This window comes from Homalodisca vitripennis, chromosome 7 (assembly GCF_021130785.1).
Source record: "Homalodisca vitripennis isolate AUS2020 chromosome 7, UT_GWSS_2.1, whole genome shotgun sequence".
NCBI lineage: Eukaryota > Metazoa > Arthropoda > Insecta > Hemiptera > Cicadellidae > Homalodisca > Homalodisca vitripennis.
The window spans coordinates 111887673-112176030 of NC_060213.1; the positions used below are offsets into that span (position 1 = coordinate 111887673).

Consider the following 288358-nt stretch of genomic DNA (forward strand, 5'->3'; position numbering starts at 1 on the left):
TAGTTTTATATTTACTTTTTGAATGGATAATAATATAATTCTGCATATATAATACTGTTTACTATTCTAAAAATACTTTCACATTTATATACCGTATATACCCTTTAACTATAGACAATGCCTACGATAATCGTAGGGTAACAAGCTACACAGTATTGTGTAGTAATTGCGTTCGAAATCAGCAGGCGCTTGGCGCTTCTGCAATATATTCGACATACATCCACGAAATGCACTCGATGTTACTTACTGTATGGTGATAGTGATGCTCTACTTTATCGTTTCCAATAATTATAATCTATATCTCATTCAGCCATTATTTATTTCAAAATCTATCTGAATAATAAAATATGTTCACAAACGTATAAATAATTATAGTTAAGAAGTGTAACAATAATAGGACTTGTTTTATGTTTCCGTAACATAAATTGTTACCTTCAAACCTGCATTAAGCATGTGAAATTTTAAGTTTGTGTTAACCAATGTGGCATACCGAAATAAATAATCTCGTATAAGATTAGAAAATAGGTTATACATGTTTTTAATGTAGACTATAATTATATAACACCTTTTCTTATTGCAATATAGTATCTCAAACGAATACTGTTACTAACCAATTCGATATATTGTACTATTCATATTATAATATTTAAATTACAGAACTTAGAGTGTTAAATAAAAACGAAACAAATAAGTTGCGTTATTGACAAAAATAATTCATTTGTTCGTTTAAATTACTCGACAACATGAAAAATCAACAATAGATACCAAAACTTCAAACCTAAAATCATGACAATAATTATATTTATGTTTCTATATAATAGTAAATCACTAATAATTAATAGTAATAACAATAACTGTAATTGATACTAAATACCGTTAATAGTAGAAATCATCCCTTTCAGCCAAGAACGTAGCCAGGGAAAATTTTGAGAAGTCAGACAATTGATATTTTCCCGTAGTAGACAGACTTTACAAAAAAGTAATTGTAAAATTTTAAAATTGGGGGGGTCCGGACTCCTGGAACCCCTCGCTGACTACGTCCTTGGTTTCAGATCAAATTATTACTCGTATAACAAAATATCTAGAATGTGTGTACCCTTAAGAATTCATCAGTAGGCAAATAAACATGTTAGATTTAATTTAAAGGAAATTATAGAACAAAACATGATGTATCATAACATAAAATGAGTTCTCCGAAGGTTTTGGTAAGTTATATCGCCGCTAAGATTATGTATCCAGTATTGGGAAATAATAAATCAGCTGATAGATAAACGAGAGTGTATGAGTAAAATTACTAACAGCATAATTATGTATTTTTCCCCAGAAGCGTCTAATTTGTTCAGCTACTGCATTTTAACTCAATGTTTAAAAATTTATTATATTGAAAAACGTCAGTAAGTGTGAAAACAAATCCCTAGCTTACCTGGAGCTGGAAGGGCCATCACTGGAGTGTCCAGGAATAGCTGACCTATATCAGTCACTCACTCGACCCCACCCCAGCTCGCGGCTCGCACTGCTCTGTACTCAGTGAAGTGACACAAGCAATAGTTTTAACGCATCTGTCGTCACCCCAGCCTAATATACGCTCAGGCACGTCCCCAGATAATCGTCCAGAGACAGCCCATTGTTTAGTAGGAGAGTCACAGCTTGGCTACAATTTATATGCTCGCCTGAACTTGCTCGCAAATTACAAACCGATCTGTCGTTCTTCGGCATTGATAGTAAATTTTATTCGGAATTTAGTTGCTGAATTGCCATCTGATAATCTTAACTTTTCTTCGTAAACGACTTTGAACGACTCGGTAATTAATACCAGTGTAATCTTTTCCTTTCTGCATTTTACTACCAGCCTGTCTTTTTTCCAAATTTTCCGTGAAATTAGAGCCATTTAGGCCAATTTTTAATCATGCCCAAATATAGATGTGAACTTTTTACACTATGTGCATGAATGTTGAGAAACATTTTAAAACGTGTAATTTTCTTAAATTACATTCAATTTTTTTATTTCCTAAGTCGTAAATGAATAAATATGTTACTTCCAAAGGTATTACACATCTACATTTCACGTTTTTATCTTTAGCCGTTTTTATTTGGGCCTGATTACAAAATTCTCGATCGTAAAAAATGCGACCAACCAAACCAATGTGATAAAGGATTAAGTGCATTATCACATGTTTTTCAATTTTTCAAACTCAAATAATTGATTTCAAATTTTCTAAATTTTTGCTTTGCTTAAGTAGCATATAAATGGAGTTCGTACCTTCTTACAGCGCCTCAAAAGCGACTCTTGTTTCATAGCAAACAATTACTTTTTTGATTTTAGACTATTTTGGGGTTACCGTAAACCTGATCTTGACGTTCTTAAGAAAATATAAAATTCCAAATATTTTTCGAACACAACTTGAAGAGTACTTTATTTACGTAGTTCGCATACTTCGATGGTGACATTATATGCGAATTGCTCAAGGCCAGTATAGACTAGCGGATCGGTCGCTACAATAGGTCTGTGATTGTTCCGGAAGTGGCCGGAAGTGGGGTGGGGAGGCCCTACCGGAAGTAGCACCTATTGTTGCCATGTATGCTGCTGCAACAGTCATCTATGGTGAACAAGTGGTTGGCTACTTCAGGCACCCAGTAGGATAAGTACGATAGAACTTTATCATAAAGATTTAATGTTATAATATTTTTAACCTTTATTTGTTATTGCGCTCAGTGTTTTAAGTAGGTATTTATATGTTTACTTAACAATGAACACCCTTTGTAGAATTATTAATGTAGGCTAATTTGGAGCAACAAATTTAAAACTGTTTATGTATTTTAGCTTCGTTTAGCGTGATTATCTAAAATACTTATCAGAGTCACTTGTAAAAATTGTTTGGTTATGACATTTTACATTGATATTTTTATACGATTATTAAGATGTCAAATTTCACGAAGTAGTAGTTAAATTTAAACACAAAACAGCATTGTGTAATAATTGGTCTGCAGAGGATGCCTAATATAAAAAAGTCACTATCCTTTTGTAACTTACTAGGTGCACAATTCCGCTGAGAATGTCTTACACGCAATGATAATTTATTTGCTTTGTACCAAAAAATAATACTGTGACGTCTTAGCTATTTAAGCAATTAGTGTCGTTTTTGTGTACGCGCATGGTTACAGTGGCGTACCAAGAAAGGGTGTGAGAGGGATAGAAACCCCTAAAAGCAAATAAAATAAAAAATATACTTTTAACAGCAATCCAACTTAATTGATGTACAACAAATAAATGGTTTACTTTTAATTTATATCTATTAAGATTTATTCTAAAGTCCCCGGTGTGGTTTGTTCTTCAATCAGTCACCCCCCCCCCCCCAAGCAATGGCCTAGTTACGTCACTGCCCGGTCTGAATGTTCACTTGTACGAAACCTCCATAGCCTTTTTAAGGATCATTGAGCTATAATATCAAAATTCATAAAGGATAAGGGAAAGTTTCTGATTATCACTATTTTTATTTTATTATCACTATTAAAGATATAGGGCCTATAATGTTTAAACATTTCTCATCAATTACAATTCGAAACTTTATCCTTCACATCTCGTCATGTTAGTACATGTTTAATGTAGTCGTAATCTAATTTTAAAATATCATATCTACTTCCCTATTCTTAAATATACTTGTGTGAATGGCGGTTCCTTGAGGTATAACGCAAATTCTCAGATTAACACATTCAAGACACACATTTTAAATATGAATTAATTACAAATTACCTATTTCGAAAGTTGATTGAAGTCTGAATACACTGTTGGGCTACAGTGAATAACCAAGTTACTAAACCATTTCTTTTTTTTGTAAATTACAAATAATAAAAATTATTTTAGTGATAAAAACAATTATGATTGATATGTAATTTCCTATGAAACTGTGCTTTAAAAAACTGTACAACGTATTGCTTTGTAAAGTGTACAACGTTGACGTGTCAAGTACCTACTCAAAGACTTCTTGAGGGAACTAAACAAAATGTCATTATTGCACTTAAGTGGCTCTTGAAATTCTCTTTTAAGTGGTTGCAACATCTGAGGGCTATAAAAGCGTCACCACACAATCACTCACTCATTCAATGATCCATTCAAGTTGTGTAACTTCAGTTCATCTTAGTCAAGCTTATCACAAGCAGTGGTGTACCCAGGGTTTGATTTGAGGGGGTAAAAGCAGACGCACAATCTCAGGGGTTAAATGATGTATCGATAAGGTGGACCAAAACTTCAAAGATTTTGTTCAATAAATTTGTATCGTACTGCACAAAATAAAACAGTTTGTCATACTTCGAATTTGTGTCTGAAACGATTGTTTTAGTTCTATACTTGTTGCGCACTAAAATCGATAGCTGGAGAGCATAATTAAATTATTTTTTGCGTTAACCTCTACTTTTCATTTTTGTTTCAATAAACCACAATAATGCAAAACGACGCCATATAATTTGTTGAAGATATTTTAAGTAAGTGAATGGACTTCAATAAAAACTAAAGGGTAATTAGCTAAAAGTGTAAAATACATCAATTAGACGAAAAACACACTATTTCGCTCCTGTTGATGACAACTGTTGTCCTTATTCATTGTTATTCCGTCTCGCTTTGTTTGAAGTACTTGCGTACGTCGTACTGTGACATATTTATGCTTAAACATAACTTATACCTACTTAATATCATGTTAATGTTTCCTATACACAATTTATACAATTGCATAACTTGTGGCGTTTTCCGCAAAAAAATTTAAATCCCATTGTAAAAAAGTGTCCCAATTTAACAAGGGTTTGTTAACAACGCAGCTGCAACCATACAGACGATGGTTCAGTAATGTATACACTAATTACGTAAATATACATTCAATCTGTAAACACCTCAAGAGAACCCTTCGTTATTATTTTTTATAGTTGACCCTTAAATTATTTGCTAATAAATTATGACGTCTTAAGAATTCTCATATTATAGATAGCTTTTTTACAGTATTGATTCATCAGGTAATTCTAACCTGTATCTGCATTAACAAGTCTGGTAAAAGTAGATAGCCTACAGAAATTTAATTTGTACAAACATTATATTAAAATTCTTATGTACTTTCCTCCACAACATAAATTTAAACCTCTAACACCTGTACGCCTTTATTAATACTGTAAGATTGTAGGAGATGTCTCAGTTTTGTTATAATTAATAGTATTCGTTCAAATGATAAAACGCCTACAGTTATCTGGATATTTCCAATAGCTTCTGTTTGATCCTGATTCTGTATGTCTATTTTACGGATTCTAATCAAGTATCCGTGGGTCTATGTATACATATGTGTCAAGCTGTTCGTCTGCTGGGCTGTGGCCTCTTCTTATCTTCCCGGACCTGTGATTTATGCTGTTTTGTAGAGCTTGGGACACGGGCTGAGCAGGCGCAGGAAGGAGAGAGACGTTCGTCTGCCGAGCTGTGGCTACTCACTACAGCTATGATTTATGCTGTTTTTAGGGCATGGGACACGGGCTGAGCAGACGCAGGAAGGAGAGAGACGTTCGTCTGCCGAGCTGTGGCCTCTGCTTTTCTCCCTCTCAGTTGTCTTTTCTCAACTACCACTTTTCTGATCAGCTGGCCAACCTTGCAGGTACGCACAACACCAGTCAGCAGATGTTCTGTCAGGTTTCATATAATACGCCGAAAATGATGTTTTTTTTATTATTATTTCTAAGGATTGTAGATGTTCAGAACACTAGGCCGTTTATCACACGCTTCAGGCATTTATAGAGATTTGAACCTGGGCCCCTAATGTTATAAGCTGAAATGTTAACCACTCTGGTACCAGAAACGACAAGGAAGATTCCAATTCTTTCTGGAATGGCACATTATGAAAAGTGTGATAACCATCCATCACACTAACCAAAGAGGATTTTAAAGTAATCAGAAATGTATTTTGCACTGATCTAATTTTTAATAGAAATTTACCTATTTTAAGGATGCAATGACACATGAAAAATACATTTCAAGAACACGAATTTTCCTTAGAGACTGATAATTATTGAACTGAAATTAATACTTCAACACATCTGTAAACATTGCTGTCTCATGCTGGTTTTAAAACTTTTGTAATTTAAGTCATACTTTCATAATTGGCAACATATCTCTTAGTATATTTATACATATTCAGCAGTGTATATTATTTATTCTTAGCTTATAATGGTAATGGTACTGAGTAACGGTATAGTATCATCAACGCCCATCGAGAACTAAAAATACATATATATTCTAAGATACACTCATTATTATAAAATTTCCTTAAAATTTAACTTTTAGGAGGATTTATTCCCTATATACCTCCTTGTGTACACCCCTGTGATGCATAAATATCCTTGTAAAGCCCATCTGCATTATTTACAATCAGTAACTTCATCTTAAGTAAACTGTCCTTTTTTGGCAAGAACAAAGTGCTTCCATTATACTATTGAAAACTTTCCCCACCAGGAGACCTGAAGTGTGAACCATCTGTCAACACTGGAGCACTTGTCGAGCGGCTCATCCAGAGATTACTGTGTGGAGTTGGAACTTTGGATCCTCGGTTTAGCTCCAAGTTCCTTATCAATCTAGATCCAACAAAGGCTTCTTCCAAGGTAACTTTAAAACATAATATTACGTAAATTATTACAGTTCATAAAAATAAAGGTGTGAATGGAACTCCTATTTATAGTGCTATCTGATGAATAGTTCTAATAGCATCATTTCCAGATAAAAATGCTCTAGGGAATTCTGTTAGCTGTTTCTAGTTATTGACTTCTGTGAGACTTTTATGTATGCATTATCTAAAATTTATCCAGCATCCAGGAATTTTTCATCCAAAGTTCAACTGATTGAACATGACAATTTTTAAATATTCCGGTACTATACAATTTGAATATTTTGTTAACCACTTACTACTTTCCTTGCTATGTATCCCATGAAAATATTCAATAACATTTTATTTAACATTTTTGTCAAATTTGATCAAAATTGTATGTTTTTTACTTATTCTTTATCCTGATTAATTAATTCAGAGTTTTGAATTCTCTTCTATCTATATTTTGTTGTGCCTCACTCTTCCTATAAAATAGGGTAATATCAATGACTACATTTGCTTAAGTATAATGTGGATCAGGATCTACACGGTGTGGATGTGAAGTAATTTTAAATCATAGGTGATTCTCCCTAATCCATTATCCTATTTAACGTAGGCTGGCACCCAAAGCCTCAGCTACCTTGTGCGTCTGGACTCTCTCAGCTGGCCACTACTCTATCCAGACCACCAGGAACAGCCTACGTGTCATATCACGCACAGCGAGGGAGGGCCACAGGGCTTTGCCAAGGTACGGCTCACTGGCTGTCGCGTAGAGGACTGGGCTGAGTTCATCAACAACCATGGGTTCCTTCGCAGGTCAGATTAGTTCCTCAAATTGCATCCCTGTAAGGGAAGACACGTTTTGTGTGCAGGGGTGGATATATCCCCCCCTTACTGGCACGTTTAGATCCACATTTAGATTTTAGCTGAATGCTTGCATATTATCAATCAAATTTAATATAATTGTATACTATTTTATTTATTAAGTATACCAGAACAAGATAAAATATATTGTATTCACTTTTATTGTTATTGAGTTACAGCACCTTTTTATTTTAACATCCTTTCATCTTATACACCAAAGTTCAGAATTATATTCCTGGGCTCATATGGAGATAATAAGAACTTGCAGTAGTTAGTTGTAATACTATGACTTGATGTGGGATCACAAAGAGTGCATCACTCATGTAAAGATAAAGGTTACCAAGATGAAGGTTTTTCTACTAAAATACACACAAGTGTTTACTTAAATAGAAAATTAGAATATTTAAGTTATTACCCTATATGCTGATATCCTTGAAAGGTTCTAACACTCTTCAGCCATAACTTTAAAAAAAGTGCCCAAATTACACAAAATTCGATTAAATTTGATTACTTTGGCTTATTATTAATATTTTAAATAATACCCATTTTCAGCATTTTAACTCCAAAAATGTAGTTTTATCTTCAACATGTAAATGTACCCCTGTCCTTGTAAGACCATTATAAAAACCTATCATTATACTCTGATGAAGTTTAGCATGTATGTTAGTGAATAAATACTTAGTTTTCATTTGTTTGAATATTATATTGTTTAAATTTTTGAAAACAAGGCACAGAGCTATTCCTCATTCCATGTTAATTTAATGCCAAAAAGACATAAAGCTCACATTAAAGTTGTATTTTCCAATAGGTTTTAAGTACTTTGGCTAAATAAATTACATGAAATATTGGTGAAGATTTGCTGAAGAGGAAATATAGGATGAATTGATCTGATTGGGTTATTTGTTCACATATCTTTCTATTTAATAAAACTATAGATCAATTATAAAATATCACATTGAACTTTATCACTCTCAGAGATAAGCTGCAGGAGAGGTTCGTAGAGTTACTCGCTCAGTCAGCAGCCCGTAACTCAATCCCAGGCACCCCTGACCAAATAGACGAGTCTCGGATGTGTGGCTGCCCAGGCAAGGTTGTGGACCCTGGAGTGGCATTCCATCTCACCGAAACACCACCCCAGGAACAGTTCTACTTCGGAGCAGGTGATTTGTGTTTTTTAACAATTTTATAATTGGATCAAACTTAGCTTTTGTCGTATACAATCAATTTTCATTATCAAAAATTCGAATTGAATGCAAGTTATTTTTTGTTTACTGAGGAAATATCTCTTTGCACTTTGTCTTAAATGGACCTATGCACTGCTTCCGGAGTGACAGCATATTTAGGATGGGTACGTTTAAGGGGTAAGGACTAATACCTGTCTAGATCCTGTTACATCTACGAGGAAGAGCGATTGCACACTTATCTCAGTCATATTACCTTGAAAGAAGAAGGGGTCTAGTTTTGTTACAGCTTCTTCCAGTCAAAGTGGGCAAGAGATGGTACTCCCTCGTGTTTACACTTGCAAGAACCTTTAACACTAAGGGAGCCCCACCCCTTCAACAGTCATCCTTTGCAGTAAACTAGATGATAGGTCTATCTTTTTACCTTGATATCTCAATATCAGATTCTGCAGTAACCATTCATCATTATTTTTTATGAACGGTTACTGCAGAACATAACTGCAGGGCAAAAAGTGGTGGTTAAATTAACAATAAGAAGAATGATTTATGAATGTCTAATCCTCTGCAAAGATGTTAACATTTTTATGTCCAGTACCATATTATTTGGGTACTGATTTAGTACCAAGTTGTCACAAAACTTGGTACTTACTGCCGCCGTGAAACTGTACATGACATGACCAGAGCAATGGCTTGACACAGCTGATAAACATAGTAAATTCAGTTTGGTCTACAATATGTAATGGTCCTATGTACTCGAATCTTAACATTTACCCAGTTATTGTGATGACCTGTCATGGTGGCTCTGACTCATAACTACAGAATTGACGATATTCGTCTTAATGTCATGCATGATCACATTGTGATGAATTTGTTCACGTCAGAGGACGATGCTTTTGATAAGTTGGTTGCCAGCTAGTTAGGGAAATTGAAATTAGCATCAAAATACTCATAGACATCCATATAAACATTAGGAAAAGAAAAACATAGCTGTGAAATTTGCCTGGTCAGTCAAATGAGTTGCCTGGTGTGTGGTAGTTGAGTGAATTAAACAGATTATGTACTCAATATTCCAGGTAGCAATACCCGTCCTGTTATTCCTTTCTTCTCATGCTTTTTTCCATTTCCTGCCTTTACTGAATGGTTCCTGTTATGTTTGCTGATAATTTTATTCCAAAGTGAAAATGTTATTGGCAAAATTCCAGAGCCAAGCGAAATTGAATTTCAAATATTCTTTGCCAAAGTCAGATTGACAACCTATTGACCTGAATGCACAAACTTATTTTAAAGGACTTGAGTTGAACAAGAGTACTACACGTATGCATAGCCAACACAAGATTACTGCACTTAAACCTTATCAATAGAATCTCGTAATACCTTGAATGGAATGCTTATAGAACAATGCCACAAGTTCTAGTTAGTCTATGATTGGTGATAGTGATTGATAGTATTCTCAGGATGATTTATGTTAATCAACATATTAGTCAGATGTCACAGAGTTCTCAGAGAATGTAGACATAAATTAATAGAATATCACCATACGAGTATGGTCATAGTACGTATAGTATTTACACAGTGTGGTACTGTCACTTAAAAATCTGGGCTATGACAGATTAATTTAGTATATTACTTGTGGTCATTATGAATAACCTTACTTGCCGTGCTTATGGATATAATCAGTAAAACCCTTAACTTTCTGTTTCAGCTGAATGCCACAGACATAGTTTCCCTGACCCACGAGAATTCAGGCTGGCCATTGTTGAGGGCACCCCCTGTGTCAGGCTCAGGGTTGGACTGCCTCTATGTATTTCAGGATCAGAAGAAGACATTCAGGTATTGGTATTCTCATTCTCCACAGCTTACTATGAGTGTATCTGACAGGTGTCCATCATTTTCTGGTGGTATACATTGATCAAACAATTATTAGATCTATTATTGATTTCGTTCAACCAAGAGGTAAAATGAGAACTATTGCAAGTTAACATTTCCGGAATCTCTATCTTTAATCATGAAAAAATCCACAAAAGAAGACATTTCACCCTGTAATTAGTAGCACTATTGGTGAAGTGCTCAGGCATCTGGCAATCTTTACATTGCTAGTAGAAGCTGAAAGCCATTTCAGACAAAAGGGTATTATTATTTATCAGATATTTAAATATTCTCTTTATGAGCTAAAACAAATAATAAGTTTTGCTTGGGTAATCTCTATTTGAGATCACTGAAATGTTGGAAAAAAGTACATATCAGGAATTAGAATGCTTTATTCAACATCTTCAAGACATGAATTAGCGCCATTACCCGTATTTGTTACATTGATATAACATTTATGTAAAAAATATTGCATATTATTAATGAGGTAGTAATAGAGAAAATTTCTTCTATAGTGTAGATGGACTTCTCTAGAAGCATTTTGGTCAGTCGTTTCCTGGATTTCTCTTGATTTCTGTTCTTGATGTTAGGAAGGAGTAGGTTGAGAAATCTTGTGCGTAGGGTTATTTTCAAATTCATAACACATATGTGAAAAACACCCTAGTATAAGAGGTATAATCATTTTTATGAAGTCAAATGATCTTTATCTAGAGTAATGTACATCATTGTCAAAAAATTTAAAGATATCCTTCCCACCGTGACAAGTGGGAACCCGAACTTAATAAGTGCATATTTTATAGTGGCTTGTATAAAAGAATTTTTTAAACTCACTACTTCTAGTTTCTATTTATTTCTAATAATCTGTTGTTAATGTCTACATACATATTTTTTTAAATAATTTGTTTTTTATACAGTGTATGTAATTTAAAATAATAACTGACGATCAACAAACAGCATTCTAAAATTGTGTCACCTATCTTTTAATTTTACACTATTAACGTGCACAATGAAATAGTAAGAGATGACACATATAGATGGATATTCCTCATAGAAGATTGTTCCATTGTAAATGTGTTACACTATAAAGGGGGTTTTCTATTAAAATGAAATGAAATTATGCACATTTGTGTTGTTTCATAGGTAACGCTAACACTAGGCATTGGGTTCACAGGATGGCCTCACAGTTGTGACTTCCCGAGCCGAATTTCTCTCTCTCACGTTGACATCTTGCTTTACCAACAGGTAGCCACCATGGTGAGTGTGACGTTTTACGCAAGTTAAAGCATGTAATAGAACATGACCATAGCCAACCGTTGGGAAGGCACTGGTCTAAGGTAGGATTTAATTCTATCTTAAGAGTAGCTTCCTGGGCTACGAATCTCTTTGCTGCACAAATTATAATAAGTTTACGTTTCATTTTTATAGTAAACATTTAAAGTTAAATAAACTCGATGTTGTTTTGCGGGCTGATGTACTTAACCCAAACAATGGGTATTTATTGGTGGAGAGGATGACAAATGAGACATATCCATCTTCACACAATGCCATATGACTACCATCTCCAAAATCCTGTTATGTTATCAGCAGTTCAGGTAGTGATTAGTCCTGGATTACTTGAACTAACATTTGCCATTCCATAATCAGTACTTTCAATAGGATTATACTTATAGTCCCATTTTCATTGTGAGACACTATTCTAATTTTTACAATACTTTTCCTCTTCATAGAATAGATTCTTGAGACCGACAAACCTCTATTCTAGTCTTTCACTCTATATCCATATATCAAATTCTATAAAGCCCCTTCTTGTAGCACAAACTTTGTGGAATAACAAATGCTCATCAATGGTGGAACAAATTATAATACCATAACAGTACTTCTATTCCAATAAGAAATCCATTAATCACAAAATGCTGAGTATTTTCAATTAGATGGTAAACTAAAATCAAATCTTGGTACTAACTTCCTAACTCTATCATTTATAGTAGGTAAGGGAGGCGCAAATGTCCTTTTAGGACTAAGCGCGCGAACAAACTGTCCTTTTCCCTTAGGACAAAAAAAAAGCATTTATACTTTTGAATACTCAATAACATTTTATCTCCAATACAAGAGTTTCATTATGTTTAAGACTTTTGCTGGTGAAAATCTTGAAAATAAAGCTGCTGCCGTATCTAACCTCGGCCTGAATACAACTAATGAACAAAATAAAATTGTAGAGATGAGACCACATAAATCCCTTCCAGAAGTCTTTTCCCTTTTTTCCCACCAACTTCCGTAAGCATCCAACATCTAACTTCTACTTGCTACATCCACAATACACCACTTTCATTGAGGAAAGTCTATTTCGTATTGACTTATCCTTGACAATGAACAATTCATACTATACTATGTCTACATTGTGATGAGATACAAATTTCTGTTGCATTTAAGAATCCAAAACAATGATACTGATACCCCAATTTATATTAATCTGTTGTTATTTAAAGGGATTCTATCTGGTACCGGCTCCTCCGCACCCTACCACTCGATGTGATGATCGCTCCGCCACCTGGCAGTTCAGGTTTCCAGCGACAGAGTGCGCCCTACTCTCACATTACGCTGCACACAGTACACCAGCTCGTGTTTTGGCAGCACTGCGCAATATACTGGCAGACATGAGACGGACAACTAATGGTGGGTTGGAATGCAAGAACGTAGCAAGGAAAATATTTTGGGGAGTCTAAACAACTGATATTTTCCCGTATTGAACAGAGAGTAAAGCCTCGCGCGCACTACGACGGAACGGACGGAAACGACAGAACGGACGACTGGAAATTTCAAGATAGGGTGCGCGCATTAGGACGGAACCGCCGCGCCACGCCAGACTCGTCTTGGGTGTTTTAATCAAGTTCTCAGTCTGTGTTAAAACATTGTCAAAGATGCTTCAGTGCTTAGATGAAGAATTAATTATTGTTGCTGCATTCGTAATAGAAGAAGAAGAGGCAGAGAGAAGACGAAGAAAAGCCAGGTTTTGGGTACATAACATAAACACTAAAAGGTTAGCTTTGGGGGAGTTTCATACGTTATTCCCAGATTTGATAGAAGACGATGAAAAGTTTTTTTCATCGTCACCCGATTTCTTCCCAACAATTCTCTCTTCTATTGACGTTAAAATATTCAGGATGACGCATGTTGTACAGCTCGGTGTAGTTTTGAACAAGAGAAATTAACTTGGAGACATCCATTTTGGCTCAGAAGATATAGCTGGAATAGAGAAAATTTCCTTCCGTTCCGTCTGAGGTGTGTGCGCACAACACCGGACGGGACGGACTCGACATCGCCGACGCGCAGAATTTGTTCAAAAGTTCTTTTTCCTCAGATAATCTGACTGACGTCCGACGCGTCTCTTCCGTCCCGTCCGTCCAAGTGCGCGCATCTCCATAACAATCAATACTATTCATATTTGAAAAATTCTGTCGTGTCCTCCCGTTCCGTCGTAGTGCGCGCGAGGCTTAAAGCCCCATTTTGTTCCTTAAAAAGTTCTTGGCCATTTATTTGTTGAGAACGATCTGCAGTACATGTCAGTAATACTGAATTGTTTAAGAAATAATCATTTACTAAAAAAATAATTTTACCATTTTAAAATTTGGGGGGGTCCGGACCTCCTTGGACCCCCTGGATGGCTACGTCCTTGGTTGTATGAGTAATTTCATCATGGTCCATCAATTAATCCTCCTACTGGCATGTAATTGTGTCATGTATTAGGAACCCAACTTACAAACTATATCGTTCATTGCCATATTTTATATGGAACTTTGTTCAGAATAGTGTATCTAAATATAATTACAATTAATTTTAACAAAACTGTTTAGTAATAAAAATCTAATAGTTCGATCCATAATATATATCAAACTATTAGAAAACAGTTACACATCATGCAATTTGGATTCTTTACACAAAACTTCATACATTGAATCCTTAATTGTAGACCATTTTAACGTTTTCTGTAAACTCGTAAATTAATTATTTTAGTTATTTTTTTTTATTAGTAACTAAGCAAAACAAAGTTTAATACAATATTTCTTCTGAGAATAAGCAGTGTAACATAAAATAGTTTAATTGATTTGCTTTATTTGTATAATTGGATGTTTGAAGTTCACACTGAGTTGTCAGTGGTTCGTTACTGGGTATTGTGTGACATATTGTAACTTGTATACTTTAGTTCAGTTTTTGTTTTATTAAATGCATGTCTTATAAATATTATGCATGGAGGAAACACGCAACATGTTTGTGATTCCTGTTTTAAATGTTTTTAGACCAATTACACTAAAACATTTTGGTACATTTGTTTATTTCAACCTATATTATAATTATACGTCAATCCACCTAAGAAAGAAATCAGATTACAGATCTTGAAACACAGTTATTACTGATTAGAACCTTAGAAGCTTTTCATGCAAATTATGTTAAAGGATTGTGCATAATGTTTTAGGAGGTCAAGTGGTTAGTGACTACATGCTGAAGACATTTCTCTGGTTCCGGTTGGAAGAGGACCACGAATCTCTTATAGCCACTTTGCGAGACTGGGATCATGACAAGCTGTCAACACATGTTTTGGTAATAAATCTACTGGTTGTAGCCTAGCTGGAACTTTACCTAGTCTGTAACATTATTATAATGTTATATACATTATGTAATATCTATTGGTTCTACCATTGACAATAAAGAATAGAAGATTTTAAAAGCGATCTTGGTTAGAGAATGTCTTAAAAAATGACTAATCAGAAATTTGTATTTCTTTTTACATTTTTAAACTTGGAAGTTAATATTTTTAATTTGGTTAAACTTAATTTAACTCATGATTTGTGTATGTGTTTTTTTGTTCTCTCAGAACAAAAAGCTATAAACTGCATTTAGACCTAAAAGGACCTTTACGCTGCTTCCGGAGTGACAGGATATTCTGGATGGGTAAGGTTGGGGGTAGGTGCCACCTCCTGTCAAGATCCATGCGGTAGGATATTGGAAATTAATCTGTCATCTCTCTTTCGAAAAAGAGGAAGCTAGCATAGTACCAGTCTCTCCAATCAAAGCAGGCACGCCCTTATGTCTAGGCTAGCAACAGCCCGTAACACTAAGGGAGCCCCAATAATTCCAATATCTCCTGCAGTAGACTAGATCTACTATCTACCCTTGCACCCCAATATCTTAAGATCTGCGGTTGGTGATATGCCGCTCCTGGTATCCATAGATTGCGCAGACTTAAGTGACACATCGGTTTTTGCTGTACTTAGTATTGGTTCAACCGGAACCAGTATTGTATAAACCAACCAAAAGTGATCTATCCTGAGGGATGGTTTATGTTACAAACTTGGATAAATAACATGATTGTAATGATTGCAGGTTATCCTGGACCAGCTAGTGACAGGTTTGAGGACTCAGCGTCACCGTTCCTACTGGTTCCCGTGGTTTAACGTGATGTTGAGCGCTCCTGGTGGCGGTACCCTGCACTACACAGAGGAGGACTACTGCCATGATGCTGAAACTGCTGGTCTCACTGCTGTGTCGTCTCCATGAGTTCTCTCTGCAGCCTCTGCCCCCCTCACTGCCTCCCCTGGAAGCCTGGCAGCAGCTGGACTCTCGGCTCGTGGGCAAGTGGCAGGACGTGCTCATGGCTCTGGCACCCCCAACTACTACCAGGTACACAAACATTGATTTATATAAATATAATGTTGATTTTAATTTTGATGACATATCCAGTTTCTGGTCAATGATGTATACTGAGGGTGTTTGTAAACTATAACCCTCTCACTGGAGTTCAAATATTTGGATTGTGATGCATGACACTTTTCTTCTTACATTACACCTATACATTATATTACATTGAAATAAAAACTTTCTGAGAAATCTACTACATATTCTACTTACTTTATTATATATATATTATATATACAGTCGAATCACTGTTTTGAGAGAGTCAATTATAGACAATAAGAGTTAATATCACTTAAATTTAGTGTCCAGTTTTTACCTCCATACAGTCTCATGTTGTACCTTCATTAGCTCACTTGAAGCAGGGGGGTCCTAGAATCCGAAACCTACCATAACACCAAATTCGAATTCAAAAATACTGTGTTGGATATATATTATTATTCTAATAATCCTGCTGGATTTTAGTTTTTGCTCCAATTGGTAACAGATTTTTGAATGCAATTTCACTCATTGCCATAATACATAAATTGTGTTATTAATATAGAAGAACGTTTTAATAAATATAACAAATTGAATAATAGAGACATACATAATAATATAGTGTTTTTCATGCCACTGTCAAATCCAAGTTTTTACCTTGTGGCAAACACAATTTCAAATAAAAATTTTCTTGATAATCTGTTAACTTTTTTATGTATTTGCATAAGGTTCAAAAATATATTTATACCACTAGCTACGTTTACTCCTCACTTACTAATACAGCCTCGCAGAACTCTGTCCGCCAGCTGGAGTACGTGAGACTCACTATGAGAGGCATACTTAATTTACGAGCTCTATGTCTATTACTCACTAATCTAGCCTGATGTAGGTCTAGAAGATTGGGGTTTGCCCCCGGGAGTGGCTACAGTAGCAGGGTAGCCTCGCAGTACTCTGTCCGCCATCTGGAGTATGCGAGACTCACCATGAGAGGCATACTCAATTTACGAGCTCTATGTCTATTACTCACTAATCTAGCCTGATGTAGGTCTAGAAGATTGGGGTTTGCCCCTGGGAGTGGCTACAGCAGCGGGGCAGCCTCGCAGTACTCTGCCCGCCAGCTGGAGTACGTGAGACTCATCCTGAGAGGCATGCTCACTGTACGAGCTCTCACTCTGTACCAGGTGAAAGACTAATGGTCCTTTTGGGCATTTAATTCTTGCTATGTGTATATGCTAGCTGAAGTCATATAATTAGGAATCATACGTAAGGTGTTATTGCTGATGTAAGTTAGTTTTTCAAAAATGCTTGCTTAAGAAAATTACTCTCAAGACAGAATTTCTGAAACATACTTAATATTCACCAATCATGGTCTCAAGAACTCAAAACCATCGTAATCCAAAAATGCATATATATACAAATATCAACCCAATCCAGCCCTGCAATATTCGTTACCTCCGATTTCTAGCCCAGAGACAAACAATAAAAAGTTTTGTAACTGTAAGCTTTGCAAGCAAGAAATGTCACAAGAGATAACTCGATCACTTTCTCATGCACTCACCATGTAGAGTGGGACTGAAAGAGGGATTTATATATAATATATATATATATAATATATATATATATATATATACAGGGTGATTCGGTTAGTGTTACCGGCACTTTCTGAGCTGATTGTACTATAAAAAATAAAGAAAAAAGTTCATTACAAAACATGGGTCCGGAAATGCTTCCTTACTGGGTTATGGCCAATTGAAGATTTCACCAAAAAATTGTGTGTGCAGGAGGTCAAATGATGATTTGCCGCGTGTTTATGAAGAGATATTTATAGGCGAATGCAACTTTTTCTAACGGATTTTTAGATGAGAAATTGAATAAAGTTCATCTCATAGCTGTAATCTCATTTAGTTTTTTTGTTATACTACAAAAAAACAGAAATAAAATAATTTTGAAAAACACTTTTTTAAGGTTTAACGGACAATTATTTTTGTTAAATAGGCATTGAAGACCCACATTTTTACAAAGAAACTTGCAGAAAATTTAATTCTGAATAAAATTATGTGCCACCACGGCTATTAACAGCGAAGTATTAGTTTCTGGAATTTAATTTTACAACAAACATTCTACCAAGCAAGAAATTCCAAAGCAAAGGAAAACCGCATTTTTAATGACATAGAGTACACATAAGATTTATTAGGATGCAATTTAAATTAAGTTTTAAATAAATTATTGTTTTTCATCTAAAGCTTATAATTACTACGTACCACTTTCATAACAGGTGTTCAAAAATCAGTCCTTGTACTTCAATACACTTAGCAGCTCGCTTTTCTGATTGATCGAGTTATCCTCCGCAACGCTGCACGATTGTTTTTGATTTGTGCGGCGGCATCTTCAATTCGATTTATTAACTCTTCACGTGTATTTACTTTTTCCTGGTACACCAGGTTCTTCATCCAAACCCCATATACAGAAATCTAATGGAGTTAGATCTGGTGATCTTGGTGGCCAAGTGTGTGGTCCACCGCGACCAATCCATCGCCCGGGAAACTGCTCGTTTAAGTGCATTGTTACATTATGGGAAAAGTGGGCAGGGGCACCATCATGTTGATAAATAATATTGCACCTTGCTGCTAATGGAAACATCTTCTAATAATAGTGGTAGTTGTTCTGTAAGGAATTCTAGGTACATGCGGGAATTTAGATGTCCTCGGAGAATGAATGGTCCTATTAATCGATCATGAATGAGTCCACACCATACATTTACACTAAATCTGTGTTGAAAGTTGCGCACGATTGTACTATGTGGATTTCCCTCTGCCCAAGTGTGTTTATTGTGAAGGTTGTTGACGCCATCTCGGGTAAATTGAGCTTCATCAGTGAATAAAATGGTTCTATGATGTTGACGGTTTCTAATTAACCAGTTGCAAAATTCCAATCGAAGAGGAGGATCTGTTGGTTGAATACTTTGAACTTGTTGTTTATGGTAAGGGAACATGCTATTTTTGCGCAAAGTTCTCCATACTTCAGACTGAGACACTGCGAATCGCCTAGAAAGACGCCGTGTACTGACACCAGGACTGCGTTCAGTAGCCATGATTATAGCCTCTTCCATATCTACATTATTCTGGGCAGGGCGATCCCGATAATTATTAATACTAGGAAGTTTACCTGTTACTCTTAGGGTACGAAATGATCCACTGATCGTTTTTGGGTTTGGAACTCTGCGATTAGGAAATCGTCTTCGGTATTCTGCAGTAGCAGCGGTTTGCATTTCCGTCACAAACGCCTAAGACAAATACCATGTCGGCATATTCTTCCGTTGTAAATAACAAAGGCATTGCAATTGTGATAGTAAGTTACTTTAAAATACACTTCACTAACAAACGAGTAGTAAATTAATTGTATTAAATTGCACTCATTAAACTAGTACAGAATTGGTAACAAATAATTTGGATTTCCTCAATAAATTGCAGTGTATTGTTGAACAGCTGATTTGTGATACCAACTTATAAAAACATAATTTACCTTCTGTAAAGCTAACGTGACAAAGATATGTAGGTACATGATGTAACCATTTGGATAGTCCTAAAAAGTAATAGTATTATTGTTTTTTAGTTGAGCAGTAATCTATTAAAATCGTATTTACAATTGTATGCTAATCAATTATTTGTGTACCTTATATCATTACATTACGGTGTTTATTTACTAAAATACGTATTTCTTGCTTGGTAGAATGTTTGTTGTAAAATTAAATTCCAGAAACTAATACTTCGCTGTTAATAGCCGTTGTGGCACATAATTTTATTCAGAATTAAATTTTCTGCAAGTTTCTTTGTAAAAAATGTGGGTCTTCAATGCCTATTTAACAAAATAATTGTCCGTTAAACCTTAAAAAAAGTGTTTTCAAAATTATTTTATTTCTGTTTTTTTTGTAGTATAACAAAAAAACTAAATGAGATACAGCTATGAGATGAACTTTATTCAATTTCTCATCTAAAAAAATCCGTTAGAAAAAGTTGCATTCGCCTATAAATATCTCTTCATAAACACGCGGCAAATCATCATTTGAACCTCCTGCACACAATTTTTGGTGAAATCTTCAATTGGCCATAACCCAGTAAGGAAGCATTTCCGGACCCATGTTTGTATGAACTTTTTTCTTTATTTTTTATAGTACAATCAGCTCAGAAAGTGCCGGTAACACTAACCGAATCACCCTGTATATATATATATATTATACTACAGGGTGATTCATGAAGTTCTCCCCCCACTTCTACAGCACATTGTACTAGTAAAAATAATGAAAAAATGTTATTATAAACATAGGTCCGAAAACGCTTCGTTAGTGAGTTATACAGCTAGCGAAAGATTTCGCCCTGAATTCCTGGGTAAAGAGTAAAAATAAAGCCATACTGAACTTTTGGAAAGGTTAATTAAGTAAGAAATATCGTGGATTCTTATGTATTTTTACCTGATAAAGCTAATAAAATAGGTTTCAGAACTGTACCTGTAGTAGTTTTTTGAGGGATTCAGGTTAAATGCAAAAAATTGGTCCCGAAACAATGTTTTTTTAAGTTTGATGTACAATAACTTTGTTAAATTGGTAATAAATACATAAAATCAGCAAACATTAATTGTAGAGAATTTAATTCTGAGAAAATTGATATAATCAAAGTCTAAAATAAAACAGAAATAAGTACAAAAAAATCGATTTTATTTGTTATTATATAAATATAAAAATTTATATTTATATATATATTATATATATTATATAAATAATTATTTATTTTAAAATAATTTATGATTTGAAATTTTCTATATTGTAGCCATACATTACAAAATTTTATTTTTTTTCCAGATAAAATTGGTATTTATATAATTTTGAATTGTGTTTTATTTCACAATTGTTACCAAAAACAGTAATAATATCCAGTGAATCAGTTTGGTTTTGAAGCTTCAAATACAATAAGTGTTTGCTGTATCACAAATAAAAAAATGTTAATGGTATATGTATACAATGCATACAATTATTCATCACTATGATTAACGCACAAGCTAATTTTGTTATACATAAATTGCATTCATGAAAAGGCCCTAAATTTAAATCTAGTAAGTCATACCATAGGGCAATACCACAATCAAGCAGGTTAAATATGTATTTAAAAATGGAATGTGCAATCAAACTGAATAAATTATTTTTTAATAATTCTGAATTCCTGAAGTTTTTTTATACATCAAATATCCAGAATCATACAAAAACAGTCATTATTAATTAATTGAAGAATTTAAAATGTCTTAACCAACAATCATAGATCATAAAAATATTGTAAAGTTGAATGGAGCTTATTATTAAAATAATTGATTTTGGAATTTTATACCACCAATTTTTATAGAATATAATAAACATATTTGAATATTTAGTAGATCATATTATTATCCATAAGATAACTGACCCTTCCAGTTAATTTATTGCATTTTTTTAGGGTCAACATTTCCCTAGTCTTTTTCACCAGAACAACGACCTCCCCTCAGCGAAACACAGTACAAAACGAATCCTCTGAAGACCTGATCTACCTGTTTAACATCAATTCTAGACCAGGCCCAAAGCGTTGCAGTCAAACAAGAAAGGACCATGACACAAAAAATTAAACGGAACTCAAAAGACGTATTCCCCGCAAGTGCCCCCAAACGGGACTCCATCCGATCTTGTAAGAAAATGGACTCTTATGAAACAGCTGTGACAAACCTCATGGAGGAGGTCAGAAAAGACGCATCAAATGCTGACTTGTCAGTGGACTCAGTATCTGGTCAAAGAAGTTCTAAACTGGTTGTACCACGGGATGGACTCAGATAAGGAGGCACTTGTCACCTGTTCCTGAGGCCTTACTTGTAACCGTCTCTTTGCTGTCTCTCACGAGAGCTGTTGGCACATCGAGGAGGAGTGAAGAAGAAGAGACAAGACAACCAGGAGTTGTTTGCTCTAGGAAAGTTTGCTAGACCTTGTTGTTAGAGGATGAAATCTCTCCCAGAGCACGGAATCTCTGACGCCATACGGAAAGGTAACACTTTTTCTTAAGAAATCAGTAGTAAAAGATATGCAAGAGTATCCTATAATTAATGCCCAATATTTTTACCTGCCATTTTTTTAAAGTTTTAGATCCAAACAAACTATTAGCCATACAATGTACTGTTCTATCTTGCTTAGTTTTCTGTATGTCTGTATATATTCCTTATATACAAAATTTATTTTAAAAAATCATACTGAAATCTAGTAGGTGAATTCCGAGTATTCTGAAGTATAATTGTGAACAATGAACATATTTATGTGATTTAAAATTTAAAAATGGTAAAAACTTTTAAACTTTCAATACCAAATTTAGCGGAAATTGAAGGATTTTAAGTAATACACAATTAACTAATAAAAATTATTCAATGTAAACGCATAAAAATGATATAACATTTTAAACATTCTGTTAGGGAATGACAGCATTATTACATTTTTCTAAATAGTTTTATTACTAATACTGTATTGGTATATTAGTAGGTTTTAAATATTCTTTCAAATGTTAGCAACATTATCTTAATTGTGAATAACAGCAGTACCTACAGAACCATTTTACTTTCAGACAATGTTTGTATAATCTAGTGAAGTAAACACCTATCATGCTAGCTTTTATAAATACACATATAAAACAATAATGCAAACTATTAAAAAAAAAGCAGTGTTAGGCAATATATTTATCCTGTTGCTAATCATAGACAGCATAGTGATAACAATTTATATTTAAAGTGTATATTTTTGTTAGTTTTAATATACTTATACCTTACACCTTAACAAGCATTAATTAATTGTTTTGGTGTTTCAGGAAAATTTTCGATTTATATTAAATTTACCTTCAGTCAATGGTATCATATAAGCAGTGGCGTAGCCAGAAATTTTCGTTCGGGGGGGGTCCGAATATCGGCGCGGGATCCGGGGGGGACGTTTTCTGTGTTATTTGCCCAAATGAGTTACCAGTTCACTTGGTAAAATAGTTGCAGTCTACTTCTTTGAACGCGAAAAATACCGGTCTTACCTCAGAATTCTTTTTTACTGTGAACCGATTTGCATGAAATCTTTGGTATTATGGCTCATCTTACCCTTGACATTCAATAAAGTGTATATGATCTGAACTCCGCATAATTTATTTTGGTGAGGTGGTGTAAACATATCCTTTAATGGGAAAAATCGACCCATTTGAGCCATTTTATTCGCTATGAAATACATGTATAATAGTAAGTGGTGGGAAATTGTAAAGTGTTTTTCTATCACAATATATTTCCTCATACTTTAAATCCTTTTCAACCCCTTGTAAATCTTACAACCTTGCCAAATCAACCCACCCTTTATTGAAAAATTCACAAATAAAAATGCTCTTGGTGTATGACACATAATAAAAGTTGTAACGGTTTAGCAGTAAGTAATGGATTTTATATTCTCTATATATAATCCTACTCAAACTTTTTAACACCCCCTTAAACCCTTGTATATCTACATCTTGATCAATAAAATTGTTTATTAAAAAATTGTTTTGATTAATTCGAAAAGGATTTAAAATATTATTCCACACATCTCGAATAATGATTATCATCGATTCTTAAGCTTTTCATACCCTTCATACACTACCCCTAAATTAATAACAGTTATAATACTATATGATATACTATATTTAAATAATATATTTAATTTTAGCAAGTAAAATAATTGCACATCGTATTGAATCAAAATAGTTACAAATTAATTATAATTTTCACTCCAAATCGTGTTCTATATCACATTATAGGGAACGCCTTGGTTTGTATTGCTTGCCAACCGTTTTCAAAAATTATATGAGCCATCATTTATGTATATTTATACACATTTACAATAGTTTTGGTTCTCTATTATACGGACGTTCATTCCTTCAATTTGCTCCAAATATATCACACCTGTCCGAAATTTTCAGTTACTAAACAGAAGAATATGATAAGTTCTTTTGACCATGAACTCCTTCATATTTTCATGCTATCACAATTTATAAAAAACCATTGTAAAGGTTATTAAGAGGGAGCTGCAACGTCCTTTATTGCATCACCCACCCCCCCCCCCCCAATTTATAGTAAAATACCTTTTTCTCAAAACGGTTTGAAGGGGTTAAAGGGGCTTAGAGAGGAGAGAGACTCTGCCGATCGTGCGCTGCCACGCCTCTCATTCCTATACAATCATATATCAGTCAATTCGGCTGTTTCGCCTAAGAAAAATAAAAAAAATCCAAATTGTTTTGTCAGATAATATACCTTCATTTTTTTGCCCTCTCACTTTTTATACGTAGTTGTCCGGCATCTTCTGAGGATATTATTGTAAAAAGGTGTCTTTTCTTTATATTTGATATTACTTTTTTTTTAATCGTGACTTTTTTGGTAAAAAATATGTGTCCTGAGAGCAGGCCAAACTGATTAACAAAATCTATCAAAATCTTCATTTATGTACTGTTGTATGCTAGGCGGATCTCGATTAAATTTGCTTCTGTTGGGGGGGGAAATGGGCACTTATGGATTCCACGTTGATTTTAATAAGAAAAATAACTTTAGATGCTTCCTTCCTTATTTCGCAATACAGCTTCAACTTATTGCTACGTGCAAATGACTTGTTAATAGTGCTCATCTCTTTAATGCTTATTTCAAGCACTATAAAAATTCTTTTCTTATTTTGATGTCTATAATGCATCTGATCGCCGCTAAATGGCATTCACCACATCGACTCCTAAATTTCAGTATCTAAAATAAAAATCGGCTTTGCATTTTTAATATCTAGCTTAATATTTGCACTTTAGCGAGGTCATTGTTTTACCTGCACTACTATTTGTGTTTTTTATCCATCAATTTTCGAATTTTATCTAAACACGTATATGTTGGGAGATATTTTGAAAAAAAAACCGTCATTGAAAAACTTGAATAAATATTGGATTTTTTCGTAAACAACATTATAGATGATTTTTTTTGCTTTATTCTTTAGGCCTTATATAGTTTCATCCCTCGAGGTTTTTTTGATAAAAAATAAATTCAACCCGCATGATAGTCGGTGGCAACCACCCCCAGGGTGGTTGCGGAGTTCAAAAATCTTTTTCACTTCGGATTGTTATGGGGTTTAAGATGCAACCTAAGTCCAAAATCTGTTTGCATATTAGCAGGTTCACAGTAAAAACACTTCGCGAGCATCTAATGCATTCAATGATTGCACTATAAGGTTAAAATACATAAAAAATATGGAGCTTTGCAGTATCTAAGCCTTTTAGAAAAGTGGAAAAGATGGTAATAGGCTAAATTCACCTCTCACAAGAACTCTACGTATTACAAAACGTTTCTTGTATAGCTACAGAAAACCTGCGTAAGTTCGATTCTGGGGCCGAAATAGAAGGCACCCAATAGTGTCTGTTGGATTTCTACGGATAAGAAAGAAAAAGAACAAAACAGAGACTTCACATCAAGACTTATAATTTGGACACTAACTTATATTCCTGTGCAGGAAAATGAAAAACCCCCTTGCGGCGGGACATTGGAGCCACTGTTGGCTAGGCCGAGATACAAATCAACCTTTAGAAAAAGGAGGGCATCTTTTTCGAGCGTTGCTCGGGTAACAGATCAAATCTATCGGTCTGAAAAACGCACCAGGGAAAAGGTCTCCTACAGATTAGAAGTTAGGCTACATTTGGCATTTCACTGACTGATAGTATTTATGAATGACGTAATAAATGCACGGATTTTTGGTATCATTACACTTTAGGTCGAGTATATAATCTATCGGGAAAAAAAATCACTTTCGGTCTCGGAAAACAAACAATACCACCTGGGGACAAAACCTACTTATGTGTATTAGAACTTCAACTCACTTCGGGACTTCAGTTTATTGAGCACACCTAAACGTGGTATCTTTTGGTTGACGTTAGGATCGACGATTTTTTTTGTTATTCATTAAATCTGAACACTGACCTACCTATTCTAATTATCCGACGGAGGGGAGGAAAAAAAAATCACCTTCTTGTTCACGGTAAATAACGATTTGAAAAGCTGTCTACAGATTCCAGTTTTTGCTACGATTTTAGCATTCTTACTGGTTGAGTGGTTCGAGGTAAATTGTGGTACTTATAAATTATGTGTAGGAACATTGAATATTAGATTTTCAATTCAATGCCGACATAAATAAATATATAATTATCGAGTAAAAAAAATCAAAAAAGATCATCCGCGCAGATCGGCGCGCTATCGGAACGATTACTAAGGGAAAAAATGATCATTTATAATACCCTTAAGCCCTGTGACACATCCCAAACTTATGTAGTAGGAATCCTTCTTTAGTCCAGTAGTGTTTTTACGGTTAGTATCTATCCGCGACCGGTAGTGATTTTTTTTCACTAATTTTTCGATTTTATCGATAATTTTTTCCTAGCCCCGAACAATTAGTCAGGCCGTCTCAATTCTGATTACACATAAATTTCACGGTGACCTCTATCATAATACCGGTTTAACGTATAGGCCGTTCCCAACCCCCACTTTTATCTACAACGAACTCTCCTCCCAGTGGGCCCAGTGAAATTCCTAAAATCGTCAAATAACTTGAATCTCGTTAGTGAGCTTTTCTCGTCGGTAGGCTATTTACCATCCGGATAGGGACTGCTTTTTTTTTGTCTCGATTATACTTCTATTATAGGTTACAGTGTGCAGTTTTTAACGATATATAACAAATCGTTCGTTCACTATCTCAATGGGTAAAACGCCACGTTTACCTCAATCAACTGGAAGTCTAAATTAGTTTAAATTCTTAATCCTGTAGGTGTTTTTCAAGTTTATCTCCCTTCCGACGCGTCCCCCAGGATTAACATGTGACGTTATATATTTTTTTTTCACGATAATTATATATTACACGTCCATACAGTTGATAATCGAACACCTAAATAACTTCAACGACCGCGTCTAACTTTATTATTAAAGCAGCCATTTCTACGTCCCACAAGACGCCCTAATCGAATGTGGCGTCGCTAATTTAAACTGTTTCGCACCCTGTTAGGTTCATCAGGTTACTTTCCGACGTTTCACGTTACGTTGCCTTATATAGGTAAATACTCGTGTTTACACTACACTATCTCGAAAGACCCGAGCCCATAAAAAAAGTATCGGTTTGATACATATTTATGAGCTTTATACGAGAAACGGACAATTATATATTTTAAACAACCCAGGCTCACTTAAATCAATTACAATCAAATCAATTTTATTGTTTGTAGGACAAGGAACCTAATCTGATAACTCTTCCTTATTTTCTTCCTGCTCAAGGCTTTATTTTTTAATATGTTCTTAAACTTTCGGGGGGCCACCCCCCCAACCCCCCCCCCCCCCCACCCCCCCCCCCCCCCACCCCCCCCCCCCCCCACCCCCCCCCCCCCCCACCCCCCCCCCCCCCCACCCCCCCCCCCCCCCACCCAGCGTACTGGGGGGGGGCCCCCTCCCCTCTCTCCTGACTGGCCGCGAGTAAATATATATGCGGTCAAAGTACTGATTTAGAGGAGATATCGCTTTATTTACAAACACCTGCCATTGGTAGGGGTGCCCTATACTGCTGATTCACGACAGTGATATAGGAGGTTATAATCAGTTCATTCAAGAGTTATGAATCAATATGGTGTTTTTTTGTGCAGCCACATATCGAAATTCACGTCATTTCGTTGTTCAACAGTGTCGTGGCTTTTTAGTGGAAGTATGAAGAAGGAAAAACTTCACTTCACTGCATTGTTTGACAGTGTGGTGATGTTGTTTAATGGTTATTTGTGTGGAGGTGGTGAAGAAAGAAAACGTAGACTGTAAAAGGCAAAAATTGAACTTCATTTCATTACGTTTTTTAACAGCATAATGTTGTGATTTGTGTGGAGATGGGCTAGAAGAAAACTGTTGCTGTAAAAGACAGGAATTGAAACTTTATTACATTAAGTTGTTTAACAATATGAGGAGTTTTGGTGGAATTATAAAAGAAGATAACGTTTTTGTAAAAGACAGGAATTGAACTTCACTTCATTATTCATTGTTTATCAGTGTGGTGATTTTTGGTAAAAGGTGTGAAGAAGGAAAACGTAGAGCTATAAAATGCAAGAATATAACTTCATTTAATTACGTTGTATTAACAGTATAATGATTATTTCGTAGAGGCAGGGAAAATGCTGTAAAAAGACAGGATTTTGATTTTCATTAATTACGTGTGTTTAACAATAATAATTTTTATTTAGTGTAAGTATTATAGAAGAAAACACGTTTCTGTAAAAGTACATGATTTGAACTTCACTTTATTTAGTTTTTAACATTATGATGCAGGAATTGAACTTCATTTCATTATTGTTATGTAACAGTGTTATGGTTTTCTGTGGAAGTATGAAGTAGGAAAACGTAGCTGTGGGCTGTGACAAAAGAAAGAAATCGCAATTAAGGATGGGGTCTGTACAATGTTAAACCACAAGAAGACCTTATTGTGTGTTCTGTATTAGAAAACGTAAGTGGCATAACTGGGGCGTCACGAGAACAGTTCCGGGTACTGCGCGAAAACTATATAAAAGTAAACAATCACAGTGCAAAGCGAGAGCTGCAGGAAATTAATTCCGTTCTTAACGCAATCTTTCCTACGAACAAACATCCGCAAATGTTGCATTAAACAACGGAGATTCTTTCATATTAACAGTTACTGTGAATGTAACAAAAATTTGTTAACGTGTGTGAAAAATGTTCCCAGCATTTTTACACTATTTTTATTAAGATTGTACATTTGGTTTTTGGTTCAGTTTATAGCTTGTAATTTACAGTCATATTTCTGAATACATGAAGAAGATTGAGATTTTTTTGTGTTCACACAAAACACACAAAGTCTTCTGGAACACCGTACACAGCGAAGTGGCATCCTACAGCCAGATCTTGGGATTTTGTCTAATCGCTTTAGAAAAAGCTATTGCCTAATTTTTTTTACAAATTTATTTACCTAGCCTAAAGATACATTTTATTAAAGTATTATGCACATCGCAGTAAGTAAATAAAAAAAAACAATTAAGAATCCGTAACGTTAATTTGCGCTTATTTTTAAGAATGATATACAAATTTTAAATTTTTTTTTTTTAGTGAAAATTATTGAATTTCTCTAAACCACCTCAAAAACTGAGCAGAAATTTGTCAAAGAGGACGTTGATATTCTTTAAATTACTCAAATTAATTTCTTGCATAGAACGTACTAACTAAACTCAAAACCGTACGTACCTTGTAAATTCATCTTTGTTGCGTGCGTGCGTGCGCACGTGTGTGTGTGTGTGTGTGTGTGTGTGTGTGCGCGCTGTGTTCTTAAATGAGTGTATAGTCGAAAATGGTGTTTAAAAAAAAAGATATGTCTTTGGAATAAAAGGTACATTCAGAAAATCAAATGTTTTGGCCCCCAGGGATTGAAAAAAGTTTCGAATATGAATGGTTTCAACTCATGAAATTTTTAAAAAAATACTGGAATTGTAAGTAAAAGTAAGAGTATTTCCAAAGTATACAATTCAATTTGTAGTTTTAGATATTTTGCCAAATTCCAGATCTTAGAAATAATTATTTATATTCGATATATTTTATGCTATTGTGCATATACTTTTAAATTTAAATTTAGACGTCTATATCAGTCACAAGTATCTTCAAGAACATTAGAAGAAACGATTAAATTTCTTATCAACTTTGTTTTCAACACGCCCTGACTTTAATATTAGTTACAGACATCTAAATTTCTTATTCGTGTGATTTCTGTAATCATTTTTCTTATTTCATATTTTATATTTTGATATAGAAGAGTTTTCGTAGGTCTAATTTTTGAGGTGTTTGCCCCGAACTGTGAGTGGCGTGACCTCATGCCGGGGTAGCGCTGCCTGATCACTCTACGTTATGAGTTGGTAGACGTCAATGGGTTAACAATATCCGCATGACACGAAGATATCTCCCCAAAATGTTGAGGTTTCTGCCTGCTTTCCATATTTGGGTTCTATATAACGGGGTTTAGATCAAACTGATAGCATCCTTAGGGCAATAAAAATATATATTAGTGATTTGTCGATTTATTTTGCTCAGATCTAAACTTTGGTAATTTACATAAATGTGTATTTCCCAATTTGTGACAATAGTGAATAGATAATAATTTATTCTGTTTTATTGACAGCCTGAAGTTGTAGCCTAGAAATTGTTAGTCACATTGATTAAACAACGTTTAAGCTATTAATTTTTTTACAATTCCAACTATTTTATTTTAATCCATATTTTGGCCCGAGATTTTTACAAGTTTATACAATTAAAAAAAAAACGCATTAAATCTCTAAATTTATTTATTTTCCAATCAACTTTTTTAATTTAAACGCTCGTTCATAAAACGCATTTCGAAATAAACCAAACTACATCTAGATACATAGTACATAGTAAATAGTACATACATAAGTACATAGGCTGTTTACAAACCCATCCGGTAAGCTTTTGTCAATCTGTTCTTCGGGTTGAGGCAAACGAAAAGCAGTGTAAACACCGGTCAGACAATACTTAGTTTACCGTCTGTATCAACTTTGTTCTTGATTTGAGAAACCATAAAGATACAAAATAAAAATTTTGCCAACATTATTTTTCATGGAGTTAAATAAGAACACGTTTAAATATTATTAGTATCATATTATGGTCAAAGCTTGTTAATGTAATTAAAAACATTTTGACACATACAGTATAACATAGAAATCGGTCAAAAATAATATAGATATAGGCTGTAACGGTTTGTTGTACGGATAAATGATGCCGTAAATATGTAAACCGTGAAAATAATGCCTTGCATAATAATTTATAAGCTTATATCTACATTATTTTAACCAGTGTTTAATTTTTTTGTGTTATATGTGTCAAAATGTTTGTAATTAAATTAATCAACTTTTTATTATTCTTCAAAATTTGGCATGATCTCATTAGTTTTTATGTCATTTATCAATTTCAACTCTCCAATCTTGAAACGTGATGTGATAATCTATAAATGTTTATACTAATTTTCTCTTGATTTGAAACCTGCAAAAAAGAGTTATACCAAATTTAAATATTTGTCTGTACTAGTTTGTGAAAATAAAAGTAAAATCTAAAAGCACGCACATACAGACAGACGGTAAACTAAGCATTTCTGACGGAAGTTTAAACTTTATTTTTTTGTTAGCCCCGACCTGAAGAAAAGATTACCAGAGTGTTTGGACACAATATGAATACGGTGTCCCCACGATGAGGTTTAAACATTTGACATTTAACGGTCTACATTTTCATAATGGTCCTGGAGCTTAGTGCCAAATTTGTGTTGTATAAGCACACAACTTGAGTTTTATTGAAATCTGTAAATAAATGTCCCCTAAGGAAAAAACTCAATCGTCAGTCTTGCTAGTTTGATCATTTTTTCTCCGGTATTTTTTTTCTATCTGGACACACTTACAAATTTACTATCAGACGCTTTACATGTTATATCAGTGTCAGCTAACTATATACAGTACTTAAAGTGGTGCCTTTCAAACTCTTTATATAATTTATACGTTCGCCAGGGCCGGTCGTTTTTAAGTGTATAAGGCTAGGAAAAAGAATTTTGAAAAAATATCCCTTTCGATACTCTGCCTTTCGACATCCACCTTTGTGACGATCAATTTCTTGCATAGAAAAGTGTTCTCTGTCGATTTCAAAGAAAAAAAACAGGTTATGCGCTTATAACAGTGCGAATTTGATCTCGGCTCCTACTATAACCTCGAGTTCACCTTTATAAATAACCTATAATGGTACATCCTGTCATGAGTGATCTGCTCAAAAATTATTTATTTGATTGAAACTCATGACATTGGTTTATTTTTAATAATAAACCTATTAAGTCACAGGTCAATTAATATTCTGCCAAACAGTAACTTAACTACATTACTACTAACTGATTGAAACTCAAAGTATTCTTTCATTTTTTAAATAACTTAGTTTTATATTAATCATAGGTCAAATTAATATTCAACCAAACAGTTAAATGAACTACATCACTACTATGTCATTGAAACTCCGCGGTATTGTTTTATTTTTTAATATGTCTGTTAGTCATAAGTTAACAATCAGCTATATATAGTAAGTTAACTACATGTAACATACCTAACAGTTATTGTACAGAAGTTTGATAAAGCTCTACTAACAATGTAAACCTAAATGTTGCACTTCATGTTAAAATTGAAAACGTAAAATAAACGCATTTTGAGGGACATTCTAGGATGTACACTCTTTATAAGAACAACGAAAGTATTGTAAAATTACACAAGTTCTGATGTTATTTGCATTGATGAGCAAATTTCACTGTGCACGTCTCATGGGATTATTCTTTTGCCAAGTTTAAACTCATTTAACTCGCATTCCACATTGTCACATAACAGTAGTGTTTATTCTTACGAAAATAAACATGATTGAAACATTGTTTTAAACTCCTTTAATAGCGTAAAAACAGATTCTGTCAGAGAGTAAGGAATTTGAGATGTCCTCTCATGATATCTTTTTACTTTTAGGAGAATTTTAAAAAGACTGATTTTAAACATCGATAAACAACTGGAAACTCTAAGGACCTTCATTATGATCAACCGCCGTCCTTGAACAGTAACATAGGCCTACTACAACGTTACCCTAATTTTCCCATTGAGAATTTAAATTGATACATTGTATGGTTCGCGTGTATTTTACCAATCGAACCCGCCCTAAGTCAAGTACCCGTCACCCTCTCGATATAATAAAGAGGTGTAACAAACCCCCCTCCCCTCTCCACCGCAAACACACTCGACGCACGCAGGGTGTGTATGTCCAATCTGCGTGAGCCACAATTCCATAAACATTTGTGGCTCAGCTGCCGCCTTGTAAGCGAGCAAAATGTCAAAACTCACTAAGGTAAGCGTTTTTTCTTTATAGAACACTATTTTGGAATAGCCTATGTTTGTAATTCGTTGAGTATGTCTAATATTTTTAAGTTTGTAAGGCCCTAATTAAACATTTGTTCTTTGTTTGATCCGATAATCCAACCACTATAGTCTATTACGTTCCTAGGAACTTTTTTCCACCAACAATTTATTGTATTATGTTACAAAATTTAAATTATTGTCTATCCATTTAATAACAATTAAAAACAAAAAACCTATAACATAATAAAGTAACAGCAGAAACTTATATTGTGGAATCCTACTGTTATATTGAAATTAAAAAGCCAGGACTCCTCTGATACAAAAAAGTGTGTGTGTGTGTGTGTGTGTGTGTGTGTGTGTGTGTGTGTGTGTGTGTGTGTGTGTGTGTGTGTGTGTGTGTGTGTGTGTGTGTGTGTGTGTGTGTGTGTGTGTTTAAGAAAACATTAACGTCTATTATGAATATTTTAATGTCCCTGGTACATATTTAACATGTTTGAACCAGTTTCAAATCGGGGTCTATATATTACATATTGGCCAAAGGAGAAAATTAAAATGGAAGTAAATCCAAACAGACTATAATTATACTTATATAGGACTAGCAGTTACCCGCGGCTTCGCACGCAATTTTCTGTTGAAAAACTGGACAATATATCTATCTATTCTTTTTCTATGACATATTAAAAACAGTCTAGAGATAATCGATAGTCATTTAAAGCTATTCCAATCTCATGATCCAATTTAGATTTAAATTTAAAGAACGGAGGTTTGGGGATCCTGAAGTCGTAAAGTGAAACAGTTTTTTATGAGAATCAGTGTTTCCCTCCCACATTCCATGATAATTGATTGGAGTTCTTCGATGGCTTCAGTAACAATAAGAGTTAGCCTTTTTATCCCATTGACGAAAGTGTATCGTAGCTTACAACTAAAAAGTTGCTGCGGTCAATATGGGGCCCTGTTTGGGTCATTTAAATTAACCCCCGGTGTTTTGGCATAATACGTCGCCCGCCATTATCTTTTTATTTTCATTAGCAATGTAAACAGATGTTTCAGAATGTTTGTCGAATTATAGCTGTCAAAAGCTGTTTAGAGCCAGTTTAATTTGCATTATGAAACGTTATTACTTTTCGTTCTTATCATAACATTCGAATGTAAACAAACTAATTTTTCAATTTGAATTCGACTTTTAATTTTGGTGAAATGAATGTGTTATGGGTGGTAAAAAGCACTCTAAATGTTAATTCAGACCAAAAGCTATACCTGTTCCAAATTTCAGCACAATCCGTGTAGCAGTTTCAGCGTGATTCGAGGACAAACCTCCAAACATTCAAACTTTCGCATTTATAATACTAGTGGGATTAACTAGTGACCTGATTGTGCTCAAGTTTCGATAAATGCGTAGACTGCTTCCACCTCCCGTCCATTTTTCAATTATCTTTATTTTCAATATTTTGAGAATAAATTAATTTTAAAACCAGTCTAACGATTTTGATTAAATATTCATAATTGATAGGTTATGATAGGATAAATGCTTTATAAAAATCTCACCGTTTGTGTTACGATACCTAAAACCGAGTTCACTGCCGGGTCAGATGAAATTAAACCACTTCTAATGTGGACGATGTGGAGAGTGTCCATTTCGATGGGAAGGGGATAGTGTCATATTATGGTGGCAATGGTGAGGGTTTAAGAACAGTAAGAGCTCGAATACTTTAAATATGTCCTGTCGTTTGTTTGTAGTAACTAACTCGTGTTATTGCTCCTACCGGCAGTCTCTATCAACAGATATATTGGTGCTATCTCAGTGTTAGAAAAGATACTTAGAACGGTTACATGGCAAATTTTAGACCAATATCAGTGGTTCTTGCTTTTACTTAAATGTGAAAATTAAGCTTGGGCATATGTTTGGGACGCAGGCGGAGCAGCGCAGGGGAACAGGCCAGGCCAGGAAAGGGAAATTGTGGCAGCGGATATCTGAGATTCTACACAGTTCGGTTGAGTGAAAAATGTCACGATGGACACTGATACCAGTTCTTCCGCTTAGCGTATTTCTTGACCTGTCTAAGGCGTTTGACTGACTGGACCACCAGACTCTCATTTCAAAACTACATGACTGTGGGATACGAGATACACTACTCTCATGGCTTGAGTCGTACTTAAGTTCCCGCCTGCAACAAGTCCCTATAAATGGCGTTGCATCAAACAACGCCCTCGTAAAATATGGGGTCCCACAGGGATCAATTCTCGGCCCAGCTCTTTTTTTATTTATGTTAATAACCTCAGGTCATCTATATCATCTGGCCAAATGATTCAGTACGCAGATGACACAACTCTCTGTTTTTCAGAGTAAATGAGGTCGGGGCCAAACTTATCAACAAGTTGCCTCTTGACCTACAGGCTGAAAATGGGCAACCACTGTTTAAGAGGAAGCTAAGGAACCTATTGGTGCAAGGGGCCTTTTACTCCGTTGGCGAGTTCCTGGACCGGGGAGGTTAGTTTTGGTACAACCGTTGAGTGGGGGGGTGCCAAGCTTTAGGCCTACGCGATAAACCATAATGTTCTCTCTATTTAAGTTTTGTTTTATTTGAGAATTAAAATTGTAAGTGCTTTCTTTTATTTGTTTAGTTTTACATATAACTTTGTAAAACATTACAATATTATTTTATTTAAATACCTACACGACTTGACGCGTGCCATGCAATGTTGTAACAATTTTTATTATGGCAATAAAGAAATTTATTTATTTATTCCGATTCTAATGTAGTGCATAAAGTGTAGGATTAAAAGTGTATGGCAAGTGTATAAATATATATGAAGAAACGAAATTCTGAATGAAGAAACGGAGAGAATATTCTGACAAGTAAACTCTATGACAAACTATTTGAAATCCTGGTCCAGGTTAAATACTTCAGTGTCTTCTTACTGTAGTGTGGATTACTGAACTCCAATATAGCAGTTTCCTACAGAATGAGTTCTATTAGTAATTTCTCCCTTATCGTCATTTTGTGATCTATCCGTCTAAACATTGTTACATTTTTTAACTGAGTAGAACTACGCGGCACGAATGGTGGAAATATGTGTCACGACCACAAACAACAAATCTGTGTGTCAGCTTATGCATCACCGAGCAACAAAGACGTCCCAGACTACTGCCCTACCATGCTTGTCTGTCGTCATAACGGGAACGACTTGGCCAACGACCCACTTTATTAAGATATAGAGGTTCGATTAGTCGTTGGCCCAATGACCCTGTATGTTTCATTTCTGTGAATTGTACAAAATAGGGCCAACGACCCGTTTAGAGTTGTGGTTTGCTTTATTAAATAAATCGGTCCGATTACTCCACTGATCGTTGGCCCAGCGACTCTCTTATTTAAAACTTGACTAATTTTGGGTCGTTGGGCCAACGATGGGTGGAGCCCGTCCCAACAATCCACAATCTCAATACTCCGCATGTGGGTGATGTTGACATGCCGTTTTAGGCGCTCTTTCAACAACAGAAAACATTCCCAAGTTATATCACCAGAATGTTTAATGATTTTGCCCCCATAATTCGCCATTTGAAACTAAAATAATGTGTTTAAATAAATAATTAAGGGTACACTTAAAGTTAGGTCTGTTTATTCCCTGTGTAAGAGGATGTTTTGTCAGGGCCGCCCGCCGCAGCCGTTCTTTTTAATGTTTGTAATTTATTTTAAAATACTCAATACATGCAAAAGAATATTACCTTATGTTGTATTTATCCTATTGAGTTAATGTTAACATATAACGTAACTGTGATGGGAAGGGTTGATTCAATGTGAGTGTTGAATTTAGCTCCAGTTCAATTTTCTCTTAGCTAAACTTGACTCTTAAATCTGGAATAATGTTTGTCAGAAGATAATGATTCCAAAAATGTCGGTGACGTAGAAGCTCTTTACATCCTATCCCCAACATAAACACCTAGAACTACAAAATATAGAGTAATCTTTATGAAAAGGTATTCTAATTGTCACATCGTGTACACAATTGAATACACTACGGTGTTTTATACACGATTTTAAAGCACGGTCGAGCAAACCGAGTGTTCTACACACATAATGTGAATGTTGAGTTTGGCTCCAGTTCACCTTCATCTTAGAAGTAAAACTCAACATTCACATTCTTTACCTCGTTCAGGCGACGTGACTCAAGATTCCAAGAGTAAGATCTGTGACAGCATCGGACTCCAAAAGCTGCGCTAAGATGATTATTATTAACTGGAACTAAACTCAATATACTAACATGTGATTTGTTTAATTTCCGCTGCAGATATGTTCATCCTTAGTTTAAAGTAAGCTTCTAGGACAGGATTAGTAAAAGTGAAAGTTACTGGAGGTCAGAAAGGATTTACTTTCCGCTAGTACTGTCCATCTTCGGACCTCTACGCGCTTACTAATAAGCCAATGATACGAGTAAAGTGGTATATATATATATATATATATATATATATATATATATATATATATATAATATATATACTAGCTGTTTCCCGCGGCTTCGCACGCTTTTCGTAAGTTTTGCCCGCGTATGAGCATTTCTGGTTGAAGTAAATTTATATTTCCAACCCCGATGTAGATTTTACCTTGATGTCACGATCAAGAAAATATGTCAAAAAATGTATTGTACATGCATAATGTATTTTATTACAAAGTGGTCTACCACTCAACCTTTAAGTTCAACCAAAAATTTAGTTTAGACAATTATACATCATAACTTAGCGCCTTCAAATAGTGTTTCACTGTTTAATATACGTATCTATCTCGTAATTGCAGGTTATAATGTGCAGGCGCTTTGAAAACTTTTCTTCATTTTATTCGTTTATATTCACGACATAAGCGAATAATTCAGATAATAACTATCCTATCTTCTAAGTTAGACTAAATTACGGATACATGTGAAATTTGATTGAAATTGGTTCAGTCGTTTTGGAGTTTATTGGCAACATACATCGTGACTCAAGATTTTTATATATATAAGATATATATATATATATATATATTATATATATATATATATATACATACATAGATGTTATACTACATAAATATATATATATATATATATATATTTAATATTTATATTTACTATATATATAATATAAAATGATACATACAGGATATACTTTATGTATCATTATAAAGTCCGCGGTGTACTTGCTCCGCTGGGACTCGAAACCCGGATCTCTCACTTGCCGGGTGAATGTGCTACCATTAAACCCACAGATCCCTCACTTTTTACGATTCAATTATTTTGTATTCGGCCGTATCTGTCACATATGCGTACTTTTTGCGATTCAATGTTTATTGAAATTAAAATAAGGCTATATATATACATACACATATATATATATATATATATAATATATATATATATATATATATATATAAGATTAATATAGATTTATATATTAAGTAGTTTTATATTTACTTTTTGAATGGATAATAATATAATTCTGCATATATAATACTGTTTACTATTCTAAAAATACTTTCACATTTATATACCGTATATACCCTTTTAACTATAGACAATGCCTACGATAATCGTAGGGTAACAAGCTACACAGTATTGTGTAGTAATTGCGTTCGAAATCAGCAGGCGCTTGGCGCTTCTGCAATATATTCGACATACATCCACGAAATGCACTCGATGTTACTTACTGTATGGTGATAGTGATGCTCTACTTTATCGTTTCCAATAATTATAATCTATATCTCATTCAGCCATTATTTATTTCAAAATCTATCTGAATAATAAGATATGTTCACAAACGTATAAATAATTATAGTTAAGTAGTGTAACAATTAATAGGACTTGTTTTATGTTTCCGTAACATAAATTGTTACCTTCAAACCTGCATTAAGCATGTGAAATTTTAAGTTTGTGTTAACCAATGTGGCATACCGAAATAAATAATCTCGTATAAGATTAGAAAATAGGTTATACATGTTTTTAATGTAGACTATAATTATATAACATTATATAACACCTTTTCTTATTGCAATATAGTATCTCAAACGAATACTGTTACTAACCAATTCGATATATTGTACTATTCATATTATAATATTTTAAATTACAGAACTTAGAGTGTTAAATAAAAACGAAACAAATAAGTTGCGTTATTGACAAAAATAATTCATTTGTTCGTTTAAATTACTCGACAACATGAAAAATCAACAATAGATACCAAAACTTCAAACCTAAAATCATGACAATAATTATATTTATGTTTCTATATAATAGTAAATCACTAATAATTAATAGTAATAACAATAACTGTAATTGATACTAAATACCGTTAATAGTAGAAATCATCCCTTTCAGCCAAGAACGTAGCCAGGGAAAAATTTTGAGAAGTCAGACTATTGATATTTTCCCGTAGTGGACAGACTTTACAAAAAAGTAATTGTAAAATTTTAAAATTGGGGGGGTCCGGACTCCTGGAACCCCTCGCTGACTACGTCCTTGGTTTCAGATCAAATTATTACTCGTATAACAAAATATCTAGAATGTGTGTACCCTTAAGAATTCATCAGTAGGCAAATAAACATGTTAGATTTAATTTAAAGGAAATTATAGAACAAAACATGATGTATCATAACATAAAATGAGTTCTCCGAAGGTTTTGGTAAGTTATATCGCCGCTAAGATTATGTATCCAGTATTGGGAAATAATAAATCAGCTGATAGATAAACGAGAGTGTATGAGTAAAATTACTAACAGCATAATTATGTATTTTTCCCCAGAAGCGTCTAATTTGTTCAGCTACTGCATTTTAACTCAATGTTTAAAAATTTATTATATTGAAAAACGTCAGTAAGTGTGAAAACAAAATCCCTAGCTTACCTGGAGCTGGAAGGGCCATCACTGGAGTGTCCAGGAATAGCTGACCTATATCAGTCACTCACTCGACCCCACCCCAGCTCGCGGCTCGCACTGCTCTGTACTCAGTGAAGTGACACAAGCAATAGTTTTAACGCATCGCATCTGTCGTCACCCCAGCCTAATATACGCTCAGGCACGTCCCCAGATAATCGTCCCAGAGACAGCCCATTGTTTAGTAGGAGAGTCACAGCTTGGCTACAATTTATATGCTCGCCTGAACTTGCTCGCAAATTACAAACCGATCTGTCGTTCTTTCTTCGGCATTGATAGTAAATTTTATTCGGAATTTAGTTGCTGAATTGCCATCTGATAATCTTAACTTTTCTTCGTAAACGACTTTGAACGACTCGGTAATTAATACCAGTGTAATCTTTTCCTTTCTGCATTTTACTACCAGCCTGTCTTTTTTCCAAATTTTCCGTGAAATTAGAGCCATTTAGGCCAATTTTTAATCATGCCCAAATATAGATGTGAACTTTTTACACTATGTGCATGAATGTTGAGAAACATTTTAAAACGTGTAATTTTCTTAAATTACATTCAATTTTTTATTTCCCAAGTCGTAAATGAATAAATATGTTACTTCCAAAGGTATTACACATCTACATTTCACGTTTTTATCTTTAGCCGTTTTTATTTGGGCCCTGATTACAAAATTCTCGATCGTAAAAAATGCGACCAACCAAACCAATGTGATAAAGGATTAAGTGCATTATCACATGTTTTTTCAATTTTTCAAACTCAAATAATTGATTTCAAATTTTCTAAATTTTTGCTTTGCTTAAGTAGCATATAAATGGAGTTCGTACCTTCTTACAGCGCCTCAAAAGCGACTCTTGTTTCATAGCAAACAATTACTTTTTTGATTTTAGACTATTTTGGGGTTACCGTAAACCTGATCTTGACGTTCTTAAGAAAATATATAAAATTCCAAATATTTTTCGAACACAACTTGAAGAGTACTTTATTTACGTAGTTCGCATACTTCGATGGTGACATTATATGCGAATTGCTCAAGGCCAGTATAGACTAGCGGATCGGTCGCTACAATAGGTCTGTGATTGTTTCCGGAAGTGGCCGGAAGTGGGGTGGGGAGGCCCTACCGGAAGTAGCACCTATTGTTGCCATGTATGCTGCTGCAACAGTCATCTATGGTGAACAAGTGGTTGGCTACTTCAGGCACCCAGTAGGATAAGTACGATAGAACTTTATCATAAAGATTTAATGTTATAATATTTTTAACCTTTATTTGTTATTGCGCTCAGTGTTTTAAGTAGGTATTTAATATGTTTTACTTAACAATGAACACCCTTTGTAGAATTATTAATGTAGGCTAATTTGGAGCAACAAATTTAAAACTGTTTATGTATTTTAGCTTCGTTTAGCGTGATTATCTAAAATACTTATCAGAGTCACTTGTAAAAATTGTTTGGTTATGACATTTTACATTGATATTTTTATACGATTATTAAGATGTCAAATTTCACGATAGTAGTAGTTAAATTTAAACACACAAAACAGCATTGTGTAATAATTGGTCTGCAGAGGATGCCTAATATAAAAAAAAAGTCACTATCCTTTTGTAACTTACTAGGTGCACAAATTCCGCTGAGAATGTCTTACACGCAATGATAATTTATTTGCTTTGTACCAAAAAATAATACTGTGACGTCTTAGCTATTTAAGCAATTAGTGTCGTTTTTTGTGTACGCGCATGGTTACAGTGGCGTACCAAGAAAGGGTGTGAGAGGGATAGAAAACCCCTAAAAGCAAATAAAATAAAAAATATACTTTTAACAGCAATCCAACTTAATTGATGTACAACAAATAAATGGTTTACTTTTAATTTATATCTATTAAGATTTATTCTAAAGTCCCCGGTGTGGTTTGTTCTTCAATCAGTCACCCCCCCCCCCCCCAAGCAATGGCCTAGTTACGTCACTGCCCGGTCTGAATGTTCACTTGTACGAAACCTCCATAGCCTTTTTAAGGATCATTGAGCTATAATATCAAAATTCATAAAGGATAAGGGAAAGTTTCTGATTATCACTATTTTTATTTTATTATCACTATTAAAGATATAGGGCCTATAATGTTTAAACATTTCTCATCAATTACAATTCGAAACTTTATCCTTCACATCTCGTCATGTTAGTACATGTTTAATGTAGTCGTAATCTAATTTTAAAATATCATATCTACTACTTCCCTATTCTTAAATATACTTGTGTGAATGGCGGTTCCTTGAGGTATAACGCAAATTCTCAGATTAACACATTCAAGGACACACATTTTAAATATGAATTAATTACAAATTACCTATTTCGAAAGTTGATTGAAGTCTGAATACACTGTTGGGCTACAGTGAATAACCAAGTTACTAAACCATTTCTTTTTTTTGTAAATTACAAATAATAAAAATTATTTTAGTGATAAAAACAATTATGATTGATATGTAATTTCCTATGAAACTGTGCTTTAAAAAACTGTACAACGTATTGCTTTGTAAAGTGTACAACGTTGACGTGTCAAGTACCTACTCAAAGACTTCTTGAGGGAACTAAACAAAATGTCATTATTGCACTTAAGTGGCTCTTGAAATTCTCTTTTAAGTGGTTGCAACATCTGAGGGCTATAAAAGCGTCACCACACAATCACTCACTCATTCAATGATCCATTCAAGTTGTGTAACTTCAGTTCATCTTAGTCAAGCTTATCACAAGCAGTGGTGTACCCAGGGTTTGATTTGAGGGGGTAAAAGCAGACGCACAATCTCAAGGGTTTAAATGATGTATCGATAAGGTGGACCAAAACTTCAAAGATTTTGTTCAATAAATTTGTATCGTACTGCACAAAATAAAACAGTTTGTCATACTTCGAATTTGTGTCTGAAACGATTGTTTTAGTTCTATACTTGTTGCGCACTAAAATCGATAGCTGGAGAGCATAATTAAATTATTTTTTGCGTTAACCTCTACTTTTCATATTTTTGTTTCAATAAACCACAATAATGCAAAACGACGCCATATAATTTGTTGAAGATATTTTAAGTAAGTGAATGGACTTCAATAAAAACTAAAGGGTAATTAGCTAAAAGTGTAAAATACATCAATTAGACGAAAAACACACTATTTCGCTCCTGTTGATGACAACTGTTGTCCTTATTCATTGTTATTCCGTCTCGCTTTGTTTGAAGTACTTGCGTACGTCGTACTGTGACATATTTATGCTTAAACATAACTTATACCTACTTAATATCATGTTAATGTTTCCTATACACAATTTATACAATTGCATAACTTGTGGCGTTTTCCGCAAAAAAATTTAAATCCCATTGTAAAAAAGTGTCCCAATTTAACAAGGGTTTGTTAACAACGCAGCTGCAACCATACAGACGATGGTTCAGTAATGTATACACTAATTACGTAAATATACATTCAATCTGTAAACACCTCAAGAGAACCCTTCGTTATTATTTTTTATAGTTGACCCTTAAATTATTTGCTAATAAATTATGACGTCTTAAGAATTCTCATATTATAGATAGCTTTTTTACAGTATTGATTCATCAGGTAATTCTAACCTGTATCTGCATTAACAAGTCTGGTAAAAGTAGATAGCCTACAGAAATTTAATTTGTACAAACATTATATTAAAATTCTTATGTACTTTCCTCCACAACATAAATTTAAACCTCTAACACCTGTACGCCTTTATTAATACTGTAAGATTGTAGGAGATGTCTCAGTTTTGTTATAATTAATAGTATTCGTTCAAATGATAAAACGCCTACAGTTATCTGGATATTTCCAATAGCTTCTGTTTGATCCTGATTCTGTATGTCTATTTTACGGATTCTAATCAAGTATCCGTGGGTCTATGTATACATATGTGTCAAGCTGTTCGTCTGCTGGGCTGTGGCCTCTTCTTATCTTCCCGGACCTGTGATTTATGCTGTTTTGTAGAGCTTGGGACACGGGCTGAGCAGGCGCAGGAAGGAGAGAGACGTTCGTCTGCCGAGCTGTGGCTACTCACTACAGCTATGATTTATGCTGTTTTTAGGGCATGGGACACGGGCTGAGCAGACGCAGGAAGGAGAGAGACGTTCGTCTGCCGAGCTGTGGCCTCTGCTTTTCTCCCTCTCAGTTGTCTTTTCTCAACTACCACTTTTCTGATCAGCTGGCCAACCTTGCAGGTACGCACAACACCAGTCAGCAGATGTTCTGTCAGGTTTCATATAATACGCCGAAAATGATGTTTTTTTTATTATTATTTCTAAGGATTGTAGATGTTCAGAACACTAGGCCGTTTATCACACGCTTCAGGCATTTATAGAGATTTGAACCTGGGCCCCTAATGTTATAAGCTGAAATGTTAACCACTCTGGTACCAGAAACGACAAGGAAGATTCCAATTCTTTCTGGAATGGCACATTATGAAAAGTGTGATAACCATCCATCACACTAACCAAAGAGGATTTTAAAGTAATCAGAAATGTATTTTGCACTGATCTAATTTTTAATAGAAATTTACCTATTTTAAGGATGCAATGACACATGAAAAATACATTTCAAGAACACGAATTTTCCTTAGAGACTGATAATTATTGAACTGAAATTAATACTTCAACACATCTGTAAACATTGCTGTCTCATGCTGGTTTTAAAACTTTTGTAATTTAAGTCATACTTTCATAATTGGCAACATATCTCTTAGTATATTTATACATATTCAGCAGTGTATATTATTTATTCTTAGCTTATAATGGTAATGGTACTGAGTAACGGTATAGTATCATCAACGCCCATCGAGAACTAAAAATACATATATATTCTAAGATACACTCATTATTATAAAATTTCCTTAAAATTTAACTTTTAGGAGGATTTATTCCCTATATACCTCCTTGTGTACACCCCTGTGATGCATAAATATCCTTGTAAAGCCCATCTGCATTATTTACAATCAGTAACTTCATCTTAAGTAAACTGTCCTTTTTTGGCAAGAACAAAGTGCTTCCATTATACTATTGAAAACTTTCCCCACCAGGAGACCTGAAGTGTGAACCATCTGTCAACACTGGAGCACTTGTCGAGCGGCTCATCCAGAGATTACTGTGTGGAGTTGGAACTTTGGATCCTCGGTTTAGCTCCAAGTTCCTTATCAATCTAGATCCAACAAAGGCTTCTTCCAAGGTAACTTTAAAACATAATATTACGTAAATTATTACAGTTCATAAAAATAAAGGTGTGAATGGAACTCCTATTTATAGTGCTATCTGATGAATAGTTCTAATAGCATCATTTCCAGATAAAAATGCTCTAGGGAATTCTGTTAGCTGTTTCTAGTTATTGACTTCTGTGAGACTTTTATGTATGCATTATCTAAAATTTATCCAGCATCCAGGAATTTTTCATCCAAAGTTCAACTGATTGAACATGACAATTTTTAAATATTCCGGTACTATACAATTTGAATATTTTGTTAACCACTTACTACTTTCCTTGCTATGTATCCCATGAAAATATTCAATAACATTTTATTTAACATTTTTGTCAAATTTGATCAAAATTGTATGTTTTTTACTTATTCTTTATCCTGATTAATTAATTCAGAGTTTTGAATTCTCTTCTATCTATATTTTGTTGTGTGCCTCACTCTTCCTATAAAATAGGGTAATATCAATGACTACATTTGCTTAAGTATAATGTGGATCAGGATCTACACGGTGTGGATGTGAAGTAATTTTAAATCATAGGTGATTCTCCCTAATCCATTATCCTATTTAACGTAGGCTGGCACCCAAAGCCTCAGCTACCTTGTGCGTCTGGACTCTCTCAGCTGGCCACTACTCTATCCAGACCACCAGGAACAGCCTACGTGTCATATCACGCACAGCGAGGGAGGGCCACAGGGCTTTGCCAAGGTACGGCTCACTGGCTGTCGCGTAGAGGACTGGGCTGAGTTCATCAACAACCATGGGTTCCTTCGCAGGTCAGATTAGTTCCTCAAATTGCATCCCTGTAAGGGAAGACACGTTTTGTGTGCAGGGGTGGATATATCCCCCCCTTACTGGCACGTTTAGATCCACATTTAGATTTTAGCTGAATGCTTGCATATTATCAATCAAATTTAATATAATTGTATACTATTTTATTTATTAAGTATACCAGAACAAGATAAAATATATTGTATTCACTTTTATTGTTATTGAGTTACAGCACCTTTTTATTTTAACATCCTTTCATCTTATACACCAAAGTTCAGAATTATATTCCTGGGCTCATATGGAGATAATAAGAACTTGCAGTAGTTAGTTGTAATACTATGACTTGATGTGGGATCACAAAGAGTGCATCACTCATGTAAAGATAAAGGTTACCAAGATGAAGGTTTTTCTACTAAAATACACACAAGTGTTTACTTAAATAGAAAAATTAGAATATTTAAGTTATTACCCTATATGCTGATATCCTTGAAAGGTTCTAACACTCTTCAGCCATAACTTTAAAAAAAGTGCCCAAATTACACAAAATTCGATTAAATTTGATTACTTTGGCTTATTATTAATATTTTAAATAATACCCATTTTCAGCATTTTAACTCCAAAAATGTAGTTTTATCTTCAACATGTAAATGTACCCCTGTCCTTGTAAGACCATTATAAAAACCTATCATTATACTCTGATGAAGTTTAGCATGTATGTTAGTGAATAAATACTTAGTTTTCATTTGTTTGAATATTATATTGTTTAAATTTTTGAAAACAAGGCACAGAGCTATTCCTCATTCCATGTTAATTTAATGCCAAAAAGACATAAAGCTCACATTAAAGTTGTATTTTCCAATAGGTTTTAAGTACTTTGGCTAAATAAATTACATGAAATATTGGTGAAGATTTGCTGAAGAGGAAATATAGGATGAATTGATCTGATTGGGTTATTTGTTCACACATCTTTCTATTTAATAAAACTATAGATCAATTATAAAATATCACATTGAACTTTATCACTCTCAGAGATAAGCTGCAGGAGAGGTTCGTAGAGTTACTCGCTCAGTCAGCAGCCCGTAACTCAATCCCAGGCACCCCTGACCAAATAGACGAGTCTCGGATGTGTGGCTGCCCAGGCAAGGTTGTGGACCCTGGAGTGGCATTCCATCTCACCGAAACACCACCCCAGGAACAGTTCTACTTCGGAGCAGGTGATTTGTGTTTTTTAACAATTTTATAATTGGATCAAACTTAGCTTTTGTCGTATACAATCAATTTTCATTATAAAAAATTCGAATTGAATGCAAGTTATTTTTTGTTTACTGAGGAAATATCTCTTTGCACTTTGTCTTAAATGGACCTATGCACTGCTTCCGGAGTGACAGCATATTTAGGATGGGTACGTTTAAGGGGTAAGGACTAATACCTGTCTAGATCCTGTTACATCTACGAGGAAGAGCGATTGCACACTTATCTCAGTCATATTACCTTGAAAGAAGAAGGGGTCTAGTTTTGTTACAGCTTCTTCCAGTCAAAGTGGGCAAGAGATGGTACTCCCTCGTGTTTACACTTGCAAGAACCTTTAACACTAAGGGAGCCCCACCCCTTCAACAGTCATCCTTTGCAGTAAACTAGATGATAGGTCTATCTTTTTACCTTGATATCTCAATATCAGATTCTGCAGTAACCATTCATCATTATTTTTTATGAACGGTTACTGCAGAACATAACTGCAGGGCAAAAAGTGGTGGTTAAATTAACAATAAGAAGAATGATTTATGAATGTCTAATCCTCTGCAAAGATGTTAACATTTTTATGTCCAGTACCATATTATTTGGGTACTGATTTAGTACCAAGTTGTCACAAAACTTGGTACTGCCGTGCCGTGAAACTGTACATGACATGACCAGAGCAATGGCTTGACACAGCTGATAAACATAGTAAATTCAGTTTGGTCTACAATATGTAATGGTCCTATGTACTCGAATCTTAACATTTACCCAGTTATTGTGATGACCTGTCATGGTGGCTCTGACTCATAACTACAGAATTGACGATATTCGTCTTAATGTCATGCATGATCACATTGTGATGAATTTGTTCACGTCAGAGGACGATGCTTTTGATAAGTTGGTTGCCAGCTAGTTAGGGAAATTGAAATTAGCATCAAAATACTCATAGACATCCATATAAACATTAGGAAAAGAAAAAACATAGCTGTGAAATTTGCCTGGTCAGTCAAATGAGTTGCCTGGTGTGTGGTAGTTGAGTGAATTAAACAGATTATGTACTCAATATTCCAGGTAGCAATACCCGTCCTGTTATTCCTTTCTTCTCATGCTTTTTTCCATTTCCTGCCTTTACTGAATGGTTCCTGTTATGTTTGCTGATAATTTTATTCCAAAGTGAAAATGTTATTGGCAAAATTCCAGAGCCAAGCGAAATTGAATTTCAAATATTCTTTGCCAAAGTCAGATTGACAACCTATTGACCTGAATGCACAAACTTATTTTAAAGGACTTGAGTTGAACAAGAGTACTACACGTATGCATAGCCAACACAAGATTACTGCACTTAAACCTTATCAATAGAATCTCGTAATACCTTGAATGGAATGCTTATAGAACAATGCCACAAGTTCTAGTTAGTCTATGATTGGTGATAGTGATTGATAGTATTCTCAGGATGATTTATGTTAATCAACATATTAGTCAGATGTCACAGAGTTCTCAGAGAATGTAGACATAAATTAATAGAATATCACCATACGAGTATGGTCATAGTACGTATAGTATTTACACAGTGTGGTACTGTCACTTAAAAATCTGGGCTATGACAGATTAATTTAGTATATTACTTGTGGTCATTATGAATAACCTTACTTGCCGTGCTTATGGATATAATCAGTAAAACCCTTAACTTTCTGTTTCAGCTGAATGCCACAGACATAGTTTCCCTGACCCACGAGAATTCAGGCTGGCCATTGTTGAGGGCACCCCCTGTGTCAGGCTCAGGGTTGGACTGCCTCTATGTATTTCAGGATCAGAAGAAGACATTCAGGTATTGGTATTCTCATTCTCCACAGCTTACTATGAGTGTATCTGACAGGTGTCCATCATTTTCTGGTGGTATACATTGATCAAACAATTATTAGATCTATTATTGATTTCGTTCAACCAAGAGGTAAAATGAGAACTATTGCAAGTTAACATTTCCGGAATCTCTATCTTTAATCATGAAAAAATCCACAAAAGAAGACATTTCACCCTGTAATTAGTAGCACTATTGGTGAAGTGCTCAGGCATCTGGCAATCTTTACATTGCTAGTAGAAGCTGAAAGCCATTTCAGACAAAAGGGTATTATTATTTATCAGATATTTAAATATTCTCTTTATGAGCTAAAACAAATAATAAGTTTTGCTTGGGTAATCTCTATTTGAGATCACTGAAATGTTGGAAAAAAGTACATATCAGGAATTAGAATGCTTTATTCAACATCTTCAAGACATGAATTAGCGCCATTACCCGTATTTGTTACATTGATATAACATTTATGTAAAAAATATTGCATATTATTAATGAGGTAGTAATAGAGAAAATTTCTTCTATAGTGTAGATGGACTTCTCTAGAAGCATTTTGGTCAGTCGTTTCCTGGATTTCTCTTGATTTCTGTTCTTGATGTTAGGAAGGAGTAGGTTGAGAAATCTTGTGCGTAGGGTTATTTTCAAATTCATAACACATATGTGAAAAACACCCTAGTATAAGAGGTATAATCATTTTTATGAAGTCAAATGATCTTTATCTAGAGTAATGTACATCATTGTCAAAAAATTTAAAGATATCCTTCCCACCGTGACAAGTGGGAACCCGAACTTAATAAGTGCATATTTTATAGTGGCTTGTATAAAAGAATTTTTTAAACTCACTACTTCTAGTTTCTATTTATTTCTAATAATCTTTTGTTAATGTCTACATACATATTTTTTTGAAATAATTTGTTTTTTATACAGTGTATGTCATTTAAAATAATAACTGACGATCAACAAACAGCATTCTAAAATTGTGTCACCTATCTTTTAATTTTACACTATTAACGTGCACAATGAAATAGTAAGAGATGACACATATAGATGGATATTCCTCATAGAAGATTGTTCCATTGTAAATGTGTTACACTATAAAGGGGGTTTTCTATTAAAATGAAATGAAATTATGCACATTTGTGTTGTTCATAGGTAACGCTAACACTAGGCATTGGGTTCACAGGATGGCCTCACAGTTGTGACTTCCCGAGCCGAATTTCTCTCTCTCACGTTGACATCTTGCTTTACCAACAGGTAGCCACCATGGTGAGTGTGACGTTTTACGCAAGTTAAAGCATGTAATAGAACATGACCATAGCCAACCGTTGGGAAGGCACTGGTCTAAGGTAGGATTTAATTCTATCTTAAGAGTAGCTTCCTGGGCTACGAATCTCTTTGCTGCACAAATTATAATAAGTTTACGTTTCATTTTTATAGTAAACATTTAAAGTTAAATAAACTCGATGTTGTTTTGCGGGCTGATGTACTTAACCCAAACATGGGTATTTATTGGTGGAGAGGATGACAAATGAGACATATCCATCTTCACACAATGCCATATGACTACCATCTCCAAAATCCTGTTATGTTATCAGCAGTTCAGGTAGTGATTAGTCCTGGATTACTTGAACTAACATTTGCCATTCCATAATCAGTACTTTCAATAGGATTATACTTATAGTCCCATTTTCATTGTGAGACACTATTCTAATTTTTACAATACTTTTCCTCTTCATAGAATAGATTCTTGAGACCGACAAACCTCTATTCTAGTCTTTCACTCTATATCCATATATCAAATTCTATAAAGCCCCTTCTTGTAGCACAAACTTTGTGGAATAACAAATGCTCATCAATGGTGGAACAAATTATAATACCATAACAGTACTTCTATTCCAATAAGAAATCCATTAATCACAAAATGCTGAGTATTTTCAATTAGATGGTATAAACTAAAATCAAATCTTGGTACTAACTTCCTAACTCTATCATTTATAGTAGGTAAGGGAGGCGCAAATGTCCTTTTAGGACTAAGCGCGCGCGAACAAACTGTCCTTTTCCCTTAGGACAAAAAAAAAGCATTTATACTTTTGAATACTCAATAACATTTTATCTCCAATACAAGAGTTTCATTATGTTTAAGACTTTTGCTGGTGAAAATCTTGAAAATAAAGCTGCTGCCGTATCTAACCTCGGCCTGAATACAACTAATGAACAAAATAAAATTGTAGAGATGAGACCACATAAATCCCTTCCAGAAGTCTTTTCCCTTCTTCCCACCAACTTCCGTAAGCATCCAACATCTAACTTCTACTTGCTACATCCACAATACACCACTTTCATTGAGGAAAGTCTATTTCGTATTGACTTATCCTTGACAATGAACAATTCATACTATACTATGTCTACATTGTGATGAGATACAAATTTCTGTTGCATTTAAGAATCCAAAACAATGATACTGATACCCCAATTTATATTAATCTGTTGTTATTTAAAGGGATTCTATCTGGTACCGGCTCCTCCGCACCCTACCACTCGATGTGATGATCGCTCCGCCACCTGGCAGTTCAGGTTTCCAGCGACAGAGTGCGCCCTACTCTCACATTACGCTGCACACAGTACACCAGCTCGTGTTTTGGCAGCACTGCGCAATATACTGGCAGACATGAGACGGACAACTAATGGTGGGTTGGAATGCAAGAACGTAGCAAGGAAAATATTTTGGGGAGTCTAAACAACTGATATTTTCCCGTATTGAACAGAGAGTAAAGCCTCGCGCGCACTACGACGGAACGGACGGAAACGACAGAACGGACGACTGGAAATTTCAAGATAGGGTGCGCGCATTAGGACGGAACCGCCGCGCCACGCCAGACTCGTCTTGGGTGTTTTAATCAAGTTCTCAGTCTGTGTTAAAACATTGTCAAAGATGCTTCAGTGCTTAGATGAAGAATTAATTATTGTTGCTGCATTCGTAATAGAAGAAGAAGAGGCAGAGAGAAGACGAAGAAAAGCCAGGTTTTGGGTACATAACATAAACACTAAAAGGTTAGCTTTGGGGGAGTTTCATACGTTATTCCCAGATTTGATAGAAGACGATGAAAAGTTTTTTCATCGTCACCGATTTCTTCCCAACAATTCTCTCTTCTATTGACGTTAAAATATTCAGGATGACGCATGTTGTACAGCTCGGTGTAGTTTTGAACAAGAGAAATTAACTTGGAGACATCCATTTTGGCTCAGAAGATATAGCTGGAATAGAGAAAATTTCCTTCCGTTCCGTCTGAGGTGTGTGCGCACAACACCGGACGGGACGGACTCGACGTCGCCGACGCGCAGAATTTGTTCAAAAGTTCTTTTCCTCAGATAATCTGACTGACGTCCGACGCGTCTCTTCCGTCCCGTCCGTCCAAGTGCGCGCATCTCCATAACAATCAATACTATTCATATTTGAAAAATTCTGTCGTGTCCTCCCGTTCCGTCGTAGTGCGCGCGAGGCTTAAAGCCCCATTTTGTTCCTTAAAAAGTTCTTGGCCATTTATTTGTTGAGAACGATCTGCAGTACATGTCAGTAATACTGAATTGTTTAAGAAATAATCATTTACTAAAAAAATAATTTTACCATTTTAAAATTTGGGGGGTCCGGACCTCCTTGGACCCCTGGATGGCTACGTCCTTGGTTGTATGAGTAATTTCATCATGGTCCATCAATTAATCCTCCTACTGGCATGTAATTGTGTCATGTATTAGGAACCCAACTTACAAACTATATCGTTCATTGCCATATTTTATATGGAACTTTGTTCAGAATAGTGTATCTAAATATAATTACAATTAATTTTAACAAAACTGTTTAGTAATAAAAATCTAATTGTTCGATCCATAATATATATCAAACTATTAGAAAACAGTTACACATCATGCAATTTGGATTCTTTACACAAAACTTCATACATTGAATCCTTAATTGTAGACCATTTTAACGTTTTCTGTAAACTCGTAAATTAATTAGTTTAGTTATTTTTTTTATTAGTAACTAAGCAAAACAAAGTGTAATACAATATTTCTTCTGAGAATAAGCAGTGTAACATAAAATAGTTTAATTGATTTGCTTTATCTGTATAATTAGATGTTTGAAGTTCACACTGAGTTGTCAGTGGTTCATTACTGCGTATTGTGTGACATATTGTAACTTGTATACTTTAGTTCAGTTTTTGTTTTATTCAATGCATGTCTTATAAATATTATGCATGGAGGAAACACGCAACGTGATTCCTGTGTTAAATGTTTTAGAGCACTTACACTGAAACATTTCGGTATGATTTGTTTATTTCAACCTAGATTGTAATTATATGTCAATCCACCTAAGGAAGAAATCAGATTACAGATCTTAAAACACAGTTATTACTGATTAGAACCTTAGAAGCTTTTCATGCAAATGATGTTAAAGGATTGTGCGTAATGTTTTAGGAGGTCAAGTGGTTAGTGACTACATGCTGAAGACATTTCTCTGGTTCCGGTTGGAAGAGGACCACGAATCTCTTATAGCCACTTTGCGAGACTGGGATCATGACAAGCTGTCAACACATGTTTTGGTAATAAATCTACTGGTTGTAGCCTAGCTGGAACTTTACCTAGTCTGTAACATTATTATAATGTTATCTACATTATGTAATATCTATTGGTTCTACCATTGACAATAAAGAATAGAAGATTTTAAAAGCGATCTTGGTTAGAGAATGTCTTAAAAAATTACTAATCAGAAATTTGTATTTCTTTTTACATTTTTAAACTTGGAAGTTAATATTTTTAATTTGGTTAAACTTAATTTAAGTCATGATTTGTGTATGTGTTTTTTTTGTTCTCTTAGAACAAAAAGCTATAAACTGCATTTAGACCTAAAAGGACCTTTACGCTGCTTCCGGAGTGACAGGATATTCTGGAAGGGTAAGGTTGGGGGTAGGTGCCACTTCCTATCAAGATCCATGCGGTAGGATATTGGGAATTAATCTGTCATCTCTCTTTCAAAAAAGAGGAAGCTAGCATAGTACCAGTCTCTCCAATCAAAGCAGGCACGCCCTTATGTCTAGGCTAGCAACAGCCCGTAACACTAAGGGAGCCCGAATAATTCCCATATCTCCTGCAGTAGACTAGATCTACTATCTACCCTTGCACCCCAATATCTTAAGATCTGCGGTTGGTGATATGCCGCTCCTGGACATCCATAGATTGCGCAGATTTAAGTGACACATTGGTTTTTGCTGTACTTAGTATTGGTTCAACCGGAACCAGTATTGTATAAACCAACCAAAAGTGATCTATCCTGAGGGATGGTTTATGTTACAAACTTGGATAAATAACATGATTGTAATGATTGCAGGTTATTCTGGACCAGCTAGTGACAGGTTTGAGGACTCAGCGTCACCGTTCCTACTGGTTCCCATGGTTTAACGTGATGTTGAGCGCTCCTGGTGGTGGTACCCTGCACTACACAGAGGAGGACTACTGCCATGATGCTGAACTCCTGGTTTCGCTGCTGTGTCGTCTCCATGAGTTCTCTCTGCAGCCTCTGCCCCCCTCACTGCCTCCCCTGGAAGCCTGGCAGCAGCTGGACTCTCGGCTCGTGGGCAAGTGGCAGGACGTGCTCATGGCTCTGGCACCCCCAACTACTACCAGGTACACAAACATTGATTTATATAAATATAATGTTGATTTTAATTTTGATGACATATCCAGTTTCTGGTCAATGATGTATACTGAGGGTGTTTGTAAACTATAACCCTCTCACTGGAGTTCAAATATTTGGATTGTGATACATGACACTTTTCTTCTTACATTACACCTATACATTATATTACATTTAAATAAAAACTTTCTGAGAAATCTACTACATATTCTACTTACTTTATTATATATATATATATATATATATATATATATTTACAGGGTGATTCAAAACTAAACGGCAATCTCTCGGGAGCTTATTTATAGCTAAAAAACAAGTAAAAAAGTTTCATATAACCATATGCCGGAAACGCTTCGTTAGTCGTGTTTACGCCTGAGCGAAAGATTTCGCCCGGATTTCAGAACCCTTGTGAAACGTCAGCCGTATCAATATGGTAAAGGTAGTTACAAAGATACAAATCGATTGTTTTTTTATGTTTAATAAATCTGGGGAAAAATTTATTTAAAATTCGTAACAGAGCTGGTAAATGCAATACTTTCGAGAGATCTTACGTAAAACACATTATTGGTGCAAAGAAAATAACATATTTTTGTGTTTAAGATAAGATTACTTCATATATGATTTAAATAAAGGTCATTTTTTTTCAAAAGATTGGTAGAAATTAATTCTGAAAGATTATGTGGAATTTATTAGGAAATAAAAATTAATACTAGGTATTGAAATTTAGCTTTATTTAAAAATAAACAGACGCACAAAATGCATATTCATATCTGGCATAAAATATTAACTAATGTTTAGGTTGTGAAGTAACAGATGTTCATTTATTCAACACTTTTTATGTTTATTTTATTTGCAAAGGTTGGAATATCAGCTGATCAACAATTAAGTTCATTGAAGTAATATTTGAATAACCTTTATGGATGTTTTTTTGTAATTTGGCGTGTGAAGATTGTATTTTGTGAGATCTGTGATTATTTGGAAATTTTTTATACAAGTGTATAAAATCTTTTATTAAAATTTATTTTAAAAATATTTTATTAAATATTTTTATAAAAAGTGTATGTAATTTCTTAGATAAAATACTGGCAGATACAAGTAAATGGTTGTATTCGTTTGAAGAGTTAAAACGACTTGTTACTGATTTCGGCCAAAGTTAACAATCCATTAAACTTTCCTAATTCACATATCACCAAACCACTCCTCCCATAATCCCCCAAATCCTTTAAAAACAAAAAAAAAAAAAAAAAAAAAACCAAACCCCCCCCCCCCCCCACCAAAAAAACACAAACAAACCCCCCCCCCCCCCAAAAAAAAAAACAAAAAAAACCAACCCCCAAAAAAAAAACAAAAAAAAAAAACAACCAAAAAAAAAAACACCCCCCCCCCAAAAAAAAAAACAAAAAACCCCCCCCCCCAAAAAAAAAAAAAAAAAAAAACACCCAAAAAAAAAAAAAAACCCCCCCCCCACAATTTAATCAACCCCCCCCATTTTACCCCCCTATTCATTTATTCCCCCCCCCCCCCCCCCCCCCCCCCCCCCCCCCCCCCTTTTCATCTCACTCTACTGGAGAGCGACTTTAGAGAAAACTGGTAGCTTTAAACCGGAAGCGAATAGATACTGGTGTACGTAGAAACCGCAAGGAACTATAATATGAAACAGCATAATAAATGCTGTTGAATTATCACCAACTCAAGACCAGATCGATTATCACGTCAGTTAAATATTTGCCAGTAAAGAGTATGGCGGACACTTCATGAAGCACAGTTGTAACCCATTCCAGATACACGTGTTTCAAGTTATTACCGCAAGTTTTAATAACACGGAAGATGTTCTGCGCTGGTTAAGATAGAAATTGTTTACGCATCAGTATTTTCTTCGGCGTATTCTCGTTACTGTGAAATCCTGTTTTACTTGAAATGGATTGTAATTTTTTCGTAATACATACTTGGGCGTTCGACAACCACATGAAAACTGCGACGAGCATTTTTCAACTACATTATTCAGTCAATGTATGGCTGGTGTTCTGGGTGATAATTTGATTGGTCCATTTTTCCTCCTAATACGATTTAATGGAGTAGCGTACTTAAAATTTTTTATGAACAAACCTGCCTACCTCTGGAAGATATTCCTGTTCAAAACAGAATAATTGCATGGTTTATTGCACGTCGGGAGCACCTCCACATTTTTTTGAATGCTGTTGAAAACTATTTAAAATGATTCATAACGTAGACATGGATTGGTCGAAAAGGACAGTAAAATGGCCACCACGTTCTTCCTGACATCACGCCCAGCAGACTTTTTTTATGGGTTGGATGAAAGTCAATTGTTTATTCAAAACGGATAAACACCTTAGAGGAGTTACGTCAATCGCATTACCAGAGGCGGCAGAAAAAAACTATCAAGTATGCCTCCAAGCGTTATGAACAACGCCTAGAAAGAGTGGTTTTAGTCGTGCGAAAAAAAGTGCATTGCTTAACAACGGAGGACACTTTGAGCAACTATTTTAGGTGAATTATTACAGTTTATAAAGGTTAATTACATTTTATGTTATGTTCAGTCTAGAATAACATGATAGCTTTTTACTCTACAACCTAAACAATTAAGTTTCAATTTTTTTTGCAGATTACGAATTATGCATTTTTGTGCGTCTTGTTTTATTTGTAAAATAAAGTAAATTTCAATACATATTATTAATTTTTTCCTATGTATTTCACATGCAATCCCTTTTCAGAATTAAATGATCTAACATCTGCTTTAAGAAAAAATGACCCTTTTAAAAACATTTTAACATTTATGGAAGTAATCTTACGGTTTTTAAACACAAAAATGTGTTATTTCTTTGCACCAATTTTGTGGTTTTGAGTTTGATATCTCTGAAAGTAATTGCCATTACACCAAAAAAAAGGCTCTCTGGGACGAGAATTTTAAATAAATTTGTCAGATATTAAAAATAAAAAAACAATCGTATTTGTTATCTTTGTAACTACCTTTACCATTTTATATCGCATCTGACTTCACAAGGTGTTCTTAAATCCCGTGAGCGAAATCCTTTTCGCTAGGCGTAACTCGCTAACGAAAGCCGTTTTCCGGCGCATATGGTTTTTATGAACTTTTTCTTACTTCGTTTTTAGCTATAGAAATAAGCTCTTACGAGTGATTACGTTTAGTTTAGAACTCACCCATGTAATATATATTATACTATACAGTCGAATCACTGTTTTGAGAGAGTCAATTATAGACAATAAGAGTTAATATCACTTAAATTTAGTGTCCAGTTTTTACCTCCATACAGTCTCATGTTGTACCTTCATTAGCTCACTTGAAGCAGGGGGTCCTAGAATCCGAAACCTACCATAACACCAAATTCGAATTCAAAAATACTGTGTTGGATATATATTATTATTCTAATAATCCTGCTGGATTTTAGTTTTTGCTCCAATTGGTAAAAGATTTTTGAATGCAATTTCACTCATTGCCATAATACATAAATTGTGTTATTAATATAGAAGAACCTTTTAATAAATATAACAAATTGAATAATAGAGACATACATAATAATATAGTGTTTTTCATGCCACTGTCAAATCCAAGTTTTTTACCTTGTGGCAAACACAATTTCAAATAAAATTATCAAAATAATTTTCTTGATAATCTGTTAACTTTTTTATGTATTTGCATAAGGTTCAAAAATATATTTATACCACTAGCTACGTTTACTCCTCACTTACTAATACAGCCTCGCAGAACACTGTCCGCCAGCTGGAGTACGTGAGACTCACTATGAGAGGCATACTTAATTTACGAGCTCTATGTCTATTACTCACTAATCTAGCCTGATGTAGGTCTAGAAGATTGGGGTTTGCCCCCGGGAGTGGCTACAGTAGCAGGGTAGCCTCGCAGTACTCTGTCCGCCATCTGGAGTATGCGAGACTCACCATGAGAGGCATACTCAATTTACGAGCTCTATGTCTATTACTCACTAATCTAGCCTGATGTAGGTCTAGAAGATTGGGGTTTGCCCCTGGGAGTGGCTACAGCAGCGGGGCAGCCTCGCAGTACTCTGCCCGCCAGCTGGAGTACGTGAGACTCATCCTGAGAGGCATGCTCACTGTACGAGCTCTCACTCTGTACCAGGTGAAAGACTAATGGTCCTTTTGGGCATTTAATTCTTGCTATGTGTATATGCTAGCTGAAGTCATATAATTAGGAATCATACGTAAGGTGTTATTGCTGATGTAAGTTAGTTTTTCAAAAATGCTTGCTTAAGAAAATTACTCTCAAGACAGAATTTCTGAAACATACTTAATATTCATCAATCATGGTCTCAAGAACTCAAAACCATCATAATCCAAAAATGCATATATATACAAATATCAACCCAATCCAGCCCTGCAATATTCGTTACCTCCGATTTCTAGCCCAGAGACAAACAATAAAAAGTTTTGTAACTGTAAGCTTTGCAAGCAAGAAATGTCACAAGAGATAACTCGATCACTTTCTCATGCACTCACCATGTAGAGTGGGACTGAAAGAGGGATTTATATATAATATATATATATATATATATATATATATATATATACAGGGTGATTCGGTTAGTGTTACCGGCACTTTCTGAGCTGATTGTACTATAAAAAATAAAGAAAAAAAGTTCATACAAACATGGGTCCGGAAATGCTTCCTTACTGGGTTATGGCCAATTGAAGATTTCACCAAAAATTGTGTGCAGGAGGTGTCAAATGAATGATTTGCCGCGTGTTTATGAAGAGATATTTATAGGCGAATGCAACTTTTTCTAACGGATTTTTTTTAGATGAGAAATTGAATAAAGTTCATCTCATAGCTGTATCTCATTTAGTTTTTTTGTTATACTACAAAAAACAGAAATAAAATAATTTTGAAAACACTTTTTTAAGGTTTAAACGGACAATTATTTGTTAAATAGGCATTGAAGACCCACATTTTTACAAAGAAAGAAACTTGCAGAAAATTTAATTCTGAATAAAATTATGTGCCACACGGCTTATTAACAGCGAAGTATTAGTTTCTGGAATTTAATTTTACAACAAACATTCTTACAAGCAAGAAATTTCCAAAGCAAAGGAAAAACCGCATTTTAATGACATAGAGTACACATAAGATTTATTAGGATGCAATTTAAATTAAGTTTTAAATAAATTATTGTTTTTCATCTAAAGCTTATAATACTACGTTACCACTTTCATAACAGTGTGTTCAAAAATCAGTCCTTGTACTTCAATACACTTAGCAGCTCGCTTTTCTGATTGATCGAGTTATCCTCCGCAACGCTGCACGATTGTTTTTGATTTGTGCGGCGGCATCTTCAATTCGATTTATTAACTCTTCACGTGTATTTACTTTTTCCTGGTACACCAGGTTCTTCATCCAACCCCATATACAGAAATCTAATGGAGTTAGATCTGGTGATCTTGGTGGCCAAGTGTGTGGTCCACCGCGACCAATCCATCGCCCGGGAAACTGCTCGTTTAAGTGCATTGTCTACATTATGGGGAAAAGTGGGCAGGGGCACCATCATGTTGATAAATAATATTGCACCTTGCTGCTAATGGAACATCTTCTAATAATAGTGGTAGTTGTTCTGTAAGGAATTCTAGGTACATGCGGGAATTTAGATGTCCTCGGAGAATGAATGGTTCCTATTAATCGATCATGAATGAGTCCACACCATACATTTACACTAAATCTGTGTTGAAAGTTGCGCACGATTGTACTATGTGGATTTCCCTCTGCCCAAGTGTGTTTTATGTGAAGGTTGTTGACGCCATCTCGGGTAAATTGAGCTTCATCAGTGAATATAAAATGGTTCTATGATGTTGACGGTTTCTAATTAAACCCAGTTGCAAAATTCCAATCGAAGAGGAGGATCTGTTGGTTGAATACTTTGAACTTGTTGTTTTATGGTAAGGGAACATGCTATTTTTGCGCAAAGTTCTCCATACTTCAGACTGAGACACTGCGAATCGCCTAGAAAGACGCCGTGTACTGACACCAGGACTGCGTTCAGTAGCCATGATTATAGCCTCTTCCATATCTACATTATTCTGGGCAGGGCGATCCCGATAATTATTAATACTAGGAAGTTTACCTGTTACTCTTAGGGTACGAAATGATCCACTGATCGTTTTTGGGTTTGGAACTCTGCGATTAGGAAATCGTCTTCGGTATTCTGCAGTAGCAGCGGTTGCATTTCCGTCACAAAACGCCTAAGGACAAATACCATGTCGGCATATTCTTCCGTTGTAAATAACAAAGGCATTGCAATTGTGATAGTAAGTTACTTTTAAAATACACTTCACTAACAACGAGTAGTAAATTAATTGTATTAAATTGCACTCATTAAACTAGTACAGAATTGGTAACAAATAATTTGGATTCCTCAATAAATTGCAGTGTATTGTTGAACAGCTGATTTGTGATACCAACTTATAAAAACATAATTTTACCTTCTGTAAAGCTAACGTTGACAAAGATATGTAGGTACATGATGTAACCATTTGGATAGTCCTAAAAAAGTAATAGTATTATTGTTTTTTAGTTGAGCAGTAATCTAATAAATCGTATTTTACAATTGTATGCTAAATCAAATTATTTGTGTAACCTTATATCATTACATTACGGTGTTTATTTACTAAATACGTATTTCTTGCTTGGTAGAATGTTTGTTGTAAAATTAAATTCCAGAAACTAATACTTCGCTGTTAATAGCCGTGTGGCACATAAATTTTATTCAGAATTAAATTTTCTGCAAGTTTCTTTGTAAAAAATGTGGGTCTTCAATGCCTATTTAACAAAATAATTGTCCGTTTAAACTCCTTAAAAAAGTGTTTTTCAAAATTATTTTATTTCTGTTTTTTGTAGTATAACACAAAAAAACTAAATGTGATACTGCTATGAGATGAACTTTATTCAATTTCTCATCTAAAAATCCGTTAGAAAAAGTTGCATTCGCCTATAAATAATCTCTTCATAAACACGGCGGCAAATCATCATTTGACCTCCTGCACACAATTTTTGGTGAAATCTTCAATTGGCCATAACCCAGTAAGGAAGCATTTCCGGACCCATGTTTGTATGAACTTTTTTCTTTATTTTTTATAGTACAATCAGCTCAGAAAGTGCCGGTAACACTAAACCGAATCACCCTGTATACAGGGTGTTCTGAAAAAAAAGGTGCCCATAAAGTCAGGGCGTGATTCCTCACATCAAAATAAGAAAAAAAGGTCTAATTAACATAGGTTCGAAAATGCTTAGTTACCAAGTTATACAGGGTAAAAGATTTCGTCTGAATTTCAGTTCCCCTGCTGCAACGAAGCCCTTACGGTATTTGTTGGGCTGTTAATTAAGATGTACAATTTTAGCGTACTTTATGTAAAATGAACTGAAAAATTGAATAATAAACCGTTTCCAGACCTGTAGCTACAGTAATTTTTAAGATATGTGACGAAATACGCGAAAACTTGGTCCCGAAAAACAAGTTACATTTAGGTTTGAAGCAGATTTACTATGTTAAATGTACAATAAACACAAAATATTTTTTCACGGTACTTGTAGAAAATTTAATTTCGAAGAGAGAAAGATGTAAAATAAGTCTATAATAGACAAAACGCAAACTTTAAAAAAATAATCCTTAATTACATACAAAACGCATGAAAAATAGACAAAATCTGTTAAGCTCTCTACAAATGTAATATTGAAATTAAAACAGCTGTTTTATTAAAATATTTGATTTGAGAAACAAAAATAAATTTCATTTTAAAACATATGTTTTTTAACAATGTAACATTGTTTATAATAATTTAAATAAACATTACAAGCAGCTATTTTTCCATTGCTCATTAAGTGCGTGTGTTGATCTGTACTTTAATACAAGTTAGTGCGAGTGCCGTTGAAGTTAATTTTTGATAGCTAATAATATCTTATTCATCATGGCAGGTAATATGAATATTATGTACACTAATGGTTGAAATTGCAGACATGCATTTAATGTACGGTCTTGCACATTTGCAACAGTGCGTCAGGCTAGACGACTCTATCAGGAAACATTTTCCTCATAGACAGTTACCGACTCATAAAAATGTTTTCTTCCATTCATAGAAGGCTAAGCGAGACGGGAACCTTTAAATCTGGAAAAGTTGGTAGATCAGGACGGCCACGTACAACGTGTGCAGCTGAATTGGAGGAGGGCGTGTTGGACGAAATAGAGAATCATCCTGGAAGAAGTACTAGAGAACTAGCCTTGGATTTCGGTGTTAGTAATTCAATTGTCTGGAAAGATTTTACACGAGCAGCAGTTGCATTCTTATCACTATCAAAAGGTCCAGGCTCTTTTGCCTCGAGATTACTTTCCTCGTGTTCAGCTATGCCAATGGCTTATCCAAAGGTGCAGAAATCCACATTTTTTAAATTACATTATCTTTTACTGATGAAGCAAAATTTTCAAGAATGGCTATTCTTAACACCCACAATACTCACATGTGGCAATTGAAAATCCACGTGCTATTTCAGAGAACCGTCACCAATATCAGTTTTCTATAAACGTATGGGCTGCTATTCTGGGTGAATAAAATTTTTATTAGTTTTTTACCTGATACGCTCAATGGTGAAAATTATTTACATTTCTTGACGACTAATCTGAATGAGTTACTCGAAGATGTGCCACTATACACACGCAACAACATGTGGTTCATGCAGGATGGAGCTCCAGCTCATTACACATTACAAGTAAGAGGAATTTTTTAAATGAAGCATATCCAAACCAGATGGATTGGTCGAGGAGCCCCAGTAGCATGGCCTGCAAGGTCACCTGACCTCAATCCTCTAGGACTTTTTCTTATGGGGACATTTAAAGACGCTTGTCTACGACTCGCCTGTGGATACCATAGAAGAGTTGCGAATAAGGATTGTTAACGGGATTCAAAGGATACGTGAGAAACCTGGGATCTTCGATTCGAAAGAGTTCGGCAGTCCTATGAGAAGACGGCTGGATGCTTGTATTTTGAATGAGGGGAAACATTTTGAACATCTACTGTGACGTGGTTAGTTTTTTTAGGACAAGTGTAACTTTTTTGTTGAATGATAATTCAGATAACTTTTTTATGTATGATAATGTATGATTGTTAAAAATATTTACTTGATAAAAAATATAGTAACTCATTAATTTGTTTTAATAAAACAGCTGTTTTAATTTCAATATTACAATTTGTAGAGAGCTTAACAGATTTTGTCTATTTTTCATGCGTTTTGTATGTAATTAAGGATTATTTTTTTAAAGTTTGCGTTTGTCTATTATAGACTTATTTTACATCTTTCTCTTCGAAATTAAAATTTTCTACAAGTACCGTGGAAAAAATATTTTGTGTTTATTGTACATTTAACATAGTAAATCTGCTTCAAACCTAAATGTAACTTGTTTTTTTTTTCGGGACCAAAGTTTCGCGTAATTTCGTCACATATCTTAAAAATTACTGTAGCTACAGATCTGGAAACGGTTTTATTCAATTTTTCAGTTAATTTTACATAAAAAGTACGCTAAATTGTACATCTTAATTAACAGCAACAAATACCCGTAGGGCTTCGTTGCAGCAGGGGAACTGAAATTCAGACGAAATCTTTCACCCTGTATAACTTGGTAACTAAAAGCATTTTCGGACCTATGTTAATTAGACCTTTTTTTCTTATTTTGATGTGAGGAATCACGCCCTGACTTATGGGCACCTTTTTCAGAACACCCTGTATATATATATATATATATATATATATATATATATATATATATATATATATATACATAAATAATTATTTATTTTAAAATAATTTATGATTTGAATTTTCTATATTGTAGCATACATTACAAAATTTTATTTTTTTCCAGATAAAATGGTATTTATATAATTTTGAATTGTGTTTTATTTCACAATTGTTACCAAAAACAGTAATAATATCCAGTGAATCAGTTTGGTTTTGAAGCTTCAAATACAATAAGTGTTTGCTGTATCACAAATAAAAAAATGTTAATGGTATATGTATACAATGCATACAATTATTCATCACTATGATTAACGCACAAGCTAATTTTGTTATACATAAATTGCATTCATGAAAAGGCCCTAAATTTAAATCTAGTAAGTCATACCATAGGGCATACCACAATCAAGCAGGTTAAATATGTATTTAAAAATGAATGTGCAATCAAACTGAATAAATTATTTTTAATAATTCTGAATTCCTGAAGTTTTTTTATACATCAAAGAACCAGAATAATACAAAAATAGTCATTATTAATTAATTGAACAATTAAAATGTCTTAACCAATAATCATAGATCATAAAAATATTGTAAAGTGAATGGAGCTTATTATTAAAATAATTGATTTCGGAATTTATACCACCAATTTTTATAGAATATAATAAACATATTTTAATATTTAGTAGATCATATATTATCCATAAGATAACTGACCCTTCCAGTTAATTTATTGCATTTTTTTAGGGTCAACATTTCCCTAGTCTTTTTCACCAGAACAACGACCTCCCCTCAGCGAAACACAGTACAAACGAATCCTCTGAAGACCTGATCTACCTGTTAACATCAATTCTAGACCAGGCCAAAGCGTTGCAGTCAAACAAGAAGGACCATGACACAAAAATTAAACGGAACTCAAAGACGTATTCCCGCAGTGCCCCCAAACGGGACTCCATCCGATCTTGTAAGAAAATGGACTCTTATGAAACAGCTGTGACAAACCTCATGGAGGAGGTCAGAAAAGACGCATCAAATGCTGACTTGTCAGTGGACTCAGTTCTGGTCAAAGAAGTTCTAAACTGGTTGTACCACGGGATGGACTCAGATAGGAGGCACTTGTCACCTGTCCTGAGGCCTTACTTGAACCGTCTCTTTGCTGTCTCTCACGAGAGCTGTTGGCACATCGAGGAGTGGAAGAAGAGACAAGACAACCAGGAGTTGTTTGCTCTAGGAAAGTTTGCTAGACTTGTTGTAGAGGATGAAATCTCTCCCAGAGACGGAATCTCTGACGCCATACGGAAAGGTAACACTTTTTCTTAAGAATCAGTAGTAAAAGATATGCAAGAGTATCCTATAATTAATGCCCAATATTTTACCTGCCATTTTTTAAAGTTTTAGGTCCAAACAAACTATTAGCCATACAATGTACTGTTCTATCTTGCTTAGTTTTCTGTATGTCTGTATATATTCCTTATATACAAAATTTATTTTAAAATCATACTGAAATCTAGTAGGTGAATTCCGAGTATTCTGAAGTATAATTGTGAACAATGAAACATATTATGTGATTTAAAATTTAAAAATGGTAAAACTTTTAAACTTTCAATACCAAATTTAGCGGAAATTGAAGGATTTTAAGTATACACAATTAACTAATAAAAATTATTCAATGTAAACGCATAAAAATGATATAACATTTTAAACATTCTGTTAGGGAATGACAGCATTATTACATTTTTCTAAATAGTTTTATTACTAATACTGTATTGGTATATTAGTAGGTTTTAAATATTCTTTCAAATGTTAGCAACATTATCTTAATTGTGAATACAGCAGTACCTACAGAACCATTTTACTTTCAGACAATGTTTGTATAATCTAGTGAAGTAAACACCTATCATGCTAGCTTTTATAATACACATATAAAACAATAATGCAACTATTAAAAAAAAGCAGTGTTAGGCAATATATTTATCCTGTTGCTAATCATAGACAGCATAGTGATAACAATTTATATTTAAGTGTATATTTTGTTAGTTTTAATATACTTATACCTACACCTTAACAAGCATTAATTAATTGTTTTGGTGTTTCAGGAAAATTTCGATTTATATTAAGGGGGTTCGGTATGCCCTATCCTTCCCATGTTAATTTGGCCAATTTTATGTACCTTTTTCTCAGAAACCTTTAAAGCTATCATCATCAAACTTTAGGACACTACTATTTAGACCTTTGTTAACACTTAGAGTGGAAGAAATTATAAAAATCTATTTTAAATTTTTATTAAAAAAAATTATAATTATAAATTATTTTACAAAAAATTAATAAATTTTTTATTTAAAACAAATTAAATAAAAACTTCTTTTTTTAACTTTGTTCCGCTCTAAATGTTAACAAAGGTCTAAATCGTAGTGTCCTAAAGTTTGATGATGATAGCTTTAAAGGTTTCTGAGAAAAAGGTACATAAAATTGGCCAAATTAACATGGGAAGGATAGGGCATACCGAACCCCCTTAAATTACCTTCAGTCATGGTATCATATAGAAAGACTGATCATGTGATGTTTTTCATAATCCAGTTTAGTGTCACAGGTTGTTTCAAAATAACACGGTAACACGGCACAAATTAGAGATGTGCCAAAAGAACTGGAACAGTTCTATCGGAACCAGAACAGTTCTATCGGAACCAGAACAGACCTGGAACATTTCACTTCTTCAGAACTCCATGTTCTGTTGAAACAGGTTACGTGCCTAAAAGTTCCGGCTCTGTTAGGCAAATGTAAATGTTCCAGTTCCGATCTGGATTCCAAGCAATCTTCATGTGGTAACCTGTAAAATATGTGAATTTCAATTCATTTCATAAATATTTCTTATTGTGTTTATTGTTGTTTGAAAAATTGTCTTTATTAAAATTGTTTAGTTTACTTTGATCACCTATACTGACAGTGGTTGAGTGGATTTAGAAATTAAATTGATATTCGCAAATATAAGCATTTACAAAGTTTAATTTTTATTAATTTAATTTTGTATCTATGATACACGAAAACAACTTGAACAGATAGATTTTGTGTTTAAAATTCAAATATCGGAACATAGTATTATATTATACCGGATCAAAATCGGCCAGAAACTGAAATAAGTAGACAAGCAATGTCGAAGCGGAACACGTGGAACTGGAACTATCTCGTGGAATTCATTCTATCTCACATTCCGGTCGGAACTGTTCCAGTTCCGGAATGGCCTGGCCCACCTCTACACCAAATGTTTTCTTTTGGATGGCTGTGCCCATTTTCTACAATGACAAAAGTGTTTTCATTTTCCCAGATATGAACATTATGATGATGTATATAACCATAAATATAAATGCTCGCTAAACATGATACAATTTAAGAAGTTTATAAGGAGATTTCAAAAACACTTGTATACTGATTACTTTCTTGTATATTCCTAGGAAATCAACAAATTACATTGAACAATTATTTATTCTCAGGATGGCAGTGGGCAGAACGAGTGATAGACTCAGCGTCTCAGCACAGTGAAGGGGTGGAACTTGTGTTCACCCCTGCCCCAGGTCGAGTGCTGAGGTACAGAGTACGGCTGAATCAGCATTCTGCCATCAGCACGAGAAGTCTTGGCAGGAACCTCAGCCTCAGCAAAGCAGATTCCAAGCTCAATTTTGCCACATTGCCCAGGCACTCGAATGGAATAAAAGAACTGCTGAAAGCCAGGTTGGACAATACAGAATTGTCAGACTCTGCACACTGTCGACTGCGTGTTGCCAACCCAATAGCAAGTGCCATTGATGCCCAGAGACGCTATGGCTCACACCGAGGAGTTGGCAGCATTGTCGAAGCCTTAGTAACTCTCAACAAGTTCTCTGTAAGTGTGCCCATCTTATTTCAAAATTATTTATTAGGTTTATATTGGAATTTCGTTAATGTAACCAACAAAAATATCAAGAAGTGTTTTGCCAATTGACGAATTATTCAAACATTATGAAGCATTAATACTACAAAAATCTGCACTCTTGTGCTAAACTTTCTATACTACCACTTCAAATTATTGTCTAATGGCATTCTCTTTTTAGAAAGCTATTGGTTGCATGAAAGTCTGTGCAAAAGCCAATAAGTTACATATATTAATTTATGATTTTTAAGTTGGCTGAAATAATTTCAAATCTTGAAACCATGTATATTAAATTAGCCAGATAATGCTGATGATGCTGCTTAGATTATACAATTTGGGAAATCAAAATGAGAAACATATTGTAGTTATAAAAAACTTTAGTTCTCTATCATGAAGTAAAGTATAAATGTGCATGGAGGATAATCAATCATGAACTATTTTTGCTACAGAGAGGAAGGTTGTAAAAATTGAAAGTAGAAATGAAAATATACTAGAATCCAACTTAAATAAGTGCTTATAAGGAACTTTGTTATTATACGTTAAATGATTGGCAGTAATATTCTTCTTCTGAAGTGTTGAAAGTATTGGGAGACCACAGTAATTGCAGTCTGAAAATCAGAGTGTTGTTCCCTTAGGTATAACTGAGATGTGTCATTAATCTTAATACATTAAATTGTATAATTGTTCTCTGAAATGAATTTAGTACTTTTAAGTGATTTAGAGTAGCAAACTGTAGTTTTATGGTGGCCAAAGGTGCTACAAGAAGTGTCAACCCTGCTACCAGAGGACGAGAGAGCCCAGGTGTTGGACGATATTCAGAGAGTGAGCAAGGAGCGCAGGCGGGGCCGTAAGCCTCACAGTTGGCGGAGTGGTGCGCAACCTCTGCAGCTGTACAAACCGGTCCCTGAGTTCATAGGTCCGCCACTTCGCAGTGAGACCGCCGAGGAGACTCAGTGGCTCACCACCCAACCCGCCACGAAGTCTCTGCTAGGTAGATACTCTAGCTTCCTAATTTAGATGGTCCATGGTAGAAAATAATTCAATTCAAAACTTCTTTATTCATAAGATAGCACAGGTATTGTACATAGAATAGTGTCAAAATTATTGTGTCACATATTGTACAGAGTTATAGAATAATACAAAATATAGTGCTAGTTATCTAACATAAAAGTAGTCTTAATCTATGGTAATAATTGTATTTAACTGTAGATAATACATTTTTAAATTGTTAGTTAGCTTTTTATATAGTTAATATTGTCTTATTTATTTATATGTCAAGTGTATCAAAATATCAAAGTTTTTTTTTTTGAAGTGAAAACTTCTTTAGGCGCGTTGAGCGTTTTGGTAGAGGGTAAAATCCTCTGTTCGCGTCACCAACATGCTAATGATACTAACCTGCATTGAAAAAGTCAGTCTCGCTGTGTTTCTTAACCGCAGACTTGGCCGCGGGACTACTAACCTGCATGAAAAAAGTCAGTCTCGCTGTGTTAAAACTGTCCCCGGCGGAGTATGAAAACAGACTGCGAGGATTTTTTTTATTTTTTGGTCAAACAAAATTTGTCAGCGAGAAAGTTGTGTGAAAATAGATGAATATTTTTTTTGTAATTTATCATTTTTTTATTGGAAGTTTAGTTTAGCCTGTAGTAGCGTATGAAGTGATGAGTGAACGTTTCTGCCGGAACTGTAGTTGGCGCATTGGCTCACTGATACCGTATTAACTCAATAAATTAGTTTATTGTGCAATAAAAATACCTTTACGAAAGAACCAAGTTAATTTAACTAATTTATTAGTTTTAAAAATATTGTGGGTTTAATTGTTATTGCAATTTATATACTTTATCCGTAGCAATAACTGTATTATTTACAACGGTGTTCAACTCACTGTTGTTCACTCGGTGTTTACTCACTTGTATTCTATGTTTAACTAACTATTAATATTGAGCAATTACAACATATTTTTATACAGATAAATGAATAATGAAAACAACGAATATATTTTTAAACATTTTTAATATTTGTACGAATATTTGTATTTAAAATTTAGCATTATTCATTTTAATTATGTTTTTAATATTTAACCTCTTCATCATGAAATGAGTATTATTACGGTATAAGATTTATCTTACTAGCGTGGTAAAATAGATTTCTAGTTATTTGATAATATTTTTTTTCGTGGATTTTAAAATTGGAAAATTAAAAACGCGTCACATTTACAATTACAGATGTACTGCTACTATAACGTATTGTTAATTACTCTTCAACTTAATAGTTCCGTTTTCACTTCTATCGGCAGTCCCACGACTGCTACTGTTTTTTTTTTATTTTATTTATTTTTTTTTTTTTTATGTAACTATATTAATGTGACTAATTAAATTAAAGAAAGTTAAGCAAGTATTATACACGGCTCAAAAAACTCTTCCAGGCTATATAGGCCTCTTTTTATTAAATACTGCTTCAGAAGGACTTTAAATTTATTTAAATGTGGCTCTGATTGAATACTAGAAGGCAGATTATTATAAAATTTTGCACCCATGTTTGAGGGTTTTTTACAATAAAATTGCAAATTGTGTTTTTCTAAGCACAACTTGTTTTTGTTTCTTGTTGAATATTGATGATGGGTGTCCTAGTTTTTAAATGGTTTATGAAAGGTTTCTTTTATGCTTAAGACAGTTTCAAAAACGTAAAGACTATACACAGTTAGTATTCCTAATGTAGAAAAATGCTGTTTAACTGAATTACTATGACCCAATCTTAAAATGATTCTTATGGCCTGTTTTTGAGTCTTTAAAATAGAGTCCATATTTTTATTTGTAGTTCCCACCATAAAGGCTTATCCCAAATAAAATTATTGAATGTATGTATGCAAAATAAATTAATTTTCAATGTTTTTGAGCTGCATATCAAGGACATTTTGCGAAGGGCATACAAACTAGATGATATTCTTGGCAATATCATTGTTACATGATTTGTCCAAACTTAGGTGTTGGTCTATTACCAAACCTAAAAATTTTTGAGCTACTGACCTGTGATATGGTTTTGGTCATCTAATTTTATTATTGGGTTATATGATTTTCCTTGTTGAGTAGAGAAAGTGATAAAATTAGTTTTATTTGGGTTAATATGAAGATTGTTCTTTTTAAAGTAAACTATTCATGGTGGAAATATTTAAACTAGATAGAATTTCAATTTCTTCTTTGGAGCTGGCCGATATTTTTAAATTTGCATCATCCTGCATAGAAAAACTACTTGACTGTTTCCCTCTAGTTTTGGTACACCTTTAAGGTAACAGATGAAAAGAATTGGACCCAAGATTGAGCCCTGGGGCACACCAAAATTTAGTAGTCTTGACTGTTGAATTATGTATACTTTTGAAGTTCTTTTTTATTTAAATGTGTAATTTGAAACAAATTGTTTCCTATTTAGCAGATAGGATTCAAACCAAATTATACGCAAAATTTTTTACTCCCCAAATTATGAAGACGTTTTAGCAGTATTTCATGTGAAATGCTGTCAAATGCCTTGCTAAGATCCAAAATATCCCAAGAGCTTTTTTCTGAATTATCAATGGAATCTATTACTGATTCTATGAATTCCAATGCTGCTGTTTTGACTGACTTGCCTTTTCTGAAGCCATGTTGAAAAAGAATCCAGCAACAGATTTTTTTCAAGGTAATCAAGTAATTGGTCTGAGACATGGCACGTTCATAAATTTTTGAAAATGCTGGCAGTAAGGCAATTGGACGATAATTATCCATCTCATTTTTTACAGTTTTTTTTGTGAATTGGTATAATTTTAGCTATTTTTAATTGTTCTGGAAATGTCCCTGTAATTAATGAGGAGTTTAATAGGTGCAATAGTGGTTTTTTAACAGAAATGTCTTAGCTTTTTTAATAATGGCTATTGGTACATCGTCATATCCACAGCTGTATTTGTTTTTTCAGACTTGAAATGATTTTATTTAGGGTCTTGTACTCAATTTCTTTGCACCGAATAGCTTACTATTACTATGGTCTTCCTCAGAGGTGTTTTGAGAGCACAAGCTCTTTTGTAAATTTTCATTTTTTGTAAAATGATTAAGAAAAAAGTTCACTTATTTTATCAGGATTAGTGTAAAGCTCTCCTTCATTACTTACTGTAATGTTTTCATTTGTTTTGTTTTTATTTCCAACCTCTCTATTAATAATTTTCCAGGTATCACCTATCACATTTTTTGAATTTAGAATTTTGTGGTCATAGAATGCTTTTTTGTTTTGTAATATTTTTCTTTTAAATTCAATGTTTTTCTCTTTGATGCTATTCTGTATATTTTTATTTTTTGATAGTCGTGCCAAATTACTTTGAGTGATCAACTCAGCATTATCCAATTTCAGGTCATCTGTAATCCAAGATTTTTGGTTGACATTTTTCCTAACTAATAAATTTGGGGAAACAAATATTAAAGTGACATAGGAAAATGTTGTTAAACATTCCAAATTTATTACAACACATCAGATGTATATACATCAAGCCATGATTCATTACTCAGAGATATCAGAAAATTTGAAATATTTTCTTTTGAAAAATGTCTAGAATATTGAAAAATAAATCTGTTTTCTTTTTTTTTCTCATGGGCACCTATATTGATTTCGATTAATTGAGCATCATGATCGGATAGTTGTGTATTAATACCATCTATCTTTATCAATGAAATATCAATGTTAGTAAAAGCATTATCAATAACAGTTGCTGATTGTTTTGTTACACGGGTTGGAAAGTCAACAAGATAATAAAAGCCGTAGGTGGTTAGTATATTACTTACTTCCCCACTAGTACATGAATTCTTAGTCATATCTATATTAAAATATCCAATAATCATTATATCTTTATATTTAGAACATAGAGCTTCCAAGATTAAAATTTAGTTTGTTAACAAAAATACACTCATTTGAAGTAATTGATGATCTATAAAATCCCAACAACAGCATTTTTCTATTCTTTTCTACATATTCCACCATACAAACTTCAAAAATGTTGTCTTCCATTTGCTCTGAAACTATTTTAAGATTTTACTGACTTAAATGTTAAAAGATTTTTCTTTGTAAGAATCATTACACCTCCTCCTTGGAAGTTTTCTCTAGTGTAATAAGATTTTATATCATAATTTTGAATATTTATGTGGCCTATTAGACTTGAGCTCACTTTATGTTCGGTGAGAACTACTAAGTCTGGATTAAGATTTTTCTAGTGTGATTTCCAATGATTCAAGAACAGAAGGAAGATGTCTAATATTTTGATGCAGCATTTTAAAATTTTTTAGTTGAAACTAAGCTAGCATTATTTTTCCTGTACTTATGACTAAAAAAAGAGTTGTTTACAGAGGTTGGTTTCAGCTGTGATTCCCCTGTATCACATGACACACGACTGACCATAGTAATATCACTACACTGGCTGATGGGTTGAACTTGCGTCTCACTGTTGTTTGTTCCTGTTGAAAGAGTTGGTAGCATTTCAGATGGTGTCCCGTCAGATGATTTCGCCACAGTTTGTTTCTCAGTCTCATCCTTAGTGCCCATTTTGTGAATGTTGGTGGTTTCCCTCGGTTAAGTCCTTGGACAAATGCTGACTCTGACACTGCCTTTGCACATTTTGTGCCACCAGGATTTCCTCTTGAAGTTTTTCGAGTGAACACCACATGTGAGAGGCCTTTTTCTAAGTTCTCTGGTAGATTTCTGGTCTGTTGAAATTATACCGATTGTAGCACAGATGAAATTCAACAATATTTTTGGCAAAATGTTCCAGATCTATTAGGTCACGCACACAGCCTATTGGAGAACATATTAGTGTCTTTAAACCTTTATTTTTGAAGTCCTTCCTTCAGTTGCTCTAAAGATTCATCATAACTGTCAGTGGTAGGTTTTCCAAAATACCTTGGTTTGGTTACCAAACTATAGATCGTCACACCATTTATCCACTTCTGACAGGTCAAACTGTTATTTACATAATCTGTGGTTTTGGGCCTACCGAACTTTTTTCTAAATACCACCGCCACACCAGCTGTCATGTGCCTAGGATCCTCAAAATCAGCAGAAAATTGAATGGGCAAAAGCTGTTGGATGAGTTGTTTTTTAAGTGTTCAATAATATCTCCCATGTCTGCATTAATAACATTAATTTCACCTGTTTCATTACAGTTGAATGCCCCTTGTCTTGTCGAGTGTTGTCTCAGCTTCCATGGACACAGTTTGAAGTGCTGGGTTGACCTCTTTGGTCTTTCTTGTCAATATTTCAACTATCATTTTTGCAACCTTGTTTTTTCCTTTTTTATTCATATGTAAGCCATGTAATGTAAATAAATGGCATGGTAATAAATGCAATGGGGAGCAATTTAAGGGAATTTTTATATATTTTTCTGCTAGGTTCTCTAGCTCAGAGTTTATTCTAGAAATTTTCAAATCCAAATGAGGAATATCATGTCGCATGGGTATTGTAGCCAGGAGCAGATTGATGTTTTTCCGTGTTTTTAATCAAGTTATTTACATCATCCAAAAATCGCGCAACACCAGTGGTCTCAATGTTATTCGTTCCTGCCTGCGATCACTAAGAGATGATCTCTGCTGGTCAAATTTTTAGAAATCTCTTTGACCTCCTCTACAACACTATTGAATCTTGCCCCAGGTCGTACATATGAACAAACATTTACGTGAGTTCTTTGTTGCACTAGGTTACTGAGATTTTTCCCATGACTGTCTGCCAAGATTATCAGTTGAGGTTGTAACAATTTAGAAGACCCATGTATTGGTTCACCATTATCCTCATAATGTACTTTTTTCATTAAGTTGGTTAGCTGATCTTTTAGTTTTGTTCCCGTGATCAACAGTTACAGGTGAAATTTGATAAGAATTACTTCTGGTTACTCTATGTTTTTTTCTACTGTATTTCCCAGATTAGGAAAGTCCTCAGGAGAATGAATGTTGAAACCATCCCCAGACATTTCATCTTCTTTTAAAAAGTGAAAATATATTTTCTGTTTGGATGGAAAAGTGCTCTTCAGAATGAGCTTTATTTCTACTCTAGGGTGTCTTTTGTGAGTAACTGGGGTAAACACAGTTCTCTGTCTAGGTGTGTCATTTAGTTCATCAATGGTGTCTTTTAACTGCATGATTGCAGCTTCCTTTTCACTTAAGATATTTTCATATAGTGTCATTTTGTGTAAAAGTTCTTTATGAGCGTTCTAATATTAGGTTCATACTTAAACAATCACATACAGGTGATATAGGAGCTAAATCTTTAAATAATTTGATTAGTGGAATAAGAATAAATGCCTGAACAACACTTGCATTTTAGTAATTAGCTGTTGTAAATTAAACAGAAATAGTCTCATAAGATTACATAGGATCTTTGGAAGTATTTCAAATCCACAAATTGCACATTTAGATTGTAAGATCCATATATTTCCATAATTCCATATATGTACACAATACAATAGTTTTAGAAACCTTATATCACCATACAAAAAGTCAAGAAATTCTTTTAATAACATAGATTACTGACTGAACTTGATAAAAGCAATGTTTGTCTAATAAGTGCTAAATGACTGCAAGCCCAGTCTGAGATTGTTCTGTCTAGGTTAGAAAAAACCAAAATATTTTTCAATCATTAAGTTCCTAAAGGAGTAAGCTGGGCACTAGCAAATATTTTATTGCAATTGTCTTTAATGAGCAATGCGCAAATGTGTGATTGTACAAATTTTTATCCTTAAAACATAAGAAATCCTTAAAAATTACAGCAAACTATAGCTTTATAGGTCTGGAATATTTGATTTATTAATAATTGCGGCTCTGTAGAATAGCTTTATGGTATTGTAATGTGCGTTACCACTGGATTAATAGTTTACCTTAGTCTCACTAATACCGCATGGTAAATGGCATCTGAAAAGCACTAAAACCAAACATGGCAGTTACCTTGCTATTGAAAATGTTTTGTATTAAGCACTAAGTTTTAAGAAACAAATCTGAAATCTAGACAGGTCAGACCTCTATCCAACACCCCTCTTTCTATTCCAATCCCAACTCCTGATTTTCTTCCAGTAGTCAGTTATTCAACCATTCACAGTTCAATGCTTTTAACTCAACCAGATAAGTCCATGCTGTGTTCAACAAATTATTATTATCAAATAACGGTTTTATATCCTTGAATTCTGATATTGTGATTCAAATAAATTTTAGATGGAGTTTTTACATTATTTGAATTTTTTTTCTAAAATTAAGATAAAAACAGAATCTAATTTGTAGTTGTGTTGTTCCCATGTAGTATATTAATCGTACATATTACTGTATGTACATATTCTGCATCCTATTGTTTCGTACATTTACATGTAAAATCTGTCTCAAAAATAATTTCCTCTTTCCAGGCACTTGCCGGGAGGCAAGGCAACGCCAAGGACACATGAACGTGTACAGTCAGGCACTGTTCCAACCTCCTCTGACCACACTCCCCAGTAACCCCCAGGGTCACCCCCTTCTGAGGCTCACTTCTGACAACAGGCTAACCCTGGAAACTCACCGACCTGCCCCCATAGTGCGAGCAATCCACAAGAAGGAGACAGTCACCAAACTGTGATGTTTATTAACAAATAAATAAAATGTACATAACTCAATGTTTTGTACGACTAATCATTTTCCATGAAAAGCATTGGTAGAGTTTTTTCATTTCATTTATTTATTTCCAAACAATTCATGAATACAATTGACTTACAAAATAGTAAAACGAAAATTGGAATAATACCTGCAGAGACTCCACGTCTGTGTGCAGGATTAGAGTTCTTAAGACAGTCCAGCAGCACTAATAAACTTATTTAATTGAACTTTGCTAGCTTACATTAACATTAAATAAATGAACTTCTAAATGTGATATAATTTTAAACTAAAACATTGTATACATCCTGCATATATAAGTAAAAAAGTAAACACGACATTCTACGGTATTCTATTAATTATATAGCTAAAGAGAGAGTTAATCCAAGAACTAGAGAAGTTATATACGTTACTGTCAGAATTAATCTGAGCTAGTCAAGCCAATCATAAATTATGTTGCAGAATAGGTGCAAGGAAGCGAGTTATTTGTTGGTTTTGTGTGTGTGCGCGCGTGTGTGTGCGTGTGTGTGTGTAAGTGCTTGTGATAGAGTGATCGAACGTGTGTGCAATTTACCATTAGGCTTTGTCTATGGCGACTGAATGAGAGCCTCCGCTGCCGCCCAGCCCAGGCCGAGCAACCACTCGCCCACCCTTCGCTTGTATGCAGCAGCACCACCACCCATCGGCCTGCAGTACATCAGTTGGGAGAATTCCTATAAAGTTGGTGAGCTAAATAAAACGAATTATTAATTTCCAAAGTGTGTGCCGGTCTGGGAATATCAAATCCAAAATTTTAACTCTATTTCTTGTTAAGTATGTATGGGAACTTTCTTGGAACATTGTATTTTTATTATTGCGAATATATATTAAATAGGGACTTAATAAAAAGCTGTCATATTTAAAAACAGGAAACCGCTCGAGTAATAATTCAGTAGGATATCTTCTGTTTTTCATAAGGATAACTTTCATTATGGATCTCTGAGCAACCGACAGCGGCTCGAGAGTAGACGAAGAGGCCCCCCACGCCAGAATGCCGTACTGCAGCGTCGACTGTACATAAGAGAAGTAAACCTCCCTACACTGACCAGCAGACAGCACCCGCGCCAGCTGCATTAATGCATAAATCATGGTTCGAAGCTTCTTTTTTACATACTGGACGTGTGGAACCCAACTTAGCTTCTGATCGATAATTACTCCCAATGTACTTGTATTGTTCCACACGCTCAATAGTGCCACAGCCGCAAGCTATCGCACGGTGGTCACCGCAGGAGTGCATCCTCAGTTGCCTCGGTCCTGGATCGTTCTTCATGAAAATCGGTAGGTGTTTTGTTTTGTCCAACGTTTACGCTAAGCACATTGTGGTCAAACCAATTCTTAATTCTCATGAGATCCAAGGACGCGTGGTCATATGCCTCCTCCCAAGTGTCACCAGTTGAAACTAAGGCCGTATCGTCCGCAAATAGAAATAATTTTCCCTTTTAAAAATCAATTTTGACAATGTTGTTTATGTAAACATTAAACAGAAGTGGTCCTAGGGTACTTCCTTGAACTACACATAGCTTACAGGTATGGTGTCGCTATTAATGTTGCTGATAGAAACCATTTGGGTTCTATTGTTAAAGTAACTGTTAAACCAATTAAGAGCATTGTTTTTAACTCCAATAATTTCCAGTTTTCTAATGAGATTTGTTCTATTAATGGAATCGAAAGCCTTAGCTAAGTCTAGGAATGTCACTATAACATGTTTTTTTTCTCCCAATTTTATGTGAAATTAATTTAATAACGTCAATTAAAGCATCGGATGTATTTTTTTTTCTTCTCTAAAACCATACTGTTCTTTAGCTACAATGTGAAATTGATTTAGGTAACTCACTAACTGAATTTTTACACATTTCTCGAGAATCTTATCTATTGATGTCAAGAGTGAAATTGGTCTATAATTACCGTGTTGTGATTTCTGGCCAGACTTATAGATAGGAATGACTTTAGCGATCTTAAAAGCGTTAGGAAATTTTCCGGATCGTATACATTAAATTTATTAAGTGAAGAAGAGGCTGTGCCAATATGCAAAGATTGTTTTTAATTAAATTTGTTGGAATTGCATCCCAACCAGGAGCCGACCGCGCTCTTAAAGAATTTAACGACCCTGAAAAAGTTCTTGTTGAGTGGACAGGCCTCAGTTCAAAACACGGCATTCAAAGCGTGGTCAGCGTCCTCGACCTCAGAAGGCCCACTGGGGTTTGAGCTTGCCCACCAAACCGCGACCCCACTGAGGCAAAATAAACAATAAATTCGTCACATATGGTTTTCACATCTTGAGGTGTGGCAGGGCCGCCGCGTGCACAAAAAGCTTCAATCGGGAACCGTTCCTTTCCCCCGGGGCTTCCCGCAACCTCTTTCACCACACAGCCCAAAACTTCCTAGCGTCTCTCCGGCAGTTTCCACCATTTTATTTTGATAAAAATTGTATTTAGCCCTGTTTAATAGTTGCGTGGAGAGTGTTTCGGTAACGTAAATATCTATTACGCAGATTAACGTTTAAAAGGTTCCTTATTCAATTTTAGTATGCAATTGATCCCAACGCCTGATTGATTTAATGATTCCTAAAGTTATCCCACGGTTTTCACTTTTTTAAAATTTGGATGTGATTTTGATTTTTTTCATGTATATATTTCTATCAGCTCCCGTAAACTTTCCATAAATCCCTCAGTAGCAGAATCTAAATCTTCATTGTCTGTGATATGGTCCCACTTTTTATCTTTTAAGATCTCACCAATTTTTTGCCCAGTCTGTTTTAGATTAGAATGTTTACTGGGCTGTGGGAATTATGTTTTTTTATTATTTAGGCCAATCTGCATAATTAATAAACTGTGGTCGGTGATCGCAGTGTTTTATTACATATGAACTTGCCACCGCCGCAGCTAGCAAACTTTACAAAAAAGTGATCAATGCAAGTTTTACTACTCGGCCGCGTCACCTGATTCACTACTGCAACAAAACCTTTGTCATACAAGACCGTCGAGATATCGTTCTTCTACGGAATTGTGGTTGGTATTTAGAATGTCGCAATTAATGTCGCCAGCAAGAATGAAAAGTTGGTTGTTGTTTGCAGTGTCAGTAAAGTGACGACTAATTGCCTCAGTGAAAGCGGGTAAGATTGGAGTTTGGGCTCCGATACACAGCAAGCAGCTCACACGGCGTAACCGGCCAATTGCAATGTAAGAGATAAGCTCGTGGCTACCCCGCCCAGGCAGAGCTCACAACAGGTCACTGGCTAAGTGTCATCTATGTACACAACAAGTCCGTCGCTCTGGTTCAGGCTATTCTGCCGACCGATAGAGATTATAACCATCCAAGTGCATTAAATTACTTCCAGTATTTAGCCAAGCTTCAGTTAAAATAATACAATTAGCCTTAATTTCTAAATCTTGTAACACAACCAAAAACTCATCAATATTTTTATTATAGTTCCGAATATTCTGCTGGATTATTGTAAAAGATGAGCCGCTGTTTCGATTAACTCCTATACTCTGTGCCTTAAAATCACTAATTTCATTAAATACTAAACATTGAACTATATTACACTCATCATCACTTTGAATCATTTGATGTTTAAATATAATAAATTAAAGTTAAGTTAGTGTCGTCCAGCATGCTTCAAACCACCTCCTAAATGCCAATCTCTTAATATGTAACTAGGTCACATTTCCGCAATTTAATTCATTACTGAATAGAAGATATATATATATATATATACATATATACATGTATAACGTCATTGTTCACTGTGTTTATTAAAGTTATGACGATAAGATGTTATTAACCTTGGGTGTGTATGTAATATCGATTACTTTTTACTATGTGTATCTATCTCCTTCAATATAGAATGTGTTTATATTAGTTGCAAATGATAGGAAGTTTATGGCAAGCTGCAATAGGCTATATTCCAGTGTGGAATCCAGATTAAGAGCCGTATTAAATCATTTTATAATTTAGTTGCTATGATGTAAAATAGAATACATTTAAAAATAATAAAAAAATAATATGTGGAGACAAAAAATATATGGTGCATACAAACTGGGAAGTTTAGTTGGAAAATAAACTATGTATCGAGCTAGAAATAATTGTTTCTTAATTTGGATTAAATGATGTCATTGTAAAAATAATAAAATGTATGCTATAACTTTTTCCACTAGTTGAAAAATTAGTTATCTACATTTTTCAATGTGTATAGTAGAAATTGAAACGGTGTGTATAAATGTATAATTATTAATTTAATTATGTAACATATTTTACTATTTATTTTATAATGTGTAGTTATATTGTTATTACTTATAAACCAAAAATTACAATAGACTAGAGAAAAGATAGACATATGTTGGAAAAATCTTTAACCTAAAAAATTTAGTTTATAATTGTATTTATTTGCACAATAAATTAAAGGTCTTGTAAAGACCCCATTTCCCCCTAAATAGATCAAAATAATGAAAAACTTCCAAAAAAGATGAATTCTTTACCCATAACTGTACATTACTATTTACTGCATGCTTTAAATAGTTTACATAAGGTGTTTGTCATGTGTTTTTTTTTTTAGTTAGACTCCACAGTGGTGTAACTAGAACTTGGACTAGGGATAAATCTGATTGAAGAGTACACAATGACGTGGACTACGGAATAAATCTAAATGAATAAGATAAGCTTAATTCAAATTTAAACATTTAACTACTGTATTTAAAACCAGTTGGATGGCTATTTTATAACTATTTTCTGTTTTATTTTGAGGACTTCGGGAGCGGGTGCTTCTATCCCCCTCATCTCCCCATTAGTTACGCCACTGAGGCTGCAACAACCAACACCTCACTAATCCTCGTACTGATCAATAGCAACCGAGTAGTAGAATTCTGAAAAACCAGTGTCCATATCAGCGCTGTGACCCGAACATACATCACTTGAGAAAATTGAAATACCAAGATGTCATGTAGGCCTACTACCTAATAGAAATAAAAAACATATCTCACATATATAAAAGACACACTTCGGAACTCTTTTGAAGAGAAGACTTGTATTCTTTTCTGATTGACCATTACTATGCAGAACTCTATACAAATAAGCCTACACAGTGTTATCATTTGAAAGAGAATAAAGACAAAGTTCCTTTGACATATTTATGAATATTAGCTTGAAAGCTAATTCAGGAAACTTCATTTTTTAAGAGAAGCTGAACCCCTTTTTCAGCCCTATCTGTTTATTTGTGTGATATTCAAAAATAAAGTGCAATCGAATAGTACAATAAATTTTCTTGATTTTACACTATAATCTATGCATTAATATAGTTATTAAAACAAATTATTGACTGAAACGATTACAATACTATGCATCACAAAATTTCTTTAGTATGTAAAAGACTTTAGCCCAGAAACTACTCAAGATAAAATTACCATAAAAGACCAATTTAAATCAATCAACAGCTGAAATGATCAGTACAATTAATTATAAGTAGTTTTATTTTGAAAATACATGTAATGAATTCAGTGAATATAGTTATCATTTAGTAAACACAGACAGTAAGTCACGTAAGCTTAACTAATAAGATTTAACAGAAATTTTACAATATTTTATAATACATTTTTTTATTAATCAAAATTAAACTTATATTAAGGCCTATCTTACATTCCTAAACTTATTGTAGTAGTGTTGTTACTAGTGGATAGGCTCCTTTTTAGGATCCACTAACTTTAAAGAAACACATAAAAGCCCAGATATTCAGAAATTTTCAATTGCTCTGCAATATTTCACAACCAGTAGAGATCATTCTCTAATAATTCCTATAAATTCTGATTCTAGTAATAATCCTTGGCTTTTTGTCCTATTAATTCAAACCTTATTGTAATGGTGATCAATTTCACATCTTCTGAAATCCTCATGATTAACCGAGAAGAGGTGAATCAATAATACAACAGTTTGCTAGAAAATAACCTAGAAAACACACATTTTCTAGGTTATTTCTTGCATTTCGTTGAAATATTTATATATGTGTGACTGTTTTTTACAACAACAAAAAAATATTTTAATCCAATCTTGATAATGTTATATGATTATTGGAAAAATATCAACCTTTAACAGGTGCTGTCAAGGATGAAATCCTCCACAGATAAAGTAAATAAGGTTGCTTTGAATTGGAAAGGCAAGACTTAAAAATAATAACTATAAATAGCCAATCCAGGGCAAAGATGAATTTGAAACTAAACACTTATAGAGTGTTATTTAAGATTGTCCTAAGTACAATAAACACTGTCAATAATTCTCATGTTATGAAATCTTTCATAAAACTATACACTATAAGGCACTTAATCCTTTAAGGGACTTATTCTGGAGTGTTTTCCTCACACTTCCAACAATAATGCCTCAAAACTTCAACATCATTTTGCCCAGTTTTTAGTATTGCTTTCTAGAAAAATTACACCCAACTCACCAGAGTAAGACGAGTTAAGAGACTGAATAGATATGTACAGTATTAAGAACAAGCTAGTAATGAAAACTATTTGTATTGATAAAGACAACACTAAACTGTTTAAATAATAAAGAGAGCAAGTCAGTTGCCAAGGGCGCATCTGAGGCTTCAGTGTTAGGATAGGCTAAATTTTAAAACTGCATTATATATAGGAAGTTATCTCAAATCCACAATTTTTCACAATAGAAATTTAGATTTTGGTGTCTAAATGCTAATGAGTTGTTAAAAATGTGATTATCTATTAATGCTAATTGTTTATAATTTATATCCAGCATATACTTTCTCAATACAAACTCTATATTTAATATAAATTATAATTCATCACTATAAACAGAGAATCATACGTTTTACAATTTATTATCATTGAGACATAAAAATTTAAGTTTCTAAAGTGGAAACATTTATAGATTTAAGACAACTTTCTATTTATAGCACAGTTTTAAACTTTATCCCCATGTAAAAAGCAGTGCCTGAGATGTGTGGTAGTAGCTAACTACGATGCTTTCTTAAAGGAGAAGAATCTCTAGAAATGGAAATTAAGTTTAAACTAGTGGCTCCCAGAACCTGAATCTGATCTTTCCCAAAGCACCGATCTTGAGTAAAAGTCCAATTGTGACTGATACGTAATATCCATGACTAACATAGAATCAAACAATTTGCTGTTCCACCATAATTTTATTATTATACATTCTATTACCTTTATGCATTAAATAAAATATAAAAAGTACAGCTATTATTTCTTATCATATTGAAACACTACAATGGACATTTAGTTGTGCTTTATAAAACGTCCGTAACAAGTGCTGAGCTGTTATATGGATATTTTTGCCATCCATAAAAATATTGGGATTGAAATATATATGTTATTGGTTCTGTTATGCATATTACATGTTTAGTAAATGGTTAGTTCATAAAACACATTACTTATTTAGAAAACAATCCAAATTAAATCTTTTTATGGCTTATTGAAAATGAAAACTCCATCTAGGTAAGCACTAAACTGTTTAGATATTACAGCTGTAATAGAGTAAATCACTGCCACGTGGTGTTAGGTCTCTGGCGTGGTGTGGAGCATGACATGGAAGAACAAGGAGTGTTGCGAGGAGTACTAGGACGGAACACAAAACTTGGAGTGGGAGGAACTGGAACAGAGTAAATCACTGCCACGTGGTGTTAGGTCTATGACGTGGTGTGGAGCATGACATGGATGAACAAGGAGTGTTGCGAGGAGTACTAGGACGGAACACAAAACTTGGAGTGGGAGGAACTGGAACAGAGTAAATCACTGCCACGTGGTGTTAGGTCTATGACGTGGTGTGGAGCATGACATGGATGAACAAGGAGTGTTGCGAGGAGTACTAGGACGGAATACAAAACTTGGAGTGGGAGGAACTGGAACAGAGTAAATCACTGCCACGTGGTGTTAGGTCTATGACGTGGTGTGGAGCATGACATGGATGAACAAGGAGTGTTGCGAGGAGTACTAGGACAGAATACAAAACTTGGAGTGGGAGGAACTGGAACAGAGTAAATCACTGCCACGTGGTGTTAGGTCTCTGGCGTGGTGTGGAACATGACATGGATGAACAAGGAGTGTTGCGAGGAGTACTAGGACGGAATACCAAACTTGGAGTGGGAGGAACTGGAACAGATGTAGTTGCTAACATTAGTCATTCAAATTTGGTTACCTGCATCATTGTACTGTGAAGCAAGTTCAATTGTTCAAAAACATGCAAAATCATTAAAATCACAATTTTTTGTTTAAAGTTACTGATTAGCATAATATATATTTTCAAACTGTTATTTGTTTCTGACTGATTTAAATTCGCGATACCATGACTTACGTCATTTTCAAGTACCTATATAGTTGTAACATTAATTAACATTAAAGCTCGGATACTAGTGATGGGCAAATCAAGAATTATTGAATCTCGAGCCAAATTCTGAATTCAGTTCTCTATTCTCGAATGTCGAATCCTATCTTTTTAACCTAATTATGATTCAAACAAAATCATCACCAATCCAATTTTTGTCATTTTTAAACATCTGGAGATTGTCTGGTAATACAAAAATTAATCCAATAATATAACTGTATTGTAAAGCAATTTGTATAGGTTAAGAGAAATAGCTATAACTATTTAATAGACAAGATGATATAATAGATTACAATATGGGCTTTCAAAATATATGCTTGTAATCTGCAAATTATATGGGTATGAATTGATCACTAATTAAATGCATTTTAAACATCAAATGTTTGAAAAATTTCAAACCATCCCTTGTTATAATATATTAAAATACACTACATAATGTATTTTATACAAAAAATATTAAAGCAACTAGAAAATTTGTGAAACAAAAATCAGCTTCTGAATCTGTATATATTTATACGCAGCAGATACATGGCATTGTAGAAACATAGACATACAAAACAGAAACTGCAAGTAAAATATTATTTACAAAACACAATAATTTGGTTATTAGCTCATCTATCTACAGTTTTCATAAAAAAACAACGTAATTTGCGTACTGCCGATCAGCTGTTGTCCAAAAATAAACACAGCAGATTCGCGCCATTCATATAGAAAAAACTAACTCTAAGCTAAATATTTTTCATAAGAGTACGCCAAAACCACGTATTAGTAATCAGTAATCTGTTAAAACAGATTCAAATGTTGGATTTTCGTTGAAAATTCTGTGTTTTAGGGATTCGAGATTCGGCTTTACCCATCACTATCGGATACCAAATTAAGGTAGAAATATTTGAGTTTTTACTTACAATTTTCAAAATATTCAGCTCTTTCATATAGACTATTAATAAGTTTATATTTTCTGTCCATAATCCTTGGATTAAAGCCATGTTTGGATATTCTAGATATTCAGCTCTATCTGGAAGATTATTCCTGCTGAAATTTTCAATCAAACTGTTCCAGCTAATATTATTAGCACTCAATCCTAGATAAGAGTCAATATTTTCCGCTATCACTCCTTGGAATATTCAAATCCATTTGGCAAATTATTCTGGTTGATATATACAGCCCTTAATCCTTTGACTATTGACAAAACGATTTTGTTAGTGGAATAACTAAGAGTGTCAACCATTACTTGCTGAGGAGCCATGAGGTTAAAACCAGTCATGAGTTTGTATGAAATATTGGTATTGATTAAATTAGTTTATTCCAATAAGGTTAATATTCTCATCATAGCACAGAGTAAGTAGAAATACATTGTAGCCATGTTCTACCAATGTAAGGAAACATGTCAAAGCAACTGTCTAATTAATTGCTGGTGGGACTGAATAACCAAACTAGTTGTTGTTGTTGGTATTTAACATACGATTAGAAAGTTTCTTATTTCATTTATCTTTATAAATAAAATGTATACCCCCTGAACTTTCCTATTTTTTTCCTAAATTATTGTACAACAAAGAAGTTAGGTTGTCAGTTTCTAATTAATTTATAACTTTAGATGTGAGCTGGATTATTACCTGGTTCTCTGTTCATTAGAAATGACCGCTCTTTGAAGATCGGTGGTTCTGTATTTAAAGCTTCTGTGTCCTTGGTTATCATTGAGGCCACATTCTGATGTCGGAGACTGTCATATCTGGACTGAAATATAGACATACTTACTGATGATCGATACCAGTAATACATGTATTGTAAATAACATTTATTAGCCTTCCAAGAGAGAGAATAGGAAACTGGAATAGACATTAACAGGATCTCCCATCACCTCAAATATTTTAAAATCCTTCTAGCACAGGTAACTCAAGTCCTTCGTTATTCACATAGATGTACAAGTGGTGTAGCAGGCCATCTTTCATACTTCTACTAACCATGTATGAAAACCAATCAGACACTACATATACTAGAAGTGGAAATATTAGAGAAAATAGCTTTTTTAAACACAAAACTTGACAGCCTGGATGCCAGCTATCCTGGACAGTTGGAAGATTACCTCAGTAAGAAGTTAAAGCCTCTAGACAGATTAAGTCCATCAGCAACATCGAAGTAACCCCAACAGCCTTCTTTGCACTCTTTGAATCAAATGTGAGTTATGGACTGGTTGTTTGGAGTGGCACCTGCTCTATGAACTTAAAAAGAATTTTGACTCTTCAAAAAAAGCCAATACAAAACTAACTGGAATTCAACCATTTTAAAGTTGCAGGAATGCCTACAAGACACTTAATATGTTAATAGTAGTTGGCTTTTATATCTGTGAGATGGTTTTGTATTTCAACCACAAGGACCAACAAAGATTTTACAACATACAAAACCACAACATCAGCAATGCATCAATTAACCCCTTCCGAGACAATTACCTCACGCTGTATGAAAAAACAAACATATATGAAAAATAAAATACACAACTACCTATCCCCAGACTTGAGATTCAAGGAAGGATTAGGCCTGGTCTGTTAAACTCTACTACCTACTGCTTCTTTGAGGCTCCTTCCTTTTATTGTTTCTTCTCATAGGAAATATCATTAGAATACCAAATTCCTTTAAAGGATGGCCTTTTTACCTTGGCCTGGTCACCTTTACATAGCTTTATGTCGTTGTGTGTGTGCTTTGTGGTATGGGTGTCAAATGAAGATTAAATAACTCTCTACACTCATTACCGACTAAACATCAGTTTATATATTTAAAAAATTAAATATATAATTCACGAAGACAAAGCTAAAGTGATGTATCATGTACATTTTTAATCTCACTTCCATTATTGACTTCTTACTTGAGAAGGAATATCTACAGGAAATCTCCGTCAAGTTTTACTGGTACAAAAGCGAACCAATGGAATTCTTTCAGCCATTAGCTTTATGAACAGCTGAAGCAAGACTATAACAAGGAGCGAACATACACAGCTATAACACCAGACACGCCTCTAGATACCAGCTGCCTTTCCACCACAGCTCATTGTATAAGAAACCATCATATTTTCATTGGAAGATGCATAATCTACTTCCAGAGTATCCGGAGCAAAAGTGGAAAAAGTCTAAACACTGCTTTAAGCGAATGGCTTATAAACCATCCATTGTACTTATTGGATGAATTTTACGAATGGAGAGATACCTACAAAATTTAAGACCACAAATTAAAAACAATTATAATTGTTTCTTTTTAATTGTATTGAAGCCATTACGATTCTATTAATTTCTGTAAATTAAGAATGTTTTGACTTTGACTTCAAATGATACAAGCCTCCTAATTTCATTACACTTAGCTTCAAACCATTTCCAAATTCTTAACTAAAATAGATGGATTACAACAAGACTAGTAACACACAACACCCAATAAAATATTGAATATTACTGACAACAGCTTTAAACGTAATTTATTGGCTACTCTGATTTTCTGGAAAAAATTGTAGCTGACCAAAATGCAATCAATATATAACTTTTTACTTAAAATATAAATTTCAATAAGTTCAATCTGTATGTATGAAATAAAATTCAAATTGAATTTAGCAAAGCCAAACCTGTAAATTACGCAGTTGACGGTCTTTCTCGTTTAGCTGGCCTTCAATATCTGTCAATGTACTTGTAAGAGTGCTCAACTCATTCTTTAAATCTAAAACAAACCATTTACAAGTTATACATTTCAGGATAGAGATTCATTATAAGTCAGCAGTACCATACATCATTAGATGCGTGTGTTGCTATACAAAAGTAAAATATATCACATGTCTGATTCTGGAATTTGTTAATCACCATAAAAATAATAGAAAATTTTCGTTTCACACCATTTTAAAACTGAATACATACAACTTATATGTTTTATGATTCATATGTTGAATAAAAAATTTACCATTTTGATTTAGATGTAACATGGCTCAATCGGGTTCTTAGTTTAGACATTTGTAACGCTGTTTCAAAAATATAATATTTGAGATTTTTTAAATTTCTTATTTGGAGATCTTTAGAACTTTCTGGGATTTTAAACATGGTATTTTCATTGGAATATTGTAATTTATTTTTTATTTTAAGAAACCTTGCACCACAGAAATTTGAAAAGATGACCACATTCAAATAAGTAAATGATGAATTTAAGGCAATATATGTTTGTTATAGTTATTGTTTTACATTTTAACGTTATTTAAATCTAGGTTATATTAATTTTAATATTTAAATTAAATAATTATATACAATTTTGGATTTTTTTAGACTTATGGCATAGTAGGTCATACTACACTTATATCGAGTTGACTTAAGTGACAAAGTCTATTGTAACATTTATGTTATTTAATAAGTTAAGTTAATAATATGTTATGCAATAAAGAATTTTAATTTTTCTTTCATATATATATATATATATATATATATATATATATATATATATATAATACATATTGCACAATCAATGGTAGAAAAATTTTGTAAAAAATATAAAGGTTTTTATTTATATTCACCTTAATATCTCTCACTGAATCCGAAATCTACACTGTATATATAAAAAATACAAAAAGTTTTAGAGTTGCTTTTTTGTTAATTCTACAAATTTGGAAACTACACTACTAATATATATATATATATATATATATATATATATATATATATTAATTTTTTAAATTTTTCCTGCTCCAACACCGCTCTGAAAATTACCGCCCTGCAGGCATATACCCAGTCAGTCCATTTGTATATAAAGAGAATATTTCCTTTATTCCAACATCAGCTTTTGAGAAAAACTAAAAATATGTACAAAAAGGTCACTAACAGGAAGTTAATCAATTGTATGCCATGTGGCCTTTATGTCAGTGGCACCTAATAAAGAACAATAAAAATATAAAACATAGGAAATAAATACATAGAGGAATACAATGGTGGAAATTAATTGTATCATATATCACTTAAGCGGTCATTTTGCCATATTGATGGAAATTTGACAAATGGCTGTGCCCTCTTTAGCAAATCACAATGCATACAGATGCATACAAGAACTCACCACCTCACTCCCTTTTGTTTCGGTAATCAGCTAAAAGGTTAAAATGAATGTGTATAACTGAAAGAGAATAATTTGAAACAACATGTTTTAAAAAGAGCAGGCCATAACACAAAATACAATATTTTACATATTTAACTCTGGAATTAGCAATAATATTTTCCAAAATAGTATGAGATTCTTTAAAAATGTTGCATGGTCTGACTAAAATAAATAATTTATCATCTTTTTAAGATGAGACTACTATACTATCTATATAAATATTATTGTTACATAAAACATTATAACTTGTTTTAAACTAAAAATTAGACATTAAAAAAGTAGTAGCATATAAATCTTTTAAATGTTGGTGCGCTCTCAGGTAAAATGAATTCTATTTCAGAGAATTCTAATTTCAGACAACAGCAAAAATATAAAAGCTTTTAAAAGTTTCAAAAAATGTTTTGTTTAATGTGCATATATGTTAATAATTTAAATGAACACATATGCTAAACACATGTTATTAAATAAATTAATAACAGTTTTTTATAGAAAAATATTTTAATTTTTTGTACAACAGGATTTTTAGATTATTCAAATATAAAGAAACATAAAACTTTAAGGTTATTAATTAAGTTTTTATACAACATACAACAATAAATTATCACTATCAACAAAAAATAAAATTATGAAATAAAAGTTGGTTCTGAAATATATTTTTTTACAGACTACTTATCTAGAAAGGGTACATATTTCAGTTCTCAAAACTATACTGTTGAAAAAAATCATGTGACTCACACAAAATTTAAATGCCATCGGCAATCAGAAATTTTAACATAAATATTGAACATTTTCCAGATAAAAATTATTTAACAGTCTTGTAGGATGTTTTATGTTTTAATATAAAATATTGTATCTCATATTTTAATTGCCAATATATTTTGTTTGAACAAAGCAATAAAAAGAGTTCATGTAAGAGTATATACTACTGTACATGTTGAATTCATTGCAAATCTATTAAAATCATGTCCGGGGTTAATTTTAGAGTAGCCATTAATCTTACATTGACTTTGCCATTATAACTTATCCTCTTACTATGTTTGAAAACGTTATGATACAATTTTTAAGATACACTTACGATTAACTCTTTTCTCCTGGGCTTGCACGTAATGCTTTATGTTCAATTCCATAGTTTCCCATTGTGTCTCCTTTTTTGCTAAACGAATTCGCAGTTGATCAGCTGCCGTTTTCTGGTACATTATTTGCATATTCATTTGGAACTCCCAAAATTGAAGAGCTTTGGACATGATTTCAAATATAACATCAGGCGAGTATCCCGCTAATATTATCTGAAAAATGTTATATTTAACTTATTAACAACTTGCAAACATCTATTGTAACAATATACTCAAAACTACGGCATATCCAGACTCCTGAGTACTGGCGAAGCGGCTTCTTCCTCCGTCAATTTCTTTGGGAATTCTTCTTTCAGGACGGATGCTTGGTTTCCTGAGAGATTGGAAGTGGTGCGTGGTGCATGAGCTACGTAGTCTCTGTTTTACAATGAATTCCTATCTGTTAAAATACCTTGATATTGTTTTGTTTGATTGTATAATTATTATCTATTGTTGGTTTCATTCGGATCTACTTGTAATATTTGTAAAATTGGTGTTGTACCGTTGAAAGAAATAAATATCAACCTCGATCATATTAATAGATCTTGAAGTAACTGGTAAACACTACTTTATTTCAATATATTTTTAAAGATCGTATTGCGTTTCTCCAGCATTTTATGATATATTGGAATATGGGTATATTAAGATACATCACCAACGGGTAATTCACCCCAGGAGGGTTCACTTCTGGCTGGTTTATAACTTCCAGTTGAACCTACACTGGACACAGCTAAAACCGATGTATCACTTACATCTGGGTAACCCTATAAATTTCCAGAAGCAGCAATCATTAACCGCAAATAATAATAAGATATTAGGGTGTAAGGGTGAATTGATAAGTGTAGTCTACTGCGGAGGTCGGCTGTTGAGTTTGTGGGACTCCGTAGGCTAAGTGTTGGAGATAGTTGCTAGCTATCCTAAATAATATAAGAACATGTCAACCCCTGCCTGCTTTTACTGCACAGACATTGGTTAATTAAAAATTACAAAAAATACAAATATAATAAATTATATATATTATATATATATATACAGGGTGATTCATGAAGTTCTCCCCCCACTTCTACAGCACATTGTACTAGTAAAAATAATGAAAAAATGTTATATAAACATAGGTCCGAAAACGCTTCGTTAGCGAGTTACAGCTAGCGAAAGATTTCGCCTGAATTCCTGGGTAAAGAGTAAAATAAAGCCATACTGAACTTTTGGAAAGGTTAATTAAGTAAGAAATATCGTGGATTCTTATGTATTTTTACCTGATAAAGCTAATAAAATAGGTTTCAGAACTGTACCTGTAGTAGTTTTTGAGGGATTCAGGGTTAAATGCAAAAAATTGGGGCACGAAACAATGTTTTTTTAAGTTTGATGTACAATAACTTTGTTAAATTGGTAATAAATACATAAAATCAACAAAAATTAATTGTAGAGAATTTAATTCTAAGAAAATTGATATAATCAAAGTCTAAAATAAAACAGAAATAAGTACCAAAAAATCGATTTTATTCAGTATAATACATTACTAGCTGTAAAGAAATACCGTACGGTATTTAGTTAAAATAAAACAAAAACAAAATGTTTGTTCCTTAATGATGAGATAAATTGAGAAAACAAGAATAACTGTTAAATAAATTCGTTTGTAAATAAAAATATCATGTTTTATTACGTTGTACTTTTTTTAATATAAATTTACATCAAATGTTCGAAAATAAATGAAGCAAACATTTTCCCATTATTGTTTACTAATCATCGAAATGCAGTTTTTTGTTTTATTAATTTCTAAGTTGGTAACGCACGAAAAACAGCTGATCAACAATGGTATTCTGTACTGTTACGTTAGAACTGTGTATTAGTGGTGTTTTGCAAGCTACAGCAGGAGATCGGGTTCTGTGAATCCTGTTATTAAATGCAATTTTTCTGTGAGTTATAATTCGATTGTTTATTCAGCGAAAAAATGCCTTACTTATTTACATCAGAGGAATAAGCTGATATGGTTTTTATTTTGGGTTACTGTAATGGTAATGCTAGAGCTGCTGTAGAAGAATATGAACTACGTTACCCTAATAGGAGGATTCCAGATACCAAAACAATTTCAGGAACTTTTCGTACTCTTCGGGAAACAGGATCACTACCAAGTACTAGAACCAATTACAGTATGAACGAGCTGTCCAACTTGATGATGATATTGTTATTAATGCTGTTCATCACAGTCCAGGTGTAAGTACACGACGTATTTCTAGGCGGATAGGAGTTTCGCAGTCAACGGTGTGGAGGTCACTTAATCGAAACAAATTTTATCCGTTTCATAAACAAAAGGTTCAACATCTATGGGGATGGTCCGCTTCGCTTGGAGTTTTGCAACTTTTTGAATATTAATAATCAACTCTACAAGCGTATTTTGTTTACGGATGAGGCACAATTCACTCGGGATGGTGTCAATAACTTGCACAATGAACACTCATGGGCAGAAGAAAATCCACATGAGGTAGTGGAACAGAACTTTCAACACCGATTTAGCGTCAATGTCTGGTGTGGCCTTTTGCACAATCGGCTGATTGGACCTTTCATATTACCTGGACGCCTAAATGCTGAGTTCTATTTGCATTTCCTTCAAGAAGAGTTCCCGCAGCTGTTAGAGAATGTTCCTTTACATCTCAGACAAAATTTGTACTTCCAGCATGACGGAGCACCTCCCCACTTTTCACGTGCCGTTTCTGCTTACTTAAATCATCAATTTCCTGGACACTGGATTGGTCGTGGAGGGCCTCACCCTTGGCCACCAAGATCACCAGATCTATCTCCATTGGATTATTGCATCTGGGGATGGATGTAAGACATTGTATACAAGACAAAAGTGAATTCTCGTGATGAATTAATTGCCCGTATTATGGATTCGGCTGTGCAGATACAGGGAAGTCCTGAAAAATTAAGAAACGCAACAAAAGCAATACACAAACGTGCTGCAAAACGTATTGATAATGATGACCTCATTTTCGAACATCTATTATAAAAAGGTGCGTACGGTTGGCCCAACCTGATTAATCTTGCTTAAAACTAGTAACTTAATGTATTATACTGAATAAAATCGATTTTTTGGTACTTATTTCTGTTTTATTTTAGACTTTGATTATATCAATTTTCTTAGAATTAAATTCTCTACAATTAATTTTTGTTGATTTTATGTATTTATTACCAATTTAACAAAGTTATTGTACATTAAACTTAAAAAAACATTGTTTCGTGCCCCAATTTTTTGCATTTAACCCTGAATCCCTCAAAAACTACTACAGGTACAGTTCTGAAACCTATTTTATTAGCTTTATCAGGTAAAAATACATAAGAATCCACGATATTTCTTACTTAATTAACCTTTCCAAAAGTTCAGTATGGCTTTATTTTACTCTTTACCCAGGAATTCAGGCGAAATCTTTCGCTAGCTGTAACTCGCTAACGAAGCGTTTTCGGACCTATGTTTATAATATAACATTTTTTCATTATTTTTACTAGTACAATGTGCTGTAGAAGTGGGGGGAGAACTTCATGAATCACCCTGTATATGACTTGTTTTTTGAGACGTTTTACATACTTTAGCCTACATTACACAGATACATACGTTACATACACCTAAATATTTTTATAAAATTGGGCCTATCACAGATTTTTAATTGTTTATTAGAAACAAAATTTTGTAACCGTAGTATGAAATAAATTTTGTGTTGTCACTCGACAGTTAGAATTTTTTCTGGCTAAGATGATATTCGAAGAAAGTAAAATGCAACTTTCTGTTAAATAATCTTCAACTGAGTACGCTGTAACACAGTGACAGTTAAAATCTACTGTTTATCTGTAAAAGTAAATATAGTTTTGTCAATGTCAATTAATAAAACCGGGTCCACTTATCATATTCTAAGCTTTGTTTTCTGTTGTTTTTTTAATTTAGTTTTTAAGCATTTTCCTTATGAAAAAACAACAAATATTGTGAAGTGGCTAAAGTAAACATTTTCTGGAATAGGTAGTTTTAAAACTATAAATAACATTAGTTTTGCTGTAGGCTAACTTACAACAACCATAATAATCATCTATCTTTCAGCCTAGAATAAACTAGAAGTTACAGGTTTATAAACAGAAGTTAAGTGGTGACTGATAGAAAATACAAACAAAATTAATTCGTCATGTAAACAGAAGATTTTTTCACATACCGCTTTTGATTCCTCAGGAGGATTTATATTTGCACTAACAAGGTCATAAGAACCATCTAAGATAGTATTACAAGCAGGGCATCTTCTAGCTAAGCCTTCACCGGGAATTATATGATTACTGCAAAACACATGGGAACACCGGGTAACCAAAGCTGAGTTAACTACTGGAAGCTTACACTTCGGAAAATGGCATTTTAAACTATATTCCGTCATTACATAACAAAATGTTCTCTACCTAGTGCTAATTTCACTTTTATTTTTAATGAAATTCAAATAGTCCAGGCAGTTCCAAAGTTGCGCTTCTGTCTAAATAAAATCTTCCGGAAAGAAAACAACACAACCTATTAGCAGTGTTTCCACTCCATTGTCCTCTCTAGAAATTCCCTCGCTCAAACCAATTTATATTTGCCTGATTACTCTCTGGCAAATTCAATTTTCTCTTTATGATACCATCAGAATAACAGTCAATCATTAAAGATCGCTCGTTACGTACAAGTCTGTTTTAGGAGAACACTAAAAAAGCTTAATAGAATATGTTACCGTATTGTTCTGCAATTTATGGCGTATTATAATATACATCATTCAAAGTTAGCCAAATTTCATTGTATAATTAGTAAGAAAGAATAAAACTCTGGTAAAACTATAAATGCATATGGCGAGTAACAGTCTATAAATCCTACGACGAGAAGTACAATATGAAAGACATTCTGCTACCGCATTAAAAATCAAAGACGCAAAGAGCCTACTGAATAAAAGATTAAATTCCAAATCTCATTTCGTTTTTAATTCCATTATCTGTAATGACTCAGGCTAGAACAGCTAAGGGCAATAATAACGGATAACACAAGATATCCACGGTAGTGATGGTTAGAATCGGGAATCAAGTCTTTATTACTTGAAGGCAACATAGGTGAAGCATGTATGTTCAATAATTCTCAACAGTATAAATAACTAAAATAATTATACTAGCTGTCTGACATAAAAGATGATGTTTTGTATGAGTAAAGTCATTAGTGAAAGCTTCTGCAGCACGTTCAAGATTAATAACCGTCTCAATTTCTATTAAGCAAATATGATTTTAAAATATTTATAGCCGAATTATTAATCCCTTAAATTTTAAAGTGTGAATTAAAATGCTTAGACACAGTCAAAGCCTTTGCTGAGATCAAATATATACTCCCTATTTTCAAAATCACTTATGATGTCTCGAACCATTGCATTATTAAATACGTCCACAGATGAGAGCTATCTCTTCTTAACTCCTGCCCAGTCGTTTTGTCACCACCGCGGTATGTATCTGATAGTTCACGCGCGATTGTGTTCTAAGTTTTTATTGTCCGTTATTTATATGCAACAACAGTTTTGTGTGTGTTTCGTTAGGTTGTGTTTTAATATTTATATTTGTATTCTAACAACATTAGTGAACTATCCATTTTTTTCTGGTGGTCTGATGATGAAGCAATACATTTTTTGAAACATATGTCACAATGAGACGAAAAACGAATATTCTGGATTGATGACAGAAGGCAAGTACTCTACTATAAATTAAATTGCTTTATACTCATTCTTGGATTTTTTTTAACACGAAAGAGTTCTCTTTGGCGTGTTTACAAATAATGAATGACATAGAATCCTAGGTTATTTCTTTAACCCATCCACAGTCTTTGTTCCAGGATGTCCTTATTTTATTCTATGAATCTTGCAGACCTTCAGTTAAACATTCTAAATATACTGATCAAAAGCTTCGTCAAATGCTTCCTTTTAGTCTTCATCAAACACATCCATCTATTGACTGCCAATACACACTTTTTAGCCAGTGGTGATGACTTGTTCCCGTAAGCACGCGTATCGCTCGGATAGTACAGTGGCGGTCACGGATGACTGTTTAGGTGTTTAACATTAATGTCCATACAGGCTCCGGAAACGACATGGCGGGGAGATATTTCCCTAAGGTATTGGTTATGCCTCTGAAGAAGACAGCCTCGCTGTCGAAAGGCCTCACAAAACTATAAAAAGTCTTAAATATTGGTTTTATGTTTTTCATCTAAGTTAAAAGTGGCCAATATAAGCTCCATCTATAGCATCTACAGCATAATTACAAGGTTTGGAGCACTACGCATCGGGTAACAGACATCATTGAGGCTGTATATAAAATTGTATTTTTATAGCCCATTTCATTCTCAAGATATCTTGCGAATAGATAGACAAATATAGAAAATAGAATATGTTTACAGCCCCTGGTGCGCCAAAAGAAATATTGTGCCTGCCTACTGAGTTGAATGATGCTCAGCCAAATTCTATGGTCGGACATGGACCATCATAGAACTCATTCTTGTCTGAGTAGAAATAGTTTTATAAACCATTTAATAAAGTATACATATATGTAATCTTCTTCAGATTTCGTGCGACATAATACATTCACATTTTTGTTAATTGTGTTAGATTTTACAGCAGTGTTTTAATAATAACAGTTGGATGATGTAGAAACTGTACTACAACGCAAGGGTGCGCCAAAATTATATTTTGTAACAGACGTTTAACACCAACTTCCAAGTGTATTATAAATTTTACTGCATGAATAAGTTACATAATATGCTAATATGTCACACGTTAAAATGTCATATGATTATATTAAGCGTTTTAACAATTAATTGATTTATTTCGGCATTTTCTCGTTGCCATCATGGTTATCCTCCTCATAAGACCGACGTAAGAATATTACGTAACGCATTGCCTAATTACACGGAGTGACATGCACCATGTTCAAACTCAGTGTTTATTTATTTCAACGGCAATCGCCAATTTTATACAAAATAACAAAAAAATAATTATGGACAAGATGTACTAAAGTTTTCTTAGGAGCTAATAAGACAGAGAGTAAATAGTAACATATAACAAGGAGGCATGACCAGCAAACAACACAGGTAACAACTGTACAAGACTGGAAATTGTAAGGCTAGTAAACACTGTATAGCAATATGACATAGAACATAGAGCCTAATGAGAGCCATTTAAATAAGAAATAACAACAATTAATTAAATACTATAAAGGAAAAACAGTAAATAAACTATATAAGAAGGACTAACATTAGTAAAGAATCTAAGATAACAGTAGCATAAACTAGAGTGGGATTGAGTTAACAGTGTATAGGGCTGCAGTTTTTATAATAACTAAGAAATAAACTATATATATATATATATATATATATATATATATATATATATATATATATATATATATATATATATATATATATACTAACAACAATAAAAATATCAGGTAACAATAACAAGAATAGAGATTAAACAGTGAATATAGCTACTATTTCAATTGATACAACTAACAGAAGACTATAAATACCATAACAAATAAATATACAATAAACAACAACGAAAAGAACTTAAAACAGAAACTGAAGAGGAGGCACTGGCACTATAATTAGGGGAGCCGACGGCCCCAGCATTAGGTAACGTCACAGAGAGCAATCACCTTCCTTCTGAACGATGGTGCGGAATCGTGGAAGAAATCCAGATGAGTTGAAGCCACCCCACCTGCGCGCATGAGACGAGACATGCCGCTAAAGCGAGAATAGTTGGTGGTATTGAAGCGTCTGCGGAAGATTGTCATTCAGTGCAGACCTCTTGTAACACAAATGTCAATGGAGCTGAGCAGTTCCGGGCAGTCAACGAGGCCATTTAAAAGCTTGAACAAGAACAGGAGATCAGCGTGGTGGCGACGAAGATGTAGTGGGAGAAGGCCAAAATGACTCTCGACATCAGAGACAGGTGTAGTGCGGTAGCTGAACCCCAGTCTTGGACCAAGCATCCTGATGAAACGGTTCTGAACATGTTGTAGCTGTTCCTTGTGATTTAGTTGGTAAGGGGACCATATAACGGAACCATACTCCAGGATTGGGCGCACCAAAGATTTAAAAAGACTAACAATGGACTGAGGTGAGTTGAAGCTTCTTGTAGATCTAAATATGAAACCCAATAGAGAGCTAGCTCTTGAAACATCATGTGCAATGTGCTCCGAAGGACTAAGTGAAGGAGTCATTATTACACCTAAATCCCTTATTTTGTGGACCCTACGCAGGACACAATCGTGTAAGATATAATTATGTTGAAGGGCTCCTGCACCACGCTTGAAAGAAACTACGACACATTTCTGGACATTAAGCTCCATGGAGTTGTTCTGACACCAGTTGCCAATATTTATTAGGGATTGATGCAGGGCAGCGGTACCAAACGGAGTGGAGACATCACCGAAAACTTTAATATCATCGGCAAACATCAAAAATCTTGTTTTCTATATATAAATGAAGCTTCATACAACATGTTTAGTCTATAAATCAGTTCGTTTTTAATATATCGTATAGATGGGTAAACAGACAAATAAATGTTCTTAAGCTCTTCGAGTGACAGGTTTCGCTAATGCCCAGCCAACTATTTATGTTTCAAAAGGTTGGTTTTAGTTTGTCAAGCTAGAAAAATATTATCTCAGAAACAAACTAACATTTTGTGTTTTATTCTTTTGATACTCATTAGTTTCCCGTTCCGACTTCCACCAAAAGTAGAATGGATGAAGATTGATTTTTTCTGAAGAAAATATCCTCTTTCATTGTAAGAAAAACCCTGCTTAGTGGTTGTGTATTTTTATAGAACGCATATTGGCTCTCAGTTCCTAGTCTATTTACACTATTATATTGACTGTTGCTAGAATACATCCTTATATGTGTACAACATTAAACAGGGAGCAAAGAGGAAGTAAAGTTGCTGCAGAATTAAGGTACATGTACATGTCTATGGAAGTAAACTAAAATGAGGGCAGCAGCAGCGACTGCGACTGCGAGAAGAGGCAAGAGGGACGCCATATTTTGTAATTCGTAACACCGAGTGCTGGCTGTGAGGAACCACTTCTGTTCTATTACATTGGTAAAGCCGAATCGATCATATATTGTTGAGTGGATAGTGAATACAGGCTAATATACGTATAATTGCCTGACAAGACTAATACAACATTTAGTTGTTGTTTTGTGCTTTGAATTGTATATATTTTAGGACTTCTAATAATGGTAAGTTTATACCTTATTCTATTTGTTTTGTTCAATTATAACATATTTGCCATTGAGTCAGAATGAATAAGTATTTCTTGTAACCAAACGTATGACCTTGGGCTAGACAATTTTGATACATTTCTGAAGGATATGTTAAATATAATTTAATCCTACCAACATGGTCTCAAATTGTATGTCTTATTATTTATGTTGGAAAATTCAATATTGAGGAGAAGGCAGTAAGAGTAACACCCTTGATATGAGCATTAGACTAACCTTATTAAGGCTAAGCACATTTTGGTCAAAAGTCAAGAATTTATGTTGGATGCTAATGCTCAGCACCATCTGATTTATGAGAAAGTTGTTGTTCCATGACCATGTCCAATCATTGCAACAAAACCCCAAAACACTACCTCGTACCAGTAAGATTAAACGCCGGGGCGGCAAATCACGAATTTGACGTTACCAACGTATTCTGCTCACCCTCCTGAACAAAAAATATATATAGTACTATGGGGTGCAAATGACAAATAACATGATTTTAGGGGTTATATTGATAAGTGGTTAAGTTCCTAATGTTTTAATGTTCAGTTTGTGTGCTGTGTCTGGATAATCTGTTTACTTGAATATTATCTGCGGCCGGGACTGATAGCAGCCTGATAACGTACCTGTTATCTGAGTTCTCCGGGGCATGGGTCAGTTCTACACAAGATATCGTGTTCAGTAGGTCGGATTGAGTGAGTGCGTTTACAATGATGAATCAACCATCCACTAGTTCAACCAACCCTAGTGAATTGTGTGTGTCGGAGTGTTTCGTAGGGCACGTAAAGAGTTTACGTTTTAACCGAAACGAAATTATCTCTTTTTTAATTGAACATGGAATTTTAAAAAATGAGTGTATGTGTTCGTCGTGCGGTTGAGTGGTGTTTTTAAACCGGGAGACTTTGTCGTTTCGTTGTGATAGACGACTAAGAAATATCGTGGATTCTTATGTATTTTTACCTGATAAAGCTAATAAAATAGGTTTCAGAACTGTACCTGTAGTAGTTTTTGAGGGATTCAGGGTTAAATGCAAAAAATTGGGGCACGAAACAATGTTTTTTTTAAGTTTGATGTACAATAACTTTGTTAAATTGGTAATAAATACATAAAATCAACAAACATTAATTGTAGAGAATTTAATTCTGAGAAAATTTATATAATCAAAGTCTAAAATAAAACAGAAATAAGTACCAAAAATCGATTTTATTCAGTATAATACATTACTAGTTTTAAGCAAAATTAATAAGATTGTGCCAACCGTACGCACCTTTTTATAATAGATGTTCGAAAATGAGGCCATCATTATCAATAAATTTTGCAGCACGTTTGTGTATTGCTTTTGTTGCGTTTCTTAATTTTTCAGGACTTCCCTGTATCTGCACAGCCGAATCCATAATACGGGCAATTAATTCATCACGAGAATTCACTTTTGTCTTGTATACAATGTCTTTCATCCATCTCCAGATGCAATAATCCAATGGAGATAGATCTGGTGATCTTGGTGGCCAAGGGTGAGGCCCTCCACGACCAATCCAGTGTCCAGGAAATTGATGATTTAAGTAAGCAGAAACGGCACGTGAAAAGTGGGGAGGTGCTCCGTCATGCTGGAAGTACAAATTTTGTCTGAGATGTAAAGGAACATTCTCTAACAGCTGCGGCAACTCTTCTTGAAGGAAATGCAAATAGAACTCAGCATTTAGGCGTCCAGGTAATATGAAAGGTCCAATCAGCCGATTGTGCAAAAGGCCACACCAGATATTGACGCTAAATCGGTGTTGAAAGTTCTGTTCCACTACCTCATGTGGATTTTCTTCTGCCCATGAGTGTTCATTGTGCAAGTTATTGACACCATCCCGAGTGAATTGTGCCTCATCCGTAAACAAAATACGCTTGTAGAGTTGATTATTAATATTCAAACAGTTGCAAAACTCCAAGCGAAGCGGACCATCCCCTAGCTGTAGATGTTGAACCTTTTGTTTATGAAACGGATAAAATTTGTTTCGATTAAGTGACCTCCACACACCGTTGACTGCGAAACTCCTATCCGCCTAGAAATACGTCGTGTACTTACACCTGGACTGCGATGAACAGCATTAATAACAATATCATCATCAAGTTGGACAGCTCGTTCATAATTGGTTCTAGTACTTGGTAGTGATCCTGTTTCCCGAAGAGTACGAAAAGTTCCTGAAATTGTTTTGGTATCTGGAATCCTCCTATTAGGGTAACGTAGTTCATATTCTTCTACAGCAGCTCTAGCATTACCATTACAGTAACCCAAAATAAAAACCATATCAGCGTATTCCTCTGATGTAAATAAGTAAGGCATTTTTTCGCTGAATAAACAATCGAATTATAACTCACAGAAAAATTGCATTTAATAACAGGATTCACAGAACCCGATCTCCTGCTGTAGCTTGCAAAACACCACTAATACACAGTTCTAACGTAACAGTACAGAATACCATTGTTGATCAGCTGTTATTCGTGCGTTACCAACTTAGAAATTAATAAAACAAAAAACTGCATTTCGATGATTAGTAAACAATAATGGGAAAATGTTTGCTTCATTTATTTTCGAACATTTGATGTAAATTTTTATAAAAAAAAATAAAACGTAATAAAACATGATATTTTTATTTACAAACAAATTTATTTAACAGTTAATCTTGTTTTCTCAATTTATCTCATCATTAAGGAACAAACATTTTGTTTTTGTTTTATTTTAACTAAATACCGTACGGTATTTCTTTACAGCTTGTAATGTATTATACTGAATAAAATCGATTTTTTGGTACTTATTTCTGCTTTATTTTATACTTTGATTATATCAATTTTCTCGGAATTAAATTCTCTACAATTAATGTTTGTTGACTTTATGTATTTATTACCAATTTAACAAAGTTATTGTACATCAAACTTAAAAAAACATTGTTTCGTGCCCCAATGTTTTGCATTTAACCCTGAATCCCTCAAAAACTACAACAGGTACAGTTCTGAAACCTATTGTATTAGCTTTATCAGGTAAAAATACATAAGAATCCACGATATTTCTTACTTAATTAACCTTTCCAAAAGTTCAGTATGGCTTTATTTTACTCTTTACCTAGGAATTCAGGCGAAATCTTTCGCTAGCTGTAACTCGCTAACAAAGCGTTTTCGGACCTATGTTTATATAACATTTTTTCATTATTTTTACTAGTAGAATGTGCTGTAGAAGTGGGGGGAGAACTTCATGAATCACCCTGTATTAAGATCAGCGACTACCGCTCCAATCGCCGTAATTTTTTGCATATTAACTTAACACAGGTTAAAATAATTTCACCGAAAAAAATAGTCCAGATTATCGCTAACATATAAAAACCAGTTTTTCGGCAGTAAAATGTTGGCAATTCAAAACACATAAATAACAAGATTTTTGACTATCAAACTAAAAACAATGGCCGACCATGGTCTTTTTGATGAGTTGACAGTAGTCATGTGACAAACAGGAAAGTTTCCGATTGGCCGGGCGGGTCACGTGACCTATAGGACGGCTTCGATTGACCGCCAGACGTAAACAAACAAACCCACATGGACAAGGAATAATTAGTGAAGTTATTGACATGGCGTGCGATGGTTCTTGTCACACGCTAAAAAGACCCTAGCTTACCTATTCAAAACTCAGATCACGCGATGCTTGCCCGCTGCGCAGCGCTTTGCGCTGCTTGCTCTTTTAGAAAAAAATTAACTCGAGCTTGCAAAGTCCAAGCCCAGATCACGCCATGACTGCTTACACACACAAAACTCAGTCAGAACTAACGCAGGTTTCATTACAGGCAAAAGGTAAGTAGCGCGCGTTTATCACTGATAAGATAAGACGAGTTTATACTAGAAGTAGTACCTGGACTACTGCCCTACGAACTAATAAAACCAAGAAAACGAATAAATGCAATGTCAGTCAGGTTTTTTTTAATTTAATTTTTTCCAAAATTTTTTTGAGGTGGGGGAGTAAACGGCTACGGCGATAATCGGGACTATTTTTTTCGGTGAAATTACGTTAACTTGTGTTAGTGTGCAAATAAATACGGCGATCGGAGCGTGGTAGTCGCTGATCTTAAGATTTACCATAAATTACCCTAACAAGGAGAATCTCGTACATTACAATTTTAAAAACGTACATTTAACACTAACATTACAAAACAACAAAATCAACTAGGCTATGGCCTAGACTTAGTATCAAAGAAACCTTACAATACTTATAACTTGCCCAGCTTGATATCAATAAGTAACTGCTTTTGTGAAATGAAGGAAAGAATTCTCCCCATGAGTTGGTTACCAGGAACCAAATCCACATGTTGAAGCCACTTAAACAAATCTTGGCATTTGTGAGAAATATCTCACAATTTTCCTCATTCGTCACCATTTCCAAAGTCTCAAAATATTAGTTACTTCTTGTTGTTTATTGTTTAAATTGAAATTACTATAACTTATATCCTAAGTTGGAATTAGGCCTATGTGTAAGTTAAATATATTTTAATATCGAATTATTCCTTAGGATAAAAACATCGAACCATTCGACAAAAACAACCTAATAACGAGTGTAGGCCGCTTATTGAAGTCTACCCCTCTGCAAAACTACAAGAAAGCTCTTATTGGTAGTATACTTTGGTATTTTCCGGAGGCAACTATTTTTGAAATAGTTATTCCTACTGGAAGCCTAACAAACTAAATTATTAGCAGGAATAGACTGTATTTGACTTACTGTGAAAATTACATGTCATAACGAAACATAACATGTTTGTGTTTTCTGCCTCTCCAAAGGAAGCGAAGTCAGAGAGGAGGCCACTCAGTCTCTATCCACTACTTGATAAAAACGTGATTAAGGGGTGTAGATAAGGTTATCACAAATATATATATATATATATTTTTTTTTCCTTCCTGAGGGAAGAGGACACTTTGCCCCCGCACTTAGTCCTAAAAGGACCTTTGCGCCTCCCTTACTTTAATTTGTGCCCTCTAAAACCGAGGCTTTTGCAAAAACCAATCAGATCTAAGGGCTCCTGTTCTCTAATGTCCTTGGGGCTGAGGAGATATGCTCCCTAGTATCTTTTCCTAGTCTCTACGATGGCAGGACAATCCAACAAAATGTGCTCCGCTGACTCCTCCTCTTCTCCACATAGTCTACATTTGCTGCTCTGACTAAGGCCTACCTTCAAAAGGTGCTTCCTCAGAGGGCCATGTCCTGTCAACATTCCTAATATCAGTCTTATATCCTCCTTATTCTGGTCTAGGAGAGCTATCCACCCTTTTGCATAAGGAGAGATAAACATTTTGGATATTCTTAAACCCGAGGCTCTACTCCAATTCTTGTATCTTGTCCTCTTTTCCCAATCTTTGACCAGAGCTTTAATGTTGGAGAAGGCTATCCCACAACCTGGCTCAGTCCCCACCAATGTGGATTCTGCTCCCTTTTTGACGAGGATGTCCGCTTTTTCATTCCCATGAATACCTTCATGACCCGGCACCTAACCGAGTGTTACTCTGTTATTTGTTGCTAGCTCTGCTAGAGCATTCCTGCATTCCCAGACCGCTTTCGAATCAATCGAACAGGTATCCAGTGCCTTCAGTGCAGCCTGACTATCAGAGAGTATTAGGTATGATAATCCTTTTGTCCTCAACTGTGTGAGTCTTCTGGAACATGAATCTATTGCCATGACCTCCGCCTGAAAAACCGAGGCATGTCTTCCTAGGGGCACAGCCATGTCGACTCCAGGTCCATGTATTCCATATCCTGCCCTAGAGTCTAGGAGTGAACCATCAGTGAAAAACTTCAGGACTCCTTTTTTAGGGTAGGCCTCCCTTTTAATCCATTCCTCCCTACTTCCGATAGAGACCGTATATGGTTTTTCAAAGGAGTATTTCTTAACCATAGTATCAGATACTTTGGTTAGCATTTCAGCCTCAGGAAAATTTTCCAATATCTTCATGTGGCCTTCTAAGGAGGTAGCATTTATTACCTTTGTTCCTAGAAGCTTCATTGCGCTCATCGCAGCTGTTCTCATCACCTCCTGGCCAAGAGGAGTGTAACCCAGGACCGCTTCCATTGCTAGTGTTGGGCAGGAACTCATTGCTCCCGTGATGCTTAAGCAAGCTAACCTTTGAAGACTCTGTAGCCTTTTTTCAGCTGTTGTTTGTTCGACCTTCGGCCACCACACTAAGGCAGCATACATGTGACCATTGGTTTTACTATGGTTTCGTAAATCCAATATATCATTTTGGGTTTAAGTCCCATTTAAATCCAAAGAGTCTCTTACATCACAAATATATTACCTGTAGTACCAAAGTTACAGATACTAGGCTCTATCTCAAGGGAAAGTTTTTTTAACCAGAAGTACAGGTAGCCTAGGCACTGAAGAAGCCCGCTTTGATGGTCAGGGGCATTTCCGATAGGTAGCCTACTTTCTAGACCTCAGATTGTGTCTCAGATCATCAACTCTTCTGATGTCAGATTATATTGGATGAACTGGCTTGTGTTCTGAGGTTGGGAAAGTACCGATCGAAAATGCCTCTGGCCATCAGTACAGGTTTACATGGCGTTTTTGGACCACTCCGTGCTCTGGACCAAGGAAGAATAACATCCCTTGAGGTAGTACCTAAGTTCAATCTCAGGTCGTGTGAGTGCTCATTAACTACTTAATATGAGGCATGTTTTTAAAGTAAGTACCATTTTTAAATTAAGCCGCCGCAGCGCTGCAGTTGCCGTTTAGCGCATGCGCGTAGTGTAGCTACATCAGTTGGGAAGCCACATATGCCATTATGACGCCGTTTGATCGAGTCTTCGATTGTTTACATGATTTTAAAATGCCGCAGACTATCGAGAATCCCGCCGACTGTGACGTGCATGCTGTGATTTATTTTCTCTGTGCTAAAGGCTTAAAAGCAATTTACATTCATCGTCAAATCAGTGAAGTTTAAATGGTGAAAACATTATGAGTGAAGGAGTGGTGCGGAAATGGGTTAGGGCCTTCAAAGATGGCCGCACAAATGTTCATGATGAGGAACGAAGTGGGCGACCTTCAGTCATTACCGATGATCTTATTCAAAAAGTAGACTGTAAAGTGAAAGAGAACAGATGGTTCACAATTTCGTCATTGGCTAAAAAATTTCCTGCTGTACCAAGAAGCGTTCTCTACGAAATTGTATCCGAACGTTTAAATTATCGGAAACTGTGTTCACGGTGGCTACTGAAATTGTTGAATGATGAGCACAAAACCAAACGATTGGGCAGTGCATTGAGCTTTCTCGAGCGTTACAGTAACGAGGGCGATGATTTTTTTAAGCCATATCGTTATAGGTGATGAAACGTGGGTAGCCTACTTACACCAGACTCAAAACAACAGTCAATGGAATGGCGGCATTCAACATCCCCTAGGAAAGTCAAATTCATGCAAACAATTTCTGCTCAGAAAAATCATTTGCACTGTATTTTGGGACTGACTGTGTATGTTGTTGGTCAATTTTCTGACTCGCGGTGAAACGATTAATGCAGCCGCGTACTGTGAAACTTTAAAAAAAATTACGCTGCACAATTCAAAACAAAAGGAGTAGCATGCTGAGTGCAGGCGTTGTTTTGCTCCACGATATTGCTCATCCACATTCAGCAAATAGAACGCAAGAGCTCATCACTTCATTTGGCTGGGAACAATTGGACCATCCTCCATACAGTCCCGATCTAGTGCCTAGCGACTACCATTTGTTTCTGCACTGAAGACGCATTTGGCTGGGAAGCGTCATTCCAATGATAAAGAAGTAAAAACGTCTGTGTAACAGTGGTTGTCCAGTCTGGCGGCAAGCTTCTTTGACGACGGCATACAAAAGCTGGATCCAAGATACGACAAGTGCCTTAATAATAATGGAAATTATGTTGAGAAGTAGAGGAAAGAATGCTCTTTCAGGTAAATAAAGTTTTGTTGGAAAAATTTACTTATTGATTTTTTTATATCAAAACGGTAATTACTTTAAAAACATGCCATCGTATTTATAATACCTACATATGTATTTACGTACTTACATGGCCTAATGACATATAGTAGATAGAGTCAGAGTGACATCCTTTTCAAAAACACCACTTCATTTTGGGCACCACTTCATTTTGGGAGGATAGAAACAAGAAGCGATTGTCATAATGACATATAATTTTTACATTCTAATAATGTAGTTTTGTAGGTCCCCGGTAAGAAAAGCTCTTTCAAAGTATATAAAAGCTATAACAGTGTTAGACCCTGGTAATCATGGTGATGTAACTTATTAATACATTAGTGGCCATCGGGTATTACTAAAGTATCCTCTAACTTATTAATTTTATTTAAAAGTGTGAAATGAACAGTCAGAGTGGCAAAAGACATGTCTTGTATGGTATCATTGGTTTTGGTTTTATGGGGTGCAGCTCACAATAATTATTATTTAAATAATTGAGATGGAAATGTCATTTTGTGGTTATATTTCTGAACTGTGCTTCTTGTTATCTATGATTTTTAGTGTTATATGTGGCCAATAGCTTATCTGAGTGTTCTGTGGTCAGAACAGCATAGTAGAGCACCAGTAAACCATCTGGTGCAGTAGCCTTTATTTCCATGAATTACTGTGGTGTCCATTATTCTTATTGTGCTATATTACCTCTGATACCGTCAATTAGTTTTGAACTTTATTTGAGTGAATTATGTGAGCTGTAAATATTTTATTAAATTAATATATTCTGTTTTAATTGGTCATCGTGTTTTCTCAGAGTCAGAATATGAGTTCGCAATGTAATTGTGTAATTTTTTGTAACCAAGAAACGATACTTTTATGTTATCGGAAGTTATCTTGTGGTTTGTATATAAAGTACTTTTATCGCTACCTATAGAGATAGTGAATTAGTGTTGGTGAAAAAAACGTGTACAACGAGAAGTGTACATTTTGGAGACCCAATAAAAGAAAGACTATTTTGAAGGAACTGTACGTTCCAATGCATCCCATAAATTGAAACCTAAAGGGATTATTTTATATGGTTAATATATTTTTGTAGAAATCCGTTTCTATGGTCTATGGTAGTAAAATCAGCAGTTCATGCAATTATGTTTGCAATTTGTAACCATCATTTTTGTTTTCTAGAAAACATAGAAAAATATTTTATATTAGTATATTCTATATCATATATTTAAATATGCTATATGAACCTAAACATAGTATGTAACTAGATAATATTTGGAATATTAGATTATTAGAGACAACTTTAGTACAAAACATTTTGTTGTGTGCTCTAACCCCTCCTTGAACAAAAAAACACAAATGTTTAACAACTTTTAAGTGTACATTTTTATTTGTACTATCTCTTTACACTATTTTGTTCTACATATTTTTATCAAACATTACATAAAAAAACATGTTTGTTTAGGATTAATATGTATTATTAATAATAACCATGTTAGTACTATGAGTTGAATTCGTGACGCAATAAGAGTGCTGCCAAAGTTATGTAAGTGAGCCTTGTTTGAGTAGAATCATAAGTGATCTATTGCCACACCCAAGACATCGAGTAAGATGGCTGTTTGGTCTAAGGTGCTACTCTCAGACATAAGTTGGTATTGGAGTCACGGGTATGATTCCTGCGCCTGACAGGAATTTTTGTGATCTGATGTACACTTATAAGAGTTACTGGTCTGTGCCAAAGCTGGTGGTAGGACCCACTTTAAATTAACATTAGTTAGCTTAAGTGTACCAGACCCGAATTACTCATTTTTAATTTTTAGTATTAAAAAATAAAAACTACTAATTTGTGTCATTTTATGTTTTGAAAGTTATTTATTATTAAATAATAACCATAATATTAGCTTTTAAGGTTTAGAAAACCATTAAAACCATATATCTACCAATTTAGAAAAATTACCAGCAGTTAGAGCATTTAAAACTTGTAACAGTAAGGTTACAAATAACCAAAATTAGCATGTCACTACAGGACATTAGAATACCACTTCAAGAGTTAATGGGCATCCACTATGTTGCAAAATCTTCAAATTTTAAAAATCATTATATATTATGTGTGGTCAGTTTTGAATTAAACATTTTTTTAATGAAAGTAAAATATATTTAAACTGATGTGACTATAATATAATGAGTTGAATGTTATATACACAAAAGAGTAAATAGTTTCTTACTTGATTTAGTGGGCAGTTGTAAAAAACAAACAAACATCTTTAAAAATGTAGTCTGTTCCTGCTTATTTGGGTAAAGTAATGTAACGCATGAGTTAACAAACTTGACTGTGTAAACAGATCGTATCAAAGGGCTGTGACATATCAAAGTCTGGAACCACAACAAACAAGTAGTACATCAACTGGAAACATCAAACAACAACTTCTACACAACACAAACAAGACATCATGTCATAGTAACTACTGAGAACAGACTCAGCTATAACAAGTCTGTTGAGAATGGTTACTAGTTAAAAACATGATTGTGGAAAATCCAACTCTCTCAAAATTATATTGTGACAAATTTCATTCTAGTAAAAATTGTATTTTCCGTTTAGTGACAGGTTTTTTTGTAACTAGTTCTTTATTTTACCTTGATTAGCCAAAAGTGCTTAATTTTAAACAATATATATTGATTAATCATCCTACTGGCAGTGGACTAATTTTATGTCGTTGTACTCGTATCTCTGATTCTATGATGTATGTAACAATCAAATAAGGCTTTAACCCTGACGTAGGTGATATGTACGTGTTCCTAATAAACTAAATAACCCAATAAGGTACTGAAGCTTCAGACAAATCTAATCACTTGACTTAAAAAAATTTATAAAGCAGTTTACATAGATAGCGCCAACAACAATATTGTGAGAATGATAATAAATTAAACTTCCTGTATTCCCAAGTATCGTACTTAAGAGAATTTTTTGTGAGTATGAAATTTACATAACTGAAAAGGGCAGCTCTTTCTAAATACGTGATTTTTTATAAAAGTTTATGCTTTATTTTAAACATGCAAAAAATTGGAGTACTTTGGAATTATGTCAAGGCCACTCTGCCCCTATCTACTACTTGTTATTATGTTATTATTGGATGATCTGGGACATGATCTCTGTGGTCAGGAAAATGTCGATCGTAAATGCCCGTGGCCATCAATGTGGGCTTCAGTTGGTGCCTTCCTATAGCCTATAATAAATAGTAGATAGGGAGAGAGTGTCCTCCTGATAATGCCAAAGTATAAAAACTGAAAAAAATATATAAAAACTAGTTGCCTAATGACGGCATGCTTGTTTCTTTATAGTGACAAGTAACTCAAATCTAGTAGTTTATGTTTCGACAGTTAAACACTGCTTGGATATACATTTTTAGGGTGAAACTAATACGAGGGTCGTCCACAAAGTAACCTCCGTTTTGAAATAAAAAATAAACCAGTTGAGATACAAAAAGTTTATTATATAAATGTTCAAACTATAGCTTTTCTCTACTTTTCTACATATTCACCATACAAATTCAAGCACTTATCATATCTTTTAACAGTTTTTGAAATTCCGTCTTTAAAAAAATCTGCCGCCTGAGAACGTAGCCAACCTGTTACAGCGTTTTGAAGCTCTTCAGCAAACCTCTGAGATGCAAGCCACCGCTTCATATACGGGAAAAGATAGAAATCACTGGGAGCCAGGTCCGGGCTGTAGGGGGGGGGGGGTCAAAAACGTCCCATTTGAACTTTTCCAAAAGTTCTGTTGTTCTATGAGCTGTATGAAGGCAGGCTTTGTCATGGACAAACACAACACCAGATGTCAGAAGACCATGACGCTTGTTTTGAATCGCTCGTCGTAGCCATTTTAAGGTTTCATAGTAAAAGGTTTCAGGAAAATGATCCAAAAGTTCCGAGATTGTGAAGCGACGGTTCTTGCGAATTTTCTCATCCACTTTGTTCACCAAGTCATCACTGACGAGAGATGGCCTACCACTCCGGTCTTCATCGTGAACGTTCGTTCTTCCATTAAAAAAAAAAAACGAACCCATTGATGGACTACACCTTCCCTCATAATGTTTGGGCCATACACCGCACTCAATTCACGATGAATTTCAGCTGCTGTGTAACTTTTCGACCACAGAAATCTTATTACACCACGTACTTCACACTTGGCGGGATTTTCTATCATGGGGCTCATGTTTTTACGTTGTAACAAAAGAACGCGCAATCGCACGATGCTCTCCCTTGCACAGCTAGAAGCGTACTGAACGGCTGCGCACACCGATATGAGAATGGCTGCGCTACCCCCACTACTTATCGCGCCACGCCCAAACGCCGGTTACTTTATGGACGACCCTCGTACATTTTGAAACTACAAGAATTAAAATTTTGATTTAGCAGTCTTGGAGCGTTTTACATTTGAATACTATGTATTCAGTCATACAAATTCATTTGCAACGTCTGCAATTATTTTGTTATCTGTTGTCATTATTATTTTTTCAATACACAAGGCATATTCAGAGAGCAAGTACTGTTTCACTGTACCGCCAATGCAACACTGCAGTCGGCGTACCGCGCAATGATCTTCCTTGATCACTGGCTCTCAACTAACATCATTTTGGTTGCTCTTTGTTGTTTTCTCTGATTTTGGTGAACTTTTATATGTTTAAGACAATTATTAATCCCGCCGAATGTGAGATTTGTTCTGTAATCTGAATTTTCAATGCAAAAAACCGTGAAACTGGCTAAAATTTACCTTAAAATTAAAAACATTTACTGTGGACGTGATAAGTGATGGGTTGCTGAGGCGGTGGGAGTTCAATGATGAGGCTCGGAGTCATTGTCTTTCTGTTGTCAACAATGATCTGAAAAGGAAAATTGATAAAAAGAATCCGTGAAGCTAGACGGCTCACAATAACGACGCTTTAAAATGAATTTTCGCAAATTTCAGGAACTATTTTGTATGAAATTGTTATAGACCGCCTAGGTTATCACAAGGTGTGGTTCTGGTAGGTTAAAAAAAGCTCACCGATGTTCAAAAAACCAAGTGACTTGTAGTGCACAAAAGCAGTTTGATCACCCGTTGTAGAGCCCGTCGTCAGACTGCCACTTGTTCCTGCACATTGAAACACGAGCTCGGGGGCTAGCGCTTTTAATGCGGCATGAGTAGAAAAATGTTGAGAAATCGTGGCTACCGTTACCGATGGGAAGTTTCTATGCAGAAGGAATTGAAAAGCTGGTCATCCGCTACAAGTGTTTTAACATTGGTGGAAACTATGTTTTACTACTATTTTTTTCCAGAACAGTACTTACTTTTTGAATACATCAAGTATATTTTTTAGAACACTGTATTATAATTTTCTTTGTTTTTTTATGTTATTTTCACCTAAAAGCAATAATGGGTCTCAATAGGATTCAAATTCTGTATCAGATTTTAATAATTATTTATTAGTTGTATTTACTTATGATTTCAAATTAGTTACTCTAGTTTTAGTTATTTATATATTGTTAACCCTATAAGTAGTATCTATCTGATTTTCAGTGATTTTTTGTTGTATGTGAGGTGAAAGATGTTGTTTTTGCGATGATCATGTACTTTTCTCAACTTATGATTTAAGGTTTATAAATAAATTTGATCCAAATATAGCATATATCAATAGAAAGGACGAGATTCTGTACTTTCATTTTCATATATAAAGCATAATTATCCATTCTTTATTTGTCTACGAATAATAGTAAAAGAAAAGGTACATAATAATTTGTAAAATTGATGATTCACTGAAGTTACATTTTAAAACTTTTTTATATCTTGGATTTAATTAGAAAAAATGGGTTGCTATTTTTTATGGCCATTTGATTTTGATGTTTTAAAAACCAGGAATTTTTCTTTTTAAATCGAGTATTAGAAAAATGTTCTAAAAATGTTTTTGTGATTATATTTACATTACAAAATCTATATTATAAATATTTCTGTTTCAGTCGCACACGATTCTACTGATCCAACCTGGCATAAAGCCTGAGACCCGCACATATTCCGATTATGATTCGGTCAACGAGTGTATGGAAGGTTAGTATTTAAAGAATTTAGCTATAAAATAAACCATGTAATATTTTGTATGACTGTTGAATTTTTTTTATATTGATATATGCTTATAATAATCCTGAAATATAAATGTGTACTTACAAAATTATGTCACATATCCCAGAGTAATAATTTTTCCACTTAAAAATTATGAAAACTAGCCTTTGTTAAATTTTGTATTTTACTTACAACTGCGTTTTTACAGTCTGAAAGTGGTTTAAGTAGTATTTTAACACAAAATTAGATTAAGAATGATGTAAACACTTGGATTTTACATAGCAACAAGCATAATTTATTGTTCTACATACAGATAGTTGTTTAGTTGCTTCAACTGATTCCACAATGCACATTAATATATGTACGTGTAATGTATTTCATTCCTAAATATTAAACATAGTAACAGTTTTAACACCATATGTGTAAATGCCATTAGAGTCAGTAATAATCTGTTGAGTGAAAGTGAAACAAACACGAATAATGATGTTCTTCGCATTTTTCTGTTTTAAATGCATAATAAAATTCAAAATACAAATCTAAAGTATACAAATAACAGCTGAGAAAGAGCCACAATGTTTTTAGCTCCTGACATCAGGCTAACCAACCAGTTTTATTATTTTGTTCTAGATGAAGTAATGGCTGTTTAAATAAAAGAATTTTGGCTGATATAGTACTAAAGCAATTCTATAATATTATAATTATTTTCAATAGAAATAATATTAGGCTATCAACAGGATTTATGTCTCATTACTTTCAAACAGTTACTTGCAACTATTTAGAAAATTGTAGAATTGTATTGTATTGTGCTAGTAGTTTTTTAAATCAAATCAAATCAAATCATTTATTGTCAGGACCACTACAATAGTGTATAACAACGTCAACAAGTTATAACATGTGAAACTAGTTAAAGAAGCATACTATTACTAGCATTGTAAAATTCATTTACACTATATACACTTCTTAAGCAACATGTTTTTATGGAGGTTTCAAACCTAGGTCTAGATAATATTTTTATATGTTTCAGGTAAAGCATTGTACAATTTGATTCCCAGATACCTAAAGCTACTTTGCGTGCTTGTGTATTTACACTTCATCAGCAACAGATCATTCCTATTTCTCGTAAAATAGTTATGGTTATCACTAAGGCTAACAAGGTCATTCAAGTTATCTTTAACATACATCAAAACACTTATTACATAAACGGATGGCAGGGTTAAAATATTAAACTTTGCAAACCAAGCTTTACAGTGATCTCTGTTAGATACACCGGCAATCAATCTAACAGCCCTTTTTTGCAGAATAAAAAGTTTTGTTGCATACTGTGTATTGCCCCATAAGGTGATTCCATAAGTGATAAAGCTATGAACATAAGCATAGTATACAAACAATAAATAATCAGTTGAAATTGTGCCCTTTAATGCCCTAATTAAGAAAACACCTTTAGCAGCTCGAGAGGCTATATAGTTTATTATGATCATGCCACTTGAGATTCGACTGAACATATATTCCAAGAAACTTAATACTATTTACACTACTTTTACTGTACAAATTAAGAGGTAGGTCCTGAACTTTTCCAATATTTATGCAAAGTTTATTTGCAGAACACCAATCCAAGACAGTAGAATTCTTATCGCTAAGTTTATTTACATTGTCCAAGGCTGATTCAGTACTAACCAACAGCCCCAAGTCATCTGCAAAGAGATAAGTATTTACACAGCTGTCATTTAGATTTCCTGGGAGATCATTAATATAAAGAATAAATAATGTTGGGCCCCAGTATTGAGCCTTGCGGCACTCCAAAGTTAACAGGTTTAGTTACTGAATATGAGCCATTTAAATATACACATTGTGACCTATTTGTCAGATAAGAGTTAAAAAAAATCTAAACTAATTGATTAAAACCATAAAATTTCAATTTTATTGACTAGAATACTATGTTCAACAGTATCAAAGGCCCTTGAAAGGTCATAACTTCTAAAATTAACAACATTTTTTTTGTTCAAGGCCATCAAAACAAGCACTTACAAGAGCCTATACCGCTTTTATGGTACTGCGATTTAGAACGGAAACCAAACTGACAGTCACTGAATAACTTATTTGACTCTAAATAAGCCACAATCTGCCCATGTACCAACCGCTCAAAGACCTTCGACACAGCTGGAATAATAGAAATAGGTCTATAGTTGCAATGCTTGTCCATAGGACCTTTCTTATGAACAGGAATAACCTTACTAATCTTAAATATATCAGGATAAGTTCCACTATTAATACATTCATTAAACAAGTAAAGTCAAGACCTCACAAATATGTTCGGCAGCAGCTTTTAGTACATGTGCATTGATACCAAAAACATCCAAACATGTGCTATTGCTTAGGCTAAGAATAGCTCCATTAGGTTTCCTCCACCTTAATTTCCTTCAAACTAAAGTTAAAATTTATAGTCTCTGAGTTACAGGACTTGTCAAGATAATAAAAATAATCATAGGTACTATTACCAATGTTTTTACAAGTATCTTCCACAGAAGAGACAAAAAAAATCATTAAAAGTGTCAGGACTGAGAAAATGAGACTTGGGAACTGGCCTGCTGTTGACTTTGGCTGACTTTTTTATTATGCCCCAAGCAGCTTTGCTTTTATTTTTGGATCTATCTATTACACTATTGTTATGACAAAGTTTAGCTCTGTTTATCTCACGTTTGTACACTGCTTTGAGACTTCTATATTTTGCCATTACATCCTTCTTATCCTTAATTGTATTTTTGAGTAATAAAATATAACCTATCCGCTCAGACTTAAGTTTAACAAGACCATCATGATACCATCTAGTACATGAACTTTTAGCTTTTAATTTTAATTTTTTAATTGGAGCAGCACAATTTAAGGCCCATAAAAAAGGTCAAGAAACATTTTAAACTTTACATTGATACTTAAATTAAGGCTATATACATCTAACCAGTTAATTTGGCTAAGATAATGCACAAAAAAGGATACCCCAGACAAGCTCAAAAGGTCTAGTTAAGTGTTTTAATATGAGACTACTTCCCGTCGATCCATCAGTCTCGATATCCGCAACAAAGAAGATGATGTTGTGATCAGAAGCAGGATTATGGAGCACCGACGATTGTCCTCTATCAGGATGTAGGGAAGTTAGTAGGTTATCAATGCAGCTACCCGCAGTTCCACAAGAGTTAGTATTTGGCCTCGTGATATCCGACACAGTCACATTCAATCCAAAACTATCAATTAAGTTTAATAGTTCATGGGTCTCTTCATTGTCTGCCATAAAGTTTACATTGAAGTCCCCAACTACAATAATGTTCATTTTGATGCAGTATAAAAAAGCAAAAACATCATGCAACTTTTCATAAAAAGAGGCTAGACTACCAGCAGGAGATCTATAAACCGCAACAACAACCGTCTTTAACACAGGGAGCACAACAGCTGCCAACTCACAAGTCATCTCCTCCGAGTAGCCAAGAACTTGGTCCAAGATGGAGAACTCGATACCTTGCTTGACACAAATAAGCACTCCACCGTGCAAGTGATGTTCCCTTGCAAAATAGCTTGCAACCCTATACTCTGGAATTACCAAATGCTGGACCTCAGAGGAGGCTAACCAATGCTCCGCAATGCACAAGACATCAGAATTAAGTTGGTTATTCAATAATTCAATGCTACAGAGTTTATTAGTTAAACTACAAATATTCCAAAAAGCCAATTTAAAATTATAATTACACCCAATTATTGTATTTACATCACAGGATGTAACTTTCAGGTTAGGCCTATCAACACAAAGTTTAGTTACCATTGAATTGTTATTAGGCTTTTGCTCCAGAACATCACCTAAAAGTGAAAGATCTATTTTATTGTATTTGCCCCTTGACTGGGATCCAAAAAAGAAGGTACTGAAGCACTTTTACGTGGGTACCTAAATCGACTCACATATGTTCCCATTGGCCAAAAGTCTGGGTCATAAACCTTGTCCCAGAGTGTCAGAGGAATCCCGATTTTAAAAGAACTGTAGCCAGGGTACCTGGTTTTTAATTTTGTTACTTCAAAATTACCACCTTCAGAACAGTCTTGCAAGTATTGCCTTAGATCCTCACACTCCATATCTTCAGAAAGTCTTGATACGAAAATATGTCTGTTTTTTCAACAATTTTTAATTTATCACTGTTAACAGTAGCACTACCAGTCAAAAACATACATCTTTTACCCGTCCTAGGCCTACTCTGTCCCCCCGCCATTTTACGTTTTTTGTAATTAACCTCTACAAATAGGTTATTTGTATTATCCCTTCTTGGCTCAGACAGACAGACTTTCTTTAAAAGTCGAACACAGTAAAGAAAGAATTTTCATTTGGTAAAGCTAATCTAACCTCATGTCACCCCAATGTGGATGTGAAATAAGTGTTAAAAAATTAACTTTTCAGTGGTTAACAAACGTTGCATCAGCAACAATTACACTTACAAAGAGGTGTATTACTGGTCCATCGGCTATTTAACAGTGTTATCAAAAATCTGTGTTATATACTGTATTTGTGCTTCACTGAACTGAGTGTAATAATCAGTACCAGTAAAAGTTGCATATTCGTCTCTTCGTTCAGTGACTGAGACATAATAAATAACATCTGTGGTAGCAAAATAGAACTGCTCAGTCAGCACGAGCTCTTTTGAATAAGTACATTTTACGCTCAGTGCATTGGTGTAGTTTTTCATATAACCTTTATTATACTGCAATTATTGTTCTGAAATTATTTTATATATATATTGTTTATAAAAAAATTTGAATAAAAGTTAAAAAAGTAAAATTTAAAATTGTTTTTCATATTGTATATAGTCACTAAAGTTTTAAAGTATGTTAACTGATAATAATTTTTTCAATAAAGTAAGATACAATGGTACAGATTATCTTTCAAAATTAATTTTAGAAAATTTAAAAAAATAAATTTGTAAATCTAGAAAAATTGCTTGAACAATTACAATTATAGTGGTTAACAGGAGGTTTAGTAATTAATGGTAAAAAGGTAGTTCTAGTTTATAAGTATTTTTGTGCATATAGTTTTAATCCTGAAACTGGCAGTAATTTTTTCCTCGGGTGGGAGGCCATTTTTGAGTGTTTTTTACCACTATAATAAGCTATAAACCATACCCATTATATATCACCATTATTGTAGCTCCCAAATACTATCACTGCACTCCTAGTTGACCTAGGCTTACTAATTATAACATATCACATATAAAACCATGAAATTACTAACAAAAACACTACATGTCGATTTTAAAATATGCGTAGTACTTATTTATAAATAATTAGCACTATCTCTTGAAATAAATATCGTTTGTAACTAAATCTAATGATCAAAAACAGACAGACACCTGCTTCAAAATGGCTAAATGACGATCGTTTGGAAAGTTTATGACGTCACTGTGACATCACTGTTGCTAAAACAGCAAAACAAATTCACCTTTGAAATTAATCTTCAATCAGTCATTCTTTCTCTATGAATTGGTATACAATTAGTGGTAGTGTTGACTTATGTACTGTATGAATTGTCAAAATGGGTGTGTGTCAGATCGACAATATAATGTCGATTACCACTTGAGAATCGATTCAGATCGACATTATAATGCTGATTGCTAGTTGCAGGGTTAAAATTAATACATTTATGACCAATTATAGCTCACAACTATCTGGTTGTGGATTACAACGTTTAGCATACAGTTTAGTTCATTTCACTTTCATGCATTATTATTGTCATGACATTAAAGTTGCATAAATAATTATTTTTTTTAACTAAAAAAGATATTTTATTCAAAGAACAAATTGGTTGTTTGAAAAAAAGTATGTTCACCTCATGAATCCGATGATTTTTTAAATTTAAAATTTCATATTAATCATCCTATTTTATTTTTAGATAGGACCTGAAGAAAGCACATCTACTCAGGAGATGTATTACAACTAAAATTGCAGGATGATTGTTTAATGTTTTATCACTGCTTCAGGTGTTTGTAAGATCTACGAGGAGCACCTGAAGAGACAGAAGAACCCCAACACTCCCTCCATAACGTACGATATCAGTCAACTCTTTGACTTCATCGACCAGCTCACCGACCTGTCCTGCCTAGTGTAAGTCAGATTACAGTTCCTATAAATATAAGAAATAACAATCTGGAGAAGTCTTCTCAGTAAATTTGAACCCCTTTGATGATTTCTTCTCCCACCCCACGATTTACTCTTAAACCTGATCTGTAATTCTTATAGAATTTGTGTAATCCAAACTGTAAAAAAGCTCTTACTGTCAGAAGTTGGCTAGGTGTTGTTGGCCACAAACACATCCTGATGAAAGAGCTCAGTGGTTTAGGCTCATAAGTGGATCTCTCTAGGAGTTGTGTTTGTTGGTGAGGGGGTGGTGATTGCTACAGGAGGATGCTCATTTCTTAATTAGCATCATATTGAGTTTGTGTTCACACTTAATTGGTTAAGAATGTTGTTGCACTATTCATTAACCTTGCTGCTACTTCCCCTTTAACAAATCTATTTTTGACTATATTTTGAATTTAAGCAGTATTGGTAAACTAAGTGAAAATTTTGCTATTGCTAAAAATTTGCCGGTAAAATCCACCTTTATTTAGAGCAAGATTTATAATAGCATTTATTTAAAGCAACTGTAAATCTAGGATTGGTTTCTCGGGTTTTTCAAATAAAAACATATGTAATATTATGTAGGTATCCTTTTTAAGATTTTTTTTTTTTTTGTTTTTTTTTTGTTTTTTTTTTTTTTTGTTCTCCTAGGACAAGAAGCTTATAAATTGCACTTAGTCCTGTAAGGACCTTTGCGCTGCTTCCGGAGTGATAGGATATTCAGGATGGGTAAGGTTAGGGAGTAGGGGCCGCCTCCTATCGAGATCCATGAGGAAGAATTAGGGCACTACATCTCAAAGTCATCCCGGAAGAAGGGAGGCCAGCTGTGAACCAGCCTCTCCAGTCAAAGTAGGCAGGGGGGGCACACCCTTGTTGAGGTTAACAAGAGCCTCTGAGGTAAGGGAACAAACCCCACCAACTCCAACAGCCATCTTCCACAGTAGACTAGACCTATTGAATTGCCCATGAACCCCAGAATCTCAACATTTGCGGTTAGTGATCTCTCTTTTAAGATCTTGGTAACCAATCTCTTTGATGAAAGCGAAACTGAATTAGTTTTTTAATTACAAAATTACAGACAGAAACTGTGAAATGTAAGATTTTTCATGTCACATCATAATAAAAGCAGTTGTGAAGAAAATGTTTTAATATTTACTTTTACAATAAACTCATAGTTATTTCCCTAACACACGTTTACTATGACTTGTACCCCAAACGGGTACACACCATCTTTCACAACTGCCATCGTGTACTCAACCGGGTACAAATCAGGCTTTCAAAAAGAGTATCATGTGCCCGATGGGGTACATCACGTTTTCTTATTGTGATTTATTGTTTGTCTGTTTTGGTGGTGTGTTAAATATGATCCCTGGACTTAAAGAAATACCTCAGACTATTGTGTACCCCGCCATGTATGTATTAATAATCAGACTCATATTTAAAATCATCATACGTTTCTAATTTTTTGTTGTGTCAACAGGTACCAAAAGTCAACAAACACGTACGTCCCCTATAATAAGGATTGGATAAAGGAAAAGATCTACGTTTTGTTGCGACGACAAGCATCAAGATGTAACTAAACTTGGCATCATAATGTGGTGCTTCATAATCATGGGATTAAAACATTGAGCGTTGCTCATCGTTTATTGATTATGATTAAGTCAAGGAAATACTGTCTTTCTCAGTTACGACACAGTAGAACAAGTTTAGTTTCGCGTATTATTTATTGGTTGGATTTTTTGTACAATGGGATCAGTGCAAAGAATTTCGGGGAAAATACTTGACTTCAATTATGTTTTGATGTTGCTAATCTACGTTTAATAGTTTGACTGTTATTTCTTAATACTATTTATATTTTTTAATCATTCCATGTATAATGTTTTTGAAAAATTCTGTTGGTTTTTAATGTCAATGTATTGTATTGTCTAAAACTTATTCAACATTTTGTTTACAGAAATTTTATGTAATTGACAAAAAGAAAGTCAATGATGTGGTATTGTATGGTAATATACAGCATAATGAAACTGTGTGTAAAATAATGGAAATATCCAAATTTATTATTGTTAATAGCATACATTTATGAAATTCCTGTTTTTCTCAGTTAGTTTACTTGAGCTATTGTAATTACTTAAACTATGTAATTTTAATGGATCATGAGATAGCTGGACTCAATTCTCACAATCTTGTGAAAAATTGTGCTAATTTTACATTTGTAAACATCATTTCATGAAGCAAGTAGTGTTTTATTTTTTAAAAGAAACATGTACTAATTCTATAAAAAGAAACTTAATGTAGTAAAGTTATAATGTACAAAATGAAAAAATTTATAATTTGTATACCTTGTATGGTTTGGTTTGGAAATGTATATCTAAGTTATGATTTGTTAGTATAATTTAATTGTATCCTGACGTGTTCTCTAATTTTACCTTTATTTAATATAGTAGTTTAAACTAATTAATTTATAGTTTTATTAACCTCAAAATGTATTATCTTTTTTAATTTTCCCATATGCGTTTTATTGAGTTGTCTTAATCAAACCCAACATATATGTTTATATCAGGAAATAAAAAGAATAGCGTGTAAAATTTGAGACGTATATTGTCACCGGTAATAGAAATTAAAGAATTAATTAAATTACTGAATATCTTTTTAATATCACTGACATTCTAATTTAGAAAATGGATGACAATATCTAAAAATATTTTTACATTGGTCAACTAAATTTGACCAAAGTTTGGATTTTTTGACAGCAGAGGATACACAATCAATAAAACCATTAAGATGTAAAATCCTCAAATTAAACCAATGTCAAAGCTTCAAAACATGAAAATTAAGTTTAAAATATCAAGTAGAGTAAAACAGTTTTTGAATCTATTTATTATCTATAATCAAGCAACGGTTTACTGAAGGAGAAATGTAATTTATTACAGTTGGTAGCACTGCAGAAAGATTTAATTTAGTTTTATACAGTACAATTAAACTATTATTAATTAACTAAATCAATCCCCAAATAATTGCATTCACCAAGACAAGAAGACAAACTTGTAGAAAAATGTATTATGTTCTAGACAGCTGTTGTAACTACAACTCATACAAGACACAGAGATGAAATTACAACTAAAAGTGAGACCTAACAAGTCATGATGTTTATTCTTTCATTCCCATAGGTGCGTAATGTGCATTAACTTTCAAGTTCTTCTTTACAAACCGGCATTTCCAATGTAAGTGGTACCAGCATGGATTTAATACTCTATGGAGTATTGGGAGTGTTTGATTTGATATTGCTCATGTATAGTTGAACATTTTTGTAGTGGAGTTGATTTTTTGTCTTCACAGTCACTTCACCACTATAACGATTTGATATTTTTTAACCCATAGGTCTTGTATTATGGAAGGGTTCTGTGACAGCTAGTCTAGGCTCAAAAGTTTATAACAGAACCGTTCTGTGACAGGTACATTGCTATTACATTATTTTTTTAATTTTCATCTAAATATTTTGAAATATAGATCTAATCTATGAAAAAACACTGAAATATTTGTGGAAAAATATTTTAAGCTGTTATAGTTAACATATTATACTGATCCATTATGTCAATTTCGGTCTAAACAGCCTTGCTTTATATTGTCTGGCATCTGAGGTCATTGCTTGGCACAGCTAATTGTCTTTTTTGCTTTGTGTTAGTAAAAAAACATGAAGCAGCGCCGATCAATATTCAGTATTCAAATGAGAGTTGTTTATATTGGTTATGGACCAGTGGTTAGACGAATACTGGTGTAACACCTGTGCAGAAATTCAGTCCTACAATTAATTGAAATTTAAATAATTAATATATTACTACACAAATTATAATGTATTTAACAAGAGAAAAATCAATATTCTCGAAATATTCTGTTTTGGTAAAAAACTTATCCTGACAAATTATACTTATTATACAAATTATATATAGAGAGATCCGGATTTGAGTCCCGGTGGAGCAAGTACTTCTCACTGGGACTCGAAGCCAGATTACACTAAATTCGGCTATTGCGATTTATACAAATTAATGTAAAATAAAAGTCGTTTGACAGGTATTTGGTCTTCCGGTCATATGTTAGTTTGATTATTTAAACGCATATGGGACAAATACAAAATAATTGAATCGTAAAGTGTAAGGATTCTGTATTGTAATATATAATGGATTTTCCACGTAGGAAAATAAATTTAAAATAAAATAAAATCAGCAATATGGTCTTTTATATTATTTTGTGTACAAAAAAACATTTATTTTGAGAAATTCAAAGAGATCTAAAATTGTTTCTTGTTTGTACAGCATTTTTTTGAAGTGTGACTAAAAGTATTACTATCTATTTATTATTGAAGCCCATTTCATGACTACTCAAAAAATATAAAATGTAAACGGATAACTTAAAAAATAAATTTTTTATAAACATATAAAAAAACCCGTATGATTTTTGGATTTTTAATAGGATAACTCAAGTTGTGCTAGGCAAAATATGTATATAAAGTTTTTAGCCGCTCTGTTAGTTGTATGTAAATGAGTACCTTATGTTGTCATGTTGGAAAAGAGTTCTCAAGAGATATACACCTGAATATATTTTTCAAACGATTAACTTTCATATTTACTGACTTTAGTCAAAGTATCAATCTCATAAACTACTACTTTGTAACAGAGCCAGCAGGTGTAATAATAATTACTGCCGACACCCCCAAATAACTCAAGAGCTAATTGATCAATCAACCAATCTTGGTCCTACTAAATATTTTAAACTGAAGTTACTCATATCCATCAGATTATGTAACATTTTGGGGTTGGATGTTACGTATATTTTATAACACAACAATCACACCAAATTGGTAGATTTTTCATCAAGTGTAAAAAACATACCTTACATTGCAATTTAGTCCTATAAGGACCTCTGCTTACCTTCTGAAAGCGACAGGACACTCAAAAAAGGGTGAGTAATGGTGAAGTTAAGCCTAATTAGCATGAATCTACTCCATAACTCATTTTTAACTTGCAAGTTTTTTAAGACAATATTCCTGACCTGCAAAGTTCAAACTTGCAACGATATTAGATATTGCGTATTTCCTTAATATTGATTGGTTAAGGAAAAAATGAGGGGTTATGTCACACATAATGAGATAGGTAGTGATGAGATACAACCTATAGGAGTTATTTATGGCTTATACAAGAAGGGCAGGGGTGGCTCCATTATGAATAATTAATCATATTTTTAACCATGCATTAGTACTAAAATCTAAGAGTTCCTCCTATTTATAACGCTCTTTTAAACTTTAGCCCCATCAAACTGGCGTTCCTCCTTTAAAAATTAGCATGTTTAAAAAAAATATAAACAGGAATAAAGATCGGTAGTAAAACATGAATTTCAAACTGGGCACGATAAAGGAATTCAAAATAAGAAATTGTTGAGTGCTTATCAAACTATTTTTATAAAGAAGAACCAAAATGGATTTGTAAATGATAACCTGGGCCTTTCTAAATTTACCATTACTGTAAAATACTGTTAATGATCAAATTAAATATTAATTTAAGAAGTTTACACATACACTGAACATACTTTTCCAATTTTGAAAGTTTTTACCTTCTTGTAACTTTGTATAAATACACATTTGTATATTATTATTTATAACAATTTTGTTGTTCTATGGTTTGGATGATTCATTCCATTGAAAGTGAAAGGTTTCACTAAAAACATCCACGTTATTGGATTGTTTGAATTAAAATTACTATTGACCTTGTTAGCAATGTTTTCTAATTCTGTCTTTAATTGCTTAGGGGGTCGTCTCTAAATTACATAATGTTTCAGGGGGGAGGGAGCTTTTCATCAGCATTACGCACCATTAAATAGGGGGGAGGGAGGGGTTTCAACAGCGTTACAAAACTATTAAACTTGAGCAATTAATTGCTTGCTTTTATTCACAAATTTACCTGATTCCCTCCAAAGGTTTTAAAGTTAAAATTACATTTCCCCCCCCCAATAAAAGCAAACGGAAGTCTGAATTTAAATTCTTGAAGAAGGTCAAGAAGATAAAACTTTGCGAAACATTGCCTGTAAACATTGTTTCTAGTGTAAATTTAAATATACAAGTTAGTAAAAGAAAGAATCACTCAGTGTTCCTTCATATTAGGAGACAGGAAGTGAGGTGCTGTATGTCTGATGACATGTACAGACAAGCAAGCAGACGCCGGACCATCTGTTGGTGCATGTGCAGTCTAGTGTTAACATACAGTGAGTGCAATGTCGAGCAATGGTGTAGTGACTGTCTTGCTACGTTATGGTTGCATTTATATTTTAGTTCAAATGTCTAAAATAGACAGGAAGAAACTGTTACGATCATTGATTTTAAATTACAAAAAATGCACATACCGAGAAGAAAAAAGGATTTCATATAGTTTTGGAATACTAGTTTTATATTATTAATAACTCACATTTTACTTTAAGGTTTAAATTGTCTTTATTTTAGAACAAAATGAAGGGGTTGGTGGCAGCATTACATAATAAAATGGGGTACCATTATAAGTCCTTTACAGGGGGAGAGAGAGAGGGGTGATCTAAAAAATCCCATTTTAGTGTTGCATAATCAAGGAATGGTCCCCTGCACAAATAAATTGTAATTTTTTATGTAATACATTTTTATTTGGTTTCTCCCAATACTTGTTTGTTTCCAAAAGTAGTGGGTTTATATTTAAAGTTGTTTCAAAAAACTTAAAACACGTTTTAAGAACACTTCTGCTCAAGCAAAGTGATTGAAAACCACTTCTTATTCATGGGTATATTATCATTTGCAGACATAATAGTTACAGTTACGGTTCTCAGGTACAGTATCAAAAGAAGGGAATATAACCACATCAACCCAGTTATAAGAAACTATCCAAATTAAAAGTGGTAGTTTTCAGAGATTGAAGACTTCTTCAGAGGGAAGGTATTAATCTCAAGAGGGTTGGTTATCTTTTCAAGGTGATGTGACAATTAGATTTTGTGATATCACAATTTCTTTGAGATACCTATGTGAATTTTGTTACTCAGTGGTTACATTTTCATAGTTGAGTAATATCAGAATTTTGTATAAGATAATTACTGTGAAACAGAACTGAACTTAACTACTTCTACCTCATGAAGAACCAAGCTGAAATAATTCTGATTATAATGCACTATGTCTGGTATGGGAGGATATTTAAACAGACTAAATGTTAAAGTTTTACATATTTAAAACACTGTCAGTATAATAGAAAAGAGCATTTCCTTTAACATTCACTAGAAAGTTAAAATCACATCAAGTAAAAATTACAATATTTATTATAATTTGAATACTATTGGAGCTACAAAATATATCCAAATAAAAAAGACGAACGGAATTATGACTGCATAAAGTGCTACATGTTTCTGCTTAGATATAATAATAAATGTTTTTAATATTTAGGGATAAACTACACAAAGACCGCAATGATTGATAGAAGTATCTTTGCATACCCAAATAACTCTAAAGTTGATAGTCATAGTAAATATGAGCAATAAAATTTATCTTCACAAATACATCTATTACGATGTAATATGTAGTCTTTCATGTGATATTTTGGTTACAATTTTGAAATGAAAAAGATAATTCAGTTTTGAAAGAGTTTTTTTACGTAAGAGTTTGGCATTCCAATGAACTTTACAATAATAAATAACGTTATATAACGTTTCACATTTGTAAAACTGAAGTCTTGAACCCACACCTATGAATTTTGGCTCATTCTGTACTTAAGAATTCATTAAAATAATTTAAAACTGTTCTCAAATGATTCTGTGATACAAACTTTGTGCTTATGGAGCATAATATAATCGAGCAATTACTATTTATGTGGGAATAATATTTAGGAATGAATTTATGTGATAAAGTAGTCTGGAATGACTATTTTCATAGTTTAATATTTGAAAAAATTTATTCGTAGTATTCTAGAGTACCGTATGTCACACAATTTAATTATCACTCCTAAATTCGTTTCCCTAAACGTAATGTAAAATGAATGCTAGACACAAAAGCTCGCCTTAGTTGAGTAAACTCAATCAGTGCTGTAAACAAGACTAAGAAGACAATACCGTAAATGAACCGAGATCATTGAGGCGGGGGTACTGAATCTGCAGATCGTGTTAAATGGTTGCAACTGTACCATAGAAAACGATTAAGCATTACTGTCTACTGTACTGTATTTTTAGAGCCTATTTAGAGGTTCTTTCAATGCTAATGACGTTTCTATTTCTTGCATTAAACATTTCCCTCCAATTGGCCTTGTAATAACTTGTATACTGGCAAACCAATTTTGGCCGATTTGAATGGGTTTTTCTTAACTGTTAAAAAATATATATGCTTTATACAAATGTATACTTATTATTTATTTTATAATGCCAAAATATGTAGAATTTGAATATTGGATGGAAAAAAGTACTAACACTCATAAAATATTACCTTACAAAAGCTAGTGCTTGCTGAGCAATTTTAGCACAAAGTTTTGTGCTAAAATAAATATTTGTAGTTACAAATATTCAGTTTTCTGACCATGTAAGAAAATTAAAAAAAAAAAAAAAAACTAAAATAGTCAAAACAGATTTTATCATCCAATAAGAAAATTTAAACACTGTGTAAAGTTATAAAAGATGTACATAGTCGTATTATATTAACATAAACAAAAAAAGTAGCAAATTGACAAAAAATTCAATGGTTTCTTGATAAGTAAATATAAAATATTGCCTAACATAGAAACAAAACAAATATTATATCATATTAATAAAAGAAATTATGTTATTAGGTAAATGCAAATTTTAAAAATCTTAGCAAAAAGGAAATAAAAAAATGTTCTAACTTAAAGTTTGGTATTGTAATGTTGGTAAATTTTTTGAAAATTCAATAATTTTGTTCAAGTAGTATAGAATTAGCTTTTTATTGATATATAATACAAAGTAAAAATTCCATTCGTTATATATTACTTAAAAATGTGGGTATTTTTGTATCCTTGTTGTAACTTTATAGCGTTTGCTAACTATGCAACTATTTTATAAATTGCATTGTCAAGTCATGAGAGTTATTAAAAAATTTAAATGCCTATTTGGGATAGTTTAATTGGGATATAATATGTGATGGAGTTAAATACCGCCATAGAAGAGGAAATGACTCCGACTCAAAATAAGTTACTTGCCATTATACAATTATATTGAACCAAAAAGAAAAAGTCATTGTCTAGTAGTAGAAAGTGAAAATGTTCTAAAGTTATTTGTATTGAGTCCCTCGGTAATCGAATCGGTAACCTCTCGGTTAGAGAGCCGCAGCCCCTAGGCAACAGAAGGTCTGCAGTTTACAGAACATTTGCTTTGTCATTGTATCGTTTTCGAAGGGCCTTTGCATGTTACACACACCAATTAGTCTTTTTCCAGTGTTTAGTGATAGTGTTTTTCGTTAATACGGTTTATTGGGTATGAGAATTGTTGCGAATGTTATTTCCATGGACCATTTCAATTCTCAATTCTCAATTCTCAATTCTCAATTCTTTATTCAGTTTGTACATACATACAAGAATAGTGTCATATATGTAGAATAGTACATAAATTATGTATTTTAACCTAACTACAATTTTAGTTAGCCTATTTTAAATCAAAATAAATAAAAAAATGACATTTCTGAGTTAAGATTATACTAAGTCCTATTATTTTACCAAAAAGCATCTCAAATATAAATATTTTATTGGGATTTAGGAAAAAAACTCTTCCAATGAGTAGCAGGGGCGTTGCAGCAAATATTTCTTTAAAAAACACCGGAAGCCCTTTTCATAGATTTTGCTCTTTATATTTGTCGGCAGGTGATTTAAAAATTTAATGCCCATATAAGTGGCTTTCTTTTTGTAGAAACTAAGTTTTGTGTTGGGGTAAATCTAGGTTGTTTCGGTGTCTAGTGTGATAAGAATGAATATTACTACGCGTAATCTAGTTTGTCAAGATTACTTCCTACACACATAATGCACTCTAAAATGTATTGATCATATATTGTTGGGATTTCTAAAGTGGAAAAATTTTTCTTTTACCGAGATTCTCTCTTCTAAATTTAGGAATTGTTCTTAGTGCTTTTTTTGAAGTATCAAAATTGTGTCTAGATTTTTTTTAGATGTTCCACCATAAATGGCCAACCCGTAAGCTAAATGAGAATGCACGTGTGCATAGTAGATTGACTTTAATGTCTCAGTGCTACACAGTAAAGACATGCGCCTCAAGATGTAGAGCCCTGATGAAATTTTGCTCGCTAAATATTTTTATGTGACCATCCCAGCTAAGATTATTGTCCACATTAAGTCCTAAGAATTTGATACTATTAATTTTTTCAATTTTAGTTTGTTTAACTGAAATTGGTATTTCTAAAATATCTTTACTTTGTACAGTGGAAAATATCATTTGATTAGTCTTGCAGCCATTTAAAAATAGACTATTTCTTTGAAAATAAGTTTGAATGGTTTTTAATTGTTCTTTACAGGCTATTTCCAGATTTTCATAAGTTTTAGCAGTCACAATTAAGTTTAGAATCATCAGCATATAAGATCAAATTACTTTTTGTACCATTAATGTTGTTTAAGATTGAGGGCATTCCTTGGATGTAGCATAAAAACAGCAATGGTCCCAAAATAGAACCCTGAGGTACTCCATGCTTGATTTTTAGTGTGCTAGATTTATGTTTTACTACTAGAGTATTTTGTTTTTGACGTAATCTCAACATACTGGGATCTGTCCGAGAGGTATGATCTAAACCAGTTTAGAGAAAGGTTTGATAAACCCATGACTTTAAGTTTGTCAAGAAGGACTTGGTGAGAAATACTGTCAAATGCTTTTGACAGGTCCATGAAAACCCCTATGGACTTGTCCCCCTTGTCTATAGAATCTATTATAGTTTTCCGTAAATTCTAGCAGAGCTGAAGTAATGGATTTACCTTTACGGAATCCATGCTGCTGCCTATCAAATAAATCATTGTTTTTTAGATGATCTACTAATCGACTGTACATAACTCGCTCATAAATTTTTGACAAAGAAGGTAAAACCGATACGGACGATAATTATTCATTTTAAATTTTTCTCCCTTCTTAAAAAATTGGTATTTACTCTAGACACTTTTAAAACTTTCAGGGAAATTTCCAGTTATAAGCGACTAGTTAATAAATGAACTAAAGGCTTCAACAAGGACTTACCAACATACTTAATTAGTTTCAGCGGAACTTCGTCATGGCCCGACGATGATTTATTTTTTAATGATGAAATAATTCTATCTAATTCCTTTTCATCTACCTGGATTACACCGAAAAGGGTTTTGTATAAGTTTTTGATCTAGAACATTTGCACCTGAATGACTTGCGGACTGTGGTTCCTTAGCTGTATTTTGGATTAAATCTCCTATTACATCTATGAAATAGTTATTGAAACAATTTGAGATGCTTAAAGGGTCTGATATTATTACATCATTATCATTTTTTTATACAATTTATAGAACCCTTTAGGGACATTAGAACTTTTTCCAATCTCTTTATTTATAATTTGCCATGTTTTCTTACTGATATTATCTGATTTCTAATTTGTCTGTCATAAAAGGTTTTTTTTTGCATTAACTAGCTTAGTTTTGTAATCTTTGGTTTTCAATTTACAATATTTCATGAAATCTTCACTACCACTAACGTTTAGCTTGTTTTGTAAGCTCAACAATATCCTTCTGTTCCATAATCAATTTGTCACTAAATCCAGCTGCATTTACTTTTACCAAGATATTTTTTTACTTTTTTTTTAGGAAAAATTAAGTTAAAGTTGTATTGAAAAATACTGTTAAATACCTCAAACTTTTTATCTACATCAGCTAAATACATTGTCAACCAATTTTCATTGGACAAGACATTCTTAAAAACACTCATATTATTTTTTCGAAAAGTCCCTAAACTCTACATATTCAAATTTTTTTTCAAGACCATTCACAACTGGTAGATTGAGTTCAAAAATTTGTCCATCATGATCTGACAGTGCAGTTACAATACCAGTCACCTGTGTTAGAGACTTATCAAAATTTGTAACAATATTATCTATAGCAGTAGATGAATTTGAAGTAACTCTTGTTGGAAAATCTACTAAGTAATAAAAAATTATGCCTTTTAAGAATATTCTTAAATTTTTGAATTTCAGATGAAGTGTTTAGAACATTGAGATTAAAATCTCCGGCTATTACACTGTTTTTTACATCCTTAAGACCAGCTAAGGTTTCAAATAATATTTTGTCTAACCTATTTAAAAATTCGAGAGTTTGTAACTGTGGCTTCCTGTAAATTCCCACTAGAACAAAAGATATTTTATTTATTTTATATTTAGCCACACAACATTCAAAAAGTTATCTTTCTGTCAACTCTTCAATCTTTTCAAGTCTAAGAGCCTTTGAATTTAAACTCCTCTCCGACAGGATGACCACCCCGCCTCCAGTGGTGGTGGTACGACTGTACTCAGATGTAATAGAAAAGCTTTCCAGATAAAATGTTTTGTAATTCATTCGGTTTCATATTGTGCTCGGTCAATACAATAATATTCGGTTAATTAGATCTAAAATGATATCTAATGATTCTTTTCGCGATTCGAGGTGCTGAATGTTTTGGTGAAAAATTGAAAGAATATTTGTAGATTTATGCTCAGATTTACTTTTTAATGAAACATTTTGAAAGTCTAAATTGGACTTCTTTGAGCTATCAGTGGGGAGTTTAAATCCAGAGTTTGGTGTGGTGTAAAGTTACAATAACTGCCAGAAGGGCTGTTTGGGTGTAACTTTACACCACACCAAACTCTGGATTTAAACTCCCCACTGATAGCTCAAAGAAGTCCAATTTAGACTTTCAAAATGTTTCATTGGACTTTTCATTGCCATTAAAGCACCATCACAAAGACTCTTCAGGTGTATAATGCATAAAATTACAAAGTGATACAACAGTATTGAAAGGACCCAATAGAACTTAACGCATGAGTTATCATACAGAGAGGCAGATAGACGGACATACTGTCCTTTTACATTTTTATCCCAAAATCAATATGGTTCTTCCTTGGACCAAGATGAATCTATATATTATCACAAACAATACTCTAGAATATTTCTAAGACTTTTTTAATTAAAAGGAGAAGCCGATCCCCTTTTAATCCTTATTCTGTCCGTCTTCATGGGTTACTGGCCTGTGCGAGGATCTTATGAAACAGAATAAGGGGGAGAGTCGATACAGTGCAAGGTCGACGGTACTGATAAAAAGTGCAAGGGTCACAGACAGGATTCGAACCTGCGCTATCTCTAACTCAGACCCAAAGTCCAACGTCTTAGACCGCTCGGCCATCGGCACTCCCAAGATGGACAATAACACGATTTTAAAAAGGCCCTGTTTCAGGGTTTTGTTTTTATAAATGAGACAAAGTACAGCAATCATATCAATACTGAGAAATAATGTTTTTGGGATGAAGATTTCCATCATATACGAATCCAACCTAGTCTTTGGGATGAAGATTTCCATCATATACAAATCAAACCTTTTCTTTGGGAGGAAGATTTCCATCATATACGAATCCAACCCGTCGCTGTTACCATGACTCACCAATTTAAGATTCTTGACATATGAGCTTACTAGAATCTATGGATTGCAAATAGAACTGTCCAATACATTTAAAGATTGTGTTCAGATTGTGAGGATTATACATTATTATGAAAAGAGATTATTGGTAATTAACATTATCCTGTGTTTATCTATTACTTAAAAAAAATAACATTTTGTTCATATAAATATAACCTTACTCTAGGATGGAACATATGAGAACATTCCTATGAGACAAAATACACGAATTACTACCGAACAGGGATACTCATAATGGTAGCATACAAACGCCTGCTTTGATTAGTTAATATTGTATTTGTCATTAATCTTCTAGATCTCCTTTAAAGGCCGGAATCATACTATCTAAAAAAAACTATACTAAATAGCTTCTACCTCTATTTTGTGGAAGAGCTTTATACGAAACAACTCACAGATCAAAGAAGGATAGAGACTGGGCATAGGCGAGCGGTAAGTGAAGCTAGGCCAGAGTGGTATTATCACCAATAAGGAGTGGGGGTGAAATATACGAGTCGTGCGCTACTGAGAGTTTCTTACTTGTGGCTGTGGGAATCAGTAGTAACAGATGTGCGCCCATTGGGGTGCTTTGGATGCAAAACATTCCGCATCTAGCAAGGGTAAAAATATAGATTAGAAATTAATTATAATGAAAATAGATTATTGCACTTTTAAAAATCCTCCACAATATAAGGAATACAGGGTGTAGGTGAAGGTTCAACTTTTATATCATACACAAACTTGATTTTGCTACTAATAAAGTCGAAAATGTGAGTATTTTTTAAAATTAATATTTAACCTATGACAACTGACGACGATCACAAGCGGTAGGTGTAATATCTTTACATTTAGTAACAAGATTTAAAAATATGTCACATGCCGCGCGAGCATAATTTAGGACATGATTGTAATTCAAATCATAGTAAATAAATGTACCCTTTTGTGTGCTTATATATTGTAATAATGTAGCTGATGTTAGTTCACTCATATTAATCGTTTGCTTATGCATATATGCAAAACGGTTATAGTTTTATGTGTTCTGTATATTACACAAAATCGTGTTGCAGGTTATTACATTCGATAACGTTTCCAAATTTGGCCACAATGTCCAAATTTGATCATGATGCCTTACTTCAGTTTTAATATCATGGCCTGTAAAAAAGTAACATGTTGGTAATGAAGTAAAAATCGTTTGAAGTTTGTATTTTGTTCAGTTGGAGGAGTAACCAGATCTACCTTTTATGCAGTCGGAAAGGCAGGGGTTTTCAAGCGTTGGGTTGAGAAATTGACAGCTCCGCAGAGGAAATAAATTATTTACATGTTTATACAACCTGACTAACAATGGCGTATCGGCATTGAAAACCTGTCTGCCGCAGCAGATCAGATAACGTAAAATAAGGATTGTTAGCTGAGTTTACATTAGTAAGTAAAGTTATGAGAGAACTTGCGCAACTAATGTCGCATAATGTGAACAAGGTTACTCAATTTCAATCAAGAATTGTCGCATATAGGCTACTTGTGACAGCTATATTGATGGATGTTGGGGGAGGTAATGCCTAATTTGTTCACATACGAGAGTTGTATCTCGGAAATGTATAATAGAAATTTTAATGCACGACATTGCCCTCCAACTGTTCTCGCAAACTGTTCGGCTCTAGTCGAAATATCCTGCGCCCATTTAAGACATGGTACGATTTTATCATTTCGCATACCGTCGAACCCCCGATCATGGGTGAAATCAGTATTGATGTTCGCGGGGGGGGGGGGGGGAGGGAGGGCACCTTGTTTTGGTTAACCATTCTTTTTACTATGACAGATATTTACTCTTACTCAAAGTATAGTTCATAAACTATTGAATTTTTTATGTTTACAAGACGAGAGTGGTTACACGTTTTAATAAAATAGTCTTTCAGAATTTGTAATGTATGCGGGTCGACACTGTAATCTCTATGGGTCGGGAAGAATAATTAAACTACACATTTAGAGTAACATTGCTCTAGGACCGCTCGTAAAGGAACGGACGGGACGCGGAGGTTACATGACGGTGTCTGGTGGTGGTCTCTGGGTGGACTGCTGGCTGGCCAGCTTGGACCGTTGGTTGTAGGGTAGTGGCGTGATGTGACGTCACAGGAGAGCAGCCTATGAGCATTCTTTATTCTTTTAGACCACATCGTATGTTACATCGCCTGACAATACATACTGCCAACATCACTGGTGCAGACATTAAATATCACTATGGATACCTACCAACTTAGTACTTCTCACACTAAATACACTACAATCCTCCCCCTTAAATACATAAGTCCCCTACAATTTTAGAAATTTATCAATTACAATTTGTTTTACAATTCTCCAATTTTAAATCAATTACAATGAATAAGAAAATTGACATTATACTCTTTTATTTTTGTAAGTATAGATTATAGAGAACAAAATACAAACTCAATATAATCATTTAACACAAATCACAAACACTTCAATCAAAACCAATAAATCAGAATATAGCAATTAATAACACATTGAATGAACACAATTAACAAATCGATAATAATAATGCTTAAACAATATTAATTATATACAAGTCACAATTGGGTTGTATTTACAAGTCCATTTTGACTAAAGGTTTACGATCCCTTAGTGGGTATCGTCTAACAGGTGTCATTTGTTTGGGTGAAACGCTGGAACTGTTATTGTTTACATTTGTACGTGGGCTGGGGCTTTGCCCCTGAGCGTTTCTGTTATTGTTATGGTTTTGCGGAGAGGGGGGCAAGGTCGTTGCTAAAAGTACTGGCGACCTTGCGCTCGCTCTGTCCCGCGACTGTATATCGATCGTTTCCTGCGTGTGCTCTGTTGCCACGCTTGCGTCTGGGAGTCTAGGCATTGTTGTCAACTCAGACATTTCCGGACTACACTGTAAACCTACCAACTGGTCGATATGTCGTTTCCACCTCATGCCCGTATTCAGTTCAACTAAATACGTGACTGGTCCTAATCGTGAAACTACCACACCTGGTATCCACTTATTTCTACCTCTGTAATCTCTGGCTATGATTGGTTGTCCAATAGCTAACTGTCTAGTTTTACTACCCCTATAGTACAATCGTTGTTTTTCTTGATTATCTGACATTATTGCTTTAACATTTGGGCGAATTAAATCTAACCTAGACTTTAGCGATCTGCCCAACATTAATTGAGCTGGCGATAGATTGGTAGTAGAATGCACTGTATTTCTATAAGTGAACAGGAAGTTACTCAAAGCTAATTCTAAATCCTTGGAATTATGAAGAGCTGTTTTCAATTTATTTTTAATAGTTCTGACTGACCGTTCTGCCAAACCATTGGTTTCTGGGTGGTATGGTGGTGAAAACGTGTGTTTGATACCATTTGACATCAAAAATTCTTTAAAACTCTTGACTGGTAAAAGGTGGTCCGTTGTCGGACACTATGTGGTCTACAATACCATACCTACTAAATAATTCCCTTAATTTCACAATCGTGTGAACACTGCCGTTGAAGCAACGGGCAACACCTCTGGCCACTTAGAGTACGCATCTTTTACCACCAAAAATAACTTGGACTGAAAAGGTCCAAAAAAATCAATATGAATTCGAGACCAAACTCGTTCCGGAACATTCCAATGATGCAGGAAAGCCTTGGGCGGTTTTGCTCGTTCCTCCAAACAGGCTGCACAGCTGTTAGCTAGTTGTTCTATGGTCCCGGTCGATATTAGGCCACCATACATATGCACGGGCTAATGCCTTCATGCGAACAATACCTATGTGTGAAGTATGCAATTCGTTCAGAATGTTTATTCTGAACCTTTTAGGTATTACCACCCTGTACCCCCACATTAGGATTCCTTGCTCCAAGGTTAATTCCGACTGTCTAATTTCAAATGGCTTTAGATCTGGTTCAGTTACAAATAGGCCAACCTAATTCTACATAGGATATTACCTTTTTTAATTTCACTATCTACCATTGATTCTCTTTTTATGTCTACATAGCTTAATGGTATGTCATTTTCAGCTAAACACTGCAAATAGGTACCTATGACATTAATATTAAGGTCATCATCCGCGATTTCATCTTTTAATCTCACTATTTACAGGTAATCTAGATAAACCATCGGCATTGCCATGGTTTTGGGACTTAACATACACAATCTCATATTGGAAACCACTTAAAAACAAAGCGTATCGTTGTAACCTACTACTGGCTGCGAAAGCAGGTAACCCTTTCTTTGGTCCAAAAATAGCCACTAAAGGCTTATGATCAGTCTTTAACAAAAAACTGTGTACCATATAAATATTGACTAAATTTCTTAACACCAAATACAATGCTTAATGCTTCCTTATCTATTTGTGAATAGTTTTTCTCAGCGCTATTTAACACTCTACTTGCGAATGATATAGGTCTTTCTGTACCGTCGTATTGAATCTGACTCAAAACTGATGCAATGCCATATGGACTAGCATCACTGGCTACCACTAGTGGTAATGCAGGATCATAATGCGCTAAAACTTCAGCAGAGATTAACTTTTGCTTAATCTCTTGTAGTGCCTTCTACATGCTAAATTAAATACAAAATCGGTATCCTTTCTTAACAACTGATACATTGGGGTTAAAATAGTGGATATCCTAGGAATGAAACGTGAATAGTAATTAACAATACCAAGGAAGGCTTTAAGCTGTGTCACATTTTGAGGTTCAGGTGCCTTGACAATTGCTTCAACCTTACTAGGTGCGGTATGCAACCCTTGTTTACTGATAACAAAACCTAAATATTCTAAACTGTCACAGAAAAATTTACATTTGTTCTTGCTCACTGTGAACCCATTGTCTTCAAGTCTTTGACACACTAGTCTAAGTCTATGCATGTGTTCCTCAATTGTTTTTACCTGTTACTAGAATGTCATCTAAAAATACAGTTACCCCCGGGATACCTTGTAATGTTCGTTCTATTATTCTCTGGAATATTCCCGGTGCTGAACTGATACCAAAACATAGGCGATTGTAAGCATACAATCCTTTGTGTGTGCTAATTGTACAATACGTTTGACTATCTACATCTAGTTTAAGCTGCTGATAAGCTGAAGATAAATCTATTTTAGAGAATTTTTCTCCGTTTTTGTAGGCTGGCAAATATTTCTTCAATTTCCGGTAACGGGTGTCGGTCTACCTCCAAGAAAGGATTTACAGTTATTTTATAATCCCACAAAATTCTTATTTTCCCATTAGCCTTAATAATTGGTACAATGGGAGTCCCCCATTCACTGGTATCTACTGGTGAAATAAACGTTCTCTTGTTCTAGTCTAGTCAGCTCGGCTTCTACTTTTTCTTTAAGTGTAAAAGGTAACGTCCTAGGTTTAAAGTATTTTGGTACTACATTTTCTTTTTAACTTTAATTTAACTGGTGCACCCTTGAAACATCCCAACTTTATCCGTAAATACATTTGGAAACTCATTGTACAGTAATTCTACTTGTTTGTTGTTGTTGACAACAGACGGATTGACAGATGTTTGTTTGTTTAACCTCTACAGGTGTGTTGTGGCTTCCACTGACAGGCGTGCATGCGTCTGCCGCGCTGCCGCCTGCAGTTGGCACAACCCCCACCATGCTCGTGCGATCGGCTGACTGACTGTACATTGTTTACATTACTAGGCACTCTAACTGTTAAATCTAATGCTTGCATCCAATCACGCCCTAAACAAGGGATTAGCCCCATTAGCTACGATGTATAAAGCTAATTGTTTCTCTTTACCTTTATGTTGTACATTGACCATACCCTTACCTAAAGGCCTGATCTTTTCATGTGTATATGAACTTAAATACTAAGCTAGTTGGATACATGTTTATATTTCCTAACTTAGTCTTACAATCTTTTTCTGACATAACTGAAACACAAGCTCCACTATCGACTTCAAATACAATTCCCTTACTTTCCACTAATAACTGTACTGTTATTGGCTCAATTTTATTAATCTTAGTTTCTATTTCTTTAACCGTAAATAGATTGGAAATGTCATACACATCGTCATTGTCTTTATGTTTCCAGTGATTATCTGAACCGGACTCTGCTGATTCTTTACTTTCCTCTACATAGTGCTGCCTACCTTTATAAACATATTGCTTTTTATTGCTGTAAAACTGTTTCCCTTTAGCTGAAAGCTCCTTAGACCTATTTGTAAAAAGCATTTGGTTTGTTCTCATTAGGTTTGTTTAACATAATTTTTCGATCTACAAACTCTTTCAAGGTGTCCCTTCTTTTTACAATGATTACACGTGTACTCACGAAAACCGACATTGCGATGCTGTGTGTGATCCTCGCTTGCCGCAACAATAGCAGGTGATGTCTCCCAGCGCCTTCCCGCCGTCCGATGACCGTCTCGCTGCGATGCTCGCCGCCTGTGTCCTTTTCGGTATCGACCCGCTGCTCTGCATCCCGGTGAATACGTCCTCCTGCAGTTGTCATCTGGGCCGCCCCCTTCTCAGCAAATTCCATTGCAGTAGCTAGTTGCACGGCTTTTTTCATAAGTGAGGTTCTCCTCCCCGAGAAGTCTTTTCTGTATCTGTTGGTCTCGCAGACCCGCGACTAATCTGTCCCTTAAGTAGTCTGGCAATTTATCACCAAATTCACAATACTTAGATAACTGTTTTAAATGCACAATATAATCGCTAACCGTTTCATGATCCAATTGATTCCGCCTACTAAATTTAAATCTTTCCGTGATAAAAGAAGGCTTGGGATGCAGATGATTCGCTATAGTGTCCACAATTTCCTTGTACGACTTGTCAGAACGGTTTGTCTGGTGTAATTAAGTCTTTCAGAAACGTATAGGTCCTTACACCCATAACTGTCAACAAAGTGCTTAGTTTCTTTGAATTATCGATATCATTACAATCAATAAAAAAACTCAAATCTCTCTATATAAGACTGCCACGATTCTTCCGCACTATCAAAATAACCCATAGACCCGATAGTTGCCATTTTGTTTTCTTGTACACTCCGTAATAACTGTTTAAAATGTCCCCGGTAAAAATAATCGTCTAACGGCATTAATTGCAACGATTAAAATCAGCTTGTGCGCTGCTTACACCAAGAATAGTTTTATATCGATCGGCGTACCTTACATACTCCCGACCGTTGGAATGTCCGGAATGTCCTTGCACATTCGCGGTTATTTGCACGTGTTCATTACGCTTGTTGCCCTTCCGCACTAAATCACTGTAATTCACTGTTGCAGTTGTTTTCCTCGTCGCCACTGTAATGTATGCGGGTCGACACTGTAATCTCTATGGGTCGGGAAGAATAATTAAACTACACATTTAGAGTAACATTGCTCTAGGACCGCTCGTAAAGGAACGGACGGGACGCGGAGGAGGTTACATGACGGTGTCTGGTGGTGGTCTCTGGGTGGACTGCTGGCTGGCCAGCTTGGACGTTGGTTGTAGGGTAGTGGCGTGATGTGACGTCACAGGAGAGCAGCCTATGAGCATTCTTTATTCTTTTAGACCACATCGTATGTTACATCGCCTGACAATACATACTGCCAACATCACTGGTGCAGACATTAAATATCACTATGGATACCTACCAACTTAGTACTTCTCACACTAAATACACTACAGAATTTTTACAGGAAGCCTTGGTTTTCATGCCCCCTCTTGAATCCGCCACTGCCCTCTGCGAATATCCCCATGACAAAACTGTCATTGCAATACAGGCCGTGCCTCTGAAAGAATAGTGTTTGACAAAGCTATGTTTATTCTTACGCTTTTCACAGAGTCCTTCACAGGTGCAATCACGAGGTTTCATTCCACTGGAGACTCCACTGTAGTTTATTGAGAACATTGAGTTTTAATTTGACTCAGGAAATAACTTTGAATTGCAATGACATACTATTTAGTACTTTAAAATTCATCCTGTATGATATTGCTCATATAACTAACTGTAATGTTAATTATGTCATTACTTTATATTCTCAATGTGTCATTAAGCTAATAACTCTCGATCATCGTATAAGGTGTTTGCCTTCCTTTGCTGTGGACGTATTAAATGAGCACGTATTCATGTCTCGCTTTTTATTTATTATTTATAATTCAATTACAATAAGTTTTAATCAAATCTATCGTCATTGCTCATACTGTAAACTGTAACCTTATTAATTGTGGAGCCTCGCACAAAGTATAGATAACTAGATCAGGGTGAATTCAGGCCTCCAAAGCAATTAGTTAATAACAATTCAGTGAATAACTTGGAGTTATTCAAACAGAATTTTAACTATTTAAATCGTCTTGAAATGATAAGAAAAGGGAAGAGGTCCAAGTGTCATTGCGTTCCAATTTCATTAGGGATAAAGTCTTAGAAGTACTTATGAAATTGCATGTGAACCACAGAAGAGTGCAATATACAACAGATTTAAGTTTTTATCTCGTTCTTAAGGCGAAGGTTAGACTATTGATTGTTTCGTGACTGATCTTTGGAAGTTGGAGAAATTAAATGATTTTTAAGAAGAGGACATATTTATAAGAGACAGAATTGTGATTCATGTTCGAGATCAGAATCTCCAAGAAGGATTTTGAGGTTTTCGGATCTAACTTTTATCGAAGCGATATAAAAAGGTAGGGCCGCAGAAAAAAACAGCTGGGCCAAATTAAAGGTAAGGAGGTTAACATTATTAAGAAAAATCCCAGTTCTTCAGACAAGCTTAGTTGAAATGTTTCCTCAAAGACAGGCTTTATAAAAATCATAGTTTACCTATTGCAACTTCCGAGTCCAATCAAAATAGGCCTAGTTCAATCAAATGTTCTAGATATAGCCTAGAATATGGTAAAAATTATCGTCCAGCCTATGGAAGTTGTGCAATGTGTAAAACACTTAATTATGTTGCTAATGCAGTGATCAACAACCGTTAAATTACAGTTTCCGTTATTAAAGTGCTGTTAAATGATTTATTCACATTATCGTTATTTATTATTCCAAATTTTATTCAAACATGCATTTATGTTACTAAAATTGTCGCTGTCCTCTTATCTTACTGACAATATTTTTGGTAATCAACAGGGGTGGGGTGTACTCGTAAACTATGCAGTACCGAAAGGCCAAGAATCCAAGGATTCTCCCGCTGAAAATCTTTAAAAACATGACCTCTTAAACGCTTCTGATGAGGTAGAATTATAATTATTATACTGAATACGTTAAATTAAGTTTTATTTTGTTGTTATTATGCTGTATATTTAAAATTGGCTGTAACTTCATTAGCGGACTACTAATTTACTTCCTTGATATATATTTTCTCTCTGATTCTAAACTATTGGTGTCAGACTTTTTTCACTCTAGAAGTTGGACACTTCTCATTATAAATTTATTTGCATAGAACACAGTATGTCGTACATTATAGATGAAAATCCAGGAGATGTTAGCTTACTGGCAAACCACTGCTGTACATTGTTTGTTCTCTGCACGTTTTCTTCAGTTATCGAGAGGGCTCTTTCATATAATCTTGCATTTTATCGTACTGTCCAACAAGAAGGAGGAATAAAAATTGTGGGGCTTCTCATTGCCTATCAACGTACTTTTACTTCCAAGATTTGTTCATCCATCTATCAAAGTAATAACTTACCAGTTACTTCTAAAATGTGTTTTTACAATAATTTTTCTTTTCATTTCATCAGATTCATGACATAATTTTCATTGCGGTTAATTAGAATGTAATCCAACTCCTACACTGTTTAATTTTTTTCCATTTCACAAAGGCCAAAGCGGCTGGAGCAAGGTCTGTTGTTTTAGTGGCAAATTAGGCTGTTCTAAAATCGTTATAATTATTGTTAGGTGGGCGTTGCATCCTTCATAAAACACATTCTCAATTGAATGAAGAATCTTGGAGCATTGGAAAAAGTTTAATTTAATATCACTAGTTGATATTACATGATGATACATTTGGACATACAGGATGAAACTGTTTCCATGATGTAGATACTGGGCAGAGTCAACAGTTGCAAGTTTTTGAAGGCTGGTCGCACGACTTTCTGAAATTAATGTTGGCAGTGATACGAATCGCTTTCTTTTGAAGCTTGAATGCTTCAAAAATTGATTATACAAGCGCCCCACAACACAAATCTGTAGGTAAGGTGTCGGTAAATCAGACTATAATATGCTGTTCTCAGTACCTTGCGAGGGCAGTGTTTAACTAAAGACTTCAATACATAAATGCCTGATGCTAATTTAGTGTAAATGGAGGTAAGGTGAACATTCCATGTCGACCGTTAATCAAGGTAAATTCCAAGGAATTCAGTGGATTGTGTTTCTTCTAGAACGTAGTCAGCCAACATTATGGCAGGCCCAAACCCAGAATCTCCACTTCGCAAAGAGAAATTCAAAAAGTTGAGTTTTGTGGTATTTGTTGTGAGATTAAGGCTCTGGAGGTATTGAACGTAGTTATTCAAGTCACCAAAAGTCTGTCCCAAAACTCCCTTAGATTTTCCATTGAAACAGAGTCGTGTCATCAGCATACTGCACGTGTCTCCAGTGCAGTAGTGATGACCCTATGTCATTGACATAGACTAGCATTTGCAATGTTATCCCAGAAAATATTACAAGTATTGTATCTTGTTCGTCTTTTAAAGTTAAAATGAAGGAATTTTTAATCAATATCAGCTGTGGTTGCTGAGCTGTGATTTAGGTGTTTAGTTAGTTTTAGCTAGTATTTAGTGTTGACCTAAGTTGGTTTGAAAAACAGCTGTTTACTAAAATACACTTACGAATAAAGACTTTTTGCGCACTGATCATTATAATTAAAGGAATTCCAATGTAGGCGATACAAGTTGTATTTTAAAAATTTGAATATACGTAGTAATGAAACCGAGAGGAAATCGATAGTAACCTCCAACATTCAGGGAAGTGGGTCACAATTCCCATCCACCCAATTTAAACTCAACTGCTTCCCTGATTTCATTCGTCCTCAATTGTTTAATCATCTACCGGTTTGTGTTGATAGTTGCGAAAACAAAATTACATTTCCATTTAAGGAACAACTTATCTGTAGAATACAGTTGGGGATTTAATGAATGCCCAAATGTAGCGTAAAGAGATATACATTTGGATATGTGAGCTAGTTTAATAAGGATCATTTTCACGTATTAATGTGTACAAAGTTTGTTGCACATAGTATGTCAAAGAAATGTCTTGACGTTTTTTAAAAGCCAGCCGTGTTATTGTTTTTACGACTGGTTTATTTGGCTGGCCCATAATTATAATTTAATTAATCGCCGTACGTTCAGTTATATAACGGAATTTATTTATAATTTCGTTTGTATTTGATACACAAAAATGCTACGTGGGCCCTATTGTAAATAATTATGTCATAAAGTAAAACTATGCATTAATTTTTATGTGCAGGATTATGATATGTAGGTACGTTTATATACAAGTATATGCCACGAATAGCTTATTAATATTTTATCTGAAGGAATTTAAGGAATTTTGAACATTTTGGCCAACATTGTTTCCTATAATATTCCATTTCTTTTGGTTTTTGATGGGGGGAGGTGAGGTTCATTTGAGTATGTAATATTATTATTAACAAACAAATGCAGAGCCAGAACAACTTTTAAAATTATAAAGTAGGCTATATTATAAACAACCCAGTGAATCCAATAACTTGGAAATTTCTATCCACCCTTTAGAAAGCCATCAGCAAACCCCCATTTACGACCTCATTGCCAAGAGCCAAAACAACCCTCATATCTCGGGTGCTGAACCCGGCTGGGCTGTAAGGCGTAAGGTCACGATATCGACAGTACCGCGTACGCACGCGCCGCCCGCCACGGCGCCCGTAACCATGGCAACGGGGAGCCCACTAGATGATGTTGTTTCCAGAACTGTCCAGTGTTCAGTGTTCACCCGTAGTCCGAGACAGCTGCCGTTGGTGTTGTTGTCACGATCAATGACCGTGGGACAGAGGACGAGTAGTCGTTGTTGAGTGCACGTGCGTGAGTGTGCGCCTTCACCATGATCATGAGAGACCGCTCGCATGTGTCGATCCCCATGGAGGTCTATGAGGACGGCAAGGTAGGTGGACTTGTTGCTTCCACAGCGCTGTATGTTGGGGTAGGTCGGCAGTTTGATGAAGCATGGGAAGTTATCTGTGAAAAATCAAAAGAAAAAAGTAGCAAGTATCTCACACGTGTTAAACTACCTCATTGTTTTCATTATTTGTTCGAAATAACTAAAAATATCCAGTATTCGTCTTTTATAAAAGTATAGTATAGTGTCAAATTTATAAAAATTATTCGAATAAAAATCAATTATAGTAGCCACGAAACTTAGTACGAGGATCGTTTGTATATTGTAATTAAAAAGGAGACCAAGAACATTTTAATTACCAAACTTTAAATTGTAATGGTAACTTTAAAATACAAAAGTGTTTGAGAGATTTTTTATAATTAATAACATAAATGACTATACAAGTATTCCATAATTATTTAGCTTATTAATACTACTTAACATATTATTTTTCATATTTATTTTAAAACATCTAGAATCTCGTCTGTGTTAATGTATAAGATATTCTGTAATATAAAGAAAATAGGGGTTAAAATGTTTATTATTAAAAATTTGATTGTATCTTTTTTAAAAAAAAAGTTAATTTTCGAGTTTAATCCAAAGATGCATTTGTTTGTAATACTGGCAAAGAGATGTAAATTATTGTAGTAATCAGGTGAGTAGGGTTGTGCAAACGAGGAACAGTTAAAACACGCAATTAACTGGCCTACACACATTTCATCACGCATGGCTTTGTCACAAAGCAACGTTGTGTGTACCACAGCCTAAGCCCTAAAGTGTGGCTATCCACTGTGGCTAGAGATCCCAGTTTAGATCACAATTAAAACACGCGTTAACTGGCATACGCACATTCCATCACGCATGACTTTGTCACAATGCAACGTTGTGTGTACCACAGTCTAATCCCTAAAGTGTGGCTATCCACTGTGGCTAGAGATTCCAGTTTAGACCACAATTAAAACACGCATTAACTGGCATAGGCTACGCACATTCCATCACGCATGGCTTTGTCACAAAGCAACGTTGTGTGTACCGCAGTCTAAGCCCTAAAGTGTGGCTATCCACTGTGGCTAGATATTCCAGTTTAGATCACAATTAAAACACGCGTTAACTGGCATACGCACATTCCATCACGCATGGCTTTGTCACAAAGCAACGTTGTGTGTACCGCAGTCTAAGCCCTAAAGTGTGGCTATCCACTGTGGCTAGAGATTCCAGTTTAGATCACAATTAAAACACGCGTTAACTGGCATACGCACATTTCATCACGCATGGCTTTGTCACAAAGCAACGTTGTGTGTACCGCAGTCTAAGCCCTAAAGTGTGGCTATCCACTGTGGCTAGATATTCCAGTTTAGACCACAATTAAAACACGCATTAACTGGCATAGGCTACGCACATTCCATCACGCTTGACTTTGTCACAATGCAACGTTGTGTGTACCACAGTCTAAGCCCTAAAGCATGGCTATACATCGTGGATAGTGTTACCAGTTTGGATCATAATTAGAATTTCGACCAACATGTTTATATTTATAAACCTATTTAATCCAACTAATCTAAGAAAAGAGTATTCCATTTGCATAAGAGAGATTAAATGTTGAAAGACATTGTAAATAGTAGAAGTAGCATTAAAATGGAAGGTTAGATTTGATTCGTAGCGTTAAACAAATAAATTAGCTACAATACTGAGACATCGTAAATGTTTACCTACAATTTTAGGGAGAATATAATAGATGGGATCTCAGAAATCACATCTTACACAAAAATACAACTCCTTACTCTACTTGTTGGTGATAATATGTGTTACATATTTACTTCATGTATAGATCATAACATAATATGTAATTATGGAGATGCTAAGCATATTTCATGAACTTCAAATATTTTTTGCAAAAAAATACAGTTATTACTCTTTTAAAGATTGTAGGACCTTGTGTTTAAATGAATACCTTTTCTACAAAGTCTCTATGGGCAGTGTATTCAATTTATGCTTAAATTGACAGTATATATTTAGATTATAAGCGTGTTTTCAAATATTTGTTTAACATAGCATGCAAATTTTAAAAATATTACTATATTGTAATATTTTTGAAGTTTCTCTTATATTTGAAACGTATACACTAAAATGCACTATCCATAAAAAATAATATATCAAACAAATCTACAGGACATATCATTCAAAGCTATAACGTATGATTTTAAAATGTTTGAATTGTTATTTAAACGAGATTGTAAAACTCCCAGCTTTCAATTCAATTTATAAGAAATGCAGTCCTCTAAGAAGAAATACAAAACTTCCTAAAAATGATCAATTTTTGCAATAAATACAACATTTACAAAAGAATCGTAATTTTATAATATTTTTGTAGCGTCTAATATTTGAACGCACAAACAATATTCAACACTCAATTACCCAATACTACTGGACCTCTATTAACCAATTTATCCCTACATTTTAGAAAAGAAAGTGTAAATGTTTTCGCCAAACCGTTTTGATTTAGAGCTATGAAGGATTTAGAAAGTTACGTTTACGTGAACGAATTAAGCAATTTTATGCCTATTCTGACAGCCACAGCTAGTTACTATTTTCGCAATAGATATTTCCAGTGTTTTACTAAAAGATATTTTAATGGTCCGTAAGAAAAATATTTTATTTTATTTGAAACTTCAAACACATAAGTAAGAGATTTGGATAAAGGTTAGATAAACTATAATTTAATTTGTAAATTACTATATTGAACAATGGAATTAGTTCAATAAAATAACTTTGAAAAAATCATTACGTTCTTTGAAGCAGTTCCAGAGCTAAGTAATTACATTTAAACAGTTCTACGTTTAAGCACAGTAACACAATACTAAAATTTTATTTTACACTGTGTGAATTAGTAGATTGTCTTACATGGAATAACATTTTGAAGCAGATACGTAACTGGTATGTGTATTGTAAACACACATGCATGAATAGTGCAGAATTTATAATTATTACACGCATAAATTTGTAAATTATACTTAGTAGCTTCGAAATAAAACGTTACCATAACAATAATACATTTGTATATCACAGTAACCCTTAATTAATTAATAAAGGTAGTCAACAGTATAAAAAATACCACCCATAATAATGATAAATAGTTTACAATTAAATAGCTTTATTTAACTGACCTCAATTTTAATTGTATTTGGTCAGAAAACATGTTTTATCGAAATCTATTTCTATAATTTTATTTAATATTCAAAATCGATTTCAAAGTTCCATAAAGTTAATATTGGTTTTAAGAAATTTTTAAGTGTAAACTTTATGCACACTTGGGTAGTTTATCGATTGATCCAATTTTGAATGTCGCATCGCGGTCTCGTTAAAAATTCATAACTCATAATTAACATCATATTAATTTTTGAATAAATATTAAGAGTGCTCCTAACTGAACAACTTTATTTGTTTAAAAATACAATGATTAGTAAGTTTCTAGAATGTTTCATTTAAGCAATTAAAAACATCTTCTTTACCTCAAAGATTTCAAAAAGTTGAAATTTAAGATACTTTAATAACCCATAACACATTTATTTTAATGTTATAAGGCCAATTTTGGGAACAAAACGGAAAACAATGATGAGATTTAAATAAAATGTACGTCTGTTGTGTATTGTGAAACATGTAAACATTACTCTATTGCAGATTATAACATTAAAAGAACTTATATCACTAAACAGTATGGTGTGTTTACGTTGGTGACCATGCGAGATAAGAACAGTACATGTCACGAGTAATGGTCCAGAGTGGACATAAATATCTGATTGGTTTGAATTATGTTACCAGCTCATTTGTGTTAATTATTGTATTATATCGATAGTTATATTGTTTTCATTGTTAGTTATATTGAACAGCTATAATTTCATAATGTAATATTGATATGAAACCACATATTGTGTTGTAATTTTAAACAGTTCAATTTAACCAATTACGCTTGCTTACGTTCTCGGTTGGCTATGTAGACATGCTCTAATTTACTGGCAGGTTATGAAACACAACTAGGCCCATAACGAAGGGGTACGATTCCCGCGCTAAACGTTTATCTGATTTCTAATATAATAAATGGCTTAATTATTTAGATGAGAGGAAAAGGTGATTCAAAAAACTTAATAATCCCACCCACATAACCTCAACTTCATCCACAGTTTTAATTTGTAGTCGGATAGGAATGAGTAAGAGGATTATAAATATTTACTTTAGAGTTTTTAGTTGCCATTTTATAGTATTTAGTTTTGAGTTCCTTTTGCCATCATTGGAATACGACAGTTACTTGTTAGTGTCAAGAGATTAACCGATAAGAGATTTGACAATTTAGAGATTGCTATCGTTGGGCGATTTGATAGGAGAATTGCTATCATTGATAGATTTGACAAATGGGAGATACCTATCATTGATAGATTTGATAGTTAGGAGATTTGCTAGTGTTAATAGAATTTACAGTTGAGAGATTGCTATCGTTGAGGGATTTGATAGTTAGGAGATTTGTTACTGTTCATAGAACTGAAAGACGGAAGATTTACTATCGTTGAGAGATTTGATAGTTAGAAGATTTGCTACTGTTAATAGATTTGATAGTTGAGAAATTGCTATCTTTGAGAGATTTGATAGTTAGAATATTTGCTACTGTTGATAGATTTGACAGTTGAGAGATTGCTATCGCTGAGGGATTTGATAGTTAGGAGATTTGCTACTGTTAATTCAATTGACAGTTGAGAGGATGCTATCGTTTGGAGATTTGATATGAGATTTGCAACTATTGATAGAATTGACAGTTGAGAGATTGTTATTGTTGAGAGATTTGACAGTTAGGAGATTTGCCACTGTTAATAGATTTGACAGTTGAGAAATTGCTATCGTTGAGAGATTTGATAGAATATTTGCTACTGTTGATAGATTTGACAGTTGAGAAACTGCTATCGTTGAGAGATTTGATAGTTAGGAGATTTGCTACTGTTGATAGAATTACCAGTTGAGAGATTGCTATCGCTAAGGGATTGGATAGTTAGGAGATTTGTTACTGTTCATAGAACTGAAAGACGGAAAATTTACTATCGTTGAGAGATTTGATAGTTAGAAGATTTGCAACTGTTAATAGATTTGACAGTTGGAAATGCTACTGGTAGTCGTGAGGGGGGAATACCGATATAGATAGGAATATAACAACTCTTAACGGAGATCATTGTTTGGAGAATATTATCAAGGTAAAGAACCACAGCAGTAATGAATTTGTATAGTTTTCGTCCTGAATAATACAAAAAGTGGTATCAAAGAAACCATCGCCTGGACCGAAAGGTATTTTAATGAGGTAAAGTTTCATTCACCTATGCTCTAGAAAGATCACTGACTATTCACTAATAATTCCTTGGAGACACATGTAATATAGCGTTTATATAATACTTTCTGATGAAAATCATCTAATAACAAATATAATAACTTTTAATTATTATGAATGTTTTACATTTCAGATAAGAACGTGCATCATTCTTTTCTATTGTTCTCAATGTAGTAGTGGTAGTTATAATTAAATTAATGTAAACAATTTTTAATAAATGTAAATATTGTTATGTTACAGTGTAAAGCAATAAACTTACTAATAAAAATAATTCATAAACTAATTTGTAAACCAAACGTTACTAGATTAAATTGATGACGTAGTTCCTGTAGCCTGCCACTCTAAATATGCAGTATAATTACACCAGCGCTGAGCAAATCGTGTAGGATTTTAATGAAGGCGCCAACGTTTCCTCTGCGTTTGTTTATTGCCTTTATTATAGTATTCATGCCCGCGGTGATTAATTATACTGCTGACTTGTTTCACAAATATTTGTTACTATAAAACGTAAGTAACTTTGTGTGTGTTTAGTTAATGAAAGGTTTGAGATGTTTTACTAAACATGTGTACGTAATTTTACGTCATATATGAATGGAACTTAATTTTGTGTTAAGAATATAGCACGAGTCTAAAACGGATATGTAATGATTTGATGGTCAGTTATAAAATGATTGTAAATCAAAATAACACCTAAGAACATTGTATGTTTTATAACTGAAACATTTCAGATATTTTATAAACGTACAATTTCGTCATATTGAAGTGGGAGTTACCTATAAAGGATATATGGTATTTTTATGGAAACGGCTTGTTAACAATTTTACCTTTAAACCATTGAAATGTTCGTAAATCAACATAAAATTCAAGAAAATATTTTATGCAACCAGTGACATAACACTTTCGGGAGGAACCGTCTATGAGAAATCGGGAAATCTAAATCTGTAAGATGTAATTCTATGTTAAATTGCAAATAGTTTTAAGGATGTAAATGAGTTGAGAATTACCTTGAGAAAAATTAGTTAGAAATGACGGTTTAAATTGTTTAGAAATATTCCATTAATTGTATTATATAAGGGTTAAAAAAATTGGGATGAAACAATTTATAAAATATATGTCACAGAGTTTTATAAAATTATTTTAGATATTCCTTTCTAAAATCCCTCCTTTCTAATATGAACAAAACGTATTCTTTTGGAGGACCGATGTTATTGACACTTTAAACATTACTATTCTATTTTAATACCACTGGTGAAATGCAACACGATGGAATTCTTGATTCTGAAAGGCATTGCAAAATTAAATTGGAATATGTGTTGTAATTCACTAGTGGTATTAAATTAAAATATTTCCAATACTCCAACAATCTTCATTACTATCCTACATACATTTTTTTAGTTCAATTCTTGATTTACCTCATTTAGTGAACAAAACTCAAATATAAACCTCTGTAATTTTGATTACTGAACCCCTTCAATGATTTTTTCTTAATAATCAGGATATAAATCCGTTAGAAAAATTGTGTTTTTCAGTTATTTATGAATCTGTGATAAAATCTGATACTCCACTGAATCTTCCCTGACATTGCGTACATATTTTGTATTTTGAATGTTATACTTGTAGATGTAAAAATTAACTTTGCAAATGTTAAAATACCACCATTTTGAACCAAATATTGAAGAAAATTAATATTTTGCATAATTTTGTAGCTTTGCTTGATGCAAGAAAATATTGAATTACCTACATAAAGTGGTTACATTGACAATATGCATGCAGTTCTGGGCAGTAACTTGATTCAGATCTAAAAACATCAATTGTTCTTATTAAAAAAAAATTGCTTTGCAAGCGTAAAAAAGTAGAAAGGAATTTGAATTAACGGACTATATTATTAGAACATACATAGACAAAAATTGTGGTTGTCTATTATCTATATATTGTTATTCTGGGAAAACTTATTTTCGAACAATTTGATTAAAACAAGTTGTTCGTAGTAAGATAATCGATTAGCTGAGTCGAAATCATTTAAATAAAGTTTTGATTGTTTTAGACACCATGTAAACTTAACTTATTAACTTGCACGTAATTCGATAATTTTATAAACAAGGTAGGTGTACGCCACACCACGTGTAGCATTACAGGCTCGCTGAGGTTCAATGCAAAAATTCAAATCTATAGCTCATTTTATTCTCGACATGTCCTGTGGGCACGTAGACAAGCATGTAGACAAGAAATTGTTACGAAAATTCTTTTACGGAGCTCAGTCGAATTCCATTGAAGAACGTGCACCATCATAGAACACACAAAAACTCTTGTATATGTTGGGATGAAGCTTCAAGTCAAATGTTTAGTTTTCGGACGAAATTTTCATCGGATCGTACCACATGATGCATTCACATGTTTATCCATTAAGTTAGGTTTCATAGCGGTCTTCAAGTAATAAAAGTTCCAGTGAGCTAAGAACGATACTACAAAGAAAGTGTGCTGAAATCAAATCTTGTCACAGATTTTTAACATTTACATGTTAAAACCCAAAACCCAAAAAGAACTGATTGGGTTTTAAAAATAAATAACTTTTAATGTTCTGGAAAGTTTCCTCAGCTCAAAAAATATGTTTATTATTCAACATCTGACTGGAAAGCTGTTAACACCTCCAGATTTAATAAGGTCATGATCAGAATAATGTTTTGAGTATCCTTTTCGATTCTCGCGAAAGAATTGGAAAGAACAAATCTCTTTCAATAAAACATTAATTCACCCTGGAACGTAATTCAGTGAGCCAATAACTCATTTCGCTTGGTAATAAATCTATTCTCTGTGCTGAGTAGTTAAGGGAGAAGTGATTGTGTTTCTTGCCATAGAACGATTCAAATTTAAGGGTTGAAAATTATTTTGGACCCTGCTTTAAAAAAATAAGTTTTAATTACATTTTTATTTATTTACGTATATACATGAATTAATGGTCTTGTCAAAGGGACCAAATTTTCCGAAAGTTAGAACGTACATGTAGTTTTATACTAGACTATTTTTTCCTTCAAAATATCATAAATTTAATTGTAATCAAATTACAATTTTCTGATTTATTTTCTGATATTTATAGTTTATTAGATGCCTAAATAGTGGAAACTATATTCGTAAAATTTTCAAATGCTGACGGTAATGACAATGCTAGTTATTAAAATAGTATTGAAACATTGGCAAATATGAAACTATTGATTTTTTTGTATAAATGCCGATGTGAATACCTTCTCGTCTTTCTTAATTGGCTATAACAAGATAATTTAATTTCTCCAGTTTTTCAGATTTTGCAGTGTACGAGCAATGTAGTGTAAGAGCCGTTTGCCGCACAGTCTTAGGCGTCAGACTATCCAACTGAGTTAGAGATAGTGCAGTATAGTTGCCAGTATATTTATCAGTACTAACAAACTTGTACACTGTATCGACTCTCCTCCTTATTCTGTTTGATAAGATTCTCGAACGTGTCAGTGGCCCATGAGGACGGACAGAATAAGGCTTTAAAAGGGCATTCACCTCTTAAAAAATCAACATTTTCCACCCAAACGGTCCTATGAGTGGAATGTACAAATCGCCTATAAAATTGTCACACTTTTCTCATGAAAACACAAATATAGTGAAATTTCCCAAAGATGTTGTGTTGTGTATAATGTTGTAGGTAAAGGCCCATAGCATAACAACGGAGTTCCTTAGTACAATCAAAAATTCAATTTTTATATTCCGCACCATGACCTATATATTACTCGAACTATGCGTAAATTATGAGTTAGTTTAAACAATCAACCAAAGAAACTCATATCAGCAACTTTTAAGGCCGTTCATAAATTAATCCTAATGTGGAACATGCGTGACCTAATCACTCGAGAGGTTTATAATGGATTACTGAGGATGTAGCAGGAACTAACAGGATATAGCAATTAACAAGAACTGACTTCCGAATCGGAGTGGGCTAAAAATGTGAAAGTTGGGCAAATATTTGTATGAAAGCAATCCTTTCTGGTGGAAGTAAAACAAATTGCAAATAATATTTATAATTTTAAAACAAAAAATCGATACAAAGGAGTACTGAAGGACCCAAAAACCAACAAAAGAATTACCGTACAGATGGACAGATTGACCTTTGAAAATTGACCTCTAAATCAATATATTTTGAATTCCCTACAAAGTAAGTTCATCACAGATGCCGGTATTGTACTAAAAATATTTATATAGTTATCTTAGTGTAATGAGTTTACAAACTTTACAATTCTGCATTTTTCTTGTTATCATCACGGTTATCCATTTAAACAATATTAACATGTTAGAATTTTATTTTTACCTTCAATTTTGACCTTTTGCTCCAAAATTTTCTTTTGACCAAGATGACCTATATATCAAGTTTAAATTCTCTACGAAGTAAGTTCATCACATTTGCTAATAATTTACTGAACTTTTACAGTATAATTAGTCCATAAACATGTTTATTTAAAGATTTTCTTGTTGTCACCAATAAGACCAATGTAAAAATGTTTCAATTTGATCTATACCTTTATTTTTGTACCTTGGAACCCAAAATCAATACCTTTATTTCTTGGACCTACGTGCCAGAGTTCAAGTCTCTAGGACCGTACTGTCGAAATCTATAGTCTGGACGGACAGAGAGATGAACGGACCGATAACAACAAGATTTTAAGAAGGACCTGTTGAACCCTTAATATACTATATAATAATATAATATAAATATACTAGGAGTAAAAAATAAGTAGAAGAATTCAGAACGTGAAATACTGAGGGTTAATTAATTTTGTATTAACAATATTATTCAAAAGTGGATGTGTTTTACCATGTATACTTAGAGATTACCATGAATACCGCATAGACTGATAAGTTTAAATAGAAAATGATTCATCAATTAAGCGGGTTTACATGAAATTCAGACACGCGGGAAAAGTTCATAACACTCAAGTACATTATAAATAAGGGTAGGTAGGAAATTTGTACTACAATGGTGAGGGAAAATGTAAATAGAGAGCGAAGAGCTACGGCCATGAGTGGCAAGACGGGCTCAGTGCAACGACCCTATTAGTGCGGGTGCTAGAGAACAACACCGGTACAAACTAAATTGAACCTAGTTTATATAGAGAGCAAATAGTCGTCTCTATCTCACTATCTCTGTTGGTTTGGGTAAGATGAGTGGCAAGACGGGCCTGTGCCGAGAGTGGCAACGACCCTATTAGAGCGAGTGCTAGAGAACAACGCCGGTGTCAATTAAATTGAGCCTAGTTTAAATAGAGCGAGCCTCCCCTCTCTCACACTATCTCTGTTGGTTTGAATTTGGTAAGAATTTCTATGTACTGATCAGAAAATATAAATACAAATATTCATACTTAATTGAAAAGAACCATGGATATGTTTAGCATTTAAATCCTCCTTTCTCAGCTGTGTGCAAAATAATAAAGGTAATAATAACGGCAAGTATTTTGAGTCATTATAAATTTCTAAATAGCCACATTACATATTTTGATTTACCAGCGGCACTACATGACAGGGGGGTTCTCAATGATCACATTGTCATACAATCACTCCAGCTTAACATCTGCATATAAACTGTACTCGTAGGCGTCTCTGGGTTATAGTATTCTATCAGTTTAATTCTAACAAAATACGTGTTCTATTATTTTTCATTAACATTTTACTTTAAAAGTTTTTGGAAATAATTTTCAAAGTGAAAGCTTACTAATGACAGACCAATCATTTATAACAATTGTGTGAAACACTATATTATTTATAAGATAACAGAGTATTAGAAATTTACTGAAGTTATTATTTATTTGACCAACAGTAATTCCTTTTTAAATACTACGTATATAGGTAGAGTAACATTAAAAATGTTTATAGAATAAGAGATTATAATAAAAAAAATTCACGAACAAGAGATTCCTCACATTCATTAGCCATATATAAATATTTGTAAATAGTCTAACATGAAAATCGACAACTAAATCAAATATGGATAAATTACAATGAATAGCATAACAATAATAAATAGGATAATATAATTAAATTCGTCAAGAACAATAGCAGCATAGCAATAAATGTGACTGTTACAATAATAATAATAATTTAAACTTAGATAAAAATAATGTAATTCTAACAATAAATTAAACAGGAATTAAAAAATAACATCAAAACTGGTACTAAAAATAGTGAAGAAATAAATTCAGGTCAAAATATTTTACAGGAGGCCAAAGAAATAAAGAGAAGAAGAAAGGACAGTATAAGATAGATAGGCTCAGGTGAAAAGTGTCTGATCTTACGATGGAAAACATGGAGACAGTCATAATTCAGATTATACTGAATCAGAAAAGGTTTGCAATAGACATATTCAAAGAGAGGGAGGGATATTTTCCAAATACTTTGTATTATAACTACTTCTGATGAATGAAATCCAAGAATCAAGTTGAAGAAGAAGAGATCATCCACCAAAACTGTCAGATGTTTCAAAGGTTGAAGCTTGAGCACCTCTGTTCCAGCTGTTCAACTGGTGCGCCCTAGTGAACAGCACACAAGAATATAACACTATATTTCGAGGATTAGAATCTGTCCTCTTATTCAGATGCCAAAAAACTTAGTCGAATAAAAAACAAATAACGACAGCAAGCATCCAAAATCTTGACACCCTTTCAAATTAACCTCCGCCAATAAAAAATTGTAAACAAAGGACATTTTTAAATGAAAAAAACTACATTTTCCGTTTTTGTTTAGGTCGTATTTCGTTCACTAAGGTGTAAATGTTTATACCTGATGAACGATACTTTTTTCATATAATACGATAATTTTTCCATTGATGATATCCATTGCTTTAGCCAATGTTATTGTATTTCTAAGTCAATTGGTTACTGTGTTCACGTTTAGTTATTGTTGCATGGTTGTACGTTTTCTCTATTGGCATTCTAATTTTATTCAAATTAATAGTTTTACTACAGAGAAATAATTTTTTGTAAGTGCTGGCAAAGGTATGCTTTCTAAAGATAATCTTTAATTGGCATCAAATCACCTAATAAAAGAAAACTGTATAAAATGTAACAAAATTTAAAGAATTGTATTTGTTATAATATGTTTTAGCATCTGTAATTGTGATGTTTATTTAACCGTTCTCAATAAATCTCCTTCGCAATCAAACAACGTTACAATCTAGAGCGCCCTACATACTGACATCGGCAATATGCAAACTGAATGCGTATTGCGTCACACAATAAAGAAGGCGCCCGCCAAACGAGTCACATCTAGAGAACGATAGCAATCAATCTTTACGCTGACTACATTTCCAAGTATATTTCGTTTATAAAACTGCTATTTAAACTTCCTCTTCCAATTAAAAAGCTTGATGGAAGTTTTAGCTTTAATATTTTGAATTATCTAAGGATTTACTAGTACAGGGATTCAAAGTCTTGTATTTATAATCTGTAGTGTTACAATGAGTAAGTGAATATAGTAAATTACTTACACCAAGAGTATTTTTCGATCATAAACACAACTATACACTTTTAGTAAAGCATTAATTTGCTTATCGTTTCGTTTGATTTTAAAACAAAAAATCCCATGCAGCTTATATTACTTTAATGTTGAAACTCGACCTTTCTTGTAAATCTTCACATTTACCTCAATTATATAAACATTAAACATTTGATAAAGTTGTTTGATGAAAATGTGGGAATAAATAAAGTATGTAATAATGAATATAGTTTTGTTTAGAAATGTTATATTTACATAAGAAAGAATTTTACACAATGTGAGTTTTACAGCATAGAAATGACATTTTAAAAATGTCGCTACCTGCAGTGAAAATTGTTTTTGACAATAAAACAAGTAATATTAAATGACGAATTGTTGACAATCGTTGCTACGATGTCAAAATATTGGATATAAAATAGAATTGCATTACTTGATGGAAGCGAGAGCGATAAATGTTCTCATTTAACAACAGCTCGGTAGCGTGTATGTTTTTGTTCGTATTCATCAACAAATGTTTGTATTCGACTCATCTAAGCTATCATACCGATTCTATCATACCGTATGAATTTTATAATTTAGAACCCATATTTTATAAATAATTTCCAGTTTAATTTCTTAACATGCTTTGAAAAAAGTGTAATATAATATAATGGTATCCACGCTCAGATAAAATGTAATTTTTATGTTTAGAAAACCTAAGCTCTCCTCTCTCTCTCTCTCTCTCTCTCTCTCTCTCTCTCTCTCTCTCTCTCTCTCTCTCTCTCTCTCTATCTATATATATATATATATATATATATATATATATATATATATATATGGCGGAGCAAGTACTTTTTGTTGATACAAGTCATTTGACAGGTATTTGGTTTTCCGATCATATGTTAGTTTGGTTATTTAAACACATATGTGACAGAAACAGCCGAATACAAAATAATTGAATCGTATAAAGTAAGGCCTCTGTGGTGTAATGGTAGCACATTCACCCGGCAAGTGAGAGATCTGGGTCCGAGTCCCGGCGGAGCAAGTACTCTTTGTTGATACAAGTCATTTGACAGGTATTTGGTTTTCCGATCATATGTTAGTTTGGTTATTTAAACACATATGTGACAGAAACAGCCGAATACAAAATAATTGAATCGTATAAAGTATAGGGCTCTGTGGTGTAATGGTAGCACATTCACCCGGCAAGTGAGAGATCTGGGTCCGAGTCCCGGCGGAGCAAGTACTCTTTGTTGATACAAGTCATTTGACAGGTATTTGGTTTTCCGATCATATGTTAGTTTGGTTATTTAAACACATATGTGACAGAAACAGCCGAATACAAAATAATTGAATCGTATAAAGTAAGGCCTCTGTGGTGTAATGGTAGCACATTCACCCGGCAAGTGAGAGATCTGGGTCCGAGTCCCCGGCGGAGCAAGTACTCTTTGTTGATTCAAGTCATTTGACAGGTATTAAATAAGGTTTTCCGATCATATGTTAGTTTGGTTATTTAAACACATATGTGACAGAAACAGCCGAATACAAAATATATTGAATCGTATAAAGTAAGGGCTCTGTGGTGTAATGGTAGCACATTCACCCGGCAAGTGAGAGATCCGGGTTCGACTCCCGGCGGAGCAAGTACTTTTTGTTGATACAAGTCATTTGACAGGTATTTGGTTTTCCGATCATATGTTAGTTTGGTTATTTAAACACATATGTGACAGAAACAGCCGAATACAAAATAATTGAATCGTATAAAGTAAGGGCTCTGTGGTGTAATGGTAGCACATTCACCCGGCAAGTGAGAGATCTGGGTCTGAGTCCCGGCGGAGCAAGTACTCTTTGTGATTCGATGTTTATTGAAATTATATATAGATTAAATTGTATAAATGCCAATAGCCTTATTTAATTTCAATAAACATTGAATCACAAAAAGTACTTGCTCCGCCGGGAGTCGAACCCGGATCTCTCACTTGCCGGGTGAATGTGCTACCATTACACCACAGAGCGTATATATATATATATATATATATATATATATATATATATATATATATATATATATATATATTACGAGTGGGTAAAAGAGCCGATGCACGCTATTTCCTATTTTGAATAACAGGTACATCATAGGCGGTTACACCACAGGCCATTTTAAACGGCTTAATAAACACATCAGAATATAAGCGATGTTCACTGGAAGACACGCCTTCTCCTGATTTGTATAAGTATAATTGTGATTTAAGTTAAAAAGACCAGTGTTTAGGGGTCCATAAGTCGAAGAATGAAAGAGTCTTTATGAGTACTAATTAAATACATCAAACCCTCTGCAACATTCTATAAATATTTGAATGATTAGTTCCGACAATTTCAGCAAAACGATTTCAGGCCAGAGTGGAGAAATAGTGAGTCCTTAGTAATCTTAGAGAGAGCACCTATGATGTAATATGACAGATTCATACGATAATTTTGTATTAAAGGTAAACATGCTCAAAGAACATAATTTTAGTGTTTATTATTAAGAGGTTCAAAACTAAAGAAAATTGCTATGGATCATTTTTAAAGGTAAAGAAACATTCTTGGTTCGATTCTATTATATTTTAAACACCATACTCGGTCTGAGAAGCTTACTTTAGTAAAAAATCTCTTCTTTCGGCCTTTGCAACCCCGGTGCACCAGCATCGTTTGCATTGTTAATCTGATCAATAAAATAAATACATACTTTGGTCTAAAAAAATTACCAGTAAAAAGCGTGTAATTCACGTCATTTTAATCTACTTCTAATTAACCGTAATTCCGGTTTCGTAAGTAGCGTTTACATTGTCGCTCCAACCAAGAAAATATAAACATACGTTGGTCTGAAACGTCTATTTCCATTCATAATAATCTACTCCTTTGTAATGTATTTGTGGTGCCATGCCCTACTACAATTGCGTTTGTACTGAGCAAGGAAGTGTATAAATAAGTTCGTCTGAAATGTTACTTCGGTCGAAAATCGACTATTTCAGTCTATTTCAGGTCTACGGTATTTCCGTTGCTGTAGTAGCGCTTGCATGTTATCCCAATGAAGAAAATATATGCATGCGTTATTATGAAAAGTTTACTTTAGTCAAAAAAAAATTATGGTTGCCTGTAAAGTCGGTTTTACGGGCGAAGATTTTACGTGACAACGTCTTTTTCTCGGTAGAATATTTATTGATATGAATATTATTAAATTGCACAATAGGAACAAGGAATTGAATGAAAATAAGAATTGCACAAATTTTAACTATAGAAATATATTTTTTTTACTAAAACATTGTACATAATTTGAAATTAATTAAAATTTGTTATTGTAAATGGTAAAGTTGAATAAAACATTTACTAAAATTGGAATTTGAAATTCTTGCTAAACACAGTTAAATTCTAACTCCGCGCGTGGTGATTGGTCGGTTTAGTTCGTTTGTTTGGTTGCACTGTTATGACAGGTTAGAGGTTATAATTTGTTATTTTAAATGTTTGACTAGCAATACGCGCTGTTTCTTCTCAATCGACTGAATTACGATTGATTGCAGAGTGATTTAAACTAATAATTTACTTAACACTATCAACATTTGTCAATAGTATGACATAACCTATAAACTCAGTTTCTCAACTTTTGTGTCAATCTAACAATTAATCAATCAATCATAGTTTACGATAATGAAATATCAGTGTACAATTATTTACCTTTATTGTTGTAGTTGTTGTAAATGACGAATCTAAGCACTCCACATTTTCACGAATAAACATAGTTATCTGCTTTATCCCGTGCGGCGGACCCACATTTATCTGCTTTATCCCGTGCGGATCCCGTGCGGCGGACCCACTGGACGGGCATCGTAACGTTACCGGGCGTTACACTTTTTCATGAGTGACTCAGAGCCGCAACCTAATTTAAGACGTTGTCACGTCAAAAGCTTCTACCTTCGGTTATTGCACTTGACTTCCATATAAAGTCATTCCAGTGCCGTATTAGCCTTTAAATTGTTCTTGCGATCAAGAAACTATATTCGTACGGTGGTCTGACAAGTCTACTTAGACCAACAAGAGACTAATTCTGACCATTGTAGTTTAATTCCGGCCTAATGTATTTCCGTACCGGTAGCCTGGTGAGAACACAATACACAATGTGTGTCAAATTACACTTTTAGTAGAAAAGTGAGACGTTGAAAAACAGAACATAGGTTTTCAGCTAACCTGTTTCAGGCCTGTGGGTAATTCATTACAACTTTTTACTTTGCTGGTAACTTAAGCCTCGTATTCAAATTCCATCGTTATAGGCCATCCGGAAGTTGAAAAACAAAAATATGGTTTTTCTAGGGGCTATTACCCTTTTTAAATATCTATGGGTGGTCTCTACTCATAAAAATGGTATCGTATTTCTTTGAAAGCCATGAGATAAGTGGATATCGAATTTAATCTTTCTGGGAAGTCGAGAAGTTGAAAACTAGTTCTTTTAGGGATTCCAACCCTATTTCAGCCTATGTGGGAAGTGGATCTGCATGAAAAATCTTTTATATTTCTGTAAAACATATATGTGTCAAATTTCATCGTTGTTAGTAGGAAACATAATTTTATTTGATTATTTTGTTTCCCAAACAGAAACAAAATTACTCTCTACAGTTTCTCTATACGGATACGCTTGGGGAAGAGATCTGCATGGTTTGTTTTCATAACAAACTAATTGTTTGAATCCTTTTGTAAAATCAGTAGCCTTTGGTAATGAGATATTTAAATAGTTGTGAATAATTTACGTTATATTTAAGAATTACTACGAAAAGAGAAGTCAAGTGAAAGGGACTTAAAGGATATCACTCTATTTCATTTATCTTGTTTACAGATTACACAGAAATGAGTTGTTGACATGATCCTCTCCCTATATCCTTCCCCTAGGTCTGGACTCGTGGTCTGGGGGGTGGAGAGGGGAGAGAAGAACCGTATATGTGTTCCGTAATATGTACACTTTTCACCATTCCAAATGTTCGAGATAATCTTTACTTTTCCTTGCAGTTAGTTACTAATAGTTCAGATATTTATTATGCAAAACTAATATTATCTTTAAAGTTTAAATATAAAATTCAATACCTTGGGTAGGATTTAGGATAGGAAAATATAATGCATAAGTAACTTAGAAAATTCTATTTTAATCTGAAAAAAGAACTATATGTTTTAGACACTTAAGAACAAAATGACAATACATTATTAAGCCAATACTCTAGTATTATAAGGAGGTTTCACCAACATTGATATTTTCAACTACTTCTGTGTCAGTAAACCACGATTATTTTGATATATTATGCTGTCAATTTCAGTAAAGTTATGGAATGATTCCCCTGCCGAAGTAGAATGACAGTATAATGAAATTTCACAAAAACACCATTATACATGAAGCTGTTTATGTTGCAAAATTACTTTGATTTAAATTATGTAAAAAGAAGTCACCCATTCATGAACTTCACTGAAATCAGTAATTCAGGTATGTAATTTTGATTACTTTTTATATTCAGTTTTTAATCTCAAAGTGAATCTCAATCTAATCTACAATAGTAAATTTATTGCAATAAATAAATGATCTGCTAACAATTTACTGACAAAAGCATACCCCAGAGTTGAAAACAAGGAATAGGTTTTAAAACTGAACGAACTAAAGATGAAATGTAATCAAAACTACTGAATATTATATTATATAACTTTAGAGGCAATAACAGAAATGAATATAATAATTAGGGTTAGTTAACATATCATGGTAATAAATAAAATCCCTCTCTTATATTACATAGAAGAACTAATTAAAGTAGATAGTACGAGATGAATCAATTTCGCTATATCTCGAGTCCCAAGGTTTCTTCTTTCCAAATTTTGAACAAATACTTCTAATTATCCCACTAGGTATTGGAGTTTTTTTAATTTTCTAAAAACATTCAAGACATGGAAGGGAATAATTTGCAATAAAGAGGAATTTCACGCGTCAACTAATACTCGTATTTATAACAATGCCATTTGAAAAGTGGTTTGTGATTTACTAGGTTTTTAAAATCTGAGGTAATTATAAAAAAACTAAACAAGGAATGAAGGTGAATAATAATAGTTACTAACTTTTATACTACTAGTAGAAATATTAATAGCGATAGTAATCATGAACTGTGAACTTCAGCGTTTTAAAGTAAAATATATGGTAAACGCGAGTGCAATACAGAATTGTTTAGTACAAAGCATGGGTAAGACCAATACACGTTTTATACTAACACATATTCTTAGAACTGTAGGCCAACTATTTAGTCGTGTGCAAGTATTAATGATTTAACTGCGTAACATTTTATTAATACAATTCTACTTTTATACAGTTTGATTATTCTGCCAATGCCAATTCAATTGGGGGTTGGTCACCATGCATGTTTAAATAAGAAATTTACGAAAACTGAATGAGGTATATGTAAATTTTACGCTAGGCGAATAATTAAGGAAGGAAAATGTAACATAGTTTGGTAAATACTGCTAGCGGAATATTTTCAGAGGCCCAGGCAGAGGTTTCAGAGCCAGAGGGAGTCTGGAAGATGCCATAAATAGTCGCGCGGCCTCGCCTCTTATGTACAGTAATGCTATTTTATAGTGTGACTTGTAAACATATGGTACGCCAGAGACGTTGGCTTCTTAGTAATGTTCCTTTCCTCTACATTATTTAGGGCATCTGAAAACTCCCTCATATTCAACATTATCTTATGAAATATAATAAAATGCCTTTTAAACTGTAAACTCATTATGTTTCACAGTTACCTACATGATCATATGTCAAGAGTGAGGATGACAGACTTATGTCTTAGAAAAACATAGAGTAGCGAGATACCATTTCATAGATTTCATTAAAATTCCAATAATTAAAGGATACATAATGAGTTAGGTGGAGATTGGACCAGTAAGTAGATTCCGAACTTTACTGTATTTTAGGCTATTCATTCTAAGATTTGACTACTAAATTTCTTATCTTCAACACACATTGGTAACATAAGCAAGCATGTTTAAAACACGCTGTCATGAAAATCACGTCTGCTTATTGGCTGGGCGCTAGCGATACACATCTTTCAAGGGGCTGGAAAAATTTCCTTTTTGAATAAAACAAATTTCCTAATTTTCTTTCGTTTTACAAGGTAGTTTTTTAACATTTATTGTTTTCAGGCGTTTGTAGATTCCTCCAAAATTTAATTGGTGGTGGGTTAGCGGATGCTATCATTCTAAGCACTGTAAAATATTCATTTTTCTCTGTCTTTCTTTTTCTGTCTGACATATCTATCTATCTATCTATCTCAAGAAGGATTTGATATATATAGACTTTAAATTTTGTATGAAGCTTTATTTCTATATAAGCATCATCAAGTTTGATGATATTGTATAATAGTATCTATGTCAATGATATATGTTCATCACTACTAATAGGAAACTCATACAGTACGCTGATGACTCAACATTTTGTTTCAGGAACAAATAAAAAAAAACTATACTGGAACATCAAACTTTTATTAAGATCTCCTAGTGTGTCAAGAATTTCAGCAGCCTCAATATCAAAGTGAATTCCTCAAAATCAAATGTCATAACTTTTGCTTTGCGATCAGGAGATGAAAGTGACGGACGAGCCGTCTTATTGGATGACCGTAATTTGGAAGCAATGGATTGTTCCAAGTTCCCTGTAATATTCCTGCATCGGAGATTGATGTGGAATACTCATATTGACCATATTTCCTCCAAATTGCCCTGGGACATTTATGTTTTGAAGTATGTAGACAAATACTGCCCCCTCCACCTTAACACTATGGCTTGCTTATGGTTGTGGGGAGCAAGCACAAACGGCCAGTTCTCTGAATGTTTCAAAATCCAAAAACAAGCGGTTCAGATAATTGTACGGTTGAAGTTCAGATAGTCATTAGCGAACATTTTTACATTGGTGTTGAGTATATTTTATGAGGAAAGGGTAATGAAAAGTAAACCAACAATACGGCGATAAAGTACATTTTTCTGTATCATTGCAATACGAAGACAAATAAGTATTGTAGAATATTAAATTCAGCATTAGGACACATTAGCCGCACTTTTAATAAAACGGAAATATCGATTACGACAGATGCTTGTCTTGGTATCGACTATCGACCGGAAGTAGCTGGAGTCTCAAAATAGTCTATAAAATTCATTACCCAACGCCTGACTCCTTTGTTGTCCATTAGGAAACTTTGAGCAGCCTACAAGCCGACCCTAAAAGATTGATTTAAATAAGTCTTGTCAAAAAAATTATTTGAGGAATGTGTAAATTACATTTTCTTGTAGACAAACACTTGTACATACACTTGTAGACAAAAATTGTCGCGTTGAGGAAACTGTGTAAATATACTCACACTAAAAATAAGTTTAGAACATAAGGAACAAAATTCCAATGCACGCAAAATTCACTGATGTTTCTGCGCGGCGACCAGTATTGATTAACAATTGACAGACAACGCACTGTGTGAGCGTGCAGCAGACCTTAGTTTGTTTACATATGCAGTAGCAGTTGTCTCACGCGACAGTTGTCTCACAGCTCCTTTGTTGTTTTACGTCTTGTCTCTTGCCCTGTACAGCGTACTAGTCTCTCCTAAGAAGAATAAGAAGTGCTCCAAAAAATAAATTAATCTGTTTCAGGTAATATGTACAGTTCATTCTTTTAGTTTGTCTCTATGTGAATTATGGATAGCAATCAATATGTAAAGTATCAGATAAGTTCCTTCTGCCCTAAGACTGATGTGTAATTTCACAATAGCAGTAATGACTGTCAGGCACATAAATGTCCTAAAAATACTATGTATTTAATATCTTAAACTTTATATATAATATAATAAACATAATAAAACACATTCCTAATACTTAAATGAATAAAAACCACATGAAAATTATTATTTTTTTTTTCTATTATTTCACAAAAGAAAACTCACAATTATCCAATAATTAGTGTATTTTTCACGAGGCCTTTCGACATCGAAGATGCCATCATCAGGTGTGAATCAACAATTTAAAAACAAATATCAGCTGAGTAAAACTATCAACATTTATATGGTTAAAATTAAAATAAGATGAAATAAATATTAGTATATGTATAAAAGTTTGGGTCAAAAAGAGAATTTAGTTATATTTTAAGGAATGGTGAATTTTGAATTTTAAAACACGATGAATACATGAAGGAAATAATAAACATAAAAAGTATAGCAGCTTTCAATGGATACTCAACTAAATTAATTGACAGTTTATTAAAGAAACAAAAGAAGAATTTATCAAAAACATCGAAGACAACTTTAAAAAGTGAACAAAAAGAAAAACGAAACTGGCAATCCATGAGTTATGGTTCATTTTATAAAGAAATTAAAAAAGTATTTAGAAAACATCAAGACATAAACATAACATTTTACACACCATATAAGATAAATAACCTAATTGGAAATCCTAAAGATAAAATTTTAGATGAAAATAAAAGTGGCATTTACAAAATTAACTGTGAAGATTGTGATAAAATTTATATTGGCCAAACAAAAAGAACTATTAAAAAAAGATTTAAAGAACACGAAAGATATTATAAATATGGACAAACTGATAAATCTGCTATCGCCAAACATGCTTTTGAAACAAACCACACATTTAAAAACTTTACATTATTAAAAGAAGTCCACAAACAAGAAGAACTCGACGCATATGAAACATTGTACATAACAAAACACAAAGATACAATTTTAAACAATGATTTTGGACCGATTCAAAATTCACCATTCCTTAAAATATAACTAAATTCTCTTTTTGACCCAAACTTTTATACATATACTAATATTTATTTCATCTTATTTTAATTTTAACCATATAAATGTTGATAGTTTTACTCAGCTGATATTTGTTTTTAAATTGTTGATTCACACCTGATGATGGCATCTTCGATGTCGAAAGGCCTCGTGAAAAATACACTAATTATTGGATAATTGTGAGTTTTCTTTTGTGAAATAATAGAAAATTTATATTCCAATAAGAAGAGCTCCTCCTCCTTCATCACATGAAAATTAGTTTTTTGCGAGGTAAGCACTATAACAAATTGTGACAACACGATTATTTTATTTATATAATTAAAAAAGATTAAAACTAATAGATGGATACTAAACGGAGCAAAAGAAAATATGCTATCGGAATTTTATAAGCCTTTCCAATGAATAACTGCACATCGTTTTCATAGAGAGTACGAAAACTCCCTGTAAAACGTACCGTTATGGTGAAAAATAAATTACATCCATTTAGATTTAACAATAATTTTTTAACAAACTTCGTTTTTTCTTTGCCTCGTGCGCCAGTGCAAAATAAAAAATGTCGAACAGAATAATACAAGTATGTCTTTTTTATGCCTGAAATAATAATTTTTTAATACAGAAAATAATTTTATTTTTATGATACATATTGGGTTAACTTAATTCCACAATGCCGTCTTCTTATTAATTATTAAAGTGCATAACAGGTGCATTCACAACCAATCATTCATTATTTTGCTAAGACAACAACTTGAGTTTCATTATTACTCTTTTATTAGGTAAAACTAAAAGGCAATTAAGTGAAATAATCATTTATAACATTACAAATACTTTACTATCCCGTTTAAGCAGACTTTGTATGAGGAGATCAAGCATTAATCCAAAAGAAGAATTCGAAATATTTGTACCTGCACACTGTGCTTTTGGTGTAAATTCTTATTATAGTCGGCTAAAACTGTGTTTTCTTAATGGCAGTTTTGTCTTTAAAACAATTATAAAATGAAGCACCTATTTGTCATTCAAAACCTTGTGATGTAAGCTTACACTAGCTTACATTACAAGAGAAGGAGATTCATCACTGTTGATAATCACTACCCTATATACCCAAGGCAAAAATTTCATAATCAAAAATTAAACTTTGTTTTTGTGGCTTAGCCCATTCTCTGCCTCGGGAATTCAATTATCATACTATTTTTATTATTTTAAACAAAATTATTTAATATCTCGATGGATATGAAATAACCCAAAAAGTCTTTACTCCTTTGTGGCGTTAAATAACGCGGTCTTACCCACTTCGTCACAGGTTGGTATTGTTAAAGACAACAGGCATCTAGATTAATTTGTTACTAGTTCATTGTTGTTGTACTAACTCAACCAGATTAAATCTTTCTGGTTAGAATCCGATACCGACAGCAATTGTGCCTGCATCCAGAATTAAAAACTTCGATATGTCCTCGATATTTTTACAATTAAAATTTAGTATTTCAGACCACATACTTAAACTTGATATTTTTCAATTAATATTTAAATACTTTCATTGCCATACATTAGTACATAGTATACTCGTACTATAAAAAAAAGACAATTTATATATGAATAAAGAAATAATATTGTAAAAACTAAAATTAAAGTCAAAGTCAGGACATAATCCGACCAAACATTCTGCATACATCTTCATTTTCTCTACAGTTCCAAAGTGGGGGGGGGAGGGCTTGAATCTAAAGAGCGAAAATACAATTAAATTTTTGCCATATACGGACGAAAATTGACCAAAATATATCATTAAAGTGTTTAGATTCTTGGACAGGGGATAAATATGCATGTACTACTTTTAAATCAGTAGAGTGTATAGTATTTGCTTCAAAGGGTAGGAATTTATATTATTGTTAGGATATTCCAACAGAAAGTGAAAAGTGAGCCCCTGTGAGTCTCTATTGTTGACGTCACAATAGGCCGAGGGCGACCACTTGCCTTTCCCTACCAGTGCGGCGCGCGGCTGAACAATAATGGATTAAGTGTATTCTTTGTTTCAGATTTTACAAACAATAACAATACGTGTCAATATTTTTACGGTTTGAACTGTCGTTAATTAAATTATATAATATGTATAATTAAATCAAATGTTTAAATAAAGTTAAACAACACTCATTATTATGTTGCATTACTGCAGAGAGAATAAGTGCTAAGTGCAGAAAAATATAATAAAATGTCCTTTGGAAGTCATCAATATTATCAATAGTTAAATTATAATTTATATGTTATATACATATTTATACATACAAAACAATACGTGTGTGCGAGTATACACTTTACCCATCCATTAGAATACGTCTGGCTCTAGAAGAAACTCTCTTGCTCACACGAATGTACTGGAACACGCACTTACTCGAGATAACAAAACACAAACACTCCATATCGCATGTTACAGACTACTTTATGTACTCAGACGTATTTTACCTATATAAAATCTGTATATATCATATACTGTATTATTCACCCACTACGCTAATAAATTTTATATTACACTAGTCCTGTCACGATTTTATTAGAAAGTAACAGCGGCAATTTTAGTAACCCGAGTATCGAAATTAATTAATTGCTAAAATCAGAACTGCATCACAGCTAGTCTTAGTCCGCAGAATTCTAAACAGTATTGTGGCATATATAACTTGCGGCAATTTTAGTAACCCGAGTATCGACATTAATTAATTGCTAAAATCAGAACTGCATCACAGCTAGTCTTAGTCCTCAGAATTCTAAACAGTATTGTGGCATATATAACTTGCGGCAATTTTAGTAACCCGAGTATCGACATTAATTAATTGCTAAAATCAGAACTGCATCACAGCTAGTCTTAGTCCGCAGAGTTTCTAAACAGTATTGTGGCATATATAACTTGCGGCAATTTTAGTAACCCGAGTATCGAAATTAATTAATTGCTAAAATCAGAACTGCATCACAGCTAGTCTTAGTCCTCAGAATTCTAAACAGTATTGTGGCATATATAACTTGCGGCAATTTTAGTAACCCGAGTATCGAAATTAATTAATTGCTAAAATCAGAACTGCATCACAGCTAGTCTTAGTCCGCAGAGTTCTAAACAGTATTGTGGCATATATAACTTGCGGCAATTTTAGTAACCCGAGTATCGAAATTAATTAATTGCTAAAATCAGAACTGCATCACAGCTAGTCTTAGTCCGCAGAGTTCTAAACAGTATTGTGGCATATATAACTTGCGGCAATTTTAGTAACCCGAGTATCGAAATTAATTAATTGCTAAAATCAGAACTGCATCACAGCTAGTCTTAGTCCGCAGAGTTCTAAACAGTATTGTGGCATATATAACTTGCGGCAATTTTAGTAACCCGAGTATCGAAATTAATTAATTGCTAAAATCAGAACTGCATCACAGCTAGTCTTAGTCCTCAGAATTCTAAACAGTATTGTGGCATATATAACTTGCGGCAATTTTAGTAACCCGAGTATCGAAATTAATTAATTGCTAAAATCAGAACTGCATCACAGCTAGTCTTAGTCCGCAGAGTTCTAAACAGTATTGTGGCATATATAACTTGCGGCAATTTTAGTAACCCGAGTATCGAAATTAATTAATTGCTAAAATCAGAACTGCATCACAGCTAGTCTTAGTCCGCAGAGTTCTAAACAGTATTGTGGCATATATAACTTGCGGCAATTTTAGTAACCCGAGTATCGACATTAATTAATTGCTAAAATCAGAACTGCATCACAGCTAGTCTTAGTCCGCAGAATTCTAAACAGTATTGTGGCATATATAACTTGCGGCAATTTTAGTAACCCGAGTATCGAAATTAATTAATTGCTAAAATCAGAACTGCATCACAGCTAGTCTTAGTCCGCAGAGTTCTAAACAGTATTGTGGCATATATAACTTGCGGCAATTTTAGTAACCCGAGTATCGACATTAATTAATTGCTAAAATCAGAACTGCATCACAGCTAGTCTTAGTCTGCAGAGTTCTAAACAAGATTGTGGTATATATAAACTACCGCAGTTTTAGTAACCCGTAACAACATTAATTAGTTGCTCAATATCAGAACTGATTACAATACCAATAAACTATGAACGTTCTGTTTAATTATTACCAAGGAAATGCACTAGATTCATAAATTTTGTATTATGATGAAAGATATATTTTCTTAGAAAATCAGGTATTGATAATTATATATTTTAAATAGCCATGGTAATAAATTAATAATAATGACGGTTTTAAAAGTCACTATCACTGAGTCACAGCTACTACTGCTTCCATGAAATATCGTCACTGTAATTTTATATCTAATTTATAATAAACCGTTAGCTATACATGTCGTTGTAATGGAATATACATTTCTTGAAAATGGATCATTGTATTAAGAAAGAATTTATAAACCCTGTGATTAAATATGGTCAGTGTGTCTTATATACACCTGATTTGTAATGCACTTGACAAAATCAACAAAAGCATCTTTATTGGTTTCTACATACATTTTTCAATGCATTTTAACGAATATTCCTTATTTATTTTGTTATAATTCATATTACTAAATTTATAAATTTGAGCAATCTATGGATCAACAATATTCCTTCAGCTATTAAAATTAGTCCTATTGTACTGTCTGAAGAAATTTAAACTAAAATATAATACAGATTTATAATTATTTCTCTTCGTTTGTTTGCAATAGTTATGATATGACGTCAAGAAAGCGTGACACGGAGGTATCCATTCTAAGTGAGTGATAATCCTTCCGTCAATATAGTTATATCTGTGTGCAATGTCAACCCAAGACCACTCACCGCAAATAAGTCAGTTCTTTTTCAGGATAAGTAGCAGTTCCTCTGTATATGAAATGCAACGCCCACTCTCACTCATCACTAAATATCCAACTGCCCGTTATCTCAAAAAGTTAAGTTTTACACATTCATGCCAATCAAGATCGACCATCTGTTGGGTTTTAAATTGAATTGCAACTCCTAAAAAAAAACTATGTTCAGGTTTTTCCAATTTCACGATGTCTTTGAAGTTTTCTTTTCTTTCTCGGTTTACTATGTATTTAGAAAATGTAAATTGCATAAAAAAAAACAGTGCGTATAATGTGATGATTTATAATGATTATATTTTATAAAGATAGTTGAATAAATGAATAATTAAATTTCTTAAAATACATGATGATATATAAAAAAAGGAAATGGCCACTTTTGTAGAGATCGTGGAGTTCATTTATATACGACAAATTTGAATCATTAGTACAATTATTTCTTATGTAAGAATTATTTTGTATAATTTTTGTAATATTTTTTAAGATTTATAAAGCTTTTTGAAAGAATTTTGTTGAATTACAATGGTTTTTATTGAATTTTTCAAATTTAACTTTCAAAATGTGGTTAAATTTTATTAATATTTAGACATTTTTTAATTGTGTTATTAAAAAAAAATGAAGAGATTTTATTTTTACATGCATTTTTTGTTCTTTAACAATACATTTGATATATTTTTTATATTTTATTAATATTTATACATATTTTAATTGTGTTATTTTAAGAAAAAAATGAAGATATTTTATTTTTATATGCATTTTTTGTTCTTTAACAATACATTTGATATATTTTTGAATAGTGCTACAACTTTTTATGTTTAATTTCAAAATTAATTTTTGTGCATTTTACATAGTAGATTTTTACCTATTATTTGATGGCTCCTAAAAAGTCGTAGGAAAATTTACCGTATGATTTTATAGATCTGTTTATGGTATTTTAAACAGTATTTACAATTGAATTTTGAATAGCTTCAAAAGTAGACAAAGGAATAACGGTACATTGTCTACTTATAGTTATAAAATTTAAACGTTTTATTATTAAACAACCATTGATGAAGGGAATCATATAATAAAATAAACAATAGTTAAACAACAGCTAAGCAGTATCTAACTCTACAAGGACGGTAGTCAAATATTCTCTTGCCTGCGAGTACCCTTCCTAATTCCATTAGCTAATTACGAACCGTATATTGCGAAGTTGCGGCCTACATCTAAAATTGATATACCTCTACCTTGTCATCTCTTGCTCTAAATAATTTACTTAAATAGAGTTACTCTATTTAAGTTAATGTATAACGTTAATATATTTATATCAAAAACCAGATACGTTCTAAAATATATGGGTATCATTTTTGTAACTAAATCATAATTAATATAATACACAGATAATAAATAGTGAAGCATTGTGTTTTTTTCTTTTGGTTGTTTTTAATGGTTTTGTAGCAGTTCGAATTTAGTTTCAGTGTTCAACATTAGTAGGTTTTCGCTACTACAGTTCTATATAATTTAATCTCATCGTCAGTTAGATAATGCTTATCTTTTTATCGCCAATATGTTTGACAGCAGGAGCGCAATCCCTTCTGATTGCCAAGTTTGAACTGATGGAATTAATTGTGTTCTGTAGTTATGGTCATATCACTGATAGAAACCTAAAGGTCAAATTCTTTGGCACTTTTTAAACTGAGTTGCGTGCTCTGTCGGGTGTTCCTCAGAGTGTCATTCTGGGACCTGCATTGTTCAATCAGTTTATTAATTTATATTTGACAGAACGTGTCATCTAATACATTTCCATATACGAGTATAAGATATCCATAGCTACTAATTCAATAGGTTCTTACTTGAAGTTTTTGAGAGGTTCAGAATACTTGCCTTCTTAAGTAAAAGCACGGTATCACACACGGTATCTTGATAAACGTTTAAAAGTCAAAACAACATCACTCTAAAGAGTTATGTCTTATATTTTCCATAAATATTAGTCATACCATTGACACAGTGTTGAAATGAATTAATAAGATCACATATTATGGATCACATACCGGAACAAAGCCAGTTGATATTTGAATTAATCGTGAGATATTCTCTTGATGAAAATTCTACTGTTTAATTAAACATTCCTTATGGGTTACTAGCAATTATCTCCGCTTTGCAAGGAATTTCGTGTTGAAAACAGGTACATCACGAGCATATTTTTTAAATGACATTCTAAATAATCCGGATATAAGTGTATATTCATGGCCATTTTAATTTAATCCACTCTTAGACTTTTTTGCACCTTAATTACTTTTGCCTTGTGCCCCCAATCAAGAAAAGAGATACACAGATTTGAGCAGCTTACTTATGTAAAAAGACAATTAATATTGATTTTATTATTAATTTAAATTTATAGTAAAAGTTAGATCGTAATTCTGACATTGATATCTGCATATTATAATTCTAACGAAGTACTGGTTACATAATGTTTGCTAAAACGTACAATTTAAAGTACATTTTCTTAAAACTTTAATTCTCTTTTCTGTACATAGTGTAGCTATCTATGGTAGGAAGGGTTGATTCAATACGAATGTTGACCTTATCTCCAATTCATCTTCCACTTAGTGCAGCGCCTGAAATATGACACTGTCACAGACTTGACTCCTGGAATCTGGAGTCAACATCCGCCTGAAGAGATCAAAAAGAGTTTGTAACGAAGAAGTTGAAAACAAATGCATTGCATCTTTTTAACATCAGAGATATTTATTTAAAGAATATAATCTACAAGATGAGATTGTTCTCATTGTCTAATCAGGTGTTCAGTTGATTGCACTACGACATTTCAGACCCGATCCCATATCACTGAGGAGGAACCAAGTTTTCTACACACAAAAATGGTAGGAAGGGTTGATTCAAAACGAATGTTGAGTTCAGCTCCATTTCACCTGCCGCTTACTGCCAAGCACTAAGCGGAACGTGAAAACCGAGGTGAACGTAACATTCGTATTTCTCATCTGGATAAACTCTGTACTCAACAGTGATTCCGGAAAAAATTGAAATAGGAACTTTTGTTACCGTCAAGCTTACTCTTTCATTTCAAGACTATATTGGTAAACAAATTTATAATAATAGTTAAATTAATTAAACACGGCTGTGCTGTCATAAAACAATCTTTACACAGAACAGTAGATTACATTTAACGAGCTCTTTCAATAAATAACATTTGTTTCTGAAATGCAACTTTAGAGAACAAGATGGTTTTTTTTGATAATTTAGAAAACAATGGTATCCCGGAGAGATCTTTGAATAATTAGGAATAGACCTGTATGTTAACCAGGGACCTTAACAATTTTCATGTAAAGTTTCAGTACATTCGGTCTAGTACTTTTTACATTATTAAGTAACACACAAGAACACACAGGCTTAGACTACTAGATTATTGTATAATAGTATAGAGGAATATATTGTTCTGTATATTTTTCAAAAGTATCGCTGAAAATGCTGAAAAGACTGCAGTGAAGATTCGTAAAGTTATCTTAGTTCTTTGATTTATAAAGCCAGTGTCATAAATAACATCAAAGACTTTTCGCGGTTCTCATCGCGTAGAATTTATATACTTAATTTCCTTCTTGAATTATTTAGGCAAATCTGTGGTGTTCGGTTTCACATCTGTTGACTAAAATGGCTTTCCACATCGAGGCTGAAATATTTCAATAAGATAATTGTGTAGGCGATGACTCGAAGCTGTGTGAAACGGAAGACTTTGACGTTAATTCGTCAGATTGATCAGAATCCCAATTGATTAAAATTATTTATGTTTACGTAAGTAGTGTGTTGAATATCTTGGAACTATAATTTTTATAAATGAGATTTTACATGGAATACAAAATCAACTGAAATGTTGTATTGTTTTGTAGGTGATCTTTCTATGCACTTCATGGTTTTTAATCTATACTTCTTGTACAAGTTTCTAAAAACAAGGTATATATTGAGTCAAGTGAATTTCTTTACAACTACATCATAGTAGTTTTGTATAAATTAATTATATAACATATTTTTACAACTACAAGAGGTTTCGGAGTCTTCCTTCGATGTGATTCTGGTCGTCTGGGCACGCTCACACTCACACACTCGCAACAGTGCTTTACCTTATTTTGTGTAGGTTTATTGTTGTTAATGCAACATCATTAATTTTTTCTACTTTTTAAAATTTTGTTGATAATATTATTGTAGCCCGCTTCATATATAAATGGTTATGTCGGATGAATGGTAAACAAATAAACTATCAAATATGAAGATTCCTCATATTTTGTAAACTATACTAAAATAAAGTCTTTTGGTAATTATTTTGCTATTAATATTAAAAAGCTTGGGTTGTATAATTTTCCAAAATTTCTACTAATTTATTTCAAGCACATATTTAGAATTATATTTTAAAAAACGTAAGATAATTTTGAAAACAATAAAGGATTGACAGGATTTAGGTTACAAAATAACATAAGGAAATTAATATTGAGCTGATATATATTTTGTAAATCTTAATAGAAGCGTCGATTCCTTTACCCGCAAGATTTGCTTCAGTCTGGCTCTAGGGGTTAGTGCAGGAAAGTTCAATAATATAACAATAAATCACTTTCCTCGTTGGTTTAGACTTTATAATGAGTTGGGACAGTTTATACAATTTTCCAAACAAAGCGGTGTCGGTTAATTTTTTATGGAACAGGGACTGTTCCTGTGTTTAAGGCATTAATGTGTTTCAAATAAAACTAAAATTCTTTCAGCTAAAAGAGATGTCACTAAAGTTGATTACTAAACGTTTATTTAATCAATATTACATTTTTATTGCAGCAAACCCTTCAGACACATTGCGTTAATTTAGGAGGCAGTTAAATGGTGTTTTCCTATGAGTTTCTAAGCTGTAAAAAGAGAAATAAATTAAACGCACTATATTTATGTTGAACACATAAAACGTATCCCAACCCTTCCTAAACTCGAAGCTAAATCAGAATAATAACTAATTGTATACATTTTCTGCAGCAAATTATTTCATAATATTTTCCCATAATTCTGCAAACTTTTATATTTCCTATTTTATACTCCTATATGCTCTTTATTATAATTGCGTAATTCGGTAAACTAATCAAATGCGTAAAAGTATGATAAAAGCCACATTTTAAATTTAACAAAGTTAGGTCATTTTAAGGAAGCATAATAAGAAGTGTACAGTTATAAACCAAAAATGTATATATATATATATATATTGTCGATGTGACTTAAACTTTGTATACCGTTAAAAAACTTGTATGGTATCATCTTCATTATCTGAACCAATTTATCAAAAACGGTTACTATTTTACACGACCTTATAAGAATTGGAAAGAATGCAGATAAAATATCTAAACGAATCTAGCAAAAATACTTCAAATGGTGATGCAATAATTAATTACAAACTACATTATGGTAAAATAACATTGATAGCACTTTCGTGCGTATATTAAGAATTTAATAATATGAGGGTTTGGTAGACCCTCACGCTAGTAATGGTGTCACAAATAACCACGCCAGTACTTACGTTTAACGTTAAATAACATACCTCATACTAACTGAAGACACAAACCATAAAGAGCCTTTAAAACTGAAATTTAATTAAAAAAACAATGAAATCATTACCGTAGGTATGAAAGTGAGAAGAACAAATATTGATTTTGACACAAAAAGAGTGCTGTGTTTAGTACTATAGGAAGCAAAGAAGCTTTTATTAAGTACGGTCACGTTTACCGACTATAACGTCCATAAATTAACGTGTCTGTCATTTTATGAGTTGAAAGAGAGCCAAGTCCTTGAAACAAATATAAACCCAGTCCCCATTAATAATATCATATTTTTTTATTTTTCCTATAACCTTAGTAACACTTGTTGAATATCAAACAGCATTATACCTCTAGTATACAGTGTTATACGTATATTATTTTATTTATTTGGACCTAACAAATAGCATTGTGAAATAAATCTGGCCAAACGGGTATTAGATAACTAAGAAAACAAGACTATTTCTCTCAATCAAAAAGAATCTACTGTGGAAGAAATCGATAAATGAACACTTAGCTGTTTTGTCTCAAGAGAACAAGGCTCCATAATAAGTGTTGTGATTGGGTGAGGATGGTGAAAAATAACATATATTCTTAGATAATGTTACTTTATTCTAAAATCGATAGGTATTGTATCACGATTGCCATAGACATCAGTTCGTAATTTTTAGATTGGAACAAGGCTTCACAGTGAGTGATGTGATTGGGTGAGGATGGTGAAAAATAACATATGTTCTTAGATAATGTTACTTTATTCTAAAATCGATAGGTATTGTCTCACGATTGCCGTAGGACATCAGTTTCGTATTTTTAGATTGGAACAAGGCTTCACAGTGAGTGATGTGATTGGACGAGGATGGTTCAAAATAACATATGTTTCTTAGATAATGTTACTTTATTCTAAAATCGATAGGTATTGTCTCACGATTGCCGTAGACATCAGTTCGTATTTTTAGATTGGAACAAGGCTTTACAGTGAGTGATGTGATTGGACGAGGATGGTTCAAAATAACATATGTTCTTAGATAATGTTACTTCCCCCCCCCCCCCCACCCCCCCCCCCCCCCACCCCCCCCCCCCCCCACCCCCCCCCCCCCCCACCCCCCCCCCCCCCCACCCCCCCCCCCCCCCACCCCATGATAAATTTCAAATACAATTATGCAAATACTAAACAGCAATACTGATGACATCAAGGAAATAAAAAAGGGAAATCAGAAGGAGCTCGTGATATGTCAATTGAATATATGGTCATTACGTAAGTGGATTGATGATTTAAAAAAATATTAATAAAAGCTCTGTGGAAGACAAGGGGGGGGGGGGGGGGGGCGGGGGAGAGATTAAAGGGAATGTCAATGGTGAAAATACAGCGTTTTTTAACAACTGAAAACGGTTGAACCTACGAAGAAAATGTAAACTCTTTTGTCTCATTGGAAATAAATTGGTATGGAACAGTACTCTCAACAGAAGTAATTTAGTCCATCTACGGTGTTCCCGAAGAAAAGACATGGAAACATATTCTTAAACGTTGTTGAGAAGGGTGGCTGGCTTGCGATTCAGTTCCAGAAATGGTCTACCAAACTTGATAGAATGCAGTTCACAAACGACACGGGGGAAGGGCAAATAACGCTGACCCGAGACTCCAATTAATCATCAAATTTATCAGCGATTACGACAGAGGACGAGTTTTTGAGGTGCAAGAAAAGTGAGGCGTCATCTGCAAGGCAACTGACACTCTGGGCTACAGCAGTCGATAAACTCCGATCTACATCAACGAGTCCAACTGACGCCTGTCTATACGAGGGAGACTGCTCTAAGCTGACCAAGGACGAGGGGCGAAAGGATGAGAAAAACTACAGCCAGGTGTGGACCTTTCAATTGATTCCGGATCTTGCGGGGGTTCGAAAGGACAAGGGAAACTACAACACCTGTGATCCAAGATCCTCTCGTGTGAGTGAACTTGGACACAGATTGTGAAAATTGTAAGTAGGCTAGCTGTACGTCTGTACTATTGATGCGTTTATGATTTATAATATACTTGTGTGCCGATGCATGTTTTGGTTCTATATATAGACCTATTATACATTTTATATACCTTAAGTGGTTTATTTGGTTTATAATATGGGCGGGGGGGGAGGGGGGGGGGGGGGGGTGGACTCTCTTATTGGGGAGTTTTGTTATATTATTATGTTATAATCTTAATGGTGTTGAGTCCTTGCTATATGGCTCTTAATAGTATATATTTTGTTATTATAATCTATAAATAGCTTGTTACTTTATTTTATGTTTATAGAGTATTATTGTTGTTTTTTGAAAAAAATTTATGTCAGTTTATTTATTTATTTTTGGAATGGTCATGTATGTGTTATGTGGGTATGTACATGTATAAATATACTCGAAATGTATGTGGTATGTATAGTTATATATAATGTATTTAATAATAGATCTAGAATTATTAGTAACGTCATCTATGTTCTCACCTATTTTAAATTATTTATCGTAACATGACAATATTTACAAAATGGATGTAATTTAAAGGGAATACAATAATTTTATTATCTAGAATGTAAGTAGGTCTCAGACTCTAAAACAACTTTCATTTTAATTGAATAACATTACTTGCTTGTAGTTACAGATAATATTAACTTTGACAGAAAACCAATTTTACAGTCTGATTATAACATACCGGTGGAAAACTGTTCCCCGACACTTACAACCGTTTTTTAGAAAAGATAGAAATTTGGATGTTACTGGGGTATGTCAAAGTGGAGGGGGTGTTTTTTTTTATAATAAGCAGTAAAAGCTAATTTCAACATTGTAAAGAATTTTATAGACCTTGAAGTCGACTTATGACCAGACTGTGGGTAAATATGGTTGGATAAAAGTATGTCAAGTAATTGGCAGGAAAATCAATATAATTTATGTGTTGTTTTATATAAGGCCGGTGGAGGAGCGTCTTTACTAACCATACCAAACTTTTTATGATAGATTACAGGAATAACGAATATCATTAATAATTCGTGTTGTAAAACATATTAGGAGAACATTTAATTTAACCGGATATTTGGAAGTACATTATAAACTTAAACAATGGGCGGATAGGATTTATGTAGAGAACTATTAATAATTTCTAAATACTCATAATTTATCAATTGAAAAATAAACATTTTGAACTTTCAAAATAAAACCTATAGATTTAGTTTAGTTTCAAACATAGAGAAATACACGAGGTAGAGTCCGGTGTTTGAGACCCGCTGGTAGCGTGGAGGATTCCTTATCATCCTGCGATAGAGGTGGAGTGTGTTAATAGGTGGGGGGGGGGGGGGGGGGGGGGGGGGGGGGGGGGGGGGGGGGTGTGGGGCGTGGGGGTGGGGGAGGGGGAGGGCAGTGTTGAGTGGGTATGTGTCGCGGAATATCAACAAACAGTGGTTGGGGTTCAAGGTTCGAATCTTGACGAGCCAGGCTATTGTATATCCGCCTGGGACAGATTTTCCTTGAGTTGTATCGTGGTTTGGCAACGGGGGGGGGGGAGGAGGGGGGGGGGGGGTGGGATTGACTGGTCTCAAGTTTGTACTCTTGGTTATATGATGTTAATGTAGCTCTAGAATTTAGTTTTTACAAAGAAGTATAGTAAAGGTTATTACATTATACACTTGTTCCTCGTTAAAAAATCAAAGGGAAGTAAGTGGGGGGGGGGGGGGGTGTAAAGTTGTCACGTGTTTGGTTTACATAAGGAAATTATTTTAGATCTAAAAATTAAAAGAAAGTGGGGTGGGGAGGGGGGGGGGGGTATTCGGACAAAAAATTGGTTATAAACGCTCTGGTAGGCAGGATTGTATTATGTTATTTTCGATTTTTCAAAATTTAAAGGTCAAAAATTTAAAAAAAAGATTGGTTAAAGTTGCCTACGAAAATTTCGTCTTATAGAGGAGCTTGAAAATAACATAGTTGCGGACAATAAACAATTTTTGGGAAGGTTTGTAAACCAATTAAAAATATCGGCAAAAGAAAAAATTTGCTAAGTAATGGAGTATGAATGGTTTGCAACTTGGATAATGGTCAATCTTTGAATTATCTAATGGCTTTAAAAGATTATTTTAGTTCTGTTTATAAATAAATATACAGTAGAGTCCTACAGTAAGAGTTGGCATATGGGAAGGGGCGACCATGGCGACCTTGGTACGGGTGCGCGGGGAGTGCCATTAGCCTCTGGACCGGGGTTAACAAGAGCAAGAATGTCACTAGTTACGCTATTGAAAAGTTTGAAACATCTAAGAGCACGCCTGGGTGCCGGGTCCTGATCTGTTGCCTCTCAGATATATAATTCTAAAGAGTCTTGTGTTTGCTTGCTCGTTAGCCGTAGGTGGGGTTACTTCATGCTATGTGGTGTCTGGTGAGTTGTGTTGTGCGTGTGCAGTATGTTTTTTACTCAACCCACTGATTTTATTTATACAATTTTAGTTAGTTGTTGAAATCTAATACATTTCCTGTATCATTGGTGATGGAAGTTGACAAAAAAATAACATCCCAATTTTTAAGAGCTGAGCGGGAGAAAAAAGAAAAGGTAGGTGAGAAGGAAGGGAACAAAATGATCAAGAGGAGAGAGGAAAAAGGTGAAATGGAATACAGGGAGAAGTTGTTGGAATGCCCAACCGGAACCAGTAAGGCAGTGTTATCGGCACCAGCTTAAAATGACTTAGTTTGGTGTGAAAGTATAGTTCACAAATATTTGTAATAACTATTTTAAATCAATATGTAATCACCTGGTCAACATTGTGGTGTTTTGCCTGGCCGCTCCCCCCTAAATTTTAAACAAAACCCTAACTTATTAAAATTTTACAAACTATGGTCCTCTTCACGGTTGGATACTCATCGGTGGGGTCAGACTGAATGCAAGTAGGTGGATCTTGACCTGGCTAAGGGAGCTTTTGATAAGGTTATAGGGGATTACTTTTGACTTTGGTATTAAAAAAATTTGCATTTTTTATGTGTTTTTGATCGAATAATCTAATTAAGTTTTTTCATACCTATTTAATAAATCGAAAACAGTTTTGTTCTATTATAAAGGTTATTTGTACATTCCCACGTTTTCTAGTGCAATCTGGGAGGTAACCCACAAGGGTCCCAAGATTGGTAGAGCCCATGTTGGGGTATCTTACAATAGATGGTCAAATGATCTGTAGTGTGACTTTGTAAAAATTCTGTAAATGCTCTGTTATTGTTTGATTGGGGGGGGGGGGGGGGGGGGGGGGGGGGGCGGAACGATTTTGAAACTGTTTTATCATATATCCTCAGTAAATGATACGGGAAAATATTATACAAATCTGACCTAGATATATGTTTTAATAACTGGAGCGTTCTTAATAAATTTGAGATTTAAATGTCTTCTCTAAATGTCCAATGTGATGTCCATTGTAGCCAGGTCAAAAAAAAACTGTATCAATATATTAAAAATTAGTAAACTTAAATGGCGAAAGTAATTGCAAGAGTTTTGTAGTTTCAATAAAAGATATTTTAGGGTTGTTTTGTTGTAATGTAGTAGTGATTTATGCATTTTCCCCCCAGTCCCATAGAAATGATTTGGGGTGTCAATTCCAGCTAGGTCGTTATACTGTTAAGGGGTTCTATAATAAGGAACAGGGGGTCAATTTTTTAAAAACAATCAGGTCTTGTTTATCCAACATTGTACACATCTTTAGTCATGGTCAAGAACTTGAGAACGCCGTCACATTGTATGGAATCCAATGCATTTAATTCACGAAGAACTGACTTGAACAAGTTCTACAAAAAGATTATTTGAGATATGTTAATACTTATAAAATGCCTTTAATACATATTATTACCATATTTAGTGCCATAACATTGAGTTTATTAGAAATGTTTGGGCTGGAAGAGTCTGGTGGAGTCGGAGGAGGAGACGGGTACCGTGGCGCAAGGTGTATCTCATGGGGCCTGGTCCGGGGGTCGGTGTGGACGACCGCGATCTGGTTTGGGAGTCCTCAGTTTTATTCGAGTGCCAAACTTCATACAGCAGGAAACAAATGATTTGTTTCATTTGCCCTATTCACGCACTGCGGACGCGTGCATTCTTTCCTCTGTTGAGGATTGATGAGGTCCTTATAATACAATACTCTTGGGTGGGTCCGACATTGACATTCACCATGATACAGCTTTGAATGTTTTCAAAAAAAAGGATTAAGCCATTGTTGTTCATGATGATCCGTAGGTCAACGTTCTCTCATAGCGTTTCTTTCCGCCCCCGGGAATCTGTTTTGTTCTCTATGTGGGTTGGTGTTTAGTTATTCTAATTTAATTACTATTATAATTATATTTATATTTATTTGCATTGTTATTATATTAATTGGGTATGTGCTATTGTTAAATTAACACTTATATTGTTATTACATATGCCCGTCTTGTTATATCCCCGTATAATTTATTGCACTGTTATTCATATTTATATTTTATTGACATTGTTATTATAGTAATATTTAATGGATATTTACACTAGTTACTGTAAGAAAAAGTCTAAAGTAAAGCCAAACGTGAAAGAATTGTTGCCCTAGTGCGACTGTGAAGCTATAACTCAAACCACCACTCGATGTCTGTTTTGTCAAGTTTTTCTTGAACTGCTATAAATGTTATTAGGCGTTAAATCCTGTTTTATAGCAACTGTAAATAAAAATATAAACTAAAATAAATAAAATAAGCCTAACATATTTGCTAGCAACAATACCAGTTAAACAACACAACAAAAATGTTCACGATAACTATAGCAGAATTATTAATTTATTTATGATGCCCCTATCACCTATAATAGCCTGACATTCTAATAAGATTATCTCTAATCCAATACCGATATGTAAATCAGTAGGATTACCCACTAAATATCTGGGAGGAAATGCAATAAGTAAAACTCTTGGGTTTATTTATTTATCAAAAAACATTATTGCACCACCGAGTAACTAATTTGAGTTAATATTAAAGACCTAATATTAAAAACTAACACCACATGCAATATGAAATTTAAAAGGAAAGATTTAATCAAGTATATATTGAGATAAAACAAACGAGAGTAATTGATAGGTTTTTATCCTAAGAGGATGGAACTTTTTAAAATAAAAAGGACGAACTTACAGCTAATTTTTTCCTTTCTTTTAATTAAAATTAAATACGGTTCTTGGATTACGTAAGGCCTCTGAACTGTATTAATTCACCAATTTACTTAATTAAATATTTTTATTTTATTATTTTCAACATTCATCCTCACTCATTTTAGGGGTTTCTTATTATTCTGTTGTAGTTATTTCATATCCATAAAACTGTACCGTCGCGCGAAACTAATTATCATTTAGATATGTATAATATAATAACAAAGAAGCCTTTCTAGGGTAAAACCTGTTTTACCGCGAACCAGCTTAGACGCTGTCAAAGACGTTCACGAGGTGTGAGGCAAATCGATGTTGACCGTGAATTGGTATACACGAGACCGAAATCCCATTCATATTGAGACCTAGCTTCCGTTAATAGAATGATTTCGTTAGTATTGGACTATTGATAACAACCGATGCGATTATAACAATCACATCATTACAAAAATGCGATTTCAAATGTTTTGATTATTGAAAATACCTTGAATTTATCGTACACTTTTGGTGTTTTTATACTACTCAAACAATTATTCTAAATGGGTAAAATGACCACCAACTATGACGGTGTTGAGTAACGCGCCCACACCACGTGTTCACGCCGCTAAACCATGCTATCATTGAGGTTGCATGTAAAATTTTTCTATAGCTGTGTTTACTACTATCACATTACTTTGAAGCTACTTCTCTTATTGGGAAATTATCTATTTAATTCAAACAAACTCTCCAATAATGGTAGTTTTTATTTTATTGTGAGGCCTTTCATACTCAATGAGTAACATCTTCAAGAACTCTCACCAACCTGAATAAAAGTAATAATAACAATAGGATACACAAAACAAATATTTTGTACCTAAATAAAAAAAAACATATGTCATTAAAATAAATACAAAGAGGTAAATATTCTATGAGACAGCACAGTATTGGTTATATTGTATATATAAAAATAAAGGTTTTATATTTAGTTTTAAATTCAAATAAAGTAACGGTGAATTTTTGAAAAGGTCCAGGTTCGTTGTTTACCAGATCTAATTTTGGTTCTTTTTTATAAAAAATTTTGTTTCATATGCATCAAGGAATTTTTTATTTTGTATCTTCTTTTAATAATTTTGCGTTTGAAAAAAAGAGTGTCCAGTTTGAAGTGTGTGTTTTTGCCATGGCTCGATTCTTTCTTCCTGTTGGTATTTTAAAACATGCCCTATGTTCCTTAACTCTTTGTTTTAACTTTCTTTTTCGTTTGGCCAATGTATTTTTAAATCACAATTGTCACAATTAATTTGAGTAAATTCCAGATATTTTTCCTTCTTCATTTAATTTTTATTCTTGGGATTTCCTAATATACTCTTTAATTTAATTTTAGAATTTGGAGATACATTAATTATGCGGCATGTTTCTTAAAACTTGTTAGTAATATCATTAGATAGATTGTTGTAGAAAAACAGATATCCATTTTTCAGGTTTCTTTACTTTTTTGATTTGGTATAAAGTTGTTCTAGAATTTCTTTCAATAATTTTTCTTTTTCTTGTTTATCATATTGTCAATCATGTTAGTTTTGTAGAACCATCTATAATAAGAGCAGTATTCCTATTAAACTATATCACATGTTAAAATATAATATGATTGTTCTCAGCTTGTTCACAAGTTTTACTCCACTTAAGATTTATCCATAATACCAATGTAAATATTCTATGTACACTAACGCTAAGCCCCATAGTCACATGCACTATCATCGTATTCAGTGTTTCCTATATATAAATAAAGCTTCATTTACTTTACTTTTTAAGGACAGACAGCAATGATTTTCCAGGCACTCGATTAATAGCCTTAGCAAATTCTCATCCTAGGTGGTTCGACTAATAACCTTACGTATTGTAATTACACTTTTCTAACGAAAGACAATCTTCAATGATTGTTTTCCCCCCCTCCAGTATCCCAAATTTTGCTGATACCCTGTCTATTTAAAAACATCATGCAAATGTATATAACAATATACAAATTTGTTTTTCCGCTTCACCCACGTCTTTCATGCGGAAGACCGGCATTTAATCATCTACCCCCAAATGCAAGGCACCCCACGTGACACCAGGTGGAACATTCCCACTCGATTAAATTCACATAGGCATAGTTTCCTTTTCAGGCTGGTGTTAATGTCAGTATTTTCTGGCTGAAGTTAGCGAAGCCTATCACTCAAGGGGTTGGAAAATTTCATTTCTGTCTGTCTGTCCCGTAATACCCCGTGATACCACGAAAACGAACTGACCTAAAAACTTGAAATTTTGCAATAAGCTTAATTTTTATATAGATTACACTAAAATGGATAATGGCGCATGTTACTTCATAGGGTTTGGCTGCGATTGAAACTAATTATCTTTTCATTGGTTTTACAGTTAATCGTGATGGCAGGGATAAATAGCAGAATAAATAAATGTATAAACAACTGAGTATATTCATATAAATCTTTAAAAGATTCTTCTGAATCCCTGGGTATATGTTGAGAATATTTTGTGAATGATAATATTGCTTTAGAATTAGATTATATAAATGTCTACATCTAATGCTCTTTTCCTTTGTGGCCAACATCCTTGAAAATACAAATGAATTCAAAGAGAATTATTTAAAAAAGACAAAAATAACTTGGCCAATACATCTGGGAAAATATTATTTTGCAGAAAGAAACAAAAGTTAAATATCTATAACAAGTATTTTAGTGCATGTATAGAAATACAGAATTTATATCTGCTATCCAAATGACGGAAATGTCGTAAATATTGAAAAATAGTGGTAGGTTAGAAATTTAGACTCAATTTCAGACTCAAGTGTAACATTATATTCACGTCATATTCATAATACTTAAATAAATGGGAGTTATCTGATCAGAGATAATTTTAATTGATTATGTGATCAGAAGAATGAAGGGATTACTTAAATAACTAATGTCCTATGTTCATATTTACCAAAGTTATTCTCCAAGAACTTGGCTTCTAATTCAACTCGCAATATGACATATCACCGTTTCATGGAAGTTACAGCTACTAAACGTGACCATACTAGTAAAGTCTTCTTTGTGTTTCTACGATTGTTTTTATGGTTAGCACACTATTTTAATATTTAAATTAATGAGCCTTACTGTCTTTTATGCCGATTTTTCAACTAAAGTACAGTTAGTTTAAATGAGGAAAAACTCACACTGGACAGTAATGAGGAACTTATCTCGGTAGGTTATCTATGGCTTTCCTATCTAGTGAACATTCAAAAAAGTGATTCAATCAGAAGTTAACTTTTTAACTAGTACTTAAGTAACAATCCGAATGATGACACACCACTAATTTTCGATATTTATTACATTTATATCATTTGGATAGCACATAATAAATTCTGTATTTTCCAACTATGCATTAATACGTGTATAAATTACAAACGATGTAATAAACTTCAGGAGCTCACAACACCATTCTATTGGTCTATTTTCAAGTTCTTGCCCTATTGTAATGAATTTGGTAGCATACATAGATAAATTGGCATGTGCACTTAAACACTATTTAGTATAATATAAAACCTTACATTGAATCTAGAAATACTAAGGAAACAATAATGGCAATAGTTTTTTCCCTCCAATATAAAACAATAGGAGTTTTAGGTAACTCAAAATATATATTTGTTTTGTAGGTTTTTACCCTCAGCATAGCTCTTTGTTTTTTGCTTATCATTGACAATGGATGACTTTAAACTAAAGCAGTATTAAATACATTTTCCATATTTATCTGTTTACACTACATTTAAGATTCTTTAAGGCACAAAGATTGAGCATTAAAAACAGTAAACAATACAATACAATAAAGTGGCATTGAACTTACCTAAGTCAAAATTGATAACAAACAGTTGTGTTAGAAACAATAATAAACCAGAAACCCAACACCAAGTCAGTAGGAGGACACACGGCTTCATACTTCATAAACTACATGTTGTACGTAATCCTCAAAGCATACTTAGGTGAGTCTGAGCATGAAGTTCCTATCTCAAGCATCATACATTCATCCAAGAGATTGATGTTGTAAGCTAAACTCAAACTCCACATGTTATTTATACAACAAAGGGTGAATCAGTGCGAATATTTTGCGCTTTTACAGCTGAACTGGTATATTTCAACACACATAATTTAAATAATTCCACTAAGGTCAATAAATAAAGTTTTGATATAAACGATTGATATAAAAGTTTATTAGCTGTATTCAATATCAATTAAAGTAGAAATAAAGAAATTATTTGAATGTTCAATTAAGTCATACCTATTTCAAATGGCATTAGAAAAAAATATAACTTGTAATTTCGAACGAATTCCGAAAGAAAACTTTCACGAAACGTGTGGGCGCGAAGGCATTTTATCTCACTGCTTCCCACCAATTTAAATGGCTCCTCCCTCAGAACATGGCCTAGATCTTGTGTTTCTCTATCAGTGGTAAGTCCTTCGTAATCAGACATAGATATTTTAAGTTTTAATTCTGCTCAGACGCACGCTAATTAAAATATTGAAGTAGTATGTCAATTTTATCATAGTATTTTACCTCATTGCAGTGATATTTACGCTAATGTTAACAACCATAGATCAAGTCGTGTGATTATTTTAAAATTAATATTTATCCAATATCTAATACTTACTAATATTTATTTAGTGGCTAAATAATTCACCAAACTTACACATTGACACCGTTGTTATTACAACTTCATTTCCCTTTAATTTAAATTTGAAATATTTTAACAGTAGTGATGGTAGTGCATCCAGATTATAGAGTAGAGAAATAATACTAAAAAAAAAAAACCTAAGAACATATGTTATTTTTTCACCATCCTCACCCAATCACATCACTCACTGTGAAGCCCTTGTTCCAATCTAAAAATTACGAACTGATGTCTATGGGCAATCGTGATACAATACCTATCGATTTTTAGAATAAAGTAACATTATCTAAGAATATATGTTATTTTTTCACCATCCTCACCCAAATCACAACACTTATTATGGAGCCTTGTTCTCTTGAGACAAAACAGCTAAGTGTTCATTTATCGATTTCTTCCACAGTAGATTCTTTTTGATTGAGAGAAAATAGTCTTGTTTTCTTAGTTATCTAATACCCGTTTGGCCAGATTTATTTCACAATGCTATTTGTTAGGTCCAAATAAATAAAATAATATACGTATAACACTGTATATACTAGAGGTATAATGCTGTTTGATATTCAACAAGTGTTACTAAGGTTATAGGAAAAATAAAAAAAATATGATATTATTATTAATGGGGACTGGGTTTATATTTGTTTCAAGGACTTGCTCTCTTTCAACTCATAAAATGACAGACACGTTAATTTATGGACGTTATAGTCGGTAAACGTGACCGTACTTAATAAAAGCTTCTTTGCTTCCTATAGTACTAAACACAGCACTCTTTTTGTGTCAAAATCAATATTTGTTCTTCTCACTTTTCATACCTACGGTAATGATTTCATTGTTTTTTTAATTAAATTTCAGTTTTAAAGGCTCTTTATGGTTTGTGTCTTCAGTTAGTATGAGGTATGTTATTTAACGTTAAACGTAAGTACTTGGCGTGGTTATTTGTGACACCATTACTAGCGTGAGGTCTACCAAACCCTCATATTATTAAATTTCTTAATATACGCACGAAAGTGCTATCAATGTTATTTTACCCATAATGTAGTTTGTAATTAATTATTTGCATCACCATTTGAAGTATTTTTTGCTAGATTCGTTTAGATATTTTATCTGCATTCTTTCCAATTCTTATAAGGTCGTGTAAAATAGTAACCGTTTTTGATAAATTGGTTCAGATAATGAAGATGATACCATACAAGTTTTTTTAACGGTATACAAAGTTTAAGTCACATCGGACAATATATATATATATATATATATATATATATATAACATTTTTGGTTTATAACTGTACACTTCTTATTATTCTTCCTTAAAATGACCTAACTTTGTTAAATTTAAAATGTGGCTTTTATCATACTTTTACGCATTTGATTAGTTTACCGAATTACGCAAATTATAATAAAGAGCATATAGGAGTATAAAATAGGAAATATAAAAGTTTGCAGAATTATGGGAAAATATTATGAAATAATTTGCTGCAGAAAATGTATACAATTAGTTATTATTCTGATTTAGCTTCGAGTTTAGGAAGGGTTGGGATACGTTTTATGTGTTGTTCAACATAAATATAGTGCGTTTAATTTATTTCTCTTTTTACAGCTTTCATAGGAGGAAAACACCATTTAACTGCCCTCCTAAATTAACGCAATGTGTCTGAAGGGTTTGCTGCAATAAAAATGTAATATTGATTAAATAAACGTTTTAGTAATCAACTTTAGTGACATCTCTTTTAGCTGAAAGAATTTTAGTTTTATTTGAAACACATTAATGCCTTAAAACACAGGAACAGCCCCTGTTCCATAAAAAATTAACCGACACCGCTTTGTTTGGAAAATTGTATAAACTGTCCCAACTCATTATAAAGTCTAAAACCAACGAGGAAAGTGATTTATTGTTATATTATTGAACTTTCCTGCACTAACCCCTAGAGCCAGACTGAAGCAAATCTTGCGGGTAAAGGAATCGACGCTTCTATTAAGATTTACAAAATATATATCAGCTCAATATTAATTTCCTTATGTTATTTTGTAACCTAAATCCTGTCAATCCTTTATTGTTTTCAAAATTATCTTACGTTTTTTAAAATATAATTTCTAAATATGTGCTTGAAATAAATTAGTAGAAATTTTGGAAAATTATACAACCCAAGCTTTTTAATATTAATAGGCAAAATAATTACCAAAAGACTTTATTTTAGTATAGTTTACAAAATAATGAGGAATCTTCATATTTGATAGTTTATTTGTTTACCATTCATCCGACATAAACCATTTATATATGAAGCGGGCTACAATAATATTAATTCAACAAAAATTTTAAAAAGTAGAAAAAATTAATGATGTTGCATTAACAACAATAAACCTACACAAAATAAGGTAAAGCACTGTTGCGAGTGTGTGAGTGTGAGCGTGCCCAGACGACCAGAATCACATCGAAGGAAGACTCCGAAACCTCTTGTAGTTGTAAAAATATGTTATATAATTAATTTATACAAAACTACTATGAATGTAGTTGTAAAGAAATTCACTTGACTCAATATATACCTTTGTTTTTAGAAACTTGTACAAGAAGTATAGATTTAAAAACCATGAAGTGCATAGAAAGATCACCTTACAAAACAATAACAACATTTCAGTTGATTTTGTATTCCATGTAAAATCTCATTTATTAAAAATTATAGTTCCAAGATATTCAACACACTACTTACGTAAACATAAATAATTTTAATCAATTGGGATTCTGATCAATCTGACGAATTATAACGTCAAAGTCTTTCCGTTTCACACAGCTTCGAGTCATCGCCTACACAATTATCTTATTGAAATATTTCAGCCTCGATGTGGAAAGCCAATTTAGTCAACAGATGTGAAACCGAACACCACAGATTTGCCTAAATAATCAAGAAGGAAATTAAGTATATAAATTCTACGCGATGAGAACCGCGAAAAGTCTTTGATGTTATTTATGACACTGGCTTTATAAATCAAAGAACTAACGATAACTTTACTGAATCTTCACTCGCAGTCTTTTTTCCAGCATTTTCAGTCGATACTTTTGAATGAAATAATATACAGTAACAATATAATTTCCTCCTATACTATTAATTACAATGAATCCTAGATAGTCCCTAAGCCTGTGTGTTCTTGTGTGTTACTTATAATAATGTAAAAATATGTAACTAGACCGAATGTACTTGAACACTTTTACATTAAAATTGTTAAGGTCCCTGGTTAAACTCATACAGGTCTATTCCTAATTTATTCAACAGATCTCTCTCCGGGATACCATTGTTTTCTTCTCTTAAATTATCAAAAAAAAACCATCACTTGTCTCTCTAAAGTTGCATTTCAGTAAACAATGTTATTTATTGGAAAAGAGCTCGTTAAAATGTAATCCTTACTGTTCTGTGTTAAAAGATTTGTTTTAGTGACAGCACAAGCCGTGTTTAATTAATTTAACTATTATTATAAATTTGTTTAACCAAATATAGTCTTGAAATGAAAGAGTAAAGCTTTGACGGTAAACAAAAGTTTTCCTATTTTCCAATTTTTTTCCGGAATCACTGTTCTGAGTACAGGAGTTTATCCAGATGAGAAATACGAATGTTACGTTCACATCTCGGTTTCCACGTTTCCGCGTTAGTTGCTTGGCAGTAAGATAAGCGGCAGGTGAAATGGAGACTGAAACTCAACATCTCGTTTTGAATCAACCCTTCCTACCATTTCGCTACGTTGTGTGTAGAAAACTTGGTTCCTTCCTCAGTGATATGGGATCGGGTCTGAAATGTCGAATATGTGCAATCAACTGAACACCTGATGAAGACAATGAGAACAATCTCATCATCGTAGATTACATAGTTTTTATCCCAATATCTTCTGATGTTAAAAAGATGCAATGCAAAAAAAAAATTTTTTTTGTTTCTCAACTTCTTCGTCTCCACAAACTCTTTTTGATTCATCTTTCAGAGGCGGATGGTTGACCTCTCAGATTCCAGGATTCAAGTCTGTGACAGTGTCATATTTCAGGCGCTGCACTAGAGTGGAAGAATGAAATTGGAGATGAGTCAACATTCGTATTGAATCCAACCCTTCCCTACCATAGAATAGCTACACTATGTACAGATAAAAAGAATAGAAAAGTTTTTATTATGAAAAATGTACTTTAAACTGTACGTTTTAGCAAACAGTAATATGTAACTCAGGTAACCTATTCCGGTAGAATACTTTAATATGCCAGATATCAATGTCAGAATTACGATCTAACTTATTACTATAAATTTTATGTAATTAATAATAAAATCGAATATTAATTGTCATTTTTACATAAGTAAGCTGCTCATAAAATCTGTGTTATACTCTTTTTCGTGATTGGGGGGCACAAGGCAAAAGTAATTAAGGTGTGCCAAAACAAAAGTCTCTATAGAGGGTGGATTAAATTTAAAATCGGGCCATGAATATACACTTTATCATCGGCGGCGAATTATTTAGCAATGTCATTTAAAAATATAATGCTCGTTGCATGGTAGTCCTGTTGTATCTAACACGAAAAATTCCTTGCAAAGACGGAAGATTAATAGCTATGTAATACTCGGCATAAAGGAATCGTTTTAAATTAAACGTAGAGTAGTAAATTTTCATCAAGAGAATATCTCACGATTCAGATTCAAATATCAACTGAGCTTTGTTCCCTGGGATGTGATCCCATAAATATGTGGATCTTTAATATACAATTCATGTTCAACACTGTGTTAATAGTAATGACCTAATATTATATGGAAAAAATATAATAAGTCATAACTCTGTTAGGAGTGATGATCGTTGTTTTGACATTATTAAACGTTTAATATCAAGATACCTGGGTGTGATACCGGTGGATTTTACTTAAGAATGGCAAGTTATTTTCTGAAAACGCTCTCTCAAAAACTTCAACTAAAGTAAGCCTATTGGAATTAGTAGCTATTGGATATCAATTATTCTCGTTTATGGAAAAGATGTATTAGATGGACACGTTCTTTTGTCAAATATAAATTAAATAAAGCTGATTGAACGAATGGGCAGGTGTCCCAGGATGACCTATCTTGAGGAAAGCACCCGACAGAGCACGATAAATCAGTATTAAAAAGTGTGGCCCAAAGAATTTGACGCATTTTTGGATTTCTATAAGGTGTATTAATGACCATAACTTAACTAGCATGAACACAATTTAAAATATCCATCAGTTCTAAACTTGGGCAATCCAGTGAAGGAGATTGGACGATCCCTGCCTAGCCTGTCCAAATCATATTGGCGATGAAAGAAGATAAGCAGGCATTAATCTAACTGCCGATCGATGTGAGATTAAATCTATATAGAACTGTAGTATAACGAAAAACCTACTAATGTCTTGTAATCACTGAAACTAAATTCGAACTGCTACAATAACCATTAAAAACAACCAAAAGAAAAAAAACACAATTGCTTCAACTAAAAATCTTTTTTTATTTAAATTTTTTAAAAAAATGTTACAAACAACGATACCCAAAAAATTTTTTTTTAAAGGGTTTGGTTTTTGTTATTAAATTTAATTTTAAACTTAAACATTAATTTTAAAAAAAGGAAATCATGCAAATTTTTAAAATTATTTTAAAAAGAGAGGGCATTGGGGTTTTTTCCCTTTTGTTTTACAACCCTTGGGCAATTTTTTTTTAAAATTTGGGAAAAAATAATTTTTTAATTTTTAGCCAAGGAATTTTTTAAAATTCCGTCCTAAAAAAGAGTTTGTTTGTTGTTTGTTTTTAAATTTTTTTGGGTTTAAATTTTATTATTTGAAAAGGTTTTTAAATAATACTTAAAATTTTTCTAACTAAAAACAATTTTTTTAAAGCTTTATTTTTTGTTTTTTAAACTTTTAAAATTTTGAATAACCTTTTAAAAACCCCCAATAAAAACAATTTTAAAAATATCAAAAATTTTTTTTTTAACGGGCTTTTTAAGGAAGTTTTTTAATTTTAATTTTTAAAAGGGAAAAATTACCTATGTAAAATTTTTGCAACAAAAAAATTTTTTTGGGGAAAAAAAATAAAATTTTTAGAAAACAAAAAAATAATTCCAAATGTATTTTAAAAAAACAAAAAATTGCCTTTTGTAAAAATAAAATTTTTTATTTTTTTAATTAACACTTTAAAAAAATTTTAAATAATTTAAAAATTTAACCATTTTAAAAAGATTTTTTAAAAATTTTATAAAAAACCCTTTTGGGAAAATTTTAACAAAATTCCCCCTTTCTTTTAAAGTTTTATAAATTTTTTAAAAAAAAATTCTATATAATTTTACTAAGTTTTTATTAATTTGAAAATTAATTTTTAAATTAAAAAAAAAGGGCCCGGTATTTTGAATAACACCCAAAACAAATTCCTTTTCCTTTTTTTATAATCCACCTGTTTTTAAAAAATTTAAAAATTATTTAATTTAAACCCCAAAAAAATCTTTTTTAAATTTAAAAATTTCCCTTAAAAATAAAATCTTAAATTTAAAAATTAGACGTTTTTTTTAAATTTACATTTTTTTAAAATACTATTTAATCCCCCGAAGAAAAGAAAGAAAATTTTTTTTTAAAAAATTTGAAATTGTTTTTTAACAATTTTTTTTTTTGGGAAGTTGGCATTTCAAATTTTAAAAAACCCCAAAAAGAGGGTTCTTTTGGAAAATTTTTGTGGAAAACCCCTTTAAAACTTTTTGGGGAAAACCCGGGCAAAAGGAAAGGAAAAAAGGGAAAAGAGGGGGGGGAAAACAAAAACAGGGGGGGAAAATTGGGAAACATCCCAAAAAGGGGGAACGAAGGGGGGGGTTAAAAGGGGGAAAGGGGTTTGACTTTGAACAAAGATAAAAAATTTTTGAGGGAAAAGGGGAATTTCCCCCTTTTTAAACTTAAAGGTTTTTTTTAACTTCCCTTGCAGCTTTTCTTTAACCAATCTAAAATTTTGAAACCCCAAACAATTTTTCCAAATTATAAACCCCTGTAATTGTTTTTTATTGAAATTTTTTCCCCCTTCAGCCCCTGGGACAAAAGGCAAATTTTTTTTTAACAAAAAAATTTTTAATTTTTTTTCCCTTAAAAATGCTAAATTTGAAATAGAATTTATAAAAAAAATTTTAAAAAGGAAAACCCCTTTTCTTTAAAAAACCCCAATTTTAAATTTTTTTAAAAAAACCAAAAAAGTTTCTTTTTTTATTTTTAAAGTAATTACCAAAATTTTAAAATAAACCCTCCTGACCATTTTTTTAATAAGGGTTTATAAATTTTCCCCCCTTAAAAAGGATCCCTTTTAAGAAATGTTTTTTACCCTTTCCAAAGACTTAAATAAAAACCCGGTTTTTTATTAAATTTTAAAATTTTACTGTACTTTTTTCATGGAAGCATTATATTTTGTTTTTGAAACGTGAAAATTCTTTTTTAAAAAACCGTTTTTATTTTTTTTTAAAGGGTTTTAAAATTTTAAAATTTAAATTTTAAAATATTTTTAAAAAATTTTTTTAATTTTTTTTTCCCAAAAAATTTAATGTTCTAGTGCATTTCCCCTTGGTAAAAAAAAAAAACTTTCGGTTTTTTTAAATTAAAAATTAAATTCTGTTTTTGGTCTAATTTTTTTTTTAAACGGGTTTCCCCCTAAAAATTTTGGCCGAAAAAGTTTTTTATTTCCAAAAAAAACCTTGTTTTAAACCCTTGCAACAAGTTCCCTTGACCGGTTCTGATTTTAAGGAAATTAAAAAATTAAGCCCCTTATTTTGGGGTTATTAAAAACCCAAAAAAAATTTTTCCAACCACTTTTTAAAAACCCGGACTAAGGCCCAATTTTGGGGACTGTTATTTTTAACTTAAAAAAATTTGAATCCCCCCTTCTTTAAATTCCTTTTATTTTTTTTAAAAAAGTAAAACCCCTTGAATTAAAAAATTTTTGGGGGATTTGAAAATTCCCAGTTTTTGAAATTAATACCAATTTTATTTATTAAAATCCCCTCTAAAATTTTTTAAAAAGGTTAAATTTTAAATGCATTTTTTTTTTTTTGTTTATCCCCAATAATCTGGTTCCAGACTTTCCCCTTTCCAAATTTCCCTTTAAAGGCCAAACTTTTCTTTAATTAAAGTGTTTTCCCCCCGCCCCCCTCGTTTTGTTTTTTTTATAAATAGTAATTAACATTTAAAAAAAAATTAAATTTAAAAATTAATAATAAAAATGCCTTCCAAAAACCATTTTTTTTTAAAAAATTTTTTGCCTTCGGATTAAAATTTTAAAAAAGAAATTAAAATAAAATAATTTTTTTAAAATTTTTTTAAACATTTTGGTTTTTTTTTAAAAATAACCCAAAAATTATTTTAATTTTAAAATTAACGAAAAGTTCAAACCTTTAAAATAACCTTTTGTTTTTTCTTTGAAAATGGAAAACAAAAATCCAATTTGAATAATTTTTTGTTAAAACCGGGCCCACTTGGTTTTGGGGAAAAAATAAAATTTCGTTTGGACAAATTGTAACTCAAAAAAAAATTTTGGAAACCTTAAACATTTTAAAAACTTTTCCTTTTTGTTAATTTCCCTTAAAAATAATTTTTTTTTCCAAAAACCCTTTGAAAAAAAAATTTTTTACAAAAATAAAAAAATTTTATTTAAAGGTTTTAGTACCCCATATTTTTGTTAAAAAAAGGAATTTTTAAAAATTTAAATTTAAAAAATATTTTTTAATTTTTTTTTAAATTTTTGGAAAAATTTTAAATTTAAAAATTTTCCTTTTTTTAATTAAAAATTAATTTAAAGTAGAAAAAAAAAAATTTGGTTATTTTGCCAAATGTTTGGGTTTTCGGTTTTCCTAAATTTCCCTTTTTAAATTTTAAATTTTTAAATTTTAAATTTTTTATTAAAAATTAAAAGTTTTTTTTTTTTAATAAAGATTATTTAGGGAAAACTAAAAAAAATTGGAAATTAAAGTATTTAAAATTTTTTGAAAATATTAAATTTTAATGTTTTTAAAAAATTTTTAAAATTTTTAAAAAATTTTGGGAATATGAAGTTTTTTTAAATATTTTGGAGGGGGAAAATTTTTGCTTCGGATGGGTTCCCCTCCCCAAAAAAATTTTAAAAACGGGAGGAAAACCCAACAATGTTTGTCCTTAAAGGGGGGCCCCTTTTGTCTTTAACCCCAAAAAACCTGTGGGCGAAGTTTGATTTTTTTAAAAATTTCCCCCAAAGGGTAAAGATTTTTTATTTCCAACCAAATCTTATTTTAAATTTTTGTTTTTTTAATTTGTTGATAAAACCCGGGGCGAAGGAAATGGGTTTTAAAGCCACAAAACCAAAGTTTTAATTTTTGAAATTAAAAATTTTTTTGGCCTTTTTGGGTTTTTGGGTGGAGACATGGGGAGGGAATTCCTTTTCTTTTAATGAACCCCAGTTAACCCCTTTCATCCCCCTTTTTTTGGGAACCCCCTTTGGGGTTTGGGGGTTTCCCATTTTTTAATTTTTAAAGAAAAAACTGCCTTAAAAATAACTTTTTGGCCCCCTATTATGAATTTCACAAAAACACCTTTTCAGGCAAAATATTTCCGAATTCCCCCGGAAATTAACTTCTTTTTCCTAAAATTTTCCTTTTAATCGGGTTTTTTTAAAGGTTTTGGTGTAATGTTTAAAAAAGTTATTTCCAAAAATTGCCCTTTTTAGTTTTAAAATAAAAAGATTTTAAAAATTTTTGATCCCAGGTTGTTGCCCCCCTTAGCAAAAAATAATGAAAAATTGTTGGGTTGGACTTTATCCCAAACTTTAAAAATTAAAAAGGGGAAGAGGCTTTGTTGATTTAAAAACCCATAGTGATTTAAAAAAAAATTAAAAAACCTGGAAAAAATATTTTAAAATTTAAAAAAGGGCCAAAAAAAAAAAATATTTAAATTATTGCCAATTTTTTTAAAAAAGGGCAAACTGGCGGCGGGGGGCGGGAAAAAAGGGGCATTTGTTTAAAAAAATTATTTTTAAATTAAAGGAATTAAAATTTTTTTTCACCTTTAAAGGAATTTTACGGGATTTTCGTCTTTTGGTTAAAGTTTTGCATTTTGGGGGAATGGTTTAAAAAATTGTTCCCATATTTTTTTTGGTTTCCGAAAGTTTCCAAAAAAAGGGGTTTTAAAATCTTTTTAATTATATAAAAAAAATAATCTTGGTACAATTTGTTATTTTTTAACCCGCAAAAAATTTTTTCATTGATAAAAAACCTTTTTAAAAGGAAAAATAAATTTTCTATTATTTTTTCACAAAAGGAAAACTAAAACCCAAAAAGTTTTTTTTTTACGGGCCTTTCAAAAAATGAAAAAGTTTCCTGGGGTTTGAAAAAAAATTTTTAAAAAAAAAATTTTCCGTTTGGAAAAAAATTTTTTCCCAAAATTTAAAGGTTTTTAAAATAAGGGGAAAATAAAAAATTAGTAAATTTTAAAGGGTTTGGGGTTTTCAAAAAAAAATTTTTTAAATTTTTTTTTGGAAAAAGGGGAGTGTTTTTAAAAAAGGGGGGGTTCCAAAATCAGTTTAAAAATTGGGTACCCTTTTGGGGGGTTTTTGGTTTAAAAAACAAGTTTCCCCCCCCCGGAGTTCTTTTGTTTGGGGCTTCTTTTAAAATTTTTTTAATTTTTAAAATGTTTTTTTTAAAATTTTTGGGGTTAAAAATTTTATCGTTTGTCCAATTTTTTAAAACCCTTTCTTTTTTTTAAACTCTTTTTTAAAAATTTTTCTTTTTGTTTTGGCCAAAAAAATTTTACCCCAAAATTTTTTAATTTTTAAATTTTTTTTTAAAGGAAAAATTTACATCAAAATTTTTATCTTTGGTTTTCCGAAAAAATTTTTTTTTTTGTAAATTGTTATTTTATTTCTTATTTTTCAAAATTTTTTTTTATTCTTTTTAAAAATAAAAACCCAAAAAATTTTAAATGGTTTAGTTTCGTTTTTCCTTTTGCCCCCTTTTTTAAAATTTTCCCCTTTTCAAATGTTTTTAGAAAATTTTTCTTTTGTTTTTTTAATTAAATTTTGGTTCAAATTTAAAGGAAACCTTTGGAAAGTTGCAAAATACTTTTTTATTTTTATTTTTTTCCCTTTATGTAAAAAAAAGGGGTTTTAAAATTAAAAATTTAATTTTTAAAATAAAAATTTAATTTTTTCTTTTTACCCAAATTTTTTTACATAGTATTTTTTTAAATTTTTTCATTTTTATTTTTTTTTAAAAACCCTATTTTTGTTTTACTCGGGGTATTTTTTTTAAATTGTTGAATTCAATTTTTTGAATTTTTTTTGAATTTGAAAGGGCCGGTTAAAAATAAAAATTATTAAATAATTTCAAAATTTTTTGGAAAATAAAAGGAACAAAAAAAAAATTTTTTTCAATTTTGGTTTTTTCTTTTAAAATTATTAAAGGGGTGTTTTTTTTTTTAAAATGTTTTATTAAATATTATATTTAAAGTTTAAAGGAAAATTAAATCAAGTTTTTAACTTTTATGCCGAAGTATTAAAAATTGGGGTAAAATTACCCCCTTTTTAAAAACAGAAAGGTTTAAATAATGTTTTCTTTTTTTTTAAGTGTTCCATAATTCCCTTTTTTCCAATTAAAATAAAATTTTTAAACTTTAATTTTTTACCTAAACCAAAGGGATTAATTTTATTTTTTTGGTAATTTCATTTTCTTAAAAATATCGCTTGTAAAAAGGGCAAGGAAAAGTAAAAAACCAAAGGAAAGGGGTTAAAAGGACATTTCCGGAAAAACTTTTTTTTTTTTCCCCCTCTCCTTTTAAAAAAACCCAAGGGTCCGACCTAAAGGGTTGGGGGTAAATTGTAAACAAATACGGGTTTTCCCGTAAAAAGAAAAAAATAAGTGAATTTTCCCCTTTCATTGGAATTTTTTTCTTAAAATTTTTAAATTAAAATTTTTATTAATATTTAAATTTTCCCCAAACCCAAATTTTTTTAAAAAAGGTTTTAAAACAATTTTTTGTTTATAAAAAAAAATTTTAACTCTTCCCAATATTTTTGGAAAACTTTTAAAATAATTTTTTTGGGTTTGGGCTCAAAAAAAAGTTTCCAAGGAAACAAAAAATTTTTTCACTTTTTTTAAAAAAATTTTAAAAAAGATTTTTTGGGGGAATTTCCCACTTGGCAAAATGGGGTTGGAACCAAAAAAAACTGTTTCAATTTCCGATTAAAAGGGGTTTAAAATTTCCCAATTCAATTTAATATTTCTAAAAATACTCCATTTTTTGGGAAAAGGAAAAAGATATTTAAAAGGGGGTTTTTTCCCCTAGTTTTTATTTTTCAATTTCCTTTCCAAAAATTAAAATAATTTAAACCAAAAGGTAAAAAGTTGGTAATGAAAAAAGGCCTGAAAAAAGGTTCAAAATTTTGTTCCGTTTTTTTCCCGGTTTTTTTTTGAAAATTAGAAATTGGGTTTTGTTCTCCCCCACAAATCCTTTGGGCAAAAAAAAATTGTCTAATTTTTCCTTTTGTTAAATTAATTTTCAAATAGAAAATTTTTTACCGGGGGGCCAATTTTGGGGGAAAAATGGTCAATTTTTGGGGAATTCCAATAAATTTCCCAAAGGAAAATTTTTTACGGGAAACTTTAAAATCCTTGGTTCCATAAAAAGGTCCAAAAAATAACCGGTTCGTCCCGCCCACTTTCCCCCCGGGCCCGCAAAGGGCAAAAAAGTTTCCCCCACTTTTGGGGAAATTTTTTATTTAAAAATTGGGTGCTTAAATTCCCTTTCCCAAAAACCCCAAAAAAAGGATTTTAAAAAAAAGTAATGTTTCCCATTATGTTTTTTTTATTTTGTTTTGAAACAAAATTTAAAGAAACTGAGGTTTAATTATTTTATTTTAAACAAATTTTGAATTAGAAATTATTTTTTAAATATCTCAAAATTGTTTTCCTTATTAGAAAAAAGGCTTTCCTAAAAAATTTTTAAAATAAAAAATTTATAATCAAATTCCCTTTAAAGTGGAAAAAAAACAAAAAGAAAACCCCAGGGGGGAAATTAAATTTTTTTAACTGTTTTAGAAGAAACCCCAAACCCCCAAATTTTTAAAATTTTTAAATTTAAAAACCCTTTTAAAACAAAATTTTAAAAAAAATTCCCTTTTGTAAAAAAAAATAAAGAAAAATTTGGGGAAAATTTTTTTTTTTCAAAAAAAATTTTTAAAAAACCCCAAAAAAAAGGTTTTTCCCGCTACGCCCAAACCTTTTAAGGAAACCCTTTTTTTTTCTTGACAAGGTTTTTTAAAACCTTGCTTATTTTTTTTTTTCCCCCCCCAATGTGTGTTTGAAAAAAGGATATTTAGAAGTAACCCTTTTGGGGGGGAACTTTTTAAAAAAGCCTTTTCAGTAAAAGGGTTTTTAAATACCTGGAAACCCAAATCTTTAAAGGGGAAAATTTTAAATTTAATTGGAAAATAAACCTTTGAAAGGTTTTGTTTATTTTTTTTTAAGGGGAAAATTAAGTTTACAAACCTTACTTTGGGAATTTAAATGACGTAAACCCGTTTTTAACTTAATTTTTTTAAAAAAGGATTTTATTTTATTATAAATTAAAAATAAAGTTGTTGAGGGGGTTGCAAACCCCAAAAAATTTTAAAAAGGGAAACTTCTCAAGCCAATTTGGGGTTTAAAATTTTTTAATGCACAACCAAAAATGTTTTTTTAAACCTTTAAAAGGGGGGGACCGCAAATTTTCATTTAACCCTCTTTAAAACCTTTTGGGGGCCTTTGAAAATATTCCCTTTTAATTTTTAAAAAATTATGTTAATTTTCCCTTTTAATTATCCCTCTAAAATTTATTTTAAACCCTAAACCATTTTTCCCCCGGTAAATTTTTTTTAAAAAATTTGTGGGAACCCCCCCCAAAAATTTTGAATTTTTCAGATTTAATTAATTTAAAAACCATAAAATTTTATTTTAAATAAAAATTTTTTAACCTTAAATAAAATTAAATATTTTAACCGGAAAATGTTTGGGCCCCCTTTATTTCCCTAAAAATTGTTTTTAAAGGTTTTAAAAGGTTTGGTTTAACCCCCTTTTGTATTTTAAAAATTTTGGAAATTGCCTGGGCCTTTTTCCCCTTTTTTAAATTATTTTATTTAAAACTTTTGTGGTTAAGGTTCCTATTATTTGGGAATTAAAAATTTCACTAGAGTTTTTTAAAAGTTATTAAATTTTAAAATTATTCATTTTTTCCCTTTTTAAAATTTTTTTAATAAACTCTTTTTAAAAAATTTGTAAATCCAAAATTTCCACTTTGGTAAATGGGCAAAATTAAAAAAGGGGAAATTTTAGGGTTAAATTTTTTTTTTGCTTTTCCCTTTGAAATTTTGTTTTTTTAAAAAATTAAAAAAACTAATCATAGTTGGGAAAAAAAATATTTGTAAAAATTTTTTGGGAAAAAAAAAAACCTTGGAATAAAATTTAAAAAATTATTATTTAAAAATATTATTAATTATTTTCTTTTAAAATTATAAAGGGGGAATTTTTTAATTTATTTAAAAATAAAAATATTCCCCCCCCTAAACCCCAATTATTTTTCATTTCCGGGTAATTGCCTCTAAAAAATTAAAAACAAAAAAAATTTTATTCCCTTTTCCCCAAGGGGGCCTTATTTTAAAAACCATTCTTTTTTTTAATTCGGGGGTTTTGGTTTTTTTTGCCCCAGTTTTTTTACAAATTTTGTTTAAAAATTCCAAAAAAATTTTTATAGAAAAAAATTGAAATTTAATTTAAATTTAAAATTTGAATATAAAAAAGTAAAAAATTAATCCAAAATTTTCCTGGGTTTCCCCAGGAAGTTAAAATTAAAGGGTACTTCCCCTTTTTAATAATTTTAAAAAAAATTATTTTTAAAAATAAAAACAAAAAATTGGAAAAAAATTTGGTGTTTTTAAATTTTAATTTTCCCCGGTCTTTTTCTCCTTCCCCCAGGGGACCCCATGTTCCTATTTTTCCCTTAAAAGACCTTCCTTAATATTTTAAATTTAATTTTTTTTGGGTTTTTTCTGCACAAAGTGTTTAAAAAAACCAAATTTGGGTGGAAAACCCTTAGGAAAAAATTTGGTATCCAAAAAAGTATTTCCCCCATTTTTTTTTAAATTAAAAACAATATTTTTTTAGAAAAAAAAAGAAAAAAGGGGAAAAAGGGAATTATTTTTCCCAAAACCAAAAAAATTTTTTTCCCCCAAAGGTATAATTTTATATTTAAATTTTTTTAAGATTTTTTAAGTTTAAAAATTAATTTTAAAAATAGGGCAAAATTAAAATTTCCAAGGAAAAAGGTAAAAGATTTCCCAAAAAAAACTTTTGGGAAAGGGTGAAAAAAACAAAACCCCGGCACTCCTTTTTAAAAGGCTTTATCCCTCTCCCCCCCCAGAAAAATTTTTTTTAAACCAAAGGAATGGGAAGGATTGTCAAAAAATTTTTTCAATTATTTTTTAATTGTAAAACAAGTAAAGGGGTGGGGAAATTTTTTTAAAAAAGCCCCTTTCATTAAAACCCTTTTTTTTAAAAATTCTTTTTAAAGAAAATTAAAATTTAAAAAAAACTTTTTAAAAATTTTATTCTTTCCCAAAATACATTTTACAAAAATTTTAAAAAATTTGTTTTTTTTAAAAAAAAGGGAAAAGTTCCCCCCAAAAGGCGTTTTCCATTAAAGAAAACCTGAGGGATTTTTTGTTTTTTTGGGAAAAACAAATTAATGCTTTTACTAAAAGTGTATAGTTTTGTTTTTTTAACGAAAAATACCAAAAAATTTTCATTTCATTTACTCATTGTAACACTCCGGGTTTATAAATACAAGACTTTGAATCCCAAACTAGTAAACCTTTTAGATAATTCAAAATTTTAAAAAGCTAAAATTTTCCATAAAAGTTTTTTTAAATTGGAAGAGAATTTTAAATAGCAATTTTATAAACGAAAAAAACCCTTGGGAAATTTGTAGTCACCCGAAAAAGTTTGATTGCATCGTTCTCAGATGTAAATTCTTTTGGGGGGCGCCTTCTTTATTGTGTGACCCCAAAAAACGCTTTCCCAGTTTGCATATTCCCGATGTCAGAAAGTGGGGCGCTTAAAATTTTTAATTTTTGTTTAAATTGCGAAGGGTTTTTATTGAGAAGGTTAAATAAAATCAAAATTTAAACCGATGCAAAACCCTATTTTTAAAAAATAAAAATTTTTTTTAAAATTTTTTTTTTAAAATTTTTATACAGTTTTCTTTTATTGGGTTTATTTGATGCCAATTAAAGATTATCTTTAGAAACCATACCTTTGCCACCACTTACAAAAAATTTTTTCCCCTCTGTAGAAAAAAACTTTTAAATTTGAATAAAATTAGAATGCAAAAGAGAAACGTAAAAACCATGCAACAAAAACCCAAAACGGAAACACAGAAAACCAAATTGATTTTAGAAAAACAATAACATTGTTTAAAGCAAGGATACATCAATGGAAAAATTATCTTATTATATAAAAAAAGTTCTTTTTTCTCAGGTAAAAAACTTTTAAAAAAACATTAATGCAATTTACCCTAAAACAAAAAACGGAAAAATTTTTTTTTCCCCCAAAAAAAAATTTTCCCTTTTGTTTACAATTTTTTTTTGGGCCGGGGGTTTTTAAAAAGGGGGGTTAAAGGGATTTTGGATGCTTGCCCCCGTTTTTTTGTTTTTTTTTTGCCAAAGGGTTTTTGGCATAAATTTAAGGGACAGATTCTTCCTCGAAATATAGTGTTTTTTTTTTTGTGGGGGCGTTCACTAGGGCGCACCAGTTGAACAAAAAAACAGAGGGCCCCTTTTAACCTTTGAAAAAATCTGACATTTTTGGGGATGACTTTTTTTCTTCAACTTGTTTCTTGGATTTCATTCATCAAAAGTAGTTATAATACAAAGATTTGGGAAAAATATCCCCCCCCTTTTGAAATGCCCTTTTTGCAAACCTTTTTCTGATTCATTAAAATCTGAATTTTGACTGTCCCCCATTTTTTCCATGAAAGATCAGACACTTTTAAACCTGACCCCTTCTATTTTAATATGTCCTTTCTTCTTTTTTTAAATTTTTTGGGCCCCCCTTTTAAAATATTTTGACCTGAATTTATTTTTCCCTTTTTTTAGTCCCCTTTTTTTGATGTTTTATTTTTTTTCCGTTTAATTTATTTTTAGTTTTTACATTATTTTTATCTAAGTTTAAATTTTTATTTTTTATTGTAACATTTAACTTTTTTATTGTAGCTGCTATTTTTTCCCTTGACAAATTTTTAAATTATTATCCTTTTTAAATATTGTTATGTTTTTTAAAAATCATTTTTAATTTACCAAAATTTAAATTTAGTTGTCTTTTTTCTTTTTTTAGACTTTTACAAATATTTATAAGGGCCCAATAAATGTGGGGAAATTTCTTTGTTCGTAAAATTTTTTTTATTAAAATCTCTTTATTCTTTAAATTTTTTTTAAATTTTTCTTTCCCTTTATAAAGGTATTTTTTTAAAAAGGGAAATTAAATTTTGGCAAATAAATAAAAACCCCTTTCAGAAAATTTTTAAAAAATACTTTTATCTTATAAAAATATGGGGTTTTTCCACACAAGGGTTTAAAAAATTTTGGGCCTTTCTTGGGAACCCTTTTTTTTAAAAAATTTAAATTTCCAAAAATTTTTAAAATAAAATTTTAAATGAAAAAAAAATTTGGGAAACAGTATTTTTTTAAAATTTTAAATTGTTTGGGAATACTTTAAACCCAGAGGGGCCACGGGTACAGTTTAAAATCCCCAATTTTTAAAAATTGGAGTTTTGGGGTTTTATGAAAATGTGATCATTAGAACCCCCCCTGGTTTTTTTGTGCCGCGGGTAAACCCAAAATAAAAAAATTTTGGCCCATTTGAAATTTATAATGCCCAAAAATACTTCCCTTTTTTTACCCTTTATTTTTTTTGCCCCACATTTAAGAAAAAGGGGGGGAAATTAAAATTTTCCAGGGTTTTTTTCATTAAGTATGAATATTTTTTTTTAAATTTTCTGCATTTCATAAAATTCAAAAAATTAAACCAAAAACAGGAATTTTTTAGGTTTTGAGAAAAAGGGGGCCAGGCCGGCCTTTTATTTTAAAAAACCCAAAAAAATTTTAATTTTTGCCCAAACCGGCCCGGTTTTGTTCTTAGCACCCGCTAATAGGGCCCTTTTGCCCCCTTGGGCACACCCCCGTCTTGCCACCCCATTTTTCCCCAAAACCCAAAACAGGGGAAGTGAGATAGAGACGACAAATTTGCTCTTTTTAAAAAAACTATTTTCCAATTTTTTTTTGGCCCCGGTTTGTTTTCTCTAGCACCCCATTTAATAGGGTCGTTGCACGACCCCGCTTGCCACCAGGGCCCGTAGCTCTTCGCTCTCTATTTATTTTTTCCCCTTTCACCTTTTGTATACAAAATTTCCTCCCCCCCCCTTAAATTTATTTTTGTACTTGATTGTTATAAATTTTTCCCGCGTGTCTAATTTCATGAAAAACCCGTTAATTGATAAACCATTTTCTATTTAAACTTATCGGGTCAGGGCGGTTTCATGGTAATCTCTAAGTAATTGGTAAAACACATCCACTTTTGAAATATTGTTAAAAAAAATTTTTTTAAACCCCTTTTCAGTTTTTTCCTTTTCTGAATTTTCTACTTATTTTTACTCCTAGTATTTTTTAATATTATATTTTTTTATATAGTTTTTTAAGGGTTAAAACAGGTCCTTTTTAAAAATTTCTTGTTTTTTATGGGTTCCGTTCATTTTCCCCTGTCCGCCCAGACTAAGATTTCGACAGTAGGCCCTAGAGACTTGAACTTTTGGCACGTTAGGCCCAAGAAAAAAAAGGGTATTGATTTTGGGTTCCCAAAGGTACAAAAAAAAAGGGATAGATCAAATTTAAATTTTTAAACTTTGGTCTTATTGGGGGACAAAAAGGGAAAAATTTTTAAAAATAAACTTTTTTTAAAGGGAACTAATTATACTGAAAAAGTTCATAAATTTTTTGCAAATGTGATGAATTTACTTGGGAAAAATTTTAAAAATTGATAATGGGTAAATCTTGGCCCAAAGAAAATTTTGGACCCAAAAGGTCAAAATTAAAGGGTTTAAAAATAAAATTCAAAAAAACATGTTTAATATTTTTTTTTAAATTGGTTTAAACCGTGATGATAAAAAAAAAAAAATGCAGAATTGTAAATTTTGGGAAAAATCATTACACTTAAGATAACTTAAAAATATTTTTAGAAAAAACCCGGGCATCTGTGATGAACTTACTTTGTGGGGAATTAAAAAAATATATTGATTTAGAGGTAAAATTTTCGGGGGTTTAAAAACCCTGCCCCTCTTTGGAAAATTCTTTTTTTGGGTTTTTGGGTCCTTCAGTACCCCTTTTTTGAAATCGTTTTTTTGTTTTAAAATTATAAATTTATTTGTTTTTTTGTTTTATTTTCCCCCCAGAAAGGATTGTTTCATAAAAAATTTTTTTGCCCAACTTTCAATTTTTAGCCCACCCCAAATTGGGAACCCAGTTTTTGTTAATTGCTAAATCCTTTTTAGTTCCTGCTACATCCTCAGTAATCCATTATAAACCCCCTCGAGTGATTGGGTCACGAAATGTTCCCATTAGGATTAATTTTTGAAGGGCCCTTTAAAAATTTGGGCTGTTAATATTTTTTTTTGGGTTTGATTGTTTAAACAAACTCATAATTTACGCTTAGTTCGAGAATATAAAAATTTTTAAAAAATTTTTGATTTTTTAAAAGGGAAACTCCTTTGTTATTTTTTGGGGCCTTTCCCTACAACATTTTTTACCAAACAACATCTTTGGGAAAAATTTCACTAAAATTTGTGTTTTCAGGAGAAAAGGGGGGAAAATTTTTATAGGCGATTTTTTCATTCCATTTCATGGGACCTTTTTGGGTTTGGAAAAATTTTTGTTTTTTTTAAAGAGGTGAATCCCCTTTTTTAAAGCCTTATTCTGCCCGGGCCTAAATGGGCCACTGACACTTTTTCGAGAATCTTATCAAAAAAGAATAAAAGGGGGAAGGCGAAAACATTTAAACAAGTTTGTTGGGTAATAAATAAATTTACGGGCAACTATACTGCACTATCTCTAACTCATTTGGAAGTTGACCCCTAAGACTGTGCGGAAAACGGCTTTTAAACCTACATTGCTCGAAACCACTAAAAAATCGAAAAAAGGGAAAAAATTAAATTATCTTGTTATCCCAAATTTAAAGAAAGACGAAAAGGTATTCCCACGGCATTTTTTACAAAAAAATCAATAGTTTCATATTTGCCAATGTTTAAATTTTCTTTTTTAAATAACTGCATTGTCATTCCCGCAAAAATTTGAAAATTTTACAAATATATTTTTCCACTATTTGGCATCTAATAAACTATAAATATCAAAAAATTTAAATCGGGAAAATTTTTAATTTGATTAAAATTTAAAAATTTAAAGGATATTTTAAAGGGAAAAAATATTTCTAGAAATAAAATTTCATGTACTTTCTAACTTTGGGAAAAATTTTGGGCCCCCTTTGGGCCCAAAAACCAAATTAATTCATGTATATACGTAAATAAATAAAAATGAATTTAAAACTTTTTTTTTTTAAAGCAGGGTCCAAAAAAATTTTAAACCCCCAAAAATTTAAAATTTCCGTTCTTTGGCAAGAAAACACAATCATTTTCCCCCTTAACTACTCGCACAGAGAGTAGATTTTTTACCAAGCGAAATGATTTAATTGGCTCACTAAATTTTCTTTCCGGGGTTTAAATTTTAATTTTTTATTGAAAGAGATTTGTTTTTTCCCAAATTTTCTTTGGGCGAAAAAATCGAAAAGGATACTCAAAACATTATTTACATGACCTTATTAAAATTGGGGTGTTTAACAGCTTTACCAGTCAAATGTTGAATAATAAACATTTTTTTTGAGCTAAAGGAAAACTTTCCAAAAACTTTAAAAAGTTATTTTTTTTTTAAAACCCTTTTTTTTAATTTTTTTTTTTTTTTTTGGGGTTTTTAAAACAGGGTAAAATGTTAAAAATCTGTGAAAAGTTTTGGGATTTCACCCACATTTTTCTTTTTAGTATCTTTTTCTTAGCTCACTGGAATTTTTTATTACTTGAAGACCGCAAATGAAACCAAACTTAATGGATTAAACAGGGTGAATGCATCATGGGGGTACGTTTCCAAAGGGAAAAATTTCGTCCGAAAACAAAAACATTTGACTTGAAGCTTCATCCCAACATATACAAGATTTTTTGGGTGTGTTTAAGGGGGTGCACGTTTTTCCCTTGGAATTCGCCCTGAGTTTCCGAAAAAAGAATTTTCGTAACTTTTTCCTTGTTAAATTGTCTACTTTCCCACAGGACATGTCGAGAAAAAAAAGAGTATAGATTTAAAATTTTTGCATTAAAACCTCACCCGAGCCTGTAAAAATGCTACAGGGGTGTGGGGTTACACCTACCTTGTTTAAAAAATTACGTTTTTACGTGAAAAGTTTTTTAAGTTAAGTTTACTTTGGTTGTCAAAAAAAAATTTAAAACTTAAAATTTAAAATGATTTCACTCAGCTAATCGTTTAAATTTACTCAAACCCAACTTTTTTAAAATCAAATTGTTCAAAAATTTAAGTTTTCCAGAATAACAATATATAGTTAATAGAAAAACCCACAATTTTTTTGTTTGTATTTTTCTAAAAAAAAAGCCCCGTTAATTAAAATTTCCCTTTTTCAATTTTTTACGCTTGAAAAAGCAATTTTTTTTTTAATAAAAAATTGATTTTTTTAGTTTCTAATCAAGTTACGGGCCCAGAACTGCATGCATATTGTAAAGGGGTAACCACTTTTTGTAGGTAATCAAAAAATTTTTTTTGCATCAAAAAAGCTACAAAATTATGCAAAATATTTTTTTCCCTTAAATTTTTGGTTAAAAAAGGTGGTATTTTAACATTTCCAAATTTAAATTTTTTAAACATCACAATTTATAACATTCAAAATACAAAATATGTACGCAATGTAAGGGAAAAATTCAGGGGAGAAAACAGTTTTATCACGTTTTCAAAAATAACTAAAAAACACAATTTTTCTAACGGTTTTATATCCTGATTATTAAGAAAAAATCATTGGGGGGGTTTTTCAGTAATCAAAATTACAGATTTTTATTTTGATTTTTGGTTCACTAAATGGGGGTAAATCAAGAAATTTTCCCCTTTTAAAAAAAATTTATGTGGGAAAGTAATTAAAAGATTGTTGGGGGTTTTGGGAAAATATTTTAAATTTTAATTTACCACAAAAGTAAATTTACAACCCCATTTTCCCAAAATTTAATTTTGCAATGCTCTCCAAAAATGGAAATTCCTTAATGGTTGAAATTCCTAACTTTTCAAAAACCCCCCCAAAGATACCCGTTTTTCCCAAAGTCAAATCTATTAAAAGTTGCAAAAAATTTTTTTTCCAAACTCTCAACGATAGCAAATTTTTCAACGTCAAATCTTTTTAACAGTCCAAAACTTCCCAACTTCAAATCTCTCAACAAAAACAATTTTTTCAACTGTCAAAACTATTAAAGGCAAAATTTTTAATCAAAACTCCAAAAAGATAGCATTTTCTCAAAATGTCAAAATTAAAAACATTCAAATTTCCCAACCCCCCAAATTTTCCCCCAACGAAACAATTTTTTCAACTTCAAAAACTTTTTAAAGTAGCAAAATTCTAACTATCAAAACCCTCAAAGATTCAATTTTTCAAAATTTTAAAATTTTATTAACAGTAGCAAAATTTTTTAAATTTCAAAACCCTCAACGATTGGAAATTTTTCCCTCCTTTTTAATTTTATTAACGTAACAAAACTCCCAACTATCAAAAAACCCCAAAAGATAGCAAACTCTCAAATGAAATTTTTATTAACACTAGCAAAATTTCCCAACTATCAAAAATTTTCCCAAAGAAAAGGTTTTCTCCCATTTTTTCAAATCTTTCAAAGTTTGCAATTTTCCAACCAAAACGCCCAAAGATAGCAAAACTTAAAATTTTCAAAACTCTTATCCCGGTTTTAAACCCCTTGACAACCAACAAGTAACTGTCGTTTAAGTCCCAAAAACCCAAAACAAAAAAATAAAAAAATGGCAACTAAAAACTCTTTTTGTAAAAATTTATAATCCTCTTACTTTATTTCCCATCCGGGCTAAAAAATTAAAATGTGGGTGAAATTGAGGTTATGTGGGGGGATTATTAAGTTTTTTGAAACACCCTTTTTTTTTCATCTAAATAATTTTTTTTTGCCATTTTTTTATATTAGGAAAACAGATAAAAGGGTTTGCGCGGGAACCCTAAACCCCTTTTGTTATGGGCCCCCTTGTGTTTATAACCGCCAGTAAATTAAAAGGGGCATGTTACATCCCAACCCAGAAAAGTAACAAGCGTAAATTTGGGTTAAAAATTTAACGTTTAAAAAATTTTAAAAACAAATTTTTTGGGGTTTCCCTAATAAAATTTTCATTTAAAAATTTTAGTTTTTTCAATAATTTAAAAAGAAAACAAAAAAAGAAAATAAAAAATTTAAAACAATGGCCCGGGAAAATAATTCCAAAAAACCCAATTTTTATATTTATTTTCCAACCCGGACCCAATTGGCATGTTTTTAAAATGTTTTATCTGCATGGTCAACCCAAAGTAAACACACCTATTTTAGTGGTTTTAAAATTTTTTTTAAAGTTATAATCTGCAATTTTGTAAAGTTTTCATTTTCACAATTTTACAACAAAATTTCATTTTATTTAAATTTTCTTTATTGGTTTTTCCCTTTTGTTTCCCCAAAATTTGGGCCCTTTTAAAAATTTTAAAAAAAATGTGTTATGGGGTTTTTTAAAGTATCTTAAAATTTTAAATTTTTTTAAAAACTTTTTAGGTAAAGAAGTGTTTTTAATTGTTAAAAAGAAAAAATTTTAGAAACTTCCCAATAAATTTTATTTTTTAAAAAAAAATAAATTTTTTTAGTTAGGAGCAATCTTAAAATTTATTTTAAAAAATTTTTTTTGATTTAATTTTTGATTAAATTTTTTTTAAAGAGGGCCCAATGCGAATTCAAAATTTGGGTCAATCGATAAATACCCAAGGGGCATAAAATTTACATTTTTTTAAAACCTATTAATTTTTAAGGTCCATTTTAATATTTAAAAAAATGTGGTTTTAAAAAATTTTTCTAAAAAAATTTAAAATTACGATTTTTTTAAAGTTGTAATTGTAAAATTTTTCATTTTAGGGTTTTGGTTTTTTTTTTGGGGACTAAATTTTTAAAATTGGGTTTCCAAACCAAAAGAAAGGGGAAGTTTTTTTTTAAATCTGTTTTAAATTTAAAAAATTCGGAAAAATTTTAAAAAAAAGACATTATAAAATTAAAAACGTTTTACGTTAAAATGTTTTTGTAAGGGAAATTTTTAATTAAAATTAAAAAAATTTTAGTATTTGGAAAAGGTGGTTGTAAACGTTTTAAAATGAAAAACCCGGGAAAAAAATTTCAAAAAAGTAAAAATTTTTTTAAAGTTTTTTTTTCAAAACTTGTTAAAAAATTTAAAATTAAAATTTTTTATTTAACCTTTTTAAACTTTAATTTTTTAAGCAAAAAAAATTTAAAAAAACCCTTAAAACCCTTTAAAATTTTGGGAAAAGGAAAAATTTTATTAAAAAGTCCCATTCTTTAAAAGGGATAAAAAGTTAAAATTTTTAAAAAAATAATTTTAAAATTTTATGAAAAAAAAAACGGTTTTGGGGGAAACGAAAACTTTACATTTTTTTCCCAAAAGTTTAAAATTAAAATTTCAATAATCCCAAAAGTAAGGGTAAGGGTTAAATTTTTTTTGGTTGTAAGCGGAAAAAAATTTTAAAATTACGTTTTTTTAAATTTTTTTTATTCCCAAAAAAAATTTTTTGGAAAATTTTGATTTCTTTTTAAAAGGTGGGAATTTTTTTTAAATTGAATTAAATGGGAATTTTTCCTTTAAAAAAACTTCAAAAATTTTAAAATTTTTTCAAATTTAAATTTTCTTAGAAATTTTTTGGGAAAATTTTTTTTAGGGTTTGTTTATTTTTTTAAAAAGGGTTTAAATATAAAGGGAAATTCAAAAAATTTTTCCCCAATTAAAATTTTTAAAATTTGCCCCTGCTTAATTCTTTTTAAACAAATTTTTGAAAAACCCCGCTTATAAAATTCTATAAATTTTAACCTGGTTTTTTTTTGTCAAAAGGGGTCCTGGGCCCAAAAGGGATTTTGAATTTAGGGTTTTTTCATTTTTAAACACAAAATTCCCTTTTCAAAATCTTTAAAAGGGTAAAATTAATTAATTTTTTAAAAAAATTTTTGGTTTTAAAAACTTTGGAAAACTCCTAAACCCCAAAGGTTTTGATCAACATAAGGAAAATTGGGGAACACAATTTTTCATTTAACAAGAATGGATTTTAAATTTTTTGGGATGAGTTAATTTTTTGGGTTTTAATTTATCCCCAAAAATTGGTAAAATTTAGGCCAGATTTTAGCTAAATTTTTTGGGCTTTGAACTTTACCCCTTTTTTGACTTTCTTTTTACAAAGCCCAAAACCCTTTTTTTAAATGGGGGTATCCATTGAAAGGGTTTGGGTTTTTTAAAAATTTGGGTTTGGGCAAACTAATATCCAAAGGCCCCCATGGATAGCATCCTTTTGGGCTTAGACCCGTGGTAACCAACCCAAACGTTTGCTTTTTGACAAAAACCCGCGTGATGGAAAGTGGCGGTATGCCTTGAGGGTGTTTTTAAATTTTGGGTTCCCCAAATGGAATAACTAGGGCCCCGTGGATACCCCCCCCTTTAAAGGGGTTAGACTGGTAAACCCCCACAACGTTGCTTTGTGACAAAGCCATTTCGTGATGAAAAAATTTTGGGAGCCAGTTTTAAAAATTTTTAATTTACTAAAATAACTTTAAAATCTCCTTTCCAGGGTTTAATTACAAACCAAAAATGCGTTTTGGTAATCCGAAAAAAAGGGTTTTTAAATTTTTTAAACAAAAATTTTTAAAAACCCCTTTTTCTTTAAATTTTTAAAAAAGGGGGGAAAAAGGGGGCCCTTATTAACTTTTTTTTTTAAAGGGGCCAGACAAAAATTTAAGGGTTGTTTTAAAAATTTTTAAAATTTTTGGAAAAATTTAACCAATTTTAAAAGGGTTTTAAAGGGGGAAATTTTTTTAAAAAAGGGGTTTTAAAAAGTTGGAATATTTGTATTAAGGGAAAGGGCCCCCCCTAAAATTTTAATTTTAACCCTTTAAAAAAAAACAAAATCTTCAAAAAAAAACTTTTTTAAAATTTTTAAACTTTTTTTAAAATTTTTTTCCAAAAACCATTTTTAAAAATTAAAGTTTTAGTTTTTCTTTTTTAAATTTTTGGGCTTTTTTTTTTTCTCCTTTTTTTTTTAAATTTTAAATTTTAAATAAACCCCTTTTTTTAAAACCCTTTTAAATTTCGTGGCTAATCTAATTGATTGTTTTTAATCGAATAATTTTTATAAATTTGACACTATTGGCAATACCATTTATATAAAAGAACGAATATTGGATATTTTTTAGTTATTTCGAACAATAAAATGAAAACAATGATGTAGTTTAACATGGAGTGAGATACTTGCTACTTTTTATTTTGATTTTTCACAGATAACTTCCCATGCTTCATCAAACTGCCCGACCTACCCCAACATACAGCGCTGGGAAGCAACAAGTCCACCTAATCCTTGCCGTCCTCATAGACCCTCCATGGGGATCGACACATGCGAGCGGTCTCTCATGATCATGGTGAAGGCGCACACTCACGCAACGCATCACTCAACAACGACTACTCGTCCTCTGTCCTCGGTCATTGATCGTGACAACAACACCAACGGCAGCTGTCTCGGACTACGGGTGAACACTGAACACTGGACAGTTCTGGAAACAACATCATCTAGTGGGCTCCCGTTGCCATGGTTACGGGCGCCGTGGCGGGCGGCGCGTGGCGTACGCGCTACTGTCGATATCGTGACCTTACGCCTTACAGCCCAGCCGGGTTCAAGCACCCGAGATATGAGGGGTTGTTTGGCTCTGGCAATGAGGTCGTAAAATGGGGGTTTGCTGATGGCTTTCTCTAAAAGGGTGGATAGAAATTTCCAAGTTATTGGATTCACTGGGTTTGTTTATAATATAGCCTACTTTATAATTTTAAAAGGTTAGTTCTGGCTCTGCATTTGTTTGTTAATAATAATATTAATACTCAAAACAACTCACCTCCCCCCATTCAAAAACCAAAAGAAATGGAATATTATTGGAAACAATGTTGGCCAAAATGTTTCAAAATTCCTTAAAATTCCTCCAGATAAAATATTAATAAGCTATTCGTGGCATATACTTGTATATAAACGTACCTACATATCATAAATCCTGCACATAAAAATTAATGCATAGTTTTTACTTTATGACTTATTTATTTACATTAGGGCCCACGTAGCATTTTTGTGTATCAAATACAAACGAAAATTATAAATGAATTCCGTTATATAACTGAACGTACGGCGATTAATTAAATTATAATTATGGGCCAGCCAAAAAAACCAGTCATCGTAAAAAAACAATAACACGGCTGGCTTTTAAAAACGTCAAGACATTTCTCTTGACATACTATGTGCAACTAACTTTTGTACACATTAATACGTGAAAATGATCCTTAATTAAACTAGCTCACATATCCAAATGTATATCTCTTTACGCTACATTTGGGCATTCATTAAATCCCCAACTTTATTCTACAGATAAGATGTTCCTTAAAATTGAAATGTAATTTTGTTTTCGCAACTATCAACACAAACCGGTAGATGATTAAACAATTGAGGACGAATGAAATCAGGGAAGCAGTTGAGTTTAAAATTGGGTGGATGGGAATTGTGACCCACTTCCCTGAATGTTGGAGGTTACTATCGATTTCCTCTCGGTTTCATTACTACGTATATTCAAATTTTTAAATACAACTTGTATCGCCTACATTGGCATTTCTTTAATTATAATGATCAGTGCGCAAAAAGTCTTTATTCGTAAATGTATTTTAGTAAACAGCTGTTTTTCAAACCAACTTAGGTCAACACTAAATACTAGCTAAAAACTAACTAAAACTAACCTAAATCACAGCTCAGCAACCACAGTTTGATATTGATTTAAAAATTCCTTCATTTTAACTTTAAAAGACGAACAAGATACAATACTTGTCAATATGTTCGGGGGAAGCCAATTCAAATTCTGGGACCCAAAATAAGAGAAGCCTCTTATTCCAATTTCCTGGACCTCACGCTTTCTGTAAGTGAAACCTTCCATCTTGGCGATGCTCTGTTGAGAGACCTCCCCTTATACAAGAGTTTCGTCCTGAGATACTCTGGTTCTCTAAATTTGAGAACCTTGTGTACCATGCAACACGTCAGCAGCCTGCACACTGCCTCCACGGGAGGGTAACTTGACAGCATCCCGGAAAGGAGAGATATGATTAACCTGTCTCAGGTTGAAAATGAACCCTGATGGCTGAGTTCTGCAGCTTTTGGATTCCGCAAACGTCCTCTCTTGAAATGTTGTTTCCCATAAGCAGGTTGATAATAGTACAAGACTAACAGGAATGACATCTTCATAAGCCGCAGTTTCGCAGTCTTTCGACAGTAATAATCTGAATCTGCACAAACCCTTTCAATCTGCCAATTGAAACGCTAGGGTGACGTGAAAAATAATGTGATAGGAAAAAAAGCAAGGCCACGATCTAACACGACGCCACACGGCCTCGCCTTTGAGCACCACCGCCACCTCACTCTCATTAAGTGTATCTAACAGATTGTACGGAGCAATGTGCAGGCTGTGAGTTTATTTTGAACCCGAGTCAATTTTGGGACTGTCCAAGTTTGACACGTAATAATATGTCAGCATTGATCTGACCAATGGCCCGTTTCTATCATATTCAGCTCATAAGCGAGATGCAGCTGATAATAATCCTGCATACAGATGGACGGGTGCAACTTGGCACACACAGTAGGAAGTCTGATGTGTACAAGTTGAACAAAATTGGGACCGAGGCAGCTACCCCAAATTTTGTTACCTGATGTCTTTCTTGCAGATATGATCTTATCCCATGATATCACACTCTCACCAAAGCTATAATAGTTCATCTTGGCCAGAAGCATTTCATGACTGATTGAATTAAAGGCTTGAGAATAATCTATCATTACAGGGGAGCTATTTTTAGCTTCATATAAATCGCTCCTCGCTTTTAAAAGTAGGGCATTTTTACTATTCAAATTTGCCAAAATATATCTTTTAAAAATGTATTCATGTTATGAATTTTACCTGAATTTTAAATTTTATAGATCTAAAATTTATTTTAAGGAATCGGTCAATAAGTTAAATTAAAAACACCAATTACATCAACATAAGAGATTCACTAACTCTACTATATTCATGAAAAAATTAAAATCCCTGTAGTTTTATAATCATTAAATATTAGGTTAGTGTTAGCAAAGCCATTCGCATTAAAGATCACAAACATAGAGTCTCTCTTTCAGGACAATTGTCTAGAGCTTTGAATTTAATATACGCATCCTTGTTTTATAAAATCCGAACCCTGTTACATTTTCTATATTCTAGGCACACAACCTGGTTATTCTTTAAATCAGTATGGTGGAGGTTTGGGAAGGCATCAAAAGAGTTAATATGAAATTACCATTCTGTTTAGATCATATTTTCTTACCTTGTAACGCTTAAACCCTCTGTCATACACGAAAATAAATGTTAAATCAGCATCAGTTGACCACATGAGGATCCATAAAGTCTTGACTTTGAGTAATTCTTTTATCTGGTTGTCCGACGGTGATCTGCTGCATAAAATCCGTGCTGATGCGTCAATATGTGTGTTCAGTAATATAGCATGTTCTGCAGCCCATAGATAACAAGATATCAACAAAATGCCATACAATCAGCTGTCATACCTCGCTTTAAATTCCAGTTTGAAAGTGTTGACTTTGAGAGATGAGGTTCATAGAGTAAGAAATAAAAAACTCTCGCAATCTCGCGTTGAATTAACTTCTAGGTCATCAGACCACGCGAGGTTCTACTTTCCGTCGTCTATCACATGCGTGATTCAGCATGATATTAATTGTGCTGCATTTTTGTCTTTATACTCTACTACATTACAATTCCTCGTTTCAAGTATAAGCGAGTTTTATCCCTAAACAAACCAAGAAATGATTGAAAACTACAAAATTGTAAGACATACTTTAGAAGTGACTTGTAGTTATTACTTTGATAGATGAATGGACAAATCTGGGAAGCAAAACACATTGTGAAAAAACGGAGAAGCCACGTATTTTTTATTCCTCGTTCTTGTTGAAACAGTCTGATAAAACTCAAGATTGTAAGAAAGAGCCCCCTTGATTGTTGAAGAAAAACGTGCAGAAAACGGACAATGTTCATCAGTTGTTTGCCAGTAAGGTGGCGTCTCCTGGATTGTCATCTATAATGTACGACATACTGTGTTCCATGCAAATGCATTAGTAAGGAGAAGTGTCTGATTTTTAGAGGCTATTGAGGAACAGTCTGACAGCTATACTTTGGAAGCAGAGTGAAAATAGATATCAATGAAATATATCTATTGCGTATTGTTTCTACGCTCAAAAAATAAAATAATTCAACAGACAAGCATAAGCAGTTTGTTGACAAGCGTTGCAAAAAAGAATGTTCACAACCTCTTCTCGGACCTGATCGTGTAACCTACTGACAAACATGACGATTTTATAGTAAATCTATTTGAAAGGTTCCAGTTAAATATTATACATTTTAATTTTATGTGTGTGGTATCTGTAATGGTATTAAGATCATTTTGTCTAATACGTATAAGCAAGTAACAGAATTATTAACTTTCTTACATCAATTTACAGTTTTCTTTTTATTTTAGAGGCACTATAACAACGAATTAAAATAATTTAACACGTACAGTATAATAATTATAATTCTAACCTCATCTGAACTGCTTTTAGAGGTTATGTTTGAAATTAAATTTTTTCAGCGGGAGAATCCCTACTCATGCCATTCCGGTACTGGATAGTTTACAAGTACACCACTGTGCAATTACCACACACAAAATAGTACCAGCAAAATAAGAGGACAGCAACAGGTTTAGTACTATAAATGCGTGGGTGAATAAAATTTGGAATAATACATTACGATAATGTGAATAAATTAGCTAAAACACTTTAATAATAGAAACTGTAAATTAACGTTTGTTGATCACCCAGAAATATTCATTCCATCCACACGTCGTTTGTTCCGAATTGACTCGGCTTCACTTGACTACGTTCAAGAATATCTACAAAAGTCTTCTTACTGGGCCTCATAGACTTGTTTATTCGTTTGACACGCATTTAGCAACGTAATTAAGTTCTTTTAGAGTTAAATTTTCCAAAAATTGGATTGCATTTTTTGACATCTTTGATTTAAAAAGTATTATAAACTTTTAAGGCCTTATCCGTAATGCAATTTAAAAAGCAATGCCATTTGGACTTCTCCACCTTTCTTGTCATTTCAACACGCTTTTAAACAGTTCAAATTCTGTTTGAATAATTCCCACTTATTCACTAAATTTTCATTAAAAACGAATTCATCCATTTCCTAACCTATAGGTACCTATACTTTGTGCGAGGCTCCACAAATAATCAGGTTAAAATATGAGCAATCACGACAGATTTAATTACTACCTTTGTAATTGATTTATACATAATACATAAAAAGCAAGACATGAATACATGTTTATTTATTAATATTAAGTTCACGGCAGGGAAGGCAAAGACCTCATGCAATGATCGAGAGTCATGAGCTTAGAGAACATGGAGTAATGACATAAATTAACAATACAGTTAGTTATATGAGCAATATTATAGAGGATGAATTTAAAAGTACGTACTAAGAAGTATTTAAATTCATTATCAAGTTATTTGCTGAGTCAGATTAAAACTCAATGTACTACACTGGAGTCTCCAAAGAAAAGGGCCCTATGAAGGAGTCTGTGAAAAGCGTAAAAGCATAGCTATGCCAAACACTTCCATTATTCTTTCACAGCCGGCTGAACCATTTCTATTCCGTGTCTAAGTTCAATGTGCCAGTTACAGGCACGGCCAGAATTTTGTCATGGGGATACTCGCAGAAGGCAGAGGCGGATTCGGGAGGGTTGCTATGATAACTAAGGCTCCCTCGGAGATTTTGAAAAAGACTTTTATTGAAACATTTAACCACTCCTCGTCGTCTTGTAAACAAAAAATTAAATAACGTTTATGGACTAAACTTTGAGTAAGAGTAAATTTCTGTCATAATAAAGATAATGGTTAAACTAAAATAAGATCCCCCCTCCGCGAAAATTGTATACCCTTGATCGGGGGGTCGACCGGTATGCAAAATGATAAAGTGGTATGGGACGCAGGATCTCTCAACTAGTGCCGAACAGTTTGCAAGAACTGCGAGGGGCAGTGTCGTGCATTAAAATTTTTATTATAAATGTTCAATATCCACTGGTGTGTGTGAACAAATTTGGCATTGGCCCTCACAAACATCCATTAAAGCTGTCACACAATATGCGACAGTTCTCGATTGAAATTGCGTAACCTTTTTCACATTATGCGACATTAGTTGCGCAAGTTCTCTCATAACTTTACTTACTAATGTAAACGCAGCAAACATTTCTTATTTTACGTTATTTGATCTGCTTACGGCACATACAGGTTTCGATGACCAATACATCATTGTCAGGTTGTATAAAGATGTAAATAATTTATTGTCCTTTTGCGGAGCTGTCAATTTCTCAACCCACCAAAGGTAGGTTTGGTTAATCATCCCAACTGAAATGTTTTTAAATACAAACTTAAAACTATTTTTGCTTCATTATCGACGTGTTATTTTCCAAGACATGATAGTAAAACTAAAATAAGGCATCATGATCAAATTTGTACATTGTGGCAAAATTTGAAAACGTTATCGAAGTATATAACCTGCAAACACGATTCTGAATAATATACACAAAACATCCAGAACACATAAAACTATAACCATTTTTGCATATATGCGTATGGAACGAATAATATGAGTGAACTAAAATCAGCAACATGATTACAATATAGTACCCTATATAAGCACAGAAAAGGGTACTTTATTTACATATTGCTCGCTAGTATGATCTGAGTTACAATCATGTCCTGAATTATTACGCTCGTGCGGCATGTGACATATTATTTTCAAGTTTTTATTACTAAATTTAAAGATATTACTCCTTGTGCATGTGATCGTCGTCAATTAAAAAAATACTCACAGTTTTCTACTATATTTGTGCCAAAACCAAATTTGTATATGATAAAAGTCGAACCTTCACTGGAAGTGTTTAAGATTGGTTTCTAATATCAATAAACCTTATATTTCTAATATTGTGGAGGATTTGTAAAGTGCAAATAATCTCTTTTTATTATAATTTTTAATGTATCTTTTTTAATTCGATTGGAGGGGCCGATGTTTGGGCACCCAAAGAACCCCATTGTGCGCCCATCTGGCATCTGCTTACTACTGATTCCCACAGGCCAAAGCAAGAAACGCTCAGTAGTGGACGACTGTAATACATTTCACCCCCCCACTCCTTATTGGTGATACCACTCTGACCTGGCTTCACTCGCCGCTCGCCTATGCCCAGTCTTTATCTTTCTTTGATCTGTGACTTGTTTCGAATAAAACTCCTCCGTAAAATAGAAGTAGAAAAACTATTTAATATCAGATGGTGTGATTCAGGTTAGGTTCTTAAAGGAATGAAATATGAGTACCCCTGTTCGTCGGTAGTAATTCGTGTATTTTTGTCACATAGAAATGTTTTCTCATATGTTTACTAGAGTAAGGTCATAACGACCTTAATGTAGGTAATTTTTCGAGTAAATAGATATACCCGGGATAGTGTTGATAACCAGTAATCTCTTGTCATAGGCTAATAATTCTTATCTTTCACAAACTGAACACAATCTTGAAATGTTTTGGACAGTTCTATTTGCAATCCAGATTCTAGTAAGTTCAGATGTCAAGAATCTTCAAATTGGTGAGTCTTGCTAACAGCGAGAGGTTTGGATTCGTATATAATGGAAATCTTCCTTCCAAAGACATTATCCCTCAGCATTGATATGATTGCTTCACCTTCTCACTTATTAAAAAAACCCCAAAACAGGGCCTTCTTAAAATCGTGTTTTGTCCATCTTAGAAATATCCTAGGGTATTGTTTGTGGTATACCAGATTCCTCTTGGTACAAAGAAGAACCATATTGATTTTTGGATAATAATAACGTAAAAAGGCAGTCCGTCCTCTATCTGCCCCTCTATATGACAACTGTTGCGTTACGTTTCTATTGGGTCCTTTCAATACCGTTGTATCACTTTGTAATTTTATGCATTATATTAATGCAAGTGACTGAAGGAGTCACTGTGTTGGTGTTTTAATTGTCCATGGAAATAACATCCACAACAATTCTCATATCCAATAAACCGTATTAACGAAAACCACTATTGTTTCTGGAAAAAAACTAAATGGTGTGCCTAACATGCAAAGGCCCTTCAAAAACAATAACAATAGCAAAGCAAATGTTCTGTAAACTGCAGACCTTCTGTTGCCTAGGGGCTGCGGCCTCTCTAACCGAGAGGTTTACTGATTCGATTCCCGAGGGAGTTAATGCAAATAAGTTTAGAACATTTTCACTTTCTACTACTAGACAATGACTTTTCTTTTTGGTTCAATATAATTGTATAATGGGCAAGTAACTTATTTTGAGTCAGAGTCATTTCCTCTTCTATGGCGGCGTTTAACTCCATCATATATGATATCCAAACTAAAACTATCCCCAATTAGGCATTTAAATTGTTTTGATAACCCTCATGAACTTGACTTTTGCAACTTATTTAAAAAATAGTTGCATAGTTAGCAACAAGCTATAAAGTTTACATCAAAGATACAAAAATACCCATATTTTTAAGAAATATACCGAAGGGAATTTTTACCTTTGTATTATATATCAATAAAAAGCTAATTCTATACTATTTGAAAAAAATTATTGAATTTGCAAAAAATTTACCCAACATAACAATACTAAAAATTTAAGTTAGAACATTTTTGTTTATTTCCTTTTTGCTAAGATTTTTTAAATTTGCATTTACTTAATAACATAAATTGTTTAATTAATATGATATAATATTTGTTTTGTTTCTATGTTAAGCAATATTTTATATTTATTTATCAAGAAACCATTGAATTTTTTCTAAATTTTGCTACTTTTTTGTATATGTTAATATAATATGAGTATGAAACATCTTTTATAACTTTACACAGTGTTTAAATTTTCTTATTGGATGATAAAATCTGTTTTGACTATTTTAGTTTTTTTTTTTTTTTTTTTTTTTTTTTTTTTTTTAATTTTCTTACATGGTCAGAGAACTCAATATGTGTGGTTTTGTGCTAAATTTCCTCAGCAACCACTAGCTTTTGTAAGGTAAATATTTTATAAATGTTAGTACTTTTTTCTGTCCAATATTCAAATTCTACATATTTTGGCATTATAAAATACATAATAAGTATAAAATTTGTAAAAAGCATATACATTTTATAACAGTTATGAAAAAACCCATTCAAATAGGCCAAAATTGGCTTGCCAGTATAGAAGTTATTACAAGGCCAGTTGGAGGGAAATGTTTAATGCAAGAAATAGAAATGTCATTAGCATTGAAAGAACCTCTAAATAGGCTCTAAAAATACAGTACAGTAGACAGTAATGCTTAAACCGTTTTCTATGGTACAGTTGCAAACCATTTAACACAATCTGCAGATTCAGTACCCCTGCCTCAATGATCTCTGTTCATTTACGGTATTGTCTTTCTAGACTTGTTTACAGCACTGATTAAGTTTACTCAACTAAGGCGAGCTTTTGTGTCTAGCATTCATTTTACATTACGTTTAGGGAAAAATTTAGGAGTGGTAATCAAATTGTGTGACATACTCTAGAATACTACAACAAAATTTGTTTTGATATTAAACTATAAAAATAGTCATTCCAGACTACTTTATCACATAAAATGAATTCCAAAATATTACTCCTACATATAAGAAATTGCTTGATTATATTCCACTTCATAAGAATCAAATTTTGTATCACAAAAACACTTGAGAACAGTTTAAAAATATTTTCTATGAATTTCTAAGTAAAGAGTGAGCCAAAATTCATAGGTGTGGGGTTTAAGACTCCAGTTTTTTCAAATGTGAATATATGAGACGTTATTTATTACTGTAAAGTTTTGTTGGAATGACAAAACTCTTACGTAAAAAACTCTTTCAAAACTGAATTATCTTTTTCATTTCAAAATTACAACCAAAAATATCACACGAAAGACTACATATTACACCATAATAGATGTATTTGTGAAAATAAATTTTAAGTCATATTTACTATGACTATCAACTAGAGTTTATTTGGGTATGCAAAGATACTTATATCAAATCATTGCGGTCTTTGTGTAGTTTATCCCTAAATATTAAAAAACATTTATTATTATATCTAAGCAGAAACATGTAGCACTTTATACAGTCATAATTCCGTTCCTCTTTTTTATTTGGATATATTTTGTAGCTCCAATAGTATTCAAATTATAATAAATATTGTAATTTTTACTTGAAGTGAATTTTAACTTTCTAGTGAATGTTTAAGGTACTTTTTTTTCTATTATACTGACAAAAGTGTTTTAAATACTATGTGAAACTTTAACATTTAGTCTGTTTAAATACCCTCCCATACCAGGCATGAGTGCGTTGCTTATAATCAGAATTATTTCAGCTTGGTTCTTCATGAGGTAGAAGTAGTTAAGTTCAGTTCTGTTTCATAGTAATTATCTTATACAAAATTCTGGTATTACTCAACCATGAAAATGTGACCACTGAGTAACAAAATTCACATTGGTATCTCGAAGAAAATTGTGATATCACAAAATCTAATTTGGTCATGTCACCTTGGAAGGATAACCAACCCTCTTGAGATTAATTCCTTCCCTCTGAAGAAGTCTTCAATCTCTGAAAACTACCACTTTTCATTTGGATTACCTCACTTCCTGTCTCCTAAAATGAAAGGAACACTGGAGTGATTCTTTCTTTTACCAACTTATATATTAGAATTTACACTAGAAACAATGTTTACAGGCAATGTTTCGCAAAGTTTTATCTCCTTGACCTTCTTCAAGAATTTAAAATTCAGACTTCCGTTTGCTTTTATTGAGGGGGGGGAAATGTAATTTTAACTTTAAAACCTTTGGAGGGAATCAGGTAAATTTGTGAATAAATGCTGATGAAAAGCTCCCTCCCCCCTGAAACATTATGTAATTTAGAGACAACCCCTAAGCAATTAAAGACAGAATTAGAAAACATTGCTAACAAGGTCTATAGTAATTTTAATTCAAACAATCTAATAACATGGATGTTTTTTAGTGAAACCTTTCACTTTCAATGGAATGAATCATCAAAACCATAGAACAACAAAGTTGTTGTTATAAATATATATACAAATGTGTATTTATACAAAGTTACAAGAAGGTAAAAACTTTCAAAATTGAGAAAAGTATGGTTCAGTGTATGTGTAAACTTCTTAAATTAATATTTAATTTGATCATTAACAGTATTTTACAGTAATGGTAAATTTAGAAAGGCCCAGGTTATCATTTACAAATCCATTTTGGTTCTTCTTTACAAAAATAGTTTGATAAGCACTCAACAATTTTCTTATTTTGAATTCCTTTAATCGTGCCTAGTTTGAAATTCATGTTTTACTACAGATCTTTATTCCTGTTTATATTTTTTTTTAAACATGCTAATTTTTAAAGGAGGAACGCCAGTTTTGATGAGGCTAAAGTTTAAAAGAGCGTTATAAATAGGAGGAACTCTTAGATTTTAGTGCTAATGCATCGGTTCAAAATATGATTAATTATTCATAATGTTGGAGCCAACCCCTTGCCCTTCTTGTATAAGCCATAAATAACTCCTATAGGTTGTATCTCATCACTACCTACCTCATTATGTGTGACATAACCCCTCATTTTTTCCTTAACCAATCAATATTAAGGAAATACGCAATATCTAATATCGTTGCAAGTTTGAAACTTTGCAGGTCAGGAATATTGTCTTAACAAACTTGCAAGTTAAAAATGAATTATGGAGTAGATTCATGCTAATTAGGCTTAACTTCACCATTAATCATCCTTTTTTGAGTATCCTGTCATTTCAGAAGGTCCTGTCAGCAGAGGTCCTTTTAGGACTAAATTGCAATGTAAGATATCTTTTTTACATTTAATGAAAAATCTACCAGTTTGATTTGATTGATGTGCCATAAAACATACATAACATCCAACCCCAAAAATGTTGCATATTCTGATGGTTATGAGCAACTACAGTTTTAAATGTTTAGTAGTAACAAGATTTGTGAGATTGATCAAATTAACTCCGAGTTTTATGGGGGTGTTGGCAGTACATTATTATTACACCTGCTGGCTCTGTTACAAAGTAGTAGTTTATGAGATTGATACTTTGACTAAAGTCAGTAAATATGAAAGTTAATCGTTTGAAAAATATATTCAGGTTATCTCTTGAGAACTCCTTTCCAACATGACAACATAAGGTACTCATTTACATACAACTAACAGAGCGGCTGAAAAACTTTATGTACATTATTTTGCCTAGCACAACTTGAGTTATCCTATTAAAAATCCAAAAATCGTTACAGGTTTTTTTATATGTTTTATAAAAAATTTATTTTTTAACTTATCCGTTTAAATTTTATATTTTTTGAATAGTCATGAAATGGGCTTCAATAATAAATAGATAGTAATAATATTTTTAGTCACACTTCAAAAAAATGCTGTATAAACAAGAAACAATTTTAGATCTCTTTGAATTTTCTCAAAATAAATGTTTTTATTGTACACAAAATAGTATAAAAGACCATATTGCTGATTTTATTTTATTATTAAATTTATTTTCAAACCCGGATCTCTCACTTGCCGGCTATTGCAATTTATACTAATTTTATTAATGTAAATAAAAGTCATTTGATAGGTATTTTTGGTCTTCCGATCATATGTTAAGTTTGGTTATTTAAAACGCATATGTGACAGATACAGCCAGATACAAAGTAATTGAATCGTAAAAAGTAAGGGCTCTGTAGTGTAATGGTAGTGCAATTACCGGCAAGTGAGAGATCTGGCTTCGAGTCCCAGTGGAGCAAGTACTTTTTGTGATTCAAAATATATATAATATAATTTGTCAGAATAATTTTTTTCCAAAACAGAAAATTTCAAGAATATTGATTTTTCTCTTGTTAAACATTTATAATATTTGTGTTAGTGAATATATTTAATTTATTTAAATTTCAATTAAATTTGTAGGACTGAATTTCTGCACAGGTGTCTAACAACCAATATGCGTCTAACCACTGGTCCATAATCCAATTATAAACAACTCTCATTTGAAATACTGAATATTGATCGGCGCTAGCTTCAAGTCTTTTTTACTAACACAAAGCAGAAGACAATTAGCTGTGCCAAGCAATGACCTCCAGGATGCCAGACAATATAAAGCAAGGCTGTTTTTATAAGGGACCTGAAATTGACACCCCCCCCCCCCCCCACCCCCCCCCCCCCCCACCCCCCCCCCCCCCCACCCCCCCCCCCCCCCACCCCCCCCCCCCCCCACCCCCCCCCCCCCCCACCAGTTTCACTCAATATAGATAACATTGAATATGAGTATGTACGTCACTCCATGCGACACTACTGAACACTTATACGTTGGTGTTATGGACAAATCTTATGTGGAATAAAATTGTAAACAAACAGAGTACAACCATATGATATTTTAACAGGTGGTATATTGACACAGCTATAGAGAAATTTGGCATACTGCCTCAACGTAGCATGTTGGGCGACACGTGGTTTGGTGTAATTCCTACTTTATTCTATGTGTAATATTGTAAGTTGCATTACAAAAAAACTGTATGATAAATCAAGGTAATTTCAAATGGACACTGTAATCACTTTGTTGTAATGGTACTGTGGTTTCGATCAAAGTTAATACTACGAATCATTACTATTTCAGTTAGAAGTAGGTCAATAGTAAGGAACGGTCGACATCGATTTGCTCCACCCCTAGTGAACGTCTTTGATAGGGGCTAAAATAAAAGTCCCTCTTAGCTTTAAAAAAATATGACTGTCATTATTCTATCTCACACATACGGTAAATTTGTTCCTTCTAATGCCTCTCCTATTAAAATTAGTTTCATATTAGTTCTTCCTAGTAATAACAATTAATTATTGTGCATCAGTGTTCCATGTAAATAAATCAACCCACGAGTTTCCTCCCCGATTTAGTGGGATCTAGACGTCAGATTCTATAGAAAATATGATAGTACTGTACAACCACATATTTGTATTGCGTGACTGGTACTGTCCTAGCTAAATAGGTTAGGCTTACCAGGTTAGGGAACGAATAAAGGGAACATTGAATACGATAATTGTGCAATAACTGAGTGTTGGTGAACATGGTTACATTGGTATTATTGGTAAATCTTATGAGAAATATATTTGTAAAGACACTGAGTAAAATTATATATTTTAATATATGATATAGGACAGGCATAGAGCTATAGATATAGGTTTATTCTAATTAAGTTAAGCTTATCAAGTTAGGGAACATTGAATGCGATAATGGTGCAATCGCAGAGCGTTAGTGAACAGCTTTACCTAGGTATTATGGGTAAATCTTATGGAGAATAAATATCATATCATATTTTAAAATGTGATATAAGAAAGCTATAGATCTATAGAAATAGGTTAAGTCCATACCAATATGAAGGCTTGTACCAAATAGGTTAGGCTTGTACGTTTATTTTCTAAGTAGAAAGGGTGTAGCCAAGCAGGTAACATCAGCTTCGCTACAATATATTGAAAGGATAGTAATAATAATAAATATCTAATGTTTAAGGATAACCAAGAATATAATCACTGTACCCGTGCTTATGTATCACAAAGAAAACTGCTCTTCTCATTTTAATACACTTTAAACTATGTATGGCAACTGAAAAGTAAGTTCGTAGCTCGAAAGTACCCTGTGTGATCTTTTATATTCTTAACAAAGTTTTTTTTTCGACTCATCGATTCTAATGCACAGTATGAATGTAACAATATTTAGAAATTTTATTTTATAAACTCTTTGCAGTTTATCTTTTAATGTGCTTCAATTAAATCGTAATATAACTCAATTGTATTTGCTATACTTAAATAATATCTCAATTTTATTAGATGAACCAATTTTAAAAAATCACCAAAGGCTCGTAATGTTACAATTGACTACTCTAATATTTAGGTTGTAAAATTAAAATTAAGAAGTTTCATACACTGAATACTTTGAAATTATTTGTTTTTAAAGACGATAAATGTAAATTTTTCTATAATTCTTCCAGTATCACATGTTTTCTTTCTTATTAAACATACATATTTCCAATTACACTACTAATTTTCAATTTTTTTCCGATATAATAATATTTATATTCAAAAAAGAATAATTTACAATAAAGGGGATTTAAAGATCTACTTATATTATAACCCAGGTTTTGAATATTGACCTTAACAGTGGTATATTCTTTATAATGTAAGCCAACTATTCAGTGTTGTGCAACTATTAAGAATTTTAATTGCGTAAAATTGTATTAATCAATTTCCACTTTTCTTCAAATTTTTAACAATATACGTATTTTTTCACTGTTGATGTTTAAATAAAAAATGTATAAAATGTGCATGAGGTAAAGGTGGATTTTAAGCATATTAAATGAATAAAATAAGAATGACAAATGACATATTTCGGTAAATACTGCTCGTGGAATATTTTCAGAGGTCCAAGCAGGAGTTTCAAAGCCAGAGGGAGCCTGGGAGATGCCATAAATAGTCGCGGTCTCGCCTCCTATGTTCAGTAATGCTATTTTATAGTGTAACTTGTAAACATGTGGCAAGCCAGAGACGCCTGCTTCATATTAATGTTCCTTTCCTCTACATTATTTAGGGAAACACTAAACCCCCTCAAATTTATCATTTTGGATTAAATATAATACTTATATTTTAAATATTATTTAACATTATTATGCTATGTATAATTATTATGAATGTATGTATATCTTTCCAAGTGTTTGAAATTGTTGGCCGGTCCGTTTCCAAAAAATTAGATAATCACAGATTCAGAATTTAGAATAACTGTTTTTAAATATTTTTCGTAGGAAGCAATGAAACGCAAACCAACGATACGACGATATAAAATGTATTTTGCCGTATAATTCTCTATAATACTTAAGGTCTTACATTAGCGTTATGTATCAGCGGAACTTTTACTGGAACGGAAGTATCGATTACCCGGATAGATTCATGTCTCAGTATCGATTATCAGTTCATCGACCGGATGTAGTCTGGACTCAAAATAGCCTCATTATTCGGCGCCTGACTCCTTTGTTGTCCATTAGGAAACTTATAGCATGCTACAAGTCGACCCATAAAACCCTTTCAGCTGAATGATATTGTATAAAAACTTTACTGGTATCAATATTTATAGCATACGTACATATGATAAGATGACAAAATGAAGATGAAAATCAGTCAATACCAATTGAGTTTCATTTCAAGGTATGAGAAGAAAAACAGCCAACTCTATAATTTATTGAGTTTGAAAACGGTCATGGAAATATGAAAAAAATCACACTTTTTAATTTTAATTTTATTTTAATATCATGCATTTTTTGAAATGCGGCGAACGTTTTCTTTGGACTGAATGCAGTTTAATGATGATTTAAGAAAAAATTAGACAAATTAATAGTTCAATTTCCTATGCACTAGTCGCTTAGTAGCCTACTATAATTTTAATTTTATGCAACTTTATTATCAGTGTTGCTGTCTTGGAATTTCATGGGACATTAGGGAATTTTTGAAAATTTGTAAGCATAATAGATGTTCATATAAAACGATTTAAAAGTTAAAAAAACTAGTCTTTATTTTTAAATGGCCGAGATAACCATATGGTGTAACTTCGAAATGCCACCATTTTGAAACCTTTCCTTTAAGTGAAACTGTTCAACAAATTCATTTAAAGAAAGCATAAATAATATTTTCTGAGTAGTTTGGTTTGAATCGATTAGGGATTGCGGTAGTTATCGTGATTACAAAACTGTCTTGTTTTGCGTGAACTTACCCGCACAATCACTCAATTAATTAGGAGTTCCCGAGGTTCAATTAATTAGGAGTTCAATTAATCACCTACCACAAAGGTGATTAACACATGCAGATTTGTATGAAATAATGACAACAAAATTCTCACGTTGAACTCATTATTACGTTTTTTTTTTTTTGCAGGGGCTAGTATTTATATTTCCTATTGACAGACAACGCATTGTGTGGGCGTGCACCAGACCTTAGTTTGTTTACATATGCAGTAGCAGTTGTCTCACGCGACAGTTGTCTCACAGCTCCTGCTTATATCTTTGTGTGTTATGTCTCCACACTCTAGTATACTGGTCTATCACATCTAGGATATGTAAAAATTGTTATAAAATATTGTGGAATTATTATTTGGATATGAGAACGAGAATTTTAAAAATTGCTTAATCTATTCTATCTAACGCGCAATTCAATTCTTTTAAAAGTACATGAGTGTGAATTTTTCTTTTACTTTAAAATGTGTAACTTATCAAAGATGTAAGTTAAAACATTTTTATAAAACGGTGAAATTCATATTACTATAACTTCACCACAACGATGCATTTGCTATATTTATGTTTAAATACAACTAAACTCATTCCTAATCCTTGAATCTAAATTCCACGAAAATTCCCATTATTGTGAAAAATAGCAGACAGAATTAAATTTGTGATCTAAGTTACACTCATTAAATTTTATTATATAAAGTATCTCACCATTTTTAGCTGTTTCATTCAGCAGTGTTTTACTTTAAATATTTTTATTTTCGTGCAATTTCAACCTAAGTTTCTTTTCAAACTTGCCACATTTTGTACATTATTTTTGTAGAGAGGTCGAAGAAATCCTGTAAAACGTACTATTATTGTGATAAATAAATTACATCTTTTTAGTTTAGTTTTAACAGACATCTTGCAACAAATGCAGTCGTGTTTGCCACGTTCTTCAGTTTGTAGTACAAATAGGCGAATTAAATAATATAAATATAAACTTTTGCTATGATTGAAATAATATCTCTATGTTGGGAAGGGTTTTATTTAATGTGAATGCTGAGTTTAGCTCCAGTTCACCTTCCTCTTCGTACAGCATCTGGAATCTGGAGTCACGGTCTGAAGAGATCCAAAAAAGACGGCGATGTAGAAGATAAATAATGAATTCTATACATCGATTCGAACGTAGAGATACCTATATTACAAAATATAGTGTAATATAGGTGAAGAGGTATTCTCATTATGCCATCAGGTGCACAATTAATAATTAAATAATATAAATATAACGTTTGTGGTATTATTGAAATGATATTTTTTGAATTATTAGTTAAACAAAGTTATATTTTGTCACATACATGAGATTAACAGTAAGATTTAATTACATTAATTTTTACTGTCTTGTATCATTAAGAACATCACTATTCTTATTGTGTACAAACAAGGGCAAAATGAAAGCATCATAAACATCAAGGGAAACGTAAGTATGCTAAATATTTGCTCGTACACACACATTTCTTGGTGTAATTTTTGTTATAGCCGGCCAGAGCTGATTTATCTTGAAAACATTGTAACTTTATGGTTACGTTTGCTCATGTATTTCATTTCTGCATTATCGAGCACTGGTAAATTAAGAGGAAGAAAGTAATCTTTGCTGTTGCTAACCACCCCGTTTATTTAAGGCAAAAATATCATTAAAATATTAAATTTCCTGAGAACGAATAGACAAAAAATTGAATTACTAATTTTCAGAAGAGTGCTGTAGAAAGTATGTCAATACTTACTCAAAAATACTGAACTCTTTTTATATATCCGATATACACACTAGAAATGGATGATGCATCACCCAATTTCTTGCTGAAATGTTTCTTCTGGTGATCTGTTTGTTTCTTGAAAGTAGAATCAAATGTCCTTTGTGAAGGTTGATGCAATACAACTATATAAATTACACTGAAAAAAAGTATTAGTAAATTTCATCTTAAGGTGAACAATAATTTATTCAAATATATCATTGAACTATGTAATAAAACAACCTGACTTTCGTCCAAAACTAAAGATTCCCTTCAAGGGAATAGGCCTTCCTGGCCAAATTGTATCTAACCGGTTTTGTATAAGGGTTAGTACAACAGAATTCATTTGTCGTATGACATGGAAATGAAGCAATTCTAGACCATAAAAGTAAACTGGACGTTCTAAAAACATTTACCTCAAACTTATCAAACGCAAAATTATATTTTATCTCGAATTATAATTATTGTCATGAGTGAAAAAAATAATTGCATACGAATAAAACAATCAGACAACGTTATACGTGTTTCGACATTTAAACACTATCCTGAGGCTTATCGTCGAAACATAGTTTTAAATGTTTTACGTGTGTTTTTATTTGACGGATTTTTGTTCCTAATGATGGATAGCGTCCTAATTTTGAGGATAGCGTTCCAATTTAGAAACTAATGCAGCCACTGCACAAAATTCTGAATGTAAGAAGGGGGTGATTATTAAATTACTATTTATATACCAGTAAGCATTTCTGGGGCTAAAAGAAAGATTAATGTTTAAAATGTGTTTTAAAAAGATTAAAAGTCAGGAAACAACGACCGAATATCCTCCCGACAGCTCCATGTAAAATGAAAACTCCATAAAGCCTTTAGACAGCGAATTCCAAAACCTATGCGATGTATTAGTAAGGACCTAAATATGCCATCCTGACAATGAGGTAAACACCGCAGTGAAAAATATTGAAAATTCCAGCTTCTTTGACAGGAGATTAATATTCTTATCTTCCTTCTAATCTAGAGAGTGTATCCATTTTCACAATACAGTAAGAATTCATATTTCTTATTATTATTTTATTGTTTAATACATATTTATTATTATATTTTATTATTTCTTGTATGGCAATCCCCACCGAAAGAGAAAACTGAGCCCCTGTGAGTCTCTAATGTTGGCGTCACGATAGACCGAGGGCGACCACTTGCTTTTTCCTATCAGTGCGGCGCGCGGCTAAACAATGTGTGTTACTTTATCCTAACTCTGATCACTGAGGCTGATTTAACAGGGTATCAGTGCTGTTCATTTGGCTTCAGAATTGAAGTGCCATGTTTAAAAAGTTTATTAAAATGGATTAAGTGTATTTTTGATAAGAAAACAACAGATTTTACACAAAATAACATTAAATATCAATGCATTAAAGCAATTAAAATATTATAATTAAATAAATATTGGCCCTAAAATGTCACTTACCCAACGCATGTACTATACAAGCACTTACATGTGATAAAACACAATCACCTCATATTGCATGTTACAGATTGATGATTACCTCATGACCTGACAAGTTCACACTACCCTCATTAATGTTTAATCATACTCGTTCATTCATGTTTAATTTTAACATAACACCATTGTGGAATTTTAATAACGATAAATAATCTTCCCTTATACACATAATATCATAACCTTAGCCCAGCTGGGCTAGCTAATTTATTATTGAGTTCTAAACTGGATTGCGGTTACACACGATTTGCGGTACTTTCAGCAACCCCAGAATTGACACTAATTGATAGATCAAAACTAGACTAATTATAGTTTATAAACTATCAATATCTTAATTAATTGTCTTCAAGGAAAAACATTACTTTCATCGATTATTTTGTGAATTCTTGGCTAAACGTAATTTATTTATCATTGTGAATACACTTAGGATACTGCCCCAAAACAGCGGGAAACTTCTGCTACCTGAAAACCACTATACATTACAAATTTGCTATTAATTATTTGACTGAGCAGTTAGTGGAATCGCTCCCACAATTTGAAAACAAATTTCCGTTATTTGTGTGCGTCCGCCTGAATAAACGATACCTGTTGATTTGGCTGAATTAATTGACTTCGAAAGATGAAATTCGGTTTGCAACTCCACCTCTATTATCCATTTATACAAATTTAATATGGTAAATATCGGTCTATTGGGAATCCTTATGTGGGCAAGGATGCTGTTCACTGTAGGGCGATAGAGAAGCTCCCCACGCTCCCACAGTTCCCCGTGAGATTAACTTATTTTTCGATGTTCTTAGAAATCAGGTATTGATAATTCCATTTATAAATTGTCAAGATAACAAATGAATAACAATTATTGAATGTAAAAGTTGCTAGCAATGAGACAGCCATTGGTTCAATGACAAGTCGTCACTGTCGTTTTATGTCAGATTTTTAATAAACCGCTAGCAAAATAGTCTGTTTTGTCGAAAATGGGTTATTGCAAAGATATAAATTCACAAAACCAATATGTTATATGCAATTTATAGTATTCAGTGAGTTTTTATCTATTATTTACTATAATTAATTTGCACTGCACTTGACCAAGTCGTACGAAAGTATCGTTATTGTTTTCAATAATTTTTACTAAAATTCTTTGTTCATTTTTCGTAAAACTTTTTAAAATGCCTAACTTTACAGATTTGGACAATTTATGGTAGCCCATAATTTATTAAAGTTAGTCCAGTGAAAATCAAATGTAGGAGTCTAACATTTCGAAACGCTGTAATGCAGGAATCTGAACTAGTTATAATATGACGTCAAGGAAGCACACGTAGGCGTCACTCTAAGTGAATAATAAAGCTTCTGTCAATATAGTTATATATGTGTAATAAAGCTTCTGTCAATATAGTTATATCTGTGTGCACTGTAAACCCAAGAGCATTTACTGCAAACAAATCAATGTTCTATTTCAAAATAAGTAGTTGGATGAGCGTTATCGAAGCCTATCACTCGTATTGGTAGAAAAATTTAATTTCTGTATTGTTTCTGTCCGCACGATATCTTGAAAAAGAACTCACCTATAGACTCAAAATTGTGTTCGAAGCTTCATTTCCGTGTGAGGAATACTGAGTTCGATCATTGTCCATGTCACTGTAAGTGATTTGGCTAAATATTAGCGAACATTTTTATATTGGTGCTATGTGTAGCTATGTTGGCAACGAGAAAAAAAGAAACAAAAATTGTAAACAAACACAGAATAGAAGAATAGACGTTAATTTTAAATCGACATGTAGACATTGGTTTAAACTGGATGTTTCGGTTAATACGTTCATACATTTTTAATTCTATAAAAATTTATGACTGAGTTGTTTAAATAACTAAATTGCGTGATTTTGTATTTAAACTTCGATAAGAATCCTGTTTATTTTATTTGAATCATCTAAATATAAACGTAATTTAATTCATCGTAATTGTTCGTTTTTGTATTTTTCGTCATATATAAAATAAGAACTCTTTATTTAAAATTGTATAAATGTTCATTTTTAAATAAGTATTTGCAAACCTTGTTAGTGTATTATAGCGCTTTAAGTATAGTTAATTTGCATGTGTAACATGTGCTATCTTATTGTTTTATTCTATTTGTCACAACAAATGTCAGCGAGAACGCACTTACAAAATGAAACTGAAACACACAATCAAATTCGACAAAAGTTTACTTGCAAAATTCAGTACTACCATCTAAGGATAATAAAGCCCTCATATATACAATAAAGAAAGTAATTTCGACAAACATTGCATTATTAAATAGCAGATTCTTGCAATCTTATAGTTATTGTGCTCTAACTCTTGTCTATTTATTGAACACATCCTAGTAGACTCTTAGTTATTTATTGAAGCCTGGAGTTACCAAGTTATAATTCTAATTTATTCTAAAAACAAACTAATTTTATTTGTAATTATTGAAGTATATCAGGTAAATTGTATCAATTCATATAATGTTTTGTATTTACATAGATTAACATTATCTTGGAAATTATCATAAAATCAATTATGAATACCAAGAAATTCCAAATCTTTATAAATTTAGTACTTTGTAATTCACATGTTTATTGCATCAGATTTAGTAACATTATTACATATTGACGTATTTATTAAAAGTCATAATTGGAAAACTAAATTGATTTTAAAGCCAAAAACAAAATGGATATGTGGATATCATCAGCTGCCTAAAAAATTAATCACTTTTAGTGTCTATTAACAAGGGCAAAAATCTTTGTAGTACTCAATCTGCTTTTAAATATCCTTTTTGAAAAGGAGTATAAAAAACTTTCTAGATAAACAAATTAAAATAACTGCAATAATTACAATGTGATCTGCTACTAGTGATCTTAAATTTATAAATCAACATTTTTTTGGATTTAATAAAATAAAAAAATTCTGTGTTTCAATCAAAAGATGTCTTTTCCCATTATTAAATTTTCAACTGATACTAGAAATATATTTTCAAACCCCTATAAAGAACAGTAATCTTCAAAAAGATCTCGCAGTGTATAAAACATTCTTTCTAGGCCGAAATTAACCTATTAAGGTAATTAAAAAAGTAACAGCATAAAGTGTAACGTTACTGATAAAGTATATTCTTTTAATTTACACTACTTTCTATTTTGGTGTAAAATTATGAAAATGTAAAATATGTATTACTCTAAGAAAGAATACAACTGAAATTCTTTCATCTTAAAAAACTCCAGGATGCGTACAAGCCCATTCTTTTACTTATTCTAAATTAGAGGTTAGTAACTGAAAATATTGATTACTATAGGTAAACCGCTAACAAAAAAACCTTGGTTGATTTGAGTTCACGCAGGGTGGGGAAGATACCCCTCCGCCGCCCATCTATTTGATCAGCTGACTAATCCGGCTCAGTTGGTATCGTTCACTGCTGCGACCGTTCAGTTGAACCGGTCAGTACAGAGTTACTAAGCCTTCCCGCTAGAGCGTGTTCAACAAAATGAACGACTGAACGGAATGACCAAGTGAACGAAAGGATCCGTTTGCAAAAAAGTGTTCGAATAGAGGCAGAAACAACATATCTTACAGTGAATGGATAGATATATAACAGTAAATGTATTGTATTCACAACAGTATATATTCAGGAATCTAGTAAATGTAAATATATATTATTATTAGAACTGATTAAAAAATAATTAATTGTATGTTACTATATACATTACTAAATATTTTAAATGTTAATACTTATGAACAATGGACTTAGTTGATTGATATGCCTTTGATTTATCATAAGGATATTTCACTACAAATGTTTCAGTAAATTACTAAACATCAAACAGACACATTGCTCGTTTGAAAATAATTTATTTTTATAAATAACACATTTTATACATTTAACCGATTAAGTTCCCACCACTTTTCTTAACACCCAGGTTGACTATAAGTTTTTACGATTCATTAAAATAATATTACGCAAACTACTATACAGAACGCCTCCTCTCAGATCGACCCTGTACATCGCACCTATATCGACCATGTGTTACCACATGGATTGGTTACTATCATTAGATGGCGAAGAAGTATATAGACTTGTCCCTTATTATCGCTGAACTTCTAACCCTTCCTCACTATTTATTGTTATTCGGTTTGTACTTCACTATAATTACCATAACTAATACTTCATACGACAGTGCAGCAAAACTAGATTTATACTCGGTTAGGCTAGTTGCACACACACCGATTTTGGACGACCGATTTTTTACCGGCCGTCCAAATTCCAATAGTGAACTGAATGAGGGAACGGAACCTGGCACACACGCCGACAGCTGATCGGCGCCGTTCACATTGGAATTTGGACGGCCGGTAAAAATCGGTCGTCCAAAATCGGTGTGTGTGCAACTAGCCTAACGTATCATTATCAATGTGACTTATCATGGTCACTGTTGTCATTGCCCCCCAGCCGAATTAAAAATAAATTCTATAACCATTTAATAATCTCAAAAATTACAAAACTTCTATTTTTTTTTACTTATAATATCGTTTGTTCTATTATTAGTTTTGAGTTCCAATATTCACGACCAGGCCTATGTAGGCTCTTCCTAGTTATACTATTCTTCTTTTTTCAAATTTTAATTGAATTAAATAGAATTACTACAAGATTTATATAATAAGAAATAATTAAATACGTACCGGTATAAGTACCGTATTGTTACACTCTGACACATTGTTTCAGACATTGTATGTATATGCATACGTTTGTTGCAATACGTGTATATGTATGTGTTTTATTGTAGTATTTTCGGGAAAATAAACCATTTTCATTTCATTTCATATACCTGATTAGGAAAAAAGTATCAAATTTATTCAGTTGCCAAGCAAAATTGAACAACACTTTCAAAGTGAACGGGTATTTTCAAACACTCTGATACGGATCAGTTGTTCATTTAACTGACCCGTTCAAATTGAACTACACATCTCTAATGGCCACTGCCACTGCACGGCTAACCTCAAAACAACAATGCTTCCTGGATACATCTATGGCTACATTAATCTGTTTCACTAATATTTTACGCTTAGACTTCGACACGTGTATATGCCTACACACAAAAATATATAGTTATAGAGCAGGTAAAGTAGCTGCAGTGTAAACAAAACTGTAAGAACGAGATACGATCCACACAGCTGATAAACAGATACAAGAATGAAGAAGGTGCTGGTCCCACTCCCCACCCCAACTCCCAGCTGGAGGGGGGCCCCTCCTGCGCGGTACTGCTAAGAAAATTGCTTCTGCGCAGGTTTCTTTAATAGCGGTTGACCTATAATACCGGATAATATTTTGCTTAGCTAGCTGATAATATAGTCGACAGCGGACTACAATGTTATTTTAACCTGTTGTTGATTGCCACATGTATACCAGTGGTTGTCGTACCTGTTCCTGCATACATGTCATGTTACTATAGGGATCTCTATACTATATCCAATATATGAAGAGTGAGGGATAAGATTTTGAACTGGTTAATGTTTTTATAGCTAGTTCCGTGTAAAAACGATCTACCGCCAACATTACTGCCGTAGTAAGCGGTGTAACTTCTCCGGCTTCGTGGTCAAACATCGGACTTATTATAACTATTTATTTGATTAAACCGGTATTTAAAAAATAAATTGTTTTATATATTAGTTGAGGACATAGTTTGTCCAGTTTTTATACGTTTTCAAGTATTAAAACCTCCATTCTGTGACTGAAAACAGTGAATTCGTCGTGTTTTGTTCTCATCATTACTGAATCCAACAGCTCACAAATACCAAACAAACCATCTCAAATATTAAAATACTTAAACTGTCGTAAAATTTATTAATTTCTGGTTATAAAACATCCATTTAAAAATAAGAAAGCAACCTATTGCTCTAATACGTTTGCCTACAGGTTTATATAAAACCAGTAAAAAGTCAAACATTAAAAAATAATATTTAAAACCAGTGAATAAACATTCAAAAGATTGTAAACGTAATTTAAACTGGGATTTAAATAAAAAAAAACATGCGTTAATTGACTAGGATATATTAAATCTCATAACTATAAGCAATAATTAAATGATCAATTATGCTCTCAGCAGTCCAACGAATGGAAACTCCAAACATTAAAAAAGATATTTAAACTATAGTCAAAGCTCGAGCATTAATTGACTGTGACATATTGAATATCTATAACCATAAACACTAATTAAACGATAAACAATGCTCTCAACAAACAGTTAATTGGTGTGGCTCAGCATTGACATGATCAGCAATTGAGGTCGTGATGTGTTTGATTGGTTAAACCCCAACTGCAACGTTCAATATTACATTGCAATAGGGGCAGAAGGGTTGTGTGGATATACCCCTTAGGGATCACTGGGTCAATAATTACGTAACAATGTTGTCCCATGTAAGTCCCAGCTCGGGCCAAGCTCTTGTGTACCGAGACCACGTTACATCGCTTTTAATATTATATATTATTTAATTATTTTTAAATTACCACAACACAACATTATTAAGATACTTTGTAATTACGTAAGATTCAATGCGGCATGTGCAGTTACAGTTTTATACAGAATCTGAACTAAGCTTGACCAATTGCTTACTCAAATGTTCTTTTATGAGCCATACATATACTCTTTGATTACTGACATATTTACTACATTTAAGATGGAGAAAATGTAGAAACAGTTTTTGATGGTTCAACGGTAAACATCATGTTCATCAAAGGAACATTTTATGACATCAACAGGGTCTATTAGCAAGGAAGCGGTGAAAAATCAAGTCTCTATCTAAACATCCGTCAAGTTAAAATTATTTAAAAACTAGATAATACCAATAAAATAATATAGAAATATAAAATGTTCTCATTGCTTAAAAACGTTAAGTAATTTCAAAAAATATTGTAGTGTTAAGCAATTTTAAAAAATGTTAAAAATATTTCTTTCTAAAGATGCAAGTTTGCATGAAACTTTTACGTTTCTTCAAATTTATACTACGCATATAGTATATGTAGAGAAAAGACAAATATATAAGGTCTTGAGGACAGAAATTTAGATTAAGGTATTTATTGATGAAACACACACACACACACACACACACACACACACACACACACACACACACACACACACACACACACACACACACACAGAGTTTAGTGTAAATATAGGTAATAATTCATTATAAATGTACGCTATACAAGCATCACCGAACGTAATGTAATTTTAGCTTAGCCAATCAGCGTATTGTACTGCTAAGCGGTTTAGTCTCATTTAGAGCTAAACAAAGGGTCATATTGTATATGAGCCTGTAACATCGTAAATTTACCAGCCCATTTACCATTTTATTATTTATTTTATGTTTCAAATTAGCATAACCATAACAAGTATCATAAATTTGTGCGTCTAAGGTATTCATACTTTCTCAGTTTTGTTTGTTACCAATAATTTATGAACAAGCATTTTACTTTTAAAACACAATAATTTGTGTTTATAACTATTAAGTTATACATATCCTTCTTGCATATGATACATCACATATTGATACATATGTATCATTACGTACGAGCATACACTACGTGTATTGTACAGAACTGTATCAATTATAATTAACACTAATATTATTGATGACTCCCACACAGTACACTTGGCACTTTGTAGTTATTTTCTAAGCTGTGCTGCTGCGACATATTAATAACTTTTGCTTTATTTTATTTAAATATTCAATTTAATTACACTAATATATTTTAATTCGTTAATCCAAGAGTTTTAAACCATTGAATGTTGATAGTTACTGTTATTTTGTCTAAAATCTGTTTTTAGTAAACAAACAATACACTTAAACTACAGTTTTGAAATATAGCAATTGACAATTCTTGTAATTTCGGTAAAATATTGCTGTAACTAATCGAACAGCTTCATATGAGGACCAAGCTGTCCCATGATGAGAGCTGCTCGTAATATGGTAAAGTAACACACCTTATTGTTTAGCCGCGCACCGCACTGGTAGCGAAAGGCAAGTGGTCGCCCTCGGCCTATTGTGACGCCAACAATAGAGACTCACAGGGGCTCAGTTTTCTCTTTCTGTGGAGATAGCCGTACAATAATATAAACTCCTACTGTGCGGTGCAAATGGATACACTCTCTTGATTTAAAGTAGGACAAACATATTTATATTTTGCGTAGGAAGCTGGACTCTTCAATCTGTGACCTGGAGCGGTTGTCATGTTTAGCTTCACTGGAGGGTTTCAAGGATGGATTTTGGATTCTTCGAGTCCTTATAGATACATAACACAACTTTTGGAAGTTCGCAGTCTCAAGCCATCAACGGGATATTGTTCTGCAGTAAGATGTAGGAAACATGTTTTATATCCTGGTTTTGCCTGTACTTTAATATACTACAATCAAATGCTTTTATTATTATAACAATTGTATTTTTCACTCTCGATTAAAGTTGCAATACGAGAAAAAAAAACCAATTTTGCAATCGTCGAGTTTGAACTAAATGATTATAGGAATTACTTTAATTTTATAGACCAAACCTACTTCATTTCCATTTAAATTATGAATTGGAAAAGCTTATTATGCACATGAGGAAGTCACTTTATTACAAATTATGAGGGGAAATTTAAACGTATAGAGTATACGTGACCAGGGTTTTCTGCGGCAGCCTTCTTGAATTCGGGGAATAAACGACGTGATCACCGGAACTGCAGATTCAGCATGAGATGATGCACCATCCATTCCAAGTGTACCATTTTGGTACCAGCAATATTCATGACATTTTTTCCTGCCTCTTATTTCTAAGGCAACTTAATTTTTAATGTTGACGATTTTCCCTCAATATACAGGATCGCAATTAGCAACAATTTTTGACAAGACACATAAGATACATCAGCCAATTCTTTCATAACATCGCATACGGTCCTAATCATATTGTAACTGTTTTATTTTCAGATAAAATTAATTATAAACTAATTTCATAATTTGATCTGAAAATAAAACAGTTACAATATGATTAACGCTACAATTCAATGTACACATTATTGAAAGTCTATATTGTAATTTAAACGTCACAAGGTTTCTTCATTTTATAGTTGTTTTAATGACAGAACAGCTGTTACGAGCATATCTCTGGTGGATAAGAACGGGAAATTATACCAAGCACAGTGTGTATGTACACATATTTAACATTTCTCCTTTGGGTTTAATACATGTTCTCCTCATAAAATATGCGTACACATGATAATTACTAAAATATTTGTAATGTTATAAATAATTAATTCACTTAATTTGCTTTCTCTTATACATAATACAAAGAGTGGGATTGTTATTTGAATATGAAAATAATATTTATTCCGAAATTACAAGCCGTTCCAGTACTTACTAACATGCAGTTTGGATATTTTACGAATATTTGTAGGTGTGATGTTTAAAAGTTAAAACATTGCAATTTTTTGTTGTTGAACTTTCCTCATTATGACCTAACTTACAGTAGTCGATAAGTACAGTAATACATTGGTTCCCTCTTAAAATTTCATTTAAAATTTCAAAAATATCAGAGTTTACGATTTATTTGATATCTTGCTGTTAAAAATTAAAAAAAAACAGGCTTTTAATTGAAGACAATGAATGAATTGTGACAAAAGAGCAGAGTGAATTTAATTTGTATACAATATTTTATGAGACTATACGGGAAAGTTAAGAGACAAGACGTAAAAACACAAAGATATAAGTTAGAGCTGTGAGACGACTGTCGCGTGAGACAACTCCTACTGCATATGCAAACAAACTAAGGGTTGGTGCACGCCCACACAGTGCGTTGTCTTGTCAATAGACAAAATCAATACTAGCCGTCCCACAAAAACTCCATTGTATATTGGGCCTTTGGTGTCCTTTTAACTTTATTTCAGAGCGTTCTACTTTAATTACATTTACGACTGATTTTTTTGTAAATTCTACGTATTTGCCTGAGTAAATTTAATCAGTATAAAACAAATTCGTCATCACGAACACTACCGTGATTCCAAAATTAATTTAAGGGGAGTTGAAGGCCCCATTCCCGCCCATGTTAAAAGTAAGAATTTTAGGAACACATATCTGGGTAACCATAGCAACTAACAGCATGACATCTTTTATGCTTGATTTTTGCATCATAATAAGTAAAATAAACTACAATAAGCTTGATAGTTAATATAACTTGAAAATTATACATTTTTTTGCAATCGCAAATTTTTTTTTCAAACATTTTTAATATTATATAATTTTTTTTCTAGTTGAAGAATTTTATTCATTGTAGTTTATCTTGTACATTACATATATACAAACAGCCAGTAAAATTTCAAAGCAATAACTCTACTAGTACCTGAGATAATGGTTCCTAAAACTAAAAAAATGCAACTTTCGGAAAACGACATAAATGTAAAAAATCAGCTTATTATTGTGAATATTTTACCTTAAAATTCACCTGGGCAGTATTGAGAGGATGCTCGTTCTTCTTCTTCTTCAAGTTTCTTTCTTCTTTTAGCAATTCTGGATTCTGTGGTTGCATCCTGTGCTGCCCGTTGAGCCTTTTGAAGTCGAACCTCATCAGCTTTTTTCAGCGCCACAACAGTGTTTATACCGTAGTTAACAATCTCTAGTTCTTTCAAAACATTTAATCTACCTAAGTTTCCATCATTGAATGTCAAGATTGCATCAAATACCCCTATTTCTAAAGTTTTTCTTCCAACAAATACATTCTTAGGTATTCTACTCCAGACTATATTGTTGAAAGACTCGTTAACGTTTTGGGTTTTTCCATGTAGGCATTTTTTAAGGAGACTAGGATCAGCCAATGATTGAAAAATAGGTTTTATAACTTCCATTACTGCAACAGGAACTGTATTTTTATGCTTGAAGTCTTTTTTTTTTCATAAACAGCTTTATTGTACTTGCACCAAGTTTCCGGTGCAGGTGGACATAGCTGATGGCTCGGGTGTTCATCCGTAGAGATGTAATGGAAATATATGGACCATACAGAACGTCCCATTTTATCCAAACTATTTACATTAGCTCTAATTGCATTGCCATAATATGACTGAAATTTATCAATAACTTTATCAGTAAGTCTACCTACTCCTTTTATAGATTTACCATCTGACACCAGAAAACAACAGTAAACAATACTAGGTTAGTCTAAGCAGACAAGAAAAACAGCAATAGACAACAAATAATATGCAGTAAGTGTTGCCAACATTGATTTTTCTTCAACCTTTACTCTTCACTTTGAGTACTATGCAAAGTGCAAACAAATACAGAAATAATTATCGTCAATAGAAGTTGGTGAAAGCTGAACTGGTCCAAAATTGGCTATGCAGACTATTTTATAAAATTAAATAAAAAATACTTAGAACAACTTGTATAGGCCATGTTCGGTATCAAAATGTATAGAAAGATACAGAGAACAAATTTAGCTAAAAAAATTTTTTTTGTTATTTTTTGACCCTTCGACCTTCAACTCCCCTTAAAACAAAACTAAATGAAGAAATAATGGTATACACATTCTTAGTAAAAGAAATACATTCCTTAAATTATTTCATCAACCAATCTCGCTTAAATGAACACTTTTAAAATAGAAGTGTTTTGACGTTACACAAAACATTTACGTCGGCTATTTGACTACAGGAAACAGATAGGCAAAACGGGTCTTATAAATCTCAAACAATTATTATGCGCAGAAATGTTCTAATATCTCCAAGATATTTAAGAGGACAATCATGTTATCCACGTCCAGTCACTACTCATGTTATATTTTTATATCTTAACGACTACGAGGCTAAGAAATTTAATAATTAATTCGACCATATTTTTTTTCTTCAAACTTACAAGAGTTTTCAGCCAACAAACTTTAACAAAAGCAAGAAATTAAAATAAAATGTCAAATTAGGTGCTATTATTTTTTTAATACTTTCACGATCTTTTTCTAACTCAATTATAGAACTTGCTCTTTCTTTTCTTTATTTCGTATCTTAAAATTAAAGTCAGTTATATTATTAGTTGGTTTTCATCTTTATTTAATATCTTATTATCATTTCATTTATAAGCCACCGATACTGACACCAGTAGAGACATTTTATAAAATGTCATTCAAATGAACGTGTTCCACGTGTCGACTTGTAGGATGCTAACAGCTTCCTATTGGACAAACAACAATGGAGTCAGGCGCCGGATAATGACGCTATTTTGAGACTCCAGACTACTTCCGGTCGATTAACCGATAATCGATACCGAGCCAAGCATCTGTCCGGGTAATCGGTACTTCCGTTCTAGTAAAAGTGCCGCTGGCGGTTCTTAATACTGAATTTAATGTTCTATAATACTTATGGTCTATAATACTTATAATTTTAGAGAATGGTACAGCTAAATACATTTATATCTTAGAATTGGTTTATGTTATATTGCCTCAAACGAAAAAAAAAAAAATACTACCACGTTTATTTATTTTACTCGATTATACCTGTTGGGATTGTTCAAAGTGAATGAAACGGAACGGGAAACGACTTAAAAATAAACAACCGTATTAGAACATATAATAAGAGTAAAATATAATGAAATAAGTAACTCAAGAATACTCAATAATAAGTACTGTATATAATTACCCAGTAGTAACTTTTCTTTTAATTATTACCAAATAGTAACCATAAATAGTGTAGTATAAGTATTGATTCATAGTGTTTATACTTTGTTATAATATAAAGTTTATAATATATTTGTTATAAAACCTCACGTAGATACGATGAAAAAACTTTGAACTTAAATTATTTTATTTATTTAATCTTTATTGTGGTAATATGTATTTTTAAAGTTTTCTTACATAATATTCGATCTTCTCCTGAATATTATTACCAAAATTAAAATGCTATATTATATAAGATTATTTTATGTATTGGGTATAAATTATCAATTAATTATTAGAATCGTAGCATGGCAGAAATTGATAAAAACATAGAATGTACTAATAGATATTCATTAAATATATAAGGATTGGCGAAAAAGTATAACATAGTAGAACAATCGACCATCGGCTGGATGTGGATCATTTTTGTAATTAAGTGTTTAGCGGCCATAAGACGGTAGTTTACGTTTTTGGTTTAGAGAAATTCTTTCAGAGTTTATTAATTTTATAAAATCTTCGTCGTTAATTTTCATATATAACCAACAGGAAATTCGATCCTATTTTTAACATTGCCGCAAAAGTTGTTAAATATTTGACGTGTAAGAACTTGACTAAATGTAATACATTTTAAAAGAGAATAATTATTGACCTATTAATGGTCTGAAATAGAAACCACTGAGTTAGTTAAGCACTGTATGCAAAGTTTGGTTCGATACTCTAGATGGATCTGTTTTATATATTAATATATTTTAACTCTTTAAGACTGATTCAGTTTGAAATTGTAAGTAACTAAATAGCATGAAGTTTTTATTTAAACTTATATTAGAAATATTTTTATTATATTTCAGTTAACTTGAATATAAATTTAACTAAAATTATTCGTAATGCACGAAATTACTTTTAACCGGTACTTTTCCTAATGATACCTAAACATTATTTTAAGATAAGTTGAAATTATTATTTAAATCAGAAGTATTGAAATTTAACTTTGATTATAATGATGTGAATCCATTCCAAAGCTCTTCTTTAATATGTGATGTAATTACCTAATTGTATTTAATTTACTTATGACAAGTGCTTTTGTTTTTTTTTGAATTCTATTAAGCACAAAAAACGTCAGCATGCGGTAATATAAACGATAGCAGAACGAAGTTACAAAATGGAAATCAGACTTGCACTTAAACAGTATAATTGTGAAATTCCCTACTACTCTAAGGATAATTAGAGTACTTAAGAACGATTAGGAAACATGGTGAATTTTAAAAATGTCCAGTTACCATTGCGTGTTAAAGATAATAAAATTTAAAACAATACAGGAATGTTTAGAATCTACGTGATTCAATTTCCACTTAAATTTTATGTATTCTTTTATTATTACATTGTTAAAGAAATCTATGAAATGTTATCTCGCTATTCTATGTATCCATTAGTGATAAGTCTAATTATCCTCACTCGTTACGTACGTTCATGTACTTAACTGTAAGACAAGGAGCTTAACAGCTGGTTAAAAGGTATTGTATTATATTTATCGAATAATGATAAATATAAGAGGATTTAATGTTTCCCTAAATAATTTTGAGGAAAGGACAATTATTGTGAAGCCGGCGTCTCTGGCGTACCACATGTTTACAAGTCACACTATAAAATTGCGTTACTGAATATAGGAGGCGAGACCGCGACTATTTATGGCATCTCCCAGACTCCCTCTGGCTCTGCAACTCCTGCCTGGACCTCTGACAATATTCCGCAAGCAGTATTTAATAAGACTAAGTTACATTCTGCTTCTTTTTTATACATATGCCCAAATCTTAAAATCTATCATTACTTCTAATACATTTTAAAATTTTTATTTAAAAAGTTATGGTGACATTGTTTTAGAAAAACATGATTAATAGGGGAAAATAAAACTAAAAAGTAGAATTGGTTGGGCTAATTGCAAACGCCTGCTTTGCCTTACAAATAAATTTCTTAAGTATTGTTTTTCCCGCCCATTATATACTCCACTCATGTTCATCCTAAATTTGATTTTTTATTGGTTTTCGTTTAAATAATAATGCTAAGTTAAAGGGTTAATAATATTTATTTTTCACTTTAGTTCATTTTTTCTGATCTTTCGGAATATTTTAACATCTTTTGAAAATATTGAAGTTGTTGTAACCTTAATAGGTTATAGTAACTTTGTTACTATTTGCATAAAAATAACCGAGTCTTTTTCCAAGTAGTAGTTGAATATCCTTTCTTACAAGTGCACAAGATCTTATATTATATATGCTTTAATAACTAAATTAGCTTTTGAAATTAAGCATCTGATTATTAGTTACTAATAAAAAGGAAATCTTAATACTTTTGAATTGTGAAGTTTGTAAAAATATTGCAAAACACGTATTCGTTATTACTCTCCAATTTACCATTCATTCCACACTCCACAATTCTCTCAGTAGGGAGATGGTCTAGAGAGACGATTGCTGAAATAGCCATGCCAAGAACTCATTTTCTCTGTTTAATCTGCAAACAAGGTAAATGAAACAGATCGGTATCCTCTAAGGCTCTTTCTTTAGACTGCTCTGTTAGCACGTAGTTCTTAATTTTGACGTGAATTATTTATCAACCTAGTCTATATTTTTACTGAAACTGTCAACAAGTACTTTTTATGAAAATTACTATGCAGACCTTTTCCTTAAGCATAAATATGGATTGTTTTAGTTCAGAGTTTTTCAGTTGATACCAGTCAGTACAGTTTGCATGTGCTTTCAAAGAGATAATGTTACTCCTATCTTATTTTAAATGTATTATTGCATTTTTAAACATATTAATAACCGAGGTGGGTTCATTTCTGGCTACTTTATACACACCAGTACAAAAAGGTCTTACATCTGCTCAACGCAACGGATGTCTAGAGGCGCACATCATAAACGTAAATATTGAGGTAAAGTAATAAGGTACAATGGTTCATTGATAAGTTTAATTTTTTTGATGAGGATGACTGTTGGAGTTTGTGGAGCTCCCTTGGTGTGGGAAGTCTTAGCAAGTATAACCCTGCCCTTATTAATTGGTCGATGCTTGGCCTCCATCTCCTTCCAAGGTCACATGGCAGAGATAGAACCGCTACCACTCCTCATAGAGGACCCTATGTGATTTCACCAGGCAATAATTTCCGACCCCCATCCTTCACTCTGGAAGCAGCCTAAATTTCTGTTACGGACCATTAAACTAGAATTTGAAGTTTCTTCAGCTTCTTGTCCTTAGTGAACAATAAACTCTGATATATAAAGTTTGTATCTGAATATAAAAATACCAAGAAATGATATTGCAGTTTTCAAAACATATTAAGAGATTAAACATGAAAGAGTTTATAAAATATGTATTCTGAATATTATTACATTCATACTGTACGATAGAATCGATATCTTGGATGAGCTGAATGCAAACATTTACTGATGAATATAAACGCTCACAGACACGCTACCGAGCTGTTGTAAATGACTACATCTATCGCTCTCGCTTCCATCAAATAATGCGAATGGAAGTCACTTGTATTTATATCCAATATCTTTACATTTTAGGGCTGTCAACTTTGTAGCATAAACTATAATCGATTTTCATTATAACTAGCAGTAGTATGGTTGGAATTGATATTTTACACGTCAAACTCAGCACAGGAGCAAAAACTCGTATGATGTAATAGTATTTGTTATATAAATATCATTGGCTGCAAAAACTTATATTCATTGCTTCAAATAAATTTAAATCCTCACTTAAAAATTAATATTAAATAAATTAACATTTCACTCTTCATATTTTCTTACTACTTTCCCATATGTGTTCCAATTGCATTAGAAGACCTGCAAGTGTAAAAGATAGTATAAGTTAAAAAATCTGAAATTCAGGTTTGTTACCTATATATATTTTAATGCAACAAAAGGAAAAAAACAAGGACGATGGCTTTTTTGAGCTTTCTTTACTGTGTAACGAAATAAACAGTCAGAAGCAGGTTGTCGATCTTAGTAAGAAGGACGTTGGCTCTTTTGGTGCTTTCTTTAGTGTGTAACGCAATAAACAGTCAGAAGCAGGTTGTCGATCTTAGTAAGAAGGACGTTAGCTCTTTTGGCGCTTTCTTTACTGTGTAACGCAATAAACATTCAGAAGCAGGTTGTCGATCTTAGTAAGAAGGACGTTAGCTCTTTTGGCGCTTTCTTTACTGTGTAACGCAATAAACAGTCAGAAGCAGGTTTTCGATCGCAGTAAGAAGGACGTTGGCTTTTTTGGAGCTTTCTTTACTGTGTGACGCAATAAATAGTCAGAAGCAGGTTGTCAATGTTAGTAAAAAGGACGTTGTCTCTTTTGGCGCTTTCTTTACTGTGTGACGCAATTCACATACAGAAGCAGATTGTCGATCTTAGTAGGAAAGACGTTGGCTCGTTTAGCCCCTTCTTTACCGTGTGTTATCGTACAGTTGTCCCATTCATTATGAAGAATATTGCAAATATTTAAAAATAGTTGTTTTACTGAAAAATTAGTCGGGAATAATTTAAATAATTTAGTTACGTATACAAGATACAATTCTTCAAACCTAACAACACACCGCGACGTGTAGACAATCCTGTACCACTCGGTCCGTTCCTGTATTCATAGCTATTCAAGAATAACTATGAAAAAGGCTATTCTGGGAGTAAACCAAGTTGTCTAATAGAGTGGAAATAAATAACATTTTAATTTTATACCATTTACAGAATAAAAATAAATTGTAATAACGAAAAAAGATTACTACTAATATACAATCCGCCAATTATTAATGAATTAGTAATTTTCACGCCCATTAAAGACACTTGACTTAATTTCGGTGGACATGCAATTGTAAATTATAGCGCACACACAAAATAGGAGTTTGCTTTGTGAAATTTAAACATGAGTTTAGAGCTGATAGTCTTTGTTACACTTTAATACTATATATACATTATTATTTTTCTTTCAATATATTTTAACGAAGATAATATTAAATCTTTGTCTACAAATTTTTCACTCACAATACATACGAATAAGGTTAACCTATTTGCTAGATAGTGCGAGTTACTCAATGCAAATGGGGGCTATAGAATGCAACGTTTATGCAGAATAGAAATTATTAATGGGACCATATCTAGAGAACGCGACATCTAATCGATGACGTCTAATCAATACTGCATAGCCAGGTCTTCAAAACTCAAATACAAACTCATGGGTATCAAAAAGTTTAATTTTTTTCAATGAACACTGACTAATTGTTAATACTAGTAAGGTCTAAAATGATACTAATATTAATAGGATAAACCATATATCTGAGATGGAACAAAGACATTTTTTATTTTATTTTATTGGTTTAAAATTTAATACATTTACTGAATTTCGTAATCCTCTGAAGTATAAAAGATCAATCGTTACTTAAATCTAATGAATCATCTATTAGTTTCCACTTTTATCCGTATTTTTTATTTTAACTCATAAACTGTTCATGGTCTAAATTAACTATGCTTGGGTATTAGAATATTATAGACCCATCAACAATCTTCTAAGTGTACTTGTTTACGGAACCAGCTTAACTCCTATCAGAGGCATTAATAAAGGAGGGGCGAATCGATGTCGACCATAGTCTTACACGCGAGTCATTCCAGCCCACTGGCCTACTTCTGACTACAGTAATATAAAACAATAAATGTGACTAAAAACGCAAAGCCATTAAAAAAAGTTATTTTCGTGTTTATTTAAAATTACCTTACTTTATCATACAATTTTGCTATTGAAACACTACATGCTAATCTGTTCAATATAGTACGTACATCAAGGAAAGTAAACTATGCCACGTGCCGCGTAACAGACTTAGTTGACGTTGCATGCTGAATATCTCTATAGCTAGATGTGTTGCTTTATCTGATGTTATAATGTCATATGGTTGTACGTTTGTTCGTAAATGTATTATTCTGCGATATAAAAATGAGGTTCCATGCAAAATTTTAAGTTAATACGTCAGATCGTTCTCGCGATATAGCACAGGCAGAAATTACATTTTTCAGCGCTTCAAGTGGTAAGCTTCGCTAATGCTCAACTATTAATATGCAAGCCGACCCGACCAAATACTTTAAATATATTACTCATACTTTTTGACAAAAACACACTTTAATGATTTTTAAATCTACCATCTCGAATTTTGCTGATGTTTTGTCTATTTAAAAACGAGGCAATCATACCTCAATATTCTTTCGCGGTTTACAAACTAATGTAATGTGGGAAACCAGCATTAATTGATCCACCCCAAGTGACTTTTTGTGGAGTAGAGCGATATTTATGTGCACCCTCCCGATCACGTGGAACATTCCCGCTTGATTAATTCCACATAAGCTGGAACTAATTAGAAATTTCCTTTCAAGCTGGAGCCAATGTCAGTATTAGCAATAAGAAAAAGGTCGGTTTTTATTTTTAAGAACTTTGTGAAAAACAGTGATCCACACTGTAAACAAGTTAAATATTCATCTGTGGATATAAGGCAATCATGAAGCAACTCGCTGAAAAATACTCGGCTGAAATTAACACCAATAAAGTAAATTAAACTGTGAGTAAGCACCACACTACATGTGTCTGGCAAAAGAGCTTGTTTGCATTTTGCCTCCTTTGATTGACAAACTGTTTCTCTTTGTTTGCCTTTGTTGGTTCGTTAAAACAGTTCTAGGGACTGTTGAATGTGCTTAAAATATCACTGTTAACTTTGTGTTAGAAAAGTTTAATTTATTTCATGTAGCTTGTTTTTTGACTAAAGTACGTTAAACTCGAACACAAATAGATTTATTTTCCAGATATTTCCAAAAGCATTGTCCACGCAAAAGGTGTGATAATTGACAGCGCATAGAGCAATATACTCGTATGTGTGTGCTGTCCAGTTCCAATCTAAATAAGTATATAATAATAATATAAATGCTGTATATAAAGTGCAAAAATAAAAAGAGGAAATTAATAAAAATAGAAACAACAGTTTATACATAAATAAAATATTTAATATACAATAAAATCACTTATAAAATTGCATTTATTTAATTTTTTAATCGTAAAATACATATTAAGTATTCGCTGGCCTGTAAATAAAACATGGCAAGAAAATAAGAAATTATGGGAACGAACTAGGAAAAATTAAAGAATCACATAGATGATGTTGCACGGATGTTAGTAATGAGTGAAAGTCGATAACTATATCGGTAGTGTTAGTAATTATAATTAATTCTATGTAATCATTGGTAGCCGTGGGAAAGAGGAGGAACTCAGATCTATCCAGACCGATTATACGAAGCCAGGGAGTGAATGAGCCGCTTGAAGCTGTAGGACATACTCATCTACAGGTCCCTTATAACCGAGGGCAAGTCTCTGTAAAGTGTATTGCTGACATAGTAATGTCAGTATGGTTAATAGACAGGAAAGGAATCTCACAGCTATTCTTATAGGGTAGCTGTAAACAATAAAGAGCGATGACGTCATTTTTCGAGTGAAGGAAAAAATATCATTCTTCATAAATAACAGAGTATATTAATAATGTCTTTCTATATTAAGAGCTGTTTTGATTTATGAATAACATTTAAAGATCAATTATAGCTTCGTTCGCCCCTTAACACGTGATAACACCATATTGTAAAACCATATCTTACCATATTGGCGTTGAACCGTTTTGTGCTAGAAGTGTTCCACTAAGGGTAAGAAGGCTATTAATCGTGACCCTGTAAAGGACCAATCTACCTAGGTTAGTAAGAAGATTCAACACTCATTTTACTAAGAAGGTTTGACCAATAAAAAAAGCCTACCCGTAAAACCCAGACTTTTAAAAGTTATAAAGCTATTTCATATTAATACTAACTTACTTGTCAGCTGATTGTTTTGTAAGTTGTAGTTACATTTGATTTATTGTGTTTATAAGGATTTAAAATTCTACCGGTGAATCGTTGGAATAAAATAAATAATAATGTACCCCCATCGTTGTAAGAATCACTAAAATATATTTTCGCCGTTCATGATTTTTCGGGTGCATTTCGTAAGTAAGGTGGGCCGATGAGAAGTGGAACTTTCATAATAATAATGATGACTAATAATAAAAGTAACTTCAATCAATAATAATGATGGTATGAAGAGACTGAAATTATTAACAATTTCGTCTCCTAGCTAATAAAAACGTGGCCATACAAAAACAGTTCTTTCAGTCAATTCTCTCAATTCCGTTTTTTATGAGTAGAATTTATAAAATCTAAAAATATACTTGTCCGCACATAAACATATTTACTCAGTTTAAGAAACCACTCAAGCCGTGTTCTGGAGGTTACGATCGGGATATATTTTACTCCGTCGGGATTGTGAGAGCACAAAATAGGCAGATTAATAGTAAAAAATAACACAATATTAAATAGTATTATATTTTGTTTGGCTCCCTAGTTTAACACGCTAAAAATTTCAGGAGTTTTTTTGATCTCGTATACCCCAAGAACAGAGAGACAATTTAAACTCCATAAGAACACAACTTAGTTTTTCATGAAATCAAAAGAAGAACCCCTTAAAAAAGGAAATTAATTATCCGCGGCGATAATTTTGGTGGGGTTCAAAATTAAGGATATCGAAAGTGTTTGAATAATAAATGTGCATGTTATATATGTCGTTGATAAAACATACACTGAAAAGCAACCATCAGGTAATAAAAAATAGTAACAAACACGTCAACCAGCAGACGCTAAGGTTGCCCTTTTCAATCTCTAAGAGCTTAAAGTGGATTAAAATGCTGTCTGTGACCGTAGCACATTTTGTGGTCTTGCCCTTTTCTCACTCTTCTTTTTATGTTTGAAAAATAGTCATGTGTTAGCGATGGTTGAGAACATACTGAATAAGACTAGGAAAACAAGTCCCCGCAAAAACAGTCTAAAAAGGGAATAATTGGTCTACATCTTTCTAAAAACACAATTTAAAACAATATGGTTGCAATATCTAGTGATACTTTCAATATTAGAAACTGTACCGTTTAAGAATCAAAATTGCTAGTGATGTAACTTATGGTTAAGAAAAAAGATTAATGCAAAATAAATTGATTAAAAAATATTAATATACTAAGAACGATGAAAATAATTTTAAAATTTGTCATTTCATTCCAAATGACTTCCTTATTGCAAACATTTTGGATGAATCTATATCCGATATTTCTAAAGCATTTGCATAGCTACAGGTTTCAAAATTACATCCAAGACTTTTATTGTTGCTCGCTACAGTTACGACACAAAGCGTCGTAGTCAGGGCGGCAAGGTGCGATTACGATGCGAACGGACTAAAACTTAACGATGCTACAGTCTCGTATAAAATATAATCCTTTGTTTCGCTCTAAATAAGACCATTAACTCCCTTATCAGTATAATACGCGGATGTTACTGTAATGCTAAACTTGGCTTCTTAACTACACTGTAAATCTGAACACTAAAACAAGTTGTGTGCTGGTTATAGAGTGTGTAAGTTCATTGTTACCAAAATATTAAATTTAATAAGCGGACTTCGTTTATGATTTCCTCTGTTAACTTTACACCAATAAACAATCCTCAGTTGTTGCACATACTCATTTATTCCAATAACAAATATTTGTATCCACATTATGAGTCATGTTGTAACAAATATTATGACTTTCAAATAAATATGAATACCAAAGTGTTACATTGATTTATAAGAACTTAATTTTTTTATTTTAAATGTTTTAATTTGCACACGTTAAAAACTGTACTGGGTATACATGAATTTGGAAAATTACACATCGCTATCAACCCAAAAAACAAATCTTTTACTTACAAAAACACAGTTAATTTTTTAACCATTGAAGTATATACTTATTTATTTGAATTGCTGCATTTTGGGGGAAAATCACAAAAATGTAAAAATTAAATATGTTGAAGAAAGAATATAATCTTATATCTGTTATCTTAACAATTCCAATATTTACATTATGGTAATGCCCATTCTTATACTAAACACACTAAAAGAGACTTAAAAAGTTATTACTAAAGCAATATCACATATTAACATCCCTCAAAGGTAGTAGTATCCTTCATTTCTTGTCATAAACCATCCCTTTATAAGGTTAATAAGCAAACGATTGCTGTGAGTTTCTTGGGTACGCCTATGAATCCATACAAAACCACCAAATCGGCAAGAACTATTCTTTAAGATAAGGCATAATACAAAACATTCTAAAACGTAACTCTAAAACTCCAATCAAAGCACATGCATTAATTAACTGCGTCACATTGAATCTCAATAACCATAAACACTAATTAAATGATAAATTACGCTCTCAGCAGTTACTTAGTGAGGCATTGACATGATCAGCAATTGAGGTCATGATATGTCTGATTGGTTAAACCCCAACTGTAACGTTCAACATTACATCGCAATAGAGGCAGAAGGGTTGTGTGGGTATACCCCTCGGGGAACACTGAGTCAGTAATTACGTGACAGTGATGTCCCATGTAAGTCCCACCTCGGGCCGAGCTAATGTTCATTTCTCGTGTACTGAGACCTCGTTACTTTGCTTTCAATACCCCCATTTGGAAACGTCTTTCAGAATTTTACTAAATGTTTTCACATTAACCTCATGAAACATTTTTAGAATGCTTTTTGGTTACGTTGAACTGAAAGTTTATTTTTAATGTCGTATCTCACTCAATTACAACTAGGCCTGATCAATAACTTAATGATTAGGCTCTCATAAAAGGTATACTCTTTTTACTGATTGTATTTAGTTTATGAAAATAAATAAGTCAGTACTTTTTAATGAATGAACTAAAATAATAGCATGAACGTTTGGACTCCATAAGAGAGCATACAAAGCATTACCAGCTCTCAAAGATCGTATTTTTCTTTATTATCTTGTTATAAAATATCCCCATAAAAGGTTACCGAGTAACTGATTGTTCTCTATCATCGGTAGAGGTGATCAGTAAGAAGTATGTAAAATCTGATATCCAAATATTGCTTAAGAAGCCTATATTTTAAAAGAACTCGATGAGGCAAAATATTAAATACAACGTTGAATATTATATACAATTCTTAAAGAAGTTAGTTACACCTTATGAACTGGTATATTACCTTTTAGGGCTTGACGAGATAGGAAACGAAAAAAAATTCAGGGAAAAATTACTTAAACGTTATTTTAAATAAAATAAGTTTTTATTAATTTTATGAACATTAAAACTTCACAGATTAAGTTTAGCTATAAATTAACTACAAAAAAATGGTATATGTATGGCATCCATACTTTCACAATTTATTATAGGGCAGAGAAAGTGTACCATTAATTAGCAATTGGGGCAGTGTATATCTAACACGGCTTTCTATTTAATATAATGGTAGTCAACGGAGAGTATTTAAGTTATTAAAATAAGATGTAAATAATTTGGAAAATGCGTCTAGGGTATACATAATAACAAAAGAAACAGAAGTTAAAATATTCTCAACCTCTGTCAACTGTAGCATTTTGTTTAATTTACAGAAAGATGTTATACTTAAATGTGATATTATACTTAACTTATACTTATAATACGTAGGAAGAGACAAGAGAGTTATTTTGTCTAAATCAAAGGTAATGCCAATTGTTAATGTTATCAGGAGAATAAAGGAGAGACTGGAATAAATAATGGTGAATTCTCATATTTGCCAAAACAAGAACTTGGCTCTTGTTCAACTTACAATGTGGAACATCACTGTTTCATGGAAGTTATATCTGCTAAACGTGACCGCGATAGTGAAATCATTATTTTTTGCGTATTTTTTTGTTTACACATTTTTAATATTAACGTAAATTTACACTAGATTTAATGCGAAAAGGGTATATTGTTATTGCAAACAAATATTTGTTTCCTAAAATGTTTAAACAGCACTCTTCTTATGGTTTTCTAAAATTCTCTTTTCCCTGGTTTCATACTAATGGTAATAATAATAATAATAATAATATTCCTTTATTGCATAAAAACAATTTACAACAATTGCATTGCAAGCGTCAGTAATGGTACAAAAAATACATCAGTTATTTGATGATTTGTCAACTAAAATTATTATTTAATGAAAGGCAATAATCAGAACCAGGGATTTTTCTCGTTGCTCTTAATTTTCAAAATTTTCATCCCAGCGGCCCATCATGAACTCATCAACAGAATAAAATGCCTTTGATACCAGGAGGTGTTTTAGACGAGCTTTGAATTTTTTTGGATCATCGAGTTGTTTGATAACTTCAGGGAGCCTATTGATTATTCTGACACCAACTTGTGACGGCAAGTGTTCAAAAGCAATTGTTCTGTGTTGGTCGATTCTAAAGTTGTCCCTGCCTCTAGTCTCGTACTGATGGACATCCCTACCCTGCAGCAACTCACATTTGAGTCTACAGTACAGGGCGACATCGAGAATATAGAGGGAGAGTAAAGTCAGAAATCCAAGCTCCCTAAAGGAATCTTTACACGACTCTCTGGGGTTCAATTTTGAAAGAATTCTGACAGCTTTCTTTCTAAATACTCTTTCGAATTTGTACTTAGAACAGCTGCCCCACAGTCTCAAGCCGTAAGTCAAATGTGGATGTATCAGGCCAAAATATGCCGTTTTCAATACATCCAAAGAACAAAATTTTGCAAGATTGCGCAGGACAAAAATGCCCGAGGCAACCTTGGAGCAAACCTTTTGAATGTGATCGTCCCATGTCAGTCCTCGGTCAAGGTGCATTCCAAGGAACTTAATGGATTCAGCTTCATCAAGAAGAACATCGTCCACCATCACTGCAGGCCGTAGTTCTTGGTCTTGTTGCTGCCGGAAGCAAAAATTCATGACGTTTGATTTCGAGCTGTTTGTTTTCAGATTTAGTTTTGAGAAATGCTCGATGCATGAATTCAACTCAATAAATGCCTTCACTTCGAGATCGTGTTTTGATTTTGATCTGATGCAGAGAGTCGTGTCGTCAGCATATTGAATCACCTTTCCATTCTGGATTGATGACGTCAACCTATTAACGTAAATTATGAAAAGGACTGGCCCTAATATTGATTCCTGAGGGACACCATAGGGCATTTTCACTTTGCTTGACATGGCATTCGCGATCTGTACGCACTGCTCTCTATCCTGAAGATAAGACGAGAGCCAGTCGTGCGGCAGACCCCGAATACCACTTGTCCACAACTGGTGCATCAGTTTTGCATGATGCACACAGTCAAAAGCTTTGGAAAGGTCGAGGAATATGCTTAGCACATGTTCTCTCCTTTCCAGGCCATCGACAACATTGTGAATGAGATCCGTTACAGCATCGATTGTCGATTTGTTTTTCCTGAACCCGAATTGTTCGGGACAAAGGATTTCGTAACGGTTCAAAAATTTTTCGAATTGTTTGATAAATGCTTTTTCAAAAATTTTGCTGAAAACAGGGAGGATGGAAATCGGACGATAATTGCTTGAGATGCAAGGATCGTCTTTCTTGAAAATTGGAATGACTTTGGCTGTTTTCAATGCAGAGGGGAAAACGCCTTGTGCAAAAGAGAGATTAATCAATTTTGTGATTGGTGTCAAAAAGTGCTTGAAGCACCTTTTGATTAACCATACAGACATTCCGTTGATGTCGCAAGACTTTTTTGGTCTCAGATCTTGCACGATACGGGCCACCTCAGCCTCACCTACAGGAAAAAGAACCATAGATGAGACCGGTCCCGTCAATGGCTCTTCGCGAGAGCTGTCCAAGATAAACGAGTTATCTGGTTCAGCTACGGTCGAGAAAAATGTGTTAAATTCACTTGCCACTTTAAAGGGATCGTCAATTGTGTCATTTATTGTTTTTAGTGTCGGAACCGAGAATTTGGAAAATTGTGGTTGATTTTTGCTGCTATTAATGATGTTCCACGCGCTTTTTGAAAAGTTTTCTGATTGTTGTAATTGGTCTTCGACGTCTCGTGCCTTGGCTTTCTTTATTTCTTTTCGATAATTTTGTTTGCAATTGCGAAAAAAGTTTTTGAACTCTTCATTTTCAGTCTTGACATATATCGAATGGTAAAACATGAGCCTTTCTCTTAGTTCAAGAATATCCTGGGTAATCCAGGTATTCTTGCCCTCTTTGATACGCTCTTTGAAATTTTTGAACGGGCAAGTGATGTTTAAAATGAAAATTACTTTGCCAAGAAACGCGTTGAAGGCGTCCTCTACTCGGTCAAAAGAATCCAAGAAAGACCATGATTCTTTCTCGAGATATTTTTTGAAAAGATTTACATTTGCAGCTTTTAAATCTCGTTTTGTTTTCATGGCGGGAGGTTCAGATTTTTGTTTGGATTTTGTGAAAATGGCTTCCTGCGCGAAGTGGTCAGAGATGGCCGCGTTCATCACAGAGACCGAAACATCAGGAACATTTGTGATGACGTTGTCGATGGCTGTGCTCGATGTGGCGGTCACTCTTGTTGGTGAGTTCACGGACCAGTTTAAACCGAAAGAAGCAAGAATATCGCGAAACCGCTGGGTCAGGGGGTTGGTGCGATCCATCGCGTCGATATTGAAGTCACCAACGATAATGAACTTCAATGATTTTGAACTGAACAAATTTAGAAGGATTTCAAGGTTTTCAAAAAAGCAACTTACACTGCAAGTTTGGTATTGATATATTTATTACGTAGTTAAAGTCCTATTTGAAAAACTCGTTTAAATGTGTGTCTGCAGTTAGTATGTGTATGGGTTTAACTTATTTGTATTTGAAAAGGCTAAACAAAGAGGAGAACTCCATTTCAACTAACCTTTAAAGTACACTAAATTCAATTTCTTTGAGGGATTTCCATCTCAAAATAACGTATTATTTATTTATTAGGCGAACATGGAAAGCTTTCAAATTTACTTTACTGAAATCTATTGGAAACGTAATAAATTTATATAAGTCGATTAGTCTTATTTTAAACACGTTACTTTCCTCAACGTGGGAACTGTGATGCCCCGATACGATGGTAAAATTATCAATACCACTTTTTTTGTAAATTATTCTAAATTTTCTCAGTTGTTTTGAAAATACCCGTCATTTTTATTAGTATGTAATACGTTATAACATTGGACGTATTATAAATAATTGTCTATATTAAGAGTTATTTAACATTTAAATTTTGAACTATTTATATTACTAATATGAGTTTACTCATTATAAAGTCCAATTACAAACCCAAATCTGCACATAATGAGGAAAACTCACTTCGTTCTAAACTCTTTTATAACTTCCTCGCAGATAAGTCACTGGCGTAAGCTTCAATAAATTCCTAATTAGAACTTTTATTTTCATACACTATGTATATTTACATTAACAAATTTATTTTTAACTTTCTCCTTTGTTTCTGTCCAAATGCAGTCGGAAAAACGTATTTAACCAATCTGAAAAGCTTGAGATTATGGGATGACGTAGTAATACAAATTTTAGTTAAAAAAAAACGAACACTTTTAGTTTTAGTTAATTGAATAACAGATAGGAATGCGCCGCGTAAGATGCTTCGGCGAGATTGCATGCCAAGTTTTAAATCTATATCTCATTATTTCATTATTCAGATGATCTGAGGGACAGAAATACAATTGTTTGTACGACATGTTTGTATTCCGCCTTCTCTGAAAATAAAAGTAAATAGTGCCAGCCTACTATTAAGTATAAGGCTTCAATAATGCATAACCAAATCCCATGATTGGACATGCACTATCATAAAGAACTCATTCTTTTCCATGTAAAGATAAGTTTTGCGTAATATTTCAAGTCTAAAATGATTTATATCTCGAGATATCCTATCACATGATACATCCAAGCTGTTCATGAAATTGGGTTTCATATCTGAGTTTTGATAATAAAAATCTAAACACCAAATTACCATAAAACGATTGTGTTAATACATCACATAAATAATGAAATTGTATGTATAATATATATGTACTATATGGAAGAAATACCAAAATTGTACGATAAAGCAAGGTAATTTTAAATGGACACGGAAATCACTTTTTTAATGGCTTCGAATTTTTATTCACATTTATTATTTATATGACTCTGTAGTCAGAAGTACAGTGGGATGAAATGACTCGCGTGTAAAACTATGGTCAACATCGATTCTCCCCTCATTTTGTAGGGGCTAAGTCGGTCCCTAAGCTGAAGTTAAGTCAGTGTTCGTTGTAAATAAGTAAACTGGTTGATACCCACGAGTTTGTGTTTGCATTCAGCCCCTGACTTAGAGAGACCTCTCTATACAGTATTGATTATACATCATCGATTAGACGTCGTACTCTCTAGATATGATCCCATCAATAATTTATAATCTCCATAAACCTAGTATTCTACAACCCTCAATTTGTATTATGTAACTCGAACAAATACGTTAGACTTATGATTTTACTTCGTGAGTGAAACATTTATAGACAAGAATATAATATCAGCTTCGTTAAAATATATTGAAAGAAAAATAATGATGCATATATAATAATAAAGAATAACCAAGACTATCAACTCTATACTCGTGTTTAAATTTCACAAAAAACGGCTATTTTCTTGTGTATACTATACTGTACACTACGTATGTCAACCGAAATTACATATTTGCCTTTAACGGACAAGAAAATTACAGTCCGGCTATGTCATTGAAATTTTCTTTGAGAAAAAATTTATCACTTACCATAAATTTAAACTCATCATTAAATACACTCATTAATGATTTGCGAGTTGTATTTTAATAGTAATCTTGTTTCATTATTAAAATTTATTTGTGTTCTGTAAATAGTGTAAATTTAAGATATTTTTTATTGACACTGCTATTAGACAACTCGGTTTGCTCCCAGGATACCCAAGATTCGTTGTCCCTGTTTGATGGCGTGATCAAATAATAAAGAGATAAATCTCATACCTTTCCGTCTTTAATCCAAAATTATATCTCGGGGTACTGACCCAATGTCAAATTACGATGTAAAACCATTACAAAACTGAATATGTTGTCAAAATAAATAAAACTACACATGCCATGAATAGATAAACAAGGTAGTACTTGTCACAACACGTCTCACGTAACAGGCTTTGCTGAGTTTGCTTACAAACTTTCAAGTCGTATTGCTCATTTCATTTTTTAGATGTTCTGCGGATAGATAGGCAGAGATATATTCATACAGAAAAGAAAGTTTTACATCCCCCCCATAGAAAAAGGAGAAACTGTGTCGACGACACCCAGCGAACTCCATGGTTGGACATGAATTACCGTAGAACTCATTGGTCCCATGTGGAAACTTTCATACCACACAACTAAGAGATCGAAGGACAATTAAAAGCTTTATATATGGCTGGCCATGAATACAGGAGTGGTACAGGATTGTCTACACGTCGCATTGTGTTGTTTGGTTTAAATAATTGTATCTTTCATACATAACTAAGATATTTTAATTGTGCCCAATATCTTTATCAAGTAACCAAGTAATATTATAGGTTTGCAAAGTCCTTTTTATGGGATGGACGATCCACAACTGCACGCTCACATACGGTAAAGAAGGTATCAAAAGAGCCAACGTCCTTCTAAGATCGATAATCTACTTCTGAGTGTTTATTGCGTCACACAGTAAAGAAGGCGCCAAAAGAGCCAACGTCCTTCGTACTAAGATTGACAATTTGCTTCCGAGTGTTTATTGCGTCACACAGTAAATAAGGCGCCAAAAAGCCAACGTCCTTCTTACTAAGATTGACAATCTGGTTCTGAGTGCTTATTGCGTCACACAGTAAATAAGGCGCCAAAGGAGCCAACGACGTTCTTACTAAGATGAACAGTCTACTTCTGAGTGTTTATTGCGTCACACAGCAAAGATGGCGCCAAAGGAGCCAACGACGTTCTTACTAAGATGAACAGTCTACTTCTGAGTGCTTATTGCGTCACACAGTAAATAAGGCGCCAAAGGAGCCAACGACGTTCTTACTAAGATGAACAGTCTACTTCTGAGTGTTTATTGCGTCACACAGCAAAGATGGCGCCAAAAGTTCCACATCATAACACGTTGAAATCAAACTTTCCATTAACTGAGTACATGTCAAAGTAGAATAGATTTATAAAATTACTTTTTAAATTCCTCCATCAAGTTTCAAAGCATGAAATTTGTTTAAAATTTTTGGGTCATAACGAAAAATAAATAATTAAATTTTACATTTTTCTTTCCTTTTGATCGATTAATAGCTGACAAACCGGAATTTCAGATTATTTTAACTTAAGCTCTCTTTTAAACCTGCAAATCTAATACAATTGAAACATATATAGGAAAGTAGTAAGGAAAGATGGAGACTGAAGCGCTAATATATTTAATATTAATGTTCAAGTCAAGGTTTAAAATTTATTATGCACCATGCATATATGATTTTGTTGCCAATGCTATTTATATAAGAAAGACTATTACATCATACGAATTTTTGCTCCTGTGCTGAGTTTGACATGTATTAAATTCCAACCATACTACTGCTAGTTACAATGAAAATTCGATATACCAGTACTGAAAAGTAATGTAATATCGATAAAACAACAAATAGTTTATGGCACAAAGTTGACAGCAATAAAATGTAAAAATATTGGACAGAAATACATGTGACTTCCATTCGCATTATTTGATGGACGCGGGAGCGATAAATATACTCATTTTACAACAGGTCCGTAGCGTGTCTGTGAGCGTTTATTTTCATCAGTAAATGTTTGTACTCAGCTCATCAAAGATATCGATTCTGTCGTACACTACGAATGTAATAATATTCAGAACACATATTTCATAAACTCTTTCCCGTTTAATCTCTTAATGTGCTTTGAAAACTGTAATATAATTTATTGGTATTTTTATGCTCAGATACAACTTTTAAATATCAGATTTTATTTTTCATTTAGGACAAGAAGATGATGAAATTTATCATTCCAGTTTAATAGCCCGTAACAGAAATTTAGGCCTCTTCCAGAGAGGGAGGATATACTCAGGATGGAGGGATAGAAATCGCCTTAAGTTCTCCATGAGGAAGGTATTTTTATGCTCAGATACAACTTTTAAATATCAGATTTTATTTTTCATTTAGGACAAGAAGATGATGAAATTTATCATTCCAGTTTAATAATAGCCCGTAACAGAAATTTAGGCCTCTTCCAGAGAGGGAGGATATACTCAGGATGGAGGGATAGAAATCGCCTTAAGTTCTCCATGAGGAAGGGTAGCGGACTCTATTTCTGCCATGTTACCTTGGAATCCTCGTCTAGTAAATGAGAGCAAAGAACAGTGCTTACTCAATTTTATACTTGCTAAGACTTTCAACGCTATGAGAGCTCCACTCAGTCCAACAGGCATCCTCAGCAAATAAATTAAACTTATCGATCAACCCTCGATTACGTTTGTCATGCGCTTCTAGACATTCGTTGGGTTGAGCAGATGTAAGTAATATATAGGTTTTTCCTGTACCTTTTACTCTTGTTGGGTAGAAAGTTGCAAGAAATTTAGCAACCTGGATTATAAATATATTTTTAAATGCAATAGTACATTTAAAATAAGATATGGGTAATATTCTCGCTTTACAAGCACATAAAATCTGGTGTAAAATAAAAAGATTTATTACATTTATTTGTTTCCTGAACTTGTTACTTTATTCCCAAACTCAGAACGAAAATAACACTGCAGTACACTATACAGAGATAAACGGAAGAGGTCTGCATTATAATTTTCACTGTTACGGTAAAAATATAGATTTGCTAAGGTTTTTAAATAATTTACGTGATATTAATAAGAACTATTACGAACAGAGAAGTCACATGAAAGGGGATACCAATCTGTTTCATTTACCTTGTTTGCAGATTACACAGAGAAAATGAGTTCTTGACATGGTTATCTCAGCGATCATCCCACTAGACCCTCTCCCTATTTTTGAACTGACTGTGGATTGGGAGAGGGGTGTATGTGTTCTATAATATAGGCACATATTTCGCCATCCCCTCTTACAGAAAATTACTAATAATCAGAACCTTACCGTAAAAAATAATATACTTTTTAAAAACATATATGATGTTCCGTATTAAGGGTAGGAAATTCAACTGTAACATGAAAAATAATAGGTCCTGTTATTTGTATGCAGATAATACAAATATTACAATAATATATTAATCCAGAAGTCCACTAACGGACGAACTTTATTTCAACTTCATCAATTTCAAAACGATATTAAAATAACCTGAAAGAGCTGGAAAAGGGAAGGAACCAAAGTCAAAAATAAATGTAATTGGCTCTCAGATTTAAATTTAACATTATTAAAAATCAGAAATGCTACCAAAAATAAAGTTTAGGATTAAGGCGATTTGTATACTAATGTAGTATTATATGGATATGTAAGAAAAATACGTACACGTTTACTTTATAATGAAAACCTGATTTGTGCATTTAATCTAGTAAAATGTTACTCAATTCAATTATATTTTTCGGTTTTTATTTTCCCTTATTACAAGCGTTTTCACGCATCTATTTCGCCATGAATGAATTACATTATGTTCTCCGTTTTTATGGAGCAAATACCATTTACAAACAATAAATAAAATAATAAGAAGGTAACTTGCTTTGGTAAATACTACTAGCAGAATATTTTCAGAGGTCCAGGCAGGAGTTTTAGAGCCAGAGGGAGTCTGGGAGATGCCATAAATAGTCGCGGTCTCGCCTCCTATGTTCAGTAATGCTATTTTATAGTGTGACTTGTAAACATGTGGTACGCCAGAGACGTTGGCTTCTTAGTAATGTTCCTTTCCTCAACATTATTTAGGCAAACACTAAATGCTCTTGTATTTATCATTATCGAATAATATATAATACACTACCTTTAAACAAGCTGTCGTAAAATAACTTATGTTTTACGGTCGCCTACATATGTAAAAAGTAAAAATGTGTAGACTTATCTCTTGTAGATCCATAGATTAGCGATATAAAATTTCATATGTTTCTATAAAAATCTAATAATCAATGAATACATACCAATTTAGATTGAGATTGAACCACATAGGTTCAATTGCTATAGTTGTAACATATTTCTTATTTCACCATACAACGATGTCTTGGGCATTTTAAAATCCACTATACTATCAAAATTGCAAAAGTGACACGCCTCTCTTTGTTAATTGGTTCGGCATTTCCTGAATGAATACTTATCATTATGAAAAATACCCATAAAATAGAGAAATATCTTTCATTGTAAACAATTTTAATTAAGTTTATATTTAACTTACTAAAATAAAATAATCTAATTTCTCATTGAAGTTAAAAAAATAATCGTGTTATTTAGTTACTTAAAATTTAAAACTCATAGTTTTAGACAGTTTAATATTTATTACTATAGAACCTGTGGGGCCCAGAGGTTCAATCTAAACTCTAATATTAAAAATAATTATAATTAAAAAATATGAAACGTTCCTGCAAGCCAGACATACAGCAATTTTATTGAAAATATTAAGAACGTAATTAATTTAATTTCATGTTTTATGTAGAAAAATCAACTACAAAGATTTTATAAAATTTACAACACCCTGAGAGAATTTTTCTAAACAGAAAGCGTGAACTATCGCGAGTATGGTCGATAATACCCACTTCTCTACTCAGTTAAACAAGTGGCACACGTCCAGTTAATAGTCGATTATTCTACAATCTTATCATTCTGACCCAACTCTAGTCTATTTAATGAAAATCTATCTATTTATAGATTCTTCGTTCTTTATTTAAAGATCTGAAGTCACCAAGATTCTAGATTATTCCAATAACGATTTAATATAATTTAATTTTCAATTATCAATGTATACTGAGAATATGGTATAAACTATATTTATGTTGATTAAAATAATATGGGGAAGATACCCGTAATTTTCATATTACGGTTTGCAAGACTTATTTTATCCTAAAGATTAAATAAAGAAAATACGGAAATTAAGTAGTACAGTTTTTATCTACGTGAATATAAAAGGAGAAAATATGTTAAAAACTTTGTATTGTAATATAATTGAGGTTGAGTGGTAGAGAGGGCTAAATAGCCCTAACTCCGCCTCTTAAATAAAGGCATATTTCATTTCATTTCATTTCATTTCATTTCATAATACGACTTGATCCAATAATACTTATATGTATGGTTGCTACCAGGTTAGTATGTAGTAGAGTAGTTTAGAAATTATTGAGTTATTTAAGCCATTACAAATTAATTTTATTGTAGATACTGAAATACGCGCGGGTGCTTCTTTTTAAATTATGTCCCTTTCCTTTTTAACAACTTTAGACAATCACAACATTGTAAGACTAGCTGAGTAGAATAAACAAACTTTATAACAATACTTTTTAATACTTTTCGATATGGAAGTAACGAACGTAAACCAATTCTAGGATGTAAAGTGTATGTACCAGAAATATGCTTCCCTTGGTAACGATTATCTGTTCACCGGAAGTAGTCTAGAGTCTCTAAATAGCTTCATTTTCCGGCGCCTGACTCCATGTTGTCCATTAAGAAACTTCTAGCAGCCTACAAGTCGATACAAAACATCGTTCATCCAAACGATGTTATGTAAAAACTTTGCTAGTATCAACATTGGTACTAATTGAAATGTAGACAAGATTTGAAATTAAAATGAAAATCAATCAATACTATAATTGAATTTTCATTTCAAGATGAGAAGTAAGAAAAAACATCCAAATCTATAATTGAGTTTGAAAATAGTTGTGAAAATATTGAATGAATCATATTGTACTTTTTTACATTTTGTTTTAATTTATTAGTTTTGATGAAGAAGTAACCCTGTAAGACTAGAGCAAAAATATGACCGAATTAGTTAATAAATGTATTAGCCTCCTAGTTGTTTAGTTAAGGTAATACCAAGTGTTGTGGCTAAACTTTGTTCCCATGATTGATCTTTCAAAACTCTTAGGAGATTTAAAAAAAATGTTACGAACAATGATTTGAAATGGTTTAAACTTTAATAAACCCCGTTTCATATATCTGGTTATTGTAACTAAATGGCCGACGTAAATATTTTGCGTAACCTAGAAACGGCTCTATTTGTAAAAGTTTTTATTTATGTGAGACTAGTCAATATAATCATTTTATTTATTTTTGAATTTATTTCCTGTATCTAAGAATATGTGTCTATCCTCAAAATTTCTGTATTAAGTGGGATTACAATAGAAACCCTGACATAAACTTAAAAGGACACCAAAACGCTGAATTATTTGGTTTTATGGGACGCCCTGTATTGATTTTGTCTATTGACAGACAACGCATCGTGTGGGCGTGCACCAACCCTTAGTTGCAGTAGCAGTTGTCTCACGCGAAGTTGTCTCACAGCTCCAGCTTGTATCTTTGTGTGTTATCTCTCCACTCTAGTATACTGGTCTATCACATCTGAGATATGTACAAAATTGTTATAAAAACATTGTGGGATTATTATTTAGGCATGAGAATCAGAATTAATCCTAAATGACAATCTGTTTCGGTACATACTAACATGGAGTTTGGTTATTTTAGGAATATATGTATGTGTAATGTTTATTTTACTGTAAGGTGTGTAACTAGTCAATGGTTTAAGATGGAAAGTTGTAACTTTTGGTTCGGAAAATTTTCTTTACTATGACCTAATTGACAGTGATCGGTAAGCAAAGTAACAAAATTGGTTCCCTCTTAAACTTTCATTTCATACTTCACGACATCAGTGCTTACTATGCATTTGATATCTTGGTGTGTAAAATAAAGCAAAACAGATTCTTAACCTTTAAATGAATGTAGGTTCTAAGAAAATTCCCATTATTGTGACAAAAGAGCAGTAAGAATTGGCGATGACTGATTGAGCCCATACATACATATAAAGTACTGTACTTTTTTTAGCCGTTCGTCTCAGAAAATGATTACTTCAAATATTTTGACTTTGTGCAAGTTTTTTTTTCGAACTCGGCACACTTTTTAAACAACACAAAATATTTTGTTTAGGCATTTCATAAGGGTTTCCTAACAAGATAAATAGTAAAACGTTCATTTTATGGATATATTATTTTTATAAAACTAAGAAAAACAAATTAGTACTGAATGGAGCTAACCATACAGTTGTCGAATATTTTACTTATTTTTTATCAATACAGTTAACACAGTTTTCATAGAGAGCTCGAAAACATCATTTAAACCGTACTAGTAATTTTAAAAATAAACTACACCGATTTAACTGTAACGCCCATATTCCAACCGATGTCATTCTTTGTTTGCCTCAATGCATAGTAAAAATGTTGAGTATGATAAAATAAATATAAATTGTTTGTATGACTGAAATAATTTGTTTTGTTATTATTTAAAATTTATTCCATCACCCATGTCTGGTTAACTTATTTCGTCTTCATGTTTACGAATTCAAGTACAATGAAAACAAAAATTGAATTATTTCGAGGCATTAAAACACGTTTTTACTATGTAAAACTAAAAACAAATCAAGTGAAGTAATTGTTTAAAACGTTACAATAATTTTAGTAATTATCACGTGTACGCATATTTTATATGAGGAGAGCATGTATTAAACCCAAATGAATAATGTTAAATATTTGTACTACACACTGTGCTTGGTGTAATAGTGTAAATTAACTATAAAATAAAGCAGCCATTTATTTAGAAACCTTATAAAGTTCTGATTACAATATAGATATTCAATAATGTGCACAGTGAATTGTAGTATTTATAATTAACTTGATATAAAAATACGATCAAGACTGTATACGATGTTGTGAAGGAGTTAATGTATTTCATGTGTTCCTTTTCGAGCATTGTTGTTAGTTACGATCATTTGAAGCAAAAAATGTCAATATCAAAAATTAAATCTTCTGAGAAATATTTGCCAGGAAAAAATTACATGGATATTTTTGGTACCTAAATGGTACACGTGGAATGGATGATGCATCATCGAATCTTATACTGAATCTGTAGTGCTGGTGATCACCTCGTTTATTTCCCAGAATTCAAGATGGCTGCTGCAGAAAACCCCGGTCTTACATTAGTCCATGAAATATGTTATTGAAGTCTATTCATTTCAATTTTTCTTTCTAATTTGTAATAAAGCGACTTCTTCAAGGTTGTAATAAGCTTTTCCATTTTAATGTTTCACCCGTATTGGAAAAAGATTTAATGTGTCATTATTGCTATATTTGTTAACCGGAAATGAAGTAGGTTTGTGTCATAAAAATAAAAGGACTTCATAAAAACATTCAGTTCAAACTTATCAGGTGCAAGACGGGGTTTTCATATCGTATTGCAACTTTAGTCAAGAGTGAAAAATACAATTGGTATATTGATAAAACATTGGATTGTAAAAGATTAAAATAAAGTTAAAGTCAGAATATCGAACGATCGAACATCTTTCTTACGTTTTACTGCAGAACAAAACCCTCGTTGAAGGGTTTCAGGCTGCGAATTTCCAAAATTTAGCCAAGTATCAATCCTGAAAACCTCTTTGAGGGAAGAAAAGCGCAATAAACTCTGCAAGTGGTTGCCAATTCGTAAAAATGAACTAACAATACGACCTAAAGTTTCAAACAGATTTGATATTTGTAATAAACCCATGCGGAGTTATAGTATGGTAAAATAGTTAATCCAGAATGAATTAATTTACCTGAATAAGAAATCAGATTGCAGATCTCTAAACGAAGGGTTACTGTATCACTGAACAATTGAAAATTTCTGGGTATTCACATTTTACTCGTTGATGAATTCAGCTATTTACACAAGATATAAAATTATTTGTCCTAATTTTAAATCAAGAGAATATTCGTTTGGACCACGCGGTAGGAATCTATACTATTGTACGACTATCTCCACCGAAGAAAAAACTGAGCCCCTGTGAGTCAGTAGTAAGATCAGTAGTGAGTCAAGAGTAGATAATAATTATGCTTTGTTCCAAAGACTTGACAGGATAGTTTTAATCCTTACAAGCCCACTGTGTCGGGTTTTATCTACAAATTCCACAACAGTCAACTGACTGCATTCTTATGCTGTTTGAGTTGAAACGGGTTGACATCTTTTTTGATTGGCTTTAGCCCTTCTTACGATATGATTTGTAAAGTGAGTGTAGATATCCTGAGGAGTGTTGTTACTATCCCAGGTTGACTGGTCCTTAAAAAGATAAGACCTAATAGCCTCATGAAGACGTGACCCTCAACTAAACCCTTCTGATACAAAAGAAAACAACTACGACATTTTTAGAATGGAACAAACTAATAACGATTTTGTAATCTTTCCATTATTTTACAATTTCACACTTAGATGTTTACTTAAGACTAAGACAATCAAGGTGCCAGTAACGTGGTTAGCTGATTATAAATTCAATTCAATATATATTAATTAAATTTGTATAAATGACAATAGCCGAATTTAATTTCAATAAACATCTCAATAAGCAACCAATTTTAAATTTAATATAGGATAAATTTATAGTGGGATAAGTATTTGAAATATTTTAACATTTACAGTTCTATGGACTCCTGCGTAAGCGCAAAACAAAATATACCTTATAATACATTTAATTACCTTACTCCTAAATCTCGACTGCCTTTTCATTCATCCAATAATAATAATTATTTATATGAATCTCCAGCAGTAAATGGCAACCCTGTTATTCGGAAAAATGGCAACGTCAGAAAACACCAAATAAAATTATCAACCAAAATAAGGAACAACCAATTATCAGATAGGTACTGTGGAGTAAACAATTATTTATGTTCCTGTCCAATTGTGCAAATGGGACAGTAGTGTCTAGTTCTCTGCCACGTGTGTGCTCTATTAAACTTATTAGTACAAGTGCCTTGTGAATTACATTCCTTCAGAGGATTGTAATGTATTTGCATGTATCCTGCATAGTTACATGTGTTTTTTAATGTATCGGATTACTTTATATTCCTGATAATTAATATCCCAGTTGTTGACAAAAAAAGAAAAAAAGGTGAGTATGTCAGTATGCTTGTGTTCCTTTGAACACACAAAAAAAAACAGATATCGCCATTTACCACGTTAATGTTACTATATTTTAATTAAATATTTAATTGAAAACAATTAGTACATTATCTCATTCCAATGTTAACTATGAACTATGTAAAGTAAATTATAATTTACAACACAAAATTAACATTACATTACAAGTCAACTTGCAGTCCATTTTTAGTGCTATAGAGCAATCTAATGTAAAGAGCCAACTTATATAAAGGTAAACAAAGAGAAAAAGTTTGTCACTGAAAGAAGGCAAAAATTCAAAGAATTTCTTTTTGTCAGTTACATGTGATGTGTGCTTATTATGTTTTAATTTAGTTAACTGGTTTTAATGTCAGTCACGTATTTTTCAATGGTGCTGATTCGTAGTTTTCCTCTCTTTAATCCTCCAAACTTTGTCTATGGCTTCGAAAATGATAGAAGGGGTATAAATTAAAGAAGTAATACTCGATTCAGCTGGTCATTAAAAAGTTATCGGATGAAGCCACTCAAGATGAGTGCGGTTGTAAAATAATACAACTTTGTTTATTTGCAGTAACTTGATTTTAAGCTCGTTTCCATAAAAAGAGGGAATTTGTTTCTTAAGTGGTGTATACCTGTACTGGCGAGTTGTAACCAAAACCAAATTACTAGATGCAAAATTATTTTTACATTATTCTTAATTTGATTGCAGTTTATACCAATTTCGTTTACAGCTTAAGGCAAGAATAAAAATAAAATATTAATAAATCTTTTAAATCCGTAGTAACTCTCTCTCATGTTATCAAATATGGTAAAGTACTCCTCGTCAGCCCGAGATGACTGTGCCAAGACACTTATGGGCTCTCGTCTCCACCCATAAAGTGAATTATTCTCAAACTGATTCTATATTAATTTTCACAGACCAATGTTTATACTTATGTAACTTAACTGTTATGTTACGGTCAATGGTTTTCAGTGGACTTCAGAATCAAATCTTAAAACAGAAGCGTATATTGATAAAATATTTGATTTCTGAATTTGAAAAATATATTAACATGACTGTTGGTGTGGTTGACACGTCTAAAATCTTGGATGGTCCAGGCAAGCGTATCACTGACCACAAGTTGGTTTTCTGTGACTCCCCTTGCAAGACTAAGGTAAGGATGAAGGAGAAATTTATTTCCTACAGAGAACTGTCAAAAGTGGATCTGCAAATGTTTTCCTCAGAGCTTTCCTCCATTGAATGGCATGGGATTGAACTTCAGAGTGATGTTGACGATGCTGTGGATATGTTAACCGCGGGAATTACACAGGTATTTGATGCATGTGCTCCATTGGTAAAAAAGCGTGTGACCAAAAGGAAGGCGCCCTGGCGAAATTCAGAAATAATGCCTTTGACACGCACAAAAAACCAATTAAAAAAAGATTTACTTTGTCGTAATGATGCACGTGCGAAAGCGGCATACTGTAGCGAACGCAATAAACTCAATTACGCCGTTAGAAAGGCAAAAACAGATTATTTTGCGGCAAAGTTAAAGTGCAGTGACTCAAAATCTTTCTGGGCAACCTTGCGCGCAGGAGATCTAAAGGTGGGCACTGCTGGCGGTTCTGTATCGGTTAATATTTCCCCGGTTGAAATTAACCGCTACTTTGCTGGCTTGGGCGGCGATAACAGTGTGAACCCGGAAAGGCTCGGTTTTTATAAGCACGCTACTTGCGAAAAGGTGCAAGATAAATTTCAGTTTCGGCAGGTGAGCGAGAGTGAGGTAAAAAACATTATCAATAGTATCTCCACAGCGGCTTTTGGCATTGACGGAATTTCAATCATCATGGTCAGAGCAGTTAGTCCTTTCTGTATCGGGGCTATCACGCATATCATTAATCCCTCTCTCTCCTCTGGCCGATTCCCCTCTGGATGGAAAAAAAGCCTGGTCATCCCTCTTCCCAAAAATAGTAATCCTACTAGTGTGTCCGAGCTTAGGCCCGTTTCCATTTTACCAGTTCTGTCTAAGGTATTGGAAAGAATTGTGACAAATCAGTTGGTTTCCTTCCTGGAGTGCAGTGGTGTTTTGCCCGATAATCAGTCTGGTTTCAGTACGACATCTGCTCTACTAAGTTTGACAAGCCAGCTGTTTTCCGCCAGGGATAAGAATTTATCTAGTAGTTTAGCTGCTCTTGATTTCTCACATGCATTCGATTCAGTGAATTTTGATATGTTTTTGACTAAGCTGCATTACTACGGTTTTTATCAGGTTTCAACAATGTGGTTTCGCTCTTATCTGATCGACAGAACCCAGGTAACCAGGGTGAATGATCGTCTTTCAGGGATTGCTCTCAAGGAGTCAGGGGTTCCTCAGGGTAGCTGCTTAGGTCCTATTATGTTTCTATTGTATACTGCGGATCTTAATCTTGAGTTATCATTCTGTTCCCTTTACTCCTACGCTGAAGACACTCAGCTTGTGTTGTCATATCCTCCATTACAGTCTTCCTTGGCAATGCAGCGGATTAATGATGATTTGTCGAGAGTCAGGCTCTGAGCTGACGATCACGGGCTTCAGTTGAAACCAAGGAAGTGTTCACTTGTTAATTTTTACCCCTCTTCAAATGCAGTCTTTCTTGGTAATGGACCCTTGGGAGTTTCCTTGGGAGGTGTTCCTTTGCAGGTTTCGGACACAGTAAAAATCCTTGGCGTTACTTTTGACAAGCAGTTAACCTTCTTGAACCATGTTCAAAATATCAATCATGGTGTAATGAATACGTTAAGAGTGTTGTTTAGGTTTAAGGGGTTACTCCAGGAGGAAGTGAAACTGAACATTGTCAAAGCTGTGGTTTTCCCAGTTATTGTTTATGCTCTTCCTGTATTTGGGGGAAGATTGACCCTTGAGGGTGCGGTCCTGATTGATAGGTTACAGAACTCTGCTGTAAGATTTGTGTACGGCCTGAGAAAATTTGATCACGTTAGCCAGTATCGCCGTACAGCAAGGATCCTCCCGATAAAGTGCATTTACAAACTTCAGGTGGCTTGCCTTGTTCACAAGGTGTTGCTGACGGGAAAACCCTCTTACCTCAGGGGGATGCTACAGACCCGGGCTGAGATTAGGGACTGTCACACTCGGCAGGACGCCATGCTGGAGGTGCCCAGGGTCAGGCTGGAGATGGGGAGGAATGGATTTCGATACTTTGGCCCCCAGATATACAACAGTGTCCATCACAGTCTAAAGGCTTATGGATATTCCTCGTTTAAGGACAATCTCAGACTGGCTTTGGAGGAGGGGTGTTTCACCCCTAAATAGCTGTTTAATGTATTAGAGGTTAGATTAGTTTAATTTTGTATTTCTCGGATGATGATTGTTTAAAAATTTATGACTTGTTATTTTGAAAAACAACAATGTAATGTTGAAAATCGCTTCAAATAAAGACGTTATTATTATTATTATGATCGAAATTATAGGCGGAAATGTAGCAGTAGCAGTACCCGGAAAGTAAAATATTTTAGTTCCAAACTTAGTGGAGAAATTTAGGACTTTTTAAGAATAAATATTTAGAAAAAGTAACACATTTCTTAAGCATTACTATGTAGCTTTGTATGTATCTAAACTTAACAATTTCAATCCTCGCCCAATTTACCCTTCAGTTATTTTAAAACCAATCAGGTTGGATGTTGAACTTATTGAAAAAAAAAACAAAAATACTTTTAGATTGGCACGGTTGGTGCTGGCCATTAGTTATCCATTACAAAACTTTCCTTTACCATAATTTTATTTTCAATGTATCTGTTAGGTAACAACGCTCATGTTTCCCATCAGTCATTTTCAAACCAGCCTTGTTGGATTGTTGAACTTATTGAAAAAGACTCTTATATTGGTACTCTAGCACGGTGGGTACTGTCCATTACAAAACTCTACTTTCCTATAATTTTCTTTCAAATTTGTCTGTTAGGTAACAACGCTCATGTTTCCTTCCCGTCATTTTCAAACCAGCACAGTGGGTACTGTCCATTCCAAAACTATACTTTCCTATAATTTTCTTTCTAATTTGTCTGTTAGGTAACAACGCTCATGTTTCCTTCCCGTCATTTTCAAACTAGCACGGTGGGTACTGTCCATTCCAAAATTCTACTTTCCTATAATTTTCTTTCGAATTTGTCTGTTAGGTAACAACGCTCATGTTTCCTTTCCGTCATTTTCAAACCAGCACGGTGGGTACTGTCCATTCCAAAACTATACTTTCCTATAATTTTCTTTCTAATTTGTCTGTTAGGTAACAACGCTCATGTTTCCTTCCCGTCATTTTCAAACTAGCACGGTGGGTACTGTCCATTCCAAAATTCTACTTTCCTATAATTTTCTTTCGAATTTGTCTGTTAGGTAACAACGCTCATGTTTCCTTTCCGTCATTTTCAAACCAGCACGGTGGGTACTGTCCATTCCAAAACTATACTTTCCTATAATTTTCTTTCTAATTTGTCTGTTAGGTAACAACGCTCATGTTTCCTTTCCGTCATTTTCAAACTAGCACGATGGGTACTGTCCATTCCAAAACTTTACTTTCCTATAATTTTCTTTCAAATTTGTCTGTTAGGTAACATTGCTAATGTTATATCCAATTATTGTACAATGTTTTGAATTAGAAACCCAGCATATCAGGTTATGTTGGGCTCTCAGCATCCCATTCCAGCATCCCACCATTGTGGGAAGGGTTTCTAACGCCAATTCGTGCTTCACCTAATTTCGCTCGTACAGTTTAAATTTTGTCGTACAGTTTTTCGCATTGCAAGGTAAATTTGATTAACAGACTGCAATATTTGGGTTACAATGTTTTTGTTCTCTAAAAATAAACATTTAATACTGTCTGAATGTCCTAAAGGAGTCTTTTTTGACTAAATATTTCTCCTCACTTGACATTTATCCAACAACCAGTTTCATCATTTTCCCCATTTACAAAGGAAAATTATACCAAATAATAAATTTAAACTCAATCAAAGCTACTGACAGAATATACGCGTATTTTGTTTAGCCTGAAATAATTCAGGTTCTTCTTACAGTAAAATCAGTTTTCATTATTTTCTCCCTTTTGTATGCGATTGCCGAGTTGACACAGTTATAGTGATTCACTGTGGACAACATTGTGGGGAAGATGTTGGAGAGTGAAGGGGTATGGGAAAGTAGCTCGAATGATTAAGAAAATCATGACACGCAAATCCAGAGACGAGCCATGGGAATAAACCGACCCAAAAATGAAGCAATGAATTAACTGGAAGCTAAAAGACCGGTCCCGACTTTTGCGGGATGAAGATCATAGAACGGGGGTTTTAGTGAGTGAGAGCCTCACATGCCTGGGGAAACCTTCAAGGATAGGCAGTACCCTCTACCTAGAGAATTATTGCAGATACCTATCTGGTAGATATTCCCCCCTCCCTTTGAAGCAAAGAAAAAAGTTATTATAGTGATTAACTTCCAGCCCACCACAGTTAAGCAAGAAGTTACAGTAATTTTTATATGAGTATTTTTTACCTTGATTTAACAGGGAATAACTCATGTCATTCTGTTTATAAAGCAGGCTTTAATTAGCAACTAGCAAGCAGAGTAGCACGGCTATGTACATTGATTAACAACGTGTACTAGACATAGTCAGTATTGTTGAACGATCCTCTAGAGACCAGCTGATTATATTGCTGGCCCAGAGGTTGTGTAGCTGAGCAAATTATATCGTCACTAATTGGATTTTCTACAGGTAAACACATAGTGCAAGGTAGAAATACGTCACACCAAGCCTCGCGTAACATGCTTCGCTGAGGTTGTATGCAACATTTCAAGTACATAAATAATTTCATTCTAGAGCTCATATAACACCTCAAGTTTGGGAATTTTCCTTTCTTTTTAAAATATTTATAAATGCGCAAGCGGGAACGGTTTTTTTTTTCCGTTAAAAGTGATTTTTTTCGTGTAAGTGTCTAAATAAAAATTGCATTCTTCTCAATTAACAATTGCTATTTACTTTTAATCCGTCTAACTACTATATAGTAGTTTTTGTAAGAAAATCATAAACAGTTTTGAGTTCCCGTTTAAAATCATTTTTAAATATGGGAAAATTCCTAAATGCATGATTTTAAATTTACAGTTTAGAATATACAGATGGACGCTTTTTAGAAATGATGATTCGGAACACTTTTAGCTCTATATCTGTGTTACAAAGAGAAACATACAGAAGTGCTATGGATAGATGTGTTATATGTATTTTTCCTATAGAAAATAATAACAAGGTAGGAGTATGCTACACCTAGCGTCTTGTAAAAGGCTTAGGTTACTTAGGTTGTATGCCAATTTTCAAATCTATACCTCATTTTATGTTCGAGATGTGGGCAGGTAGACAGTCAGTCAATCTTATATGTAAGAAACTTTAACTCCAGCAGATGCTCTAGGAATTGTGTCAGTCTATTGAGTGATTAGTGCAGTCATTGAAGCATTGTTGGTCCGAATTTTTTTACTGTGAACCGAATTGCATAAAATGTTGGAATTAGGTTCATCTTACCCTTAACTTCAAAATTGAAAATGATTTGAATTCCGCAACTGAACCCTGGGGGTGGTTGCCACCCCTTCTCGGGAGTGAATTTATTTTTTTCAAAATAACCTCGGATATCGATAGAAGGCCTAATTTTAAGCAAAAAATCATCTATAACGTTTTTCGAAAAATCCAATACTTTTCAAGTTATTGGCAATTGAAAATTCGCAATTGTTTCACGTTTTTCATCGGTGTTTTTTGCAAATATCTCCAAAAATATACGTTTTATCGAAAATTTTATAAGGAACACAATTGTAGCAGGTAAAACAATGAACAATTTTCTTTTTTATAAAGTATTTTAAGTGCAATATTAAGCTAGATATTAAAAATCAAAGCCGTTTTTTATTTTGTCTGAAATTTAATCGATGTGGTCAATGCCATCTAGCGGCGAGCAGATGCATTTTAGGCATTCTAATAAAAAAGAGTTTTATAGTGCTTGGAATAAGCTTTAAAATGAGCACTATTAAAAGTCTTTTTCACGTAAAATAAGTGAGCTGTATTGCAAATAAGAGGAGCATCTAATGTTTTTTCTTTTAAATCAATGGGTTTCATAAGTGCCATTTCCACCAAAATTAAAATTAATCGTATTCCGCCTAGAATCAACTTTATTATGAAGAATTTAATAGATTGCATCAGTTTGGCTGCTTCAGGAGACATATTTTTCAAAAAAGTCACGATTAAACAAAATTTCAAATTTTTAAAAAACCACCTTTTTCATAATATCTCAAAAATGACGACACATACGAATAAAAGTGTAGGTATGAAAATGTAGGTATATTTCTGACAACCAATTTCGATTTTTTGATTTTTCTGTAAAACAAAAATTGACGGAAATATGATTGTTTAAAGAGCGCGTGGCAGCGCAATCACAGCCTCTCTTAAGCCCTTTAACCCTTCAACGTTTGAGAAAAAGGTTTTTTACTATATATTGCATTAAAGGATGTTGTAGCTCTCTTAATTAACTTTACAATGGTTTTTTATAAATTGTGATAGCATGAAAATTAAAGGAGTTATGGTCAAAAAACTTATCATATTTTTTTCTACTTAGTAACTGAAAATTTTGGACTGTGAATATTTGGAGCAATGTGAAAGTACGCAGTATAATAGAGACCCAAAACTATTGTAATGTGTGTATATATACATAATATGGCTCATATATTTTGGAAACGTAGGCATGAATACATACCAACTTTCTTATATGTATATATAACACATTTGAGTAAATTTTGTATATTTGTAAATATTTTATCCAATAAATGGCAATTTTTTACTCTAAATTAAATTATTTTTAAATAATATGTAATCATATATATTTACTGTTTTAATTTAGGGGTAGTTTTAAGGGTAGAAAAGCTTAAGAATATGATAATCATTTTCGAGAGTGTAGAACAATATTTAAATCCTTTCCATTTTATAAAAAAAAATTTTTAACAATTTTTTTATCAAGGGGTGGTTTTCAAGGGTGAAAGGGGGTTAAAAATTTGATAATTATTATAGAAAATATAAAATATTACTAACTCTATACTTACATCTTTTTATATCATACCAAAGTATTTTTTTGTGATTTTTTCAATTTAGGGGTTGTTTGCAAGGGTTGTAAGATGTTCAAGGGGTTGAAAATGATTTTAATATGAGGTAATTGTGTTATAAAACACTTTAAAATTTCACCACTTACTATTAAATATGTTTTCTAGCGATAAAATGGCTCAATGTCGATTTTTCCATTAAGGGGTTGTTTACACCCCTTAAAAATAATAGGCGGAGTTCAGATCATTTTCACTTTTGAAGTTAAGGGTAAGGTGAGCCTAATTCCAAAATTTCATGCAAATCGGTTCACAGTAAAAAAATTCGGAGGTAAGACCGTATTTTTCGCTTCAATGACTGCACTAGATAGGATTCAATGACACACACCCACATTCAATGAATGCTCATGCATCACCGTAAACTCATTCTATTCATCCAATGTAGAAAATATCTTAATGACAAATTAAAAGCAATCGATGAAATTTTTGTGAACTGTCTTCATGAAAAATTCATATTTTTATTCATTAAGTTAAGTTTCATAACAGAGTTTAAATAATAAAAATTGCGGTGAGCTCAAATCTAGTCCTGTCACTGACGTTAACTTTGGCTTTCCAATTTATTAGTTTTCTCTTTACTCTTTGCATAAGAATGTCACATCTCATAGTATTGTACTCATCAGCCACATTACATTGACGGACATGCTAAATTGTGTATATAAGGATGAAGTTTCATGCCCAATTGCAATATCAGATGAAACCATTTCGAGATATCTTGCAACACGATACATTCCCATTTGTATCCTGTAAGATAGGTATCATCAGTGAAAAAGTTAGGTAAGCTAGCGAGAGTATTTCAACGCAAGTATGCGCAGTAGTCAAATATTGTAATCGAGTTTTACCATCGACCCAGGTCTATTATATTTCCATTTTACTTTATGAATAATAGTGTCACATGCTAAATCTCATATAATTGTACATAGTTAATTTATTCTGGTATTTCTCGTTGCCATCATGGTTACTCGTAACACCAATGTAAAATTATTCGCTAACGCTCAGCCAAATCCCATGAAGTTACAACGTCCTGATAAACAGGCAGGTAACAGAAAAACGTAAATTTTCCAGCCCCATAAGAGATGAGCTCCGCCAGTGCTCAGCGAATATAATATATTGTGTTCCGTAAGAAAAAATAAAGTTGACCAGCATATTCAGTTTTAATCACATATTTGTAAATTTTCTCAATAAACATCGAAAAGTTCCCCATCAATAATTTGTCTTAAAAAAAAAACATTTTTTCCAAATATCCCATCAAAAAGCAACTTCTTTGAAATAATAACAGGATTACAAAACATTTTCTTCCATTATGAACAAAAACTGAAAAAAAATTTCGAAAACAAATGTATGATCCCTTTTTCACGTATCTAAAGCCTACAAAGAAGATTACGTGTGTGAGAAACTTAACCGATAAGAAGTATGTAGTTGAACATGTCAAAGTCCAAAGTCTTTTGAAAACAGAAAAGTTGTACGATCGGTACCTATTTGTAATACAAATTTTCTGTTCTTAACTTTGACTTTGGCTTGTTTTAATACAATTTTTGTATATGGTGAATTTCTTTTGTGTCAATACTTTTTTGATAATATAAATACGATCAAAACAAGAAAATTGGTTTGGACGTTTTCTCTATCTTTAGTATTATCTCTGGGAGGCCAAAATCTATTTTACTAGATATAAACGAATGTTTTATCTTAAAATGATATCAGAAGGAATGTAGAGCAGGAATGTAGTAGAGAATATTGTTCTAAAGACGAGTCTGTTGAAGTCGGTTACACAGACAGCGCTATATTGTCTTGTTTGTATAGGCACCCTAGAAAATGCTCTATTTTGTATGCTAATAACTACTCTAGAGCGGCCTGGAAATGTTTTTCCTGGAAATTTCCAGGAGCTTTCCCCTGATTAAAAACAACTAGTATAAAAGAACTCAAGCTTGATAAAAGCAAGCGTTGCTTTATAGCACGATGTCGAGCGTTCTTTCATTTTATGATTTTCAGACTGGTTTGCACACATTTCGAATACAAAATTATTATACTGAGTATTTCTTCGCTTATTACTGCGTAAATTTTACACTATTCAATTTAAAGTCCGA

General features: G+C 32.8%; 5 protein-coding genes across 8 annotated transcripts; 3 read left to right on the top strand and 2 right to left on the bottom strand.

Moving 5' to 3' along the window:
• Positions 1–5346: 5346 nt before the first annotated feature.
• LOC124366842 lies at positions 5347–21741 on the top strand. Its single transcript, XM_046823442.1, is given in 12 exon segments — positions 5347–5624; positions 6479–6624; positions 7222–7421; positions 8445–8629; positions 10353–10480; positions 11657–11770; positions 13003–13189; positions 14988–15112; positions 15896–16036; positions 16038–16192; positions 17229–17364; positions 21664–21741. Coding segments are annotated over 12 exon segments (1725 nt in total). The 5' UTR covers positions 5347–5494.
• A 19464-nt stretch (positions 21742–41205) lies between these two features.
• On the top strand, positions 41206–77167 carry LOC124366206. Of its 2 annotated transcripts, XM_046822578.1 has the most exons (15): positions 41206–41273; positions 44141–44273; positions 45128–45273; positions 45873–46072; positions 47097–47281; positions 49004–49131; positions 50308–50421; positions 51656–51842; positions 53629–53753; positions 54539–54834; positions 58844–58979; positions 65376–65931; positions 68117–68505; positions 69286–69523; positions 76922–77167. In XM_046822578.1, the coding sequence occupies exons 2-15, from the start codon at positions 44144–44146 to the stop codon at positions 77128–77130; spliced, it is 3039 nt and encodes a 1012-aa protein (XP_046678534.1). In that variant the 5' UTR covers positions 41206–41273; positions 44141–44143; the 3' UTR covers positions 77131–77167. The 2 variants fall into 2 exon arrangements, with proteins under 2 accessions (XP_046678534.1, XP_046678533.1); XM_046822577.1 differs by lacking the exon at positions 41206–41273 and having other exon boundaries at positions 44005–44273.
• A 7148-nt stretch (positions 77168–84315) lies between these two features.
• Positions 84316–96283, bottom strand: LOC124366207 (E3 ubiquitin-protein ligase CCNB1IP1-like). Of its 3 annotated transcripts, none has more exons than XM_046822581.1 (5): positions 95944–96283; positions 91711–91921; positions 89134–89225; positions 87143–87263; positions 84316–84797 (listed from the first exon to the last, which is right to left on the bottom strand). In XM_046822581.1, the coding sequence occupies exons 1-5, from the start codon at positions 96154–96156 to the stop codon at positions 84688–84690; spliced, it is 747 nt and encodes a 248-aa protein (XP_046678537.1). In that variant the 5' UTR covers positions 96157–96283; the 3' UTR covers positions 84316–84687. The 3 variants fall into 3 exon arrangements, with proteins under 3 accessions (XP_046678537.1, XP_046678538.1, XP_046678535.1); XM_046822582.1 differs by lacking the exon at positions 84316–84797 and adding an exon at positions 84923–85047; XM_046822579.1 differs by lacking the exon at positions 84316–84797 and adding an exon at positions 85057–85297.
• A 3288-nt stretch (positions 96284–99571) lies between these two features.
• Positions 99572–100237, bottom strand: LOC124366843. Its single transcript, XM_046823443.1, has one exon. It carries the CDS (start codon positions 100235–100237, stop codon positions 99572–99574), a length of 666 nt encoding a protein of 221 aa, XP_046679399.1.
• Positions 100238–100783: 546 nt separating this feature from the next.
• LOC124366208 (enhancer of rudimentary homolog) lies at positions 100784–123871 on the top strand. The gene is made up of 4 exons (XM_046822583.1): positions 100784–101018; positions 114990–115077; positions 121095–121218; positions 122714–123871. The coding sequence occupies exons 1-4, from the start codon at positions 101016–101018 to the stop codon at positions 122811–122813; spliced, it is 315 nt and encodes a 104-aa protein (XP_046678539.1). The 5' UTR covers positions 100784–101015; the 3' UTR covers positions 122814–123871.
• Positions 123872–288358: the final 164487 nt, after the last annotated feature.

Excerpts from the sequence above, each read along its gene's own strand:
- LOC124366206 (XM_046822578.1), top strand. The coding sequence starts at position 44,144 with ATGGGACACGGGCTGAGCAGACGCAGGAAGGAGAGAGACGTTCGTCTG. Across the intron at positions 53,754-54,538 it reads AGCTGTCAACACATGTTTTG|GTTATTCTGGACCAGCTAGT; the intron begins GTAATAAATCTA and ends TAATGATTGCAG. Across the intron at positions 68,506-69,285 it reads TAACTCTCAACAAGTTCTCT|GTGCTACAAGAAGTGTCAAC; the intron begins GTAAGTGTGCCC and ends TGGTGGCCAAAG.
- LOC124366207 (XM_046822581.1), bottom strand. The coding sequence starts at position 96,156 with ATGACGGAATATAGTTTAAAATGCCATTTTCCGAAGTGTAAGCTTCCA. Across the intron at positions 89,226-91,710 it reads CCAGGAGAAAAGAGTTAATC|ATTTAAAGAATGAGTTGAGC; the intron begins GTAAGTGTATCT and ends GGTTTGTTTTAG. Across the intron at positions 84,798-87,142 it reads TCTAATGAACAGAGAACCAG|TTCCTCCCACTCCAAGTTTT; the intron begins GTAATAATCCAG and ends ACTCTGTTCCAG.
- LOC124366843 (XM_046823443.1), bottom strand. The coding sequence starts at position 100,237 with ATGTTTGCCGATGATATTAAAGTTTTCGGTGATGTCTCCACTCCGTTT.
- LOC124366208 (XM_046822583.1), top strand. Across the intron at positions 115,078-121,094 it reads GGTCAACGAGTGTATGGAAG|GTGTTTGTAAGATCTACGAG; the intron begins GTTAGTATTTAA and ends TCACTGCTTCAG. Across the intron at positions 121,219-122,713 it reads ACCGACCTGTCCTGCCTAGT|GTACCAAAAGTCAACAAACA; the intron begins GTAAGTCAGATT and ends TTGTGTCAACAG.